General features: G+C 43.0%; 8 protein-coding genes across 11 annotated transcripts; 3 read left to right on the top strand and 5 right to left on the bottom strand.

Moving 5' to 3' along the window:
- Nucleotides 1-6141: 6141 nt before the first annotated feature.
- On the bottom strand, nt 6142-7302 carry LOC310856623 (NADH dehydrogenase [ubiquinone] 1 alpha subcomplex subunit 9, mitochondrial-like; the record flags this gene model as incomplete). The annotated part of the gene is made up of 1 exon (XM_083762094.1): nt 6142-7302. Exon 1 carries the CDS (start codon nt 7291-7293, stop codon nt 6142-6144), a length of 1152 nt encoding a protein of 383 aa, XP_083618220.1. The 5' UTR covers nt 7294-7302.
- A 1465-nt stretch (nt 7303-8767) lies between these two features.
- LOC310856328 (calcium/calmodulin-dependent protein kinase type II delta 1 chain-like) lies at nt 8768-10202 on the bottom strand. Its single transcript, XM_083761690.1, has one exon. The coding sequence runs from the start codon at nt 10185-10187 to the stop codon at nt 8799-8801; it is 1389 nt and encodes a 462-aa protein (XP_083617816.1). The 5' UTR covers nt 10188-10202; the 3' UTR covers nt 8768-8798.
- A 2934-nt stretch (nt 10203-13136) lies between these two features.
- On the bottom strand, nt 13137-27627 carry LOC310855866 (fasciculation and elongation protein zeta-2-like). 3 transcript variants are annotated; one of them, XM_083761032.1, is made up of 9 exons: nt 27004-27625; nt 24189-24300; nt 23392-23508; nt 22232-22364; nt 21453-21715; nt 18838-18918; nt 18123-18198; nt 17149-17214; nt 13137-15850 (listed from the first exon to the last, which is right to left on the bottom strand). In XM_083761032.1, exons 1-9 carry the CDS (start codon nt 27414-27416, stop codon nt 15834-15836), a joined length of 1278 nt encoding a protein of 425 aa, XP_083617158.1. In that variant the 5' UTR covers nt 27417-27625; the 3' UTR covers nt 13137-15833. The 3 variants fall into 3 exon arrangements, with proteins under 3 accessions (XP_083617158.1, XP_083617160.1, XP_083617159.1); XM_083761034.1 differs by lacking the exon at nt 18838-18918 and having other exon boundaries at nt 27004-27619; XM_083761033.1 differs by lacking the exons at nt 13137-15850; nt 17149-17214 and adding an exon at nt 17976-18034 and having other exon boundaries at nt 18084-18198; nt 27004-27627.
- A 1019-nt stretch (nt 27628-28646) lies between these two features.
- On the top strand, nt 28647-46024 carry ubxn11 (UBX domain protein 11; the record flags this gene model as incomplete). Its single annotated transcript, XM_083762093.1, has 14 exons — nt 28647-28720; nt 28833-28873; nt 31718-31825; nt 32387-32487; nt 40864-40915; nt 41002-41081; nt 41446-41575; nt 42312-42529; nt 42938-43015; nt 43416-43542; nt 44075-44178; nt 44361-44428; nt 44757-44906; nt 45865-46024. 14 exons carry the CDS (start codon nt 28647-28649, stop codon nt 46022-46024), a joined length of 1491 nt encoding a protein of 496 aa, XP_083618219.1.
- Nucleotides 46025-53450: 7426 nt separating this feature from the next.
- LOC310856475 (kinesin-like protein KIFC3) lies at nt 53451-85410 on the bottom strand. Its single transcript, XM_083761941.1, has 20 exons — nt 85348-85410; nt 84968-85122; nt 84188-84287; nt 83466-83623; nt 81939-82209; nt 73756-73970; nt 70012-70077; nt 69789-69926; nt 68657-68854; nt 68164-68337; nt 63372-63519; nt 62715-62845; nt 61754-61865; nt 60777-60958; nt 57337-57441; nt 56190-56320; nt 55868-55988; nt 55438-55567; nt 54756-54985; nt 53451-54477 (listed from the first exon to the last, which is right to left on the bottom strand). The coding sequence occupies exons 2-20, from the start codon at nt 85052-85054 to the stop codon at nt 54352-54354; spliced, it is 2823 nt and encodes a 940-aa protein (XP_083618067.1). The 5' UTR covers nt 85055-85122; nt 85348-85410; the 3' UTR covers nt 53451-54351.
- Nucleotides 85411-90825: 5415 nt separating this feature from the next.
- On the bottom strand, nt 90826-104371 carry ccdc12 (coiled-coil domain containing 12). The gene is made up of 7 exons (XM_083761413.1): nt 104194-104371; nt 101972-102054; nt 93307-93386; nt 93091-93152; nt 92645-92679; nt 92421-92497; nt 90826-92003 (listed from the first exon to the last, which is right to left on the bottom strand). Exons 1-7 carry the CDS (start codon nt 104275-104277, stop codon nt 91924-91926), a joined length of 501 nt encoding a protein of 166 aa, XP_083617539.1. The 5' UTR covers nt 104278-104371; the 3' UTR covers nt 90826-91923.
- Nucleotides 104372-106835: 2464 nt separating this feature from the next.
- nbeal2 (neurobeachin-like 2) lies at nt 106836-224377 on the top strand. 2 transcript variants are annotated; one of them, XM_083761137.1, is made up of 58 exons: nt 106836-107437; nt 126652-126740; nt 131925-132089; nt 135212-135293; nt 136986-137098; nt 138296-138378; nt 142351-142436; nt 145103-145436; nt 146473-146579; nt 147804-147887; nt 149386-149469; nt 150702-150800; nt 152814-153035; nt 153490-153959; nt 154332-154464; nt 156371-156490; nt 157150-157507; nt 157893-157975; nt 158089-158181; nt 158789-158975; nt 161427-161560; nt 165112-165271; nt 167645-167747; nt 168660-168813; nt 173176-173331; nt 174334-174493; nt 174837-174925; nt 175513-175670; nt 178909-179497; nt 183785-183978; nt 185006-185162; nt 185789-185932; nt 189321-189665; nt 192027-192176; nt 192610-192767; nt 193836-193960; nt 194745-194862; nt 196486-196643; nt 197308-197441; nt 198342-198449; nt 198743-198838; nt 200246-200370; nt 201416-201556; nt 203507-203637; nt 204678-204787; nt 206244-206361; nt 206657-206754; nt 208410-208523; nt 209035-209118; nt 209383-209492; nt 211009-211181; nt 217177-217271; nt 217538-217654; nt 218404-218562; nt 220696-220844; nt 222065-222203; nt 222410-222526; nt 222611-224377. In XM_083761137.1, exons 1-57 carry the CDS (start codon nt 107357-107359, stop codon nt 222515-222517), a joined length of 8634 nt encoding a protein of 2877 aa, XP_083617263.1. In that variant the 5' UTR covers nt 106836-107356; the 3' UTR covers nt 222518-222526; nt 222611-224377. The 2 variants fall into 2 exon arrangements, with proteins under 2 accessions (XP_083617263.1, XP_083617264.1); XM_083761138.1 differs by lacking the exon at nt 147804-147887.
- A 4853-nt stretch (nt 224378-229230) lies between these two features.
- On the top strand, nt 229231-246566 carry nradd (neurotrophin receptor associated death domain). The gene is made up of 6 exons (XM_083760588.1): nt 229231-229673; nt 236670-236802; nt 237440-237805; nt 240355-240646; nt 242359-242498; nt 243889-246566. The coding sequence occupies exons 1-6, from the start codon at nt 229635-229637 to the stop codon at nt 244209-244211; spliced, it is 1293 nt and encodes a 430-aa protein (XP_083616714.1). The 5' UTR covers nt 229231-229634; the 3' UTR covers nt 244212-246566.
- The last annotated feature ends 5890 nt before the right edge of the window (nt 246567-252456 follow it).

Raw genomic sequence — 252456 nt, 5'->3', positions numbered from 1 at the left:
CTCAAGTAAACAATCAACAATGTCATATAACAACCACCACCAGTCAGCAGCTGAGCCTGGCGGATCTGGGACGCTTTCCGTACACATCTTTATGTCGGACCACTTCTTCTTGACCTAATGAACGGTATAAATTAGAGCTTTTCCAAAGCTAGGCTATCACATATATATTTATTATTCAAATCTATATTCAAGTATATTCAAGCATGTCAAACAAACCTCTGCTCTTGTTCTCTCGACTTGGGAGACGCGCTGTTCACCCGGCTGGTGATGCGTGTCCACACCTTCGTTTTAATTTCATTTCCGACACCACTGTTGGCCCCGGCGAATAAAACTTTGCGGTTTGATTCTACCTCAGTGGTGAGGACGTCAATCTCCGCCTCGGAGTAGTTGCGTTTCTTTGCCGTCTTCCGTTCAGCCATTGCTGCAAAACCGAAGGCGCGGCTTGATTTTATAGGGTGTTGCCAGATTGATTTCAGCCGTCACATTTATTAACGTCGGAACGAAATTAAGGAAGGATCAGCTGTTTCCGATCACTTTATAAATGCCGTGGCGACGTGGGTGTACTACGAAACCTGCACTCGAATCTGTGGCAGATTTTACACTCGATTGATAAATGAGGGCCAAAGACTGGACAGAAACACCACAAGACATCGAAGTGGAGAGGCTTGAAAAGGCACTTCAGTTTTGGCCCCTTTTGGCTAGAGTACCTCAGGGAGGTACGATGAATGCCAGACACCAACCATTCCAAAAAACTAAACAAAACTTCAGCTGTTTCCCTATCAAAGTGGTGTCATTGCTTATCAGGAGATATCTTAACTGAAGGCAATATGGTCAATTGTGTGAGGGATTTATGTGTGTCAGCATTTAGTACATTTATTAAAATAATAAATGTAATAATTGGTTATTTTATTTTATTTATTTTTAGGTTGACAGGATGCGCAGCTGTAATTCCTGTAACAGGGTTCCCACACATTTTTACCAATGAATTTCCAAAAAATGTGCAGAATATTTAACCCCATTTCCAGGCCTATAACAATCATGCAGTGCAATAATGGGTCTCTTACTTACTTCTATTAGCGAATAAGGTGGACATGGACGGTACACAAAATCCCCCGCGGTAATTCCCAACCACCTGAAGAGAAGTCAGCGGGGGATTATTCCAACGGTAGATAGCCAGCTGAACGCCATTTTCGGCATCTTCTTGACCTGTCACTTGGACAATCCTGACGCCCCCGATACGTCCGCTCAAGGTTGTCCATGTTGTCTTGTGATCGGTTTCGCTCAGGACTAAAAAGCGGCATAGCATAGCTTCCTGCAATATGTAAAAATAATAAAAGTACATACACTTGGATTAAGAGCGTCTGCTAAATGCCTAAATTGTAAATTTAATTGAGTACAAGACCGAATGTTAACAAGATTGCAAGAACTTTGTTGGTGCTATCCTATTAGACCAAGTGTTTGACTGTATTCTGACTGTACTGTTTACATTTCTGTCTAATAAAGTGTCAGTCAAAGTGTATGGGAATCTGCTGCATTATGAGTGATACATTGTGAGAATCTATTAAATTACCATACTACTCACCTTGAAGAGTACATTAGTGGTGAATGAATGAACGTAGTCATTGACGCTCATATATATGTCCATAGGCACATCCACCTCAAGGTACCGTTTACGGTATGTCCTCCGACCATGATCGGACCACCCCATTGTCCGTCCACCAGCAGCCTGGCGCGTAGGATCACCTTCTCATCTGTAAAGAAATGTCATCGTCAAAAATCTATTAAATCACAAACTCAACATAGATTGGATTAGATTAGTGGTTCTCAAAAAGAAAACTTATAAAACAAGGTCTATAACTCGCACACTCTCCAAGATAAATTAACAATGGCTGATATTTAAATATCAATTACATCAAACTGGTGGTCTTTGAAGTGGTAAAGGCCAAAAATCACTGGATTATAACACGTGTAATTAACACTTTGGATGTCTGCAAATTCCTGGATTATTATAGGTCAGTCAATTTAAGATTTGCCCCAAAGAAATTGCAAAAGTAATCATTCAAGGGTTTTTATGATCCTTAGGGTCTTCCAAATAACATATTAAAAATAGATTATTATATAAATTGTGGATCATGGTAAATTCAGGGCTTGAAAGTTGGGAACCATTAACATCCTAATATAAGGCAAACATTTCTCATTTTAATTATGCTTTAAGTAGCATGTGACGTGTAATCTGTGATCTATGGCCTCTTTTTATCTTAGATTAAATGGCCTATTATGGACTAATCCAGGGGTTCTCAACCCGTGGGACGCGACCCCTCGGGGGGGGGTGGTTGCCAAATTATTTTGGGGGGATCCCCAAATTATATTTAAAAAAAACGTACATAGTACATGCATAAACTTTCCTTAATGATTATATCTGGTTTCAGTATTCATTTATGATATATTTTCTCTATTACTAAGGAGGGGCGGGGGTCGCGAGACATGGCCAAAGCATTTCCGGGGGTCCCCAGCCAAAAACGTTGAGAACCCCTGTACTAATCTATATGAAGTGTGTGACATAGATTTTACAGTCTATGTGTGTGTAGTATGTTTTATATATATATATATATATATATATATATATATATATAGAGAGAGAGAGAGAGAGAGAGAGAGAGAGAGAGAGTAGGAGAGTAGTGACACGCTTTGATCTCGCTGCAAAGCGGGTGCCTATGGGCTATAGTTCCAAACATTGGAACTATCCCATTGAGATAGAATGAGCACTTCCGCATTCCATTTTCTACAATGGGAGTCAACGCTATAGTGTCGCCACTCTCTTACTATATTACTCTGATACTAATATACATAAGCACTCAGCTACTCAGCACTCTTCATTTTATACATAGGCCTATATATAAAATGACACAAAACATTTTTCAGATGGGTGTCTGTGGGCACAAATACATGGGGGTTACAACAAAAATAGGGAACAAGCCTAAAAAAACAACTACATTTTAGAAACAAAGTAACAAGCCCAAAAAACACAACCCGCATCTAGTAACTACTAGTACTAACTACCAATATTTTCAAGCAACTTTACTGGACAAACAATCCCCAAGTTGCTTAACGAGTGGACATGGCAACACCGGTAACAACTGGAACTGGAAGAACACCATGAAGAACTTTTTAACAGGAGATTTAAGACATTTCTAAGGGCCGATTCATACTCCTATTTTAGAGCCGAATAAAAGTCGGTTCGGCTCTGTAGAGCCTACAATTTGACGTCATTTGAGGTTCGGGGGGGGCGGGTACCGTCCTAAAGTCGGCTCTTCGGTGCTACTGAAAATTTCTGACGAGCCGAAATCATTTCGGCACTACAGCGCCGAAACAGTGGTAAAATAGGAGTATGAATCGGCCCTAACTCTACGCCATCACATAATCAAATGAAATAGTGTGGTATTTTAAAGACGGGCCTGTTGGGCCCAGGGGCCTCTGAGATAGGGGGGCCCCTGAGCTTCAGCCTCCGCGTTGCTGTCGCTCAAGTGAAAAGTTAATAACAGTTATTACCTTTGAACTTTTTGACAGTAATGGGCTTGTCATGTCAATGAAATAACCCCAAATGACCTAAACCAGTGGTTTTCAACTGATTGTGAATGAGGGGCCGCCACCCTGACTTAGAATCAACCTGGTGACCACTGTTGTGTCGGGTGGGGATATGGGCTAAGATTAGTGCTTTTGTAACACTTGCTATGCATCCCATGTGTATACAACATCCCACTGTGTCTCAACTCGCAACCAATGGTCCATTCACTCCATTGACTAATCATTTCCTAATAATAATGACTCATCCAGACATTCCGGTGAACTTCCCCCTCTTGAGATTTTAACTCCAATTTTATGTCGAATTTCTTGACCTCCCACTTGTCAGTAAATGACTGCATGGACGGTCATCAATGTCACCAGGTCATCAGTTCACTGTTTCTCAACTAGTAGAATGAAAATATTTTTTTTTAAATCTACAAATCCTACATTACTAAATGCATGGTCAGGGACCACATGCAATTATTGCAATACCTCCACGGACGACCTTGAAAACCCCTGTCCTAAACCATTATATGATACATGTTACTGCAAGTGTTTAAACCCTCAGTTTATCCATAAGGCTTCCAGAGGGAGGTCTCCAAAAACAAGAGGGGGGCCCTTTGCAAGTTAACATTGGTGGCTCAGGGGCCCTTTATCTCTAGATCCGCCTATGCCTGTTCTGAACATTATTCCTACAAAATCACGACCGTTCACAATGAACGAAACGCAAGTGTTGGCTGCATCTATGGTTGGCTGTCTCATGCAGCCCCCCTTGACTTTTTAAACTGTACTGGAAATATAACTAACCAGGGAGAGGGGTGGGGGGGGGGGACAAATAAACTGCATGGAACGGGCACTGCAATGTCAGCCCAGATGGCTGTCAGCCACGTGGACGGTAAACGTTAAGACGGTGTACTTTACTGTTCATTCATTCTATTGGTCCAGACATATCTGGACTAAGTTACAAACTCATTAAAATCGAGAAAGATCTGTCTCATCGTCTCATCTTAGATTTGAACGTTGGCTATTCAAAAATAGCAGATATACGAGCTCTGACTGCAGTGACAGACAGCAGCATCGGATTCATGCTATAGTAATCATCAATGATGATGAAACGTTACAAAAACTGCAAACTTACCCCGTCGTGTGCCTCTTTCGATCAGACAACACACTTGGCTGCATAGTCATGGCTTAATATATTTTAATAAATGTCCTGGTCAACTCCCTGGTCAACATATCTAGTATCTGCAGTTACGTGTAACAACTAACAATGTCCCTACGCAAGCAGCTCCCACAAAATGTATAGTTCCGTGACAGGTACACTCAAACAAAAGAGGCTGATGACCCCCTTGGCCCCATCAACTCTCACTATAACTATAGATTAGACACTTTACCTCACCCCCCCCCCCCCCCCCCCCCCCTCTCTCTCTGTTTAAAAGTACAGGTGAAAATATAGTACAGGTAAAAATCTCTCTCAATTCAGCCGTGGATATACACGGATGCATGCGCGTTGTGAGCTTGCAGATCGTCTGTGTCCCACTCACCATGAATCCAAGGAGCAGAGGTCCTCACAAGTATAGGTAAAACACTGCCACTGCCAGTGCTCAGCAATGGCCCATTGCAAAGAAGTTGAGATTTTACTTGTGCGATATTCAGATAATCTTCAACCGATTGTTATACTTCGAAGTGGTATATATTCTGTGAAGTTTATATTTTCATTGGGTGTACACTGTACAAGTCGTGTTTTTAATATGCCATTATCAAATGATATAGAGAGATGGTAGTAGTGCCCAAGCCCTGTTAGACATGCAGCCTATATGATCTGTGGCTTGCTAGGCCCCCCAGAGGTTAATTTCACTGATGTGTACAACCTTTATTCAAATAGTTTCATTTGTATTGGAGTGTACGTGAAGCTTGAGGAAGTTCATAATCGCTTCAACGTGATGCCTGGGTGGGTGAGATGAATCGCCAGTCAGCATTGATAGGTATTTTCTATGCATTTTGGTGGTATTTTGTGGGTGGATGGTCATTGACCCCTTTGACCTTTTAATCTGGTTGCCCTGTGCTCCACTCATATGTAGATATTATTACTTCACGCTGTCTCAGCGTCTAGTTAGTAAGAATTATTATTGCACTGTCTGTCTCGCTCTGCGAGCCTGCCCTGCATGTAACTGACCTTGACCGCGGGGCGCTCCGCTATCAGCTCGTTGCCATAGCCACCTGCCCAGCCTCTGGGCTTTCCCGGACTATACTTGAATTATGAACTACAAGTCATTCAAAACTACATATCCCATACATTGGTTAGGATGTTCCTCTGTATTGCCACGTCTATTTTGTACCATTCTCCATTTTGAGTAAAGACGTATAAATACCCCATGCCATTTTCTAATTTGATTGTAAATTATTATGCTGAATTGTGTGGATCTTGTTCTGTCTCTCTGAATCAATATAAAATATGGCTATAAAAACTATCATCCTATAGATCAACAGCCTATATATGTATTTATGTACAGAATAAAGATAGAACAGTACTATTGGCAGCAGCCAAGTTGACACTGTTGTGTCTTACAGAGCAGCTTAATCGGCAACAGTCTTAGCTGGCTTGGTCTCGTCCAGCTCAGCCTCCAGGTAACGGAATCGACGGTGGCGACGCAGGACCTCGATAGCCCTCTGCTCTACAGTGGAAGGGACGATGCCGAGGTCTTCCAGACCGGGCAGTCCCGGGTACTTCATGTCTGTTGTGTGGAACCTGTCTACTTTGTCTGGGGTGGTCCAGGGCTCAAATGGACTCATCGCAAAAACATTTGCAAGAAGGTGGTAAAGTGGCCGTGGTAGTGGGTAGGCCACAAAAGGTCTGTGTGCGACGGCATAAATATACTCCACCAGGTCATGAAGCAGATAACGGTTGGGACCAACGAGGGCATAAGTCTTCCCGTTGGTATCTGGGTCTTTGACAGCACTGACGATGGCCTTGGCTACGTCGACCACATGCACAGGCTGCTTCACTGTCTTCTTCCCCATGGCGATGAGAGGCACAGCTCTGCCGAACCAGCGCATGTTGGCAAAATGATTGAAAAATCTGTCCTCCCTTCCAAACATCTCAGAGGGCTTCAGGATGATAGCGCCAGGAAACTCATCTCTCACAGCAGCCTCTCCCACAGCCTTGTTCCTCAGATATTTGGAAGGGCTGCGCATGTCTGCGTTCAGGTGTGACATGTGGATCAACTTTGTGATGCCAGCCTCCCTGGCTGCCTTGGCGATCCGCTGAGGGATGGACACGAATACGTCCTCAAAGCGACAGTTCCTCGTCTCCCATTCTCTGCCCACCAAGTTGATGACGACGTTAGAGTGTTCCAGAGCGCTCCTGATGGAGTCTTTGTTCGTGGCGTCCCACTCCATGAAGAAGATCTGTCCCAGGTCTCCCATGGGCCTGAGGTACATGAGGTCATACTGATCACACCGGTAAGGGATTACAATCTGAGAGCCCAAGCGGCCCAGTCGGTTGACCACATATCGACCCAGGAAGCCTGTGGCCCCAAACACCGTGGCGGCAACTCCACTGGAGGAGGAGCGACCTCCTTTCCCTTTGGGTATAACGGTGTGGTCACTGTGGTGGATCTTCCTCTGTTGGACTGTTGCTGGGATGGCCGACAGAACCACAGGGGAACATGAGCTTGTTATCTTAGTAAAGGCACTCGCAGGACGGCCGACTAGCACAGCGGTCGCCATTGTTACAACTACAGCAAGTGGGGTGGACCTCGGGCGAGACAACTTTAGACGAGACAAATTGTGATTATCTCCAGGGGGACAATTTGTGTATATCAAATTGCTCTATATCACAAGAATATGAAAACAATAAAGTGTAGAAAATGTCTCAAAGAAGGTAAGTGGTTGACTAGGACCAGGAACGTCCCACACGTCACCAAATTTGGACACACAATCTCCCTGTGACACAAGGGTTAGGATTTTGAGGGACTGTCAACAAGGGTGTGGAGACAGTAATGTGTCTGAATTCCATACAGTGTTGCAAGGTTATTCTGGAAGACCCTGTAGAAGGGGAAGAGACTTAGATAGTCTGGAGGTTCTGCAGGAGCTCAGTCTAATGTATGCAATCAGTAGAAAGTGTACTATACAATAGGTCCATCTGACTTTCTCTTGTTGTCGTGATGTGGTCATGATGAGTCATCCCATGCCCATTTTGGGATGGATATACCTGATCATGGTTAACTGTCCCAAATATGGAGTTCTAGATGGGTCCTATCCTAGGGCTGTATTTTGCGTGTCTTAAGTACCAGGTCTTATTACTTAACTTAAGACCTGGAGTCGTGGTCAATGCTCTTTGGCCACTCAGAATAGCCAAATGGCATTGATCACGCCTTGAGGTCTTACGTTAAGTATTCTACAACAGGTCGTTTCGAGGAAGCAATCTGATTGGTTGAAACGGTTTCTAGCCGTGGATCAAACCAGCACTGTTCACCACCTAATCAAAACAAAGCCTTCAGCCTCTCTGTTTTCCCATAGCGCTAGCAAACTCGGTGGCTAGGCTAGCTAGTTTCTTGGGACATTTGTGGTCGTAGACTCGTAGTGACTACATCTGTCATTAAAAAAATATTTTCTTTCAGCGATTTTCTTAGTTTTAAGGGTAACTGTTGTAGAATTGCAATATTACACTCGGGGGTGTTGTTTAACGTGATTATTGCCACTTCAGTGATGCTTGCGGAACTCGACTTCATCTCGTTCCTTATCGCATCACTGTCGTGGCAATAATCACGTTAAACAACACCCTCTCGTGCAATATTGCTTAAATAAGACCTGGTACTTAAGACACGCAAAATACAGCCCCTAGGCCCTAAACAAGACATGTCCAATCTCGTGCCGAGGGCAGATATTATTTTATGGTCTGTCCTAAAATGTATTATTTATAGCCTGGTGTTTTGAAATTAACCTGGACAGATCGGCTGTTTGATCGGCTGTTTGGCTGTACCAACATATTTATCATTATTATTTTAACGTCAACGAGAATCTTCAGTCCAGCAGCGACGATTAGTAAACAACACTCTGGGAGGGAGAATCTAGCATCGATGTTTTGGGGAGTGGGGGGTGTTGGGAGGGGGGGTCTGCTGTTGGCTGGAGGCTGGGGGTCCGAGAGTGGGGGGTATTGGGGGGGGTCTGCTATTGGCTGGAGGCTGGGGGTCCGGGAGTGGGGGGGGTGGCAGCAGGAGAGGGTCTTCCTCTCAATTGGCGGGCACGGTGGGCGATCCGGAGCAGTGGAAGTGGATGATCTGCCACTTGCCGTCGCGGTGGTGCCAGAAGCGCGTCTCCTCCGACTGCATGGTGTGCGGCAGGCCGCGGGCGTCCATGTACTGCGTCAGGCGGATGTAGACGATGCACGCCGCCTCGTCGCCGATCAGGTGCACGTGTGGGTTGAGCAGGATGGTGTGGATGGGCAGCTTGCCCTTGGACTGAGCGTTCTCAAAGTAGAAGCGGTGGAAGTCGGTGCCCTCCACCAGGTTGGCCTCGGGCTCAAAGCAGGTGAGACCGGGGTCACAGATCTTCGTGTACGCTTCAAAGTCTCCATTGTTGATGGCCTCAATCAGCTGTTCTGTGACTTTAATGATCTCCTGTTTACGAGCTTTCACGTCTTCGTCCTCGATGGTGGTGTTGGCGCTCTCGCTGGACTCCTTGACAGTACCATCCACTTTCTTGTTCATCAGACTCTTGGCCGAGAAGTTGCGTGTGGCGAGCATAGTGGTCAGGCACTCCACAGTCTCCTGCCTGTGCATCATGGAGGCCACAGTGGAGCGTTGACAGATCCAGGGGTGTTTGAGTGCGTTTGTGGCAGTGACTCGCTTGGTGGGGTTGATGGTCAGCATCTTGTTGATAAGATCCTTGGCTTCGGGAGTCACGGTGTCCCACTCTGGAGATGGGAAGTCGTACGCCCCAGCCTTAATCTGCTGATACAGTCTGTGTTGATCCTTATCCCAGAATGGAGGGTAGCCCACCAGCAAGATGTACAGGATCACCCCGCATGCCCACATGTCCACCGGCTTGCCGTAGGGGTCCTTCCTCAGAACCTCAGGAGACAAATACCCAGGAGTCCCAGCAAAGCCAAACCAGGCCTCTTGGTCTCCTTGCACCTCGATGGTCAGGCCAAAGTCTGCCAGCTTGACCGCCGCACCCTTCAACTTGCTGGCCAGGAGCAAATTCTCAGGCTTGAGGTCACGGTGGACCACGCCCATCTGGTGGCAATGGAGCACGGCCTCGAGGATCTGCTGAATGCAATGACTGGCGTCAGCTTCACTGTAGTACTCTCTAGCAACGATGTCCTCGAACAGTTCCCCACCCGTCACTAGATCAAACACCAGATAGTGAAATCCCTCCTCCGATATGCTTTCATGGAGCCGCACAATATTGGCGTGCTTCAGCAGGCGGCAGATTCTGGCCTCTCTCTCCAGCTTCTGGTGATCCCTGGCAGACAGTTTCTTGGTGTTGATGACTTTGGCAGCGTACTCATGGCTGGTGGAGATTTTCATGCAGTGCTTCACCACTGAGAATGCACCCTTGCCCAGCTCCTCGTACAGCTGGTATTCATCGGTGAACCTGGTGCAGGTAGTAGTAGTCATGCTGAAGGTGACAGAGGTGAGTTATGGAATCCTAACTGCTTGTTCCTTGTGTTGTTTCAATATGTGAAAGAAAGGTTACTCTTTTGTCTTTTCACACCTGCATGGTTATATTTAGCTACAATGGCATTTGAATGCAGTGCGTGCAAGTGAAACATGTTTTTGCCCATACAGTACAATGGAGATTCCTGATGTCATGTCATGACCATGTCCATACAGTATATGGGAATATTGGTTGGATCGGTCAGTAACTTTAAACATAGCCTGATTAATCAAGCCTCTCCACTTGCTTCTACCGTATAATGTAGCCATATTCTGCATACACATACACACATACACACTTACACAGACACGCATACACACGCACAAACACACTCTCACGCACGCACGCACGCACCGAGCGAGTGCACACACACACACACACACACACACACACACACACACACACACACACACACACTTTGGTTAACTTACTATTTGTTTATTATTTTAGGTGAGAACAATGTATAAGCCTTTTATGGGTTTCCTTTCTCACCTGAACGGTTCAGGTGAGAAAGGAAAGGTTCAGGCTGAACCTAAAAATGTTGACCCCAATTATTTTGCACTTTTGTGCTTACATAACTAAACCAGTAAGACAGCCCTAAAGGGCAAAAACAACAGAGACAACAGAGCTTCTTAATAGAGGAATATGGCACAGTTGAGAAGCAGGAGTTAACATTCAACATGAGACTGTCAAAATATGGTTCTTCATATATGGAGCGTGTCACGAGGCATGACTCACGACATTCCCATATATGGGCTTAATATTGATAACATCAGGGATCTCCATATATGGGCATAACAGGGATTGTAGGTGCGACGAGGCGTGACGTCACGAGGGTAATGGACTGCAACCATATATGGAGCTGGAGTTTTCATATAGTAATCTGCGACCTTCTGTCGCAATAATGAACAGCTGAGGCCTTCTACACTACATATAGTGGTATTCTACGGCTATAAACCGTCACGGAGGACATCGTACTGACAGCAGAAAGACTCCAGGCGCTGAACCCAGTTGGCCAGCTGCTGGTTCTGGGCCTCCAGCATGGAGATACGACTCCTGAGTGATTCCTCGTACTTCCTCTTCTTCTGCCTAGACAGTTTGGCAGCCTCCTTGTTCCTCTGCAGACGGAGCTGCCTCTTGTGCGGCTCTTCGGTCGCCGTGGCGGCAGGCCGCGGGGGACCGAACATCACGGTGGACGTCTCAGGAAGACCTGAGACGCCGGGGTCGCTCACTCCATAGGCAGACGTGTCCGCTGGATACGCCACCTGGTCGGGTGACATCATGTGCAGCATTTGCATGCCACCACCAGCACCGTTTACGTCAGGAGTGGCGTAAGGCGTAAGGATGGCGGGGTGGTAAACGGTTTTAGGAACAAAGGGTCCTCCTGATGATGACAGAAGGACATTATTCCATGACTCATAAGGTGGTGCCGTCTTCTCTGCTGCTCTTCTTCTCTTCATCTTCCCTGTAGGAGGAAGAGGTGGCATCATGTCACCAATCAAACAATTCTGCTGCTGCTGCTCCATTCAACGTAAAGTATACGTAGTGAAGCTTGGGTGAAGCCTGGTAGAGCAAAATGAAAGATTTACAAATTAGTAGAACGCTTTCAACTGTATCAGATCAGGCAGATCAGAGGTCCATGGATGCCCACAAACTCTAACTAACATCCTGAACCAGTTATCTTGACCTTTATACTGTAGAGAGCACTGCTCTGACATCATGCATAAACTATTACCATGTATGCAGTACTCCATAAATGGAGATCTCTCTTCTCCTTGTCCCTTTATGACCATATATGGATTATGGATATCATGTCATCACTATGGCCCTCATTCTATCAATGGAGTGTAAATCTGGTAATTCATGTAATTTAATTTGTATGTGTAAACTTGAAACATTATTGTACTGGCTGGCAAAAGCTCTCTTTTCTCTTCATCTTTATCAATTTTAGTATAACTAGAGCAGTGCCCGTGTTTTGATGTCAGAACAGGCCAGATCCATATACAGACAACCGGAAATGCATGCCCCAGTTATTATATATGTGTCCCTTTTATGCCCAATTTCCCATATATGGAGTTCTTTGTCAAGCAGGACAAATTATGCTTTTGTGCTGGTTCTGGACAACCGGAAATGCATAGTACCCGTTCCACCTGTGTCTGTGTCCCTTTTATGCCCATATATGGAGATTTCTGCATGTATGTGTCTCTCTGTGTCCCTTTATTCCTATGGAGTTCTGTCACAGGCATGCCCAAATATGGAGTGTTGTGATGTCAGAACAGGCCAGCTTATGGAGTTGTGTCAGAAATGTTCTTCTGCTCCATGTGGTTCCATGTCACACAGTCAGTCACACTCACACAACAGGTCGCGTTAAAGAAAGATGAGCGGAGCGGCTGTGAAGAACTACACCAGTATTGCTTTGTTTTAAAAATATAAGATTTTTAAAGATTTTTCATTCTCTGAAAAATGAACATTTTGGAGTTAGGTGGTTTCTTCCCGACAGCAGAGATATACAGTATGAGCATATCGGTCGGATTGGTTGTTCTTAATCTGGACAAGCGTGGATGCGTCTGACTTCACGCCACGTCCTCCTCCCTCCTCCTCCTCAGTGATATGTGCGTTGAGTTTGACAGCGACCAGTCAGGTGGTTCTTCAGACGAGTGAAGGGCCGATGCACACTCACTCACACACTGAGAATTCATGCATCTATATCCATGGAGCTCCTAGCAGAAGTTCAGGAGATAGACCAAACCTCCAATGAAGATACTCCCCCCACCCAAGACGGCGGACCCCCGAGCTTCAATAATAATAAACATTCTTGCACATTTAACAGCACAAATTCTCATTATTCTCAAAGTCAAATTATGAAGTAAACAAAGAAGAGTCGAAATGTATCTGATAGTTGTTGTGAATCTATATATTTGATATACTGTATGTACAAAATAAATAATAAATCAAGAAGCAGAGAAATAGCCTGGTCGTATGACTCGTATCACATTCATTGAAAAAAAATGTCAAAAATGTCAAAAATTTCAGACAAAGGCAGCTTGAAATCTGTATGGAAATACGTACGACAATGTCAGCTCATTGTCCATACAGTATAACCTATAGCAGATCAGGCAGGTCTACGCTATAGGACCAGGCAATGTGGATAAAATCAAATATCACAATAGCTATATTTGAGCAAATACATCGATATCGGCATTGCGGCCATAATATCCATTTTCTTTATATAGAAAAAATAGCAGATCTGAGCTTGTAGATCAGCTATACAACACTTTATGCCATGTCAAGATACTACGATAATCCCAAATCTCCAGATCATATCTCGTCTCATATCACGATATGGATATAATATGGATATATTTGTGTCATTTCAGAATATCGATAGAATATATTGCCCAGCCCCAGTCTACGCTATTTATTTTTTCAGTGAGGATAACAACAGTGTTCAGGTCATATTTAATCAAGTATCAACTCTAAAATGCATAGTTAATAATCAGTGCTACAGTATGTGGTTTCGGTCACGATCCCATGACCATAACTAACAGTCTCCACCATCTGATAATAAATGCTAAGACCACCGTTTCTCAAAAGTGTGGTCCGGGGGGACCAAATGAATGGACCCTTATGGATCTGTTACTCTGAGTGTACAAATAGAACCAAATGAGGGTCCATTCGGTTACCCTTGCGGGTATGTAACTCTGAGTACACATATTGAATGAAATAGACCCATATTTGGTTCCATCTGTGCACACTCAGAGTTACAGACCCACAAGCGTCCATTTGGACCCCAGGTGTTCCCCTGTTAATTTCCTGTTTGAAATGCAGGGTTTGCCATATGAATACCCTTTTGGGGTATTATTAAAAGGTATTAATATTATCATAATTTTATACCTTTGCTATAACTGGTATCCAGTGAGAAAGGCTTACGTTTTCCAAACATAGTTATGGTCTCCTATATGGTTAGTCTAAATATTTCTTGAAGCATTTACCTTTTTTTCGTCTTGAAGGATAATGAACACTGCAAGAATGGGAACATTTAAAAACACAACAGGTCGGCGACTACACTAAGGTCTGCACAATTGCCGCGTTCGACACAAAACCATATCAAACCAAATGAGGTATAGAACAACAACAAAGGAGCATGTTGAGGTAAAACCACACATCCAAAGAAATACATTAAGTGTGCTTAAGTCTGAAGAGAAGACAATACAGTTAGTCCTTTCAGGGGCGTCATGCCTGGAATCCAGACAAGTTCAAGCTTCCTATGTGAAAGGGGCGGTGTCTCAGACACCCAGGGGCCAAGGATTCTGATTGGTCTGTAGGCGGGGCGGGGCGGGACCAGACCAAACCACTTCCACTTACTGTGATTTGTTGAGCACTATCCAATCGACAATGACATTAAAACAGTTCTACAAGAGTGAAAATAAAAAATCACACCCGTGTGAAATGCTCTTGTTATCGTACATCAATTTATGTTATCATTTAACGATGATACAATGTTTTAAAAAAAGTATATAAAAATGTATTATAAAAAATATATAGTGTCAATGGCGTTTAATGTTTTATTTACGTCATATTTTGCTCTTATCATCATGCATCATCTCATACACTGGTTCATTGGCCAATCAGAATGCCTGTTGCCTGTGATTGGTTAGCTGATTTGCTCGTTTACATATGACGTAAATTTTTCCTTCAATGTCGATGGGGTTTAATGTTTTGATGTTTAATTTACATCATATTTAGCGGAATTCTGACGTCATTTCTCCGTTCATCGTCAATGGTAAAACTTGAGACGGGCGGGGACAAAATTTAGCAGACATTTGAACGGAATTCTCTTACCGTGGTCAATGGCAAATCTTGAGACGTGTGGGGACAAAAGCTGTTTATAGAAGGGACTGGTGCCCCTTAAAAAAACACCTGTGTGAAGTGAGGGGCGCTCTTATCGTCATACATAATCATCATCAAACATCACATTCCGTGCTCAGCCAATCAAATCATCACTATGGGGTACACACAAAGCTGGGCATAGGGGGGGCTAGCGACCATCATAAATCACACTAGTGTGAAGTGAGGTGCACCCCGCTTCTTTAAACAAGCCATTTAATGTTTGTCTAAAGTGCTCCTTTAAGCAAACATTAAAACATTAAAAGTCCATAGATTTGGCTGAAATGACATGATGTCACGTGGGGTGCTGTTTTTTAAGGGTCGCGACTCTCTAGCCCCTCCTATGCCCAGCTTTGTGCGTCTGTGTGTACCCCATAGTGATGATTTGGCTGAGCACGGAATGTGATGTATGATGTTTAATTTACGAAAGCCAGACTTTGGAGGGGCTAGTGCCCCTCAAAAAGTAAAGTCAACTGAACGGAGCGAATCAGTCTGGATTCCAGGCTATTGGGTCCCAGAGCAAGTGACACCACCTATAGAGTTGACATTTAACCTCAAATTCTGTTCATGCAGATTCTCTCCATTTTTGAAGTAGGCCTTAAGTGATCACTTTATTTCTCTGAAATGACACCCTTTCATCTTGGTTGCTGACCTGGAAGACGGTCTCCTCATTCCTGAAGTCGCTCTCATCATGTGGGAATCGGCATCATCGCTCGCTTTCACCTGGGACAGACCACTGGCAGCAAACACAACAGGACAGTTAGCAGAGCTGAGAGCTGCGACTGATTAGAGCTACGTACTGTAGGAGAATTATAGACGGAAACATCTATCAAAAATCTATTTTAAATTAATGTATTTTGCGACTGCAATCTAAACTGGCCGAGAGCTGCACACAGACCACTTGAGAAGCAGATCGAGGGGAAAATACTGGACTTTAGAGATCACAGGCAATGCTAAACAGTGTTAAGGGAAGACCACGAGGAAAATGTCAACAAGCAATGAACAGGTTCACATCACAAGAGAAGTTAGAGAAGTTAGATTGTTTTATTACAACAACCAGTCCACTTTAACTGTGATGTGGACAAGTGAGTCATCAGTAGTCTTGTGACACACAGACTACCATGCCCTACACAGGTACTGTGAAGGAACCAAGGAAGGAAGTGAAAAAGGGGACAGGCCAGGATCAGATTAGCCTGGTTAATAAACCAGACCGAATCAGCCGTTGGCAAAAATAAATTGCCTGCCGGCGGATTACGGTCTGGAGAGGCTCAATTGTACGCCCATTTCCTACACCAGAGAAATGGGGCGGCCATTCGGGACACGGTATGCAATATGGGCGGGCTTTGGTACAGTGACTTTCAATGCTTGAGACCTTTGACTGACAGTAGCTCTGACCAATTGCGTCAAAGAGAAAATGTTTCAACCCGCCCCCCTGGAAATTAAATCCAAGCTGAGCCTCCCCAGACTAATATCCCACGGTCCGTGCGATATTAGTCTGGTTTATTAACCAGGCTAGGATCAGATAGCAATGATGCAGACTCAGTGGCCACTGGCCAGGAGAGGGCGCCAGAATCACACTGCAATGTGTCACAAACCTCTGCATCCATCCGCTGCTCTTACAGCAGAGCTAGAGAGCGCAAAGCAGTGAGACATTGGACAAATTAAAAAAGAGAGAAAAAGAGAGAAAGATGTAACCAAAGTACATGAAATGGGTGGGTGGGATGGTAGGCTTGATGTGAAACCATTAAACACTAGAACCCTAGTGTCCATACTCCATATGGTCATAATAGGAGGAAAATCTGTAACACATGTACAGTATGTGTTTGCCAGCAGAGTTGCGAGCCATTCATTGCCATTCATTTATTTCATTGTGTGTCTTATTGCTATTGCCGGTTGTCACGTTTGAGGAACCCCCCCCCCCAAAAAAAAAAAACCCAAAAAAGTTAAAAGTATGGAGATAAGAGGTTTCTGCAATAACAATATACAATATATATACATTCTACTGATACAGTATGCGCCATAAGCTGGATTCACCTTTGAGAATGTAGTCTGTTAAGAGGCTGGGAACCTTGTCACTGTCCTCCAGCATCGCCTGTAGAACTGAAACACAACAAAGGTGTGCTGATTACGGGTCTGTTAAAGGTAGTAGAAGTCGGTGATTCTCAACCTATTCAGGCCACGACCCCCCATAATAATCATATTTGAACTGTGGACCCCCCGAGCCATTACATTTAGTTTGACTCTGTTCCATGGATAAATATTGTGAAAATAGCAGACAAGCTCCCAACGCTAGCCCCTGGGAGTATTAAAGTATTAAAACAGTCTGAAAAGTCCATAAATTGTCACTTCACTGTCATACAAAATTGCTATAGTGTGTTTGTTCAATAACAGCGGTCTCCCCCTCCCTCTCTCCAGCTCTTTAAACAGAAAATACATTTTCAGTTTTGTGTTCCAAAGTTGTCTACTCATTTTTTTACAGTGATGAAATTGGAAGTTTCATCAAAATTTCACTTGTTCATCCTGTATCCTGTATGAGTTCTCTCTTCTGATTGGTCCAAAGAGCTGGAGAGGCAATATGTAGAATTATGATTATTGTTCCAATGCATACAGCAAACCAGTTGAAGAAATTGCAGATTGATGCTTTAACCTTGTGCTTTTATGAAATATCCATTCATTCATTCATTCATTATAGGGTTTTATGCAAGATGCTTCTGAATCTGAACATGTATTCTATTGCTAGTTTGCTCATTCTGTTCCGGATGACCGGATCCCAAGTAGTGTATATTTGTACGTCTCTAAATGTTATGATGAATTGAACATGGTGGACCCTATTGTAAACAAGTGTAATGCTTTATGGTGTCGTCCACAGTTAACGGTCTTGTATTGAGTTGTGCTTGAAATGTACTGTAATTCTCCAAAACTGTTAATTTATTCCTCAATCAATCAATCAACCAACCCTATACTAGGACTGAGAACTTTATATAGTTAGAGGAGATACCGGTACTCACTCTGGGTGAGAACCTGGAGGTCTTGTATGGATGGAGGTCCTGCTTTCTTCTCGTATGGGATGACCGTTGTCAGATACTGAGACACAACACAGAAGGACGAGGAGTTAAACTCTTAAACACTACATACCTTTTTTACACTGGGGTCCCCCAGGGACTAGTCCTAGCTCCTTTTATCCCTCTAGAGTCTACACCAAATCTCTTAGTTGAAAATAGTGAATCTATAACGTTCACAAGGCCCAGGTTGGAGTGTGTTGTGAGCCTGTAGATCGACTGTATCTGCCACTGTGTTGCCTAACCTCAATGTGTCGACATGGCATCAGGCACACAAATATCTGTCAGTTCCATATATGGATATATCCATATGCATATATGATATACTGATGACATCAGGGATCTCCATATATGGGCATAAAAGGCACACATGTCACCAAACGGACAGCTACAGAGATTTCCATATATGGGCACAAAAGGGACAGAGGTATACTACGGGTAAGCTCACAAAGCCCCCAAACCTCTAGTTTGAGAAATGTGGAATATTTTCTAAACATTTTAACAACACTAATCTTGTCTGGATGTCCCTGGAAACACATTATTTACAGATGGGGTTCCGCGGGGGGAATATACATCACGTGGGGGTACGTACATGGCATGAAAAAGCAAGAGAACCGAACCACTGGGTTAGTTAGACTGACGAAGAAGAGTAAGGAGGAGTAACCTGTCGTTCATTTGCCCCACTCCCAAAAGTTTGCCGGAAGCCATTATGAATGGCGGTGGAGAGCCCATCCATGCTGAAACGCTGAAGAGACACAGGAAATAAGGAGGAAAGCAAAGCAAGAATAAGGAATGAGATAAGAGCAAAGTGGAAACATGCAGGCAGTGGTGGAAAGTAGCTAGCACTTCACTCTGATTGTACCCCTTCCTTCCTTCCTTCCATATTTTTCTTGACCACAATGTTACGAATTTAGATGTTATCTAAACAGATGCTACGTTCATTGTTTTTACCTATAGTATTCTATAGTTTTACATACATATTATTATTTTGATAGTATATTGTTTAGACTGATGCTATTTTCATTGTTTACCTGGTATCCTATAGTTTCAATGCACATTTTGATTGTACATTGTATAGACTGATGCTAGGTTCTTGGTTTGCCTGTGATGCTAGTTTACCACTCAGAGACGGCGTTTTAGGGGACTTTTTAGGGGCGTTTTAGGGGACTCCGTGTGTACAGCGAATGTTGCCTGCTGAAACGGTTGACACCATAGTCCCCTCGCCCCCTCCAAACTAACCTCACGTCACCAGACTTTCCACCTCCAGTATCACAGCTATTTCATATTTGCACATAATGTCTATAAATCTCTTCTCTGAAAATAGCCGATCTGCAGCCAGTGCATGAGCTTGTAGATGAGCTATTTTCGGAGAACAGATATAAATGATGGTGTTTACCAATCTGGAAAGACAAGAAAAAGACGGATGATCTACATTATTGTTAGCCTACTAATGGTGTAGTGTAGAAGAGATTAGTATATAGCCAGGCTATAGTATAAAGATAGGCAGCACAGCCACCGTCCGTAGCCTACCTCTCAGGCATGCAGGTCTGACTGCGCAGTGCTCACTGCACACTGTTTCTAATTCGTCTTTTTCATACTTTTGTATAGCCTATGACTGTGCAGGCAGCAGGTGGAATCAATCAATCTATTAACGAGCAATTATCTGACATTCAGAGGTGTTGCGCTGCTGCACACAATACATATTCAATCTCCAAAGTCAAACTCATATTAAAGTTCACAATGCATCATGCCGCCCCTCGTTGTGAGCTTTAAGATCTGCAAATCTCATGCTTATGTAGGCTATACATTACTTTGTAGCCTACTTCTGGCAGAAGAGGATATATGAGAATATTAGTAGGCATATGTAAAATCATTACAATTGTAATGATTTGTAATGAAAAGAAAGAAAAACATCAGCTACAGTTGATTATGCCCACTGAATGATTATGCCACAATGCCACATATATATGCATTTTACAGGACGTGGCGTGCATAATATATAGCCTACACTACACGCAGCTTTCTCTGGGTGTCCGGAGCTCTACCGCTCTCGTCTGGACTACATGCATAATTAACATAACCGCAATGTGGACGCTCAAAGCTTTAATCCCGTTTTCAAACTTGAACGGGTAACATCCCGAGCCGTTCTCGCGTGGAAGGCCTCTAAATCGCTCTGGATAAAAAACGTCTGCTAAATGCCTAAATTGTATTTTAAATTGTAAGTACTACAGTACAATTTCAATGTGCTTTTACTTGTCTTGTCACTTTATACTTCTACTTCACTCACAGGTACTTTTTAATCCACTACATTTATAGGGACGGCTTTAGTTACTAGTTACTTTGAAGATTTGGATTACAAAAAATGTAGTATTACATTTCCAAATAGCCCAAGTATTCAAATAAGTGGTTAATCATCAGTTATTATGTAGTGTACAAATGGGTATTCTGCATAATGAGTAGTTTCACTTTTGCAACTTTAAGTAGATATTAATGTACTTATGTACTTTGACTAAAGAACATTTTGAATGCAGGATTTTCCTTGACTTAAGATTGAAAGATTAGCAAGCACCACTGTGTGCAGGAACAGACAGGGATATAAAGAACAAAAGAAGGAACCGAGATTTTTGGATCAGTCCGAGTGCAGCAGGAAATGTAAAGAAAATAGTGTGTAAGTAGTACTTGAATGTGAACTAGTGTAGGAACTGCGTGTCCCAGATTGCTGGTAGGGTAGCAAGAGGTGAGTTTGTTACTGGGAGGCCTCAAAGTTGAGCTTTACCTGGATCCCCTTAATCGTCCCCTGTTCATATCATTGGTCCTCACTAATGCTCATTATAAAATGGGACCATTTCTGTCTACTCACTCTGTGTCTTATTGGTGGACTATAGACGGTTCAGAAAATAGATGATTGTATTCTCTCAATATATTTTTGATATTCATCAAATATCTTCGGCAAAAAATAGCCCATCTACGAGCTTGTAGATCGGCTACGCTACCCCCAGAATATGTATGCTGGGACTACAGTAATTATGCACCCACAGAGCCAATAGAGCACCGAAGTCTGACGTAATTTACACATTCCTACCGGGGTCCCTGGAACAATATATTTTCAGATGGGGGTCGGCGGCCAATTACATTATAGTTTTTGGGGTCGTTGACATGAAATAGTTCGGGAACCACTGATATAGAAACATTACGTTTTTCAGAAAGACATTAGAAGAGTCAGTAGAACAGTAGAATCTGTTCTCAGGTATAAATGTTAAAGCAAAGCGATACACTGACCGATCCGAGCGTGGGCGTGGCTCTCTCCACGCGCTCCGCCCCGCTCTTCGTCCTCTTCTGCTTCCTCTGCAGCTCCCGGTGCTCCTTCTGTCTGTTGTGCACAGCGATGAGGACGGAGATGAACGCCTCCTTCACCTCCTTCTCAAAGTCCAGCTCGTCCCGCAGGGCCAGCTGCGCTATCAGCTCCTCGGAGAAGCTCCTGATGGTCGCATCCACGTCTTCCAGGTGCTCGTTGAGCTCCGCCAAGCTCATGGCCCTCAGCTCTGGTTAGACACACACACACAGACACACACACACACACACACACACGCACACACACACACACACACACACACACACACACGCGCACACACACACACACACATAGCACACACACACACACACACACATACACACACACGCAAGCACACAGGGCTGTAAACGGCGAGGTTCTCGTATAAGCATGGAAAGAACTAGCATATTATGTATACATATTATCAAATACATCAATGAATCAACATAATAAATTCATGTTGTATTTCTGTTTGCCTTTTAGGCTTCGTGAACAAACCTTTCACAGGGCAGATATGACAAATACAAAGACTGACACGCTTTATTTATGTATTTATTTAAATTGCAAAAATAGCCGATCTACAACCTTACGACACGTTGTAAGCCTGCCTACTGGTGATGTATGTCACTGGTAGGAAAGATTCTGAACTGTCCACAGCTCTGACTTGTCTGTTTGTTGTTTTCGTCACCAGTTTTTGTCTAGGAAATCATCAACGTTAGATACTCACTGTCCTCATAGCAGTGTGTGTTACTGGAGGTGAGCAGGTCCAGGCTCAACACAGAGAGCTCCGACTGGGACGGGTGCTGATCTGCAGCCTGCTCCACCGAGTCCTGCATCAACTCCTCTATCTCCTCAATGACCTATGACATGCACACACGCACGCAACACACGTTGGTTTCTCTAACATTTTGTAACATTGCGTTGATTTACAGTATATTCAATCCACACGTCCTTACGTTAACTTTAAACCTTACCCTACCCTACCCGACTTCGTTAACATCAAGGAAGTATCTATCTAGACAGGTACATGGGTATCTTGGTGGTGTATCGAATCCTGTGGACCAGACCCATTGCAAGATGCTGTACTCTGTCGTCGACCCTAAGCCATTCCAGCCTGTCAAAGTGGGCAGGGGTGAGGCCAAGTAGGAGCCTGACCAGTTTGTTTTGGGAAGTCTTTGAGGTGCTGTGGTACCAGGAGGTGCATGCATAGTCAAAGAAACCTTGTACGAGGACTCCTGTTAAGGTCTTCAAGGTGTTTTTGTTGACCAGTGAGGAGATCCTGTAAAGGAATCTTGTTCTTTGGTTGACTTTTTTGATTATGTTGGTGGCCATTTTATCACCGGAAAGATTGGCCTCCAGGATGGAACCTAGGTAGGTAATTTCATCTTTAAGTGTGATAACATTGTCACCCACTCTAACCAAGAAGCCATTTGCCTTGCTGAGATTACTATTAGATCCAAAGAGAATGGATTCAGTTTTTCTCAGGTGTAAAGATAGTTTGTTATCAGCGAGCCAGGTGCAGATTCTGAATGCCCAAATATGGAGTCTATGCAGATGTTAGAACATCATTGTGATGTCAGAACATGCCAGCTCCATATATTGAGATATAGGGCAGAGGCTTTTGTGTTGCTTCTGGACAACGGCGTATCCGATGAACTCGACACTGCACTCCCTGTGGGGGTGTGGAACGCGTGTGTCGAATTGGAAGTCAGTGGGACGAACGGTTCTCGAGTTACGTGGATTACAGACGTACGTAGAGATTTATAGATTATTTATTATTTAGTCATATTTTGCTTAGGTCCAGGCTTGCCCTAGTGGTTAGTCCTAGATGCTAATATAACATAACGTGTGTGTGTGTGTGTGTGTGTGTGTGTGTGTGTGTGTTACCTGCTCGGCGGTGAAGAGGGGCTCGTCGTTCAGACAGGACACGATGATGGAGTGCATGTCCAGCTGCTCCCTGAGCTCCTCGTCGTCTGACAGATCCACCAGCTCCTCACATACTCTCTGATGGGACAGGAGGGGGTTAATCATATGTCACTAAATCCTCCTGCTGGCACAATGAATGATTGGGATTTATATGAAATGAACAGCACAGATTGAGGTGCAGGAGTCAGGGAAATTAGGACAGAGAGGGGGGGGCAAAGAGAGAGAGGAGGGCAGAGAGACAAAGAGAGGAGAGAGGGGGGGTGGACATTAAGAGAGGAGAGAGGGAAAGAGGGGCATATAGATAGAGAAAGAGAGACAAAAGAGAGAGGAGAGAAGTGTGATGGTTGCTACTGTATTGCCTCATTTAATCTCTGTGGTAGGACGCATGAAACAAATCAGATCTACAAACTCAAAGCGTGGTGCAGAAGCAACGTGTTGTGAGCTTGCAGAGCTGCTATTTTCGACGAACGCAACTGGTACGACAGAGCATATCGTTGCTGTTGAGCAGAAATCGCTGATCTCCATATTCTTACTTTTTGTGTTTATTTCATAAATTAACATGGTACTTGATCACACTACAGCGTCACACACAAGCATCAAAAGTAGCAGATCCCGAAGCTCGAAGCGTGGTGTGAAGCGACACATTTTGAGCTTAATCCTGAAAAATAACAGTTTTGGACGTATGAGGTTTATATTTGTATATATATGAGGTTTGTATATCATCTCAGCAGAGATGTACAGTATGAGGCTTAACTGACCGTTTGCTGTGGCTGGCTGAACATGGCGGCGAGGTGGAGGGCACGCGCCCGCGACCGTTTCCAGTCCAGCGGCATCACACGGCCAAAGTTGTCGGTCAAATCTCTCCAGAGTCTGCGGGGGGGGGGGTTAACAAAAGCCACTGAGCCAGGCACGCACATATCATTTCTAATCTGTGATTTAAATATTGTGTCGGACCTCATGAACATTGAAATAGTGGTTAGTTCATCGTGTACAGCATTCAAGTAAATGCATTTTGTTACAGATGATGCGATGCGAGTGCGAAATTAAATCAAAGGATTTAAAAGGTTTCAACTAAAGTATATAAATACAATCACAAAAGCTGTACCTTTACAGTATATCTATAATGTGTAAAAATGTTGTTGTTTTTTGGACATTGTAAAAAGGCTTCAATTTACAATTTACAATTTACAATTTAGGCATTTAGCAGACGCTCTTAATCCAGAGCGACTTACATTTAGGCAAGAACAAAAGCATGGGAATACATCACATAAAAGCATTTATCATGAAACATGCGTAAGCTAAGAAGGTAACAGTGGAATATCTATATGATGAAACTATACATACACTATACATAATAAACTATACATATTCACTACTATGCTATACATATGTACTATGGCGTGCTATGACTATATACAATACAATTATAGTGCTGTCTACATAACATGCTATAAGTCTAAGTCAAATGCTATCTAAGCCAACAGAAATTCTATCTAAGGGGTTAGGGTAAGTGCTATGGGCCATGATGGAGTCTGAAAAGGTGGGTTTTCAGGCTACGGCGGAAGATTGGGAGTGATGCTGCAGTTCTGACTGCAATGGGAAGTGCATTCCACAGTTTTGGAGCCAGAAGGGAGAAGAGTTTGGGACGTGTGGAGCGTTGTCCCGGCGTTTTTAGTGAGGGTACTTCCAGTTTCCCTGCGTTGGCTGATCTGAGTGCGCGGGAGGGTTTGTAGGGTTCAATCATACTTGTAAGATATGGGGGAGCCATACCTTTGGTTGCTTTGAATGCCAGCATCAGAGTTTTGTATTCTGTGCGGGCAGCGACCGGGAGCCAGTGGAGGGAGCGGAGCAGGGGGGAGACATGTGAGAATTTTGGCTGGTTGAAGACCAAGCGAGCTGCTGCATTTTGGATCAGCTGGAGAGGCTTAAGTGCACATGCTGGTAGGCCAGTAAGGAGGGAGTTACAATAGTCGAGTTTTGACAAGACTGTTGTCTGGATTAGGAGCTGGGCTGATTCCTGGGTGAGGAACGGTCTAATTCGTCGTATGTTATAGAGTGTGAACCTACATGATCGAGTGACAGCTGTGATGTGAGCTTTGAACGAGAGCTGACTGTCCAGGACAACACCAAGATTCCTGGCTGTTGGGACAGACGTTACCAGGGCGTTGTCTACGGAAATAGCTTCAATATCTGATGTGAGGCTTTACTTGTACATTTCAAACTTTCTTTTTCCTGCCTTGATCTCCTTGCCCCCCTCTTCCTCTCTTTCTTTCTTCTTTGAGAAACAACACTATGGGAACTATGATTCTGATTCTGTGCCATTAAACACTGCTGATACTGCTGTGTCTGGCGCCACCTGCCGAAGCCAGGCAGTTATTGCTTTTGTTTACATAGTAATGTTCAGTGGTGGAAAGTAACTGTAAGTACTGTACATAAGTACATTTTTTAGTACTTGCTTCTGAATAATCAAATATACCTACTGAATCCAGCAACTTAAAATCTGTCTGAGTCTGGGCCTCTGGGGTGCACACAAAAGCCCAAGTAGAAGTTAACAAAATGACCCCTGACGTGTGTTTTCAAATGAAATACACCTTTACAGTAGGTTTTGGCATTGGTGTCTAATAGACAGGCTTTAGCTGTGTCTTTCAGAGAGTATGCTCCGCTCTCTCAGATGCCAATTGTCATTGAGAAGTAGCTGCAGGTAGCAGCATGTCACTCTGCTGCAACTGAAGCATCTAGCCATGGACACCGACCAGCTACCTGATACGTACACCTGATGCCAGCGGCTGATCACGTTACACTAGTGACTACAATTTACATTTAGCAGACACAACACTGTCCTGGGACAGACACGTAGACTCAGACAAATATTATACTTTTGACTACGGTAGATTATTGAAATACATTAACTAGTAATTAAATGCAGCTCCACCTTTACCAGCTGCAACATTAAGCATCACTAGGTAACTTTTTTATGAATAAAATGCAATTCTGTCGAATCTGTATTGTCTCCCTGCTCTTCTATATAGACATTTAGATCGTGTAAAAGGTCATGTTTCAACTACAGACACAGGATCTGACATGAATGGAATGGTAAACAATTCAGCACTTGCGCAGGAAAACGCATTACTAATCCAATAATATGATTGTGAAAAGGACCATAATGAGTACTTTTACATTTGGTTGGTACAAACTTTCTACATTTACTTATTATTACTTCATACTTAAGTTAGGTGGTTCTCAAAGTGGGGTCCTGGTGGTACCCCCAGGGGGCTTTGGGGAGGTTCCAGGGAGTCAGAGACCAAATGGACCCTTATGGGAATGTAACTCACAACAAGAGAGTGCAAAGGGATTGAAAATGTACACACTTACAGCCTCAGTAGCCAACTCAAAAGAGTTTCATATAAAGTCATAGCTCTGGGCCACAGCGTTAGAAGAAGGATAGCTCTGGGCTGGCTATGGACCAGACCAGAGCTAGAAGGAGTTAAGGAGAACTCCTTCTAACGCTATGGACCGGAGAGCTAAAGGGAACAACAAAGTGTCATCATATTATATTATATACAGTACACTCACTGGTCTCGTTTCAACAGCGTTTCCTCTGTGATGAGACTCACAGGAGCGGTGCTGATGATGAGATCATCATCATCATTAGTGAAGCACACGGACACGGACAGCCTCCCGTCCACGTCGGTCACCACCATCATGAGCTCCTCCGTCGACTTGAAACAATTGTCCATTGTTTTGTTCCTCTCTTCAAAATCCGTATGCTTCAAGTCCAGCACGTCCATTAGGTCCACGACAACTTCTTCTACTCCGTGTTGTTTTTGTTGTTCGGTCAGGCCGACGTCTTGTTCCATAATATTATCATCATCATCATCATTATCCCGCCGGCGGCGCTCAGAACAAGAGCCGGCGTGCAGTTTGAATCGGCTCATGTCGTTCCAGTCGTCCTCGAGAAGAGGAGGCGCTGCTAGGGGAGCCGCCATGGTGGCTGCTGCCTGCCTGCCTGGGGTGGGGGCTGAGGCGGTGGACCCACCGTGCCGTGGCCGTGCAGTGAGCCACCCGGAGCGGACTGGACTGGCTGGCGGGACCGTCACCGGTGGCCTGCCTCCCACCTCCCTCCCTGCCTGGCTCCAGACGAGTTGATGATGATGATGATGACGATGACGATGTGCCTCTGCTCTGCTCTGTGTCGATGGAATGGAATGTGACGAATGTCACCACCATAGATAGAGTAATAAAATGTCACACGCAACTCTACACATCCATCCCATAGCCCGGGAGGAACGGTCCGCGCTGTGATTGGCTAATAATTGGTTGTCAAGGCGATAGCATTCCCCCCTCCTCATTTTTTTCATATTTTATAAATACATTTAATTGGAGTTATTCATATTTAATAATATAATAATTATTATATTTAATATTGTATTTATTTAATAAACAAATCAATCTAAATAATTTTAAGAATAATTTATAAATGACTTATTTATTATAATGTATAAGTCGAATCATAATATAAGTCAAAATTTAAATTGACAATGTAATATAGCCTACACAATGTAGAACTAGAACTACAGTTAAACATTCAAAAGGCCTTATAGCTATTTAACATTTACACAAGTACAAGTAAAGTAGCTACTGTAAAATATAATATATTTTTAAATACAGCCTACCTATATTTTCATGCCAACTTGGCATAAAAAATTGCTTACTATAGTCCTTTGACTTCGGTACTGTAAATAGGCCATACACTACAAAAGACTTAATAGTCCTTTGACTATTAAGAAATGTGTAAACAGAGCTGCCACATTGCAACTTAGAAAAGCTAGCGATACAAAATCACAAAAATGTGCCTTTAAAGAAATCAGTATTATAGGTACACATGTCTACTACTATAAAGGTAGCCTGCAGGTATAAAGCGACACCTTGTGGAAAAGACAGGATCTTACCATCAGCATTTCATTTCCAAAGGTTTCACAGGTTACCAACGGCAACAAAGTCCAAACAATCATGATGTGGTTGGTGCATGGGTATGGACAGAAAAGCACAGCACAGGAATATAATCAACCAGGAATTCATATTGTTTATTTAGCTGCAGACCTTTTCACATGGGCTGAATACAGTAGGAACGTGAAGCTAAATATTTGACAGAGAACCTTCCTGCGTCGGTGCTCTCTCAGTCAGGCGGTCAGGACAAGTCAGGTCAGGGCATTGAAATGAGTTCACCTCTGTCCATGTTGAAGAAAACCAGGCGTCTTCCACTCCAAGGCTCCCTGGACCAGGAACAAGGGTAGGCTACTTGTGTACGGGGAAAATGATCTTTACAATTAAAACGTGCAAGAACTAAGGAGATGACATATTTAGATTAAAGTCCACAAGTTTGTCCTTTTTTCCCCCCACAGAGAGAGTGGAAGGGTACCGTTCAAGGACAATCTTACCAGAAGTAGGTCTTGCAACTACCTTATTACAAGTCAAATCTGAAATATTTATACCTACCAGCGCTGCAAGTATTCATTATTTTCTTAGCAATTATTTTTGATAACTTTTTTGATTAATGGAATAGTTAATCTAGAAGCACTGCCTGTTTCAATTGTGTGTTATTGTAACAGTAAAACAGTAAAAGCTATTGTAACAGTCAGTACAAACAAGGGACTAAATTATTTTCGCTCCTATGCCACCAAAATGTGGAACGCCCTACCAACAGTCATTAAGACATGTGAATCCCTTGACTCCTTCAAAACCGCTCTCAAAGGGCACCTATACGGATGGCTGCAATTCGAAACTGGCCTCTGTAAGATCTGAATCCCCCCCACCCCACCCCACCCCCCTTTCCCCTCACTGTATATGTATCTTTTCCCTTTTTGCTTCCTATATGATGAATTCCTGTTCTGTTCTTTAGCTACATAGAAATGTCTATTTGTATGTCTCTAAATGTTTTGATGAATTGAACAATGTGGACCCTGTTGTAAACAAGTGTAATGCTTAATTGGGTCGTCCACTCACAGTTAACAGTCTTTGTATTGAGTTTGTGCTTGAAATGTACTGTAAATTCTGCAAACTGTTAATAAATATTTCAATCAATCAATCAAAGTATGCAGTGCCAGTTGGTGCCACAGGGTGGTGCACTGCTCCCTTTTGTTTTGCTGTGTGTAGAAGATCTGACGTCACTTCCACTATATGCGTGTACTTTTTAGCGCGCAGTACTATCTGAGTATATGGACTGTATGCTCCGTTCACCTTTTGTTTATTATATTAGTGCTGTCTGCCGTGATACCTGGCTTAATATGGTCAATACTGAATCAATGCTCTATTAGTTGGCTGCCAAATGAACCAGCTTAGTGACATTCATCTGTGTCTGTGTTGGACTGGATATCTATTCTGCTGTATCAGTCCACCATAGTCTACTCTCTGCTCAACACATCACAATGTGTGTGTGTGTGTGTGTGTGTGTGTGTGTGTGTGTGTGTGTGTGTGTGTGTGTGTGTGTGTGTGTGTGTGTGTGTGTGTGTGTGTGCTATATATATATAGACAATATCGATCGATGTATGGATTATCCACTTAGGCCTAAGCCTTTTTAATTTGCAGTGTTGGGGAGTATTAAGCTACATGTAGCTGAGCTACGTAGCTGAGCTACATTTTGCTGTAGCTTGTGGTATTTTAGCTACATTCATATTTGTGTACCTCGTCAAGTAGCTCAGCTACCTTTTGGGTCATTTTTTGTAGCTTAGCTACTCAAGTTACAAGCTACAATTTTGGCCAATAACATGAAAGAAATATATTAATTTTGACCATTGGTTGCTGTGTTAATTCTTGTACTAGAACCCCCTTTGAAAAATCAAGGACTGTTCCTTTTTCTGATTGCTTTGAGGGCATATCAGCACTTGACAGCTGCCTCTAATTGGCCTCTGATTGGCCCTGGTATCACAGGGTGGGAGGGGTCTCCCAGGGGGGAGCAGGGGTCTCCTAGAGGGGAGGAGGGGTCTCCCAGAGGGGAGCAGGGGGAGGAGGGGTCTCCCAGAGGGGAGCAGGGTGGGGGGGTCTCCCAGAGGGGAGCAGGGGGAGGAGGGGTCTCCCAGAGGGGAGAAGGGTGGGGGGGTCTCCTAGAGGGGAGCAGGGTGGGGGGGTCTCCCAGAGGGGAGCAGGGGGAGGAGGGGTCTCCCAGAGGGGAGCAGGGTGGGGGGGTCTCCCAGAGGGGAGCAGGGTGAGGAGGGATCTCCCAGAGGGGAGCAGGGTGGGGGGGTCTCCCAGAGGGGAGCAGGGGGAGGAGGGGTCTCCCAGAGGGGAGCAGGGTGGGAGGAGGGGTCTCCCAGAGGGGAGCAGGGTGAGGAGGGGTCTCCCAGAGGGGAGCAGGCTGGGAGGGGTCTCCCAGAGGGGAGCAGGGGGAGGAGGGGTCTCCCCGAGGGGAGCAGGGTGGGAGGGGTCTCCCAGAGGGGAGGAGGGGTCTCCCAGAGGGGAGGGGTCTCCCAGAGGGGAGGAGGGGTCTCCCGCATGTACATTCTCAATTTAACGCTGAAAAATAAAAAGTAGCTGAGCTACTTTGAGCTACTTTTTCCATGTAGCTGTAGCTTTACAAGCTACATCTCTCCAGGGGTAGCTATGTAGCTTGATCAAGCTACTGCCTGAGCTACTTGTAGCTTTACAAGCTACGCTTTCAAAGTAACTTGCCCAACACTGTTAATTTGTCACAGTGTCCTGCAAACATGTGAAAATAGCAGATCACGCTTAACAAATCATGTTGTAAGCTTGTAGATCAGATCAGAATGTGTCAAACTGCATATTGAGCCTATGACACAGTGTGGCTTCCCCCCAGTAGGCCTCCTTCACATTCGGTAGATCCTGTGATCTTCTGTGGCCAGATGTAATTTCCTGGGGTCTAGTAGGACTAGTAAATAATAAAATAAAAAATCGCCATAATATTTTGTAAATAAATACATATTTAGCCCCATGCTTGAATGCCCCCCTGTCAAAAGAGCTAAAATCCCTAAAACTAAAGAAAGCAGCAAATGAAAAAAGAATAACACTCATCTTTTACTTTCTCTAATAACCTAAAACATGAACCTTGGTTGAAAAAAACGAAAGTTGTAAACTAAATGGGGATTGATTATTAATCGATTATTAAATTAAATTATCAATTACATTGATTAACTATTGAACCGACATACCAACCAAAAATGGCTACACAGTATAATGAAGAATTTCCACCATGTTTTCTACCATTTGACTTTGTTTGCGAAATGTCTTGTTGATGAGCAGTTTAGTGACTGCTAGTGCTGCAATCATATTTCAGAATATGAAGAGATAATTTCTGGCCGACACCCTCCCACTGTGTCCCAGCGGCCTGATGACAATGTCTCCACGTCAACATCAAAATCTTTCTCCAATACACTCAGTAACGGTAAGGTATGTTTTATAACTAACGTGTGAGAAGTGTTCAATGTAATCTGTAGAGCGACTACAGGAGATTATAATGTATAAATAAATCGCCGAGAGGCGATGGGATGGGCCAGGTTGTCAGACGCGCTCCGTAAACAAAAGGATTTCGCTGGTTCCAAAACAATGCTTTTAACTTAAGGTGGTTTATTGAATCCAGATGCATAACTTAAAGGGTGCTCAAACATAAAGCAAATTAAGTAGGCCTAGTTACAGCAATCCAACGTAAATAAAGTAAATAAAATAAAGCAAAATAAGCGGTATAAAGCGGTCAACAAAAGTGCGGCTTCCCACACACCCCCTCTCTCTCACTGTGTGTGAAGCAGGTAAACTAGGTGAGTTATTGAATGAAACAGGTACGCCCCTATGCCCGTCAATCATCCACATTAATCACCAGTGACAGCCCACTCATTTCATAGACCAAACATAATAAACCAATTCGTGGCTCCTACATAATCCTCTCTACTAATTAAATCATAGAATACCTAGGCCTTTTTCATTTTGTGTATTTGTGGCGGTCACCCAGGTATTCCACCGAGTGACTATGAGCTGATGTCGTCCATGATGCAGCGACTGGCCTGTCTGGAGAGAACGCTGAAGATGCAGGCTCACCAGATAGAACACAAGGTGAGTCTCCAACACACGTCAGCACGAGGTACAGTCAGACATCAAGGCTAAAGGGATAACACAAAAGAAAAAACAACAACATAATAATACGTGTATGTCATCAACTAATACAAATATAATTATATTAATATTATTTACAAAGGAGAAATGTCAGCAGTGAATGACACCTCCTTTCTCTGGGAAATTGCATTGACCTGCCCTTTTGGTTTCCTGATAGATAGTTTTTCAGGTTATACACTGTATACAGTTTTGAAAGAAACCAGTGATTCACATCTTTTAATGGATGGTATGCTGTCAGGGCATTCCACGTTTGGGTGGCAGAGTAGTAGTTTGTTCTATATTTGGGTAGTATAGCCTACCCGGTCGTTCAGACTCACAGTAATTCTGCCGTGATCTGTATACTCGGTCTAAGTTCTTCAGACTCAACCCCACTTAAACCCTCAATACTAATGACCTTCTTTAACTCGGTAGGCCTGCCACCTACTTTGTCTCTTTCTTCGTCTACACCAAACCTCTGCACTGAAAATAGTCATCTACAAGCTTGTGGTTTAGATTGCATGCTACATAGACAGATACATAGCTCATTGTTTACCAGACATGTAAGTGCTAGTTTGTCAGCTTTCAACCTTTTGTATAACAAACTCACTGATGCACCCATTCTATGGGTTTAGGTGTACGCAGTAGGAAGAATGTCATTGTCCACTTGGTACATTCATTTGCTTTGCGTTTATTTCAAGTATAATGCATGGTACAAACATCTTCCATGTTGCTGGTAAAAACCATGTATCCACAAGGTGCATGAATTCCCTCCACAGGCTGTCCGTAATTAACCCCTAGGCCTGGAGGCGTGCCCGTCTATGCCCAACCCACTAACCCAATTAACCAAGTATCTTCAGAATATTCTAGGCTAAATAATAACAGAAATAATAATCAAAAAACACAGTGAATTGGCTTCTACACAGTGACCCCTAATTGTGCATTATATAAACAATTACTGCTAAAGAAGCCATTCACAAAACTAAACATGGTATGTGGTATGTGTCATGTGTTAATCTTGACTGATTCTTCTGATGACACTGTAAAAGAAAGAGAGAAAGAATAGAGAAAGTAGTTAAGTCTTCAGTCTGTTGCCTCCAGTAACAAACAGTTTGTTAACAGGCCTTTCCAGTTAGCTCGTCTTCGTCTGAAGGCGTGCAGTGCACACTAGCCCTTTGGCATCTGGTTTTGCCTCCAAAACCCTGCCCATTATCCATGAGCCTCTGGGAGCAGTAGCATCTGCAACGAGGACAATGTCTCCAGGAATGAGGGATCTTCTTTCCTTTAACCATTTTTGTCTCTCTTGCATTAAAGGCAGATATTCAGAAAGCCACCGCTTCCAGAAGAGGTCAGCAAGATACTGGACCTGTTTCCATCTCTTCCTGGTATACAGATCTCCTCTGTCAGTCCAGGGGGCAAAGCTGGCTTTCCTTTTAACAGAAGGATGTGGTTTGGTGTTAGAGCTTCCAGATCATTTGGCTCATCTGAAACTGTTGTGATGGGTCGACTGTTCAAGATTGCCTCTACCTCGCAGAGGACCGTTTGTAGACCTTCATCATCAAGTGTCTGTTGTTGTAGAACAGACTTGAGCACATTTCTCACCATGCGAATAAGGCGTTCCCACACGCCTCCCTGATGGGAAGCTGCTGGAGTATTGAAATGCCATGTCACTCCATCTCGTAATAGAGCAGCTTGGATTTTGTCATTGTTTAAGGCAGCCAGGGACTCTTTTGGCTCCAACAAAATTTGTACCATTGTCCGATCTTATGGTTAACACTTGACCTCTTCTGCAGATGAACCTTCTTATGGCATTAATACATGAACTTGTATCAAGACTATATGCCACTTCTAGATGCACAGCTCTGCTAGTGAAGCAGGTAAATATAGCTCCATATATTTTGATCAGACTTCTTCCTCTTTTAATGTCGATGGGACCAAAATAGTCTACCCCCACATTGGTAAAGGGTGCTTTGTCAGGCAAAACTCTCTCCTTTGGCAAATCTGCCATATTTTGCTCACCGAGCTTTCCTCTTTGACGTTTGCATATGACACATTCTAAAATGATTTTCCTTGTTGCGGAATTAGCATTGGTGATCCAATACCTTTTACGAAGATGGCAGAGCATGTGATTTCGTCCTCCATGTCCCAGCTGTTGATGAATGTGGCGAAGAATGAGTGATGAGACATGAAGATCTTTAGACAAGATAACAGGGTGTTTAGACTCCTCTGGCATGGATGATCGACACAAGCGGCCACCAACTCTCAGGATTCCCTCCTCCAATACTGGATCCAGCTTGTACAGTTGACTGTCTTTCTTGACACTTTCAGCACCAGCCGACAATATGGCAATGTCCTCCTTGAACCTTTGACCTTGTACAAAACAAATAATTGACTTTTCTGCTGCAGCATCGTCTTCAGGATGCAAACGGTGCCCTTTGATTGTAGCTTTGAAGTTGTTGATCCTTTTTGTTATTTCAGTCTTTTGTCTTTCAAGATCCATTTCACTGCCATAGACTGCAGCATGGATTTCGTTTCTTGTCTGTCGCAGCAACATGAGACACTGCTTAATTTTCAAAAACCACGCTAAAGCAGTCTTTAATTTTGACCAAATTGAAAAATAGTTCATCAGACAGCTTGTAGGATTATCTGTGCCTGTAGCAATTAAATTGACTGTCAGGTCCCTTTTCACCTCTGGGTCTTCAGCAGCAACTCCATGCAGTTCCAGGTCAGACTTAGGCCATTCTTCCTCTGGCCTAGAAAGAAAGCCAGGTCCATTGATCCACCTCTTGTTTGCCACGAAGTCAGTGGCCTTCAGCCCACGTGAAACATCATCGGCTGGATTATCCTTTGTGCCAATGTACCTCCACTGGTCAACACTGGTAGCCTCTCTTATGACTGCTGTTCTATTTGCCACAAAGGTGTGGAACCTCTTAGTTTCGTTGCTGATGTACTTAAGCACTGTTGTACTGTCTGTCCAAAAAACTGATTTATCCAACTCCAGTTGCAACTCCTTTCGCAACATCCCATCAACTCTTACTGCTAGAACAGCAGCTGTGAGCTCCATTCTAACAATTGTAGTTTGTTTCAACGGTGCGACTCTGGCTTTACCCAAGAGGAATGCAACATGCACCCCTTTGTCATCATTCTCCATCCTCAAATAAGACACAGTACCGTAGCCATCTTGACTGGCATCGGAAAAGTGATGCAACTATGCCCCAGTGGGCTTGCCAAAGTCTGCCACCTGTTCAAGTCCGTTTAGCCAGTCTGACCACTGCTGAGAGAAGAACTGGGGAATGTCGTCATCCCACGCACAATGTCTTTTGCAAAGCTCCTGGAGAATCATCTTTGCTGACAAAGTGTAGGGTGAAATAAATCCTAAGGGATCATAAAGTGAACTGACCATTGACAAAATGCCTCTTCTTGTCTGTGGCCGTTCCTTCATGATGGTCTTAAATTTGAACTTGTCAGTCTCGACACACCACTGCAAGCCGAGTGCCCTCTCCAATGGGAGACTGTCCGAATCCAAATCCAGTGCTTTGATTTCCTTTGCTCTGCTCTCTTGTGGGATTGATGATAAAACTGAGCGGCTGTTGCTTATTCATTTAGAGAGAATAAAGCCCCCTTTGTCGCACAGAGCAGTTAGATCCTTAACCAGCTGTGTTGCCTCCTCCTCTGAAGACATTGACTTAAGACAGTCATCAACATAAAAATGGTTTTTGACAGTATTGATTACTTCTGCAGAGAATAGAGCTTGATTGTCATCTGCAGTCCTCCTCAGAGCATAATTTGCACAGCTTGGGGATGACACTGCTCCAAACATCCGATATTCCACCAGAGGGCGCGTGATGTCACCCTGAGGCCACCACAGAAAGCGCAGAAAGTCAATGTCCTTTTTTGTGACTTGGACCTGGTGAAACATGGCCTGTATGTCAGCCATCACTGCAATGGGTTCCTGCCGAAATCTAATAAGGACACCAATGAGGGAGTTTGTGAAATCTGGACCTTGTAGAAGTTGGCAGTTGAGTGACATCCCCTTGTATACAGCTCCGCAGTCAAACACAACTCTTAATTTTCCTTTCTAGGGTGATAAACTCCATGATGTGGAATATACCACACTTTACCATCGTTTCTTTTTAATTGATCTTCTGGCACAATCTCTGCATAGCCTTGATCAATTACATCACTCAGAAAGGATGTGTATTCCTCATGAAATGTCTCATTTTTTCCAAATTTTCTTTTCAGGCTCACAATACGCTGCTCTGCTATGCAGCGGTTGTTGGGCAAGATAGGAGTTTCATTCTTGAAAGGTAAGTCAAAAGAATAATGACCATTTTTCAACACAGAGGAGTTATGCACAATGTTCATGAATTTAACATCCTCTCTTGACATTTCAGCTTGTTCTTCAGAGGTCTTCTCACTGAAGTCATGATTATACTGTTGAATGATCAATTCCTCTAGGTGTACAATAGAGATTCGATTTGTGGAAATAGTAGAGCAGCCTCTCTTGCTCATACTGTCATTCAAAGTGCCCCCTCGGAGTGGGCCATTCAGTACCCATCCTACTTTGGTCCTCACTGCATAGGGACCATCTTCCTGGCTGTTAATGACTTCCCATGGTTCTATGATTTTAGGAGCATTAGTCCCAATGAGTAGATCGATGTCAGAGTCAATTTGGTGTATTTTGATGCCACTCAAATATGGCCATTGATCAACATCCTCCTGTCTGGGAATGTTGCTCTCACTCACCGGCATGCTGCTATGGGTGAAAACCTCAGGTAAATCAACAAAATCATCATTGTCCAGTGCAGACACTTCCAAGCTATACACTGCATATGTAGAAATAGTCTTTAACTGCCCCATGGTTCGCAGCATAATGCTGGTCCTTTGTTTTCTGACATTCAATTTTTGTGCAAGGCTTTCTGTGCAGAATGTTCCTGAGCTGCCAGGATCCAAGAAGGCATAGGTTTGTATGATTGTGTCACTTTTTTTGGATTTTATCTGGACTGGCACAATTGAAAATGTGCAATCATCCTCACAACCAGCCCCAATATGACCGCATAATGTTGGTGCAGTAGTTGCATCACTAACTGCTGGAATTTTCTTTTGTCCTCTCTTACGATGTGGAGAATTTCTGGGTGTTGTTGGCTGCATACATTGCAAGTCAGTCTATTGACACATGTTTTGTTAATATGGCCTTCCCTTTTTAGGCAGCCGAAACATATCCCCTTCTCCTTAATGAAGTCGATCTTTTCCTTGTGTACTTTTCTTTTGAACTGGTAGCACTTTTCCAATGAGTGATTGCTCATGTTGCAATATAAACAGCCTTGGGGTGGGGGAGAGTGTACCTTTTCCTCCACCACGGCAACATTAGTGGCAAAATTGCTTCCTCTGTGGCTCTTCAAACCCTGACTGGGGGCGGGGGGGAATGCACTTCTACTTGAGGAAGCGAGTGGGGTGTCCTGTATGTTGCCAAACAATGGATCTGTGGCTATTCTGACCTGCTTTTCAATGAACTGGACCAGATCATTAAACATGGCCCTATGACCTTTTCGCTCTTGCAGGTCACAGGCAGTGCTTCTCCATCTTTCCCGCAACTTATATGGCAATTTTAGAACAATGCTCCTCATGTTGCATGGTATGTCCAATTCTCTCATAATTATGCATGATTTGTTCTGTTGCATTGCAACATCCACGTAAAAAGAGAGAAAAAGCTTGTAGTGCCTTGACATCGTCACTTTTAATGGGTGCCCAACTGAAAGCCATTTCCATATGCAGAAGTGATTTTTTGTTCATTTCCAAAGATGTTTTGCTCTTAGATATCCTTGTTGAGGAGGCAGATGCTGACAACTATGCACCATCTCCTTTGGCTGACCCCTGGTGTATTGTTCAAGGAAGTGCAAGCAATCACCAAAATTGTTAGTTTTCATTTCAACCCCATTTTCAAAGGCTCGCATAAAGGCATAATATTGCAGAGGGTCACCATCAAACACAGGAATTGTTCTCACTGGAAGAGCAGATGAAAGGTTCTGTTGAACTAATAAAGAGGTTATTTCATTCTGTTTTTGCATTATATTGACAATATCATTCTGACTGTGGTCATACAGCACTGTGGCTTGAGAAACACAACCTGGCACTGGCTGTGCTGGTGTGGTAGAAACCCGGGGCAACATTTCAGTGTCATTGGTTGGAATTGATTCTTGAGCCTGGGAATAAACAGTTTGTGAATTTGTAATTTGCATTTTGGGTCTTTCTTTGGGCCGGACAACCTGTGGGAGAGCTACAGAGTCAGTTATTAGAGTCATGTTGTAATTCACCTTTGCAGGATTATAAACTGTTGCATTAGGATTGAGCTGTTTCGTGATTTGAACATTATTGTCATAATAAGAGTGCATTCCATTGGATGCTCTTGAGCCGCTCCTTGATCCATTTTCCTCTAAAACATAGATTTTTGCCAACTCTGTATCGAGTGTTAATTGTTCCCTTTGTCTCCTCATGTGGCTCCTCAAGTTGTAATTTTCTATCCTCAGATCCTCCTCCTGTCTCATTAAAATGTCCTCCTCTGCCTGCAGCTCATGTTGTTTCTTTAAGGCAGCAGCACGCTCCAGAAGGGCTGCCCTTTCAGCTTGAGCTTTGAGAAGTGCAGATGATGTTGTTGATGAAGTGCGTGAGGTTTGGGACTTGGAGCGGGACTTAGCCCTGCTTGGGACATTGGAAACACTGTCGTCTGGTCCTATGTCATCAATTTCTGTCACAATTTAACACGCACTAGCAGCAACGGTTTGTGATGATTGACCAGCCTCATGAATCCACCTTTTCACATCCTCCTCAAATTCACAGTACTCTTTTTTCGTTCAAACCATTCCTTTTGCTCATTAACCTCCTCAGTCAGAGGCAACGTCAAAAATGCATCATATGTATTACTCATTTCATCAAAACATGTTTTCAATGTGTTCAGCTCAGATTGCATTTTTGTGACATTCTCATTGGATTGCATAAGCACTTTGACTCTTTCAATGTACGGGCCGGTGTGGTTGCTTTTTGTTTTTAATGTTTTCAGACAGTTTTCCTTTTGTAAAGCCATGCCGTTCTCTGTTAACTTTGGGGTCCTTTTTGCCAATAGTTGCGCACCATTGCTGCTCACAGGCTCCATGACATCGGACATATTGCAAATTCCCCTTTTGTCGCACAATAAAGTGCGGTGCAAATGTAAACTTTAAAGAAAGCGCAGCCGCGCTGTTGACAGTTCACAGTGTCCGGTTCAGGTGCAAAAATCGCAAAGCAAATGCCCAAAATAAATAAAGGCAGTGTCACTAATAAAAGTCAGACGGTGACAAAACATAAATAATAAAACAATGGACAGCAGTGCAGCACTTGTCAGCAACGTGTCACCAATAAAAGGTAGCAGTGAGTGACACACGAAAAATAAAATAACTCCAGTAGTTATTTGCCTGTACAGCCTTTTCGGTGTTTCGTTACATACCATGGGCTTGATATTGATGAGGCTTAGTTTGTGCTGCGTGCTGCGCGTCCACTTGTTAATATTTTGAGTTTGTCCTTTGTCGTTGCACTCCTTCCAGACTCCAATCCTCGATCCGTAGAGCCTTTTCAAATTAATTTTCTTTGTGAATCATCACGATGCCCAGTTCCTGGTTAGAGTCCTCTTCGAATGGATGGTTTTTACTGTTGTAAGTGCTAGTTTGTCAGCTTTCAACCTTTTGTATAACAAACTCACTGATGCACCCATTCTATGGGTTTATGTGTACGCAGTAGGAAGAATGACATTGTCCACTTGGTACATTCATTTGCTTTGCGTTTATTTCAAGTAGAATGCATGGTACAAACATCTTCCATGTTGCTGGTAAAAACCATGTATCCACAAGGTGCATGAAATCCCTCCACAGGCTGTCCATAATTAACCCCTAGGCCTGGAGGCGTGCCCGTCTATGCCCAACCCACTAACCCAATTAACCAAGTATCTTCAGAATATTCTAGGCTAAATAATAACAGAAATAATAATAAAAAAAACAGTGAATTGGCTTCTACAAGACATCTTCTAGTTTCAATGTACAGAATGTTATTTAGATAGCTGCAAAGATCCATGGGACTGGAATACTTGAAAAACAGGTGGCGATCCGAGCACTAAAAAAGGTAAAAATGAGGAGAGGGTGGATAAAATCAAGGTACTTTATTTAGAAAAGTTAAAAACAGCCAACATGTTTTGACTCACAGGTATGTGAGTCGAAACTCACAGGGCAGGTATGAATGTATGTTATTGTTAATTGTAAAGTTGATGTATTTTAACTGACATATTTTTCGATAATCCTATTTTTTTGCCTCAAGGACAAAAGGATTTCTGTTCTGGAAGAAAAACTGAGGCTTCTTAAAAACACAGGTACCTCCCAGCAATTATCCAAGTAAATATTGTATATAAACATAATTAATTTCTTTAGTCTAAATGATTCATCTGTGTTCATTTAGAGACAGCTAGTGACCTGCCTGACAAAGACGACCTCGTTAACTCATGCAGCCGTCTGCAGACCCAAGTACATGAAATGGAGGTAAGTTCAACTTCTTGAACCCTAACCTATTAATATCTACAAGCTCACAACGGGTTACAGCACCACACGCTGTGAGCTTGTAGATCTGCAATTACTAGTGTATATACTATACAGTTTACAGTATAGCCCTAGCTGGACGCCGGTAGTAAGGTTTTTAGAGGTTGCGAGAAATAATATTATAGATATGATTTATTTTCATTCACAACAAAGCATAGAAACTACAAAGAATATAATATTTTTTATATTAATAATAATTGTGGGCGGTCTACGGCCAAATACATATTAGGGGGCCCTTTAAAGTTTTAAGACCCACTACAATGTTCACGTCGTGTTTAATGTGTGGTTCCTGCGTTGTCCGTGGCAGAGTTTTCTGAGTGAATATGGCATGATCTGGGTGGGCGATGGAGACAGCAGTAAGACCAGTGAAGAGGAGGGAGAAGACCATGAATCCTTCCAGAGACAGAGCTCCTCAGACAGAGACACGTGGCAACCAGGTTGGGGCACCAACCTCTCCTTCCTCTATATCAGGAAGCCTCTATTCCAATATCCAACAAAACATGGTTTCAGGTCACCCCTGTAAATAACTTTTATATCCAAGGCACCCCTGAATTTAATTGATACTTTATAGAACCTTACATTAATAAGTCATATTACGTAAATACGTAAATAAGTAGGCCTACTCTAAATCCTTCCCCCTTAGATACAGTATGTGTCGGGGAGAGAAGAGTAGTTTCCATTACATTGAGTAACGACATATTGAAAATAACTCCATACTTGACATTTAACCACTTGAACCCCAGCATCCCTATTCTGGGGGGAACATTCACCAAATATAAGCTCACAACGCGTGAGCTTGTAGATCGGCTATATTTTGGCGAGGAGGTTTGGCGGTCCATCTTACTAAAGTATAGAGAGTTTATAGTAAGTGGTTAAACTTAAGTGATATTGATAAATTCCAAATATTATCATAGTATTCTGCGGCACCTCTAGACTTGTCACTTCACCCTAGGGTGCCACGGCACCCATTTTGACAAGGTTTTATTTTCAAGGACCCCCGGTTTGGTATGCATTAGGCCACGAACACCCCATAACTCTGAGTGTTACAGACCTGGCTGTAAGGGTCCATTTGGTTTCTGAGCTCACAGCGCATTGCATCGTGATGAGTCGTGAACTATGTATATCTGTACAGTACAATAATTGAGTAAATGTACTTAGTTACTGCCCTTGCAGCCTCCTCCGTGATCAGGAGCTTCCAGATGAACTTTGACCTGGTGGTGCAGAGCGTCCAGGAGCTGAACGTCCTGGCTGGGGAGGGGACGTCCTTCGTTCAGGCCACAGCCAGGGGGGCACACCTGGCTCAAAAGACCCCTGTCCCGCTCAGGCTCTACAGCAATGGCATTGTGATGTTTGACGGACCCTTCCGCTCTTACCAGGAACACAGCACCCAGGTCGGTTTGTTCAAATATGTAAATAGCTCTATATTCCGCTGATACAACTGTTTGTTCAGCAAGAGGGGTCTCACGGTCACTCCAGCTCTTTAGTATGAAACAGAAAATACATTTTCAGGTCGGGATACCAATTTCATCCAATCAATTCAGGAGAGAGAGAACACATACAGGATACAGGATTAGCACATTACATTTTAAGTAATGAAACAAATAGATGAGCAGACAAAATAGGAAAAGGAACACAATGAATCTGATAAATGATCTTTGTAGGGTTCTCTCTCCTGATTGAATGACAAGACATTGGAGTCCCAGTTTTAAAGAGCTGGCGAGAGAGAATGCCCTCACATTGCAAGCTTGTAGATCTGATCATGAACTTGGCTCACATCCAGCTGTTCTCGCTCTTTGCAGCGGTGCCTGCAAGACCTGATGGACGGATATTTCCCATCGGAGCTCCAGCAGAGATTTCCCGACGGAGTGCCTTTCGAGGTGCGTACTGCAGCTGTGTGTTTGTGTGTACATGACGAGACAGCACGGCACGAGTGCGGACACCTTGCCGAAGTGTTCTGTCTGAACATGTGACATTCCATGGGGCGGGTGGTATGGCTCAAAATGTCCCACAAGATGTTCAACTTGCTGCACAAAATCACAACTTACACAAATATGTTTTTTCCCCCCAAATGTTCAAAATGTTTTAAGAAATAGCTGGGGGAAATGGGCTATTTTTGCTATTCAGCAACAAGAGGTATATATATATTGTGTGCGTGCGTGCGACGTGTGTGTGTGTGTGTGTGTGTGTGTGTGTGTGTGTGGGGGGGGGGGGGTCTCAGCTTTCGTCAGATGTAAAAAGTGTGGTCTCCAAAGATAAAGGGTTGATTGCTTTGTGCAGGTACATGACAGACGGGAGGAGACATTTATTTTTAGGAGACCTTGGGCTGAGTTTCCTGGAAAAGGACAGTCTGTTGATGGAGCATCAGGCCAAGAATCATCCAGTACGGTTCCCTCTGAGATACCTGGTCTGTACTTTTACACCAAATTGGAAATGTGGTACTTCTATGTATACTGTAGTCGACAGAGTTCTATGTCAAGTACTGCATCATTCTTGTCTTTTTTATTATTATAGTAATTTAACTATTTTGTAACATATTGTTTCGAAAGGCTCCCTTCCTTCCTTACTTGCATAATAAAATACTATAAATATGGATTATAGACCGGTGCCCTTTGTCTAGTAGTTAATGTTAATCTATTTAACCTACCTGAGGCCGATTCTAAAAACGCCTTCTAAAAAAACCTTCAAATTATAAAAAAAACAAAAACTAAATTGTGTTGCTACATGTAGCAACAACTATTGAGACACAGATCCTCTGTGTTTGCCTATCCCCCTGATTGATCAGTTAATGTAGTATTGCCCTAGTAAGGATTAGCAGATATCAGCCCTAGAGTTTGTCAGTTTTATCACTCCTCTCATCCAGGCAAATACAAGCTGGGTATAAGTGAAATCAAATGTGATAATGTGATCTACTTTTTATTTTTTTTGCCTGTACACAGGCAGGAAGACCACTATGGATCAGTTCCTCAACATGTTGCCCAAAGTGGTGGTGAAGGCTGGCAGAGTCATTGATATCCGGGACTCAGTCCAGGCTGTTCTGCAGGTGAGGCCAGAGAACATGGATGCCAGGGAATCTCAAGGCTGTCCTACATGCCTTCTTTGCCCAATACAATACACATTTACACATAATACATAATTTCATTTAATTAATACACATTCCTGCTTGTCATACAGCCTCTGCCTCATCTTTCACAGTCTGATTTCCACTTCATGTTTTCAATACAGGGACAGTCTGACATCCGCAATTCAGTGATTCTCGTAGAAACTCCAGTGCTGCAGGCCATGAAAGAGAGGTACGCAGGAATGTTAAATATCAAGTCCAGAAATTCTATCTGGATTCTATATTCCATCAATATGAAGGAGAAAAGGATGGAACATTTTCTAAAACGGAGAAAAGGATTTAAAACGATCTAAAACGAAATCAGAGTGCAATGTACCGATTCCTTTTGTTATTTATAGAAAATGTACCATAGATTTTGTACCTACAGACCCAGTTTGGCCTTCATAAATGTCTTCTAAATCCATTTTTTTTAATGACACAGATTCTTTAATGGGTGACGTTGCAGTGATGAGGTGGACATAATGTAGAAGTGACCCCTGTTCACCTTCTCTCTCACACAGACTGGAGATGTGTGACAGTGAGCGGCCTCCGTCAGCTCGTGATGTCACCACGCTGAGGGTGAAGTCAGAGGACGGGGAGAACAGTTACATACTGAAAATGCGCTTCTCGGAAACCATAGGTCACCTTCGCCAGTATCTGGACAGACACCGGTGAGACGACTGGCTGGACTGTCCAGGACAGTGCTTCTCAAGCAATTTCGAGGACCCCCAGTTTGATGTGGTTGTTGGGCAGAAACCGCTTATTATATTTTAACTTTGTTTTATTATCATAAATTAATGCCCTTCTTGATCATACATCAGTGTCACACAAAAGCATCAAAACTAGCACATCCGCAAGCTCGAAACGTGGCGCGAAGCTTTTTGGACATACTGTATGGGGTTTCCACCCGACAGTGACGATATGCAGATTAGGTCACAGGCCCCCATAACTCTCAGAGTTACAGACCTGCAAGGGTCCGTTTGGCTCCTAACTATCAGTAATATAGCTTTGGGGTTTTTTTACCCCCTGGAACACCTTCAAGGACTATGCACTGGGGTCCCCGGACCCCGCTATGAGAACCACTGGTGCAGCACTAAACATTGAGTTGAGCTATAATGAAAGGAAATACTATACTAATCATAAACACGTATCCCACTTTCAACCTGGCATTCCTATTTTGGGTATACTATAAAGTCATTATCATAGGAGAGTATTTTTCAAAACTGGCCAAATAGCAAAAAAAGCTGATCTACAAGTTCAAAATGTGATTCATCATACAACAGAAGTATACTGTATACCAGTGGTTCCCAAACTTTTTAGATCTAGACCGCTCAAGACCCAAAAGAGCAATTGAGATGTCTGCCCAGGACCCAAGCTAGTGAAAATAACAGATATTTAAGCTCACAACACGCCGCTTTGTGAAGTTGTAGATCGATGATTTTCACTAATAGACATTTTTCTTTTTTTCCATACATTTTTGCTTTTTTGGGAATGTTTTTTTAAATGATAATGTAGGAAAAATACAAAATAAAAATACCCATAAAACAGTGTTTGGGAACCAGTGCTGTATAGGAGTTTATGTTCATGGAACTCACCTGTACACTCTCACTCGTCTCGTCTGTGCCACAGGGGGACAGGTGTCATGGACTATGACGTCATCAGTGTGTTCCCACAGCGCTGCTATGACGACAACCACCACACACTCCTGTCCTGTGGACTCACACCTAATGCTGCACTGCTGCTACGGACCAAGATCAGCTGTTCACAGACAGACAAACAGACAAACTAAGAGACTGCCATGGGAGAAAAGATAATCTCCGGCCTGGCGGAGATAACGAATGGGGGGGAGGGGGGGAAGAACCTGGACTTAAGGTGGTGTACCAATTTCAGGATACCAATGTCATCCAATCAAGAGAGATAATTCATGTAGGATACAGGATAAACTAGTAAAATTAGAAGTGATGAAAAGTTATAACTAAACTATAAAATCTATATTGATAAAAGAGTCTCTCTCTGAAACTGGTAACCCGCCGTTCTAAAGAACTGTAGAGATGGGGAGAACATGTTTTAGTCAATAAATATACAATTAGACAGAGTTCAGTGTTATGATTTGAATTATGAACAAAATAACAAATGTATTTTTATTTTATATACCTAAATATTGCAGTGAGTTAGATTCCAGCAGAGGTGGCTTGTTTAAATAGCTAATGCAAGGGCACACCACTTCAACAGGAATACCTAATCAATGGCACTGTGCCATCTCAAGTAGCCTACGTTTCTAGCTCATACCAGCATGATGAACATCGTGGCTATGAGCGTCAACGAGAACGTTCATATATTCACCAAGAATGTACTCTACAAGGTGAGTAGTATGATAATTGAATAGATTCTCACAATGTATCACTCATAATGCAGCAGATTCCCATACACTTTGACTGACACTTTATTAGACAGAAATGTAAACAGTACAGTCAGAATACAGTCAAACACTTGGTCTAATAGGATAGCACCAACAAAGTTCTTGCAATCTTGTTAACATTCGGTCTTGTACTCAATTAAATATACAATTTAGTCATTTAGCAGACGCTCTTAATCCAAGTGTATACACTTTTATTATTTTTACATATTGCAGGGAGCTATGCTACGCCGCTTTTTAGGCCCCCCTAACCAAGTCCTGAGCGAAACCGATCACAAGACAACATGGACGTACAGCGGACATATCGGGGGCATCAGGATTGTCCAAGTGACACGTCAACAAGATGCCGCTAATGCCGAAAATGGCGTTCAGCTGGCTATCTACCGTTGAAATAATCCCCCGCTGACTTCTCTTCAGGTGGCGGGAATTACCGCGGGGGATTTTGTGTACCACGTCCACCTTACTGCCTAATAGAAGTGGCGTTCAGCCACACGAGAAGGAGCAATAACAGTTCTGTGATGTCCGGGGCTGCACGCGCGCCACACTGAGCGGATTTTTTACATATTGCAGGGAGCTATGCTACGCCGCTTTTTAGGCCCCCCTAACCAAGTCCTGAGCGAAACCGATCAAAAGACAACATGGACAACCTTGAGCGGACGTATCGGGGGCGTCAGGATTGTCCAAGTGACAGGTCAAGAAGATGCCGCTAATGCCCAAAATGGCGTTCAGCTGGCTATCTACCGTTGGAATAATCCCCCGCTGACTTCTCTTCAGGTGGCGGGAATTACCGCGGGGGATTTTGTGTACCACGTCCACCTTACTACCTAATAGAAGTGGCGTTCAGCCACACGAGCAGGAGCAATAACAGTTCTGTGATGCCCTTAGATGTCCGGGGCTGCACGCGCGCCACACTGAGCGGATTCTTTTTGACATATTGCAGGGAGCTATGTTACAGCACTATTTCCCCCCCCCCCCCCCCAGGCCTACCCTACAGCGATCACATTACTACTTGGAATGCCCTCAAGAATATCATAGGGGGCGTCAGAATCGTCCAGGTTCAAGGTCAACTAGATGCAGCAGGTGCCCAAAATGGGCTTGTAGTGGCCAACTACCGTTGGAATGGAATGTGCCGGCGAATGTGCTACAGATGACGGGAATTACCGTGGGGGACTTCGTCTACCACGTCCACGTTTCTATGTAATAGAAGTAAGCAGACGCTCTTAATCCAAGTGTATACACTTATTTATTTTTACATATTGCAGGGACGTTTGTTACGGAACTTTTACGGAAACCCAACCATGAATTCAGGCGATCACCTTCGTATTTGGACTACCCTGACGGCGTCGGCTGCCGATGGGGGTGTCATAGTTTATGAGTCTCTGTTCTCCCCCGCATTCACGACGAACCAGCGACCTCTCAACAACCTCCCGTCTCCTCCCTCCCGCAGCAGCCCCTCGACGTGACGTCCACCATCGGTACCCTAACCCCACTCGGATCAGGTGAGCTATCGTTGCCCTTGTCCGATTCCCACCGCTGTTTATTGACAGCCACACTGAGCGGATCAGCGTGCGTGACGTGCGTCTACCCTTCGCGGAGAGGCGCGGGTAACCCGCTGAGCCCCGCTCGTGATGGGGATTGGGGATTGAAATTATTATCTTTTCGTTCAACTTTGACGCACCTGTCACGGAACTACAGTATAGTTTTTGTGGGAGCTGCTTGCGTAGGGACATTGTTAGTTGTTACATTACATTGTGTAGGCTAACTATACGTTGACCAGCCCCGGCAGAGCGCTCGGAAGACGCCCGAACTTGACTATCTAGTTCCAGGTATCAAATACCTGGAATGCACTGAAGGGACAAATCAGGACCGTCAGAATCGTCAAGGTTTTCATTTGTGTGTGACATGTTAGGTGCTTATGTAGTGAAAAGTTGTGTTGAAATGTAATTAAATATGAAATGTAAATGTACACCTTTAGAAATATTTAACCTTGTATAAAAAGCACATCAAAAACAGTGTGGCATCAATCACTTAAATCCCAATGAATTGTAGCAAAGCAAAATAAAACTGTAGCAATCTTCTTAAAGTCTAAATATGCAAAACACACATTTATGAGCTTGAACACAATAATGAAAATAATAAACTTCAAAAATATCTTGGACCTTTTAGTCAACTTCAAAAGTGATTTCACTTGAGTCTCTTCATTCAGACTATATTCATTGTCATTTTTGTCTTCATTCAATTGGCAAGAAGAAAATGTCTACTGTCGCTTTAAAGGTATATTCAGTGATTTCACTTAATTCAAATATCACTTATTTTTTTGTTTTGTTGTGATAATCCTCCCTACTATAGAGTGTGCTGGCCATATAAGGAGTTCCTCCCTGTCCCCAGTTAACCCCTGGGGGTCAAAAAACCTTAGGTTTCGTTTTTGACTCTCTATCCTGATTGGACGAAAGGCTGGGTCCCACAGCCAAAAACGAATCCTAAGGTTTTTTGAGTGAAATCACTGAATATACCTTTAAGGAGAAACACAAATTAAACTTTGGTCTTTGGTGCGGTAGAAACTTAAAGGTATATTCAGTGATTTCACTTAATTCAAATATCACTTATTTTTTTGTTTTGTTGTGATAATCCTCCCTACTATAGAGTGTGCTGGCCATATAAGGAGTTCCTCCCTGTCCCCAGTTAACCCCTGGGGGTCAAAAAACCTTAGGTTTCGTTTTTGACTCTCTATCCTGATTGGACGAAAGGCTGGGTCCCACAGCCAAAAACGAAACCTAAGGTTTTTTGAGTGAAATCACTGAATATACCTTTAAGGCAGTGAAACCTTGTGCTACTTTCAAGATGCTTTCTTCAACGAGCTTGCTTGTTTAGCATTGTCCACTTGCTCCTTAATTGGCTTGTACTAATCGCAACCAGTCCAAACTGTACCTCCACATTCACAGTGTGTGCTGTGTAACTTTGTCTTCCAGGCGTTCTGTCGACATCTTGGAGCCTTCACCAACGCAGTGTAGAGTTCTTGTTCTACTCGGAGCCTTCACCAACGCAGTGTAGTGTTCTACTGTGCCGCCCATCCATCGCACGAGACGCACCATGTTCTTAAAACACCATGCTGTAAACACAGTAGAACTGACATACAAAACAAAACATTAACTTGGGAAATATTGTTACATTCACAATAATACATACTACTTTGCTTTCTTCCTTCTGCACAGAGCTCTCTCTCATGTGATCTGCACAGTGCACTCTCCTTCAATGTAATGAGAATTCTGCCCTCTCTCACTCACAAACAGGTGTAACCAACAAGCTTAATTATCAGAACACAGATGCAACCAAGACACATAATTGAGAACCCTCAACACATAGAACACACTGAGAGGTGAGAGCGCCCCCAAAAGGACACATACAGAAACATGAAAACCTTGACATGGCTGCAGTAACACCCATTATTGCACTGAATGATTGTTATAGGCCTGGAAATGGGGTTAGATATTCTCACATGCACCTGGGTCCATCAGTGAATGGGAAGGGATGCGTTGTCCTCTTCTCCACATGACACTCCAGGGGATGAGGATGGGGATATGAATCACCCAATCTATAAAAACCTGACCTATAGTAGATCAGACAAGATCCAATGGCATGTGTTATTCACACACACTGTGTAAACCATGTTTTTATATTCCCATGAATTAGTATACATTAATCACTTTAACTTGCATTAATTAACTTAATCATGTTCTCATCTCTTTCATTTTCATGTATGTCAAATACATTGAAAACATTCAAAATGTTCAAAGCACTTATTTTCTTTTACAGTTATTCAATGAACTGTTTTCTTTCTTTACAACAAATAAAAATACATGAAATGCTCCTTTAATCATCACAAATTAAATGAGGTTGTGCAATTTACCTCATGCACTCTCAATAACCTACAGGGTGTTTTATGCTGTAACTTGGAGGTATGTATGGCTCAAACGTGCTTAATATCTCTCCCTGGCTAGCAACAGGTGAGAGATGCACAAAAGATTTATCTTCAATTACTAATAACACAAAATACTCATGTACAGAAATTATATATCCTTCAGTAACAAAATAAATATCAGATTGTTTCAACATGTAACACACAATGACTAGTTGACACCTTGTGGCTAAACTAACCATCCGCTGTTATACATTCTCACTCACCGCTGATCAATGAATGATCTGGCTTAGCCCTCCAAGCAGAACCCAATGGTACTGAAGTTTCTGACATTTTGTTCGACCCAGTCCATGGGGTCCTGTTGCACTACTACCATGCCACATGGGACGCACCCATTTTAAAACATAAACAACATGTTTCGCGGCTCCCCGCGCTCTATGACGATATTATTCAGTGTGAGGCTTTCTGAATATGTGAAGTATAAGTATCCATACATGCCGCTGCGAATATCTCCTGTGGCGCGGAAGCCGTTAAGTATTTTTAATCTATGTTTGCCCGATTTGGAAGCTTGGATTAATCTCTTCCTTCCTTGTTTATTGACACCTCATTGTACCGCCTATCTGGCTAGCTAGTGGCGCTATAGCTATGACAGAGCAGATCAGAGGCAGGGACGTAGCCGCACAAGCCAACCGCACACCGGGAGGCGGTACAATAAACGGTAAACAAACAAGAAGAAATAAAGCGACCAAATCGGTCAAACAAAGATTAAAAATACTTAGCGGCTTCCGCGCCACAGGAGATATTCGCAGCTGGATGTATAGCTACTTAAAGTTCCCGAATTCAGAATAACTCAAGTAAAATAATGCCGTCACTTGGCGCAGATCCTATTTTAGAGAGAATTTCTACATCCGTGTCCAGGGATTTCCATACGAAAATACAGTAGTGAGCAGGGACCCAACATAAAACTCATCAAAATTTCAGAAAAGCTTTATGTAGGGTCCCGAAAGGGGCTAGATCTGGCTCAGACTGCAATCACCTGGCTGGTCGGTGATTGGCAACATTCGGTCAAAACTGCTCTACAAAAGTTAAAATGACACAATATAGGCCTACAGATCAAAAGCTGTCCAACAACATTTAGAATGTGGAATGTTGGTTTGGAAGATTATTCTGTAATCTTAACAAACGGATTGCAAAGGATTCTCTCTCTGTGTTTGTGTACTACAGCATAGGAAGAACCACCATGTGTTTCATTGAACAACAGGAAACTGACAGGAAGTAGCATCACTGGTAGGCTGGACATAAACTCTTACTGGCCAACTACTGTAGGGTGGCAGTCACAGAGCCAGATAATTTTACCCTTTTGCTGAAATATGCTAGACACCCTGGTTTGTATGTTTTTAAATCAACTGAAAATGAACTTATTTATTCATCCATCCCATTAATTATTTTAAATACAGGCTGCTGATTTCAAGCCTGGGTTACACCTTGCTGTATAATTTCACATGTCAGACTGTCCTGTGGAAATCAAGTTAGGGTATATCTGTGACATTTGTTTAAAATGGCTCTTCTGATAGTATTTGGAGTGTTCAGTAAAAGGAGTCCCCATGTCTGTGTTGCTCATCAAGAGAAAGAGGAGGCAAAACTCATACATAACATTTATTCAGAAAGGTTTGCTAGTCGCTACATTATTGAATCAAGTGCTAGCTTTGATCTAATAAGCTGACTGGGTTAATACGTTGATTAGAGAAACAACATTATGGAACAAATCATCTTTTTTTTTTAAATGATATTCATTGGCGAAAGCTACTGATAGCTCTAAGATAAACACGCTACTCTTTCACTATAAAGTGCATCCCCGGTCCTTATAGACTAGTAGTGTCCAGTCATATGCCATGGAGGCCTGAGTGTACATGTTTTCATTCTATCCAAACACTCCACCAGGTCCACTGGAGTCCAACACGGTTCTAGGCCCCCTCCTGTCTGTCAGTTTTCCACTAAATATCTTAACCGAAAACAGCCGATCTACAAGATCACAATGTGTAGATATTATTTAAGGATTCTAGGGTACTTCATATGGTTAACACCACTTTCAATGAATGGGTGAAACACTGCATGCACTTGACCTCCATGATACATAACTGGATACACTGACACAGACTAACATGGCCCTACATTAAAGGGCAATATTTCACAGTTTATTATACTGTCATTTAGATAAGAACCATACTCGGTTTCACACAGGGTTACCACTTCCTCTCAATAACGTTCCTGTTCTCTTAGTGAGTGATGAAGGCCCATCATAGAGAAAGAGAAAAACGTCACAAAACTACACAGCGCTGTGCGATTATTTTGTTTACATGTACTGTAAGCATAATGATGAAGAGCCTGACCTCTTGCTACTTGACAATCAAATGCCCTACACAAAATATTCCATATTGGATTTGAAGCACACAAATCACACACAGTTATAGCAAATATGATTTGATTAATACTGCGAAAGCACAAAACGTAAAGGTGGTTGCACACTGGACTGTTGATTCTGTGGCCCTGGGCTGAACCAACCTGAACATGAAGCAATTATCAGCAATTTGTGAGAAATGGCTTAAGACAGTAGTTTTAAACTGGATTGGCTTAGAACAAAAAGTTTACCTTCTCCATGAAATCATAACCCTACAGTGTTGACTAATCTGGTAATCTGGAACAGCTAAACCATGTGTTTATTCCTTGCTCTAGGAAATAAATATGAAGGACGGGCGATTGGCGATTTGAGACATTGAAGTCATTCCTGTGTGAACCTGGTGTCCGACAATGTGCTCATGCTAGTGGCTTGTCTAGTGACTAGAACACTAGATCATGGCAGTGATGCCACAAAAGCGAGGGTGAGGTCATTTTAGTTGAAATTGCGGACAAATTGTCCCATGTTACCAGATTTGACCTGTCTAGTTTGTTCTTTAGTCTGTGGTGATGTATGAATATGTCGTATGTCCCATGACACACTTTTGGCTCATGATGCATGGTTTGAGAAACACTGCCTTAAGAGATGTGATAACTCCTGGCTTTTGTCCATTTGATAGGAAATAGGAAAACAGCACTCGTGACTCTAGGAAGTATCAAACATGTTTGCTGTGGGTGTGGCTGAGGTCATCTTGGCTCTCAAGTGTGAAAGGACAAATGTCAGTGCATGCAGATCAGCCAATGATAAAGAGTTATTAGCGGGAAGGAGCATGAAAGTCCCATTCTGTGATCCTCTTAAATACCTAATCCCAAATGTGTCCATTTGGAAATGAAAATCTTGATGTTGTGGAGACCTCCATGGTTGTAGCCCTTGAGCAACAGTTTATCTGATTCCGCTGATAGCTTTACGAGGTTCCCTCTTAGCTGCAGGAGCACGCATAAGACCGCAGAAAGCTACTAACAGCTGTGTGCATATCATAAAGACCGCTGTCAACAAAATACAATCCAGCTTGTGTTTTCGTCAAAAAGCTACTGTATATTATGAAGTATTTTAGGGCATCTATTGTATCCACGGCAATCTTTGTTATGGCCACAGCACTCAAGGTGTAGGCCAGCGCCGGTTATGCCTGAATTAAAATACTTGCACACGCTGGTGTTGAATGTAGTAAAAAGCAGATATACAAGCTCACAACGTGTCACATTTGTGACACATTGTGAGCTTGTAGTTCTGCTATTTACTGATCAGGACAGTGGCACGCAACTACAAGTATAAATGAGGCTTTAGAGGAGTAACACTGGTTGGTTGTGTGTGTGTGAGTCCTGGGTGGTTTTAGTCACATTGACCTCCGCCGGCTTCGATCTTCCTGGCTGCAGGACCCAGCTCCACCTTGCACACTCTCTGGGCAAACTTCAATGAGCATAAGGTTTCTCCCACGTTACTCTCCAAGGCAGATACCTGGGATACAAAAGACCACATAGAAATGAGGGCCAAAAGATGGAATTAACACACGCCTTAACCACATGAAGCCTATAGCATCCCTATCCTGGGAACATTCAGCGGAAGAATAATGAGATTAATGAGATTTTATCCATTCCACATCTCCTCTTATGCATCTTAGAACAACTTAATTTACATAACAAATCTTATCTCGTCCATATTTGATCTGTGCGTGCACAGTTGCGCACACACACACACACACACACACACACACACACACAGTGTCACACACCCACCTGCACTACCATGGCCGTCTTGTTGCCTCTGCCCAGAGAGTCTTGCAGCAGGTAGGTGAGCCGGGAGTTCCTGAAGGGGACGTGTGTCTGCCGGCCCCTCAGGGCCTGGATGACGTCTCCCAGGGCCAGCAGGGAGCGGTTGATGTTCTGAGCCTCCTTCAGCCGCTCTCCCTCAGCGCCGGACTTCCAGACCCGCTCGGAGCCGGCCAGGTCCACCAGGTTCAACTTACCTAAAATATGAAAGAATGTAATAAAAACAACAAGAAATTACTCAAGTCGGGGCGGGAACCCGTTTTGGTATTAGCATTATGCTATGCTTTAGCTATTGAAAAATGGGTTCTGAATGGGTTCAATATTAGGCGGTGGAAAAAGGAACTGAAGCGGTTCAACCCCGGTGGAAAAGGGGCCTGTCTGAGTACTTAGTGCAGCAGTCACTCGTTCACTGTCAGAGTACTTGGAGGATAGTCTATGACGGCAGTCAAATATGACGACGTAACTTAGGAGGAGAGTTCAGACAAAGGGACAATACACACACGCGTATAGACAAAATGGTGGAGTCGAAGCCGAGACACACACAAACACACACTTCTGTATTTATATACCGTTAGTTAGAAAAGTCTTGAAAACCATTGCAAATGTATCTTTCGGATAACCAAGTGGCCATGCCCAGAGTGAGACTGACCAGTGGTTTTGGCTCCGCTGGCCAGGTCCGTGCCCAGTACACTGATGCAGAGCAGAGCGTGGGAACGGGAGCTGTGCTGGTTCATCTGAGTACCGAAGGTGATGCGGTTCCTGCGCGCTGTTTTTAAGAGCTTGGCAAACACAAAAACACAAGAATGAGTCTTCACTGTTCTTTTACAATAAACAATAACTGAAAACATCAGACTTTTCTATGCCTGCAAAAATGACTGTCTTATCCTGATCACCAGTTGCCCTTGAGCAAGGAAATTTCCCCCAAATAACTCAAGCTGAGCTGCTCAGTGGCCACCAGCAAAAACTGGTTGTACTGGACAACTCCCATAAGTGAATTACAATAATAAACAGTGTTGAGTGACGAGTGTAAAGAAGGGTATTGCTGTGTTAAGAATTAGGCCTACAAACTTCTGCGTTACCTTCTTGATGTGCTGAAAGCTCTTGACCTCCACCACCCTGAGGCCTGGAACATGCAGCTGGCCGGTTCCATCTGGGTTGATCTTTATGTCCAGCTTCTCTCCATCTTTACTGAGCAGGTCTCTGGAAGCCAACAACCAAACATATAAAAGATGTACAACAAAATAATTACCGCTATCACTTTATTATTATCTCTTGGTCAATAAATCACTTTATTGGCCAATTGGGTTTGCATTTACACCTTCATAAGTTGTCATATGGCCTGGGTAAATTTAAATGTTATTTATGCTCTTTATCAGGTAAGACATAGATTGTATACCATACCTGAGCACCTCATTGTAGATCTCCACAGAGCTGACACTGACCGTGTATGACCACATGTCCTTCCTGTCCTCCATCTCATTGAACAGATATTTGAGGGCCCTCTGGTTGATGCCAGGGTTTTCCACACTGCCCTGGTAACCACAGAGGGAAGAGTTATCGATTTGACTTGCGGGCTGCGTTCCGTCGGAGTCACTCGGCACCAGTGACGTAGCGTGCCAAAAATAGCCGCTCTACACTTGTAGTAGCTTGCCTTGTAGTAGATCTTTTCTCTTCGGCCTTAGAAATGGGCCTTCAGAGAGGTGGGGTGACTGACTATACTGTACTGCTAGTGGGAGGTCTCTGCTGTCTGTGTCCTTGTGTAAGTTCTCTTGAGTTAAACGTCCAGACAGGGCCTCCTCTCAGCTCAACCATTATAAGTTTGTCTTTTACAAAATACAGGATGTGATGTGACTAGGTCAATTTTTTTCATTATTATTATTCAAAAGATTTTTTTTTAAAGTTACAACAAGGATATTTTGATGTCACTATATCACTGTTTATTTCATTGAAATGTTTGGCTGTCAAGGTTTCAGCCTCCACGAAGAAACCCTAAATACATATCATTGCACATAACCACACAAAGGGGTCTAATGAAGTATTGCCACCTCATAAACACATGCAAAAAAATCGAATAATTTTCATAAATAATACAAATTTAAAAAAGTTTTTGCACTGCGTTGTGAGATTGTAGATCTGCTATTTTCACTAGTTTGGATCCCAGGAAAACATCTAATTTCTCTTTTGAGTCTTGGGCTAAAACATTTTGGGAACCACAGGTGTAAATGAGACGGGGGGGATTAGGTATTCAATGAAGTTTCATTGAATTCCTATGTTGTTGTATTGGCTCAAACAGCGTTCCACAGCGCGTAATGTACTATGACTCTCTGTTATTCTATGTTGTTGTATTGGCTCAAACAGCGTTCCACAGCGCGTAATGTACTATGACTCTCTGTTATTCTATGTTGTTGTATTGGCTCAAACAGCGTTCCACAGCGCCTAATGTACTATGACTCTCTGTTATTCTGCAGCTGCTAAACAAACTTTTCATTGTCTTACTGTAGGATCATAAGGACATGTGCTTGCTGCTATAATATGTGAAGTAACGCACCTCCATGGTGTGGGTCTTTCCAGAGCCAGTTTGTCCATAAGCAAATATGCAGACATGGTAGCCGTCAATGCAGGAAGTCACCAAAGGTTCAATCTCCTGAAATACCTGAAATACCAGAAATAAACAATATTTTAAAATATTTTAGACATGTAGCTCACAGGGATGAGCAGCATTGGGACCGATACAAATCTAAGACGAGACAAAGGCAAATATTAACTATTATATAAATTATGGATTTATTCATTTGTATGGGTTGTATGCCTAACAAAATGCACATGGGGTGTAAACCTGCATGTACCAACATCTCTTGTATTATATATTTTGATTGTGAGCTTGTACTAATCATTTCCCACCAAGTTTCAAGAAAAAAGACAGCAACCCATTCTCAATTCTGACCTTTCATTTATATGGTGACCTATACCTTGTGGCCTGGCATGGCCAGACTAATGTGAGTAGATATTAGTCTGGAAACTCTGTGGAACGTGCATTGTCAAGGGGCGGATAAAATAATGCCTCTGGTGATAAACTCGCCCCATATTTGCATACCAGGCCTTGATTGGTCCCTCACTACTTCGGAGAGAGGGACTTCTGGAGTGAAATCCAATCACAACTGAGCGGTGCCAGACCAAATCTGGCAGATTCATCTGGTTACCAGGCTATGAACCTTTATTAGACCCAACAAAGGTCAAAAAGCTCATCTGTTCTCAAGTTATCTTGCTACATACAGCCATAAAATACATAATGCATACTGTAACCTAACGGACCCCGGAATGAAATGGATGAAAGGCTTTTATTTTGAAAGGCTATGTGGGCAAACAGGAAGCTTGCTCGCTCACCAGAGCCATAAGCTAAATTCCAATACCCAAAATCTCGGCCACTCACTCACTCCCACTCGGTCACTCGGGGTCATTCCAGCGTGACCCGGAAATGGTTAACGTTCCATTTGTTAAAGTGCTCCATCGAGGAGGAGAGTGGAGTCGAGTGGAGGAGCCGAGTGGGCTCTCCGAGACCGCATAGAGCGAGTGTACATCAGGTGCAGGCTCGGTGGGGTATTTTGTCTCCTCGCAGCGGATTTCCGCATCACGTGTACATGTTTTTTTTCCTTCTCCAGTGACATAAGTCCGCCTCCTCCACATGTGGCACAGAAAACACTAGCATCCATCCACTAGCTGCCGGCCGGCTGACTGGCTGAAGTCGCCGACCCAACGGCCAACACACACATGCACGCACTGTTCAACTGTTTGTTGAAGAGACACATTTTCGCTGAATGAATAGAGCTTCAGAATGATAAAGTAGCCTATCTAGCCTACTTATGTGAAAGTGAAAGGACCACAACAAGCCACTGGCTTTATTGCGTTGTGTGATATAAGCATAATAAAAGTAGGATATATAAATTAGGCCGGCTATATTGTGCGCACCTCAAAAGCTATAGTTAATTTATCTCTGTGCATGCCTGAATGCACAGACTGCTATGAATGACGGTGACAAAAATGAAAAATGTATTTATTTATATGTGGACTGAACTGAATATGTAAGTCAGAGAGACTATACCTAATTCCTGTTATAGTGTCCGTTATTTGCAAAGACCGCGGAGGAGGACTGACTGTCGGAGGAGTGGGGGGGGGGGTGATTTATACGTGTGCGCATCCTGGCGCTTATTCACTATTTCAGGAATAAATAGCCTTGCCTTGCACATGTTACCAATACATACACATTGGCCTCGGACCCTCGGTTACATGTACAAAATGATGAATTGTCTATTCTGTAGACTGTACGGCTCTGTTCGGAGTTCCAGTGATCCAGGCATCCAGCTGTGTGACACCACTTTTGCTTTGTCAATGAAACGTATGTTTTCCCATGCCAATAAAGCCCTTTGAATTGAATTGAATTGATACACGTCATTAGTGATCGCGGAATGTGCCGTCGCTTTGAAATGACAGCGTAGTACATTCCGATTCCAGAGGAAAATTCGACCACCACTCTGTCCTCGCATTGAATCCTCTCCTCCTCCTCTCCTCCTCGCTGGGGGCGGAGCCGAGGAGCGAGTGGAGGACGCGAGGAGAGTGAGCGAGTGTGAAAGTTGCGGTATTGGAATTTAGCTCTAGTGACTGATAAAGACAGCCCAGCATCAGTCAGAGAGAAAATGTTTGCTCCTCATGTGCTCCACCATGATCATTGAAAGCTAAGCCTAACCTCACCAACAGGATGAAATGGAACACCAAACAGATCAAGTGAGTGCAGACAAATGAAATAACAAATGAAATGGAAATAAAACTTCCAGATCTTAATTATTGATTTATTGGTTTTAGTGACTTTCCTGGAGAATGACATGGTCGAGTGACATCATGATATTGGGACACCTGGTAACAAGTTAGCACCTAACTGGAGAGGAAACAAGGTGAATGTCATGGTTATTGTTATGGTTATTGGTTTGTGTCATATTATTGTGGGATTTTGTTTAGTTAGTATTATGGTTTGATATGTACCTTTTATTGGTTTGTTTATATGGTATTATGGTTTGATATGTACCTTTTTTATTGGTTATTTGTAAATGTTTTTGTTTTTGTTTATATGAATGCCTCATAATATGAGGCATTCATATAAACAAATACATACACATCCAATAATATTATTATTGCGGTATTGGAATAATATTATTATTGGATGTGTCTGCCTGTGTTGATTATGTTTGTGTCTTGTTTTTAGTTTTCACGTTGATCTATTAAAGAAACTTCACATCATCAGTCGGCCTTCAACCTCTTTATCCAGCCTGGTTCGCTACACATACAAACAAACAAACAAACAAGACTGATTACAATACCCTGCCACCAATTGCTGCAGGCAGTCATTATGAACAATGAAAGTCAAGGGAGACGATAAACAATGGAGGTCATTACAAGAGTTGACAAATTAATAAGTAGAAGCTGCTGCTTTAAAGAAGGAGTGCCGTGATTTTTGTACTTTTTCAGTTTTGTATGTGTCTATGGAGTTAACATTACTCTAATAGACCCCCAAGTGTGGTTATAATATTCAAATGTCTTCCCTGTGTATTTTTGGCTTCTTCCTGAAAGCTGAAAGCCTTCGAGTCAAAAGGCCCAATCGAAATACACCACTTTAGTGACATCATAACCCTAACCCTACTCCCCCATTATCATACAACAACAGCTGTGGGGTATGGGGGTGAAAAGGTGAAAACCAGGTATACTTAATGATAAAACATAAAAACATAATTTTAACACATGTACACTTTTTTTGAAAATAAATCTTCCTCCTAGTATAATCATAGTACCTGATGATCCTGTTTTAGGGGGGGCAAAAATCACGGCACTATCTTTAAGGTCGACACACTCGATACAACTCATATCAGCACATAAGAACAGATTCCAGCTACTAACAAACAGAATGACATTTGTTATCTATGTATTTTATTTCTCCAGTACCTCTTCTTGGGTGGCCTGTGGGTGGAAGACCTTGTCCAGTTCAAACACACGTCCCTTCCCTTTATTCATGACGGTGAGAGCAGACTCGTTGTGGGGGTCCGTGGTCACGACCACCGACTGTCCTTCCTCATGCTGGTCCTCCTTGAGCACAGGCTTCACACGACACAGCACGCGGATGTTGCCTAAATGGTAAATGGCAAACAGTACATTTCTATAGTGCCTTTCTGCAAAGCACTTTATATTACACCTATTCGCACGCACGCACACGATATCATCGCGTGTGTGCGTAAAGATCGCTTTATATCAATATGAAACGGTTTACCTAAAAATCTACTTTTAGCTCAGGCCCGGTTGCTAGGCCCTCCCACACATTGCATACGCTGCTGTTTTAATGGCAATCTTTAGACACTGTTTTCTCTGAAACTACGGCCCTGTCCATGGTGATGATCAAAGTCGAAGTCAAAGTAATACGATTTGTCACAGACGTTACCGCAGTGAAATTTGTTCTCCGCATTTGACCCATCTCTTGGAGCGGTGAGCTGCAGCCGTGCCGCGCTCGGGAATCATTTTGATTAGTAGATTTGACCCCCCAATCCACGCCATTGATGCTGAGTGCCAAGCAGGGAGGCATTGGGTCTCATTTTTACAGTCTTTGGTATGACCCGGCCGGGGATCGAACCCCCGACCTCCCAGTTTCAGGGCGGACACTCTAACCACAAGGCCACTGTCTGGTCTAGAAAGATAGACATTGTGTGCTAAGTTGAAGTGCATAAGTAGTAATCTCCACATCCAGCGGCAGCCAAGCAATCATTAAGGGCCACACGGTGGCAGTGAAAGACATTTTTCTCACTGATAGTGAATGAATACAAGATCAGATCATTTGTCCAGTGTTGTTGAGAAGCACAGCTCTACAGGACAACATGTTGAGAAGCACAGCTCTACAGGACAACATGTCTTCATATCTTCTTCTTCCGTACCTTTGAGTTCTACCAGCTGCTCGTGGTACTTCCTGCGCAGCGCCACTTCCTTCCTGTACTTCTCCAGTAGATCTTTATTTGCCTCAGACATCTCACTGATGGCTGCCGAAATCTGCAGTCAACAAAACAAAGAAACTGATCTGTCATTGGCATTGTCCCTAACTTTATTAGCAATATAACTTTAATAATAGTCAATAATAATAGTATAACCATAGTCAATTCCAATAATACTATAATACTATATTCACAATACTACTTATGTAAAGTAAGCTTTTCAAAGTAAGCTTTGAAAACCAACGGTTCACCGTTAACGAGCCATGTGACCCATAGGTCAGGTATCCTTAGTGTGAGGCAGCTTGAGGAACATCCCCTGGACATGACGCTAGAATGCCCAAATCCAAACCTTATGTTGAGTGCCATGTAGGGAGGCATTGGGTACAATCTCAGAGCGAATACTCTAACCACAAGGCCATTAAGCAGGTCCTCCCTTGAGTGAATGCTTGTTAATATGAAATTGTACATTACAACAATATATAAGAAGCGATATATTGGAGTTAATGTTCCTGTTCTTGTGCAGCGGATATGTCTCTATTGCTGGCATTCAGTTCTTGTGAAAATTTAGAAAATGTTGAAATGTTTAACTTTTTCTTTTTTAAATCTTTTTCTGCCTACAATGACAGAAATAATGACAAAAATCACACCTGTGTGAACTGAGTGGTGCAACTCCCCTCTCCCCCTGCCCCCCCCCCCCCCCCTCTCTCTCTCTCTCTCTCATTAGCAGGCAACAGTGCAGCACTAACTCTCTCTCTCTCTGGCACAACAGCGCCACTTTTGCCCCTACTGGTACTCTAAACATAGTAACATAGTCACATAGTCACATAGTCCCATAGGGACATTGCTGTTCCTTGGAGTGGTTGCACCACTCAAAAATAGGTATGCTATACTGTGCGCAGCAGCGGACCTGTTTCTTGGCATCGGTGATGGCTGCTCCATAGAAGTCGGAGAAGTTTCGGACCTGGCTCCTCAGGCTGGCGTAGTCTGTCTTCATGGAGCGCAGGGTGGGCGGCAGTGCTGTCAGACGCTTCTGCAAGCCTGTCGTCCAACACACAAACACTTAGTTACAGTACGCCTCGTTTATGTTTTGTCGTGCAACAGTGTCGCGCACCCAACATAGATCTAGGAAGCAGCTAAAATTGACCCTTACGGTATAAGGGCTCAGTGGTCTATATTTTACACTCAAAGAGTTAAATTAAGACAGGATTTTACTGTTTACTGAAATAATATACCTACCAAACCTAGCCTGGATCCAGCCCAAAGACCCCGCCCACTCTCTTAGTGGACTGCATCTCTTGTAGCTTGTCGTCAGCAGTACTTGCGCGCTCGCTCTGCTTGCGCACAAGTAGGCCATTTATGGTGTGCATACAGTATAGCCCAGTGTGATAGTGATATCATAATATTAAAGTAAAATGATCTACAGTATTATGCAATAGGACAACAATTGTGCTGTTTGGCTGAAATGTAACTACAGTACAGAGGGCCTTTACTCACAAGAACTGGTCCCGCAGGTCCTGGAATGGTTCATTTGGCTGAAATGTCACTACAGAGGGCCTTTACTCACAGAAGAACTGCTCCTGCAGGTCCTGGAAGTGTTCGGCAGAGCAGCCGGCCGCCGCCTTCACAGCCTCCTCCTTCCTCTCCTCCAGGTGACTGATTTCCTTCAGCAGCTCCTCCCGCAGTTTACAGATCTCTCGTTCATACGCTGCAATCTGGGAAACAAAATCACTTTATTGATCACATGAGGAAATGTAACACTGTGAGTTGATAGTGTGCCGTAGAAGATTGGTTTTCACCAGGGAGGCCCATTGGAAAGCAGAGGAAATAATTCCAATTAAAATCATAAGATCATTGACAACCATATTTTGGGCATGGCATTATCCCTTTTTCAAAAGTAGCTATTTTGGGGGGTTCCTGAAAGCCAGCAAGGTCCAGCAGCCAAAATTCCCTGAAAATACCTGGACCGTAATTGTGCTGTCCATCGATTGGCTAACAACAGCCATCTGCTTCGTTGATTGGCCAGTGGTTTCAGTTAACTAAAATGTTTTTTTAATTCTAATTTTGTTTTTTTAGTTAGTTTTAGTTAACTATTATAACCTTGGTGTTGACGTCAGTTGGACTAACCATTGGTTGTCCTACGTTATGACATCATCACTCAGTCAGATGGAATAACCTCATTGGTTATCCTACGTTATGACATCACTCAACAACATCACAATGCCGTCGTCACAACCATGTCCTTTAAAATAAAATGTCGACTAAACCAAAACGTCATTCAGAAACGTTTAAAAAAGAAATCATCTACTTGAAGTAACTTGTGAAGATTAGTTGTTCACGCTGCTTAACTGGACTGTCTGCTGTGTAGAACAGAGGTTTCCCAGAAGATACCTGGACCGTGACTGCTGTCCATCGATTGGCTAACAACAGCAATCGGCTACATTGATTGGCCAAATCCAACTCATTAGATTTGGCTTTGGGGATTTGTCAAACTTTGTGAGTCATTTGTGCCACTTAACCAATATAAGCAGTAGAACACACATTAGGACACTACTTTTACAAAGCAAGACTTAAACTGTGGTGTTAGAAATGTTATGCTGGAGCTGGGACAGCTGGATGCAGTATCGAGGAGGTCGGATATACAGCGGTGCAGTTGTTGCAGTTGGAGACAAGGTGTACAACTTTGGAAATGATGACACGGGTCAGTTTGTTGTGTGCGCTTTCAACATGGTGTCTTTACGCTGGAGGAAGTTGCCCCCGGTGACACCAGAAAGAAAAGAGGTTCCATCCTCAAGCCATGGCCACTCAGCTGTTCTGGTTGAAGATGTCATCTACCTCTGGGGAGGGAGAGCGACGGACTCAGGTCAGTACTACAACATGCTTAATGCATATGATGTGGACAGCCACAGATGGTTTAAACCCAGGGTTTCTGGGTTATTTCCAGCAAGGTACTACCACTCGGTCTGTGTCTTGGGGAAGGTCGTGTTTATCCATGGAGGAGAAACTGATATGGCAGACTGGACTAATGACACCTACAAGTTGGACACCAGCACAATGGTCTGGTCTGTAATTAACACCAGAGGAACTCCACCCCCTGCTTCACAAGGTCACTCTGCCACCATCATCGGAACAAAGATGTTTGTTTTTGGAGGCGAAGGGGACCAGGAGGAGCACTACAACATCATCAGAGTGTTTGACACAGAGACCAATCACTGGCTTAACACACCTTCTGCACAGCTACTTCCAAAAGGGCGCAAGTATCATTTATCCTTTGCCTACAATGCGGAGCTGTACATATTTGGTGGCCAAAACTATGCGTGGATGGACAACTATGGGAGCTTCACTGATATGTGGAAATTCAACCCAGAAACCTTCTCCTGGATTTGGAGGGTTGAGCCCGAAAACACTCTTGACATGTGTGGGATGTGCTGTTGTGTGGGAGATTGTGTCGTGTCTCTCTTTTTAGACGGTGTCCTGAGCATCTTGGACTTAAATCCTAGTCTGAAGACGTTGTGCAAACTAGCAGTTATTCAGCATGGTCTGGAGCAGGCGGGACTCACACATGATGTCAGGTGGGAACTGGCAGCCATGACTAGGAACAAAACAGAAAATAAAACAAACACTGAACTAACAAATAAAGAGACTTCCGGTTGAGACGCCAGCAGGATGCGAGCATAGTGAAAGAGCTCCCGACAAGAAATTGACAGAACCCGAAATTGACAGAAATTGACAGAATTGACAGAACAGGGGTGGAGGATTGGAACCAAATCCCAAGGGAAATTAAATTTGCCCAGTCTTTGAACATTTTAAAAAATATGTTGAAAAAGTGGCTGATGGGCAAGTTAGTATAGTGTTTTATTTATCTATTTATATTGTCTTTTGTTTAGGCTACTGATCTATGATGGTCTGTTGTAAATGTCATTATTATTGTGATTGTAGTATGCTGTAACTATTTATTTGGATCACAATTTTTGTGCAATCTTGATCATTCTGTACTGCTATTTTATGAATTGTATCATGAATATATCAAATAATTCAAATCAAATCAAATATTTAGAACGCATCACGTACATAACAGACAAAGGGTATAAAACAGAACAATTTAAATGAAATCAAAATGAAATATATACTGTAGACTAGAGCGTCGAAGTCCTGACATCACTCGCTCATCCCCTGGTTCCAAGGGGTTCGCAGAGTTTTTCTCTATGGACATTACATTGGGTCATCTACCATATTAAAAATCATCTCATAAGAATTGTTGTCCAAAAATAAACAAACTGTCTCAGTGATATTGTCATGGAGGTGTCTGTATCTTTTACGATAGTAAGTCACTCATATTTGATACAGTCTGTTTCTAGCGAAAATGTAACTAATTGGGCAGCAGTATAGTTAGTGTTTTCTCTCAGTCAGTTGATTCTTCATATACATATGAGTGAAATCGCCAGGATGATTTGTTTATTTTTCAAACAGTTCTTATATTTGGCAATCTATCCCCCCTATGGGGATTATAATACAAATAAATAAATACACAAACCCTCTAGCGACTTTGGTGCTCTATTGGAAAGGACATTGATGAAAATAAACATGAATGACATGTATTTTATCTGCTATCCAGTTTGATCTGAGGTTAAAGGCCAAATGCTTGACTGTACCCCTGTACTGTTTGCATTTTTGTCTAATAAAATTATCAATCAATCAATCAATCAATCAGGAAATGCCCCCAAACCAGATAGCAAAAATAGCCGATCTACAAGCGCAATACGCGTCGCAGCGTGACACGTTTTGAGCTTGTAGATCGGCTATTTTTGCTACGACAGCAATATATGGCCCTATAGGCAGTTAGTGTGGAAATATAGTGGCCCTCTCCATCGTCAAAGTTGCCCTGCTCTAGAGGAAAGGCCATGGGGTCACCAAAATCTGTACGGACCATCCTGCAATCTTCTCATTTGATTATGCGATATCTATGTAAAGTTGATATTTTGGCCTTGAAGGTTGGTGCTAGAGAAAAAGTCATGGGATCATGCAAATAGTTAGGGTTCTTCTTCCAGGGAGCATGAATGCATGTGCCTTTTTTCACGGTATTGTAGTCTGATGAGAACTCACCTCTTCAGACTCCATCTTATGTCACATTCTCACCTAATACTTCGGTAGACTCAGATCCGTATGGGCGGGGAATTGGGATTATTGCATTTTTAATTGGCTGGGGTTTGCCTTCACACTGTCATTCGCAGCAATTGGAAACGCAGCAGAGGGGACCTTTATCAATGTGTTCCATTCATAAACTATAGCCTACACAGTGAAATCTATGGTGATAAAATTACACTCATAACGTGCATGTGTCGTGCCGTCTGGGACCCCCCCCCCCTCTCTCTCTCTCTCTACGCACGCAGCCGCCACACACTGTTCTTTTGGGCATGGAGGCACAGCGCTGCATGAGCGCACTGATATAACTCCCCAGTCCCACACAGTGACAGCACTCCATGTTTACGGCACGCACAGACAGACAGACAGAATATTATGTAGGCTATAATACACTGCAGTGTTTTTATGTGTTTTCTTAAGCAATTGATTAATGTACACGTCCTCATTTCGATCAGGGCTTCAGTCTCCTTATTCGACCACGTCTATCCACAGTAACGGGACATCTTTGCGCTGCGTAAAATATGCCTTAACCGTCTCCAACTGTGTTCAGCTCCTCACCCGCCACATTATGTGCTTCATTTCCTTTATTTACTGCGGATTGCATTCACACCTGCACCGAATCGTAGTCAAGTGCGATTCGAAGCGAAGCGAAACCCACGTTTTTGGGCGGAGTAAAATGCGGTTATTTGCTGCGCATTAGGATTCGAATGAGCCTTCACACCTGCCAAACGAAGCGCACTTTCTGACAATGCGCAGCAGGATTCGTTTTAATCGCAGCAAAGCTCTCTGGTATGAATGCGACCTTAGCCTGTAGCACTTGCACTAGCCTCAATTACCTTACAGGTGTATGCAAAGGCCCAATTTATGTAATTTAAATAGCATTTAATGTAGACATAGCACTAGTGTATACTCATAGTTTCATTGTGCAAGATATTCTACTGTTAGACGATGTTAGGTTCTTAGCTTGCTTATGATCCTTGATAACATTTATGTATTTGATGTATTACCATGTGGTGTTCTTGCTTACTGTAAATCGCTCTGGATTAAGAGCGTATGCTAAATGCCTAAATTGTAAATTGGTATTCCGGTCCTACAAATTGGTGAAAACGTATGTTACCTGAATAATTGTACATACTGTTTTATGCTACTTTCATACGACTTATCATTAAGGGACGAATACAAACAACCCAACGCTACATTCTTCAGTCATTCATTACCTTGTGCTGCAGATTACAGCTGTGTTCATCCGACTTCCTGATTTGCTCCTCCAGCTGTTTACATCGCTCATTCTGATTGGTCAGCTTCTCTGACAAGTGCTCGTTCCGCTGCCTGGCCTTGGCCAGCTGCTTCAGAGTGGCAGGTGCATCCACCTCCACCGTCTGAGTCATATACTGCAGTGGGAGAGATCCAAAGTTGTTTTTGACAGCACATTTTGATTTAGTTTTAGTCACAATTTAGTGAGTCACCTGAAATCTTTTAGTGTTAAGTCTTAGTCTTGTTAAGTTTTAGTCGATTAAATACCATAAGATTTTAGTCGGCTAAAATGTATTCTGGCGGGCCTTGATGGCGTCGTAATGGCTGATTTTAGACTTGGTTGCATGCTGAAATGCTCTACACAGCCTTCACCACTTGACCCTTGACTTGACGCGCCACTGATATATACGATCATCTTTATTGACGGATATAAAGTTAGTATAACGTTATAATAACCTTGACAAGCGGCTCCTTGGATCTCTCTCTGTCCAGCTCCAGCTGTAGCTCCCTCACGCGTTCCTCGCGTCTCCTCAGCTCCTCGGCTCTCCTACACTCGCTCTGCTGGCTCTGGCGCTCCAGGCGGGAGAGCTCCTCTGCTCTCTGCTGCAGAGACGACTCCAGCTGCTGCACCCGGCAGCGCAGGTTGTCGTTCTCCTGTCCGACGACAAACAAGAGTCTCTAACAACCCATTGAGACCTGGAGCTAAACGCGTCTGTGTCACAATAAAAAAGAAAAGAAGAAGCGCTACGTGGGTCCTTTATGTAGAGAAAACTGTAGACAGGTTCTCTTTGGAGAGGGTTTCATATAGCAAAGCACAAGATTTCTTAAGAAGTTCTATACCTTGAGTCAATGTCACTGTGGAAGGAGGTAAAAGGTGGCGAACTTAAAAGAGGGTCCAAGGCAGCTCTGTCCAGTTCAAGTAGAAAAAATACTTTATTTCATTTTAAAAGGGTTAAAAACACGACCAGCGCGTTTCGGCCTTCATCAGGGTCAACTGGGTCTGTGTCACGTTTAGCGTTTAACCGCCTGAAAACGTGTGCAAATCTTTTAATATATATTCTTTCACGGCAATCGTTTTTAACTCATATCTTTGCTTCTGGGGGGTCCCTGCTGGAACAACATATTTTCAGATGGGGGTCGGCGGCCAATTACATATAATTGTCCTTGACATGAAATACTCTAATCTTTTTTTCAGAAACAATTGTTATGATTTATAAGACCTTTGTAGAATCTGCTCTCAGGTCTCAATGGGTTTAAATTAAAAATGTGAGGAGTACTATTTTTGAGTGGTGCAACAAGGAACAGCAATGTCCGTCTTCACCTATGTGACTATGAGTACCAGTTTGTCTTCACCTGTATGTGACTATGAGTACCAGTAGGGGCAAAAGTGGCGCTGTTGTGCCAGAAACAGAGAGAGAGAGAGAGAGGCAGAGGGAGAGGGGAGTTGCACCATTCAGTTCACACGGGTGTGATTTTTCCACCACTGCTCGGCCTCACATTCATGAGCATAGAGCTGGACTAGTGGGAGGGTATTATGGCCTTACCTTCATGAGCATAGAGCTGGACTGGGAGGGTATTATGGCCTTACCTTCATGAGCATAGAGCTGGACTGGGAGGGTATGGCTGACAGCTGCTGGAGCAGGCCCTGCGTCACGCTCAGACTCTGCTTCAGGCTGTCGTTCTCTGCCGACAGACACGCCGCCCGCTTCTCTGAGTCCGTCGCACCCTGACGACATACAGCACAGCACACACTCAACAATGACATACTCCCATGAGCACCCTGACGACATGCTGTACAGAGACATACTTACAGAGTCAGTTCTCAGCCGGGACAGCTCCTCTTCGCGCTCCTCAATACCACTCTTCAGATCGTCGATCTGCAGGGGAAACGACCAGTGGTGGAAAAAGTAATCAAATTTCTTTACGTAACCTATTGAGACCTGAGACCAGATTCTACGAATGTCTTCTTAAATCCTATCCTATAGAAAAGCTATGTTTCTATATCCGTTTCTAAACTGTGTGCAGACATCCTCCTCCTCTTTGTCTGTATCAGCTCAAACATTGTAATGTCAAGAACCCCTAGAATTATATGTATTTCCCACCGATTCCATCTAAAAATATTGAAGATTTGAGTTAAAACGTTCACTGGGAAAGAATATATATTCAAAGATTTGCACACATTTTCATGATTTTTCAACATTAGAAGATCTACAAGCTCATAGCGTGGCACTCGGTGGCATGCTATGAGCTTATGTAGCATTACATTAGCTTGTATATAATGGTTAATGGCTAAATGACACAGATGAGTTCCAGGTCTTAAAAGTATCAATACTGCAATGTAGAAATACTCTGTTACAAGTCTCAAACTCAAGATTTACTTGAGTAAAAGTACAAAATTATTGGCTTCAAAATATACTTAAAGTAACAAAAGTACTACAGAAGTTCCCATTGCTATTTTATTAACTATTATTTTAACTGTTAAATAACAGCTAATGATTCAAATTACTAATTATTATTATTAGGCTACTATATGTGCAGCTTTGGGACTGCAACCGCGACTACAGAGCCCACAGAGCACCCGTGCGAACTGAGTGGTGAAACTATACTTTTATTGTTATAATATAGTTACTGCGTGTGTGCGTGTGTGCGTGCGTGTGTGGTGCCTTGGAGTCAAGCACAGCTGTTGACTTAACACATCAAATGCTGGAAACGTACTAATACGCTTTATTAATCTCGAACGCGGTATGCGCAGGACGTACTAATACGTTTTATGGGTTTTTTTATGATTACTGTGCTTCATATTTATACGCGCCCGGACAACATAGAAAGTAACACCGATCGGCTCTAGAAAGGTCCGGTATGTGATCCGGGAGTTAAAAGCCCCCCCTCCTGAAAAGAGGTCTGGTCTATGCGGGCATGCCGCATAGACCAACGCAGATGTCAGGGGATCTAAAATGGAGGTACCCATGCTCTAGTGTGTGTGAATACACTCGATTCCCCCTCCCCTCCTGTTTCTACATGGTTTCTCCCGAGGCAGCATTGTAGGGGGAGTCTCTTGTCTCGCATTGCAGTTTCAGTTCCCCCCCCACTCAGTCACTGTGCCTAGGCTCCAACTCCAACTGCCTTGCATCTCGTCCTCTCTCATTCTCGGAAAAAGAATAACGCAGCCCCCTCTGCCCGTATATAAACCAAGAATAATCTGCAAGTTCAACGATCGGCATTTCATAAGGTTTTCAACACACACACACACGGAGTCATGACATGGACAGATACGCAAAATGAATGACGTATTATCGAGGGACCGCCATAGGAGAAGCACAGGAGTAGAGAGAGATGATCAACTGCACTGATCAACGCCTTGCACGGTGCACCTCTCTCATTCTCGGAACGCAGCCATGTCGATTTGCCCTCTGCCCGTATATAGACCAAGAATAATCTGCAACGATCGCCATTTCATAAGGTTTTCAACACGCACACTGAGTCATGACATGGACAGATACGCGAAACGAATGACGTATTATCGAGGGACCGCCATAGGAGAAGCACCGCCATCGCGTCTTCACCACCCATATCACAGCCGGGCTTAGCGTCTCTCTCGATCGAGGGACCGCCATAGGAGAAGCACCGCCATCGCGTCTTCACCACCCATATCACAGCCGGGCTTAGCGTCTCTCTCGATCGAGGGACCGCCATAGGAGAAGCACCGCCATCGCGTCTTCACCACCCATATCACAGCCGGGCTTAGCGTCTCTCTCGATCGAGGGACCGCCATAGGAGAAGCACCGCCATCGCACCGCCATCGCGTCTTCACCACCCATATCACAGCCGGGCTTAGTGTCTCTCTCGATACCCCCCCAGGCCCAAACATGTCCAGTCTTAGTCTTAGTTATCTCTGGTGGTCACAAGCTGAATTCAATGACCAATTACTGTCAAACTGTATATGTGTACAATGTGTACTGTTTTCCTCCTAAAAGTAGACATTCAGGGCTTTCATTCGGTGTATGGTATGTATAGGATAGTATTTGTGCTCATTTTGTCTGTTGAACTGAAAAATGATATCGTGACAAACACAACATCAGTTCTGGTATTCCACAGGGCTTGATTCTTGGCCCTCTGCTTTTCTCCTTGTACATACTGCCATTGGCGAACTCATTGCCAATCACAGAGTCAATTTTCATTTCTATGCTGATGATACCCAACTATATCTTTCTGTGGCTCCAGATGATCCCTGTGCTTTAGACCCACTGGTTACCTGTCTGTCTAGCATTAAATGTTGGATGAGTGAGAACTTTCTCAAGCTAAATGAGGATAAGACAGAAGTTCTCATAATCGGTTCTAGTGAACAGAAAGAATCAATATTAAGCAGACTTGGCAACCTGACTGTAGAAAGTAACAGTACAGTAAAGAACCTGGGGGTTATTATTATTTTCACCTTAGAAATATTGCACGAATCAGAGCCTATGTGTCCTTGGACGATGCAAAAACGCGATTTAACACGATTTAACTAGAACTAAGATGAGAGAACATATTACTCCAGTTTTGGCATCACTGCACTGGCTTCCGGTTGTTTTTAGGATTGATTTTAAAATAATTTTACTTGTCTATAAAGCTCTCAATGGTCTCGCACCTTCCTACCTACATGACTGCCTGCCTAAATATGTCCCAAACCGCCCCCTAAGGTCTTCCACTGCTGGCCTGCTCGCTTTGCCTAAAGAAATGGCAACTAAAAAATACGAGGAAGCAGCTTTTTGCTTCTACGGGCCGTCGGCATGGAACAAGCTCCCACTGTACCTTCGTCAGGCAGCCTCTGTAGACATTTTTAAAGCTCAGCTCAAGACCCACTTCTACAACATTGCTTTTAATTGATCTTTTATTTTTTTATTTTTTGTTATTCATGTCCTCACTGTATTGCATTACTGCAACTGTCGTTGCCTTGCTTTTCTTTTATTCTCCATTGTTCTGTAAAGCACTTTGAGCTGCATTTCATGTCATGAAAGGTGCTATGCAAATAAAGTTTTATTATTATTATTAAACCGATATATTCATGATCGGTATTGGTAAAATAGTATATCGGTTTTAGCAGATATTTTATTCTATAATAATAATAAAAAAGCCTGAAAAAGCCCTTTATGATGAAGGCTGCAAATTATACCAGTGTTGTCTGGGGAAGCTTTCAAAAAAGTCAACAAGTTGGAACATTTAAATTCAGTTTATAAGCCTTTTTCTGAATGGCATTACCTGCTGCTTGCCGTGCGTTTCAATTAAAATCCTTCCTAACTTTGGTGTGTGTGTGTGTGTGTGTGTGTGTGGGGTCTAGGTCCAGGTCCAGCAGACTACTGTACATAAGATTACTACATTGTACATTTTGAACACCTCGTTATGTCAAATGGACATGACATGGGCTATATTTGCACAAGATAGGGTCCATATGTGACTCTTTGAGATTGAGATTGTACCTTGTTCTAAATGCACTAATAATCACAGACATGTATGAACTGAACTGAAACACATTCAAGTGATATTTGACAATGAGACCGTTATAAGAACAGGAATACCTGCTGTTGGAATGCCTGGATGCGAGAGTGTCTGTCCTGGTCCCTCTGGTCCAGTTGGGACCGCAGCAGATGCAGCTCTCCCCTCAGTCGACTGCGCTCGCCCTGGAGTCCGGACAGGGACTCTACCAGCCTGTGGACCCCTGCCCGGCCCCCAGCATCACCCTCTACCAGCCTGTGGACCCCTGCCCGGCCCCCAGCATCACCGCTACACTCGCCTGCAGGGACACAAGCAAAGGTAGTATATGCATCAGCAACTGGGATTTTGGCTCCTACGTTTTGATACTGTTCTGTAGTGAGGAATTTAGGCTATAGCAGAATCACTATCTGCCTTTATTATATATAAAAACTGTTTCACAGCCTTAATTGCTATAATCCTATGATTTCACTCAGTCACTCACTCACTCCTTCTCATTCAACCATTCACTGATCACTGAGGCTGCACTCACACATATCAGACACCTGTCTTGTGTCTGTCTGATGTCTCGCATGTTCAATGGCCGCTCCAATTTATTTCCAATGGAAGTCACATGCTAATAATATTAATGCTTGTATACTTCATTGTGTGACACCAGAAATAGCCAATCTACAAGCTCACACGTCAAAATGAGTCTTAAAGTACTGAAGTCAGTAATTAAAAACACAATTTTTATTTAAACTATTTACTCGCACTTTCTTTTTTATGGCGTGGCTCCATCAATGAGTGTGTGTGCACGTACGTGTTGTTCATTCATTATTATTATTAAATGTATTTGTTTTCTTTGTCTTCGATGTCTGATGCCTGCTTGTAAATTAAGCTCATTATCATGCAGCAAGCTATAGACTTGAGTCCTAGTCTGACTTTGTGCAAGCTAGCAGTTATTCAGTACGGTGTGGAGTAGACCTAGAATGCCTGTGATCATTTAATTATACTGTACATACTGTATATGTAACAAGAGCCGTTCTAGGGCTAGGTGTGGAGCAGTCTGGACTCCCACACGACAGATGGGAACTGGCAGCCATGACGACCAATAGCAACACATGACAATGACACATGTGTGCGTGTGCATTCAGAGAGGGGTTCCTATCAAGATTTATTTTAGTTAACTAAAAGTAGTGAAAAAAAAAACAAAAAAAACGCCTGGTGTATTTGCGTGTGCCTTGAGTGGGAGAAGTATCTTTTTACAGAGCAGTTTACAGAGCTCTTTTGGCAGAGCAGTTACGGTAAATGCCCATTGGAGCCAGCCCTTCTAAGAGCCAGCCAGGCAGCCACTGAGACCGCCCGCCAAAAACAACATAGTACACTAACTAGGGACCCACATTTTTATTAATCTAAACTTTACTGTTTGTGTGACGGTGTGAGAGAAAAAGTGTGGACGACCTCGACGAGGAGGCAGAGGTAAGAAACACTTGGTGTGTTTTTTCTTTTCCATTTGTCCGAAATGTCAATTCATTTCAAGTGTTGACTCCTCGTCAAGTGGTTCCCAAACTTTTTCATGTCAAGGACCCCCAAAATTGACACTAAATATCCCGCGGACCCCCGTTTGAAAAGATATGCCAAGGGACCCCCATAAGAAGATTTTTACAGCTCTAGTAGAGATTCTCAACCCGTTTTACCAGTTTGACATGCATTAGTCTACCAACCAACTAGCCCTACAAGGGCTCTTTGAGGGCTTTTGTTCGTTTGAGGGCTTCTGAATGTGTGAACTATAAGTACCTATAAATACCGCTGCGAATATCTCCTGTGGCGCGGAAGCCGTTAAGTATTTTAAATTTGTTTGACCGATTTGGTCGCTTTGATTCTTCTCTTCCTTCCTTATTTATTGACACCTCATTGTACCACCTATCTGGCTAGCTAGTGGCTATAGCTATGACAGAGAAGATCAGAGGCAGGAACGTAGCCATGCACAAGCCAACCGCACATCGGGAGGCGGTACAATAAACGGTAAATAAATAAATAATCAAAGCGACCAAATCGGTCAAACAAAGGTATGTATAGGTACTTATAGTTGACACATTCAGAATAACTCAAACGAAAAGAAGCCGTCAAACGACGCAGACACGACGTATCCGACGATATTTATGTCCGCGTTCTATCATTTCAATACGAAAACACAGATACGCACAGGGACCCTACGTAAAGTAACATCCAAATTTCAGAAAAGCTTTACGGGAGGGTTCCGAGAGGGGCTACCAACCAACCACCATTTAATGGCATTTCTATCTCTGGGACCCCCAATTTATATTGTAAAATCAATGTGAATTTAACTCTGATTGTTACGGCCCCATAAGGGTCCATTTGGTTCCATTTGTATCACTGAGTTACAGCCCCATAAGGGTCCATTTGGTCCAGTATGTTTCATGAATGCACATGGTTTGACATGTAGCCTAATAATCCACATCATGTGTGGGTGACAAAACGCCCACCCACCCCAGACACAAAATAGATCTAGCTCTCAATGCACCACATTGTGAGGCTGGAAAACAACATGGATACCTTTTGCTATTTGACATGTGCATATTCTATAGGGTTATTTTTTTAACCATATTACCACATTATGAATTAACTGTATACGTATGTCATGCCACTGTTTAATCTCCAGATCCATGGAGAGAGACCTCCAGCGCCAGAGAAAACTCCACCAGCGCCAGAGAAATCTCCAGAGATGGTAAGTAGATGCATATTCGTAAAGATTTGTGACATTTGTGTAATGTGTAGCCTACATGAAATTGAAAATATTATCTGGCCACTTGGCCAGTGGTTCTTCTTTGGATGGGTAACTGAAAAACTGTTGCATTACCACAGTGCCCATGTTCGATCAAGTTCAAGACGGGAGGCATACTTTGGTTAGACATAGCATAGGATTAAGGTTGGTGAGGGGTGCGTTAAGGGTTGGGAGAGGGTTAAGGTTAGGTTTAGGTGTGCTGCCCCGTGGGAGGTTAGGGTGAGGGTTTGAGATATCTGCAGTCATACATAGACAACTATTTACTACTGATCAATACAAACTATACTAGTTTGTAGGCCTATTATGCTAATAATAAATTATGATATACCATAAAATATATTTGTGAAAATTATAGGCCCACTAATGCATTTATATGTGATGTATTTTTCAGGTGGAAATTGTGAAGGGGTCAGGAGTGTGCTGCAAACGGGACACATGGAAGGCATCCAATGCAATGGTGTGAAATTGTGAATGCTCCTCCTCGGCACGTTTCCCCTCGAGACCCTGCTTCAGAGCAACCTCAACGGTAAAAACAAATTACATTTCTAAACTGATTCACCAAAACAACTCTTTATCTCTCTTTATCACTCTTTGTTTTCTAAGGGCAGAACAGTTTTTGCTGCTGCAATTGTTGCGAGTAATGTTTCTTTTATAATTGTCCCACGCTAGCCCAGTGGTTTCCAAATATTATAAATTCAAGGATCCCCATAACTCAAAGAGGCCCCTTTTCCACCGGTTGGTTCCCAATGGGAACCGGTTCAGTTCTTTTTGGTTTTTAGTCCATGAGCCAGAGCTACAAAATTGAAACATTAATTATGAATTGAGTAGGCAAAACCATACCTATATTAGATTGTTATCACCTTGAAACTTCCCCACTTGAGTACTTACATGAAGACAATGATCTATTGTATTCAAAATTTTACATTTTTAAATATGCAAATGAGGCATTATGTAGGAAAATATGCAAAATAATCGAAAATATGAAAAAGCTACTTCTGTGGAAGGGTTATCATGTATTAATTTACTTGTATTGATCCTATAAACAATTTAATATAGGGTATAGTTTGCCCACCAATTTTGGAGCTCTGGCTCATGGACTAAAAACCAAAAAGAACTGAACCAGTTCCCATTGGGAACCAACTGGTGGAAAAGGGGTCCCAGTGTAATTGGAATCAGAACCAATTCCGCAAGGGTCTAGGGCCATTAATGTAGATAACATTTATTGTGACCACTGGGCTCTGACTTATGGTGCATTACCCGTTCAAATCATATTATTGAAAGGTAATGGGTCGCACACACCAAGACTGCGTTTTAGTTTTTATTCTTGCATGATGGACAAACATTTTGGCTATCCAGCCTTCATGGATACGTGATATGGATATGGATTCATGGATTCGGCTTCATAGCCGAAACGTTTGTCTTTATCCATCATGCAAGAATAAAAACTAAAACGCAGTCTTGGTGTGTGTGACGGATTGCCTTTTACGGCCATTAATGTAAACATTAGCTGCTGCAAATCGGCAGGATTGCCCACCTTTAATTAATTTAATTAAGGTGGCAAGCCAAAGCGAGGCGATGGGGATCAGCTGGAAGCCCTGGATGCTGAGAAAAAGACAGCGAGCCATAATTGGTGAGTAAAAACAAAATAATTGAGAAAGAAAAATGGGTAATAGCTGATGCCTTAAGTTGACTACTTTATCATCGTTGCGCCACTCATAAATAAATAAATAAATATATTATATTATATTATATTATATTATATTATATTATATTATATTATATTATATTATATTATATTATATTATATTATATTATATTATATTATATTATATTATATTATATTATAATTATATAGAATGTAGTCTGCACACTGGATCCAGCTCCAATGGTATTTTCTTTTATTGAGATCAACTGACCCAGTTTAGTAGGTAGGCTACTGTAGGCCTATACAGTATGTAGTAATAATAATAATAATAATAATAATATTATATTATTATTATACAGTATGTAGGTGTGTGTCTTGTCTTCCTTGTCTGAAGAAGAGCTGCACCACCAGCCTCGAAACCTCCAAATGGTGGCTCGATCTAGTCAAGTGTGCAAACTCTATTCTATTCAGAGTGTAAATGGGGCTTCACTGCAGTGAGGTGTGCTGTGCCAGTAGTATAGCGCAGGGCAATGGGAGGCGCTACATGGATGGGTGGGGGGGTGGGGGGGGGGTGAGCGACCGTGCTATGTGCACACACAAACGTGATTCACAGAAACGTGGGAGCATTGGAAATGAGGCACTCCACACGGGATGTAGGCATATTGTGCATTTTAAAACAGGTGTCTTAAAATAGCGTATGGGAATGTGTTATGTCTGTTGTTGTAGAGATGGACAGCGTGATGTTGGCTAATCAAACATGTAGCCTAATAAATGAGTAACAACAACACGTAACATTTAAGGAACGACATGTAGGCTAAGAATAATCATACTATAATTAACTCAATGTCTGAATGAATGTCAGAAACACTGCCGTATCTCCTCACCGCCTGCACCAATCGCTCCCACTTGTCACACAGGCATTGACCATAATAATATGGAGGTCTTAACGAAGCCCTTTTTCCAATTTAACAAATTATAAATTAATCATGAATTTATAAATAAAATGCGAAAACACACCCAGGGAGCAGTACCCCCGGCAAGTATTTTTCTTAATGAACGGCAATTAAGGATTTATGGGGGGGCTCTCACAACGGGTAAGGGCTAGTAATAATAACAGAAGCTAATCAAACAATAACTTAGGCTAATAAAAAGAATAATATGTAGGGTGGACCCATCCATCCATGGTACTCAAAACGCCAGGATAACGCTCCACAGTCCACACGTCCCCAACTCTTCTCCCTTCTGGGTCCAAAACTATGAATGCAATTTCCATTGCAATCAGAACTGCCGACTCACTCCCAATCTTCCGCCGAAAACCCACCTCTTCAGCCTCTGCGACCTTAGAGGCGTATATGCAAAGGCTCAACTTATGTAATTTAGATGATGGAGACATAGCACTCTATAGTGCATAAACTGCATATGCATAGTTCCATTAGATATTCCACTGTTAGGTTCTTAGCTTCCGTATGATTCTTGATGACTTATTTATTTATTTGATGTACTAGTCCTTACCCGTTCAAATATATGAACACCAAATGATGTACAGAGTGGGTACTAGATCATAATTTGTTGATGTATTTGAGGTGTAATCAGTCTGGTGTCAAGAGGCACTTGCCCGTGGGGTGCATACAGTACATTGGTTAGACATACCAACTGTTGTACAGTATTTAGTCCGACACCGTCGCTCCCTACATGCGCTACAGGTTAAAACTACATGTTTTGCGGGTAAAAACTAACCCGTGCTGCGGGTTAAAATCACCTGTGGCTCCCGACATGTGCTGCGGGTTAAAACTAGCCCGTGGCGGATTAAATATCACCGCGTGCGGTTAGGGTTTTGGGTAGGGTATCGGACTCATGACTGTAGGACTGTATAACCACATGCACCCGCAAGTAGTACAGGGAAGGTCCAATTCTGTATGTGTATACACATACGTGTGTGTGTGTGTGTGTGTGTGTGTGTGTGTGTGTGTGTGTGTGTGTGTGTGTGTGTGTGTGTGTGTGTGTGTGTGTGTGTGTGTGTGTGTGTGTGTGTGAGGGTGTGTGTGTGTGTGTGTGTGTGTGTGTGTGTGTGTGTGTGAGACGTAATTATTTATGATGATGATTTATGATAATAATTATTATGAACCTCCCCTCCAAGTGTTGTATCTGTAGCCCTTGGTTTCTGAGAGAAAAATACTTGAATGTGAGTTTTTCATTTTCCCATATAAGTCGATGGGAAATTTTAATGTAATTATTCATTTTATTTAATTATTAATTAGAAATGTGTTAAATTGAAAAAAGGGCTTCGTTAAGACCTCAGTTAATATTATGGTCAAATGCCAGTGTGACAATTCAGAGGGATTGGTGCAGCCAGTGAGGAGCTACGACAGTGTTTCAGACATTCAAACATTCATTCACTCAGACAGACAGTAATGTAGAATAAATTGTAATTGTACTCTCTGGAGTTAAATGAACACTAATAATTTCACTGTGTAGTTTGGGGGTCCCAGAGACAAATATTTATATCAAAGGAGCCGGTCTGTGGTCTACTACATATCTAACTAGAGGTCCTTGTATTCATTAAAAGGGGCTCTCATCATTTACAATTTTACATCATCACACATTATCTCATGAACAACTGAACTTATGTGATTGGTTGGTCAAATTGACGTCATATTTGGCGGACATTTGTCCTAATTTCTCCTTTCATTGTCATTGGCAAATAAGGGACGTGTGGGGACAAAAGCTGTTTATAGGAAAGGCTAGCGCCCCTCAAAAATCACACATGTGTGAAGTGAGGGGCACCCTTTATGTCTTATCATCATACGTCATCATACATCATCTCATTCTGGCCAATCACAATGTTTGTGTTTACACCCTCAAAGCTGGACATAGGATTGAAGCGGTTGAGAATGACGGTGTACTGTGGCCAGCAGTGCGTTGCCGCTCCAGTCGGACCATCTCTATACATCACAGTAAACAGCCAGTGAGTCTTTGCCTCATAACAGCGGGAAGAAAGCACAAAGCAGGCCTGGGGCTATTTATAACACAACACGGAGCACGTGGACTGGAGACTAGCATGTGCCAGAGCTTGTAAAGTAAGTGCACTTTACTGGGGAAAGAAAACAGCTCTCTCAGGGATGTTTTATTCATGCCAAGAGTCGCTAACCAAGTGCCATGCACACTCATTGCCGATCCATGTATCTTTATATGCTATACATTATAGGACAGCACGCCTGAGGTCCCCCGCTTAAGACCCCCCCCACACACACACACACACACAGCATGATGTGTGTGATGTGAAGGCCAGCAGATTCACAGCATGATGTCATCTCCAGTGCCAACTTGATTTATACCACGAACCTTGACAATCAAATCATTCTGCCTCTGAGTTTGTTTTTTCCCATACAAACCTCCAAGCACAAGTGGACCAAAAGTGAAACGTGGCACACGTCCTCAATAGACTACTATTACTGCCACAAAAGGCTCTGGTCAGGCTCTGCCAGTGGACCTAATGAGTCCGATCACTGTTAGAATTCCCAGTCTCTGGGCAAACCCACAACTGCCATTTGATTACTTAACCAGTCCACCTTTCAGTTTGCACTTTTCAGACACAGGCAGACAGACAGATACAGAGATCTCCATATACAGTATGGGCACAAAAGGGACACAGACAGACGGTTAAAACGGGTGCCATTACAACAACGGTTAATGCATACTAGGTTCCCAACTTGCATCGTACCCAAGTAGAACAGTTGGCCAACGACGGGCACAGGTCCAGTAATATATAATAAAGGTATCTATCTATCTATCTACCTATCTATTTGTTTAGTAATCCATGTCCCCTGCATCCTCACCTTGGCTCCCAGGGCTGGGGGTGGTGTTGGTTGAGTGTTCTTGCTGGCTGGTGATGGCCTCCTCCAGGCTGGTGATGACACTGCTCTTGTCTTGTAGCCTCTGGCGGTAGGAGGCCCTCAGGGCCTTCATCTGGCGCCGGTGCTGCACGCGGTGCCTCTTGAGCTGGACGCGGTACTGCTCGGCCCGATGCTGCAGCTGCTGGTAGTGGGAGTACTGCTCCAGGAAGCTCAGCAGGTGAGACATCACCGCAACCAGGGGAGACTCGGTCAGCTGCCAGGGACAGACGTTTTGTTTTGCCAAGGAGTCAAACATAGAAACTCCAATTTGCAGTGATAAAGCAACACACACACACACACACACAGAAACCTCTTACAATGTACGTACCACTACCACCTCACTCTCTACACCTAACCTCTGCTGAAAATATCTGATCTACAAGCTCACTTGTTGCAATGCGACACATTATGAGCTTGGAGAACTTGAACTATGTAGGACTTTGTTCTGTCTTGATTGATTGTATTGTGCTTTGATTCTATATGTTTGCCATAATACCGTACAATTGTTTCAGATGTTCTAGTGTCTAAATGCCCAGTGCTAATTTGTACCCGTTTAGAGTTGTATATTTGACTTGCTTTGCAATGTAGCCTATCATCATTCATATGGTCTATTGACTAAATGTCAGATGTTAGATTACATTTCTCATCTTGTTAAAAGTACTTGTGTCACAAAACGGGGTCCGAACGGAGGCGAGGAGGACAGCTGGACGCTGTGGAGACCTTCCAGGGGCTCAGAACAGGAATCACTGTCTACAGAGCAGTTTCATCAGGGCCAATTTTCAACAGGGCGAGCTGTCACTGTTTAAGCCTCTCTGTCTTCCTATTGCCTGGGCTTTGAGCGGCAGGCACACAGTAAAGTTTCTTAGCAATTTTGTTTCTAGTATTTAATATGTCCTTTTAGCTGGAATAGCTGACTACCCAAGTGTGACATCAAGGTCTTTTGGCATGGATCGGGCCGTTGGGCGGTTTGAGGCAACACAACGCTACGGGCCCCAACTCCAGCATACAGAGTCTCTGTCTAACATAGTAGAAAATAAGCAGAATGAAAGAGCTTGATAGGAGAGACAGGAAAAGACAAAAGCGGCAGTGGCTGAGGGGTAGAGTGACCGGATAGGAACCGCAATGTTCCCAGTTCAAACTGGGCTTCCCCAGAGTTGGTGTCCTTGAGCAAGACGCTGAACCCCTAATTGCTCCCGATGTGCTGGTTGGTGCCTTGCATGATGTTCCAGGGGGTCCCCAGCAAACTTGGTTAACAGTTCAACCCTACTGTCCCACATTTTATTTTAGACTATTCAAAAATAGTCCATTTACAAATGGGAGCCGTTGTAAATCTGCTATTTTTTTTGCAACATTTTGAAAAGTCTTGGGGTTTTCAACCTCTAGGGGTCCCTGGTACAAATATTTTCAGATGGAGGTCCACCGCAAAACACACAGCCCTAGACAAGCACTGTGTTAAGAGGTTTTCATTACCTTCCCTGATGTTTCCAGCTGCACCTGAGAAGCTCTCTTCTTCTCGGCCTCCTGCTTGAATGACAGAAATGCAGCTAGAGGAGTGCATGCTGGGATATCTGGCAGTCCGTCCTCGTCGTCATCACTGAGAGACGGGCCGTCACTGTCACTGCTGCTACCTGTCAAACAAACTCGTGCAGTCATTCACTCATTTGCATAAATAATCTACATTGTGACCATACAATCTATAAGATTCAATTCATTATAGCAGAGCATAAAAGAGTATTGAGTGATGCGAGTGCCATATTCGACTACAAATAACAGCTGACAACTGGTGAATCCCTGGGAGGATGAACACTGTTAAACCCATGCATGTTACATTAGATGACATTAGATAAAATAATTGAAATTAAGTTTAACATAGGCCTGTCACAATTATTACATAATCGCAATTATTATTTTGCATAATCATCATTTACATATAGAATTCTTTTGGAAAAAACAGTGGAAATAGCAGATCTACAAACTCAAAACGCGTCATGATGTGACGCATTTTGAGCTTATAGATCAGCTATTCCCACTATACATGTAATGTGTGCCTAAAAGCCAAACAGAAATGTAATTTCTATTCACAATACGTTCAATGACAGAAAAACAATGATTTGAGAGTAAATTAATGGTCAGGGTAAAATATCCTAATGGTGACACAGCCCTAGTTGAACAGTGTGATTGGTTGAACTCACTGGAGTCGTTGAGCCTTGCACAGGGTTTCTTGCCCGTCCTGGGGGTGTGACCATTCCTACTCTTGCTCCCAGTTTCCATGGTAACTCGTCCTCCTGGCTCCTGATGACAGCGCCAGACAGTGGAGGAGGAGGGATATATTTTACATATCACCATCATTATCCACACAGACATAAACCTGATTCATACGTCGTCATGCAACGAAACGAGACTGCCTGAATGGTTATTCCTCTCCTGTGAAGGGATTAGTGAGTGGTGCACGCTAATCCCATTCATAAGCCCTGAGGCCGATACTACAAAATGCGTAATAAATCAGTAGTTCTCACGCTTTCAAGATTTTTCAAAAATGTTCAAAAATGTACAAGCTTGCAGCGCGGCACAAAGTGCCACGCTGTGAGCTTGTATATCTGCTAAGCCTATTTTTTTTATAGCCAGCGCTAATATCTAAAATGACGCTTTCCCGGTTTTTGATGAGTTAAAAATGTACATTTATATGTTAGGTTACATATTTAGCTCAAGCACTCACCCAGAGCACTTCACGGAACAATAGATTGTCATGATTACATGCGGTAGATACTACATAAGACCACAACAAGGTCATAACTTGTAAAGTGGCTCTGGATAATTGCCTAAATTGTACATAGGTATGTGTTAACATGTAGCGTGATGCTCAGATAATATTCCTCTCATCTTATTCCTCTTCCATTATCAAAATCTATTGATGGTGACAGACACCCCCTGCAAAGTGAGGGAGCCCCCGCCGACTGAGGCTATAGACATACCTCTGAGGAAGCTCCACACGCCCCCTCCTCCTCCTTTTTGAAGACCGTGTAGAAAATGTAGACTAAAAGGGAGTAGAAGGCGTACATCTCCTTCAACGTGGAGTCACAGCACCGCCATGAAATAACCAAAAGACCGCTTCACACCTCCTTTCTCGCTGCAGACAATAAAACAATGTAACTTGCATTTTCATCCTGTTAATTCGGCAGCACCGTAAACGTCCTGCGAATTTGATGAACGACAGAAGAGAGCCACAAGTGCATTCGACAGACGGATTACACTGCCCCACTGATATATCAAGCCGCCTTCATTTTCCCCTTCATTCATTTAACGCTCAGTGCTCTCCTGCATTCACGTAAGCGTCCCGTCCCCACTGCCTTACCTGTCACGAACCTCCCATCCTCAGGTAATGTCAGTCCAGTGCTCCGTCTTGCATTTGTCTTTTCTGCTCCGTTGTCAGTGCCAAAACCCCGGCACCATGCAGCAGCAGACCCTCTCCTCTCGCCTGCAGCAGCATCCCTGCTCTGCCTGCCTGCTCCTGTTAATCTCCCCTCCCCTTCCTCTCCACTCTGCTTCATCCACAGGCTGCTACTACAGCGGGCATGCTCAGTGCAGCAGCGACTGATTGGTGGTGCGGAGGGAGGGCTTCCACTGGCAGTGGAGGAGATGAGGCAGGTGAGGGTCCACATCTCACATGGAAGGTCAGGCAGCAGCACAACAACAGGACAGTAGATGTGGACCAGGACAATACAGACTTAACATATTTATGCCTTGTGCGATGCGTGCGCGACATTGACACTACATGACTCAAGTTTTGTGGACATGGTAGCTATGGACCAGAGCTATGGACATGGTCACTTTAATCTGTGGACAATGTTTTTAGATTGTGAACAAATAATAATATAATTGGAGCTCCTTCAGTATAGGGAATATATAATATATAGTGTGTATATATATAATATATATACTGTATATATTATATATTCCCTATACTGAAGGAGCCTGCAGCATCAACTCAGATTTCAGAATCTCTCCAAGGAGAATTAATGACCATCTTGCAAGATGTGCCCAAAACATCATTTTAGTGACAGATGATATGATCCAATACTAAACAGCGGTTGACAGAGTTGTACCATAAGGATGACTTTACTGAGCTATCAATAGATATTCATTTAATGCTGGGCCACTGCAGAGTGCAGATCTTTACCTGATAGTGACATGACATGAGCATGACAATTAAGTTGTTCTAAGATGCATAAGAGGAGATGTGGAATGGATAAAATCTCATTAATCTCAGTATTCTTCGCTGAATGTTCCCAGGATAGGGATGCTATAGGCTTCATGTGGTTAAGGCGTGTGTTAATTCCATCTTTTGGCCCTCATTTCTATGTGGTCTTTTGTATCCCAGGTATCTGCCTTGGAGAGTAACGTGGGAGAAACCTTATGCTCATTGAAGTTTGCCCAGAGAGTGTGCAAGGTGGAGCTGGGTCCTGCAGCCAGGAAGATCGAAGCCGGCGGAGGTCAATGTGACTAAAACCACCCAGGACTCACACACACACAACCAACCAGTGTTACTCCTCTAAAGCCTCATTTATACTTGTAGTTGCGTGCCGAACTAAAACTAAACTAAAACTAAGCATTTCACCAAAATAAAAACTAAATAGAAACTAGCAAACCCGCTCTAAAAACTAACTGAATTAGAAAAAAACAAGTCAAAACTAACAAACTAAACCATAATGAAAAAACCAAAACTATTGTAACCTTGCTTAAGACACGCAAAATACAGCCCTTTAAGTGTTCAATATAAACTTAAAGTCTCTGTTGTGGTGGCATCCTTAACATGGATGGCATATGCAGGATTCTGAACCGACCCGTGAATCTACTGCTCCCACTGCGTCAGCCAGCTCCAACTCACTGCCTTGCAGATGGTCCCCTGCAGACACACACACACACACACACACACACACACACACACAATGGCCTATTATGGACTAATCCAGGGGTTCTCAACCTGTGGGACGCGACCCCTCAGGGAGGTACGATGAATGCCAGACACCAACCATTCCAAAAAACAAAACTTCAGCTGTTTCCCTATCAAAGTGGTGTCATTGCTTATCAGGAGATATCTTAACTGAAGGCAATATGGTCAATTGTGAGGGATTTATGTGTCAGCATTTAGTACATTTATTAAAATAATAACTGTAATAATTGGTTATTTTTTATTTTATTTATTTTTTATCTAGGGGTGCATGCTTCTCTGCAATTCGATTTCCCAAAATGTAGCAATTTGGTGCAGTCTAGCCATGATTTCATAAGAAAATTATCAGGTTGACTGGATGCGCAGTTGTAATTCCTGTAACAGGGTTCCCACACATTTTTACCAATGAATTTCCAAAAACATTGCAGAATATTTAAAGGTTTTATGACATTCATTTTCATTTATTTTTCTTTTTCTTTTTTCTTTTAGGTTTTATGACCTCAATTACACCCAAAAAACCTGAACTTTGAACATTCAGTGGATTTTCTGTGGTTTGAAGTTTTCTTTGGGGCTTTTTGGGCCTTTTGAGCTACAATGAAAACAGGCAACACAGTGAAACAGTGACAGAAGAAGAAATGCGTTCTGGTAAATCAAGTTTACCAAGGGTAACTGGACTAAGCATCAGATACTTGTTTACAGCCAGGCCCACATGGAGCATTTCATGGTAGTGGTTCAATGCCTTGTCCAAGGGCACTTCAACGGTGGTAATTTTAACGTGTCGGACCGCTGATTCGAACTGGCGACCTTCCGATATCTAGCCCGCTCCGCAATCCACTCGGCCATCTGCTGGCAAATCCCATTGACATATATGGGATTTGCAGTAAGTGATGTCACTTACTGCCGGCAAATCAGAGCACCTGTTTGAGCCAGAAAACCCCAGATCACAGAAAATCTACTGAATGTTAAAAGTTCATGTTTTTTGGGTGCAATTGAGATTAGAAAACCTAAAAAAAACAAGAACAATTCCAAAACCTTTTTTTTAATGTCACAATCCCTTTAACCCCATTTTCAGGCCTATACAGTAACAATCATGCAGTGCAATAATGGGTCTCTTACTTACTTCTATTAGGAAGTAAGGTGGACGTGGTACACAAAATCCCCCGCGGTAATTCCCGCCACCTGAAGAACATTCTCCGGCACATTCGGCGGCGGATTATTCCAACGGTAGTTGACTACCGGAACTCCATTTTGGGCATTTTCGTGACCTGTCACCTGGACGATTCTGACGCCCCCTATATTAGCAGAGTTCGTTATCGGAAATCAACCAGACAAATCACTCCACCAACTAAGAACGGCCATGCACCACCACCTAAATACTCGGGCGATACATTGTGAGAATCTATTAAATTATCATACTACTCACCTTGAAGAGTACATGCTGGGTGAACATATGAACCTTCTCGTTGACGCTCATAGCCTGGATGTTCATCATGACGTTCACCTCAAGGAAAGTCATGTCCACGTTCACACCTTGTCCTACGGCTATCAATGGACCTCCCTGTCCGTGCACAAGCAGCCTGGCGCGTAGGATCTCCGTTTTACCTTCAAAAATCTTGTCATCGTCAAAAGTTAGTCGGCGACCACACGGGGAGCTGCGAAACTAGTTAACAAGCCGGAGTCTTGTTCGTTATCGGAATTAATCAACCTTGAACCAGACAAATCACTCCACGAACTAAGAACGGCCATGCACCACCACCCAAATACTCGGGCGAGGTAGGACTGGGGGGGTATTAGGCCGTTCCATAAATAGTAGTAAATGCCTGCAATATGTAAAATAAAAAAAATAAAAAAGTGTATACACGTTTCCTTAGATGGATATTCCACTGTTAGGTTCTTAAGCTTATTTATGATTACCGATGACTATTTTTTTATGTTTTGATGTATTACCATATTTTTTGTTCTTGCTTACTGTAAATCACCCTGGATTAAGAGCGTCTGTTAAAGGACCACTTCACCACTTTTCAACCTATCTTCATATAATAGGTCCTCACTAATAATCATGATAAAATGGCACAATTTTTTTCTACTCAGTCTGTGTCTCATATAGGAGGGCTGTGGGCAGTTTAGAAACCGTCTTCCAGTGACATCATCATTAGGCAGATTATTTTTTAAACAAGATTTTTTTACAAAAATGTTTAGATTTTCATTATCGTGAGAACGATGGCTTCCATTTTCGCATTGCAACTTTTCAAGACTAGAAAGCCTGCAGTTTTTATTAGCTTGTATTCTGAACTGCCCACAGCCCTCCTATGAGACACAGACCGAGTAGAAAAAAATTGCGCCATTCTTTCATGATTATTAATGAGGACCTATTATATGAAGATAGGTTGAAAAGTGGTGAAGTGGTCCTTTAAATGCCTAAATTGTAAATTTAATTGAGTACAAGACCGAATGTTAACAAGATTGCAAGAACTTTGTTGGTGCTATCCTATTCCTATTAGACCAAGTGTTTGAATGTATTCTGACTGTAGCCTACTGTTTACATTTCTGTCTAATAAAGTGTCAGTCAAAGTGTATGGGAATCTGCTGCATTATGAGTGATACATTGTGAGAATCTATTAAATTATCAAATTTATCATACTAGCCTACTCACCTTGAAGAGTACATGTTGGGTGAACATATGAACCTTCTCGTTGGCGCTCATAGCCTGGATGTTCATCACGCGGTTCACCTCAAGGAAAGTCATGTCCACGTTCACACCTTGTCCTACGGCTATCAATGGACCTCCCTGTCCGTGCACAAGCAGCGTGGCGCGTAGGATCTCCGTTTTACCTTCAAAAATCTTGTCATCGTCAAAAATCTATTAAATCACAAACTCAACAAAGATTGGATTAGATTAGTGGTTCTCAAAGTACCTAGTAACAATGGCTGATATTAAGGTTCAGAAAAAACGTGTCCAGTGTGCAACCACCTTTATGTTTTGTGCTTTCGCAGTATTAATCAAATCATATTTGCTATAACTGTGTGTGATTTGTGTGCTTCAAATCCAATATGGAATATTTTGTGTAGGGCATTTGATTGTCAAGTAGCAAGAGGTCAGGCTCTTCATCATTATGCTTACATGTAAACAAAATCGCACAGCGCTGTGTAGTTTTGTGACGTTTTTCTCTTTCTCTATGATGGGCCTTCATCACTCACTAAGAGAACAGGAACGTTATTGAGAGGAAGTGGTAACCCTGTGTGAAACAGTATGGTTCTTATCTAAATGACAGTATAAACTGTGCAATATTGCCCTTTATTGTAGGGCCATGTTAGTCTGTGTCAGTGTATCCAGTTATGTATCATGGAGGTCAAGTGCATGCAGTGTTTCACCCATTCGTTGAAAGTGGTGTTAACCATATGAAGTACCCTAGAATCCTTAATCTCTACACATTGTGATCTTGTAATTCGGCTGTTTTCGGTTAAGATATTTAGTGGAAAACTGACAGACAGGAGGGGGCCTAGAACCGTGTTGGACACCAGTGGACCTGGTGGAGTGTTTGGATAGAATGAAAACATGTACACTCAGGCCTCCATGGCATATGACTGGACACTACTAGTCTATAAGGACAGGGGATGCACTTTATAGTGAAAGAGTAGCGTGTTTATCTTAGAGCTATCAGTAGCTTTCGGCAATGAATATCATTTAAAAAAAAAGATGATTTGTTCCATCATGTTGTTTCTCTAATGAACGTATTAACCCAGTCAGCTTATTGGATCAAAGGTAGCACTTGATTTAATAATGTAGCGACTAGCAAACTTTTCTGAATAAATGTTATGTATGAGTTTTGCCTCCTCTTTCTCTTGATGAGCAACACAGACTTCATAAAAATCAACAAGGGCTTAAGAAAATTGAAATTTTACTTCACAATATAAAAAGACACAATAAGACAGTAGTAGTTTACAACTCATGGGAAGCAATTTGTACTGTGTGCTGTTGCAGTCAAACGGTATGTGGTGTGACACTGACATCTCTTGTTAAAGGACCACACCAGGCTAATGGACTTTCAGCCATTAGCAGAATATAGATCTCAACTAACATTTTAAAACGACATAAATTACTACACCGTGTCTACTACACCAAGGCCAGGTTGTCTAGAATATGATGTGTCTTCTGAGCGTGATAGATGTCGGCAAGCTCCCGCAGACCTCATCCATACGTTCTGGCTCTGCCCTTCTCTACACAAATATTGGACCGATATCTTTAATTCCTTATCAACGATAGTCGGGCAAAGAGTGGAGCCCACACCTTTGGGGGCCCTGTTTGGTGTTTTCCCCTCAGTACCGTCGCTCTCTAAACCAGAGAGGGATGTTTTGGCCTTTGTCACTGTTAGCTAGGAGACTAATTCTGACCAACTGGAAATCGCCCACTTCCCCTTCTCACACTCATTGGGTTAGGGACACCTTGTACTGTGTAAAACTGGAGAAGATTAGACTCTCCTTGAATGGTTCTTCCGATAGGTTTGGGAGGATATGGGGTCCATTCTTTCAATTCATTCAGAACTTGAATCCGTCTCTGCTTGGGGATGAGTGAGATCTGCTGGATTATGGATGTATCATGTACCTGTAGGATGTTGTGTACTGTCGTTTTGTCTGTTTTTGTCTGCCTTTTATTTTTCAACTTTTACTGGTCCTGTATTTAAGGTTTGTTTGTCTTGTTTTCTGTTGTCCTTTTTCTTTGGGGTGAAAATTCAATGTGTTTACTCTTTTATGTCATACTTGTGGGGTTTATTTAAGAGAAGCTGTTAATGCCACCATTTATTATTTTTCAAACTCAGTATTTAAATGCTTCTGTGAAAAAAACCAATAAAAAAAAGTTGATTGAATCACTTCCCAGTGCAGTTCTACCAAATCAAAGTCTCTGTTGTGGTGGCATCCAATCATTTGGATGGCATATGCAGGATTCTGTGGCCTCCATGGCCACCACCGTGAACCGTGAATCTAGTCCGAGTCGCCATCCACCGTTCCTACTGCTCCTACTGCGTCAGCCAGCTCCAACTCACTGCCTTGCAGACGGTCCCCTGCAGACACACACACACACACAGGAGTGGGTGAATATCCAGTGCAATGCTCAGATTCATCATGCTATTGTATTGGGATGATGATCTACACATTATGGATGTGAAAAGGGGGCTTGGTGAGAACATGTAAATTAAAAGGCACCTCCCATCATAGACATCTAACAAAAACACGATCTGATCATACAATTGAACCAGCTTATGTTCGGCTGGTTTGTTGCCATATGTCAGAGGCCTATTTTTAGAACTTCCATTTAGATCATTCAACAGTGAGGGGAATCACAACAGTGATGTTAACAGGTGGTTTGGAGCCTCCGCTGAGTCTTGAAATCACCAAGCAATTAACCTAATAATGCATGCATAGAGCAGCACACTGATAACATGCCAAAGCAGCAGACAGTGGGACAGGCCATTACTCACGTATTAGTTCTGCGATGGCTCTCTGCGTTCGTCTCTCAAGCTTCTCCAGTTTTTTCGCAACGTCTCGCTTTAGATCCCTACGTCCATGATCACAATGTCAACACACAAAGCTTGATTTATACTTGGTTGTACGATGGAGACCCATGCCATAAAATAGCAGGGATTAGGAAAATGTATGATTTTGATCAATCGTGTGCAAAGAAAAACAAATGAAAACAGCTTACCAATCTGGCTTTCTAGGAGCAAGGTTAGCCAAATCCTACAAAAGGAAGGAGGACACACAGTTGTGAGTGGGAAACCAACTCAGTGTGGGCTGCATAATATCCCATTCTGACCTGAGATCAGATTTAAATGTCTGGTTGAAAATGACAGTTTTCGTTCGATTTTTCAGAAATAGCTAAAGCATAACGTAATGCTAACACCAAAAGGGGTTCCCGCCTAAAATGGGATATACTGTATATGCTGAAATATATAGAAAAGACAGAGACGGCTTCCTAAATTGCACAGTATTCTGGTGAAGCACAGAGGAATTATTTTTTATTTCTAAACATTAGCCTCCCGATGCCTGTCCTGTACTACCAAATGAAGAGCACAGCAAACATATATAATAAGTAAATAAATGACTGTCAACAGTGAAGGACAATCGGAAATAGGCTAAAGGACTGCTTACCACTTCTTCAATGATGGGCTCTGGATTTGCTGCCTCAAGCTGATCCTTCACTTTTTCCTCAACTGAAAACAAGAATGAGCAAATAGACGCACGACACATGAATAGAGTCAATCAGATGACACATGGGTTCTTCATACGTTTCAAGTTCACCACCAAATACAAATAAAACACACAATAACTGAGTGATAATCTGAGTTCCTGTCACCATAAACTAACCTGATGCAGGCTTGGCTTTGGGTACTTGGCACTCCTTCAGCTCTTCATCCTCTGGGGTGTAGTTCCGTAGTTTCAGCTCTCTGAGAACATAGAAGGCAGTTATATAATACACCACTGTTCTTCAGTCTTATTTCCATGTCTTTGTCGGTAGGAGTCCATCCATACAATAAATCCATCGATAGTCGCTGTAGGCAGGACCAAAAGAGAAACAGAGATTGTCCATGCAGTGACATAGTCGTGGCAAAAAAACTACAGCCATTGTAGCACTTAACAGACATGATACCATTGGTGTGGTCGACTGTCTTATCATCATATCAAGTGTTTTTTTTTGTTTTCCATGGCAGCATTTCATCTTAAAACTTTATTTTATGTTAATGTCTCTCACTCACTAAACAGTATTTATGTTCCTTCCTTTTTTTAAATAATTTTATAATCTGTTCTATTCTTAATTAAACATATTTGACAAAAACAAAATACAGCCATTGTAGGCAGCAAAGCTCCATCCATGTTAAGAATGTGACAGAAACATTTGAGTACTGCATCGTGATTAAAACATTTCAGTGTTTATTGACACAGTTACTGTCACAACTTGACTTTTTTTTTAAATCCACAACTTTTTACCGTGGAGAATTAATTTAATGGCTCAACCAAATAACTAACAACATTCCGGGATGGTGGAAAAGCATTCCTGGCCTCACTTTTGTGCCCCTCTTCACTGTCCTGTCCTGTCCTCACTCCTCAGAACAAAAGCACAGGCGTACATGATTGAATAAATCTTTGGACAATGCTGATAACAAAGTACAACCAAAGAGCACAGATTCCCATGCTCTGCTGTACCTGTTACTAACGGCAAAATGTTACATTTTTAGGAAATGAAAAATACCGGTATACATTTTTCAGGAAATGAAGAAACCTTATATATATATTTTTTAAACAAAGCAATACTGCCTCAACAAAGTTAGTATTGTGACTTTATGTATTGTCAATTACTTGCATGGGAGTGGGAGAGGTGGTTGGAGTTAGTTGCTTTAGCAGACAGTTTGAGGATCCAATGGAGTTAAAGGGTTAAGGTTTTGTCCGAAGCGCTTTAATACTTTTCATTGGTTCAATATCTTTTTAACCAATACAAAGATGTAAATGGTGTTCAATAGCACTGAGTTATGCAAAGAAAACATTTTCTTTCCAGGATTCAAATAATTTGCGCCGCATTTTGAGCTTGTGGATCTGCTACTTTTGATGCTTTTGTGTGACGCTGTACTGTAGTTAGTATGAGCAAGTAGGGCATTGATTTGGAAAACCCCCCCCCCAAAAAATGAAACGAAAGAAATTGAACTATGGAGAGGTTTTTGGCAGGTATATATACACTGAGCACCAGCAGGTGGCAGTGTAGTCAAACGTTCTCTAGAGATCAGGAGACAGAAGGGCCTTTTACAGCTGCACCTCTTGCATCTAGGATGGGGGCTGTTAGGTCTTTAGTTTGGACCCAGGGAATAAGGCTCCCTTTTATCCGTGTTTGGAACACATCTCATTAACACCATCCACCTGCTCTGTGGGGTTCGAGTCGAGATCGGCAAACAGCTGAGGAATGTCTTTTGCTTTGTGCTTCTATTATGTAATCTTTCATCGCCAGTCTTTTTTTCACTTTTTTTACACGGTGGAATTCCTGCCGAGTCTGGGTGGTGATGGCTGTGTAGATTTGTTCCTCGGGCCCAGCAGAGACAGACAAGAGTTACAAGGTCACATTTGTCAAGGGAACCTCCAGCGTGGCGGTTCTGTGAAGAGCAACGGTTATATGCTCCATACGATTTGTGTAGGGTTTATTATTAGTATGTTCATTATTTATGCATGTATTTATTTTGATTTCTGCCTCGGGAGAGCATTGACACTTGCAATGTGTTGGTAAGTGGTCTGTCACTGTATAATTGTATATAGGCCCGGGCGTGCATAAGGCTATTCATTTTTTTTTTTGGGGGGGGGGGGGGGGGGGGGGTATTACTCAGTGGCTTCTTTGTCATGGCTTTTTTTGTCATGTTTTTGGTTAAAGATATTTCCGTGCATTTCCGTTTTATATTTATATTAAAGAGGAGGGAAACGGGAAGGAGAGGGTAGAGACCGAGAGAGGCTCTGGCCTTCAAACGGGGGATATTGCAACTATGTTGTGGACAGCACTAACTCCCAAGGTCGGCCCTGAGCAGTGATTCAATGGCAGTGTGGCTACAGCGAGGAGGGCAATACTCTGGACACAACTATGAAGGCCACACAGACAGAGTGGTGCCTTGTATGGGTACGAGTACAAATGCTAGTCATGTTCCTCTCTTGGCAGAACGCGGCCATGTCTCAACTCTACACAGACATCTCATAGCACCTCTGAAGTCTCAAAGACAGTGATACTAGGGCCAAACACCGCCTCTTCTTATACCACTTTCCTTATGTTAATTAAGCTCCTATTTGAACACGAAAATATAACCTATTTTAGTAACAGTATCTGGAATAAAATGTGGAAAATAAACATTATAATCGAAAATGTCATGATACATAAAATAATAAGACAAGAATGATATATTAACAAATTGCATACAGTATATCATGTATAATAAATAATATAATAAATATCATGAAAAATCAATCGACACAATGTGTTTTCCTAAGTATTAAAAAGAGATGACAGATTTTGCCAACCTAATCTCTTCAGGAAGGATTTGCTCAAGGGCATGCTAATTGTGGTTGTCCAGGGAGCCCAGATTTTCTCTGCCAGCCTGCCTACTGTAGGTATTCCATCACTCCTAACCTCCAGCCTACCGCCGCCTCTTACGGTTGAAATCTGCTGCAGATATTATATCATTATTATTATTATTGTCCATTTTTATGGTGAGGCCAGGCTCTCTACAATAGGCGAATAAAGGCGGCGCTGGAGCGACTCAGATGAAAAGGGCTCACATTTTTTATTTTAATAGCAGGGTCAGGATGACCTGACAAAGATCTGAACGTTGTCTTTTTTTTTCTTTTTTTTTGTTATTAAAATGAAAGGCTCCAATGGCTCCAATCATGCAGTCCAGCGCCTTCTTTATTCAGTTATATACTGTATGACCAGCATGTCTGCCCCCTCATAATTCATAAAGTAGACCATACATGCAGCTACATGTATGATGTCATGAAACGGAAGCAGCACGGTGTGTGCGCAAAACACTTTAGTAACTGGTGAAGAGTGTGGATATTGGGACTGAAATTCTCTTCATTATTCTCTTCATTATAACATACATGAACATAGTTCATGTGAAGCACTTTTGTACTTGCAGATTAAGTAGGCCATTTATGAAGAGCACCATTTCCATTTAGCCAAATGAGGCATAGACGTCACCAGAGTCACCACGTTAGGAAATTTAACACACGCAGACAGGCTGTATAGTGGCTTCACTGAACACCACACACATAGGGCCCTATTTTTGCCCTTTATCCCTAAACTTCCCCCCCTTTTTTTTTTTTTTTTACTGTTTTGAAAACATAAAACATGATTATTCATGTGGCATCAGCCTGTGGGCCTTAAATACTTTATGAATAAAAAGCCCATTGATTCCCTCCCCGTGTTCTCTCATGTTGTTTTTCAAAATATGTTAAGCACTTCACCGTATTAATGGAAATCAGAGCCAAGCAGTCTAGAAGAGGGTCTCTGTGAGTGTGTGTGTGTGTGTGTGTGTGTGTCCCAATTAAAACCTGGCTTAAAATACTGGACTCTGTGATAGAACCAATTTCCCTCTATGGTTGCGAGATCTGGGGACCATTAGCAAACCATGATCTTGAAAAATGGGATAAACACCAAACCGAGACACTACACACAGAACTCTGCAAATCCAGTCTCCGTACCCAACGAAAAACACCAAATAATGCATGCAGGGCTGAATTAGGACGATACCCACTCATAATCAAAATAAAAAAGAGAGCACTTAAGTTCTACAACCACCTAAAAGAAAGTGACCTAGATGCACTCCATAACAACAAGGCACTCACACACAGTGAAACTCTAGAGAGATGCCCCCTCAGCCATCTGGCCCTGGAACTCTGAGCACAAACACAAACAGAGCCACGAGATAGAAAACCCATTGGACTAAACCAAATTATAAAACAGCAAAAGGAAAACTATCTGACACATTGGAAAGAAGCAACACAAAAGCAGAGTAAACTAGAATGCTATCTGGCCCTAAACAGAGAATACACAGTGGCAGAATACCTGAGCACCGTGACCGACCCAAAACAAAGAAAAATCTTAACTAGGTACAGACTCAGTGAGCACAGTCTCGAAATCGAGAAAGGCCGTCATAGGCAGACCTGTATCCCGAGAGAAGACAGACTATGCACCCACTACTGCACACAAAATGAAGTGGAAACCGAGCTACACTTCCTAACCATCTGTCCATTCATTGTACCAAGACATGAGAGACACATACTTTCCAACAGATTAAAACCACACACAGAGATTTTGAAAACATGACCAATGACAAAAAACTCCCATATCTGCTGGGCGAAGTACAACAATGTGCAAACACAGCAGCAAGATTTGTGAGTTGCTGTGATATGATAGGAGAAGGATATCAAATGGAACACAACCACCCTAAAGACTAATCATTGTGTATATTCCTGCACTATACCTGCATTGAGTGACCTTGGTACATAGAATTTGATCTATTGAAGATTCTGACCTTCAAATGTACATCATTTTTGTTTTGATTGTATTGCTGTATTGTTCTTTCTGCTTTGGCAATGTAAACGTATGTTTTCTCATGCCAATAAAGCCCTTTGAATTGAATTGAATTGTGTGTGTGTGTGTGTGTGTGTGTGTGTGTGTGTGTGTGTGTGTGTGTGTGTGTGTGTGTGTGTGTGTGTGTGTGTGTGTGTGTGTCCAGAGCTAATCTCACAAACCGATCAGCACATTTTTTGTGAATGCAGCCATTAGGCCATGGAAATACATTCCTTTATATTTACTGTATACTAATTATAATGTATGCGTTATACTATTTAACATTTAAAACTTAAAATGTATCCTAAAAGTCATTCAAGTCAATTGGAACATGCCGACATCAACTGGCCACATGATACCCGAGATCCATGTTAGCCACGCCGTTAGTAGACCCATCTTTGTAGAGACAGTAGAGACAGATAGGTGGTAAAAAGAGAGATGACCTTACGTGGACTGTAACCTATGACCTTGCGATTAGGTGAAAACACTATGTGGCTCAGCCACCAGAACACAGAGCTCCCATGAAATGTTAATACTCTGCAGCACACGACACCACCTGTCTATCTTACACTCACACTTTGCTGTCGGTGCAAGACTGCCACCTTGAATTAGTCATTGCCAACACGACGCACAACACACCCGTCCTGTACACATCCAGGCCACTACCAATCCATTCTGTCCACACACACACAAACTCAGTGAATTAGGCCTCGCGCAAGAGATTCTCGGTCCACAATGACACAGTCCCATCCTGTTAGACTAGAGGGAGTGTCTCTGAGGGCATTTGGCGCACACAGTCATTAAACATAAACAATGGAAAAGGGCTCCTGTAGTAGGATGAGGGAGACGACTGCCCTTTTTCCTAGCGGCTGGCTTAGAAACAAAGCCCAGTGGGCTGCAGGATATTTGAGCAGCTATTAACACAGTGCTGTGATCCAGGACAGAGTAAACACTGTAATGTGTGTGAGAGAGAAAGAGAGAGAGACCAATGCAAATAGTTTGCATCATATAAAGTATACTGTAGATGATGGCCAGTGTTGGGTGTAACGGCGCTATTAATAACGGCGTTATGTAAGGGACTACTTTTATTGGTAACGGAATAAACTAACTAGTTAGTTTTGCAATTTAGTAGTTAGTTACTTAGTTACTTTTCCAAAACAGTAGTCCCGTTACTATGTGTCCCTGTTCATTTTGTGTGCAAGATTTAAAAAATAATAATAAAGCCCCGACTGCCCGCAGTCTATTTCTCCTGCCTTCATATCTGTGTGATTTATCTTCCCAAGCCCCAATGCACAGCGCATAGTATAGCCTACGATACATCCTGCGTCTACTACATCCTGTAAGTTCACTTAAGAAATAAAAGTATTGTTACAAGCAGCTTTTATTTTGAAGAGGAAGATGTTTCGGTTGTAGCCAGCTACTATGACAGTGCCGGTGGTGGTGGTGGAATATACTCTATGCGGAATAATAATAACAACATGCTTTAAGCCAAAGTAAAAACCGCATGCGTCTTTGACTTAAACAATGTAGTCTAAACACTTTGGAATTACGTTATACATGGTAGATCCTCCGTGGCTGCGTCATTAGGTGAGTACTAGTTTAATGAATTGTTTAAGTTTCATAGTAACATTCATCATCAATGCCCCCCACCCCCCCCAAAATAACAGGTTACAGGATTCTCATTCCGTTACTGTCTGTCACTGCCTGCAAGGATGGCCGCCGTGCCATTTCTTATAAACTATCTTGTTCATACGTGGGTCCACGGTGGTGGAGGTGGTGTTGTTCATGCGCCACGGTGCGCGCCGTGGAGAGGGCATCATGTGCGCTGTTGGCTGGTTGGAGCGCAGCGCAACAGCCTTTCTGTTCAGTCCTACGTGTATAGACTGGCGATTGTGGCGAATTATATTCGTTAATAAAGAGAGCTGTAAAGGGGATATTGTCTATGGTCAGTTCATGGTGTGTATCATTCTCGTTTTTAACCATAGAGTTAATTAGGCCCGTAATAATGCGGCGCAATGACGGTATGCAGTAGCCTAATAGCCTACAATGTAAACAACCTGCACAAGCATTAAATTGTCGGGTAACGGAAAATAACGGAAAATAATCTAACTTGTTACTTTTCTCAGAAGGTAATCTTTAACGGTAAGGGATTATTTTCATGGGCAGTAATCCAGTAACCTAACGACGTTACTTTAGAAAGTAACGATGCCCAACACTGATGATGGCCGATTCATACAGATTGATGGCTTTATTCACAGTACGGAAAATCAGAAAAATCAACCTTGTTCCAAATTAGAAATAGCTTGAAGTTGATTTATCACCACGTAATGTAATGTGCAGTTTGAAAGAAACAGCAGTCTGTCAAATTAATCACACTGCCCATGGCCTGGTGTGTAATTGACATACTTAAAAGCCCTGCTGCGTGCATTTGTATAATGAGAGAATGGCTGCGGTTACATGAGGGCTTTTTCATTCAGAATGAAAACTTCAGAATGAATTAATTCAGAAGTAATGTTTTTTGCTGCGTGTTTACATGGGAAAGGTCATTCCGAATGAGAGTTTACATGGACAATACTTTTAAATCCCATTATTTCATTCCACATCAGGTTTGGGGCTGGGAAGGCTTCTGATTGGATAGGGGGCGGGCGGATATGTTTACGTCCAGTGGTGGAAAGTACATTTACTTTAGTACTAAAGTACAATTTTGAGGTATTTCTACTTTACTTTCCAATTGTTTTACTTCTACTATACTACATTTCAGTAAAACAAAATAATAATAGAAAAACACTTGTTTTTTTTGTTTTTTTTTCCTAATTTTTTATCCCACGATTTTGTAACCCAGTTTTCTTTTCACCCAGTGCCAATTATCTAATGTAATCCTGGGCGCTACACTTCCTCTGCCAACCTGGGGGGGCAGCGGACTGACCTCATGCCTCCTTCTATGCATGAGGAGTCCAAGCTGCTTCTTTTCACCTGACAGAGGGGAATTTCCCCGGACATAGCGCGTGGAAGGGACACGTTATTCCGACCAGTTCCTTTCCCCTCCATCAGGCGCCCCGGCTGGCCAGGGGGAGGTAGTTTTAGAGACCAGGATTACGGCATGTTTTTGTGAGGGTATCTACCCTAGGGGACACGGGGAGAACATGCAAACTCCACACAGAAAGGCCCTATCGCCAACCCCCGCCTCGGGTATGGGCACTGATGACGCGGAGGAGGGAACACGCCGCCAGTGCCCACAGCGTCCCCAGCGGGAATCGAACCCAGGACCTTCTAGCTGTGAGGCGACAGCACTACCAACTGTGCCACCGTGCCCGGAGAAAAACACTTTTATGCCGTATTACTTTATATTTGATGTATCCTGTAGCCTATGAGAGGTTTCTAATATAATTTCTTAATATAATTAATCGCAAAACAAGAGCATAATATAGCCATAACAATTACATGGAAACAAGCATGCACAGAAAGACCAGAATGAACTTCAATCCGAATGAGTGTTTACATGAGTCCACAATTGTTTCAATAGGATTTAAAAATGGAATAAACCGGTCAGTTACATCAGATCTAAGTTTAAATCAGATTGACCATTTTCATTCCGATTTAAGTTTTTGTAGGTGTTTACATGAGAACTTTTAATAGGATTTAACTTTTATTCTGAATGAAAAGGGGATTTAACGGGCCCAGGCCGTAGCGTAACGGTCTGGGCACCGGACTGGTAATCCAGTCGCAGTGTGCCGCGGGTTCGACTCCCGGACCCGACACAGCCTTTACTGCATGTCATCCCCCCATCTCTCTCCCGTTTCCTGTCAGCCTACTGTCTGTCCCTTCAAAAATCAATAAAAAAAGGCGTAAGCCGCAAAAAAATATCTTTAAAAAAAAAAAAGAAAAGGGGATTTAACTGTCCATGTAAACGTAGCCAATGTCTGACAAACCTACCTATGCCTCTGTTCTTCCTCCACGACCTCTTCTTCTTCCAAGGCTCTCTTCCGGTCAGGCTCGCCATCCTCCAACTCTCTCCCCTGTTTGGAAGTCAATACAACATGGGGGGGGGGGGGGGGGTTAGCATTGCTCCAACAAATCGTGTTCATTGCAGTATATCTCATAGATTAGAACCAGGTACGTTAAGTATTTGCATACCGTAAGTAAACAGAGAAGCACAACCTTTATGGTTGGTCTGATTTGAGAGGCAAATTAGAGGGAAATTATAACTTCTGACATTGGGTTGTTCAAAGCAGTATTTTAGCTTCAGGGATTATTAGACCAAATCAGGTAAAACCAGGCCCCACTAGGATTGGTTCTGAGGTTCTGCAGGGAAAATGAGTGGCAGGAATTATGGCTCAGTGTAAGCACAAAGTAGGTCATGCTCAGCAGGTTTTAACCAAAATGTACTGGCTACAGCAAGCTGGTGAAGATGTTTTAGCACTCACCCCCAAACCTATTCAATAAAATAAAACAATCTGCATGTAAGGGGACTTCTCAATCACAGAAATGCATGCTCAGTTTTCATCTGTTGCCACAATTCCAATCTCATGCTCATTTCAAGAAATAAGACGTTCCCAATGCAGCCTAGAGTCCTCAGCCTACACGGTACTGTGCACTGGTAAAAACAAATGTGTATAAAATAAGGAACCCCACCCAACTCCGTTTTCCTGAAGAGACTTCCTGTCCACCTGCGAGAACAATTCAGTTGACCGAGTCATTCTTCAAGAAGTACAGTGCAGCAGGAAAACAGCAACATCAACGTCATTCACACAGACACAGCTATAGGCCCAAAGCAACACGCTCTCTCATCTACAGCAGCTTATTTCACTGGTTCCAAAACAAAACCGCAGTCACTTTTTTATGGGTCCCTTTAGTTTTTGTTTCCTACATTTCCTACAAAAACAAAAAAAAAACTTAAAAAACAAAAATGTAACTTCATGAAGAAATAAAAGAAGATCCCAACGGTGCCGCGTTGTGAGCTTGTAGAATCCTTGGAGCAAGGTTTCCTGTTCAAGGGGTAAATAAATGATCGAAGGACTCTCAAAGTGTCGCAGAAGAATAGGCTGAAGTCAAGGTGAGAAGTAGGCTAAACCAGAGAGAGAGAGAGAGAGAGAGACAGACAAAACTCAAAGGAAAAGAGGCCGCTGTCGCTGTTTTTCCTTTGTTGGCCGATGGGTACTACTACCCAGATTGGGCTAAACCCTTAGAGTATAGATATATAACTCTATGGCTAAACCTAACCTACTCTGCATGACAACTCACATACAACATGACCAAGTGAAAAGCTGAAGTGCTGAGGTTTACTGGTAACACACAGGATAGGGCTGTTTTCACTGCATAACATGCTTTCATCATAGAAGACATGCTGGCTTCTATTGAATCCAAATGACTGAATTCAGTCATGGCGATTGAGAAGAACTTCAATCCATGAGAGCTGCATTTGAATAGACCTATGTATATTTAGCAGGTGTTAGATAGTTCAACTACTGTGCCTTTTATCTTCATGCATGAACTTGTGTGAGTGTGTAGCCAAAGGCAGTTTGTTTTGTTGGACTGTAATTAGAACTGCGTTTTTTTCTGAGATATATACCGATATATTACATTATTATATTGAATTTTATATTGAACTCATTGCTGAAAAAAATAAGAAAACAGTGTTTTTTCTGGTGAAAGTAGATGGTAAGCCCCCCTCCCCACTAACAGCGTAGATCAGTAGTGTAGATCAGATATTTTTGATCGTTTGTTTGGCCAAAATACGGATGCCAGAGTTAATCAGTACTAATATAAATCTATATAACTCACTCTCTCTCTCTCTCTCTCTCTCTCTCTCTCTCTCTCTCTCTCTCTCTCTCTCTCTCTCTCTCTCTCTCTCTCTCTCTCTCTCTCTCTCTCTCTCTCTCTCTCTCTCTCTCTCTCTCTCTCTCTCTCTCTCTCTCTCTCTCTCTCTCTCTCTCTCTCTCTCTCTCTCGTTTTTATATACAAGTACAAAAGAAGCATTGAAACAGAACAGAATAATGGTATCACTTATACTCTATGTGGTAGCACTACAAGAAAACTAGCTATAACAGGATAGCTAAGTAGCTAGCTGGCTAACTGTGTAGGTAAACACATGCTTCTCTTCCGAGTTGTCGTGTCTCGTTATTCGGACATAGAATCCCCGCTCATTGAATGTGTACCTGAGTGTGTCTGCTTTTCAGGGCTTTCAGCCTCTCCTTTCTCTTCAGAGCTTGTTCCTGTAAGGATCCGACGTTTTTCTCCATGTTTATCTCTTGTACACGTTCTGAAGATGAAGAATCTGTTGTATCGCCAATCCATTGATCTGGCCTGACGATTTATTTTCAATGGAAGGTCGAGTGCATCGATTCTGGTGGCATCAGAGTTTAGAGTCGAGATCAGATCAGAGCCATGGGTGGCATGTTGCCAGGTCTTTGTTGTTTGTTTTTCCTTTTTTTCCTTTCCTTTCCTTTTTTTTTTATTTTTTTACATTTAGCAGAAACAGGTCTCCAGGTCCCCTGCTATCTCATTCATATAGGATGAGGATCTAGGTTTCATAGACAATTTAAGCCAAGGAGTGCTTCTCATGACCACGTTTCCTTTTCAGTCAGTTTGTGCATGACTTATGACTCATGCATTACATTTACATTAATGTAAATGTAATGCATGAGCTGAAATGCCACCCTCGCCCATAGTCGCCCTGGCAGTGGCTGTCATCATGCCAGTGACAGAGGTCCTGGTGAGGAATGTAGGGCATTGCCATGGCAATACAGCTGCCTTCACGGTCACTGTGTGGCCATCCTCCTAGTTGACCAACAGGAGCCAGCAATGGCACAACCAAGCTGGGTTCAATAGGACATAAACTTGTGTTAAAAGATAGAAAAGTGGTGAAAAAGTAGCCTCTCTGGTTATAAATATTTTTATTTATGAAGATTTTATTTATGCTTATACCTAAGCATAAAAGCATATAAAATCATTATAGAAAGGCACATTTCTCAATAATATCATTGAATTGTAAATAGTAGGCTAATGTTCACCACTTCATTTTTGCTACTATAGTCTGTTGGGTATTCTATTAACCTATCGAATAGGCCCTGGCCTATGATATAATCATTTATCAGTTAATGAACATTTTATAATAATAATAATCTAATTCTTCAAAATAACTATAGCAATAAATTAGTAAAATGTCAAATATTTACCTTTGAGAGAGTACAGTAGGCCTAAGTACAGTATTGGAAAAAAATACCTAAAAATTGTACTCGATTACCTTTCACCATGATGTAGGCCTATTGTACAGCATTTGGCATGGCATAGTTTTGTGGACAGAACCACAATGAGTCACATAAAGAGGACATTGTTGGAAGTTTACACTAACTTGCTACCAATACAAGTGACTCATCATATCACTCATCAGTGTGTAGAACCTTTAGAACTCTTCACTGTGGAATAATTACATGCTGGTACATTATAATTTGTGGTCATATAAACGTATAATGCTCACCTGACATTTCTACACTTAATTGTTAATACACTTTACAAACGTCACACTTTATAAGGCCTACTTATTGTCTTACTTAAAGGACCACTTCACCACTTTTCAACCTATCTTCATATAATAGGTAGGTCCTCACTAATAATCGTGAAAAAATGGTGCAATTTCTTTCTACTCGGTCTGTGTCTCATAGGAGGACTGTGAGAAACCGTCTTCCAGTGACATCATCGATGGGGAATACAAGCTAATAAAAACTGCAGGCTTTCTAGTCCTGAAAAGTTGCAATGCAAAAATGGAAGCCATCGTTCTCAAGATAATGAAAATCTAAATATTTTTGTCAAAATATCTTGTTTAACAAAAAATCTGCCGAATGATGATGTCACTGGAAGACGGTTTCTAAACTGCACACAGCCATCCTATGAGAGTAGAAAAAATCGTGCCATTTCTTCATGATTATTAGTGAGGACCTATTATAATGAAGATTCAGTAACTATTATAATACTTATAACAGGCTATGTATGGATCAGAAATAACAATTATTCTACATTATCTAATCTAATCTGTTTACTTTAGACTTGTAATAAGGCAGAAGATGTTTAACAATAATCTAACCCTTAAAATGAAACCAAATGGGTTTCATATTACGCTCTCAAGAGTTAAAGATCTATAAGGGTCCATTTGGTTACCAACTTCATCCTTTAGCTGTGGACTACCTGGGATCCCCTCAAGGACCACTGGTGGTCCCCAGAACACTGGTTGAAAACCACATTATACATAATGTGCTTATAAAGCATAATGAGAATCATGTGTTCTTATAACAATTATTATCTAGTCATCTTCAGGGTCGCCACAGTTGATCATCTGTTTCCATCTTCTGTTTCTGCAGCTTCTTTTAAGACTCCTGTCACTGCACCTATGTTGGTCTTCGGTCCTCTTCTCCTCTTACCTGGCAGTTCCATCTTCAGCATTCTTCTCCCAATGTACCCCTCGTCCCTCCTTTTCAATAATATTATACAGGTATTAGCAGATTCTAATGCAATCATATATAGCCAGTGTGTTGTTCACACATTATTCAATTGTGTGTGTGTGTGTGTGTGTGTGTGTGTGTGTGTGTGTGTGTGTGTGTGTGTGTGTGTGTGTGTGTGTGTGTGTGTCTTTAAGAGTATATCAGCCCTACCTGTGTGTGTGTGTGTGTGTGTGTGTGTGTGTGTGTGTGTGTGTGTGTGTGTGTGTGTGTGTGTGTGTGTGTCCATGTAACCTACCTACAGTCAACGTGTTGCTCACTCTGTCATGTCAACAGTCAGTGGTGCGTGTCTCTTGTGTTGCTCCCACAGGAAGAGAAGAGGGCAGCGCTCGGCGCAGAAAGCGAAGGGGAGACATAATTGTTGTGCAGGGAGAGAGGGAGAGAACATGTCATATTATTATGAGTAGTTGAACAGCTAGTAACTGCCTGCTGTACTGTACACACTGAGCGGATAGCAGCATCTGTCGCTTCCGTGGGAACTCTCTAGTCTAGAATACAGTCGGTAAGCAAAGAGCTGAACGCGGACATGGCTCTTTCTGCACGCTTGCCTGTGTTTTCTCGACGGGCCTGATGATCTCCTCCACTAACATGTTTGCTCTTCTGACCCGACGATTATTACTGTAACTTTAGTTGGGAGCTTATTTATGGACGATGCACTTTGGGATTGTGTTGTGTTGCGTTTACACAGTTTTCGGAGCAGACTGTGGCTCGCATGGACATGTTGTTGCGCCCTGGCTGCCGCGTATCTGCTGGGAAAGAAACAATGCATAATATGAACGAAGTCTGAAAGTTTAATGGTTTTCTGAAAACACGAGAAACAGGATCAATGAACAACAACCACAAGGGCGGAGGAGGAATGGCATCAAAGGAGCGGCTGTACGAGCTGTGGATGTTATATTACACCAAGGTGAGTAGAGAGAGTATGGCTAGAGGCGCGGAAGGAACTCCGCCTGACAGACACCTGTTGTTGCGCGCATCGTGTGTGTGTATGTGTGCATGTATTAAAAACTCACGAGACCATGCAATGTAAGGTAAAGTGTGTCGTGTATAAAAGTTATAATTGTGAAAGCGACCAAGCAGGCTTCGTTACATCAGTCCACCGCAGCTGTAAGCGAACATATTATGATGACTAAAAATCTATCAAGGAAGTAGTTTAGTCTATTGGAGTAGTGATGACCACAACACTGCCATTTAGCCGTGTTTAACTTTTGGCAGTAATATTAAATGTAATAGTATTTTACGCAGAATGCGTTTTAGAAAGACTTGGAGGATCTTGTCTTGGAGTGTACCTGCGATGCGTCACTGTGGCACTTCCTGTATGAGAAATGCTCTGTTTTAGTACACAGCAACAATTATCTTACTAGTTTTCTATATTCTAATAAGTTGTTAGCTACTTAGCGTAAACCTGTAACCCATTCGTCCCATTATGTCCTGATATCTTGCATTTTGATTTCAAAGGGCATGCCATGCAGGCCTTGTCTTACAGGATTACATTATATTATCCCAACTAACCAGAAACCACACGTGTCTGACTGTGCATGCATGCAGTCATGCAACATTAGCCCCTCTCGGAACCCTCCATAAAGCTTTTCTGAAATGTGGATGTCGCTTTGTGTAGGGTCCCTATTCATAACTATATTTTCGTATGGGAATTTTGGAACGCGGACATAAATATGCTCCGTAACATCATATCTGCGCCGTTTGACGGCCTGTTTTCCTTTGAGGGCTTCTGAATCTGTGAACTATATGTACCTATACATACCGCTGCGAATATCTCCTGTGGCGCGGAAGCCGTTAAGTATTTTCGACCGATTTGGTCGCTTTATTTCTTCTTGTTTGTTTACCGTTTATTGTACCGCCTCCCGGTGTGCGGTTGGCTTGTGCGGCTACGTCCCTGCCTCTGATCTGCTCTGTCATAGCAATAGTGCCACTAGCTAGCCAGATAGGCGGTACAATGAGGTGTCAATAAACAAGGAAGGAAGAGAAGAATCAAAGCGACCAAATCGGTAAAACAAATAAAAAATACTTAACGGCTTCCGCGCCACAGGAGATATTCGCAGCGGCATGTATAGGTACTTAAAGTTCACAGATTCAGAAGCCCTCAGAGGAAAAAAAGCTGTAAAAGAGCGCAGACAGGCGTTATTCACAGTGTTTATGTTTTATGTATGTCCGTGTGGCAGTGTACAGCTGGAACAGGACCCCATGGTCTGAGTCGTCAAAAATGTCAGAAACTTCAGTACCATTGGGTTCTGCTTGGAGGGCTAGCAACATATAGGATATAGCCCAAGGCATTTCACTGACTGACAGGCTGCAGTTGCTGTAGCCTACACTGCTGGCTAGATAGATGCTACCAAAATGTCTTCAAATGTAACACTACTGAACTAAATTGCGCACAGGAGTGCATAAGGTCACAGGTGTATGCCTAGCTGCTACTATTATGGCAATATTGCAAACGGTGTTCCCCCTGTCGTGGGTGTGTCTAATTCATCTTTGAAAGGTGAACAACACATTTTTTTTAAAGGAACTATTGTATTGACAACTATTGTAAAAAGACATCTGTCATGCTCTTTGTCAGTGGCATTTTTGTCCTAACAGATTGCTTGCCTATGATTAATACATTATTTATTGGGCTTGCAATCTGTTTCCTCAGATGCCCCAGGACAGGGAAAAGTTACTGGAACTATAAAAGATGTTTAACCTCCTTTTTATTTTTTAATCTTTTGCTCAGCGTGCAGCCCAGCTGTTCTAAACAGGTTAACTCAGGGCTGAAGCTGATGGACCTGTTCTGCTGACGAATATCATTATAGACAAACGCACATCTATAACCTTTCCTTTGTGTATCCTGTGGGTGTGGGATTGTGTGAAATTGTGCCTGAAGAAGAAGTTGTGTCTGTACTCTGTAGGTAGGTACTGACAGTAACTCTGTGACTGTCAGACTTTGCGTGGTGCCAGTCTGTAGACTTGTGTGTACACGTGGTCACTTCGTACTGTACTGGGACCTTGGTGTTGGTTAGCCTAAGATTTAAACTCTCGTAGATGTATTTATCAATTCTGACATATATTGAAACGGTCAGAATCGATACGAGAGTCTGTTGTGAGATAGTTGAGATAGTTGTGTGTGCCCGCACAACTATCCTGATTCCTTGTACGTCTTTGCTGTCAGTGTCAGTGGGGGTGCACTAGTCAGTAGTCACACTGAAATAGGATACACCCTGCCTTATATTAAATGAAACACCACCACTACCTTTTAGCCAATGTTTATTGTGATGAGGATTTAACTATTTAGATTTAGATACTCTGTCTGAAGCTGACTTAAGCCTGAGTATCACTTTCATTGGCCAAATAAGCAAGTCATTTTACTTGGTGGTAGCTCATATTTACATAAAAGCACATCACAATTACAGAACAGAGTATATAACAAATTTATTGGATGTAGTGTGGGGCTGATGTTATTCTATAGGCGAACAAAGGAAAATAAATCAGCACTAAGATTGTTCAAACAGAAGCTTATACAGTAATCTAATCCATCACATACCAAATTGCAACAACAAAAGATGGTTTTCTTTGAAGCATTTCCTCATATTTTTGGAATGTGGCGTATGCAATAGCATTGTGTCAATATAACACTGATATGAACTTGGCTCTAAAAGGGTGCAGACATACTTGGTTTTTCCTGTTCTATTTATGCTAACACGAGACCCACGAGTCTCACAATCACACTTACATACCAGAGCATCTCCTGTGTGTGTGTGTGTGTGTGTGTGTGTGTGTGTGTGTGTGTGTGTGTCAGCCTTTGGATTTGACGGCTGTCATTGTCAACCATTTTTCTGAGGTCACCCACATCCTACTGACCTGTCTCATGGAGAAGTGTGACATTGTAGCATGCCAACTGCCAGGGAAAGAAAGATTAGCAAATGGCTTGCATTTACTGCCAAACTGTAGTAAAAGATGTCTCAGACCCGGCACCCCACCTTATACTTTCAGATTGAACTGGAGAATATGTTGATACTTATATTCTAATTCTAGTAGTGCTGATCAGATGAATATGTCAGGCAAAGCTTGGCCAATCACATCCTGAGGTCACGTTAGCAAGGGTTGACACTAATGGTCTCAGAGGCAACATGCCCGTCGGGCCCACATGCCCATTCCAAACGATATCTGCAGAGTGGCGACAGTCACTTTGAAAGTCTAAATGAGCACAACTGCTAGTTGCAAAACAGTAGCATTATTTGTTCTTTCATGAATAACCAAAAGTATTTAATGAAGAGTTGAAGACTGTTTCTTCCCCATTCAAACGAACTTCCCCGTCAACAACCTGAAAGCAAACTCCACTTACCCGAACGTTTTATTCACTTGCCAGTTGCCACAATCTGTGTTTTGATGACCACTCGCCCACCATAAGCCAATGTTTTATAATAATGTTATTATTATTATTAATATAATTCGATATTGTCATCCCATGAGACTAGATATTGTCTGGGATTGATATGGCATACGTGTATACTGTATGCATTTTGGCATATATGTACTTTGCTGCTTTGCAATATTTGCAGAAATATTGGATCAGGAGTTAGAGAGGCCATCTTGGAATCTACTAAAGCTTCCTTGTTTGATGCTCAGATCCTCCTCACTGCTGTGGTTGAAGTGTCCTTGAGCAAGACGCTCCTGACTGCTCCCAGTGAGCAGGTTGCATGGTTTCCTCTGTCTCGTGGGGGTGTGAAATATGAAAGGGTGAATGTGAAGCGCTTTGGGGCTATAATATATATAATTTTACCAGTGTAGTCCAGTGAGACTTCCTATGAGCTGGCATAAGTGGTTTGACATTTAACACATTTACAAACAGGCTCTCAAATGGTCTCAGGTTAGTCACAAAGAGACTGGTTGTGGTTGCTGTCGAAAATCAATAGAACTGAACAAGGAGTCAGGATTTGTGCATAATAACCAAGACTCTACACCTGTTTACCAGTCAGCAGTGACAGATTTGCCTGAGACACACTCTTTGTTTGAGTTGTATAGAAAACACACCCAGGCTTTTGCCTACAATTCTATAACAATGCTTAACACAGAAAGATGTTAAGACGGTCTTACATAGGATTGGACGTTTTGGGTAAAAATAGTGTTCTGTTAATACATGGATTATGATGTTTTAAGCCACTAATGTTAACCATTTTGTCCTTGAACTATTCACATTATGTAGGCCTTAGTAGGGAGGGGGGATAAATGGCCTAAAAATAAAAATATTGGAAAATGATTATGCCCATTTCAGGGATGGTGCATTGGGTCATTTGAGAGATATTTTGTATTGGGAGTTGGTACCTAGCATGAAATAAACCCCCCACCCCACCCAAAAAACTAAATCGGACATGTTAATTTACCACTTTTTCACATTTTCTTTCATTAAAAAATGTAATTAAATCTTAGAGAGGACTTTGGTTCACCTGTCAGATATTCCAAAGTTCTATTGTATTAAGGTACATTTACATAATGCATCTTGGCTCCTGGTTGACTGCAAGCAAACAGGAGAAATCATTGAGAGACCACTGAGGACATAGCAATGCAAGTGGATATGGGGTTCGAAATACTGGCATCGGTCAGAGGAGTCAGTGTGGATGTGTATAAACTAGTAGATACACACATGACTGACAGTACAGAGCACAACAAAGGGTTTTCAAAGCTGCTGGCAGAGATTTACAACTTGGAAACACCAGGAGGGCAGATATTTTGTGGCACCCACACTACACTGGGCTTCAGCAGTGCCATGAATAAGGCAATGCGGTTGTTGGAGGCTGATATGAAGATGGAGCAAGTGCTACAGAGTTTCATGGTGGATCTGGATGTAGACAGCAAGAATGCCAGTGTAGCTGGACAGGCACTGGACATGTGCCTCAAGCTGGTGGCTCCTGAGTATGCCCACAAACCCTGGAACCGCTATAAGGAATTCCTCCTCTTCCTTGAGCAAAGGCAGGTATCCAGTGTGCTGTTTGCCTACAAAGACAGCAGGTTTGGGTGTCTCTCCAGGGCAGCAGCAGTCCTAACCTACCACTTTGGCCATCTGACAGAGTTCCTGAGCCAGAACCCTCATATAAACAACCGCCTGGCCTGCCTCGTCAGAGAAGTGATGGAGCTTCCCTACCTTGTGGTGTTTGCCTGCCTGGGTGTGCACTTGGTGTAACCCTTCTATGCCAGAACCATAGAGAAAGATGCTACCAATACTCTGCTCAGGGAGTTCTACAAGGGACTGCATACAGGATTGGGCCAGCCAATCAGTGACAATGTTCACAACACCCGAGTATCCTGGAGTGTCTGACGAGCTTTTCAGTGGCGTAAAGAAGACCTACACAGAGGAGGTCCTGAACTCAGTGTCAGACATGGCTGCCGGACACTTGGAGGAAGTGAAGAAGATAACCAATCTCATGCAGCCCCACCTGCAGACTGTCCTGGCCAGACAGAGGAGGGACTATGGCATTGATGAGAAGACCTTCCCAATGGACTATCCTGTCAGCGAACAGGCAACCAAGATAGATGAAACCCCTGTGCACAACATTAGAATGGAGAGACAATGTGGCAAGGTGGACTACAGACTGAAGAAGCTACACACATTAAACACAGTCAGCAGGTCAATCATTTTGCAGAAGAGCCAGGAGCTTAGGGCTGGACAGATTACATCCTTCAGAGGTTTCAAGGCAGCAGCCCAAGCAAAAAGGGAGGTCGAACTCAACTGGAGTAAACTCATGAAGACAAAATGTGAGAGTGGGGCAGACCAGATACAAGAGATGGCTCAAAGAAAGGAGAGGAAGAGACTAGACATGCTGGACACTGGAGTCTAGAGGTGGCCCCTTCACTGACAGTGGGGAAGTTGAGAAGTTACTTGTGGATACAACTCTGAACAACAATGCAGAGGATGAAGTTGGAGGTTCAGTTTGCCAGAGCAAGTACCACGCTTCTGCCTAAAGTCGATCCTATCTTCCGAATCCAGATTACTCTGCCCAGTGGGAAGAGGAGTTTGGAGATGCCCTCATGTCGTACCTGGGCAAGAGGAGTGACCGAACCACACTGGAATATGAGAAATTCCAAGAAAGTCTTGAAAGGCTGGCATCTGGACAGGAGTGACAGAATTACATAAGAGCTGCTATTAAGAGACTGAAAAGTTAAAGTTATTTGTCAATGTGACTGAATAAAAATGACCTGTTTTGTCTTTGAAATTTAAATCTAATCTTCAACAAAGTATTCTGACTTTAAAGTCTTTAATAGTATTAGCAGACAGTAAGATTAGTGAATGCATAACTGGCAGAATAGCCAGAAAACTAGTTTTTTGTGTTATTTTTCATTTTAATGAGGAATTGGGGGTTATTTTCAAGATACAGAGTTACTTTGAGGTGTTACAGTTCTTCTATGTATAGTGTTTATTAATTCCCAAATGTGTTTGAAAATATTTATTCAACAGCATATAGAAAAACAGCAAGAATAACTTATGAATACCAGGCGGAATGGCCCTTTTTGGGTTATATTTTTGATTTTCAAGGGGTGGGGGGTTATTTTCAAGATACAGAGTTACTTTTGGTGTCAAAAGTCTTGTATTTATAGTGTTAATCAACTCCCAAATGGGTGCGTTTAAATTTTGAACTTGATGATTATCCCCCCTCCCTACCTTAGTTAATTTTTTTAAGCAAGAGATTCTTCTGTCTGTTCAGCTTATTTTCTTTTCTTGGCAATTTGTAGTTCACTGTGACACGTGAGTAAGATCCTAGGCTGAGTTATGGTTGACCTTTGAGAAGATTGAATGCAGTAGGAGGGTAATGGAGATAATGCACTGCTTACTTGTAGACTAAACTCTGATCTTCATCATCAATATCTCTGCCAGAGCTTACTCTGTGCCAGCTAGGCACCACTTTAATCATCCAGTTAAACAGTTCTGCGTTTATTATACTATATCAATTGGTTGTAATTTAAATTAATTATTATAAAATGTTACTTTACATTGTTTGGGTACATGTTTTTTGGCCAGTTCTCTTTTTGGAACATTAAAGCACAACGTGCTGTGGCATGTCATAGATAAAGGAGCTTTTGCTTCCTTCGATTGTGCAAGAAAATCACACACCCATCGCAAGAGTTTGAGATCAGCCTTGATTCAAAACTAATGAGGAAACATCTTCTGGCCATTGAAATGAAGATATAGGAAATATTCAAAGTATTGTGACAAAAAGGTATCGCACCCGTTTAATTGGTAAATGTTTAAAATAAATCAGAGTAACCTAACAAAAATTGACAACTAACTATGACATTGACACAGTATATCTTCTCATTATTGTACAAGATGTTAGTGACTTGTGTGAGTCACTGAAATCGTAATGTTATTAGCAGTTTAATCACTAGATAATTGATTGATGCCCTGTTCATTAGTATACCGGTAGTTTCATTCCTAGAATTGTTTTGATTACTTTGCCATGATAGAATTGATTAGAATAACATTTGGTTTTAAGATGTGTATAATGATTTAGATTCCTAAATTCACAATATTTCCATTATAAAACAGCACAGAATCACATAAAAATAATATATAGGACAGGTCTACTCTGTATATTCAGTAATTGGAAATTACAATTATAATTACCAAATGTATTCAGATTACAATAATCAGGTTTCTTTTATTTGAGATTACTAATACTAATATTTGAACAGCACATTACAGTACAGTACAGTACCTATATTGAGTATTTAGAGATTTATTTCATCATGCAGTTCAGTTGAGCAGGACGTGCAGATAACTTTGTTTAGGTGGGGTTACAGCAGCTGGGTCAAAGCTGCATATCTCAAATCTGCAATGTTCCTTTTCATTCATTGTAAAAATAAAGTTAAGACAAGTTGGGACACATAAGAGAATCTGAGATGATCACAGGAGAGGAGGAGAGAGAGAGAGAGACAGGCAGACAAAGAATAAGGGTTGAGTTTAGTGAAAGAGAACACAATTTAACTTCACTTGTCAGATCCTGTCTGAAATCTCCCAACATGCACTGCTGGTGTTGGACCTGGTCCTGTACCTGTTTGTTAGTTTGTCCAGTTTCCCAAGGAGCTTACTGCGGTGTCAATTATGGAAACCACTTCCTGTTGTCAGTCCTTTCAATTAATTTGAGGCAACCAGACAACAATCTAAAAAGGGTCATATTAGGCTAAGTAGGCGCCTAGCCTAGTCCTAGAAGATCTCACTCCACACAGTTAAAGGGGCATTCCATTCATTTTCAACATTTTACTATGTCATTAATATACCTTAGAGCTGTTCTGTGGAAATAATAAAAAACCTCTCCCCATTCTGTTTCCTAGAACTGGAGGTCTGAAAAAAATCATTAACATGGTGAATCACATCTTGATGACGCGAAAATGACTGGGACGATTTTTTTGTCCCAGTCCAGCCCTGATGTTTGCTGACCAACCAGTAAGACGCCCTGAGGTCACGCTGAAATGTTGAGAAGTTATAACTATTAATCTGGTGTCGTGAGGTCAGATGTAGAGTTGCTGGCCGGCTCCATATATTCAGATGATGTATGTCAAACCATGTAGGGTTGTATGGTTTGATGAGGTCAGTGTCGTGATCTTCATATATGGAGATCCAGGTGATGATAGTCAGCTCCACAAATGGAGATCCATGTATTGTACGAACTTGGTTCATTTGCAAGTGTGACTCGCATCGCGGCAACCACACTGGTTATCATGAGACTGTCACGATATGATATGGCCATATATTGACGGTCCCATATATGGGCTTAATATTGATGACATCAGGGATCTCCATATATGGACATTCCCAGCCCTAATACTGGGAATGTCCATACTAATGTTATGACCAATATGGATTTATATTTTTATTTTATTTTTTATTGTGGCTTTCGCCTTTTATTTTTTATTTTTTTTATGGAGGGACAGACAGTAGGCTGACAGGAAATGGGGAGAGAGAGATGGGGGAGTGACATGCAGTAAAGGCTGTCGGGATCGGGAGTTGAACCCGCGGCACACTGCCAGACTGTATTACCAGCCAAGGTGCCTGGACCGCTGAGCCACGGCCCAGGCCCAATATGGAAAATGTACGTTTTCAGGCCTGAAACTACAGAGCTTCTTAATACGGCACAGTTGAGAAGCACAGTTGTTGGACTGACAACCATATATGGAGAGATGAGCCATTGATCATTTGTTTGAATCAGCTGTGTGGTGGGAGATCTTGTAGGGAAGTAGGCAGACTTAATATGACTTAAGGGCAGTCCATACTGTCTCCGACCACCAAACTTTTCGTCGGAAAGATCAGACTTAAATTTTTTCTCCGAAGTAGAGTTCGGAGAGTCACAACATCTGGGAGTGCAGCTTTCAGAACAAAAATTCGGAGGAATGCGTTTCAGAAGTTGCGAGTGACGTCATGTTGTAGTTGTACCGGAGCTTTCCGACGAAAAGTCCGGTGGTCGGAGACAGTATGGACTGCCCTTAATAATACTTTCTGTTTTCTGTCAGGTTGTGTTCTTACGTTATTATTGACTGACACAGATCACTCAAATTAATTGAGTGACTAACAACAGGAAGTGATTCATGCAAGGCCTCATGGGATTCTGGGACACTGGAAATGGGAACTCGTGGACGGGGTCCAATGTATGGCAGCTGTAGTGTTGGTCTCTCCCAACACCAGGCTAATTTCATTAGTGGTGGGTTCAATTAATCCATATGTCAATAATCGTATCGCATTCCTTGCCGAGAAATAATCGTATCATATCGTACCATATCGATACGGCATTTATTTCTCCCTTGCTTTTAGTTGTAAGTTATTTTTCAAATTGATTTGGAAACGTTACAATTTCTGACAATGTATTTGTCAGAAATTGTGGTCTGTATCACGATGCGATATATCAATAATATATATTGTATCGTGGCCTCTGTATCGTGATACATATCTATCGTGAGGTTGCAGGCAATACCCATCACTACTGCATAGGGATTGAAGGTGTGCCAGTTGGTGCAGTGCTTGAGTGAAGTGAACTGTGAAACCCTACTCTGAGTCTACACTCAGCCTGCCCTGCCATAGCACATGGTGTGTAATGACATGGCATTGTTAATGTAATGTTATGATTATTGGCCCACTGATTAGCTGGAAAGAAAGCTTCATGGTCTGACAGAGTCAGTGTGTCAGCAGGCTGTGTGACGTGAACACAGTTGAACAGATTCGTATTGCTGTTGTGATGCAACAACACGTCACAACTGAGCTTATAGATCAGCTATTCTTGGCAAAGAGATTTGTTGTACAGTTTGTCCAAGTGGGGTCCACCGTCCACTCCAGGGACCCTCATGGTTGTCATACTAGATCTGGTCCCTCTTCACGTGAAACTATCAATAAAGGCAAGAAAAGCAAATTATAATAATACATAATACATAAATGAATGGTTAAATGGTTAAACCGTGAGGAAGTTACCCAGCGACTGTGACTTTTGGAATGAGCACTCGCCACTGATGGCAGTTTCAGCGTCCATTGTCTAGGAGAGAGGAAGTTAAACGAACCGCAGAGAAACGTTTAACCTTGAAGTCATAATGCTAGGCTTCTGCTCGTGGAGTCGGGTGGAAGTGAGAGTGGGGAAAAACGAAAACTCCCATAGACAGAACAATAGCAGACACAGTAGCCTTAATTATTGGGTGACATTTACTTCTAGTGGCTGTGTTAATGGAACAAATAACAGCCTGCATTGTGGTACAGATGGACCACAGTGACAAGTGACAACCCCCGCTGTCACTCTGGAACACGGCTGTGAAATCAGTAAATCACATCCTGTAAAAAAGGGTAAACAGAGATCAGGGCTGTGTTAACTGTAACTGGTCACTGGTGCTACCGTGCCCTCTGCCCTGGCATATTGTTGTCAGTCTCTTGAGCCGTTGTTCCATTATTGACTGAATACTAGGCATGTAACAATTCACTCAACTCACGATACGATTCGTATCACGATATGATTTTTCACTATATTAAAAAATATATATATTTTAAAGAAAAATGTCCGTTTTCTTCCCCCCTGAGATTTTTTATTTACTACATTGCAAAATAAGTAGCATTGCTTTTGACAGTGCAGAAACATAATTGCCTTCCGATCAACGACCATCATCACCTGGGCACAGTCACAGACACACACAGCTCCCCTCTACAGTGCTCTACTACTGAAAGTGACTATCATTTATCTCCAAAAGCACTTAAATATGATGGAATATGATTAAAGCTCACATTTCACATAACACTAGCCCCCCCTAATTATTTTTTTCTTTCAATGAATCGATTCGAATCGATTCATATCGTCAGGATTAATATAGTTATTTATAAGATATATCGTTACATGCCTACTGAATACGATACATCAAGCATTCAAAAGTAGCAGTTATGCGCCAGCCAAGAGCGTCAAAGACAAAACTCCACGGCTGTTCATGGCGTGGAAAAACATGTATTAAAAAAAGAAGATTTAATGTTTTATTTTGATACTGTGTAATAGTGCAGTAAAAGTCCAAGTCCAGACATGAATGTGCATGTGTTAACTTGTAATTATAAAATACCTTTTTATTTAGAGGCATCCTATAGAAGTGAATGTATAGTGTGTATACTAGCTGTGTGTATACTAGCTGTGGTGCCGTGGGCACACTGGTGTGTCAGTCCAGTTGTGAGTGACAACCACACAATGCAATATATACAAATATATTAAAATCGGTGGTCTATTCATTCTTTTTTTTTAAATTCATATCAGCACTTTGAGCTCACCCATTTCCCAATACAGAGACTAATTCTATATTCTCCCCCTATACAGTAGATTGGCAGATGCAAGCTCTTCCAAACATTACCTGTCAGCAGATGGGAGGCTAGATGAAAGGGAAATTATGGAAAGGTTTCATACGAGAACAAATTATGTTTCAGCGACTGACAACATGGTGTCTGATGAGTCACTGTCAGGACTGTCAGGAGCAGCAAATTGGCCTAAAGGGAGGCTTTATATTATTATAACAATTGCTCCACTATGGTTTCAGCTAGATTTGTGAATTTGTGCTGCCTGCTACTACCTGCCCCGCACCAGTAGGCCTATGCATGGTCTGCAGTGCAGGGAGACGTTGTCAAATGCAGCTCCATTGTATCCTGGTAGGCAAATTAGCCATCTCATCATCGTATGTATTATTGATGGACTTCAAACTCTGATGAATAAGATGTATAGTGGTGGAGCAGCTGGTTTCAGAACCAGCTGCTGTATACAGTAGAGACTATTTTGCAAAGATATGAATATAGGTGCCGTGACATTTGAGGAACAAAAATGTCCTCAAACTGGGGTCCTCTTTATCCATATTTCAAATATTGGCTATTAAAAAAATAGCAGATACACAAGCTCACGCTGCGAGCTTTGACTTTGACCATTTTCAAGAAAATCTTGAATGTGTTTGAATATTTTAGATTCATTTAGCATTTTCTTTAGACCAATATTCTCCTCTGGGGATCCCTGGTACAACACATTTTCAGATAAAAATATCAATTTGGGGGTCCTTGACATGACAATGTTTGGGAACCACTGTGTAGAATAATTAATATGGAACCATAACACTGCCTACCATGAAGAGCCCTGCGATAGCAACCCCCCCCCCCCCCCCCCCTCATCTAGCTCCCTATCTCTCCTGTTTACTAACAGAAAGGCAGACGAGGAAGCTCAAAGTGCTCTTTGTTGTGAGTGGCGCAGGAAGCTGAAGCGCGACAGAATGTGGGGGGGGGGGGGTGGAGGTGCTGCTGTGTTCCAGTGGATCCAATGTAGTTATTTATTTGTCACACTATAGCTTACTTAATAATATTTTTTCATTTGTTCAGTGCTTATAAAACCCACACACTCTTGAGTCTTTACGATGAAGACCATTCATTTACGAAAAATGAAGTGAAGGGCGCTAATATATTAAAGTCTAACTCGTGTTGATTAGGTGATATAAAACAAACGGTGCCAACACAAACGCCATTAACAATAAAGAGACAATATGACGTAATGAGGCACATTATGACGTAAACTTTCCCTTCATTGTCAATGGCATTTACAAAACAAACATTGAACTAAAGACAAACATTAAACCTGTGTATAGGAAAGGATAGCGCCCCTCAAAAAGTGGAAATATGGAGATGCGAGGATCCTGCCCGACAGCACCAAAGGGAGAACGACAGAACGTCAACATGAATGGGCTTTGATAGGCATGGTGTGACTGAATAATGCTTACTTCCTTTATTAGATGATTTCTATTCTAAGCCTTTATTTGGCATTGTAAAGGAAAGATGGAGACATGTAGCACAGGTCATAAACTGGTAATTATTATGACATGCCCAAAATAGGGACACAGTTAAAGTGGTTAATTATGCCAAGAAGTAGTTCCTGGAAAGGTGTTGGTCAACTGTCATTTCATACAAGAGGAGTTTGGGAGATTTTCTCATCCATTATTTGTTAAGGGAACTGGTGTAATACAATACTATGCCAGGTGTCTGAACCAAATACAATAGACACTATTATAGGTGTTTCCCTTAGTTGTACTTAAAAAGTTATCCATTTAACTTTGCTTCCTATAACTATATTATAAAACCTGATCGGAGAACCTTAGTTTCTGATGTAGCCTGCCTTAGCATGACCTCCCCAAACACGACTGTACACTAGGGGAGGGGCACACAATAAAGTTCTTCAAAAATATAAAGCAACTAGAAAAAGTGCCCTTCCGGGCACAGGTCTCCACCAGGTTATCCACAGATCCGTGCAGTTAGAGGTAAAAACACTTTTCGGCCAGTTATAGCGCCACCTTGAGGCTGAGTTGAAATTGTTCATGTGACATTTCGTCCTCGGCCTAGTGGGAATGTGGGTGCACAATTTCACGGAAATCACGCGATGTGTTCATGATTTGCAGCATTTTGTTTGAAACTGAGCACTCCTGTGAACTTTGGAAGCCAATCTTAACCAATCAGGATGGAGTCTGATAAATCTGAAAGACCCGTTTCGTTGAATGGCTCTAGAGAGACTGTGTACCAATTTGCGTGATGTTTGGACAAAATCTGTAGGTGTACTGTGCAAAAACTTGTTTTGCACAAAGCGGCCTCCTGGTGGCGCTATAACAGGCCGTTCTGGAAAGTTTGGGGCAGAGGTTCATGGTTGGCATCCAGGGAGTGTGTGTGCAAAATATGGCATGGAAAAACTTGTTTTGCACAAAGCGGCCTCCTGGTGGCGCTATAACAGGCCGTTCTGGAAAGTGTGGGGCAGAGGTTCATGGTTGGCATCCAGGGAGTGTGTGTGCAAAATATGGCATCGACCGGGTTAACGGTGGCCGAGATTAGCTGTTCACGGACACACGGACACACACACAAACGGACGGACACACAAACGGACGGACACGCGGACGGACGGAGTGCAAAACATACTCTCCCCACATGCCTTCGGCCTGGTGGAGACAATTAAGCAGGGCTGCCAGTATAAACTAAATAATTAATGACTAGTGAAAGTTTTCAGGTTGAAGATTTTGTTAAGCACACAAGAAAGCGTGGAATTGTTTAGTTTTGGTTCCTCAAACTTGTAGCAGCAATTACCGTAATTTCCGGACTATAAAGCGCACCTGAATATAAGCCGCACCAGCTAAATTTAGGGGAAAAAACAAATGTGTACAAGCCGCACTGGCTTGTACACATTATGGAACAACATATTTTGAGATGGGGGTCAAAGGCCAAATACATATAATTTTTGGGGTCCTTGACATGAAATATTGAGAACCTGCACTGACATAGAAACATGGGGTTTTTCAGAAATCTGTCAGGATTTAGAAGACTTTTTGTAGAATCGTTCCCAGGTCAAAATGGGTTAATATAGGCCGCAGGGTTCAAAGCATGGGAAATAAGTAGCGGCTTATAGTCTGGAAATTACGGTACACAATATCAGTGTGATAGCAACAATACTATATGTGCCGGAAGTGCTTCAAAATAGGAGCTCTGGGTGGCCGGGGTTGTCTCAGCGCTTTTACTCTGAAAGCCATGACCCGGTAACAATCTACTAAAAAAAGTTGACTTTACATTGCTAGTTTACATTGCGATAATTTTAATTCATACGATATATGATCCAAAAAGCGTTTATATTTTGCGTATTGATCCCTTCATAACCACGGAGAGCGCCCTGGATTAGGAGATACGAGTCATTCTTTCTGCCGCGCTAACATGTAAGTCAACGGCAAGCTAATATGAGCCCAGAGCGTACGGCAGCCGAAAGGCGAACGAGCCAAAAAGAAATAGGAAAATTCTGAATATTCTTATGTCGCCCCGTATCATTGAGGATGCGCTATAGGACGTCCAGCGACGTCTAAGGCTCAGCTCGTTTTTAATCCTTAAGACGTCTAGGGACGAACTACGTGCAGAAACAGTTTTAAGAAGGAAAAATGTATGCATCGACATAACACGTTGAGGTGCTTTTGGAGGGGCTTTGTGCATGGTTCCTGGTTCTAAATATTCATCATCTGTGTATGTGAGCAGTATGTCATCTCATCTGATGTCTACTTTGAAATTGTTCTCACACAGTTTTTCAGGCTTCAGGCTTTCATAATGCTTTTGCAGAGGGACACTAGTAAAGTGTGCTACATGACATTTATTTATTAATGTGCGTTTAGACCTTGAACTCTGGCAGACTGAATATTAAAGTGATGCTCTCACGCAGCATGTTGTCTCTAACAACACTCTGGCTATGTGTCATCAAAACCCCTCTGTGATTGTGCTTAACCGCAGTACATTGATGATAGTAGATTCAGTTGTTTACAGAAAGTATTGTTTGCAGATGATAATGAAATAGAAGGGGTGTTGCAAATATTTCCCCATCTCCCTGTTTCTCCTACAGTAGTTAAGCCATCATTTCATGCCTGACTTGTCCAGATTCTGCGACTTGAAGCAATAGGTTGTTTGGCAATTTCCCCTTTTCACAATCCATGGGAAGGCTTTTTATGTACATCTATGTATATGATAACAATCATAATTAGCTCAATAAGCATCTGTGTAAAAAATGGCAGTGGCTAAGGAACCTAACAATTAATTGACAAAGAAACGCTGTATTGAGCGTGTATTGAAATAATTGAACCTCATTCAAATGCATGGTTCATGTACGTATCTCCAGCTGAACAGGACTTTATTTATTTAATTAGTTGTGTGATAGACATATAGAAAGGGTAAACAAGGCATTGCATTCCACGTCGTGGTTGTGTGCGTGTGTGTGTGTGTGTGTGTGTGTGTGTGTGTGTGTGTGTGTGTGTGCGTGTGTGTGTGCACGTGAGAGGGGGGTGCTGTAGGGTCTTTCCTGCCAGCTTCGTCAACTAACAGCTATCACTTGAGAACCAAAATAGAAAGGGGTGTTGAGGAGTTTGTGCACTGAGGAAATGGGCTGAAGTGACTTGGCATTTCCTGGTCTCTCACTTGACACTGGGACACATCGTGCAAGAAGACAGTGAAGACGCTCATGTGCTGCTGAATGAGGCATGGTGTCTGTCTGTGTGCAGGCTACACTCCTCTGAGACTGGGTTCCCTCTAACCCACCTCCCTACAGCATCATGCAATGAGACGGGGACTTGCAATGCTTCCTAATGAACGCCAGTTGGTAATGTACATTTATATAACTGATGCAAATAAATAATCAAAAAATAATGATCAGTGCAATTTAACTGAAACAACTTAAGCTTGCATCAGTGGTTATCAACCATTTTTTTATTATTTCAAGCAACCAAATGAAACCTTAAGGGTCCATTACTCTCAGAGTTACAGATATGTTAAAGGGATCATTTGGAACCCCCTCAAGGAACCCTGTCCTGAGCCTCAGCCTGGGACTGGGTCCCTTCCTGGACGAAGACCCATAAGGGTCGAAAACGTTGTATCCTTATTCTAATACATTTTGGGAGCTCAAGAGTGGTGTGCGGACTTCCTACCTTTTTCATATGTACGTATTGTTGTTCAGCACCTGACCTGTCGAATTTTTCGAGATGTGCATGCGTTCCCTCTGGATTCTATATCCCTGCCTTGACCCCACTTTGGGAACCACTGGCTTAAGCCCAACACACACCGGGTGCGCAGCGACGCGGCACAGGCGTTGCCGCGCGTCCACGCCTGGAAAATAAAACAGTGGCGTATTGGAGCGTCAGGCGAGTCGTGAACGCGCGTCGGACGCCGCCGGTGTGGGATAGGTTCATTGAAAATAACGGAGGCGGCTGTTTTGACGCGCGGCGTTCGCAGACGGTGTGTGTAGGGCTTGAGATTGATTTATTCACCTTCCGTGACACTTCTGTAGAAGAGCTTCACGTGCTCGCACATGAGTTGTGATGGCACTGGTTTAAAGGGCACCTCAGCCACCTCTCCATCTCACCACCACGCTGTATATTCACAGAGCTGTCGGTGTCGGAAACCTATTTCCTTCATAGGGCTGTGTGGGAGGATGCTTCAAATATACATTGCTCAATAATTGGCACAGTTTATGGGAAGTGACAAAATGACCATGTGTTATATCATGTGTTGTTTATGTTATTTGCGTGTTGTGAGTAAGACCTTCTGTCTGCTGATAATGGCAAACGCTCACGTTCTCCTCCCAGTGCTGAGTGCTCGGAGAAAAGCAGCAGTCACACCACCACGTGGAGTGCAGCAGGAGTACTTTCAAAAACCAAAGCTGAAAGATTTCAGTTTGCTTTTCACCCGGCTCATATCGTTTCTTTCTGTTTCTTATCGGACGCTGCCACTGCAACATCTGTAGTACACTTTAATTTCCCTGTGTGTTGCCAGAATATTGCGTGAGTGTGTTAGGGTGATAGTTTAACATCAAGTCGTGACACCGGGTTTCACCTTTTCAGTTTTGGAGCGGTGCCTAACTGCTCCAATGACTGGCCGCGTGTGTATGTCTGTATTTTATGTAAGTAACAGCTGCAATAAAGCTGGGTGACCTAAAGTGGCACTGTTGAGTTTTGAGCAGCCATGCTATTCACAGTTTCACACTGAGCACTATAACTTAAACTAACTGCAGCCAGCAAGCGGCGGTGTTTTTTCATAAATAAAGAAATTCGATATCTGAAGTGCCGAATCTGCTTCACAAGAAACCTATGGACTGTACAGTATGGCTACAAGCTCAAAGCCCATGCAATGTGGTATGAGCTTTTGATTGATTACTTTATTAACAGTTTGCAAAAGGTGCAGAGGTACAGTTAAACAATAATGGTCAAAGGATGACAAAAAAAAGCAGCTTGGACTCCTCATGCATAGAAGGGTGCATGAGGTCAGAGATTGAAGACACTTTTAGTTTAAAAGTTGACCTGTCCTGCTCATGTTTTCTCTGCATCGCTATCACCCGCAGGTTGGTGTGATGCTATGATGACCTTTGACCTTTGTGCTGCTATAGGAGGGGAGAACAAGCAGCAGGATATCATGTTGCACTGCTGAAGCATCACATACAGTAGATGCTGTGATAATGTACATCAATGGTTTTCAGCCCTTTTCATATCACGGTCCATATTATCTGTTCAGCATTTGAGCCACGGACCACCCTTTGGTGAGATTCAGCCTCTCAGACCCAAAAACTGAAGAACTTTGTTATCGTCGGATAAGATTTTGTCCACAATTTTATGCTTTATTGATGTGGTACCATAGGAGAGACAACAAAAAAAGAGTTAAAAGTCCAAGAGTCCACATCCTGTGAATGTTCATCACCTCTAATTGAAACAGTGACACTTTTCTGAAAAATGTATGTTGCCATATCAGTGCTCAAACTTTTTGAAGTCAAGGACCACCCAAAAGTGTGTGTGTGTGTGTGTGTGTGTGTGTGTGTGTGTGTGTGTGTGTGTGTGACCTTGTCGCAACATCCTGTTTCAGAAACGGGCCCTGCGTTTTGACATTTAATGCCACCACTGTGCTGTTGAACACAGTGGCTCAGGGACAGACTTTGTAAAATAATAAGAACATGCGCGCACGCACTCACTCACACGCACACGCACACACACACAGGCCAGTTGTATACATCGGCCTGCCGTGCACATTCCTCCCATGGTGCACACGACTGGAAGGAAGCATGCGATCACCTTTAACTGTCTGCCCCCTCACCCCCCCCCCCTCCATTACAGAAAGATGTGGGCTACCTGCAGCAGTGGCTGGAGGCGTTCGTGGCGTCCTTTGAGAAGCTCATTGACGTGCAGTCGCTGGAGCCTCGCAGGTGAGCGGCGTCTTGAACATGTATTTATTTTTTACACACTTTGCCCCAAGGCTCACCGGTGTCAGGTGACATTTGACCTTTAACCACTTAAGCCCTGGCTGGTGCCCTGCTGCCTTATAGACACATTCAGAAACACTAACATTACAAAGATGCTCCAGAACATCGGGATGAACCTGTGTAGTTTATGGCTGCTCCTCCAACAGTAGGGATGAACCTGTGTAGTTTATGGCTGCTCCAACAGTAGGGATGAACCTGTGTAGTTTATGGCTGCTCCTGCAACAGTAGGGATGAACCTGTGTAGTTTATGGCTGCTCCAACAGTAGGGATGAACCTGTGTAGTTTATGGCTGCTCCAACAGTAGGGATGAACCTGTGTAGTTTATGGCTGCTCCTCCAACAGTAGGGATGAACCTGTGTAGTTTATGGCTGCTCCTCCAACAGTAGGGATGAACCTGTGTAGTTTATGGCTGCTCCAACAGTAGGGATGAACCTGTGTAGTTTATGGCTGCTCCAACAGTAGGGATGAACCTGTGTAGTTTATGGCTGCTCCAACAGTAGGGATGAACCTGTGTAGTTTATGGCTACTCCAACAGTAGGGATGAACCTGTGTAGTTTATGGCTGTTCCAACAGTAGGGGAGAACCTGTGTAGTTTATGGCTGCTCCAACAGTAGTGGCAACATTAAAAAATAAAACGGAATGTCAAAATATCCACCGCGGTGGCTGAGACCAGAGCAATAGAGTAATGGTTGAGACGAAGCAGTGAAAGGTCCTGAAAGATACATAACATCAGTCTTACCCAATCTTTCTGTTTTATGAACACAAAGCTGCTGTACTTTATACCTCATACTAAGCATTTAAAGTATGAGGTATAAAGTACAGCAGCCTTGTAATCTTTGTTAGTGTTAGTAAAAATCAGGTAAAAGAGTAACATTTGAGGCAGACTAATCAGTCACTCTACCATTCACTGTAGTAGAAGGAAATACGTAAGCTGCGACCATGTGACCCGTTTCTGAATTCGTCTATAGGCAGTGTTCATTTCGTCGACTAATACTATGACGAAAAATGACTACCTTTTAACACTGACGAAAACTAAATGGAAACAAAGTTAAAACTAGAAAGAGGCAATTCTGGGAAATTGCAAAGTGTGGTTGCCCACATCGCACCCGTCGAAAATGGAATCGCTTTTGTCTCTGCGTTGATGAAACCACCCTCGACATGTGATTCAAATTTGGGATGGATCGGACATTCCGTGCGTGAATTGTGGCGTGTTTTGTAAAGTAGGCCCCTCCCACTAACTTCGGAAGACGATTACGGCCGAACGATACAGAAGATCTAAATTCTGACTGTGCTGTTTTAATCGGATAGGTCCGGAGATCATGTGTACCGATTTGTGTGAAATTTGGACAGAATCTGTAGGAGGAGGAGCAAAAAGTGTCAAAATGGCGGGAAATCTATCTAGACGCAAATGGGCGGGGCCTATATGGGGAGATGCGTCATGACCCAAGGAATCCAGGGAAAAAATATTTTTGATTTTACGACCTACGGTTCAAGAGTTATACCCCAAAATGTAAAGTTGGCTGTTATAGCACCACCATGAGGCCGACCGATATAGTTCTAAGGTAATTAATTTTAGTAATTATTATGAATCTCTCCTCCAATTCTTGTAAGTATAGCCCTTACGGTCTCAGAGGAAAAAATATTTGAAAGTGAGTTTTTGCATTTCCCCATTCATGTCTATGTGGAAATTTAATGCACTAATTAATTCATATCAATTAAACTATCCAACAAATGTCTTATCCCAATACACGCACACGATTCCCGATGTAGCCCGTCGTTTTGACATATGGCTCGAGTGCGTGCGACAAAAACTGTGGGAGGTATAACGGGACAAAATAAAGTTTATCTATAATAAGAACATAAAGAACTAGAAAGCAGTTCCTGTAGAAACTGCGTGGGCTCGCGTAAAATGCTTTGTATAAAGTTATTGCCGTGTCAAGTTTGAAACTCGGGGACCGGAGTAATGGTGTTACCATTGGTGTTCTAAATCTATAATCAAAATTTCGGGACTGTAGCATATTGTAAACAAAAGTAGAAAATGCATTAAAGCAAAAAAGTTAAAGTTAAAAAAAAGTATGAAAATTTGTAAAAACTATAGTTTAAGCATAATAAAGTATGTGGAAGTTGTAGAAGTGTTTTTAAAAGTTTTTCTTTAAATGTAAAAAAAAAAAGAAAAAAAGGAAAAAAAGAAAATGAAGTTTTTTCTTTTTAAGTAAAAAAAAAAAAAAAAAGTTTTTTATTTTTAAGTTTTCATTTTTTTCATTTTTTTTCATTTTTTTTTCATTTTTTTTTCATTTTTTTTCCATTTTTTTTTTTTTTTTTTTTTCTTTTTTTTTTTTATTATTATTTTTTTTTTTTTTAATTTTTTTTTCCATTTTTTTTTTTATTTTTTATTTTTTTTTTTGAAAATATTTTGTTTTATAAACGTGTGTGTGCGTGCGTGCGTGCGCTTGCGCGAGCTGTGTAAAGGCCAGCCAATAGGAAGACGTGTGTGTGCGTGCGTGCGTGCGTGCGTGCGTGCATGCGTGCGTGCGTGCTCTTGCGAGAGCTGTGTAAAGGCCATCCAATTGCACAAATAGCAGACCTACAAGCCCACAAGGTATCGCAGAGCAACTCATTGAGATCTTGTAACTTTAATTTCAGCCCTGTAATTAAGCCCTTATATGTCTCAGCTGTGGAAGTGTAATAGACTGCCAGCACTATGACGGGGAGTGGCGCGCTATGACCTTGAAGATCTGCTATTTTACAATGGTCCTGAATGGGGGGAAACTATGCCCGAACAAATTGCTCTATCGCAAAAAGTAAAAGTCGAATGCAAATAATTTTTTCGCTGTGAGTGGCCTGAGATATTGAGGTACACCATGTGCGATTGTGTTGTTGGTACGATCGAAAATGTGGTTATAAGAGCGAGTTAAGAATTGTCATCGCGATAATTTCCTCATAAGATTTCTACAATGGATGTCAATGAGCAGCTTGACTGTATTTGTGTCACTTAAAAGGCCGTAGTTCACATTCTGTATGTCTCTGTGTTTTGGTGGTCACATTGTGTGAAAGAGGACATGTGTGGCTACAAAATGACCAAAGAACATGCGTGTAAAGTGAATATTTTGGCCGGGACGGCAATTTGTTTGGTAAATTTTCAAGGAAAGATTTTCTGTCTCCCGCACTCTAGTGAAAGAAGCCCCACACTCTAAGTTGGCACTAATTAGGCGAAACGGCCTGCGATTGAACTGCGATTTCGGAAAAAACGTTTAACGTATTCGAATACGGTTTGAACCACGAAAAGGTCCAGAGTCGTGTGAGCTTTCTAAAGTTTAAATCACGTTTCTACGACAAAGTATGCCAGAGTAATGAGGCTGCAAAAGTGAGGTTGATTTAGAGATAAATCCCATACATTGTCAATGGGAGGAAAAAACTATAAATAAAGTTAAATATTTTAAAAAGTATAAACTTTTTCAAAACAACTTTTTCACCAATGAAAGTTCAAAGATAGATGAACATTATAAAGTTTGAATGAAGTTTCAAAGTGAAAGTATGACGGAGTAATAAGAGCTCAAAAAAGTTAACTGCTAAAAATGGGACCTTTTTTCCATCGACTCTCACTATAAAGAATGTAAAAAAAAGTTAAAAAGTTAAAAAGTATAAAAAGTATAAAACTTTGTAAAAATAAAAATACAAGCACACATCACTGCAAAGAGCTGAACAGTTTGAAGTTTGAACTAAATTTCTAGCATAAAGTATGTGGAAGTAGTGAGGTGCCAAAAAAAGTGGCGGAACTTATAAATATAAACTGGCAGTAACAATTGTGTGCTCGCTGAGGCGAGCCCACAAATATAAACTGACAAGAACTATTGTGTGCTCGCTGTGGCGAGCCCACAATAATAAAAGGTCACAAAAACAATAGTATGGTTGCCTTCAGGCAACCACACTAACTAAGCTATGATGACTAAAACTAAATGCAGGTATATTGACAATTTCGTCAACAAATAATAACTAGATTAATATGTTAGGAATGGACTAGTGGAAAACAGATACAGTATAAGGAAAAGACACAAGTCATTTTACACTTGGTTGCATGCTGAAAATAGCAGATCTACAAGCTCACAACGTGTCACCCGTTGTGAGTTTGTAGATCTGCTATTTTCTGCAAGTATATCGGCCATTACGACGGCATCAAGGCCCACGAAAATATTTTTTTAGTCGACTAAATCAACTGTGGATTTAGTCGAGTGTATTTCCGCTATTCGCCGTGCGAATGGCTCCATTCGTACATTGATGTTACAGAGCCATAAGGGTCCATTTGGTTCCTTAACCCATTTTGGGCGAGAACCCCTTTTGGTGTTAGCATTATGTTATGCTTTAGCTATTGAAAGATCTACAAGCTCGTAGCGCGCCACCGAGTGGCGCGCTACGAGCTTGTAGGTCTGCTTTTTCTTTTTATTATCGAAGAGCGACTGACATAGAAACATATATAAGGCTTTAACTTCATCATTGTTTATTGCCAAACCAACTAACGGCCTGTGTAAACACCCCCCCCCCCCCCCCGATCTACAAGCATCGCAAGCTTGTAGATCTGCTGCTTTCAACAGATTTCTAGACATTTTGAAAACTTGAAATGCAACATTCTGCGAGAACTGAGAGAACTTTCTACTTTTGATTCTTAAAGTACATTTCGACGATTACTTTTGTACTTTTACTCTAGTACATTTTGAATTCCGGAATTGTTACTTGCAACGGAGTGGTTCTATACATTGTATATAGTATTGATACGTGTACTTAAGTAAAACATTTGAGTACTTTTTCCCACTCACTGCCCTCCACTCACCTCGTACGCCCTCGTACTCCCTCCAAGCTGGAGGAATGCAGCTCCGAGAGAACTAAAAGACAAGTCATTTTATGCTTGGTTGAGCAAGCCTAAAATCAGTCATTACGACGCCATCAGTGCCTGCCAAAATACATTTCAGTCGACTAAATCAACCGCAGAGTTAGTCGACTAAAATCTTACGATATTTTGTCGACTAAAACTAGACTAACACTAAAACATTTCAGTCGACTAAAATGTGGCTTAAAACTATCAAAATCAACACTCACCTCTACACTCCCCCCTCCTCCTCCTCCTCCCTCCAGGCTGGAGGAATGCAGCGCTGAGGTGCCCCTGCTGCCCAGAGAGGTGCTGGTGTTCCTCAGCACCCAGCTGTGGCACAGCGCCCTGCACCTCTCGGGGAGCGGAGAGCGCGGGGGGAGTGGCCCTCACCCCCTGCTGCTCATCAAGTTCTTCATCATCATCTGCAGGTGAGCTGCTTATACGCCATGCGGTCTCAACGAGACACCCATGGATTAAAGTTCTCAGTCGTCCACGACCGATTCGGAGTCCATTGAAGTCGGCATGTCTTCTATACAAGCATGTCCTGCACCAAAAATAGGCTTACAACACGTCGCAGCGGGTGTAGACAGCTTATTTTCGGTTATTAGTCATTTCCGTCTTCCAGAAAACCCTAATGTTCTCGGATATTTCATAACACCAAAAGGCCTATTCATAGAGTGGTGGTGAGTAAAAACAAAAAAAAGGGCCGGGGAGAGCGGTGGTTTGCTCTTCACCGCGGCTCAGTGGCGTCATGTTGTAGTTCGGTGGTCACCTCACCACCGAAAATATTAGACTGTGAATAACGCTTTAATCTGGCTCCTTTAGGACTTGGCCTAGCGACATTTTTCTAGTCTCTATTTGAGCGAGGTTCCGTGGCATCCAGACACTTTTATTGGTTGAGATCTACACGCTACTATATATTGGTTATTTGATTGGTTCAGGCTACGTCGCAGCGCAATGACAGACGCTCCATCAGGACAGTCTTTCCATCAACCCATTTTAGGGCGGAAACCCGTTTTGGTGTTTTAAACATGTTATAATTTAGCTATTGAAAAATAGCAGATCTACAAGCTCATAGCGCGCCACTCGGTGGCGTGCTATCAGCTTGTAGATCTACGAGCTTGTAGGTCTGCTATTTTTGAAGAATTGTGAAAATGTGGCACAAATCTTCAAATATGTATTTCAGAGCGTACATTTTTAACTAAAATATTGGCTTCTGGGGGGTCCCTGGAACTACATATTTTGAGATGGGGGTCCGTGGCCCAATAGAGATAATTCTGTGGGTCCTTGACATGAAAAAGGTTGAGCCCCACTGACATAGAAACATGGGTTTTTCAGAAAAAGGTTAGGATTTAGAAGACATTTTTTTAATCGACTTCAGTGCAAAATGGGTTAATATCGCCGTTGGAACGCTCGCTCCTTGCCTGTGTAGATGAGGTGTTGGCGGTGGTGAAAGTACCCGGGCTCCCCCGGAGTTAGTGTCGAAGTGTCCTTGAGCAAGACACTGAACCCCTAATTGCTCCTGATGTGCTGGTTGGTTGGTGCCTTTTATGGTTTCCGCCGCCATCGGTGCGTGAATGGGTGAATGTAGGGTGAATGTAATGCACAATCTATGTAAAGCGCCTTGGATAAAGGCGCTATATAAATGCACCATTACTGTACCCAAGTACAATTTTGAGTGTTTCCCATTTTCAGTTATTTTACTTCTACTCCAGTACATCTCAGAGGCAAATATTTACTCCACTATAAATATTTGAAAAAAATTGTTACTACCGGTAGTTACTTTGTAGATCTAGATTAAACATTCATTAACCACTTCAGCCCTATATACATTTCGGACATTTTAATAGCTGATCTACAAGCTCCCGAGCTTGTAGATCTGCTATTTTCAAAAGAGTTTTTATACATTCATTTATTTATTCATTTGAAAACTTTCTACTTTCTACTTCATAACTTGATAATCTTTGTACTGTTACTCAAGTACATTTTTTATTCCGGACTTTTACTTGTAACTTTGTAACGAGTATTTCTACATTGCAGTATTGATACTTTTACTTAAGTAAACATTTTGTTTTCTCCACTACTAGCATTTGGCCATGGAACCCCATTTGATTGATTGAAAAAAAAAAATCTCTGGTAGGCCTACTCTAATATCTACATTCTACACTATATTAGTAGTGTGCCTTTGGAACCAAATGGAACCAAATTGAGACTTGTAAGGGTCCATTTGGTTCTACTTGTACACTCTCAGAGGATGTTAGGGTTCATTTGGTTACCCTTTTATACCTTTTTTATATTTTACACAGAAGCAAAGTGATAAAAGCTTTTTCACACAAGAGAGCAAAGACGGGTCAATTTGGGTCATACAGACATACATACACCTGCTGCTTTTCTTTGTTCATTTGCTCTGACACATTAGAAGAACGTGCCATAAATAACTAAGCATCCCTGGCCTCACGGCGTGAGGTGCTTCTCCTGCAGCGAACAGCCTCTGGCGTTGTGCTGCCCGCATGCCCTAAGTGACCTCCACCCATAGAGTATTAAAAGGATAGAGACTGAACTGGCGCGAAGCTCCGCCCCCTCCGCTATTCATGTCAGTGTAAGTTGCTCAGTGGGGTTTTGAAGCCGCCGGAGGGACCGTCTATTTCCGCCTTTTTGGGCGCATTTCCGCTTTTGACCTCCAAAATTTGGAGGTCAAATGCGGAAGTGCAACCGAGCGCTCAATGTTAAAGCTCAGCTGCACGGGGTTTCCTCGTCATGAATCCACAGGTCCGCCTGCAGTCCTTCCTCTTACCACTAGGGCCCAGCACTTCAACGTTGGAGTGCCTAGCTGGCCCCTTGCCTCCACCTACCCTGGATACCTGCTTTAAACCCATTTTGACCTGGGAACGATTCTACAAATGCCTTCTAAATCCCAACAGTCTTCTGAAAAAGCTATGTTTCTATGTCAGTCGTTCTTCGATTTTTCAAAAATAGAAGACCTACAAGCTCGTAGCGTGCCACTCGGTGGCGCGCTATGAGCTTGTAGATCTGCTATTTTTCAATAGCTAAAGCATAGCATAATGCTAACACCATTGACACCTGAGACCAGATTCTACAAAATGTCTTCTAAATCCTCACAGTTTTCTGAAAAACCTATGTTTCTATATTAGTGATTCTCAAACCATTTCATGCCAAGGGCCCCAAACATTCTAATGTAATTGGCCGCCGACACCCATCTGAAAATATGCTGTTCTAGGGACCCCCCCCCCCCCCCCCCGCCTCCAGAAGCACATATTTGAGTTAAAAATGTTCACTGTGAAAGAATATATATTCAAAGATTTGCACACATTTTCACGATTTTTCAAAAGCACAGAGTGCCGCACTACAAGCTTGTAGATCTACTATTTTTCAACAGCTAAAGTTCAAAATAATGGTTAAAGTGGTTCAAAGCTATCAGGTGACACAGATGCGTCCTCGGGTCTAAATGGACTCTAGCTACCAGTAGACTTACACAACAGATTCTAACTAATCTACCAATCTATCACGTTTCTGTCCTTCTACCTTGCAGGAATATGGAAAACATCGACCAAGACAAAACCCCTGGCTTTGTAGTTGAAACGATCAAGCTCTTGAGCTTCTGTCTGAACCAGGTAAGGCCCGACGGAGGAGATTATAATAACTAATAAATAATTAATTATAATGTACTCGTAGGGATCAACGAGTCACTGTGATTTATAGCGCTATACTTTGGCCCGGCGGGCCTCCGATTTATTCCTACCAAGCGGTGATTATTTACAGCCTACAGCCCGTCCTGACAAACTATGCAGACGTGCAGTATGATTTACAGTATGATTTACAGTAGTGGGGATGGAGATAAAGATGTCCTGCTCTCAGTCGTACGACCATCTAATCTACTGTGGCCAGTGGTGGAAAGTAACTAAGCACGTTTACTCAATTACTTATACTTTTACTCCACTACATCTCAGAGGCTCACATTACTCTTTGTATATTTGGATTAATTAATATTACAAAACATACATTAAGGGAAATTGAGCCAATGCTTTACAATGGCAGCGGTGTTGTGCATAGCACGCGTTCCTTCTCCGCTCTGTCGTTGTGATGACCACTTTGGAATATTTATTAACACTACGACAATCGATTAGACTTTTACTAACAGCGTATCTCTACATTGTGGTATTGATACTTTTACTTAAGTAAATGATGTGAGTACTTCTTCCACCACTGACTGCAGTAAAGTGTGTGTGTGTGTGTGTGTGTGTGTGTGTGTGTGTGTGTGTGTGTGTGTGTGTGTGTGTGTGTGTGTGTGTGTGTGTGTGTGCACACACAAGAAGCAGCTCAACTAGTTCACACAGCTAAAAGAGAAGTAGGCCGTTCATGACCTTTCTATTCATTGTTTATTGTAATGTGTTGCCTGAAATAGAATTCGGTGTGGTCACTATGACTTTATTCTGCCTGCATTTCAAGATTTCAAAATAAAGTTGAATGTACTCGTTTTTTCATAAATAACGAGTAGTTATGATCTTATATGATATTAAAGATGGAGTACCGTGATTTTCTTTCCACCCTAAAACATAATCATCAGGTATTATTATATTAGGAGGAAGATTTTTTTTTTCAAAAAAGTGTACAGAAAGTGTTAAAGTGAGGTTTTTATGTGGCCACACCCACCAGTTCATTAAGTGTGCCTGGTTTTCAGGTGGCTGGTGATGGGTGGTGATCCACCTGAACTGAAGCCGCACCCACAGCTCTTGTTGTATGATAAAGGGGCAGGGGTTAGGGGAGGGGATGATATTGTGATGTCACCAACGTGGTGGTATTTTGATTGGGCCTTTTGACCCCAAGGCATTCATCTTTCAGGAAGAAACCAAAAATACATACACAGGGAAAATCACGTTTTGTTTAACTTTCGGACGACGCACTCGTTAACGCACAACACTATCGGACAGTCCCTTGCATAGCAGCACCTCAAGGCCTTGTTTTAACGTGATTTAAAAAGTATGCAGGACGACTTAACACATTTTGTGCCCAAAACGTTTAACGTTTTTTTTTATGTGGGTCTAAAAGTGGGCACCCTGGGTCGCCATTTTGAAAGAATTAAAGGGCACATAATGTGTTAAGGACACAGGATGTGGAGTGAACCAAAACGAGTGCTCCTGCCCGCGTGCATGCCGTCCCAGGAAAACCGACAATGCAATACGGGACCAGCCATGTTTTCCACAGCCACACAACACCGCCGTACGATGACGTGTATGCCGTTCTTTACTCCGTTACTTCTTGTGCTGTAATGATGTTGTATTGTTGTTGTTATTATTGTGTTCCAGTTAAAGAAGGACGCAGAGGATGAGTCGGGTCTGCAGTTGGTGGTTCAATATGGACTGCTGCTGTGTGAAAGTCTCTTCGACCCTTATCAGACATGGAGGAGACGACTGGCAGGGTGAGAGACACAGAGACATAGAGAGATAGAGAACAGGAATGTGCATGTGTGTGTGCATGTAGGGGGGAGAGAGAAAGAGAATAATGTTAGTTGTTGGTGAGTGTGTATGTGCGTGCGACCGTGCATGTGTCTTTACCCTAATACACTCTTCAGTGGGGTGGAGATCGCTTGAAGAATGTGTGGGGGTTGGAGTTAGACTTGCTTTACACGCACGCACACACACACACACACACACACTCATGCCCACGCTCATATTATGGTGACATACCCTCAGACTGTAATGAGGAGAGTTACACAAAGCCTGCAGAAATCGCAAGCCACGGTCTCATTAGTGCTGAGCCTCTTGGAGCCAAGCAGGACATGCTGCATTATTGATGATACTTACCCATAATGCCTAGCCCTAGTGCATGGAACATCACTGGTGGATTTGTTTTACCTAAGTAAAAGTATCAATACCACATCACATGGATGCACCTGGGACCTGTCCTCAGTGATGTATCCCAAGGTCATCACCTGGGACGTATCCTCAGTGATGTATCCCAAGGTCATCAGGGCTTCGGGTCTCGCAACATCATACCCCTCACTCAGGTGACCCATCCAGGGTGATCAAGTCTCGACTTACGTCCCAGTAGATACCCACGATCAGTCCCATTAGGGAAAGACCAGGGCCACACAGTCCGCCGCTCCCGAACTATACTCTACCGGGACTGGGAGTTCTGGCGCGTGGAAGGACTAGGCTCTGTGGGTTGACTCCTGTCCGTACCCCTCCTACGTCTCACCAGTTGCAGCCAGGACCTGTGCGGTGTGCGTTGCACCAGACTCCCATATAAAACTATAAAAAATACACATGGTCCGCGCTGTCGGGCAGAAACCAGCTAACTCCATTTTTCAACTTTTTTATTTATTTGTATTAAATCAGTGCTATTGAACACCCTTTACGTCTGTGTGTGGGTTTTGCAAATATTCAACCAATGAAAATTATTAAAAATGCGCTTCTGACTAGAAGCTATAGTCCTAACTCCATTGGATCCTCAAACTGTCAAGCCGTTTGTCGCCCATTGATTAGAATGACGAAGTCAGATGGAAAAAAAGACCTATCTCGCAATAATGGGGGAAAAAAACTCCTAACTTCACTTGAGCTGTATTTGCACACACACACACACACTGACTTTGTGTGTTGTATTGTGTACTTTGTAGGGAGGAGGTGAGCCTTTTGGAGAGGAACAAGTACAAGTTCTCCCCTCTTCCTGTGGCCGAGGAGCTGCCTGCCCTCTTCAATGGTGAGTCAATGCTTCTGTTCCTCTCCTCTCTTCTCCTATCCCATCCTCTCCTCTACCCTCCCCTCCTCGCCTCTCCTCTCCCCTAATTTGGACCTTACATACCAGAAGAAATCTAACAATCCATGCCCTTTCATGTCTTCTGTTTCCATATAATAACTAAAAAGCACAGAGATATCATGGACTTTGAAACAACAGGCTGCACATTCCAGTCGTCCTTTCCTCTACTCAATACTTCTCTTTATCACAGATACTAAGCTCCCTATTTTGTCAGTGCCTTACCCCTTATCCCTAAACTTCTTTGCCTTTTTAATATTTTGAAAACTTTTCTGAATAGTTCAAATATCCTATCTCACAACGTGTCAATGTAGATTTGCTAGTTGAACTACGTTACATCTTTATTAAAAAATGTAGATATCTCAGCCTGTGAAAGAAACTGATTCTACGGAGGCCAGAGTCAGCTGAATTTGTCTGTTTTCTCCTGATAGAGACCTAGTTAAACTTACTTCACACTTCAACTAAATTAAAGGTGATATAGACAAGTTTCCAGTGTTTGTACACAGAAGCGAGTGAGTGTTTCCAAACAAATGCATATCTAGCTCCACCCCCCTCCCCCCCCTCATTCTATTGGCTGAGCCAGGTCACTTCACGCTATGGGATTGTTGTTGCTGCTGGGACGGACGCAATGGTTTTTGCTTCGTATGGCTAAATATGACATTACAAAATTATGAATTTCTTTCACAACAATGACATTGAGTTGACATGTTTTTTTAAGGGTAACTGTAGCATAATCGCAATATCACACCGAGTCCCGCAAATGAGGAAGTAGGAAGTAAAGGAGACTCACTGGCTCTCAATTCAATTCTCTTTTATTTGTAATCGTGCATATAAAACATATTGCCCCTCAAATGCCCCATGCCACTACAGCATCGTTCATTCATGTGAACTACTCTGTCCACGGTTATTCATTGCAATGAAGAAAAATCGCTATGATGATCCGCGACGGCCTGTCACCGTTGGCGAGCACGGGTTGAATGCATGCTTCAAGCCGGCCGGCAGGCAGGCAGTCGCCGCGGTGGAGCGGCGGTGCAGGGTGAAATACTATTACTCACTTCCACTTCCACCATTTCAACAAATAAGCACATACAACCCACATGAACGAAAACGATATTGATGTAGGCCTAAACAGGAGATTTTATTGGGGTCTGAGTTGTTCTGTGACTAAGGATCCTCTGAGTTCTGTGGGCTTATTGCTGCTGGTGTTGTTCAGTTTCACACCACCCAACCATGCACTATACATAGCGATTCTCATAATTCCAATAGGCTTACATATTAAATCATAAACATACTATTTCACATGAACAATGTTAGTGAAACTAAGATATGGGGATATTATACATTGCAATTGAAATCGCATCGCATCATTATAATACTGCAGTGCTGGGTTGAACACACCGTCACAGCCTCGCACTGCAATTGGCTAAAAGTTTAAATCCCCTCCGACGTCCCGAGTAGTAAACTGTAGTGGATATAAACAGCGCATTCAGCCACAGGGGGGGAAAGGGGGAGTGTGCTGTTGCAGGAGAACACCTCAGCATCATAATATAGGGAAAGATACAGGGGAAAAGGCCAAAAGAATACATTTATATATATTTATATTTACATTTTTGGCTGAAAACTTGTCTATATCACCTTTAAGCTTAAACCAAACTGGTCTCTTATCTGAACTATGTCCTGATATTCCCTAAAATATGTTCAAATAATGTGTCATTATACTATGAACAATTACATGTTACTCCAGGTTCTGTGGAGTTCCAATGCAAAACAGAGGGTCTGAGCCACTTAGCAGTACACAGGATGTGATGTAACAATACAGTACTGTTAGTCCATTTAGTTGATGTTCTTATAATGAGAGAGCAGGAAAGGCCTCACTTATTGCTCAAGGACACTTCGGCAGTGGTAGAGGAAGTGGCTGTTGGACACCCCTCCCCCCCCTCCCCCCTTTTGACCGTTAAGTCAGTTGGTCTCAAAGTGGACTACGGGGACCCCCAGGGGTGCTTGTTGAGGGGGTTCCAGGGGGTTCCACCACTTCATTTAAACTTTTTACATCAGCCATTTAAAAAAACAGAAAGTGGAATATTTTAACTACACAAATCTTGTATGGGGGTCTGTGGCTAAATACATATGAATTCGGGGGCTCAAAATGAGCTTGTACAGCAGCCAGTCAGTCCTTTATCTTGATATAGAAAAGAAAAAAGAAAAAAACATATTAAGGCCGCATTTCTAATTATCAGCTTTCTATCACCAGAGTCCAAATGCTTCTATTAATAGGAGCCCATTTGATTAGCATGTGCTGATCTGTAAACCACTGGGGAAATCTTTGCCGTGACTCGTTTCAGTATTTCCATGGATTAGGAATATTACGCCATAATACTCTGCAACAAGCCTTATATCAGAATGTTGAGCATGTATTTGTGCAATACCTGGCCAATTAGAAAGGCTTTTGTTGCTTGCTTCGTTTGCCACACACACACACACACACACACACACACACACACACACACACACACACACACACACGCATACACACAGTAAACCTTGATGCTGGCAGTCATGCGGAGCTGTTAGTGTTGTAACCATATGTGCCATTGCACATTTATTGACGCTCTTTATCTTTAGCTAAAAACATCATTCGTATAGTGTTTATGCTGATATACTCTGCATAACTATGCTGCTGGAGTATTACATACACTGTGATTTTACTTGGATATTTCCCTAATGCCATGCTGCACAATATATTAAAAAAAAGCTTGTGGGTTGCAACTTGCGAGTAGCTTTTGGTATAAGGTTACCGTGTTACATAGAATCTCAGGTGGTCCTCACTAATGTTCATGTTAAAATATATATTTTTTCCCCCTACTCAGTCTGTGTCTCATATAGTTCAGAAACCATTTACTGTAAAGAGTACTGTAACTACTAGTATTGCCAATTGATTCAGGTCTTGACATTTTAATGCAAAGTTTTTGGATCCATGTTATTATAACCACCAATGGTGACTGCTATAGAGCGTCGCAGTCCCGCCCCCTTTCTTGTTGACGCCAGGCCCAGGAAATGATTCCCAATGCATTTTTCCCATAGACATTTCAAAAAGTATTTATTTAAAGACGGTTACGCCGTGGACAAGGCCAACTGGAGTCGTGACAACTCATGACAACAAACACAATATTTTGGACCAATCAAATAATTACAAAACAACAAAAAAAGTGTTGTAACCTGACGTTTTTTTCTTCTTTGTAATTATTTGTTTGGTCCAAAATATTGTGTTTGTTGTCATGAGTTGTCACGACTCGAGTTGGCTTTGTACGCGGCAATACTTTTTGAAATGTCTATGAGGAAAATGAACGGAGAATCATTTCCTGGGCGGGACTGCGACGCTCTATTGCATTTGCAATTTGCAACTGGCTGTCTGGCAGAGCCAGTTGGCAGCAAGCAAACGCCAAGGGGACACGGATGTGTGATTAGGCGTGTCTCAACCACCCCTAGCGCTGCTCTTTTGATACTTTTTATTTGACGGTCTGGAGGCATCTTTGTACAGTGTACAAATGAAATTGTACACTCTCAGAGTTATGAGGGTTCTTTAAATTAAAACGTTTTGAGAACCACTGATCTTAGGAATAAAACTTAAACAAATCCAATAATAGTTATTACAATGCAGCTCCAAGTTAGTAAAATAATAATGTAAAAAAAAGCGTATAATAAAACAAATAGTGCGACATCAACTGAATCATTCAAAAGACAAAAGAATTGATGACTAACTGACATATCATCATGTGATATATGACATCGTATGGGAATGGTGTAGACTGGCATACTCAGCCGATACCAGCATTATAGGCAGTATCGACAGCTTTTCCCGATACTGGTATCTGTATCGAAACAACTCTATCCTAACATCTATCCTCTCTGTCTCCACAGAAAGCCTGCAGGAGAGCGAACAGATCCCAGACCTGCTCACACTGAGGCTGGTGCATCTGCAGGGGGCGGTGATCAGCGGAGGAAAGGTACTCTGTCTGGGACCCAAACTAGTGAAAATAGCAGATCTACAAGCTAACAACGTGTCTCTTCGTGCCGTGTTATGAGCTTGTAGATCGCCTATTTTCACAACTTATGGACTAATTTCATTGATGGTATTTCTTAGATTTCTTCTTTTATTTCTTCATGAAATTGCGGGAAAAAAATCATTGAATTTTGTTTTAAATTTATGTTTTGCCTACTTATGAAAACTATGGGGACTCATAAAAATGAGTCTGTGGGTGGGACTGGGTCCCGACCCAGTGTTTGGGAAACAGTTCTCTACAGGGCGCTCGGGTGGCGCAGGGCCCAGGGGGGTAAAGTACCCCATCCAACACTGCAGGGTCTAGGGAAGTGGTTCTCAATCTGTGGGTCCCCACATGATTCTTGGGGGTCCCCAGTGAGGTGACCGTGAGTTAGCCTGCCGGGGCCAGACTCATAGTGCGGATTCCCTGACGCTTTCAGTGAATCCGTGTTATGAGTCTGGCCCTGTCAGACTAACCGTGAGTGACAATTTAAGGACTATAGTACCTCAAAAGAAAAAAAAAGATAAACTCAACTCCTACTGTACATTGCAAGTGCTTGGTAGGGGGCTCCCCAGTATATGATTACTTGGGGGCTCTGGAGCAGGAAGGAGGCACCTTACTGGTATCTGAGCCAGTGGGGTACAATTAGCCTGGCATGGCACGACTAATATCACTGTGTAGATATTAGTCTGGAATCTCTGTGTGGAACCTGCATTTCCAAGTAGTGGGTTAAAAAAAGGACAATTTATTTTTTGCAATGGCAGCTTCGTCTGCTTGCCAGGCTAGGGTACAATAGCAGTGGCTATATATTGTACTTTGAGAATCATTTAACCAAACAACCAAGTGAACCAAATATAGCAGTGGCAACACAGACATGCGTGGGGAGGATGCATTGACATAAAGGCTAATTTGGGACTGAGGCAAAAGAAAGTAAAGAATGCATTCTCTACCTCTTCTATGTCTATCTGTGCCTCTATGACACTGATTTAACATTTTGGGCATACAACTGTCTTTATTGAGCCCCAGTTCCTAAGATCAGTCACATTACAAACAACCAACAGTAAGTTGCGGGCGGGGCTGCAGTAGCCTGGCTAAAGGTCAGAGGAGCATTTCCTGGTTCGATTCCTTTGGAGCGACAGAACAAATCTGGGTGGTAAATGGAATGACCGACCCTCACCCCTCTCTCTGCCCCGTCAAAGTGCCCTTGAGCAAGTCACCGCATGCAGACCGACCTGCTCTGGTGGCGTTGCTTAGTGGAAGACTGTGGTTGTATTGGGCATTTCCCAGCTTTTAATGTCTGGGTTTATGAAGGCATGGCGTTGCTGAAAAAGAACATTCGTGCTCACGGATGAATAAAGGATGAAAAAAAAGTAGCCCAAGGTCAGAATCACAGTGCTCAGAAAACATTGCTGTTATTCTAGAGGGCCAGATAAGAGGAGCTCCAGTATTAGAACAGGACAAGAGCTAAGAAAAGAAGAGAATTTGTTTCTTCTTTTTTCACCACAGGACCCCAGTGTCTATGTATTCTGGGCATGTTAAAGTAGGCCAACAGTTCAAAAATAAGTGGAAAAAAAGCAGATACACAATGCAAAAGCGTTGCGATGTGTTGTGTTCTTTTTTTTAATGTTTTTTTGTGGCTTTCGCCTTTATTTTATATATTTTATTGAGGGACAGACAATCAAAGCCAGTGGGGTACAATTGGGGGAACAGACAATTGGGGGAACAGACAATGGGGGGAAGACATGCAGTAAAGCCCGTCGGGATCGGGAGTCGAACCCGAGGCACACTGCCAGACTGGGTTACCAACCAAGGTGCCTGGACCGCTGAGCCACGGCCCAGGCCGATGTGTTGTGTTCTTGTAGATCAGCTATTAGAGAGGGGGCCAAGTACAGACCCCTGGGGGACCTCAGTCAAGTATATAGTGTTGAGACTGTACATTAGGTACTTATTGAAGGGCTAATGGCCTACCTGTATATGCACACAGAATAACTCTTCCTACTTCCGGGCCCCTTCCCTACTTCCTTCACAGGTGTTAATGATGATAGAATTAAGCCCAGCAAGCACGGTCAGGAACTCCACGAATTAGTGACGTCTCGATTGTGGCCAGATCAAGTGAAACCAAGACTAGTCAGATCTGGGCCCAGAATATCACCTGATTTCAACCAACATACATTTTTATTTAAGTAAGAGAGAGATAGTCCGAGGACGTCATCATAACGTTATCATGACGTCATTTGGCTTGTTGGGAGGCTCTGTTCCATTTAGTGTGCATTGGTTCTCAAACTTTTTAATTTCAAGGACCCCCAAAACAGTGTACAAATGGACAAATGGATCGGAACCAAATGGAAGGGTCCATTTGTACACTCTCAGAGTTACACACCCGTACAGGGCCATTTGGAACCCACTCAGGGACACTTTGAGACCCACTGGTGTGGCAGAGTGTTTCCAGTGAGCCAACACGCACAATAGCAGCGCCCTGACTCAGTTTGACCAGAATGGAACAGAGCCTTCATCAGTGGTAACACCTGTGAAGGAAGTAGGGACCCTTCCCTATGCCCAAGTTCTTTTCAAAATGGCGTGTTCGATAACGAGTCGCATACCCTCTTCACCACACAAATCTTCTCTTCCAGAAGAATGGCCTGCTCGCCATCACCCCTCGCTCCGTCAAGGACCTGTTCTCCGTCCTGCGTGCCTGGTGCTGTCGTCGGACCTCTCCTCCGGAGGAGGTGGAGCCCAAGGACCCGGCGCTGCTACGGCTGACCCTGCAGTGTCTGACCGCCATGATCCACCTGCTGCACTCCAGCAGCCCTGTGGAGCGACAGGTGGAGATCAGGGTCATCCTGGACGACTTCTTCCAGCTGCTCAACTGGAACCGGCCGCCGCCGCCGCCCCTCGGGGGCAGCGACGAGGCAGACACACGCAGCTGGGAGGACAGCCTGGTCACCCTCCAGAGACACATGCTGAGTAAGACGGAATCACCAACTTTTGGAACGGTAGTTCGCAAACATCATTCTCCATGTCAAGGACTCTCAAATTGATGTTTACCCACGATAGAAAATACTTTGTAGAGGACCATAAGAGAAGATTTGTTTTCATCTTTCTAATTTATTCAACGGTTGCCAAGATTAAAACATTTTTAACTTTTTGTAGATTGGTAAATGACTATGTGTAAGACGGGGTCAAAGTGTTAAAATTGTTTTGGTAGGTCTTGCTGGGGGATCCCCTGAAATCACCCAATGTTGCTTGGGGGGTCCCCGGACCCCACTTTGAGACAAAAGGAATAATAAACTAAATACAGTACAGTAATGAAATACAGTTTCCATCAGCCCTGCAACACTCTCACTGGGTTTATTTCCCAATAAAGTATTGCAGTGACTGTTAGTATACATGTGATAGGGTTGGCAAAGCTTCCGTCTTTGTCAAAGTGCATTCTCTTCCTCCATCAACGCGTTTCAGGCCTTTCAGCAAGCGTTGTGGTCAGGTTTATTTCCCCCGACGCTGTCAGATAAGTGTGAAATCTGTGTGTGCCAGGACGACTCAATTGTGTATATATATAACATTTATTTAACCAGGAAGTCACATTGAGGTTACAAACATCTTTTACAAGTGATACTTGGCCAAAGACAGGGCCAAAGACAGGGCCAAAGCAGTATAGAAACTAACATAATGAAAGCAAGCAATGATTGCAGAAATGTGCAGCGCTTACACAAAAACAAAGAAGAATTTAAAACTAAGAGATTTGGTGTATGTAAAGGCAGTGGGACAAAAGACTAGAGTACAGTGTCAACTCAGGTCAAGGTTACTATAAATGGAGGGTTTAAGTGGTTAAAATCTGGTGTTCCAGTTAGATCTTTGCCTCCAATACCAAGCTCCTTTTAACAGAATCTCACCTGCCTCAGGTTTTAGAGGCCATTTTATAGATGCTGGTCTCGGGTCTTAAAGGGCTAGTGTGTTTCAACTGGTGAACACATGTATGTTGTGTGCTTGTGGCGGTTTGTAGCTGCCGTGCCGGAGATCCTGCAGTGTTCCGACAGGCCCGTCCTCCAGGCCGTGTTCCTCAAGAACAACTGCTTCGAACACATCCTCCGACTGATCCAGAACAGCAAGGTAACAGAAACAGAACCCCCACACTCCACAGCACGGCCACCTCGCTGTAAACTCCACATACGGCACATACGGCCATGTTTCTGTCATCTATCTCCATATCCATGTTTTATCCATGTTCCTAAAAACATGTTACTTTTCTGCAAAAGTAGCAGATGTACAAAGCTTGTGATGTGGATCTGATACTTTGGATGCTTTGGTGTGACGCTGTAGTAGCGTTAATTTACGGAACCCCCCCCCTCTCTGTACCCGACGGCAACGGCGTGACAGCATCGCAGAACCAATGCAAAGACTTGAGGTTGGGTCCAGCTAGTGGTAGTTTTCCCCAGTATTCAAGCCCATTCATTGAATTTAGATGTCCCCAGACGTTATCGCTCGCACGCACGCGTGTGTGTGCCACTAAGTACTTTACTTTATATACTATATTGCATAATACACACAGGTACACAAAAAACACAACATTCTTTGGTATACTCTTGTGCAATCTGTATATGGGTTGTAACAAATTCATGCAATGTATTTATTGTTATTGTGTGTGGGGGTGTGTAATTTATTGTTTCAACAGTTTATTGCTTTATCGCTGTATGTATTGTTCATCGTTGTGTACTGTATAGTCTTTGTTTACTCTTTTAATACTTTGTTTCTGCGACACCCTGAATTGACCCCCTGGGGATTAACAGCGTGTAATCCTATCCTGTCTGGCTGTAGGTTGATACTGTATGTGTCTGTCTGTCTGTCTGTCTGTCTGTCGGTACAGTCTGTCTGTCTGTCTTCCAGTGCTGCCTGTTTCTGTATGTTACTGTCCGAGCACGTGGTCTGCTGGCTGGTCTGTCGTAAGGCTGATATATCTCCTTCCTGCGTGTAATGTCATTAAAAACAACAACTATATTCCTGTCATGTTGACTGCCTAATGTTACGTGTTACTGCTGTCGGTACACCGCGCTGCACGTACGTCGTCCTGCATCCCACCAAACGGATAAATTACGCCTCATGCGTATGAGGCGGAATTTATACTTTGATCGGAAACAGTCAGTGTACAAGCTCACAATGCGTCCCACTGTGCCGCGTTGCCCGCATTGTGACCTTGTACATCCACTGCTTTTCGGTGCGAGGCGTACATTAGGCTTAACGTATAGCTCTGCAACTCTCAATGTTAACCATGTGGCTCTGTCTTTTGTGATGAATTGTGTCTGTGTGTGTGTGTGTGACTGTGCGTGTGTCCTGTAGCTCTATAAGAGCAGCAGTAGAGCGGAGCGTGAGGGTGTGTGTGACCTCACCACACGTTTACTCACTGAGGTGGACGTGGACAAGGTATACTTTCCCTCCTGGAATGTCAATATGCCGTAGGTCTGGTCTGTCTGTCTGGTGTGTCTGTCTGTCTATCTGTCTGTCAGCAGGAAACTCAGTCTATGCCCCTCCCGTCTCACTGCGAGTCTCGGTCCTTTAGACAGGAAGCTGTATGCACAGGAAGCTGTATACACAGGAAGCTGTCAGCACTTGAAAATCGCAGACCCGACCCACAGGTTGAGAAGCATATACCTGACATTCAGAATTAGAGGCTGAGTTTCCTGTTGCAAACGGGGGCATGAGTTGGGTTTGTGGTGCATGGGGGGGAAGTGAGGGGGTTGGGTTTGTGGTGCATGATGGGAGTGAGGGACAGGGTAATTTTTTCCATGCATGGGTTATTCTATCTCTTGTATCCAGTGGTGTCAGACTGTTATCGTTGACATGATTTACTCCTTGTGTTGTTTGTTTGTTTGTTTGGTTTGACTGGATCCAGACTGTTTTGTCTGGATGCATGGCATGCTAATGGGCGTGGTCTGTGTTGTTTGTCGTCTCTGGTTGACCTTGATTCATTTTTTTCCTTTAAAAATGTGTTTATTGATTGATTTTGAGAGCACATTTTGAATTAGTTTTAGTCAGTGTTTTGAATGAAATTCCATTTTGTTTTAGTCATATTTAGTCATCTGAAAAGTTTTAGTTTTAGTTTAGTTGTCGACAAAAATAATATTTTGGAAAGCCTATATGGCATCGTAATGGCAGATTTTATACTTGGCTGCATGCCTAAAATAGCAGATCTACAAGCTTGTAGATCTGCACAATCAAACATACCGGTAAAATTACTTCTCTTTTAGTTATCTTCAGTACTCATAGTCTCTTCACTAGTCACTCCCTAACATTTTAGTCTATGAATATATTTAGTCTTAGTTTTAACATTTGTTTTTATTTAGTTTTCGTCAGTGACAAAAGATAGTCGACATTTGTTTTGTCATAGTTTTAGTTTACAAAATGAACACTGGTTTATTGGTTATGTTTTTGGTGTCTACATGCAACATGACACTGCTAAAGACATGCCTTGGTGGAGTTGGACTACTTTATTACTTTCACCCCGATCTTTGAATATTGTATGCCGTGGGACAGACATGTCTTCTCTGTCTGAAGCTGCAGAACACTGCATGATGTTTGACTGGGGACTTTCTTTTTCATTTCTTCAATCCGGTGAATGGCACGACGGTTCTTCACTCTCTGATTTCTGTCTTTTTGGGGGTTTCGTGTGGTAAGGCACGTAATCGCGATTTTATCACAATTCTTGGGCCACGATTACATTTTCATAAGATCACGATTCTTTTAACATGTTGCGATTCTGCAAGTCATTGCAATGTGTATTGCTTTTACACTTGTGTTGATTACTAACCATAAATAAACTTAAATCAATCCATTTAGATTTTTCATAATTAATAATAATAATGTTTTGTGTGTATTAACTGTTATTCAAACGATATATACTGTATACCCTCTCCACATGTAGGTATGGAAGAAGGGATCAGACAGTATCACTGTTCACGCGTTGGGAGTCCTCACAGCTATCATGAGTAACTCCCCGGCTGCTAAGGTGAGGCCCTGTTTTATGTACTACATTATGTTCTATATAGTATATTCTATACGGCTAAATGTACATACATTGCTTGAGTAGTAACCTTGGACATTTTTTATGTATTAATTTGGAATGAGGCCACGCAAACATTTTAACCTCCCTTCTATGCTTCTTTCTTTAACCCACTAAAACTGGGAAAGCATCGGTTTTGTTTTTAGCTAAAGTGCATTATTTTATACATGCCATTCAAAGATATATTTTATTTTTGAAATGCAAATCGTAATGTATATTCTTTTAAATTGAAAATGTTTAACTCAAATCTCAGCCAAATACAAATACTTAATCTTTGACATGGAAAATGTTGAGCACCACTGATATAGCAACGTACAGGCAGATGCAAAGATACAGTCTACCATTCATTGTCTATGGAAGCCAGCGACATGAAGCCACGAAGCAAGTGACGTTTGTAGCTGCGGCAAAAGATGCAAAGATGCAAAGCTACAAATTTAAGTTGAGCTTGGTTCAACTTCCAGATGCAAAGATATAAAACCAATCCAAAGTTATTTTGCGCTTCAACCCGGAGCCTCCCAGAGCAGAGCCAGATGAGCCTAGGTTAGGCTAGCAGCTTGCATGGGACATTGTGGTCGTAGTGGCTAAATCTGGCATAAAAATAATTATATTTTTTCTTCCTATCGAATAACTAAGTTTTAATGAAATTAATTTGATGTGTTTTTTGGGTAACTAACTGGATATGGGTAATTTGTATGATCGCAATATTACACTCGCGGGTGTGTTTTACTGTGATTATTGGCACTTCAGTGATGCTTCTGGAACTCTCCTCTCTCTGACAACACACGTCAGCGACCGTGTGAGCCACTCCGATACAACACGACAAATACTGTATGCTGTGTATCTTTGCATCTTCGAATCTTTTGCATATGCTCGTGTGAACGTGCCATTTAGGATTTAGAAGACGTCTGTTGAATCGGACTCGGGTCTCAATAACATCCAATAGTACAGTATGATACAGTATTTTTGTATCGTTCTGAAATACTTTCACTGTTGAGTGATAATTTGACAACGGAAGCACATTTCTTCCGTTCATCTGGGAAGTTTCACGCCGTGTCCCCCTTCCATCGGATGGAAGTATGCCAGCCAGCCAGATACATTGTCCCTATGGAGCGGCCTGTATTTCCCCCCCGCCGACCTATATTTCTGTCTGTTCCTCTCTCTCTGTCTGTCTGTCCCAGGAGGTTTTCAAGGAGCGGATTGGCTACTCCCAGCTGTCTGACGTCTTGAAAAGCCAAGGTCAACCAACCAAGAGGCTTCTGCAGGAGTTAATGAACATGGTTGGTGACTCATTATCTGTCCTGATTAGCATTGGGGTGGTAGAAGTCATTAGAAACGGCACATTTGATTTGCCGAGGGAAGGAACTGTGTCTGATTTAGCCTCGGGGGACGATGGGGATATTTACGAGCGTTAGACTCAACCACTTCAGCCCTTACTTTATCCTATTTAGACCCGGTGCAACCTATACGTTGTTACTTACTGTACATACTGTACCTTTGAATCTGGGAGCTACCTCGGCGTCTCATTAGTTGTTGCTATACATGTAGCAACAGTATTATTAACCCATTTAGGCCTGACCTCGAAATTAAGAAAAAATCTTCTAAATCCTCCAGTTTTCTGAAATAAATATTTTCACGATTTTTCAAAAATGGCAGACCTACCTACCTAAAAAAGCTCAGTGGCGCGCTATGAGCTTGAGATCTGCTATTTTTCAATAGCTAAATTATAACATAATGTTTAAAACACCAAAAGGGGTTCCCGCCCCAAAATGGGTTAAAAAATAAATAAATCAAATGAATGTAGATATATTTGGGGTGAAAGTGGTTAATTTCTATTAACATATGGTAATGCAATACGATGCAATCAAATAGTAGCCTACAGCATCTCGTATGGCTCGCAATTAATGCAATCAGACATTGAACATGCAGCAGGTTACAGGGGAGAGTCCAGATGCAACATTTAGAACCACGTGATAGAATTCTACTGATTAATGACGGAACTGACTAAAAACAAGGATGGAATTGAGCTAAATGGAATTAGGCTGTGCTGTTGTTCCAACCAGCTTACCTCATTCCTCAGTGTTAATTGTATTAGGACCACTGACCTGACCTGAAAACATCGACTGTTCAGCCCTTTGAAGAACAATACACACCGTTCCACTCTGGTTTTCCCTCAACCTGTCTCTCAGGCTATGTTCAGACTCACTGGTATACAATGGAAACAAGGGCTTTTTGTGTTATCCTTTTAGCATCGATGTATAATCGTAGTATCGTACTGCTGTACTTTTTGCAAACTGTTAAAAGCACAAATATCCGGACTCTCCAGATTGGAGAGAGGTCTCAGTCTGGACACTGAGCGTAAGTTAACCCATTTAGGCCTGACCTTGAAATTTCTTCTAAATCCTCCAGTTTTCTGAAATAAATATTTTCACGATTTTTCAAAAATAGCTAAATTAAAACACCAAAAGGGGTTCCCGCCCAAAATGGATTAAGCATTATGTGTTGCTACATGGTTACTAGGGTTCTCCCGATCCGATCACGCGATCGTAAATTGTGGCCGATCACGTCATTTTCAAATGATCAGGATGGATCGGGAGCCAAAAAAACGTGATCGGTACATCCCCTAGTATCAATATTATATCCCCATGATTTTTTTTTTTTTTGGATATTGTGATATGGCATAAGTGTTCTATAAAAACATTTTAAAAAATCGGTATCGGGCAGATACTCAAAATCAAATGATTGGAATCGGATCGGGAGCAAAAAGAAAGAAAAAAAAAAGTGATCGGGATATCCCTAATCATTATACCACCAGTAGTAGCCTTGCCGAGCCATGAGGCCCATAGGGCAGGAGCCTATCTCCTGTTTCTGTAGCGTGAGGCAGCTTGATGTACAAGTACACCCCCTGGACATGACGCTAGTATGTCGCAGGGACCCCCAATCCAACCCTTGATGCTGAGTGTCAAGCAGGGAGGCACTGGGTCCCATTTTTAGAGTCTTTGGTATGACCCGGCCAGGGATCGAACCCCGACCTCCCAGTCTCAGGGCGGACACTCTTAACGGTTAGAGTGTCCGCCCTGAGACTGGGAGGTCCAGTTATTTACCAGCTCAGTGGCCTTGTGGTTAGAGTCTAACCACAAGGCCACTGAGCTGGTAAATCGTTACCACAGCAACCAATAATTATAGGTTGAAGATGTCTTGAATACGATAATCAGATCTGTTCACTTAACAAATAACAGCACCCAGTATACTCAGTCCTGAAGATCTCTCTCTCTCTCTCTCTCTGTCGCCAGGCGGTAGAGGGTGAACATGCCCATGATGCCCACCACCACCACCACCACCTGGGCATCAGCAACGACCAGCCCCTGCTGCTGCTCCTCCAGTGGCTCCCGGAGCTCTGTGGCCAGCGGGACCTCCAGCTGCTGGTGGCCCAGTGGCTGGCCACCGTGTGCGGGGGCTCCCTGTCCTGCCGCACCGTGGCGGTGGAGGCGGGCCTGGTGGGCGCTCTCCTCCAGGTATATATATAGGGCTGGCTGTCACCATTTACGTTGATTGATTATTTAATTGCATTACACTGGAAGGTTACAATTTGTATTTATGTTTGCCTTTTAATTGCATTACACTGGAAGGTTACAATTTGTATTGTATGTTTGCCTTTTTAAGGCTTCGTGATCACAAATTTGCTCGGGGCAGATATGACAAATATCCTAAATATACAAAGAAATAACACACATTTAATTATTTTTTTGTCTTTTTTGTCTTTACAAAACACTTTCAAAATAGCATAAATAGTTGATCTACAAGCTCACAACACGTGTTGTGTGTTTTTTTTTTTTATGTTTGAAAATGTGTGGACATTCTTCAACATGGAAACGATTGACAATTATGCAAAAAATAATAATAATGCGATTATCTAAAATAATTGCGATCGTGTAATGATGTGACGGGCCTATATACCGTACCTTCCAGGTCCTGTCCCAACCCCGGTGTCTGGACCGACAGTGTGCAGATGCCCTGCTGGGACTGCTCCAGTCCCTGGGGTCGCTCTGCCTCCGGCCAGAGGAGCTGAAGGGCCTGCTCCGGCTGCTCCGGGTGGACCGGGAAGACGGCGAGGCCAAGGGAACGCACCCCTACTGCACCCGCATCATCCGCGTGCTGTCGGCGATGGCGGCCCGGGACGGCCGGGACAGCGCCCTGCAGTATTTCGATCTCACGCCCCCTATGGCGGGCATCATGGTGCCCACGGTGCAGCGGTGGCCGGGCGGTGGATTTGCCTTCCACGCCTGGCTCTGCCTCAACACGGAGTTCCCCACCACCTCCTATGGCCTGCACGACTTCTCCTCCTCCTCCTCCTCGCCCAGCTCGGCGCCAGCCAGCACGGGCACGACGGGGCATCAGTACAACATGGGAAAGGGGCCTCGCAGGAAACAGCTGTACAGGTACAGTACCACAGTGAGGCGGATGAAGACATTGAATGAGAGACACGGGATGTAAATGTGTAATATAGTCCCGAGCGATTACAGATTTCTGGGTCCCGTTCTACCACACATTACTATTGTTTTGACCGTTTTGTTTTGTTTAAAGGTCCAACATTTTCTTTTTTTGCGTATGCACCCACGTGCACGTATTATATTGTCTCCTGCGGAGACAGTGGAGCAAATCTGCACGCGCCAACATATCTGGTGTAGCCAGGAGCGTTTCGCACACGCATTATTTCCGAGGACTGCGCATACGTCACACGCACACTCACTTTGTGTAGCACTGCCGTAACTGTCTTATCGTTGTAAAGCGGTTTGGGTTTTCTGGTGTAGTTTCTTTACAGCCAGTGGTACCGGACTAGAGGCCTTCTTCACGACAGAGGGTGTGCTGGTTGTAGCTGTGTGCACCAAGAAAGACTACATGGCTGTACCGCTGCCAGAGACACCACTCAATGACTCTTGCTGGGTAAGATGTATTTAGTTCAACAAGTAAAAAAAAAATACGAATTTGTTGAGCCACACTCTTGTGTCTTGTGTGTGTGTGTGTGTGTGTGTGTGTATCTAGCATAGCTTTGTTTTGTTTGGCTTCTCCCCTGTGCTCTTGTATAGCCAGGGATTGTGAAATTGAACTGAAGTCAACTGAATTCAATATTTGAACACTGTCATATTGTGGAGCATGAAAAAGGATGCAAGTTGAGCCGTGACTGCATGCCACCCGTCCTGTTTTTCCACCTTTTCACAAAATGCATGTTTTTGTTCAGTTAATGAATACAAGAGTAAGCTGCGTGCAACCTTTCAGACCTGTGACTTTGACAGAAAGCTAGCTCACCGCCGGCCCTCTACACGGCAAACATTCCTCAGCATTACATGAGCTTTAACTGTGCATATTTGGAGTCTGAAGAATCACAATCAAGTGAGGACGTTTTTATTGTCCAGTTTGTACATTTCTTTTTTGGGAAATGAAAGACCAAGAGTCTATTTAAGTCATGCTAGCCTGTTGGCTAAACCTAACTGGACCAAAGCGGTTTGAACCGACCAACAATTCCATCCAGGCCTATTCATAATCCCGTTTTAGGTGAAAACGGAACTATGAATAGGCCTTTAGGCCCTGACATGCTGAAAAGCAAGCATCACTCACAAGACTGCCTGATCACATCAGGTTTCTAGAACGGTCCAAAATTAAATGAACATGCATACACTGCAATACATGTTTGAAATTGCTCCTTATAATTTTGGATAATCTGTACCGCAGTTCTACCACATCGATGGAACTGAGCTCTGAAAGAGGGTCAACAGGTTTTGACTTGGCCACTTGACGCCTCCCAACTGTTATAAAGATTAACAATCTGTTTAAACAACTATTGTACAGTATGGGTGTGATGCTGTCGTCGGTATTGCTTGCGTGTTTGTTTGGGGTTGTGAGTAATTATGTATGTGTATTGCTGTGAAGGTGTTTTGTTGAGTGTTATGTGGTCTGGTGTTGCATTTATTTTCTAATTATTGAGTGGTGCAACCATTCCTAGAACCAGCAATGTCCGTCCGTCCGTCCGTCCGTCCGCTGTTGCACCACTCAAGTCAGATTTTTTTTCATTTTTATGCTGCTATAACACAATCTAATTTACATTCTGGGATTAATAAAGTGTATCTCATCTCATCCGAGTGTGGCTACAGTCATTGTAAACAATAGGTGTGTTTGATGACGTGAGTGTGTGACACTTTCGTCAGTGCCATACGCCTCATCCTTAAACTTCTTTGCCTTTTTTACTATTTTGAAAAACATTAAAAAATTGTTCAACTAACCGATCTACATCTACACGGATTGAGTTTTACATCAGCTATTTGAACTATTCAAACATGCTTTTCAATATGGTAAAAAAGGCAAAGAAGTTTAGGAATAAAGGGACGAAAATAGTGCCCAAAGGCGCAATTCATACTCGAGTCGGCTCTTCAGTGCTACTGAAAATGTCTGAGGAGCCGAAATCATTTCGGCACTACAGCGCCGAAACAGGAGTCCCACGCTCTCACTAGTGGGACTAGAAATGAAAAAAGGAGGACATTTGAAGATTATTAACGGATTTGTGTAGAAAGGATTAAATACGTGACATGTCTGTCCCATATTGTATGGACGGACTGATGGACCACCTTCTAGAGCCCTGCTCTTATCAGGTTGAAAATGGAAAATTGGCAATAGTTCAATGTTCAAGGTGGTTTTCAGACACTGTAGCAACATTTGTGATATATTATTATTTGAATTTTTTTTAAGGTAAATGTTATCTCATTTTCACATGGTCAGGTTATCTCAGCTGACCATGAGGGAAAGAAGATGGAATGGAGTATAATTCTCTGATGTCTCCCTACTCTGTTCTTCACAGCATTCGGTGGACATTGTACACATCCCCGGACGTCGGCCCTTTGGTCAGAACCTGGTCACCATCTACATCGACGGAGAGCAGTGCAAGACCGCCCAGCTGCGTTTCCCTTCCCTCAACGAGGTAAAACGAACCCCCGTAGAAAACGGAACAGAGTTAGGCCATTAGGTCATTAAAAGTTCCCTTTTTAAAGGATCTAATTTCCATTTCTCTTCCATCGTTGCCCCACTTCTCCTGTCCCACACCAACCGACGCCTGCCACTTCTGTTTTGTTATTTGACTTCCTCTCTCCCAGTGGTGTAAAGTAACTAAGTACATTTACTTAAGTACTGTACAATTTTGATGTACATTACTGTATTTGTACTCTGAGTATTTCCAATTTCCAATACTCCTACTTCTAGTCCACTAAATCTCGGATGCAAATATTGTACTTTTACTCCACTACATTTATTTTAAAACTTTAGTTACTCTGTAGATTTGTAAAACATTCAGCTCTATAATACATTTCGCCCATTCGAAAATAGCCGATCTACAAGCTCACAATGCGCCGTTATGCTGCATATTGTGAGCTTGTAGATCGGCTATTTTCGAAATATTTTAATACATTTGATAACTTTATATGAGACATTCTGCATAAAGGGTACTTTCTACTTTTGGTAGTACATTTTTGAATTCCGCACTTTTACTTGTAACAAAGTATTTATATATTACTGTATTGATACTTTCACTTAAGTAAAAAAAAACTAACAATTTAGTACTTTTTCCACCACTGCTCCCTCCAGCCGTTCACCTCCTGTTGCATCGGGTCGGCCGGCCACCGCACCACCACCACCACCACCTCCCCCACCCTGCCTACGCCCGCCTCGGCCCAGACGGCGCCGGAGTTCGCCTTCCCCGCGGCCCCCCACGGACACGGCCACAGCCTCACCCGCTCCCAGTCCTTCCCCGCCACCTATGCGGGGGGCGGGGGCCTTTGGAGGGGGACGTCCCTGCGCGAGGCCCCCACCGTGCACACCATCCCCGCAGGGCTGCAGGACACGGAGTGGGGCACGCCCAGCTCTCTGGACGGCCTCCTGGGCACGGCCTTCATCTGCCACGAGGCCCTGACGCCCGCCATCACCAGGGCCCTGTACACTGCAGGTGAATGAATGAATGAATGAACACCAGGGCCCTGTACACCACAGGCAGAGCCATAGAGTAAGACAACGACAACTCCGATCACTTCATGGGGCCAGTCCAATGGTGACTCTTCTACATAGACTTCTATTGGTGAATAGGGAAACCGGAAGTTTACGGAATGGAAAAGTCTATGGGCTCGCGTGAGTACATGAACCACGTGACCGGGTGGTTTTCTGCCCCCTCAATGTCGCAACTGTGTCTATACTCTATGGCTCTGGAACACACCCGGGCCCTCTACACATTCATGGATTGATAAATCCCTCTTCTGTGTTTGACACAGAAGCCTGCTGGCATTAGGTATGAAGTGTCTATGCATTTTAATATGCTATGCTTTCTGTCTCTGCAGGCCCCAACCATGTGTCATTGTTCAAGGCTGACGGAGAGCTGTCCGATCTCAACAGCAAGCTGCTGCTCTACTATACGCCACAGGTGGTTGAACCAAATGCAGAACAAAGGCATTGTAAAATAATAGTAACTAAAACCACAGCTAAATTAATATTTGTGTGTGTGTGTGTTTGCGTGTGTGTGTGCGTGCGTCTCAGGCCTTCAAGAGTCAGATATGTGTGGATTTATCTCCTAACCACCAGTATGACGGCAGGCTGACAGGCCACAGGGTGGTGAACTGGGACATTAAGGTGAAGCTCTTGAATACTTCCTTTACTCCAGGGGTCTTCAATGACCCCTTGGCAGAGAGAGAGAGAGAGAGAGAGAATCCAAACACCCACAATATATTGTATAAAATTGTGTGGCAGATTAAACTGTTTGGGCATTTTTTAACAATGTTGCCTGTAATGACATGGCCAAACCAGGTACACCAGATTAATTTCCTTCATCTACCCATCTCAATGGTTGAGTATTTGTAAAAGTTAAACTGCATTTGTATAGAATATTTAATGCACAGGAACAATACATATGCTTACTTAATATAACTAGTTAATACAACTTAATATAACTAGTCTGCTGGCTTTACAGGCTTTCTCCGTATCTCCTATTTAGAAAAAACACCAAGGATTTATCTATCAGCTATAAGTATTCAATTAATCAATTAAAACAAAGACAGAAATAAGCAATAACATAAAATAAAATACATCACATATAAGTTTTCTTTGTCCTTATGACCCAAGCTTTCTCTATATATTCTGCTAATGCAAATATCTTCTGCTCTAAAATCCATCTCAGTCGCTCTGCATCATCTGTGTGTGTGTGTGTGTGTGTGTGTGTGTGTGCGCGGGTTCTCTGCAGGACGTGCTGAACACGGTGGGGGGCATGGGGGTGTTGCTGCCCCTGCTGGAGCAGGTGTGTGAGGCAGAGCAGACGGACAGCGGAGGAGGAGGAGGAGGAGGCCAGGAGACCACCTCTGATCTCCTGGGACCAGAGCTCACCACCTCCAGGGGACCTGCGGCCATGCTGCTGCCCCTGAAGTCCTCTGGTTAGTGCTGTGCTGTGTGTTCATGTCACCTTCTTTAAGGGTCCTGAATTTGTGAGAGTCCTAACCCGACAGTTACCGATGTATACATCGGTACATATTTTATTAACATCGGTTCATATTTTATTAACCACTTTCAAGCTGGTTGGCATCCCTATTTTGAGCGTGACATTCAAATAGGCGAGGATTTCCACAAATATACAAAGTCGATCTACAAGCTCACAACAAAGCGCAGTGAGGTTGTAGATCAGCTATATTTTTTTTACGTTTTTGAATCGGGCTTAATAAAAAGAAAAGTCAAATATTGCCTGATATATTCCTTTAGAGTCTAGAGGAATATAGGACTATAGGAATATAGGACAGGTGGTCCACGGACCACCTGTTGAAAACCCCTGGTCTAGAGTCTAGACCAGGGGTTTTCAACAGGTGGTCCGTGGACCACTGGTGGTCCGTGAAGGTATTGCATGTGGTCCCTGACCATGCATTTAGTAATGTAGCAAAGTGAAGATTTTGTATTTTCTTCCACGGAACAGTGCACTAAGCTTTTGTGCACTGTTCCGTGGAAGTGCGTCAATGAATAATCAGAATTATTCTGATTAGTCTGAGGTTAGTCTGAGGTTAAGAAATTCCACAGAAAAGGCAGTTTGGATCTCAAGAAGGGTAAGTGTAGTGTGCTTGCCTGATTGAGCCATCATTATTAGGAAATGTGCCCATAGAATCATGTCATCATGTGCTATATCTTGCACGTATTTGCCATTTATATATATATATATATATATATATATTAAATATATATATATATATATATTAAATTGTTCAAATAGCCGATCTACAAGATCATAATGTGTGGATGTAGATCGGCTAGTTGAACTATTTTTTTTATATTTTTCAAGATAGTAAAATAAAATATGGCAAAAGAGTTTAGGGATAAAGGGTAAGGCGCGCCCAAGATAGGGCCACATGTGTCACAGTGTCAGTAGGCCTACTACATGTATATTAGTTAAGTACATGGACCCTCGTTTGAGAAACAGTATATACATGGGCTGCATTCCATAGCAAGTGTTACAAAAGCATTAATCTTTAGTCCCTTTGTAACACAACAGTGGTCCCCAGGTTGATTCTTAGTCAAGCTGGTGGTCCCTGGTTCACAATCAGTTGAAAACCCCTGCTCTAGACAATTTATCCGTCTCGCTTTGGTGCTTGTAGTGTGTGTGCTGTTAGTGGAGTGACGGCTTAATTAAACATATATGGTTATGCAAACCCTGCTGGCATGACCAATTACTGTATGTTATTTTGACATTGACCTTGTCCATGGCCATGACCATGACCATTTAAACATTTTGACCAAAGTCTAATCCTCTCTTTGAGGAAGCCTACTGATAATTCCCACTAGGGATGGGGATTTGGGCATTATTTTGTAAACATGTTGTGAATGTAGTTTATCTGTATTATGTATCTGTGGTTAACTGTAGCATGACATTGTATATCTACAGTAGATGTATAATGACTGGACACACCAACTGCATCGTTGAGTTGTATAGTATGTTGTGCAACTGATATCACTACTGTACTTGAATGCAGCAGGCATGCACACAAAGACCACAAATTGAACGTTAGTCATCACCTGTCCTGGAAATGTTTTCACAGCCTTGTGGTTTTCCAGTTGTCACTTTTAACAGCTACGGTTTGTTCATATATAAAAATGCCAAGCTCTTCAAAACTAAAGTGAAACTTGGCTGGCATTTATTATGAAGAATACAAAGCCACCTCTTCCCTTGCCTTTGAAGTAAATATAGATTTCGTGGCAGCTTTTTTATCAAACACAACTGCGGCTCTGGACCCAGTGGTGTGGTTCATGATATACTCCTGGCACGCACCGATCTCACCGAAAAATGTGATTTGTAGAATAAATCATCTCAGAGACTGACTAATGAGCATTGCAACACACACACACACACACACACACCGTGACACATGACGGAGATAGTGTTAATTCTTTAGTCATATTTTAGTCACCTGAAATGTTTTAGTGTCAGTCTAGTTTTAATTCACTAAATATCATCAATCTACAGTTGATTTTGTCCACTAAAATGTGTTTTGCCGGGCCTTGATGGCATTGTAATGCCTGATTTTACACTTGGTTGCACTCTGAAGATAGCCGACCTACAAGCTCACAACGTTTCGCAGCTTGTCTTTTAGTTCTACTATAGATCTCTTCTCCACTAGTCCCCTAACATTTTAGTTGAGTTTTCATTTGTTGGCAAAATTGCCGGTATTAATCTTAGTTTAAGTCATTGTATCTTACTTTATATTTAGTTTTGGTTTAGTTTTCATCAGTGAACTAGATGGTTCTAAATCAGAGCTATCTGCTCGTGGCTTTAGTGTACACTGCACAGCATGCAGTACCGTATAGATCTCGTCTTGACCTCCCCGTGTGCCTTATCTGTCTCCCAGAGGGTCGACTGGAGAGGAACAGCATCGCGGCCTTCCTCCTCCTGGTGAAACACCTGATTCGTAACCACCCCGTCAACCAGGAGAGTCTGCTGCAGTGCCACGGCCCCAGTGTCATAGGAGCCATGCTCGGCAAGGTAACGTAGCTCACGTCACTATACAGCAAAGCACACACTGGCACGTGTGTTTTTGTTTGCTTCGTGTGTCCTTATGTCCATATGTCCCTACAGTATGTATGGTAAATGGTGCTTTTTTATAGCGCCTTTATCCAAGGCGCTTTACATAGCACTTTTCATAGTGTATTACTTTCACCCATTCACACACACATTCACCAACATTGTAATCATGGGTAATGGGTAATTATCAGCTCTATTTGTCACTGGCGTAATTTCTCATATTTTACTGTAATTGTTCCGTCTCCATGTTTACTTGTCTTGTACTGTATTGACATGTCTGGTTTTGTATGGATAGTTATATCACCTCTTTTTAACCGCCTGCTTAGGGACTAGATGGAAAGTATAGCTTATGGCTAACTCTGGCCCATTTACATGGATGTGAAAGCTTTCAGGTTGATTAATGTGCACTTAATTATAAATGAAGAATATAATGGGCAGGTTCTCTCAGAGCCACACTGTGAAAAGGCAGTACAATACAACACAAGCAGGCACATACAGTATGGTGCAGTGGTGTAAAGTAACTACATTTACTCACAATGCGTTTCGATGCGACGCATTGTGAGCTTGTAGATCTGCTATTTTCAAAAGATTTATTATACGTTTGAAAACTTGAAATGGGACATTCTGCACAATGAGTACTTTTACTTTGGTCCAAAGTACATTTTGATGGCAATACCATTGCCATACTTTTTGCTCGAGAACATTTTGAATTACGTACTTATAACAGTATTTCAATATTGCAGTGATACTTTTACTACGTGATATGAGGCGGTCAATGCACAGAGGACATAGTGCAGAGTCTCAAACAGTCACTGTTTATAGATGTGTGATATGAGGTGGTCAATGCAGAGGACTGTTTATAGATGTGTGATATGAGGTGGTCAATGCACAGAGGACTGTTTATAGATGTGTGATATGAGGTGGTCAATGCACAGAGGACTGTTTCTAGATGTGTGATATGAGGTGGTCAATGCACAGAGGACTGTTTATAGATGTGTGATATGAGGTGGTCAATGCAGAGGACTGTTTATAGATGTGTGATATGAGGTCGTCAATGCACAGAGGACTGTTTATAGATGTGTGATATGAGGTGGTCAATGCAGAGGACTGTTTATAGATGTGTGATATGAGGTGGTCAATGCAGAGGACTGTTTATAGATGTGTGATATGAGGTGGTCAATGCACAGAGGACTGTTTATAGATGTGTGATATGAGGTGGTCAATGCAGAGGACTGTTTATAGATGTGTGATATGAGGTGGTCAATGCAGAGGACTGTTTATAGATGTGTGATATGAGGTGGTCAATGCAGAGGACTGTTTATAGATGTGTGATATGAGGTGGTCAATGCACAGAGGACTGTTTATAGATGTGTGATATGAGGTGGTCAATGCACAGAGGACTGTTTCTAGATGTGTGATATGAGGTGGTCAATGCACAGAGGACTGTTTATAGATGTGTGATATGAGGTGGTCAATGCAGAGGACTGTTTATAGATGTGTGATATGAGGTCGTCAATGCACAGAGGACTGTTTATAGATGTGTGATATGAGGTGGTCAATGCACAGAGGACTGTTTATAGATGTGTGATATGAGGTGGTCAATGCACAGAGGACTGTTTCTAGATGTGTGATATGAGGTGGTCAATGCACAGAGGACTGTTTATAGATGTGTGATATGAGGTCGTCAATGCACAGAGGACTGTTTATAGATGTGTGATATGAGGTGGTCAATGCAGAGGACTGTTTATAGATGTGTGATATGAGGTCGTCAATGCACAGAGGACTGTTTCTAGATGTGTGATATGAGGTGGTCAATGCAGAGGACTGTTTATAGATGTGTGATATGAGGTGGTCAATGCAGAGGACTGTTTCTAGATGTGTGATATGAGGTGGTCAATGCAGAGGACTGTTTATAGATGTGTGATATGAGGTGGTCAATGCAGAGGACTGTTTATAGATGTGTGATATGAGGTGGTCAATGCACAGAGGACTGTTTATAGATGTGTGATATGAGGTGGTCAATGCACAGAGGACTGTTTATAGATGTGTGATATGAGGTGGTCAATGCACAGAGGACACAGTACAGGCTCCCAGAAGCGTCACAGTGGGGCATTATTTTCAGAGGAACAATTTAATGGGGTTCCAGCAGGATATGTTGGTGTTTATAAGTCTGAGGTGGGGCATCCTGTGAGGAAACTCTATTCTAACAACCACACACACACACACACACACACACACACACACACACGTGCATGCACACTTACATGGATTCCGCGCACGCACGTGTGTGCGCACACACACACGTACAGTACATACAGTGGTGTATAGTATGTGCTCAACCATGTTCATGAATGGGACAAGAAACGTAACGTAAAAACTTCCTACTGTATACTGTATAGACAAATTCAAATTACTTGAATTTACTATGATGCACAATGCACAACCCAATGAAATCCCTATACCTACTGTATATAAGTAAGTAACCTTGCCGAGCCATGAGGCCCACAGGGCAGGAGCCTATCTCCTGTTTCTGTAGCGTGAGGCAGCTTGATGTAAAAGTACACCCCCTGGACATGACGCTAGTATGTCGCAGGGACAACCTACTGTATATACAGTAGATTAAAAGCTACTGGGTTGTTGCAGCAGCCACTGATATGGAGCAGTGGTTCTCGACGTGGGGTCAGGGCAGGGGACCCCCATGGGTCAATGGTCATTGAAATGGTTGCATCTGGTCCCTATAGTCTAACTTATTGATAGTTAGGAACCAAATTATACCCTTACCGGTCTGTAGCTTTGACTTGTGTACAAATCAGAGAGCGTATACAAACAGAACCAAATAGACTCTTACGGGTCTGAGGGGGGGGGGGGGGGGGGTCTGTGAGCTAATAATGGATACCAAACCGAGGGTCCTTAACATTTAAGAAAACATTCAAGAAGCACTGATATAGACAGACCTATGGAGAATGTTTTGATCCCAACGCAAAGCTGGCTGAGAAAGCACTGATCTGGAGCCCCTAACCCACTGGTTCCCAAACACTGGTTCGGGACTCAGGACCCATGTGTGGGTGGCGGACATAATTTTATGGGTCCCTTTTTTTTGTTTCAAAACCTTTTCAAAAAACATTCCCAAAAAAAAAAACATTTTCATGAATCAAACAAATTTGGGTTTGATTCCCCGGCAGGGGGGCGTGTTCTCTCCTTCGCGTCATCAGTGACCATACCCGAGGTGGGGTTGGCAAAAGGGCCTTTCTGTGTGGAGTTTGCATGGTTCTCCCTGTGTCCCCCATAGGGTAGGTACAATCGTGGTCTCTCTAAACTGCCTCCTCCTGGTCAGCCGGGGCGGCTGATGGAGGGGAAAGGAACTGGCTGGAATAACGTGTTCCTTCCACGTTGTTACGTCTTGATGTCCTGTCACTTCATGTGGGTCGTGTTGCTGCCGGTTGCAGGTTCCAGGCTGCAGAGGGTGGTCCCGTCAGTTCATGTGTGATGTGTTGTGTGGTGTTGCCGGGCAGGTTCCAGGCTGCAGGATGGACATGAACGTGCTGATGTCCTGTCAGTTCCTGCTGGAGCAGGTGAGCTCCGAGGGGAACGCTCCTCTGCTGCAGCAGCTCCACCAGCACCTCCTCTACGACTTCCGCGTCTGGACCAACAGCCACTTCGCCGTCTGTCTCGGTCAGTGGATTTTCAACATCCGTTTTCAGACCTTTTTAATACCTTTAAAAAGAAAAAGGAACTGCATCAGAAGCAATCAACAAATTGTACAAAACAAACGGGTCGAGCATTGTCAAATTGTCAAATAATATAACAAAGAGGCAGAAATTGAGAAAATAGCTGATCTACAATCTCACAATGCCTTGTGTTCCGGCTTGGTTCAATGGAACCATCGTAGTTTACACTAAGTTCCAATTTATTGGTATCCCAAAAAAGCTGGTGCCTTTTTATATGATGATGATGTACGTATGATGACGTATAGACACAGTAGCCACAGTAACTGTGTTGCTACCAACTAATAGACACCCCAAACCGTGCAATACATTTGTGTGTTTTCTTTTTGCGCCAGTACTACTCCTGCAGATTTTGTCCAAATCTCACAAATTGGTACACATTATCTTTGGGGTAATGTGATCAATGTTAGCCGGTGGAGACCTGTGCTCTGTCTGAGCAGCACACCTTTCTAGTAATTCTTATGCATACGGTATTTATTATTTTCTTGAACTCTTGTTATGGAATCTTTCGGAGAGCACTTATAACACAGTTAAACAACATAATGAGACAGACACAATTCAGAGTTTCAGATTATTAGAATCTTGTATTCGAATACGGAGCCAGCAATGAAGCGTTGCAATGGAACACCATATACTGACTCCACACAACTCAGTCAGACTTCAGCTTAAATACAATCCTCAGGGAGTAGATGGGTCTTAACAAATGACACAATGGGAAGACCCCCCAGACCACACAAGTCACAGGTCAAATGTCAGTAAAGACAGAAAACAGATTCGTTTCCCATGAGTGATTTGATCTCCTTAAATGTATAACTTAGGTGTTCCACATTTCCTCGACACTCTGAACATTTTTTCCAAATAAATCTGATTGTACAGTAGATCAACGCTGAGTGCATCTCGTTCCACGTCGTCCATCGACATGTTCTAGATGTGTGTGTTTTTCTTGCCACTTTCAACCTGGCATCTCTATTTTGGGCATGTCATTGTTGCCGTACAACAAGGAAATTGGGCTTTAGTGGTAACTTATTTTCGCACCCGCTATAAAAAGACGCCTCTGCCATCAGTGTCACAATGTGTTGTCACAATGTTGTTTACTTCTTCTTACTTCTTGCTGGAGCACCTGCACCTTGCTAATGTCTCTTCTAGATAGATGCAAATGATGGTCTCAACAAAGATTGAATACATTAGTATTTGCAGTCCCGACTGGGTTGACTATTAAAGTCATTCTGCGCTCCCAGGGTTATAATTATGTATAATTATGTATATTTTTTAAAAGCAGACTAAAAACACACTTGTTCTCCCAGGCCTTTTAAATGAACCTCCCTACCTTGGAGAAATGGTTGGACACTGAAATGGTTGAACAATGTGCTCCTTCCCTCCGAAACTGTCCTTCTGTTTTTCTGGGGCGCTAGCCCCTCATATGCCAAGCTTTGTGTCTACCCCATAGCGATGATTTGATTGGTTGAGCAATGTTTGTGTACCCCATAGCGATGATTTGATTGGCTGAGCACCTACAGACACAGAAAGCTGGCTATAGGAGGCAGCATTCTGTGTCTGCAGAGCCATTGAAGTACGACAGAGTTAGGACATCTCCGTTCACTTCATGGGGCCAGTCCAATGGCAGCTCTTCTACATAGACTTCTATAGGTGAAGAGCATTGCGAAGAGTGACAAAGTCCTGGACAGGAAGTTGCCAGAATGCACTGGACTCAGGGCAACAGCCCAGCTTTCATGATCTTAAATCCCTTTATTTTAGATCGTTTCTTTTGTAATAGTACAGCATAAACATTACAGAGACTTTAGTTGTCACTGTACAATACTTTAAAACAGGTGTCATGTTGCACACATGCGTAAAATTGGTGATATTTGCCGCCCTCATTGAAAACAATATATATTGTATTTCAGAATCCAGCTTGTAAACTCTCCAGGGCGGCATGAATAGCGCTCGAGCGCTGTTTTCGTAACTCTGGCGTAACTCTATAACTCTGTGTCTGTAGGTGCTCAGCCAATCAAATCATCGCTCAAATCATCTCTCGGTGACCACTGACCAGACAAAACGCTCAGAGCCTCGACATGCTGCCGTTAGTCCAACAGTGTAAATATATGGCGCTCCTAATGACAACATACAGTCACGTTTTTAGCGCAGTGGGAATACATGGCGCTCATATTGAAAACGGGGCCCCAAATGTGGCTTTTCTCAACTTTTCAACACGTTTCAATCACCTAACCCAAGTTATCCAAACCTATATCGAAAGAAAACTGAGAAATCCCTAGAAAATAACGTGGATTTATTCTCCCCTTTGTGTTCTCACCGTATGCAGGCCACGTGAAATACCTGTCGTCTGTGATCGGGGAGGGCAAGCAGCGCATGAGGAGGAAGTACGGAGTGCAGTATGTCTTGGACAACATCCGGACCTACTACAGGTGAACCAATGGTGGAAAAAAGTACTCACATTAATACTGAAGTAAAAGTATCAATACTGCAATGTAGAACTATGTTACTAGCCGTCTTTTTTTAAACTGAATTCAGATGATAATGTGTATATTAAATAAACAATCACACCTGTGTGAAGTAAGTGGTGCAACTTCGTGTGAGGGTCCCCGGGGGGTCCCCGGAACTTCCAGACCCGCAGGAACGCGCCCAGGGTACCGGCCTGGTTCCGGCGAGCCGCCCCGTGTCTGAAACGGTCCCTGTACTGTACTGTACTGTACTGTACTGTACTGTACTGTACTGTACTGTACTGTACTGTACTGTACTGTACTGTACTGTACTGTACTGTACTGTACTGTACTCGGACAGACACAGGCAGCCAGGGACATACCCAGCGACACACAAAGCTCCGTAATGAAATGGTTGCACCACTTAAAAAATAAAAGATATAGGGCGCTGGTCCTTTAAGAAAAGGTAGGTATGGCCTTACACCAGCTGTTGTCTTTGCGGAAGGGAGACAACAACAACATTCCATGGTCTAACCTTTCATATCATCTAGAAAAGTTATAAACTAAAAATAATAATTGAAAACATACACAGGGAGGGAAGGACAAAGCTGGGCATTGGAGTGGCTGCACCCTATGGTTGCACCACCCAAAACTCCTGGTGAATCATGACCTTAATATTCATTATTATTAGTATTATTCTTTTTTCACAGATTAAAATGATGGGCATGATTGACCAGGATCTTGGATGGCTTTGATTCTAGGCTTAGAATATTTCTTTGTAAATCTCTATGGGAAAAAAATGAATGGCCCGATTTTTCAGTGGAACCAGAAAACCACAGCCAGAATTCTTGCACAAACCTCGAAATAAAAAGCTTTCTCTTTCTTTCCTTTCCTCAGCCGAGAGAAAGATGGCAGCCCTCTGTCGGAGGAGAGGCAAACGGTGCAGGAGGCTCTCTTCAACCTCCTGAACGACTTCCTCCTGAAGTCTCCTACCAGCGAGGAGCTCCACAGCCTCATGGCCTACACGCTGTCTGTTGGAGAGGAGCGGCAGGTAGCGCGCGCACACACACACACACACTCACACACACACACACACACACACACACACACACACACACACACACACACACAGCCTCATGGCCTACACGCTGTCTGTTGGAGAGGAGCGGCAGGTAGCACGCAAGCACGCACACACACACACGCACGCACGCACACACACACAGCACGGTTGCGCAACCCGGTCTAGGATCGCTAAAGAAGGAAAGGCCAGTCCCCAAAAAATTATAAAAAAATAGAAATCAGCGATCCGGTTTGATATCAATAATAAAGCTTATCAGACGGAACATTACGCCAGAAGCAGTTGCTGTTTGGATTCCTTCTGACGGAACGTTCTGCCACGAGCAGTTGAGAGTTCAGGTGGATGGTGCTAATACCTTTTTGAATAAATAAATTAATAATAATCTTCCTCCTATAGTATAATCATAGTACCTGTCTGATAATCATGTTTTATTTTGATTATTATTAAGCTTTGACTTTGATTAAGCTTCATGAATAACATTAAAAAACCAATCGGTGATCTGCAGCTACTCAGTCGGGGGTATAAATAAACTGAATGTTGGATGATTAAATGTCATTGAGCTTTATGGGATTACAGTCACACTGAGGGGGTGTTTTGTTCAGCCTCTTGTTGAAGGCATGAACATTACTTGATGTAACGTCATAACAACATAACAACCGCCACCACAGGGGGAAGGCTGTTCCATATTGTTATAGCCGAGTGGAGAAGGCATTTGGTGTTTTGAGTCACTTGAGGATTTCCAGGGCGTGGCTTGACAATACACTCTGGGTGATTCCACCCAAGGAATTTATTTACAGAAGGAAGAGACGCCGCTGACGTTTATGGACACGCCATGATGCTTCATGCACCAGAAGTTCCATGAAAATACATGGCAGTGAATGGAGGCGGCTGGACCAGCTCGTGAACAAACACTATTTCTGAACAATTGAGACTTTTGTCATGTAATCGGTTCAGGAATATAAAAGAAGACATATCACAGGTTGTTTTCTAATCACTTGCTTTTCGATGTGCACAGCACATCATTTTATTGAGGATCTAGTCAGCTGGCAGGTATCGTTTCTGTCTCTGAGGACAGTCTCGTGATACTTTGCACGTTCAGAAACGTACGTTGTGCTCTTTAGACACATCTTTAAAATTACACAGTGTACACATCGAAAAGCAACACAGCAGACAATAATGTGTTATAATGTCAGTGATTTACTTCACAAGGGTGAAATTGGCTCTCACTGACTCCAATGCATTCCACCGAACATCCAGGTGTAGTTTGGCTCCCATGGTGGTGCGACGAATCTGCCGCCTGGAATTGCATGATAGTGAAAATGATGTCGGTGTCCTTAGCTTCTTTTTTGTATACATTGATTGGACCTGGGACTCGAGCTTGGGGTAGCAGTGCTTTAACCAATTTTGACCTGGAAACGATTCTGCAAATGTCTTCTAAATCCTGACTCTTTTCTTGAAAAAGCTGTTTTTGTCAGTCGTTCTCAAACACTTTCATGTCACTTTTCACGATTCTTCAAAAATAGCAGATCTACAAGCTCTTAGCGCGCCACTGGGAGTCAGTGTGCATCTTCTAGTTGTTGCTGCAACTGTTGTACGATGGCCTTGTACTCCATGTATGTCCAACACTGTCTGGCGTCTGCCAATCCAATGTAGTTATTATTTAGTCACAAGCTTTTGTTAATACTTTTCATTGTCAAAGTATGCATAAACCCCACAGAGAGAATTAAACCAGGTTTCAAAATGTTTGCAAAATAGCGAAAGTGGACGATATACTGTATGTCACAATGGCGGCACTGTTCTCAATGTTTTTGCGATTCAGTTTTAGGGTATTCATTTTGTGTGGAAAATAAATATGGAGACACAAAGTTTCCGCCCCGACAGTGAGGATAATGCTGTTGATGATAGTGCTTGGTAATAATATTACAGAAGAACCATGCACCATATTATGGTGCATGGTTCTTCTGGCTCAATTCCACCCCACTCTGTTCGCCTTCATCAGTTTCTCTGTGGGAGTTTGGAGCTGTCATCACCTGACCTTCTCAGCTCACCACTCATTACTCCCTAAATAACTCGTTCCCAAACACTGGGACCCATTTGTGGGTTGCGGACACATTTTCATGGGTCCCCTTATATATTTATTTATTAATTTCATGAAAAAATCCAAGAAATTCCATTAGAAAACAAGTTTAAAGGAGAATTCCATACTAAAAGGCTTTCTTACCTTTCTTTGTAGTTGTTACATCCCCACTAAAGAGGTCCAGGTGTTATTTTGTGCAAAAGCTCCTTATTGGCTATTTCCCCTACCATAAGCCCTAAATGAATTGCATTGAATTGAATGGGGCTATGGGGTGTTGTGCTAATTTGCTTTTATATCCTCTCTTCATAATGTAAATAATATCCCAAGCGGCACACTTTACTACTTATTTCGATGGAAATAAGCAAATTAGCACCCCATAGCTGATAGCCCCATTCAATGCAATTCATTGAGGGCTTACAGTATGGTAGGGGAAATAGGCAAATTATTGTGACCAAATACAGCAAAAAGGCCCTCGACTCTATTCGAGTTGAGGTTTTTTTTGAAGGAGATATAACCATTTTAAAATGACTGGGGCCTTTCACCCAAAGCTGAGAAAAGCCCTTTTCAATATTCACAACATTTTATCACCTTAGAGCTGGACAGAAGTGGGTGTGACAATGGGAGGGACAAGGGACAATAGGACGTTTTAGCTGTCAACAGTGCAACACTAGAAACACTGACATGTTTAAGCCAGTAGAACAAACAATGCAATTTGTAAGGTGCCCCAATAAACCCTTTTGAAAGTACTAAGTATTAAATACTAAGTATAAGTATTCAAGTATTAAATACTAAGTTAAGTGTTCAATTTAACTTATACACTACCTGGTTGTAAATAGCTGCAGTACACCATTTTATGCAGGTCTACTTTAAGCAATCAAAGTCAGACAATTGACCCAGTATTTTAAATAAATAAAACCGACGCATCAGGCTATGATGTTGTGCGCTTGTAGATTTGCTATTTTAATAAACAGATCTGTCCACATGCAGTCACAATGCCTGGTTTCTATTTAGTGTGCAAGGCTTACATCCGGTCTAAAGCCCACCCACTGTATGCGCTGATTTATATACACAATACATACACGATCCGTATCCTCCCCTCACCGGATGTTGAATTAACAGTACTAACGGCCGTATTTGAAAAGACGTATCCAATCTATTACACAATAAACCGATTTCCCGACATTTCCTTTTCACTTGATACCGTTTCGTAGAGAGGGCCTACACAAACGTTTTATATACCAAATGAAAGCCCCAATTCCGTAGTTTACATAGTATTTTGAATTTCTTTAAATGAGCAAAAAATGAGCGAGTTATGATTTAAAGAAAAGACGAGTGATCGTGGCTCTTTGCGGGTGGAGGAAAAAAAAAAGAACACTTGACACACGACACACAGACAGCTAGCTAACTAGGCTAGCTAGCTTCTAGCATGTTGTGTGTTGCTTCCAGGCTGGGAAGCGTATTTGAGCGAGTAGCTACGTGGTTTTGTTTATTTTCTGTAAAGTATAACCCAAATGCTCCTCCATACTACTATAGCCATGTAGAATACTTCTGTGTTTACAAACACAAGCACGCTAATGGGCGGTGATCAGAGCGTGAAACCTGAGGACAAAGAGATTCCAGGACCAATCGAAAACAACATGCAAATCTCGGAACTGCGCTCCTCTGCCCCCAAAAACTTGTTAAAAAACAAGCCCACTTGACGTATAAATGTATACATTTCATTTGCCCAAATGAACAATCTGTTTGAATGAAAACCTTCTTCAACATTCAAACTGTATTAATATGAAAAAAAAGAAAATCACATAAAAAAAAAAACGAGTTTATTTATTGATTTAAGGCATGTTCATTCTGGCGAGATGAGGCATATTCTGCTGGCAGTGGTCACGGCAATAAGGAGTTTTTGCACAAAAAAACACCTGTACCTCTTTGGTGGGGACGTAACGACTACATTCTAGCATGGAATTCTCCTTTTAAGAAGTAGTGAAAATTGCCGAAGTTCACAACGCTGTCCCACAACCCAGGCAACCATCTAATTTCTCTTTTGGGTCATGTGCTAAATAAATGGTTTGGAAACCACTGTCTGCACCTTTGACCCCCAATGTCTCTTTGACGAAAATAGCCAACGTACACCTCATTCAACACTCACCAACTTCATGTATATGTCTATCTCACTGCTCCCCCCCCCCCCCCCCCCTTCTCCTTCTCTCACCTTATCTCTCACGGCCCCTGAATCCCCTCTCTCTCTCTCTCTCCGTCAGGTCGTGCGTGCGCTGGACGTGTTGTACATCGTGGTACGGAACAGCCCGCCACGGGAGCAGGTGCACACCGTGCTGCTGGAGTGGGGCGCGGAGCAGCTGTACTGTCTGCTGCTCAGCCCCAGGTTCGGAGACGAGGCCAGGGAGAGGGTGTTCAGGGTGAGCGTCTGATCACTGTACTGTACTGTACGTCACGACACGTCATCACATCACGTCACAACACGTCACGTCACATGTCATATCACGTCACATCACTGTACTGTACTGTACTGTACTGTACCTGCTGCCGCCGCCGCCCTTCAGTGGCACAGGCACATCACAACCTGTTCTTAATTTAAAGGTTAAATAAAGGTTCAATCCATTTGGGTCCGTATTTACACGCTTAAACGTCTTAAATTAACTGAATTTCTGTAACTTAACTTGATTCACTGACTCGAGTGTGTTTATTATAAGTGAGTGAAAAATAACTTGCATAGTTTGAGACGTATGCATATAAGAAGTTCTCAGCAAAATCCTTGGTTGGCTATAAGTAATGCTGTTTCTATTTAAAAATCTTTTTGTTTTATACATTTCTTTTAAAATAAATTCAATTCAATGCATGCCTGAGGAAGGTCTCTACACCAGGGGTTCGGACATGCTTTGGCCATGTCTCGCGACACTCGCCCCGCCCCCCTCCCCACCCACCCACAATACAAACTGACTGCAAAAATAACCTTAATAATAGAGAAAATATATCATAAATGAGTACTGAAACCAGATATAATCATTAAGGAAAGTTTATGCATGTACTGTGTACTATATAAACTCTTCATTTCCATTTTCCAGCCATTCAGTTGCATTTTTTTTAAATATATATATATAGTTTGGTGACCCCCCAAAATAATTTGGCGACCACCACCCATAATTTGGCGACCCATGCGTTGAGAACCCCTGCTCTACACAACCGAAACGTTGCTTCTGCTTTATTAAAATGTCTCTTGTACCGTGCACGTTGGCAGTGTGCAGGTTTATTGTTTTTTTGTTGAGGTCGCCAGCTGCTCTTTGCCTACGCACCTGCTTTTATACCTTTTTAATATAGTTGTGAATCATTGAACCAGGGACTACAGATGAAAACACTGCCAAGTAAACTTAATGAAATGAACATGTCCACATTGTCTCCAGGTGATGAAGAAGCTCCTCAACAGTGACCGGGTGTCAGAGCGCACCAAGCAGCGCATCAAGCTCAAGGACTTTGGCTACCTGGGCCTGGTCTGTTTCCTCGGGGACGTCCCGGTAACCATGGCGACCGTGCGCTGTCTGTACGAGCAGGTCCTCGCTACGGGTAATTGAAAACAGACCTTTCGTCCGTATGAGAATTATATATAGGGCTCAAGTGGCGTGCGTGTGTGTGTGTGTGTGTGTGTGTGTGTGTGTGTGTGTGTGTGCGTGTGTGTGTGTGTGTGTGTGTGTGTGTGTGTGTGTGTGTGTGTGTGTGTGAACTGAAATACTGAGCTTGTATAGATTGGCTATTTCTGAAAGAGGGTTTAAGCTGTTAACTTAAAACATATCTGTTCTAGTATTTTTTATTCACAAATGTTTCGAAGGTTTATCGCCTACTGTTTTGCAGACAGTTCTGAAACAGCATTAATAGTATTTTCTGTCCCCATCTGTTCGTTCCTCCTCAGATCCCAACCCTAACTTCAGAGATCTTCTAGCTGTGGCATATCTGTCTCACAGAGCTGAGCTCGCTGTCCGTCTGGATGTCTGTCGTAAGGTCCGTCAGTCCAGATCTTTACAGGCTGCGAGTTTAGACACATGCTAAGTTTGTGTCTCGTGTACGATGTAGACAGTGTGTACTGTCCTGTCTCCTGTACACAGGACGACAGGATGTAGACAGATCTGCGCCTTCTCAGATACGGCCAGGGAGGGACATCTGAATTCAAGGGCCTTCACAGATACGTCCAATACAATGTTTCTGAATTATTGTTTCCACCAGTTTTAGCCCCTGCATTGAATTGAGATGTCACAACAAACAAAGTTTAAAGGTTTCTAGATAAGAACAGCAAAGTGAACTTATGTCAGATATAGACTCGGACATATATCTTGCTCACGTAGAAAGTAGAATCTAAATAGACCTTGTTGTTGTTTTTAGCGCTGTATATTTTAAGCATGAGGAGCAGACTAGCGCACGTGAGCTTTTTGTTACGCTGATTGGCTAGTTGAGTCTGTCTGTCGAGGCTCAAAGCAACCACTTACCGCCCAGACTGATACCGGGGAGGAAGCACGAGTGGATCCATGTTTTAGTCTGGCCAAAACCAGGATAATATGTATCACTGATCACTGTGTCTGTCGTCTCCTCAGCTCTTCCATCTCATCTACTACTCCACTGAGGATTATGTGAAGCAGCTGGCCAAGCAGCCTGGGTGGCAGGACGTCCTGACCAAGCTGTACATCAAGGAGTCTTACGGCAGCAGCCTGGTGACGGAGACCCCCCCTGTCCACAGACCCCCTCTCCACAGGTAGGCCTGGTACAGTCATCCCATTACTGCTGTGTGCGTCAGCTCATCATGGGCTGACCTAGCCTCATGTAGCCATACTAATTTCACTGGGTTTATAATGGATAATATTAGTCTCGTCCCTCTCAGTGTTAGATGTTTTTCTGCAATGTCCTGCCCCATATTTGCATACTGGGTCCTGGTTAGTTATACCCTACACTGGAACTCACCTATGCTTTCTATGGCATAGGCAGCTCCCGGCATGATCCGCCGGGAGAATCTAGACGCAGCTGTGGGACATGAGACTAATTAGAGCGACAGAGAGAGAGAGGTGTGTGTGTGTGTGTGTGTGTGTGTGTGTGTGTGTGTGTGTGTGTGTGTGTGTGTGTGTGTGTGTGTGTGTGTGTGTGTGTGTGTGTGTGTGTGTGTGTGTGTGTGTGTGTGTGTGTGTGTGTGTGTGTGTGTGTGTGTGTGTGTGTGTGTGTGTGTGTGTGTGTGTGTGTACGGGTGTGCTTGTGTGCGTCAATTTAACAAAGGTGCAGACGATCAGAAATCAGCAGAGAGTGATCGACGTTTGCGCTACTCTATGCCGAATTGAAGTGGACTTCCCAGACTTTTTTTTTCTCCCTGGAAATAAAAAGGTCTGGGTTTCCGAGGCTAGTTATAGCCTGGTTCCCGACAAATCTGGTTGGCTCGTCACCATTTTGGCCGTGAAGTCCTCGCACAATTGAGAGGGGCCAGACTTAGGCCTGGGCTACACGACTCTGGGTGTTTTTTCAAACGCACATTTCTATGTGCGTTTGGGCCTTTCAGCCAGACGCAAACGGCGTTTTCGGCCACTCAAACGGAGGTTTTTGGAAACGGATAAATAAGTGGAGGTTTTCGAAAAGATCCGGATGGTGGAGCTGTGTAGTCATGCGAAACGGAGTTTTTGAGGAAGGATGACGTCACCTCCCTAGTCGCGCATGTTCGTTGTTGCTTTTAACACTGAGCATGCGCATCAGTTCATGGATTGAAGTGGACTACTACGCAGACTAAGAAAATATATGCTTTGCACTTCGCTGGTTCGCGCCCCACTGCCGCAGCTGTTTTTACAACCGCAGACTTTTTAATAGTTTTTGGATTAAGGTTGGTGAAGGATGCGTTGCTCCCCTGCTTGCGGTTATGTATGCAAGCAGGGAAGCAACACATCCTTCACCAACCTTAATCCAGTCTTTTTAATGCAACCTTAATCCAAAAACTATTAAAAAGTCTGCGGTTGTAAAAGCAGTGGCGGCAGTGGGGCGCGAACCAGCGAAGCGAAGCAATGCATAGATTACAAGTGTGCGTAGTAGTCCACTAGGCTAGCGAGTCAGCTGGGAAAATGGGGTTTGTGTTTATATTAGAATGTGAGTTCCAAAGTTGCTCACTAGACGGAGTCCCGTCTGCATGCCTTGTTTGTTTTGTTTTTAGTACTACCGGGTTACGTGGGGGGATTTATTGGGAAACCAGCTCACAGCGCATGCTCAGAACATTTTTCTATTGCGTTACATATTTCTTATCGCCACCTACTGGCCTGGCATGCTTGTTGGAGTAAAAAATGATCGTTTTGGGTTGTATGTGTGGACACAGATATCTTTGTCGTATGGGCCCCTGCCCAAACGACAACGGAGTACGAAAATATCCGTTTTATAAAAACCTAGAGACGTATAGCCCAGGCCTTAATCTGCCTGGAGCAATATGCATTGCAAAGGTAGATGAAGGCTGGCTATGCGAGGCTAGGGCTGACCAGCACTCCAACTGCCTCCAAATTTGCCACAGACTCTTCACTTCTCTGTCTATGATCTAGGGCTAGGCTTATTATCCCGCCCTCAATGTCTTCACTTATTAAACGCATTATTCAGGCACATCTCAGCCACCTCTTTTGCCAATTAGGCCCACTCTACGCAACGTCGTCAAACAGCGTCAAACACCTATGGTAACAAAGGTACAACAAAGGTACAAAGACTAATCGGTTCAAACTATCCTTTGTCCCGGCTGCTATTCAACTGCTGAACAGCAGATAGCACTTTATTCTTGCCTCTTTGCACATATTGCCCACTAACACACTTCTGCAGACTTTGCTACTATTGAATGTCATGAATTCTCTGTCTCTAGTGCCCTGTTCTTAGATTTTAGTCTTAGTGTTTTGAATGTTGTTTGTTGTGTGTATTTTTTTTTACTATTATCTGGATGCAAACCAATTTCCCGCGAGGGACAATAAAGCTAACCCTGAACCTTGAACAACATTCCACAGGTTTCTGAATTACACCATTTTTCTTTCTTTGCCAAAGGCCTTTCAAGCTTCTAGTAGTCATAATTGCCTGGTCGTAGTTATTTGAAATAATTGCCATTATTTTTGCATAATAGTCGGTCTTTCCCATTCATCTGTGAAATGTATCTGTTGATATTATTATTATTATTATTTACAATTTTACAGATATTTTTTTTTCTTTCATATTTTTTATCCCACGATTTTGTAACCCATTTTTCACCCCTGTGTCAATCATCTAATGTGATCCTGGGCTCTACACACCCTCCGCCAACCTGGGGAGAGCAACGGACTGAGTGAGTGTCCAAGTTGCTCCTTTACACCTGACAGGGGGGAGTTTCCCTGGTTGGACGTAGCGCGTGGAAGGAACACGTTATTCCAACCAGTTATTTTCCCCTCCATCAGGCGCCCCGGCTGGCCAGGGGGAGGCAGTTTAGAGACCAGGATTACTGCATGTTTTTGTGAGGGTACCTACCCTAGGGGACACGGGGAGAACATGCAAACTCCACACAGAAAGGCCCTTTCGCCAACCCCGCCTTCGGGTACAGATGATTAATGCAATTATGAAATGTATGGCCTGTTTAGGCAGTAGTACAGTATTTATTTTGATTGCCTAAAAGGATAACAACCAGCCCAGTGGCCTTGTGGTTAGTGTCCGCTCTGAGACGGGTTCGATCCCTGTCCGAGTCATACCAAAGACTCAATGCCTCCCTGCACCAACATCAAGGGTTGGATTGGGGTAAGTCCCTCCGACATACTAGCGTCATGTCCAGGGGGTGTACTTGTACATCAAGCTGCCTAACGCTAAGTAAACAGGAGATAGGCTCCTGCCCATATGGGCCTCACAGCTTGGGCAAGGATTACTTTAAAGACAAACAGAAATGTGTTCCAATGTTCAATCCCAAAAACCCAACTGAAACCATTCATCGCAGTTATTTGTATGACGACTAATGGTGACAACCACATCCACAGGGAGCAGAACCTGGCCATAGAGGACGCGCGCGCCGACATGTTCCCCTTCCCCTCCTCGCAGGACGACGAGGACTTGGAGGAGGACGACGACGGCAGCGGACAGCGGGACATCTCGGAGGGCTTCTCTGACGTGTCCATGTCTCCGCCTAACGGAGGCGGAGGAGGAGGAGTCGGCGGCGGAAACCTGAAAAGCTACGCGCTCCAGTTCAAGTCGTTCGACTCCATGGAGCAGGAGAGCTGCTCGTCCTCCTCCGTCTCGGCCACGGTGGACATCCCGACGAGGCTGGACGAGGAGGGCACCTACCTCCCGCTGTCGCCCTTCGGCACGTCCCCCTTCGACATGATGGAGCTGGGAGCGGGGGGCAGCCTGGGGGGCGAGGGCGGCGGGACGGGCCCGCACACGCCCACGGCGGGCAGCCAGCCCGAGACGCCGTCTCCCCTGGAGCACAGCAAGCCCTTTCCCCCCGTCCTCAGGATCCGCATGAGCTCCAGTCTGTCCAACGTCCTGGACGACAACAGCTGTGGGACCGGAGACCCGCCTGGCGGTGGTGGTGGTGGGGACACCATCTCCAACACGTCCAACCCACAGGTATAGTCCTGGGTCCGCTCCCACTTTAACCACTTAAACACATGATGACCCGAGACCAGATTATAAAAATGCCTGAGTCTGGCAGTGTGCCGCGGGTTCGACTCCCGATCCCGACGGCCTTTACTGCGTTTCACTCCCCCATCTCTCTCCCCCATTTCCTGTCAGCCTACTGTCTGTCCCTCTATAAAAAGAATAGGCGAAAGCCTAAAAATAGGCGAAAGCCGCAAAGGAAAACATAAAAAAAAAAAAAAGTGAGGATGCCAAAAGTAAATAGAAAATAGAAAATGAAAATAGAACAGAAGTTTTCCGTCAGACAGTAGGGCTGGTCTCAGGCCAGTTCAATGGCTAATTCAAGACCTAGATCTTAAACTGTGCGTATAATCAAGTGTTAACAGAGGCTGATAGAAATGCTTTTTATAATTGATCGTTTGCCTGTTATCTCTCCTATGCTACCACATCAATACAGCATTGAATTGTGGACAAAATCCAATCAGGCGAAAACAAATATTCTATGTCTTGGGTCTGAGTGGTCTGAGTGTCTGTGGCTTAAATGCTGAATAAGCAATGGACCTTGATATGAAAGTGGTTGAAAGCCACTCGTGTAGAGAGAGAGAGAGAGAGAGAGAGAGAGAGAGAGAGAGAGAGAGTATTGGAGTGGCATGCAGCACATAATGGTCCGACTGGCCTGGGAATTGGTTGCTGTCAGCCATTAGAGCCTACAGTACAGTGCATGCCCTAACCCTTCAGCTGTCGGGTCACCCAATCAAGGTTTATTTTTAGATACATTGAGAAACAATGTCTTGTTTAGGGCATGTGAAACTCGTTGCCAGTCAAAGGTCTAAAGAGGTATGTTGACAGTGAATACAGAGCGTTCAAACTATGCGTTCATCCTATACCCAGTTTCATCAATGCATTTGCAAAATAATTTGCTAGGCCAATATTATTTCTGGCAGGCCCGTTGTGGCCCAGAGTCTGTTGGCTACCACTGACTTAAACCCTGTATACTTATGGCTCTACAAGAACTAAGCAAACCATATACATGTCATGGGTTCTGGCTTTGTTTCCATATATGCAGCTTATATATATATATATATATATATATATATAGCTTGGTTTCATATAGGGTTCTCAGAACCTGCTCAAGAGGGACATTTCACAGCGGGAAGAAACTCCAGTCACTCAATGTTAATAATATTTGTAGTAGATAACGGTAGCACAATTCGAAATGTGCACCCTATGGCCAGAGAAATAATGAAGTCTGTGTGTTTGACTAGGGTTTACTACAATGGCCATAATGCTTTGGTGCACTGCCTCACCTTGTGGAGAGGGGAGGGCTGTCTTACGTGAGACAATATGTAGTCCAGGAAAGAAGTGAGACCAACGCCTGTGTCATCACAGGCATTTTGAAATACTAAAATATCTAAAACCACATATTGCACACATAAAAACCTCAGGAATGTGTTCTAAATCTTCTAAACGTAAGGGTTGAAGTGCCCTTTAACCCTGGGTTCTGGCTGGGGTACCTCCTCTTTCAGGGGTGGTTAGTTATAATGAAAACAAAACATCACATGCATGACGCAATGCATGTCGGACCAACGCATGTCGGGAGCGATGGGTGATTTTCACATGTCGGACCATTGGTGTGTCGGATAAGCGTGCGCACCCCAAACTTAACGGGTCAGGAAGAAGCATTTGTTTACTGGCGTCAGTGCCTTAGGCCCTCATTTATCAATGGAGTGTCAAATCTGCCTCAAATTCGAGCGTCGGTTTTGGATTACGCTCACGTTGGCACTGCATTTATGAAGTGATCGCAAACAGCTGATCCTTGCTTAATTTCATTCCTAGCATTTATAAATGTGATGGCTGAAATCAATCTAAAAATCAAGCCTCGTTTTTGCAATACGACCAAACAACTTATGGAAACCATAGTTACATGATGGAAAAAGCCAAAAGTTTCCCCCGCTTGCCTTGCTGACCACCACACAGACGAACGCACGCCTGCACACGCAACTTGCAAGCCCAACTCAATGGTGTGTTGTATCTTAATTAAATAAAGAACAAACACCTGCACCCGCACGCACGCACGCATCTCAAGGCTACATGACACATCACAGTTGCATCACCATGAAGGGAATACGTTTGTAGGCTACTATATTAATTGTACCCATTTGTGCGCAGTGCACGTTAAAGCAGTCATGTAGGTAGGCGAAGGCGATCCCAGTGAAACGGCTCACTGCTGTGGGTGAGTGATGCCTGCACCGAAGTTATTAATGAGAGATAGCCTGTCAAGGCAGTCATAATCAACGTTTATGGAGTGGTTAATGGATGAATCGTTTGATTAAGCATAAACTTGTAATATTGTAAACGTGTTATATTGTTTTTAATTGCGCGATATTAATTGCTTGCAAAGTTGGAAATCTCCTACCAATTTCATGTGACACAATGACACATCGTTGATGTTTTCCTTTACTTTTTTTTGTATGTATATACATAGGCTATACAGTTTTATATTAACATTTTAGGAGTGAATACATACAGTATGTTTAGATGCCTGTGACAGCCTGTCAGCTGGTCAGCCAATGCTCCTCCGCTTTTCTACGACAAAGAAACTGGTGAGGACAAAGCCTACAACAGCTCTTTTTGGCTGGGCGCCTATGTTTTGGCGTACAGCGCATTGATAAATGAGATGTTCTTTTTTGCTATTTTGAAAAAAACGTTTTGAATAGTTAAAATAGCCAATCTACAACCTCGTAATGTGTCGATATAGATCGGCTAGTTCAACAATTTTAAAATGTATTTCAAAATGGCAAAAAAATAAAGGCAAAGAAGTTTATACTGTAGATATGGGCTAAGGCACTGACGAAATAGGGCCCCTAATATCTTAGCCGGAAATATCCTATCTCCAAGCTCACAACTTGTTGCGTTGCAATGCGTTGTGAGCTTGTAGCTGTGCTATTTCTGCAGAATGTGGAAATATGTCATTTTTGTTGACATAGTAGCAAAAGGATCATGCCAAAACACACTAGACACAAGAAGAGTCGCAGGGCTGCATGATATTGAGTCAATAATCATCATAGTGTGATCATGATGTTTCTGTTAAAAAAAACTATTAACTCAAACTGCAGAATACAAAACACAAAATAGAAAACACAGTATTCTCCACCTGATATTTAGGCCTGCCATTACACAGAATACTGGTGTTACAAAGCTTTCTTTCTATAAATATATGTTTATAATTGCAATCTCTTACAGTATGTATACACAATATTGTATACAAGACTTTATTTTGGATATCATTTAGATACATAGTACAGGATACCGACACATTCTCGATAAAGAAATGCTGTTGTCAATAGCGTTTCAAATCACTGGGAGTCACAAGGTCCAGACGTTTAAATTCCTTCAGCAGGCTATTCTTAGCTTAATGTGCAGAACATATCACTTAGTTCATACCCAACTCAGTCCCAGCTCCCAACTTTAGGAATTGTTTTAAGCACAGTAACTACATACAGTGCCACATCTTCGGGGAAATAGAATTGAGAGAGATCAATCAGGCATCAAGTTTCAATTTCAATATCTTCCGTTCAATTCTGTGTTGAACTTTCTTATCCCTGTCTCTCTAATTATGTGCTGACCTGAGATCAGATTCTAAAAATGTCTTCTAAATCCAGACAGTTTTCTGAAAAAGCTATGTTTCTATGTCAGTCGTTCTTCGATTTTCTAAAATAGCAGATCTACTATCTGCTATCAATAGCTAAAGCGGGGTGGGGATCCCGCCAAAAATGGGTTAATTATGTGCTTATACCAGTACCACTGGTTCCAAATGTGGGTCTCGGGACCCCCAGTGTTCCTTGAGGGGATTCCAGGGGGTCCTGAGCTAATAGTTCGGATTTCGGGAACCAAATGGGCCCATAGGGGTGTGTAACTCTTACAGAGTACATTAGTATTATTTTAAACTTTAGCTGTTGAAAAATAGCAGATCTACGTGCTATTTTTTATCTGGAAAATGTGCCGCAAATCTCTGAATAATATAGTCTTTCACAGCAAACTTTTTAAAGTCATATCTTTGCTTCTAGGGGGGGGGGGGGGTCCTTGGAACAACATATTTTAAGATTGTGGTCGGCGGTCAATCACATATAAAGTTTGGGGTCCTTGACATGAAAAAGTTTGAAAAACACTAACATAGAAACATAGGTTTTTCAGAAAACTGTTCTTTTTTAGAATCAGTGGATTGGGATGATGATGATGATGTTTGGTTGTTTTGGGTTGGGGGTGTGTTGCTTGCAGCAGACGCCGGAGGAGGAGCTGTGCAACCTGCTGACCAACATCGTGTTCTCTGTGCTGTGGAGCGGCAGCGTCCCCACGGAGGGACAGGGACAGGAGGACGCCGTGTGGAGGGACAGGGGACAGGTCTTCTCTGTCCTCACCAAGCTGGGCTCGTCCTGCCAGCTGGTCCGACCGCCCGACGACATCAAGCGCAGGTCAGTCGGTGCTGACGGTCACGTCCCGTGGTCAACAGGGGGTGCTGTACACCCCGGGAGGAGGAGGAGGAGGAGAGCGTTTACACATTTTTTAAGCAACCATAGAGTGCTGAGTTAAAGCTCAAACAAAATAAACACAAATGCATCCATGTCTTCAACTACACTCTAGAGTCTAGACATTGGACATTAAGCAAATTACAGGACACATACTTACTTACTTATGGACAGTTGTAGTGAAATGATTTTGGCTTCAAGCCTTGTTTTAAAAACACCCATGGCATTCACCTCCCTATAACCAATACCACAGTTTGTAGTGTTGGTTGTTATAGATTTAGTGCTACCTTCGTACTGTAGCAACCATTCTCCTATCTGTGCGTGCATGGTGCGTGTGTGCGTGCGTGGTGCGTGTGTGCGTGTGTTTGTACTGTACTTAAGTACAAGTTTGAGGTATTTGGACTTTACTTGAGTATTTCTAATTTCCAGTACTTTTACTCCACTACATGTCAGAGGCAAATATTGTACTCCACTACAATTGTTACTTTTACATTGTAGATTTAGATTATTATTTATTTATTATTATTATTATATTACAAAACATGCATTACCCACTTCAGCCCTACAGTATACATTGGCATTTGAAAAATGTGAGCTTGTAGATCTGCAAATGAATGATAGATTTTCAAATGATTTTTTTATATATTTGAAAAATTGCGACATGTGACATATTCTGCACAATTCAAGTACTTTTTACGTACATTTTATACCAATACTTTTGTACTTTCACTCGAGTACATTCATTTTTAATTCCGTACGTTTACGTGTACGTAACGGAGTATTTCTACATTGCAGTATTGATACTTTTACTGAAGTAAAACATTTGAGTACTTTTTTCCATCACTGTGTGTGCTCGTGTGTGTGTGTGTGTGTGCGTGTGTGCGTGTGCGTGTGCGTGTGCGTGTGTATGTGCGTGTATGTGCGTGTATGTGCGTGTGTGTGTGTGTGTGTGTGTGTGTGTGTGCGTGGTCAGTTTTTTGGAGATGATGCTGGAGTCGTCTCTCTCAGACCTCAGGGACTGTCAGGGCGTGTCGCTGCCGTTCTGTCCCAGTCTGGTCAGACTCCTCAGGTTGCTGCAGGACTTCCTGTTTGCCGAGGGAACCGACAACCACGCTCTGTGGAGTGAGAAGGTACTGTAGCACACGCACGCAAGACAGTCAAAGTCGTACGATTTGTCAGACACGTTACCGCAGTGAAATGTGTTCTCCGCATTTGACCCATTTCTTGGAGCGGTGAGCTGCAGCCGGGAATCATTTCATTGGTTTATTTAGGCCTGACGTCAAAATAAAAAAAAGTCTTCTAAATTCTGACAGTTTTCTGACATGTTTCTGTATTAGTGGTGCTCAATTTTTCAAAAATAGCAGACCTACAAGCTCGTAGCACGCCACAAAATATATATATATATAATATCTCATCAGCATGAGTTTGGCCAATAGACATCAAGGCCAATAGACTAATCATTGGTTTGGACCAGTACGTTAAAACTGTGAACCGGTCTGGGTGTGGACTCCTGTCCTTTGATGTTATTAATGGTAGCTTCCTTCATGTCATAATATGCTATCCGTAATAATAACTTCATTTATATTGTATGTATTGTATAATTGTAGTATTTTTACAACTCCATTTGATGCAGGTAGAGCTGCATTTTAAAATGCAAATATCTCTGGTTTGCCTGGGGGTTGTTTGGAGGTCACGAGGTGGGGTCAGGTGTTTGTTTGGTTGACGGTTGGTGTGTGTCTGTGTGTGTGTCTTTCAGATATTCGAGGGGGTGGTAAACCTGCTGGACAGGCTGCAGGCGTGGCACAGCGTCCCTGGCAGTCCAGGGAACACGGAGCTGAGGGAGATGGCTCAGATCGGCCTGCGCATCATCACCGGATACATCCAACAGCAGCACTCCCAGGTCTGTCTGTCGCAGTGGTTCTCAACCAGTGGTCCTTGAGAGGGTTCCAGGTGGTCCCCAGCTAAATGATGGAACCAAATGGACCCTTAGGAAAGAAGCGCTGCCGTGGTCCTTTGTAAAAAATGGGTCCAAGGCACTCTGTTCCAGTCAAGTTAAAACATGCCTTTATTTGTATGGCATGGCAAAGATCCTTATAGATCTTTAACCTTTGAGTGTAAAATGAAACCAAAATGGACCCGTAGTCTACCCGAAGTCTACACAATTATTGGGCTTGGGCTTGGTCAGTGCTTGGGCTTAAAATGGTTAACAAACATCACCTCAAGATATTTCCAAACGTATTCGTAAATCAGTCCATGCACCCAAAGGTCAGGTTCATCAAGCACTTCAATTCAGACCTTCCTCAATTCCACCACGACTACTGAACTCCTCCTCCTCACCTCTAACACTGAAACACCCAACATAGACCTCAGCCACCCTATCTTCAACTATCTCGTATCCCACGTGCCTCTCACAAACCCAAACCACATGTGCCGTCCGAACAAAAACAGACTGCCGCGGGCCAATATTATTCAAATTAATTAGAAATAGCTCATGGACCAGTCTTTCCTCCCTGTCGTCCTTTTTTGATAAAAGCCTGTTTAGACATACCAGGCCTTGTAGGGATGTGCGTACACAGACACCGCAGGCATTCCTAACAGGGAGTGTTTCTCTGTATGAAAGGGCAACTCCTCACAGAGTATTTATGACTCCTGCTGCTACCACCACTCTAGCATTGTGGAACCATGTGGTCATAAATAACAACTTCATATGAATTTCCATCATGGCTTCTTGGCTGGGATTGCCTTCTCTGTGTGTGTGTGTGTGTGTGTGTGTGTGTGTGTGTGTGTGTGTGTGTGTGTGTGTGTGTGTGTGTGTGTGTGTGTGTGTGTGTGTGTGTGTGTGTGTGTGTGTGTGTGTGTGACACTGTGTGTGTGACACTGTGTGTGTGACACTGTGTGTGACACTGTTTGTGTGTGTGTGTCACGTCCCTTCAATAAAGACATAAATTATGAAATTGAAAAACTGGATGTCACTCAGGGAAGGGAAAATCTTACAGCTCTTTATACAAGGGGAGGGTAAAAGTGATGGCTGATTTATACTTGCTTTGTCGCGCACCAGAAATAGCTGATGTGAGCTTGTAGATCAGCTGTTTTCGGTACGCAACTATGTATAAATCACACTAGAAACACTAATATTCACAACATAAATCACCATTACTGTATTGTGTTAGTGTGCTTGTGTATCTCTTGGCGAGGATTATGACTAATCTTTCTTGAGTCAAACCAATCTGATGATCATCTTATTTATCTCCCTGGAGAAGTGTTACACTCCAAAGTGCAGTGTATAGTAGTTACAGTAACTACAGTGTATAGTAGTTACATTAAACGGGAGGTACAGGAGGAGGAGGAGGCAGTGGCCTAAGGGTTCGAGGGGGCGTGCTTGTCGGCGAAAGGTTCCCGGATTGATTCTCCGGACCGGCAGGGAAACTCTCGGTGGCGAAGTGAATGGCCACCCCTCTCTCTCTCTCTCTCTCAACACTGCCCAAGTGCCCTTGAGCAAAGCACCGAATGCCTCAACTGCTCCGGTTGAGCTACTCAGTGGGGAAACGGTATAAAACTGTGGTTTTAGCTCCCAGGTTTAACTCATCCAGTGCCACAGGTGGATACCAGTTTTGGCCTTGGTTGCCACCGAAGTCCATTATAAATAAAAGAGAGAATTTGTAATAAAATTGTGCATGTAATGTGAATATCATCACCTGAACACCAGATTAGAGACATTTTCAAATCTGGATAAAGTAAAAAAAAAAAAAAAAGTGTCTGTTTTCTGAAATTCCTCTGATTCTATATCAGTGGTTCTCAAACTATTTCATGTCGAGGATGGCTGATTTGGCTGCCGATCCCCATCTCAAAATAATATATGTTGTGCCAGGGACCCCCAGAAGCTAAGATATGAGTTAAAAACGTCGCTGTGAAAGAATATAATATTCAAAGATTTGAGACACATTTTCAAAATACCAGATCTACAAGTGTGCCGCGCTACGAGCTTTTTCAACAACTTAAATAATGGTTAAAGTGGTTAAAAGATAAGGTGACAATAAGGTAAGGTAGACGTCCCTTTCGGCTCTGGAGCGTATGTGTAATAATGAATTCCCGAGATTCCTTGAGAACACCGCGGAAGCATGAGCGTGCGTCACAGAGCGCATGTTCGGGTCTGTCCCGGGAAAGATGCGCTGTGATTGGCCAGTAGTCACTTGAGTGGCAGCATGACGTAGCGTGCCTTCCACCGTTCCACTCTTCCGCCGTGCTTCCTCCCCCTGTGTAAATTCCTCCGCACTCCCGTCGATACACATGGCTCCAACGAACTGCATCTATTTTTTAAATATCTATGGTTTAAGGTGTCTGTGTGTGCAGGGCGTGGCTGGAGACAGAGCTCTCATGCTCAGCTACCACCCTGGGTAAATAAACTATTAAGGAATGCCAGGGGGGGCATTGTTTAACCACTGTTAAACAACAACTGTGTCTCCTTCTCGTTTTGAGTGGTGGAAAAAGTACTCCAATGTTTTACTAAAGTAAAAGTACCAATATTGCAATGTAGAAATAGAATAGAATTTCAAATGTACTTCAGTGAAAGTACGAAAGTATTGGCATCAAAATGTACTCAAAGTACCAAAAGTTAAAGTACTCATTAACCCATTAAGCAGAATGTCTCATTTCAAGTTTTCAATTGTTTAAAACAATGTTTTGAAAATAGCAGATCTACAAGCTCACAATGCGTCACTTTGTGAGCTTGTAGATCTTGAGCTTGTAGATGTTTATGGAGTAAAAGTACAATATTTGCCTCTGAGATGTAGTGGAGTAGAAGTAAAAGTACTGGAAGTACTCGGGTAAAGTAAAAATCACACCCGTGTGAAGTGAGGGGCTCTCTCATCATCATACATCATCGTAAATCACATTCCGCGCTCAGCCAATCAAATCATCACAAATGTCATTCCGGTCACTCACAATTTGCGTGTTCACTTTTTCTGTCCTCACTTTTGGCTTCCAAAAGCTGGACATGGAAGCGGCTAGCGCCCCTCAAAAATACCTCAAAAATGTATCTAACCCATTTAGGACCGAGACCAGCTATATCAGCGGTTTTCAAAATATTTCAAAAATTATATGTAAATGATCGTTGAACCCCATCTGAAAATATGGTGTTCCAGGGACCCCCCAGAAAAAAAGGACTTTTGCTCTGAAAGAATATTGAAAGATTTGCGCCACATTTTCACGATGGTTCGAACATAGCAGATCTACAAGCTACGACGTTGTATTTTTAAGTAAATGCGTTCCTTTCCACCGCCGTCCTTTAGGTGTGCGTGATGGCGTGCGTGAAGCTCCACAGCCTCCTCCAGACCGTGCTGTGCCTGAGCTGGGAGGAGGTGTGCTTCCTGCTGGGGCGCCTGGGCGCCCCCCTGTGGCCCGCGGGTGTAATGACGACGGAAGACCCCGCCACAATGATGATGAACTGCAGGAACTCGGAGACCTTCGGCCAGCTGGTGCCGATCGTCCGCACCCTCCTGGATCAGCACGCCGACCCCATCACCCTGCACAAGCTGCTGCCCAACCTGCCCGTGACCAACGGCAGTGCCACCTTCGCCCAGGACCTGCAGACCTACTGCCACACGGCCGAGTGGCAGGGCTTCTATCAGAACCAGGTCAGTGGCTCCAATCCATCCCACCACTCCCTGCTAGATGCCGGGTCGTCTCGCATGTGGCTTAGCAGAAAAGGACATTTAAAAATTGCGACCCCTCGGGGGGTCGCCAAAATTATTTTGGGGAAAAATGGAAATTAAGAGCATGCATAAACTTTCCTTAATGATTATATCTGATTTCAGTATTTATTTATGATGTGTTTTCTCTATTATTAAGGTTATTGTAGCTGCCAATTTGTATTGGGGGTGGGGAGGGGGTCGGGGCGAGACATGGCCAAAGCATTCGACTATACCCCCCTTATCTACAGTAAGGTCAAATAGACAGGGGGTTTTCAACTGGTTGTGAATGAGGGACCACCACCCTGACTGAGAATCAACCTGGGGACCACTGTTGTGTTGGGTGGGGACATGGGCTAAGATTGGTGCTTTTGTAACACTTGCTATGCATCCCATGTGTATACATCCCACTGTTTCTCAACCAATGGTCCATTGATGACTACTAATCATTTCCTCAACTAGACAATCCGCTGCACTTCCCCCTCTTGAGATTCTAACTCCCTTTTTCTGATGAATTTCTTGACCTCCAACTTGTCCGTAAATACATGGACAGTCATCATAGATGGGACACCAGGTCATTCAGTTCACTGTTTCTCAACTAGTGGAAAGACATTTTCTTAAAATCAACAAATCCTACATTACTAAATGAATGGTCAGGGACCGAACGCAATACTTCCACGGACCACCTGTTGAAAACCCCTGGTATAGAATCACTGCAGATCACGCACACACGTCACAGAGTTCGTCAGAGTCAAGCCATGGGAAGGTTGTTGCTACTCGACTTTGGAGTAGCAACAAGGATAGGATAGTGATGTCATTATGAACCCAGCACCGCAGCTTCTAAAGGATAGGATAGTGTAAAAGGGATTTTTAACCAGACATTTCTCTTCTGTTTCAGAGCTGTTTATTTTGAAACAGTAGGGCCAGTAGTTCTACTACACGGCACGCCGTCTGCCCACTCCACTTGAAGTCACATGTTGTTTAACTTCATGTGTGATCTGTTCTGTGTCTCATCAGCGTTCAGCTCCACCTCCCTCCTGGTGGAGGACATATTTTCTATGTAAAAATAATAATAAAGAAAAAAAGTTTAGTTAAGACAAAAAGATCTCAATCTATATTTTATCTGACATTCTGTGTATTGAGTTTATGAGGATAAACTCAAAGTTATGAGTTATGGGTTTATAAGGATGAGTTTATACTTGGACTCGGAGTAAAAGAGATTGGGTGAAGTGGTTGTAAACACAGTCATGCAGGCCTCTGATCCGCCGGTGGATTTATCAGCGGAGGCTCTGGTTGACAGTGCATGCTCATAAATCTGCTCTGTTTACATTGCCTCTGTATACAGATCCCACAATTTGTTAGCCTGGGCCTGGCATATGTTTGGCAGATGCTGCAGTTTCATCCTATGGCCCTGTATTTACTCTGCGTGCGTGCGTGTGTGCTGATTCAGGTTAGACATAATGTTTAGCGGTCTGTCCTGGTCGGTTGTCTAGTTGTTTGAGTAGTGTGACTGTGTGTGTGTGTGTGTGTGTGTGCGTGTGTTCAGTTGTTTGAGTAGTGTGACTGTGTGACTGTGTGTGTGTGTGTGTGTGTGTGTGTGTGTGTGTGTGTGTGCGTGTGTTCAGTTGTTTGAGTAGTGTGTCTTTCTCTCTGTGTTTGTCTCTGCTTTAATGGTTGCTGTTCTGCTCCCTCCTTTAGCACACTGCTGGCTAATGGCCGTGTGCGTCGCTCGCTGAAACTAAAAATTTTAGGCGAGCGACACGGTTGTATAACTTCACCACTTTTCAACCTATCTTTCATGTAAAAATGACGTGGTTCTCCTTCTTTAGCAATTGAAGAACGTACCACAAGGGGTCATCAAGCATGCCATTTTACTGCTGTATGTTGGTGAAGAACCTGGCTTGCTTTTCTCTCACCAAAGCTTGCAAAGAAGACAAGCTCACTGCGACGCATAGTTAGCTTGTAGATCTGCTATTTTCAAAATGTTTCATACATTTGTAAACATGAAATGGGACATTCTGCATAAATAAACTGGTTTTTACTTTTGGTACTTTAGTACATTTTAATGGCAATATCTCTGTACTCTTTGAATTCCATACTTTTGCTTAACAGTGTATAAGAGTATAAGCTGCAGTATTAGTACTTTTACTTGAGTGAAACATACGAGTACTTTTTCCACCACCGGTGTTGTGTGGTTCAGGTTCAGCCCACCATGGACTGGACACGTTCGGGAGGCACCACGACCTCATGTCCAACTGTGTGTGTGTGCGTGTGTGTGTGTGCGCGCACGTGCGTGTGCATGTTCAGGTCCAGCCTACCATGGAGCAGTATGAACTGGACACGTTCGGGAGGCACCACGACCTCATGTCCAACTTCTGGAACTCCTGCTTCGACGACCTGATGAGCACCGTGCTGAGGCGAGACAAGGACACGTCGGACAGCAAGAACAAGTTCCAGGTTTGTGCATATTTGAGTTGTGGAGCACACCGCTCCAATGACCGGCCGCGTGTGTCCCTATGTATCTGTGTCCCTATGTATGTGTTTGGGTTATGGTTACAGTACTGCGGGGTGACCTAAAGTGGCACGGTTGAGCAGCCTGCAGGGCCTTTCACACTGTCAACCATAGCTATAACAGTAAAAGTATAACTAACGACTAGAAAAAGTGCCCCTTGGGGCACAGGTCTCCTCCAGGCCAGGTCACAGTAGTGTTTACTGTGTGTGTGTGTGTGTGTGTGTGTGTGTGTGTGTGTGTGTGTGTGTGTGTGTGTGTGTGTGTGTGTGTGTGTGTGTGTGTGTGTGTGTGTGTGTGTGTGTGTGTGTGTGTGTGTGTGTATATGTGCGCGTGCCTGCGTGTGTGTGTGTGTGCGACTGTGCGTGTGTGTGAGAACAGGAGGCGGTAGTGGACCCCTACCTGAAGCGAGTGCGCAGTGAGAACACCAGGTACCTTGTCTGGCAGAAACAAACCTCCAACCACCAGGGGGTGGTGTGGCGGCACTGGAAATCCTTCCGCAGGCTTCTGACCAGCGAGCGAGGGGCTTGGGCCAAGAGGTACGAACACGTCTGCTCCGCTCTGCGTCAGCCAGCGTTTAGCTTCCTTCTCTGAAGAGAATGTATACCTGTGTTTTTTCACTCCGTCTGAGATAAGAGAGAGGAAGTTTGCTCTCTAAATCACTGTTTCCCAAACAATGGGTCAGGACTCAGGAACCGTTTGTGGGTCAAAACTTGAGTAAAAATCCCATTTTCTTTTTCTAAAAAAATAAAATTCAAAAAAGTATTTAAAAAGATTTTACCCTCACCCAAAACATATTCTTTTAAAATATATATTAATATTTTTTACATTTTAAACAAACAAACACATCTAAGACATTCCATAAATAAATAATACATAATTTAGAAGTAGTGAAAAATAGCCGATCTACAAGCTCACAAAGTTGTGAGCTTGTAGATCAGCTATTTGCACTAGTCTGGGTCCCGGTCAAACTATTGATCTAATATCTGTAATCTGTTTTGGGTCACAGTTGAACCACTGCTCTAGAAAAACCACAGAATACTCTGTGAACTGTATTCATAATATGAATACAAAGACGATATATTATATCGTCTCTATCGAGTGAAATCTGTGTGTCCACGACAGTTAACTTTTCAGGAAATGGAAAGAAAATAACCTGTTCCAATGGATCCAGTGTCGTTATTAAATGATCACAACTTAAGCAGCTGTACAGACATTGGTTAAATATTTATAAATATTTGTAGACCGACTTAAAAATGTACTCGCTTACACGTTCAAAAATGTTGCAAACATAGCAATAATAGCCGATCTATTCTACAAACGACAATTTTCGCTACTTTTTCCGCAACAATTTTCTAAAGAAAAACATCAAAAGTTGAAATATGGAGAAACAAGGTTTCTGCCACAACAGCGACAATAAACACAGCAACAAAACGCTCCCATGTGTGTTGTTGTTGTCGTTGACTCCATAAAGTGCAGACTAAGCTAGTAGTAGAACACAATGCGTGCATGCTTCTTCTCCCTCGCGGCTGTTTGCTTCTTCACAGTGCTTCCCACCACAACATGTACGCACTGTAATTCTTCTCCTTGTCGCGTGGTTATCCCAGGGTTCAGCCGGAGGTGAAATGGAAGCTGTCCAACGCCGAGACCTACTCAAAGATGCGCCTGAAGCTGGTGCCCAATTACAACCATGACGCTCACTCTGACGCCAGTGCCCTGCGGGACAACTGCGGTACGTCTTGCATTATTATGAACCTTCTCTATTACATCACGTTTTAATAGTTAGGCCTGTCTACTCTCCAATCTCCTTTCCTCTTTTCTCTCTCTCTCTCTCTCTCTCTCTCTCTCTCTCTCTCTCTCTCTCTCTCTCTCGTCTATTCTTCCCACTGGAATTTCCTCTTGCCTCATAATGTGATCTCCTACGATCAGAGGAATGTTGTCTGAACCCTGTCTGTCACTCTGACCATTGTATTCCCCTCCCGGGTCCTCCCCCAGTGGTCGTCACTGGTTCTTCTCTAATAATGGTGACCTGACACTGTTCCTACAGTTACAGTGCATGTGTTTCCATTCGCTCTGGTACAAGGTGAAAGTGAAAGTGCTGGTTATATTGTGCCAATGGCATCATCATCATCCCAGTGTCCCAGGTTCCAGTTCAGGTTGACGGGCCATTAGAGCACTAGAACTGTAACTGTGACTATACAAATATATGCGACAACACAGACACTTAGTGTAACAACATAACATCCGGTCGTGGATTTATGGCTCTTCAAAATAAGGGTTGAACGGGGGGGGGGATCCTGGCAGTACGAGGTGAATTAATTAATTAATCCTGGCGGGGGAATAATAGGCTTATGTATTAAATAAAGTGAGAGACTATAATTATCTCTATTATTTAACTTGTTTTTATTTTTAATTCAGTTCACATTTCTTTCTCTTCACCTATAGTTTGGGTTGTTTCGTTAGTATTGGTTAACTTCCTATACTAACCTTGCTTTAAACCTTGTGTTCGTGTCCAGGAGTGGAGAGCCTGAAGCTATCTGAAGCTCTGCCTTTCTCTGTGGCCAAGGAGGCCAAAGTGAGTGACATGGAGGATGACCAGTTAGGAGATGAAGACCTGGTCTTTTTAGAGAATAAGTAAGTACAACAGCCCTCACATGGTTATAGTAATAACACAAATAATTTTGTACATTCCATATCTGACCATGCATTGAGCATATTTTAACCTTTAATAATTATCTTTAGTTTTGTCCTGAAGGATATTCGTCTTCACAGTCTGTTAAAAAAACACCCACAGCAAAACAACAACAGTACAACACACAACACAGAAAAACATATCACCAAGACAATACAGTACATACACATCCCCACTGTACACAGAACCATCCTATTGGTTGGGTTTGTTTATTGCCGCGATGGCTGAGAGAACAATTTTGCCTATAATGACATGCCCCAAATAGGGACACCACGTTCTCTGCATTCTTCTGATGTTGTGCTATTCGGATCTATAGCTGACCGGGAACCCTCAGGGGTCTATCCTTCGCCCCCTTATTTTTGCCCTTTGCCCCAAATCTCTTTGCCGAAAATAGCAGAGGGTTCAGTGACGTTGAATTGAAGTGATCTGAGCTGATCCAGGTGTGCATGGATTATATAGGGGATTCACACTATGGTCCCGGGTAGTCGGGTACGCACTCGGGACCACTTGGCAGATGTTGTGGTAGTGTGAATGATGCGTACCGTTCCCGGGAGCGGATTGCCCAACCGTCCCCGGGACCACATGGGGGGCGGGTCTCTGGACCGTTGAAGTGTATCCAGATACGGATCGTTCCAATGTGAATGCATGTGTACCTACAGAAGGAAGTGGACTGTTTTTTTTAAGAACGTGACATAATCTCTAGTCGACGAGCCAAGCGTCAACAAAAAAACAACGCGTAACACCAGCTCATTTCTCAACGCCGCCCGTCTCCTGTTTAATCTGCGTACACGCGCAGCACCGCAGTGCGCGCTGATCTTATTCTGCGGACTACACGTGGTTCTTGGGCATTGCTTGGCATAGTTTCCAAAGTAAAACAAAATAATAATAATGCTAAAGTAGAATCCATAGCAAACTAATATCAAACACGACACTGGAGCACAGAACTGACTGACACAGTGAATAGCAGGCAGGCTGACAGTATAGTAGTATAACGGCAAAGAGGCAATGCAATTCAGTGTGTCTGGATTTATTTGAGACAATGTCGCACAATTGATGGTCAGTGTCCGTGCGCGCCAGCCATCAAGCACACCGTCATCAGGAGGATTAAAGTGTGTTATGCAAGTGTACCCGGTGAGCTGTTGAATCTCAGGTAATGTGAATCATGGCCATCGGGGACCAGGCAACCGTATTCGGAAACGGTTCCAATGAAACGGATTCAGTCCGTCTCAGTGTGAATCCCCTAATAAAGTTCTCAGTCGCGACGACTGACTCCATAGAAGCCAGCATGTCTTCTATGGGAGCATGTCGTTCACCAAAAATAGCAGATCTACGTTGCGTTTTGCTCATCTAGTTGTAGTGTGATTAAAGAGTATTTGAAGTGATCAAACTAGCAGTAGAATAACGTTTAGAATCATACTCCATAAACGTCTCAGAAATGTCATAAAAGCAAAGTTTAAACCCTCAACCTGTGATTTCTTCAACTGTTTGGCTGTATGTTGAACAGCAGCAACAACATTATGTTTAGAATGATTACTACCTAAACATCATCTTTAATGTTCCTCCAGGGTGGAGGGAGAGGAGGAGAACCAGAAGGAGAAGCTGGTTCTGTCCGAGGAGTGTGACCTCATCACCAGCATTGCAGTGGTCTCGGGCCGTCTGGAGGTCACCACTCACCACCTGTACTTCTACGACGGCAGCGGCGAGAAAGAGGAGACGGAGGAAGGTGAGGAACACGCATTTGGAGAAGTCGATTTAACGCCTGAAAACCCCCATAAAGTTGTTGAGCGGAGTCCCTCCGGCTGCTATACTAGTCTTCGCTCTGCACTTAATTATCGTCTAAACTTAATTATCGTTTTTTTCTCTCTTTTCTTTTCTCTATGTCTATGAACTTTATACCTAAATATATATATTTACTACTCTGTCTCAGTTGACCTTAAGCAAACATGATTCATGTCTGAACACAAAGAGTTGTAATAGTTCCACATGTGTTGGTTCAGGGATGGGGTTTGATTTATATCTCAACACAAAGAGTTGTAATAGTTCCACATGTGTTGGTTGGTTCAGGGATGGGGTTTGATTTATATCTCAACACAAAGAGTTGTAATAGTTCCACATGTGTTGGTTGGTTCAGGGATGGGGTTTGATTTATATCTCAACACAAAGAGTTGTAATAGTTCCATATGTGTTGGTTCAGGGATGGGGTTTGATTTATATCTCAACACAAAGAGTTGTAATAGTTCCATATGTGTTGGTTCAGGGATGGGGTTTGATTTATATCTCAACACAAAGAGTTGTAATAGTTCCACATGTGTTGGTTCAGGGATGGGGTTTGATTTATATCTCAACACAAAGAGTTGTAATAGTTCCACATGTGTTGGTTGGTTCAGGGATGGGGTTTGACTTCAAGAGGCCTCTGTCTCAGCTGAGAGAAGTCCATCTGAGACGCTACAACCTGCGGCGCTCCGCTCTGGAGCTCTTCTTCATAGACCAGGCTCACTACTTCATCAACTTCAGGAAGAAGGTAAAACAAGCATCCATGGCGTGTTGATGCCCCCATTTGTCGCTTTAACCCCTTTTGAGACCTGATAAAGTGTCGTCTTAAACAGTTCTCTGGAAGAACCTACGTTGCTATATCAGTGCTGCTCAAACCTTTTCATGCCAAGGACCCCTAAAATGATATGAATTTGGCCGCGGATCCGCATCTAAAAATATTTTGTTCCAAGGACACTCAAAAGCAAAGATTTTAGTTCAAGTTTTCACTTTAAAAAAATATATATATTCACAGATTTGCACAGATTCATTCGATGAAAATAGCCGTTCTACAAGCTCAACACGTTATGTGTTTGGTAGATCAGCTATTGACCAAATGTTCACCCCAGCTAGATACAGTAAGTCAGTGAACTACACAAAATATAATAAAGACGATGTCCCAAAAATGGCACGAAAGTCAACTGGGGAGACAGTTATTTACTAACAGAGGCAGACCTACCATAGAGTCTATAAGGCAGAATAAGCACAAAACAACGTAATATTTTAATACAAGGTACAAAAACATTACACGATATATAGAGACATAACTGTTATAAGAAATCCACCTGGTGACAGGAATAACTAAGGCCTGGATATTTAATGACCAGAAGCATAAGCATCTACCGTACTGTATGTCTATCTTTTTTTTTGTTTAATGTTTTTTTTTGTGGCTTTCGCCTTTATTTTATTTTTATAAACAGTAGTAGGCTGACAGGAAATGGGGAGAGAGATGGGGGGAAGACATGCAGTAAAGGCCGTCGGGATCGGGAGTCGAACCCGCGCCACACTGCCAGACTGGGTTATCAGCCAAGGTGCCTGGACCACTGAGCCACGGCCCAGGCTATATGTCTATCTGATTGTGTCAATGGAATGTTGTTGTTTGTGTGTCTAGGTGAGGAACAAGGTCTATTCTAGAATCCTGGGTCTGAGGCCTCCCAACCTTTTCTACTTCGGCTCTCGTTCCCCTCAGGAGCTGCTGAAGGCGTCTGGACTCACACAGGTAAGTTACTGTACTGTACGCTCCACGCACATAATACTCCAACATGTACAAACAATGTACTACATGAATTGTGTCAAATCACAACAAGTTGTCTCAAGACACTTTATGTGTAGAGCAGAGACCCGACTGAATTTAGCAAAAGTTGAAATGGGAGAGAACTTTCAACACCTACTAATATTTATCACTTTAAAAATAAATAAATGATGTGGTGTCTGTCAGTAACTGTAGACAGCATTACATTACTTGTCTGCGCAAACATCTCCAACAACATTTTTTATTGTCGTTCTTTACAGAAATGGGTGTGCAGAGAAATTTCAAACTTTGAGTATCTGATGCAGTTAAACACCATCTCTGGACGTACGTACAACGACCTGTCCCAGTATCCTGTGGTAAGTACCATCAGCCACCTTACTATGTGTTGCTCTGACTGTAATCATAATATTTCATTATAATCTTGTCTGAATGGGCAATGGGTCCACTTGTGTATTCCTCTGTGAATGAATGCAAATGCTACTGTATAGTGTGAGTAGTGTTATCTTGACACTTGCAGTAAGTAAAAGTATCAATACTGCAATGTACTTGAGTAAAAGTACAAAAGTATTTGCATCGAAATGTACTAAAAGTACTCATTAATGCATTGTGAGCATTGTGAGGCTATTTTCAAATGGCCAAAATGTATATAGGGCTGAAGTTGGGTTGATGTATGTTTTGTAATTTTAATCTGAATCTAGTACAAAGTAACTAGTAACTAAAGTTGTAAAATAATTGTAATGGAGTAAAAGTACAATATTTGGCTCCGAGATGTAGTCCAGTAGAAGTAAAAGTATTTGGAAATACTCAAATAAAGTACAAATACTTCAAAACAACAACAACTAAACCTTCTGCCTCCTTCCCTCCAGTTCCCCTGGGTTCTGTGTGACTAACTGAGGCTTCCCTCCAGTTCCCCTGGGTTCTGTGTGACTAACTAAACCTTCTGTCCAGTTCCCCTGGGTTCTGTGTGACTAACTGAACCTTCTGTCCAGTTCCCCTGGGTTCTGTGTGACTAACTAAACCTTCTGTCCAGTTCCCCTGGGTTCTGTGTGACTAACTGAAGCTTCTCTCCAGTTCCCCTGGGTTCTGTGTGACTAACTGAGGCTTCCCTCCAGTTCCCCTGGGTTCTGTGTGACTAACTAAACCTTCTGTCCAGTTCCCCTGGGTTCTGTGTGACTAACTGAAGCTTCTCTCCAGTTCCCCTGGGTTCTGTGTGACTAACTGAGGCTTCCCTCCAGTTCCCCTGGGTTCTGTGTGACTAACTAAACCTTCTGTCCAGTTCCCCTGGGTTCTGTGTGACTAACTGAACCTTCTGTCCAGTTCCCCTGGGTTCTGTGTGACTAACTAAACCTTCTGTCCAGTTCCCCTGGGTTCTGTGTGACTAACTGAACCTTCTGTCCAGTTCCCCTGGGTTCTGTTCTCCAGTTCCCCTGGGTTCTGTGTGTCTAACTAAACCTTCTCTCCAGTTCCCCTGGGTTCTGTGTGTGACTAACTAAACCTTCTCTCCAGTTCCCCTGGGTTCTGTGTGACTAACTGAACCTTCTGTCCAGTTCCCCTGGGTTCTGTTCTCCAGTTCCCCTGGGTTCTGTGTGTGACTAACTAAACCTTCTCTCCAGTTCCCCTGGGTTCTGTGTGTGACTAACTAAACCTTCTCTCCAGTTCCCCTGGGTTCTGTGTGACTAACTGAACCTTCTGTCCAGTTCCCCTGGGTTCTGTTTTCCAGTTCCCCTGGGTTCTGTGTGTGACTAACTAAACCTTCTCTCCAGTTCCCCTGGGTTCTGTGTGACTACGTGTCTCCGGTTCTGGACCTGGATGACCCAGCAGTGTTCAGGGACCTGTCCAAACCCATCGGAGTGGTCAACTCTCGCCATGCACAGAACGTCAGAGAGAAGTAAGTACAGCACTTCACCGGTTACGGACAATATGGGCCCTATCTTCTGCATTTCTTTGAGTGGTGCAACCACTCCAAGGAACAGCAATGTCCGTGTTAACCTATGTGTGTGACTATGAGTAGCAGTAGGGGCAAAAGTGGCGCTGTTGTGCCAGAAACGGAGAGAGAGATAGTGCTGCACTGGTGCCTGCTAATGAGAGACAGACAGAGAGAGAGAAAGGGGGGGGGGGGGGGTTGGGCAGGGGGAGAGGGGAGTTGCACTACTCTGTAACTCTGAGGCTTTACAAATGGACCTCACACAGGTGTGATTTTTTTTACTATTTGAAGAACATTTAAAAATTGCCTGAACCCTACATTGTTTCGCAATTTTGAAAGACAATTAAAAAAAATCTACAAGATCCTAATGTGTCGTCGTAGATCGGATATTTTCACTATTTTAAAATGTTTTTCAAAATAGTAAAACATGGCTAAAAATATAGGGCCCATGAGTAAAACCACACATATGATTTACTTTTGCGCTATTGCTTAATTCTAAGCAACTGCACCCACCTTTTACTGTGAGTCACTCACATAGTTTACCATTATATGCTATTGGTATCCTTAATATGGCGCAGTGTTGACCAATCGTGTGCCAGTGAGATTCCCTGGTTTTAAAGGAATAACAACGTTCCCAGGTGGGTATAAAACGTTGTTCTCTCTCTCTCTCCCCTGGGCCTCCGTCAGGTACGAGAGCTTTAATAAAACGTTGTTCTCTCTCTCCCCTGGGCCTCCGTCAGGTACGAGAGCTTTAATAAAACGTTGTTCTCTCTCTCCCCTGGGCATCCGTCAGGTACGAGAGCTTTAATAAAACGTTGTTCTCTCTCTCCCCTGGGCCTCCGTCAGGTACGAGAGCTTTAATAAAACGTTGTTCTCTCTCTCTCTCCCCTGGGCCTCCGTCAGGTACGAGAGCTTTAATAAAACGTTGTTCTCTCTCTCCCCTGGGCCTCCGTCAGGTACGAGAGCTTTAATAAAACGTTGTTCTCTCTCTCCCCTGGGCCTCCGTCAGGTACGAGAGCTTTGAGGATCCGACGGGGACCATCGATAAGTTCCACTACGGCACTCACTACTCCAACGCTGCGGGGGTCATGCACTACATGATCCGCATGGAGCCCTTCACTACGCTGCACATCCAGCTGCAGAGTGGCAAGTCAGTGAGCGCGCACAGTGCACACTCACACACACACACACACACACACACACACCCTTCACTACGCTGCACATCCAGCTGCAGAGTGGCAAGTCAGTGAGCGCGCACACTCACACACACACACACACACACACACACACACCCTTCACTACGCTGCACATCCAGCTGCAGAGTGGCAAGTCAGAGAGCGCGCACACACAACAAACACACACACACACACACACACACACACACTCTTCACTACCCTGCATATCCAGCTGCAGAGTGGCAGTGAACACAGCAACACAACACCCCTCACAGCACCGCTGGGTGTGTGGACTTGAGTCCACACATTTTAACCATGTATTTATGTCCCCACAAAGGAGATGCATACAAGGACACAAATATTATAGGTGCAGTAGGGTTACATTTACACAATCATGGCATCATCACATCACGCATCACTACATCATTTTTACACAGATAGGAGAGGCTTGCAATGGACAATAGGCCGCTGGCTTTCTTGCGTTTCGTCCTTTTGATAATGGCGTGACAATACCGGTATTATAATGTTTATTATCAATAGATAGTTCAAAGTCAAAGACAACACTACAGCAACACTACAGAACACAACGACAACACAGTGCAACATGACACCACACCACAACCCAACACAACTATACACAGCCGGACGCAACAGAACCAACACAACTATACACAGCCGGACGCAACACAACCCAACACAACTATACACAGCCGGACACACCACAACCCAACACAACTATACACAGCCGGACACACCACAACCCAACACAACTATACACAGCCGGACACACCACAACCCAACACAACTATACACAGCCGGACGCAACACAACTATACACAGCCGGACACAACACAACCCAACACAACTATACACAGCCGGACACAACACAACCCAACACAACTATACACAGCCGGACACACCACAACCCAACACAACTATACACAGCCGGACGCAACACAACCCAACACAACTATACACAGCCGGACACAACACAACCCAACACAACTATACACAGCCGGACACAACACAACCCAACACAACTATACACAGCCGGACACAACACAACCCAACACAACTATACACAGCCGGACACAACACAACCCAACACAACTATACACAGCCGGACACACCACAACCCAACACAACTATACACAGCCGGACACACCACAACCCAACACAACTATACACAGCCGGACACACCACAACCCAACACAACTATACACAGCCGGACGCAACACAACCCAACACAACTATACATACACAGCCCGGCACAGCACAACACACTGGACATTACACAGCACACAACACAACGCAACACAACTTAACACAACGTTACATGACACCAGGTGTGTGTGTAGGAAGTAACTATTAATGTCAATATGGTTGCCATGAAAAGGGCCTATTGAATAAACAATTATAATATTATATTATATAATATATTATATATATATATATATTATATTATTATCAATTTTTTCCTTTCCAATTGGCCCCATTGGCGCCTCCTTGTGGCCACAACTTTGAAAATCTATGCACTAGCAAGACAATACAACACAACACAGCATGAAACAACACAGCATGACAATAAGACAACAATACACTTTAATGTGTGTAGGATATCATACTGTAACGGCATAATATGATAGTGTGATATTTGACATGACACTGTTTCTCAACCTCAGGTCTGTAACTCTGAGGCTTTACAAATGGACCCATACCGGTCTTAAATTTACTCTTAGGATTGTACAGCTGCAGGATTGGGAAATATATGACTATAATATATCTGTCTCATATATAAAACGTAACTTTGTGTGTGTGTGTGTGTGTGTGTGTGTGTGTGTGTGTGTGTGTGTGTGTGTGTGTGTGTGTGTGTGTGTGTGTGTGTGTGTGTGTGTGTGTGTGTGTGTGTGTGTGTGTGTGTGTAGGTTTGACTGCGCAGACCGTCAGTTCCACTCTGTGGCTGCGGCCTGGCAGGCGCGCATGGAGAGTCCTGCAGACGTGAAGGAGCTCATCCCAGAGTTCTTCTACCTGCCAGAGTTCCTGCAGAACATGAACGGTGAGGAAGCAGCTATAGGGTTATCACATAATCGTCGAATCGCAGTTATTTTTACATAATCATAACTATTTTGTCGTAATTGTTTCCATGTTGAAAGATGTTCATCTAACTATAAATGCGCCACGTCTCTGTCTGCGTGTGTGCGTGCGTGTGTGTGTGTGTGTGTACGGTTGTATTGCACGTAACTCGAGAACCGTTTGCCCCACAGACTTCAGATTCAACACACGCGTTCCACACCCCAGTGCAGTGCCCGGCCTCGAGTCGGTGTCATACACCAAAAGGCTCTGCCAGTGGGCCTAATGAGGCCAACTCCTCTCACCTGTGCAATTTCCAGCCTCTGCCTCAGACAATTGATTGCCATGGCAACCCCACACCTGCCAATTGATTACTTAACCGGTCCACTTTTCACAGTCAGTTTGCACTCTTCAGACACAGGCAGACAGACAGATACAGAGATCTCCATGTGGGACACAGACAGACAGTTAAAATGGGTGCCATGACAAAGTACTGTAGGCCGGTGACCTACGGGCACGTACAGGTCTAGTACATAAAAAAGGCAGAAAGAGCTGATCTGAAAGCTTACATTGTATGAATTTTTTACTTTTTTAATTTATACAATTGATGAATTTTATATTGCAGTTATTTCTCATATTTGCACTTTGCCTAAAAGGCAAACCGAAATATACTTTATATTCATAATGTTCCAATTTCCAAACGCCAAAAACACAATTAAATCGTAATCACAATTATTTCTGTGACACTAAAATGTGCTCCAGTAAATGAAAGCGATGAAAGTAAACGATAACAATGAAACGATAACAATTAAACTGTGGATTGGGAATTGGGTCAAATGGATGAATCAACACAACTTCCGCTCTTCATTAAAGAAAAAAGCAAAGTTCATTGAGTTCAGTTTTATTTTCACTAGCATTTCTCAGTACTTTTCTTTTTATTACGATATTTTTACCAGCCTAGGTGCCTGGACCGGTCTTGTATAGCACACACACACACACAGAGTTAAGTGGTTGTATTTGCTGCAGGGTTTGACCTGGGCTGTCTTCAGATGTCTCAGGAAGCTGTGACTGATGTTCTGTTGCCTCGCTGGGCCTCGTCCAGAGACGACTTCATTAGGAAACACAGAAAGGCTCTGGTGAGTTTACGCAGACACTCAGACACACAGCCAGGGGCCACAGTGTTCACGCAAACACTCAGACACACAGCCAGGGGCCACAGTGTTCACGCAGACACTCAGACACAAAGCCAGGGGCCACAGTGTTCACGCAGACACTCAGACACACAGTCAGGGGCCACAGTGTTTACGCAGACACTCAGACACACAGTCAGGGGCCACGCACGCCACCACGCCGGTGGCTGATCGGACTGTGCAGGGGCTCCCTAACCCAGTCGTTCCCAAGCAAGGGTAGGAACCCATTTGTGCGTCACGCACACATTTTTATGGGTCCCTTTATTTTTGGTTTCCCACGTTTTATTTTCCCTGCTGTCAGGCAGAAACCTCTTCTCTCCAGATGTCTCCCATGCAGGACCCAAACTTTTCTGAAATTCCTTTAAAAAATGTTTCAATGTTGAAATATATACTATAATGTAAGAAAGTTTTCTCACAAACTATACAAATTGGGTCCATGGCCCAAAAATGGGCCCGAGGTTGCCGCAACCCAATGTTTGTGAAACCCTGGGGTAGTGCATCAACCTAATCATGTTCCATGTCTCTCTCTCTGCCCTCAGTTCCTATCTAAATAAAGCAAAAAGCCACACAGTGAAACAGTGTCATTTTATTGGCCAAGTAGGCTTTGGTGGTGGGGTTTTTCCATGCAAGAACAGTTTACAACTTTACATAATAACATTGCAAGATTACAATAGGTGATAAAACATTTATGATAAATAAAACTAAAAAGAAAGAGAGAACAGGACACTTTTATACAAAACGTTCTGGGGGTCTTGTGTCGTTTACATTACGAAGCATATAAATCCACGTGTGGAGTGTGGTGAATATACAGTGGGGTAAGCTGGCTGCTCTGGTGGCTTAGCGTTAGTGGCCAGTCAGTGTACTGTACGTGTCACAATGGAATCCAATACGCATATATGCACACACACACACACACACACACACACACACACACACACACACACACACACACACACACAGGCCAGGAACAACTCTGCTCCACTCCTGATTGGGACACACACACACACATGCCATGGAGGAGGGCTTGACTCACAGTCTCTCTCTCTAACACACACACACGCACACACACACGCGTGCATGCACGCGCGCACACACACACACACACACTGTAAAGTGTAGTTGCACCGCTCAGTTAGCGTGTATGCAATCTATTTTGTTCTTCCAAGATTCTTTTTTTTTTCTAATAGCAGAGCTACAAGCTCACAACGTGACAGTCAGTGCCAGTAAAAACGACACTGACCGCCACCCTCAAGACGTTTGTCTGTGGAAATGGAGTCTGATGACATTTCCGATATCCTTAATCTAAGTCTGTGTGTGTGTGTGTGTGTGTGTGTGTGTGTGTGTGTGTGTGTGTGCGTGTGTGCGTGTGTGCGTGTGTGCGCATGCATGTGTGTGTGTGCAGGAATGTGAGCATGTGTCCAGTCACCTCCATGAGTGGATCGACCTGATCTTTGGCTACAAGCAGAGGGGGGAGGAGGCGGTGGAGGCCCTCAATGTCTTCTACTACTGCACCTATGAAGGTAATAAGTACAGCAAGCGACGTGTGTGTGTGTCTGGGGGGGGGTATGAGACATATGAGATACAGTACGTGGTATACTGTAGTGTAGGGGGTCACGGGTGTGTGTACATTTGTGTGTGCGAGTGGCCAGGGATATGAGCGATATGAGATGCAGTCCATGGTATTTTGGTTTCATGTTGGTCATGTCTGACCCCGTCCATGACGTGTTGGTATAGAGGGTGAGTGTTGTGTTTGGTTTTGTTTTCTGACCCCGTCTCTTCGGTTCTCTTCCTGTGACCGTGACTCTGTCTGTGTAGGCGCCGTGGATCTGGACGCCATCGCCAACGAGAACGAGCGCAAGGCCCTGGAAGGGATCATCAGTAACTTTGGCCAGACTCCCTGTCAGCTCCTCAAGGTCTGACTCCACTCTGCACGCAACACCCTCTGACTAGAGCAGCCAGTGGTGGAAAGAAACTCAGTATATTTACTTAAGTACCGTTTTGAGGTATTACTTAACTTTAGTATATCAAAATTTCAGCACTTTTATTTTACTCTGCTACAATTATTTGACAACTTTAGTGACTAGTTACTTTGTAAATTTGGATTATTATTTACGAAACATACATTAACCATTTTAGCTCAAGCTTGCACACAAGTAGGCCATGTGTGGCCCTACTTGTGTGCAAGGCGCCTCGTGGCACCTCGACAGAGTGCATTTCTAGTGTGCTTCTGTGGTGGAGGGATCAGGTTGTTTGGGAAGTTTTAAAGCAATGGCTCTCAAACGTTCTCGTGTCAAGGACCCCACAGTTGATATCGTTGCTATTATTGCTGTCGGGCAGAAACCTCTTATGTCCATATTCTAACTTTTTGTGTTTTTTGGAATTTTTTAATCATACAGCTTCTAAAGTAACAACAACCACAAGCTCGAAGCGCGGCCCAAAGCGAATTCTTTTGAGCTTGTGAAACTGCTACTTTTGCTATTTCAGTCAGATAACTCACAAATAGATTTAACCAATATTTATTATAGAATGAGAATACAGGTGTGCATATAATATTCTATCTTGGCGTTTGGCTCTGCTACATTTTTCTCCCTGCTCAGCACAATTAAACACCATCATTAAACATTAAGTACAGGGAGATAGATAATAATAACCCCACATGGGGAACAGAAATGACATGTGGGTCTTGCAAACACTGAATACACCTACATAGTAATGCAGCATATTAACCCCTCAAGTATATTTATGCGCCCTTGAGCACAGCACGAAGCCGCTCGAGTATATCTGACTGAACGAACTCCACAAGCTACGTATCATTTTCAAATTTCTGAATTCTGAAAAGTAACCGTTTTGGACATATGAGGTTTCCACCCGACAGAGACGATATGTTTCCATGGACGTCCATTGGAAAATATTCGGTGTCAGGGAGACTGATCAACATTCGTCACAAAAGCAGATCTACAGTCTACAAGCTCACTACGGGTCGCATCGCGGCACGTTGTGAGCTTTTAAATTTGGCTATTTTCAAATAGCCTAAAGTTAAGAGGGCTTATAAGCCCCTCAAAGAGACCCCCGGAGGTCGCCAGAGTCCAGCGGTTTGAAGGCTCTACGTCGGGCTCACAGATCAATGTGTTACTGTTTATGAGGATGGCCGTGACTTTGGCATCTGTCCTCATGCTTCACATTACTTTGGTAACACACATGCACGCGCACGTACGCGTGCACGCACACCTCAGTAGTGTTGTACTTGTGAGGACAGTGATTTAATTCTTGCCATTTTCAACCATAAGCCTAAAGCCAAAAAATAGCAAAAGTGTAAATCTGGCATAACTTTGACTCTAATCCCCAAACAGAGAAGAGAATATGTAATGTATATCTAGCGTGTGGTGATGGTGGTGGAGATGTTTGTTGAATGCTGTAGTAGTGCTTCCAGATGTGCAGAGTTCAACATGGTACTTTGAGTTCCAACCATGCCTCCATCTCTCTCACACACACACACACACACACACACACACACACACACACACACACACACATCATGATGCCTTCATCCATGTGTTCCACCACACAGGAGCCTCACCCTCCCAGAATGTCCACTGAGAACGCGTCCAGGCGGCAGGCTCGCCTGGACACTCTTCCCCCCAACCTGTTTGACCACCTCAACCAACTGCGGCCCTTTGTGGAGGTACAGTATACAGCTCTCTACTAGCCCACAGTGCTTCTCAAACACATTTGTGTCAAGGACTAACATGTATTTTTCCACGCAGAATGTTCAGAAGCAAAGATATGAGTTCAAAACGTTTGCTGTCAAAGAAAATATATATTCAAACATTTACAAATGTATTTTGCTGTGGAACCCCCATCTGAAAAGGTTTTGTGCCAGCGACCCCCAGAAGACAAGATTTAGATTTGTGTAAAAAAACAACAACATTTTACTCAAGTCATTATCAGCTTGCATTCCATTCTCTTGCATATTGTACGTTTTCAAACACTTGGTCAAAAATGTACAATGTAAAAAAATACTAGCTCGCAAGCTGTAAGCGTGTATTTTTGAAAAGCCAATGTATTGTTGTGTGTGTGTGTGTGTGTGTGTGTGTGTGTGTGTGTGTGTGTGTGTGTGTGTGTGTGTGTGTGTGTGTGTGTGTGTGTGTGTGTGTGTGTGTGTGTGTGTGTGTGTGTGTGTGACCCCCATGCAGGTGGTGAGTGATGGTCTTCCTCTGGTCCAGGCAGTGGTCTCTAAGACCCTGAATCGTTCCATCATCCAGGGGTCCGACGTCCTGGTAGGCTGGAGGAATTAAAAATGTTTCCATGCATTTGCAAATTAAATAAAATATACATTTTCCGGATTTCAATTTCAATCTATTTTTTTATATACGACAATATATACTGTATGCTATGTGGCCCTCTGGAGTGAGTGTGAAACTCTAGTGGCCCTCCCCATCTTCAAAGTTGCCCACCCCTGTGACAACGTATAGGCGTTCCAGGTCCAAATGGGTTCATGTGACAAAACGTTTGGTTCCTTCCACTGTGTCTTTGCGGTCCAGGTGACCGTTAGCGCCAACGGCTTGATAGGAACGCACAACTGGCTGCCCTACGACAAAAACATCGCTAACTACTTCACCTTCACCAAGGACCCCACGGTGACCAACCCCAAGTGAGTGTCACAATACGTCTCTTTAGAAGGACAAACTATGCACACCTGCGAGGGACAGGTGCGTCGGATAAATGAACTGGAACAGTAGGGAAAACAGATCTTAACTAGATATGCACTCTATCGAGCTCTGTGCGTAAGCAGAGCGCGCAAGTACTGCCGACTTCTACGAACTTACTCTCATAACATTAAAGATAACAACAAACAAACAAACTTTTAAAGAAATCTGACATTAATACAAAATACAATTATTTTGCTACATCCACCCACCCACCCAATATTCATTTTTCAAAAATAGCATCCGTTATCCGCTATTTTGTAAATGTTTTGGAAAAGTTGTAACGTTCAAATGTTCAATGCAAATTAAAAAGAAAACTCAATTAAATCGTAAATCGCAATTATTTGTGTAACAATGAATCGTCAACTTAAATGTGTAAGGATGGACAGCCCTAGGGGAGAGTGGTTCTCCCGTTCCACTGAGGAGTGAAGGCTCATGTCGTCATGTTAAACACCAGGCCATATAGCTCCATGCCTCAGATATCTGTATCGGCCTATCTTTCCAGCTCAGCAAGGATTACTCGTGCTTGTAGTACTTCAAAGCTGTATTTAATTTAATCTGTTCTAAAAAAGAAAATAACTTTTAGCAGATGGTTTTAAATGATCGTTATACAGCTTAAACCTGCAGTAAACCCAGATCACATAAACACGGTGTAAATCACAACGCAAACCCACTTGAACTCTCACAGAGTATGTAACTCTTAAATGTCACCACGCGTATATGTTGCAAATAGGAAAGTCCTCCCTCTCTTGCCCTGGTTTATAGCAAACCATGCCTAAACTTTGCCCTCTCCTTTACCTTTCCTCTCTGTCCCTCTATCTCTCTGTCCCTCAAAAATGTTTGAAATTCTTGTAAACAGCGTTTACAACAAGAAAAGAGTACATGGACAAATAGTAGTAATAAAAAAGTATTAATAAAAACAAAAAATGCCTACAAATGTTTTTTTGTGGATCTGCAATACTTTTGACGCTATATTATGATATGAACTGTCTGGTGCTGGGACTCTGGTGCAACGCACAGGTCCTGGGCCTGGGACCTGGTGAGACGTAGGAGGACAGGAGACAACCCACAGAGCCTAGTCCCTCCATGCGCCAGAAGTTTACCTCCCAGCCCTGGCAGAGTAGTTCTGGAGTAGTTCCAACGGATTGTGTGGCCCTGGTTTTGCCCTAGTGGGACTGATTGAGGGTAGCTACTGGGACGTAAGTCGGGATTTGATCACTCCCGGGCTGGGTCGCCTGAGTGAGGGGTATGATGTTGGAAGACCCGAAACCCCGTTGACCTCAGGATACATCACTGAGGATACGTCCCAGGTGCATCCATGCGATATTTTTTTTTAAAGTTATGATATAGTAGTAGAGTGTTGTCACTGTTGTTAGAATTATGGAGATAAAGAGGTTTCTGCCCGACAGCAGCTAAAATCCAACTGTTGTCCTCCTGTCCTGTTATATGTGCTTCAACCAGAACACAGCGCTTCCTGAGTGGCCCCTTCGCTCCGGGGGTGGGCCTCAGCGCTCAGGTCCTGGTGGTGTCCAGCGACGGCCGGCTGCTGTTCAGTGGAGGACACTGGGACTGCAGCCTTCGAGTCACACTGCTGGGCAAGGCCAAGATGGTGGGACGGATCTGCAGACATATAGGTGAGTCCAGTCGGAGCAGTGGCTTTCATTTTTGGTTTTTGAGTGGTGCAACCAGCCAACCACTCCCTTACGGAGCTATGTGTGTGGGTGCGTCTGAGCACGAAAACAGCATGGTTGTTTTTCACAACCTGTGCGCAACCTAACACACACACAAACACACACGCACATATTAACTGTATGTGATTTCGGGTGTGCCAGTACAGTACAGTGACGGTACAGTACAGTAGAGGGACCCCAACTTCCTCAACCGTTTCGGACGTGGGGCGGCTCGGTTTTTATGTATTAAAAGGGTCTTAAAAGTCCTTAAATTGTCACTTCACTGTCATCAGGGGAGCCCTCAAAAATCATGAGGGGACCGCCCTGGGAGTCCCAACCCACAGGTTGAGAACCACTGTATTAGAGTAGGACCAAAGTCTGACACCACTGCCACTAGAGGCCGCTATCCCCCTGGCTCAGAGAGTTATTGCAGACATTATCAAATGAAACTCAATATCATAAACTAGTCACATTCCAGACAGAATAGTCTGTCTGGAATGTGTATATGACGCGATGCAAAGATGACCCTATGGTATTTTCAATAGAAATACTTCCGTGACCCAGGGGATAATGGAGTGACGTCAGGAATCCAGGACGATGCTTTATTTCAGCGTTGATGCTGAAATGCTGAAAACTTGTCAACATCCTTTCAGCATCCTGTCAGCTGTTTACATCACTAGCAAATTGAAAACAATCAAGTAACGAATACAAAAGCCATGTGGATATTTTCTGTTGGCTGGCTATAAGCAAACTCACAGCTGTTTCTGTGATAGTTTGTTGTTTCCCGTGGAAAGGGAAGTTCAGGAAGTGCACAAAGGTTGAACCATTAAGCCCATGTGTTACTGTTTACAGAATTAGGTGTGGTTGGGGTCTTATTAAGTCACAATGATTGGCGTAACATCCATGACAGTTCTACCTCATTAAGTCACAATGATTGGCGTAACATCCATGCTACCTAATTTTTCATTTTATTTAGGAGATGTTCTGATGTCTCTCTTGATACCACTTCACGTGATACTTAACCCATTAACACCGCCCTTTCAGAGTTTAGCATTGGCTAATCAAAAGTAGCAGATATACAAGCTCAAGCTCAATCTGCCCTCGGCTGACCAGGGGGAGGCAGTATAGAGACTAGGGTTACTGCATGTTTTTTTTTAGGGTACCTACAGAAAGGCCCTTTCCAAATTATGATAAATTGGTTAAAGAACTAAAAAAAGACCTAGACAGATGGGATCTGGTGCCTCTGTCCTTATTTGGAAGGATAGAGTCAGTTAGAATGAATATTCTGCCAAGACTACTCTTCTTATTTCAATCTATCCCTATTACAGTGCCACAATCGCTTTTCAAATTACTGGCAAAATTGGAGGCCTAGAATTGGACTGAAAATGTTGATGTCACCAAAGGAAAAAGGAGGGCTGGGTCTACCGAATATGAGAATGTATTACTGGGCAGCTCAACTCAGAGCAGTGGTGGCTTGGGTGTTCAGAGATGCGGAGACAGGATGGGTCCCTATAGAACAAAACTCAATACCAGTAATAGCACTATCTACCCTTCCATTTCTCAGCCAAGAGTCTCGGAAGAAGATCAAAATAAATAATATATGGGTTAAACATACATTGAAAATCTGGGTTTCAGTACAAAAACAGCTAAAGACAGCTGCACGGCCCTATCAAGAGCCATGACTATAGTAGGCAATATAGAATGTATTCCTTCGATATGGGACGGAGCATACAAAAGATGGGCAGAAAGAGGTTTAATTACAATCAACCAATTGTTTGATGAAAATGTATTTAAATCTTTCTCACAACTCCAAGACAGGTATGCCCTGCCGGCAACAGATTTATAGATATTTACAAATTAGAAACGATATTATAAGAAATAAAGACTGGGACGCAATTAAAAGAATACCGAACAATATGGAGCAACATTTCATTTAAATCTCTGAACACCCAACACCAAAAAAAAAGTATCACTTACAGTATATAAAAATGTAAGGTTAGATATGTCTGATAATACTCTTCATATTAAGGGACAATGGGAAATGTAGTTGAACGTTATAATAGAGGATGATATATGGGAAGATATATGTTCTGGCTGTCGTGGAGGACTACAGAGCCAAATATGGAAATATGGAATGAGGTTCTTTAGGACCCCTTTGACAGCCAGTACATATAAACCCAACTCCACTGATAAATGTTGGAGAAACTGTGACATGATTGGTAACCATACCCATATATTTTGGGACTGCAGAATTAGATAAAATCTTTAAAAAAGATATTTCACTGAACTCAAGGTCATCATTATTAGATATATATGAACAAGTGCTCACGAAAGACCAGTGCTATATAATACATATTCTGTTAATAGTGGCAAGAAAGATTGTGACACTTAATTGGATGAAATCCAACCCCCCTAATATGGATCAGTGGCGATAAAAAGTTAAACAAATATATAAGATGGAATATATGACAGCCCAGCTTCAACTGAAGCTTCCTAGCTTCCTAAGCTTCCTAACTTAGTGGCAGAATATCTGGAAGCAGATTCTACAAATGACGCTGCCCAGATACGCTAAATTAAAAACTAAAAATATAGATACCCTAAATTAAAAACCTCCCATATCACAGTGAAAAGGTGTAATTATCTCCAAGGCACTCGCAAGGCAAACAATACTATACTATATATTACTATGTACCTTTGTTTTGTTTTCTTTCTTTTTCTTGTAATTGTGTAAAATTGTGTATTTTACTTTTACACTTAAAAAAATTAACTGAGAGAAAAGGAACATGTTCTGTAATATGAAATGAAATTGCCTGTAAATGATTTCATAATGGCAATAAACAAGTGAAAAAAAGAAAGGCCCTTTCACCAACCTCACCCAGGGTATGGGTACCAAGCCCCCAGTAAGGCTATCCAACGTTGAAGCTGCCACTACTTACTGGAGAAATGTGGAATTGCAGCACTTTCATGGAGGTGGACGGACGTTCATGACGTCACGTGCGTAACCGTGCTAGGCTAGGCTAATACTTCCGCTTGCTCGAGCCATTGAGTCATAATTGTACTTCCGGGTGCTTCAAAACACCACTGAGCAACTTCTATTGAAATGAATAGCTCTATGATGGGTACTGATGACACTGCTATTTATTACTCTATGATGGGTACTGATGACACTGCTATTTATTACTCTATGATGGGTACTGATGACACTGCTATTTATTACTCTATGATGGGTACTGATGACACTGCTATTTATTACTCTATGATGGGTACTGATGACACTGCTATTTATTACTCTATGATGGGTACTGATGACACTGCTATTTATTACTTTATGATGGGTACTGATGACACTGCTATTTATTACTCTATGATGGGTACTGATGACACTGCTATTTATTACTTTATGATGGGTACTGATTACACTGCTATTTATTACTCTATGATGGGTATTGATGACACTGCTATTTATTACTCTATGATGGGTATTGATGACACTGCTATTTATTACTCTATGATGGGTACTGATGACACTGCTATTTATTACTCTATGATGGGTACTGATGACACTGCTATTTATTACTCTATGATGGGTACTGATGACACTGCTATTTATTACTCTATGATGGGTACTGATGACACTGCTATTTATTACTTTATGATGGGTACTGATGACACTGCTATTTATTACTCTATGATGGGTACTGATGACACTGCTATTTATTACTCTATGATGGGTACTGATGACACTGCTATTTATTACTCTATGATGGGTACTGATGACACTGCTATTTATTACTCTATGATGGGTACTGATGACACTGCTATTTATTACTTTATGATGGGTATTGATGACACTGCTATTTATTACTCTATGATGGGTACTGATGACACTGCTATTTATTACTTTATGATGGGTATTGATGACACTGCTATTTATTACTCTATGATGGGTACTGATGACACTGCTATTTATTACTCTATGATGGGTACTGATGACACTGCTATTTATTACTTTATGATGGGTACTGATGACACTGCTATTTATTACTTTATGATGGGTATTGATGACACTGCTATTTATTACTCTATGATGGGTATTGATGACACTGCTATTTATTACTTTATGATGGGTACTGATGACACTGCTATTTATTACTTTATGATGGGTACTGATGACACTGCTATTTATTACTCTATGATGGGTACTGATGACACTGCTATTTATTACTTTATGATGGGTATTGATGACACTGCTATTTATTACTCTATGATGGGTACTGATGACACTGCTATTTATTACTTTATGATGGGTATTGATGACACTGCTATTTATTACTCTATGATGGGTACTGATGACACTGCTATTTATTACTTTATGATGGGTACTGATGACACTGCTATTTATTACTCTATGATGGGTATTGATGACACTGCTATTTATTACTCTATGATGGGTACTGATGACACTGCTATTTATTACTTTATGATGGGTATTGATGACACTGCTATTTATTACTCTATGATGGGTACTGATGACACTGCTATTTATTACTTTATGATGGGTACTGATGACACTGCTATTTATTACTCTATGATGGGTATTGATGACACTGCTATTTATTACTCTATGATGGGTACTGATGACACTGCTATTTATTACTCTATGATGGGTACTGATGACACTGCTATTTATTACTTTATGATGGGTACTGATGACACTGCTATTTATTACTCTATGATGGGTACTGATGACACTGCTATTTATTACTTTATGATGGGTACTGATGACACTGCTATTTATTACTCTATGATGGGTACTGATGACACTGCTATTTATTACTCTATGATGGGTACTGATGACACTGCTATTTATTACTCTATGATGGGTACTGATGACACTGCTATTTATTACTCTATGATGGGTATTGATGACACTGCTATTTATTACTCTATGATGGGTACTGATGACACTGCTATTTATTACTCTATGATGGGTACTGATGACACTGCTATTTATTACTTTATGATGGGTATTGATGACACTGCTATTTATTACTTTATGATGGGTACTGATGACACTGCTATTTATTACTCTATGATGGGTACTGATGACACTGCTATTTATTACTTTATGATGGGTACTGATGACACTGCTATTTATTACTTTATGATGGGTACTGATGACACTGCTATTTATTACTTTATGATGGGTACTGATGACACTGCTATTTATTACTTTATGATGGGTACTGATGACACTGCTATTTATTACTCTATGATGGGTACTGATGACACTGCTATTTATTACTTTATGATGGGTACTGATGACACTGCTATTTATTACTCTATGATGGGTATTGATGACACTGCTATTTATTACTCTATGATGGGTACTGATGACACTGCTATTTATTACTTTATGATGGGTACTGATGACACTGCTATTTATTACTCTATGATGGGTACTGATGACACTGCTATTTATTACTCTATGATGGGTACTGATGACACTGCTATTTATTACTTTATGATGGGTACTGATGACACTGCTATTTATTACTCTATGATGGGTATTGATGACACTGCTATTTATTACTCTATGATGGGTACTGATGACACTGCTATTTATTACTCTATGATGGGTATTGATGACACTGCTATTTATTACTCTATGATGGGTATTGATGACACTGCTATTTATTACTCTATGATGGGTACTGATGACACTGCTATTTATTACTCTATGATGGGTACTGATGACACTGCTATTTATTACTTTATGATGGGTATTGATGACACTGCTATTTATTACTTTATGATGGGTACTGATGACACTGCTATTTATTACTTTATGATGGGTACTGATGACACTGCTATTTTCATCAAAGAGTGTTGAGGGGGATAATAGACTAATAATAATAAAGTAATCCATGCTGTGTGTGTGTGTGTGTTCTCTCTGCAGATGTGGTCACATGTCTGGCCCTGGATCTGTGTGGCATCTACCTCATCTCTGGTTCCAGAGACACCTCCTGCATAGTGTGGCAGGTTCTACAGCAGGTGTGTGTGTGTGTGTGTGTGTGTGTGTGTGTGTGTGTGTGTGTGTGTGTGTGTCTTGAGAGATTTCACAAAAGCATAAAAAGTAGCAGATCCACAATCGCGTTTCCAGTTTCGCGATCTGCTACTTTTACTATTTTTGAATTAGAATCCCAAAAAGTAACAGTTTCGGACATAATGAGCTTTCCACCCGACAGAGACGATAGAGTAATTTAATTTAGATGTACATACTGTAAATGTAACTGTGTGGTTTTCCTGTGGTCCTCCAGGGGGGCTTCTCCAGTGGCCTGTCTCCTCGTCCAGTGCAGGTCCTCTGTGGACACGACCAGGAGGTCACCTGTGTGGCCATCAGCACCGAACTGGACATGGCTGTCTCAGGGTCAAAGGTGAGAGACCGTGCATGAGGTTATTATTAAAGGAGAATAGAGTCTGCACACACTGGTGATGCTGAAAAAGCTCTGTTGTATAAATGAAATGTACTTACTTACTTGTATCAACGTTTCAATCAATTCAGATCTTCGTCAGGACATTACACATGGTGTATGTGTCCCGATGAAGGTCATATACAACAATGTATATGTCCTGATACACAAATTTAGTGCACACATTTTAGATTAAAATTCAGAAACAAAAAATATAAACCAGAGTAACAAATACCAGTACAGAACCAAATGAATCGTTGCTCTTCTATTACCCTATTCTAGGACCCCTTTTGGTGTTTTAAGCATTATGATATACTTTGTCTATTGCAAACTAGCAGTGAGCTTGTAGATCTGCTATTTTTGAAAAATCGTGTAAATGTGGCGCAAATCTTTGAATATATATTCTTTCAGAGCAAACTTTTTTTTACTCAAATCTTTGATTCTGGGGGGGTCACTGGAACTACATATTTTCAGATGGGGGTCGCAGCCAAATACAGATAATTCTGGGTGTCCTTTTAATAATTTTTATCCCACGATTTTGCAACCCAGTTTTTTTACCCAGTGCCAATTATCTAATGTAATCCTGGGTGCTACACTTCCTCTGCCAAACTGTTAGGATTTATAAGCCATTTCTTTAGAATCAGTCTCAGGTCTAAATAGGTTAAGTAATTTTGTCCCCCCACCCCTCTCTCTCTCTCTCTGACGCGCGTCAGGACGGCACGATAATCATGCACAGCGTCCGAAGAGGTCAGTTCCTGCGCTCGCTGCGGCCTCCAGGTGAGAGCTGCGTGCCGGCCTCCATCTCTCAGCTGCAGGTGGGCATGGAGGGACACGTGGTGGTGCAGACGTCCCTGGAAGTCCCTGGTGGAAAGGTACGGCTCTCCATATCAGTCCCATACATTCAGTGGTGGAGAAGGTAACTTAACCCAGTCTGACCTGAGATCAGATTCTAAAAATGTCTTCTACATCCTGACAGTTTTCTGAAAAAGCTATTTTTGTATGTCAGTCGTTCTTAAATTTTTCAAAAATAGCAGACCTACAAGCTCGTAGCGCGCCACTCAGTGGTGCGCTATGAGCTTGTAGATCTGCTATTTTTCAATAGCTAAAGCATAATATAGTGCTTATACCAAAAGGGGTTCCCGCCCCCAAAATGGGTTAAGGACTGTACTCAAGTACAATTTTGAGGTTATTTCTACTTTACTTGAGTATTTCCAATTTCCAATACGTTTTACTTCTACTCCACATCATCTCAGAGGCAAGTATTGTACGTTTACTCCACTGCATTTATTTGAGAATTTTAGTTGCTATAGTTACTGTGATTATTATGACAAAACATGCATTAACCACTTCAGCCCTTTATACATTTCGGCCATTTGAAAATAGTCGATCTACAATGTGTCGCGATGCGACGCATTGCGAACTTGGAGATCTGCTATTTTCAAAATATTTTTATACATTTGAAAACTTGAAATGAGACAATCTGCATAGTGAGTACTTTGGTACTTTTAAAGGACAACTTTAGTTTTTTTCAACCAAGGTTCATGTTTTAGGTTGTTATTAGAGAAACTAAAAGGTGAGTGTTAATTTTCTTTCATTTGCTGCTTTCTTTCGTTTTGGGGATTTTAGCTCTTTTTGACAGGGGGGCGGGGGCATTCGAGCATGGGGCTAAATATGTATTTTTTTACAAAATATGATGGCGATTTATTTTTTTATTATTTACTATAGTCCTACTAGACCCCAATAAATTACATCTGGCCACAAAAGATCACAGGATCTATTGAATGTGACAAACTGACATATTGAGCCTATGACACACAGTATAAGCCTTCCCCCAGTAGGCTACCTTCACATTCAGTAGATCCTGTGATCTGCTGTAACCAGATGTAATTTCCTGGGGTTTATTAGGACTATAGTAAATAATAAATAAATAAATCACCATCAAATTTGGTAAAAGAATACATATTTAGCCCCATGCTCGAATGCCCCCGCCCCCCTGTCAAAAAGAGCTCAAATCCCCAAAACAAAAGAAAGCAGCAAATGAAAGAAAAGTAACACTCACCTTTTAGTTTCTCTAACAACAACCTAAAACATGAACCTTGGTTGAAAAAAACTAAAGTTGTCCTTTAAGTACATTTTGATGCCAATACTTTTGTACTTTTACTCAAGTACATTTTGAATTCTGGACTTTTACTTGTAACGGAATAGTTCTATATTGCATTATTGATACTTTTACTTAAGTAAAACAATTGAGTACTTTTTCTAGCTCAAACACCTTTCTCAGATTTCTTGTCTGAAAATGTAAAGTACGACATACCAGTGCCAAAACATTATGTATAAAATAAAATACTGTGGTTTACTATTTTCATTTTCAAAATACAGTGAGTACACTTGCAGCTAGTTGTATGGCCCAGTTCTAATTGAAAGAGATTACCGGTGGTAATACAAAATGAAAAAGATGAAAGTGAAAGTAATTTAATATAATAATTGGATAGTGTAATTGGCAGGTGCGGCTGCGCACTGCACACTGATGAGAGTGTGATGTGAACAAGTAACTTCCTCTAGGAACATGCATGACGTGTAACAAAGATTCACACTTCCTATTTAATTCTATCAACTTGCTGGTTCTTATACATTACATTACTTACACAACAAGTCTGTTTTTTTGTCTATTTTCTTTTTTTACCCAAAGCATCTTATCACAAACTACATGGGCATTTTCAATGCACATTTCAAAAAACACATTTCAAAGTAATCAATCGTAATATGAGAAACATTTCAAATGCCGTACATGTAACAAAAATACTGCCTATACATATTTTTTTAAATACTGCCCATCTCTTAAATTGCCCATCTTTTTAATCTAGTAAAAGAAAGTCGTGACCCATAAAGATTGGTCCGTGACCCACAAATGGCTCCCAACCCACTGTGGGGGCATTAATTTACGAGAAAAACAAAGTCAGAATATGAGAGAGAAATGGTTTCCATGTTGTTACTTTTCCTTCAAGGGGAAGTACTCGCTCCACGTGTACTCTGTGAACGGCTGCCTGCTGTCGTCCCTCTGCATGGAGGAGCAGGTGACCGCTCTGCACCTGGTGTCTGACTACGTCATCATGGGCACCTCGCAGGGCAACCTGCACATACGAGACCTCTTCAGGTACCAGACACACTGTTAGGATGATAACCAACACATAAGAGACCTCTTCAGGTACCAGACACACTGTTAGGATGATAACCAACACATACGAGACCTCTTCAGGTACCAGACACACTGTTAGGATGATAACCAACACATAAGAGACCTCTTCAGGTACCAGACACACTGTTAGGATGATAACCAACACATACGAGACCTCTTCAGGTACCAGACACACTGTTAGGATGATAACCAACACATAAGAGACCTCTTCAGGTACCAGACACACTGTTAGGATGATAACCAACACATAAGAGACCTCTTCAGGTACCAGACACACTGTTAGGATGATAACCAACACATACGAGACCTCTTCAGGTACCAGACACACTGTTAGGATGATAACCAACACATACATACGAGACCTCTTCATCGTCGCACAAAGACGTCGCCTGACGTCATTTGCCATTGAACTTGGTCTTGGCCTGAAAGTTTGTACGGAACAAAATTGGTCATAAAACGTCCACAGACGCGGAATACACAAGGCCAGATGTTGGAGGGCCTAGCGCCCCCCAAAGATATATCTAATCTATATCAATAATCTATAATATCTACAGTATAACCAGTAAGACACCCTGAGAGTGAGAAGCGTGCACGCATCCGCCCGGGTGACGGCAGACTGCTGGGCGAGCGCTGATGCTTTGGCATGGATTGGTCAGATCAACACATGGAATTAATTCTGTACTGGCCATATATGGAGCGTGTCTTGAGTGTACAGGGTTTGATGAGGTCAGATCAACATATGGAATGTCAGAACAGTAATGACAGGTGGGGAAGGACCTATTCTGACCTGTGAGAACAGGTCAGCTCCATATATGAACATCTAAGGGTTTGAGGTTTGGCCAGATGTAGAGTTGCTGGCAGGCTCCATAATATGCAGATCTAGGTGATGATCCAGAATTCTCCATGTATAGTTATCCAGGGTTAGATGAGGGACACCTGTTATATATAAGTGGCAGATAAAGGACGGGCGTCTTCACTTTTCTGCCCTCACTTTTATGTACCTTTGTCAGCCAATCAAATCATTGCTATGGGGTGATCAGCCAATCACAAGCCAATGTTTGTGTTCTCACAAACCCGGAAAGCTGGGCATAGGAAGTGGCTGGAACCCCTCAAAAATGTCAATATCTGTTTAATCGCCGAGTAATTAATCAACAGTTTTCTGCCTTGGTTTGTGACAGCCTGAGTTCGGTGGAGGCGCCGCCCCTGGTCCTGAAGGTCCCCATCAGGAGTGTCTCTGTCACCAGAGAGAACAGTCACATCCTGGTCGGCCTGGAGGACGGCAAGCTGATCGTGGTGGGGGCAGGGAAACCAGAGGAGGTGAGGCCGCGTGCGCGCGCGCGTGTGTGTGTGTCACTCTGAATAATCACATGCTAACAATTTAGAATAAAGTAATTCAGATTACAATCTGTCCTTTAAATCTATTGTCATTGAACCTGAATGTTAGGTTTTTTTTAGTGTGTGTGTGTGTGTGTGTGTGTTGTCTTCACATGGCCTCAACCTGTCCCCCTCTCCCCACCCCTCAGGTGCGCTCAGGTCAGTTCTCTCGACGCCTGTGGGGTTCCACGCGGCGTATTTCCCAGGTGTCCGCAGGAGAGACAGAGTACAACCCCACTGAGCATGCTGGGAAATGACACACGTGGGTCCCTGCATCAACCCCATGGCGGCGGGGGGACCTCAGTCCGGGGTTCAAAGCCCCCCCCCCCCCCCCCCACACGAAAACGTGGCTGTGATTCTCTCGATGTGACTCGACAGGGCCTCTTTTTTTACCACACTGTCTCCCCGAGTCCACAGCCTCGTCGGAGAGCGACCCGGCCCGTACACACACTGTGCACTTTTGTTTTCTGACTTTTGAAACTCTCCAATCAGCATCATTCCAAAGAACGGCCTTGTTGTGTTTTGGGGGAAACGGAGGAGAAGGTTGTTATGAACCGCTGTATGACAGTGTGTGGTTGTTGAGGCAGCCACTTATGGTGCAGAAACACCATGATTCACTGTGGCGCAGACAGACAGACAGCAGAATGATTCATTGTGGTGCAGACAGACAGACAGACGGCAGAATGGACTCACACAGACAGCCATTCCCAACCTGTAGGCCCCGGGGCCCACCGGTGGGATGTGAGGATATTGCAAATGGGGCCCCTAAAATAATTTACACTGGCATTTTATTGATAATATAATAACAAAACAAAAATGTGCGTGGTATTCAAAACACCTGGAAAAAGAAAACTATCTGACCACTTAACACGTTGAGCGTTCAGATGGGTGAACGCTTTTGACATGAGAAGTGGGCCCTGGTCCAGAAAAGTTTGGGAACGGCTACCCTAACCCGCTGGACTTCTTCTCTCGTCAGGTCCCGTCCTTTTAGGGTTGAATGTGTGCGCATGTGTACTGCGTATGGCCATGGCATTTCCCAACCCTCCTAGAAACTAACAACTGAAAATACTGGAGCTATTTCCATGCTGCAATACTGGTAAACACCACTAGAGGGGTGTGTGTGTGTGTGTGTGTGTGTGTGTGTGTGTGTGTGTGTGTGTGTGTGTGTGTGTGTGTGTGTGTGTGTGTGTGTGTGTGTGTGTGTGTGTGTGTGTGTGTGTGTGTGTGTGTGTGTGTGTGTGTGTGTGTGTGTGTGTGTGTGTGTGTGTGTGTGTGTGTGTGTGTGTGTGTGTGTGTGTGTGTGTGTGTGTGTGTTTACTAATGCCCTTTTGGCCCTAAGCAATCTTAATGTTAAAGCAAAAACTGCTTTAATGATGAATACATCCACCTTCTTAAACTGTAGAATCTACAGTAAAAACTGTAGAATCTACAGTTTAAGAAATTGGATATAATGAACCTTGTGAAGAGATGTCTTCTGTTGCCTTACATGGAGGAGAAAATCGCATTGTTTGATCCCTATAAACTCACTTTTTTGTTTTTTCAATACTATTGACTATATTAGTATACCGGTAGTCTAGATGTTTTTTAATTGAAACTGAAAAGTGCCTTTTGCATCTGTGTATCTCCAGCCATATGCACGCAACTATCTCCACTGTATATCTGTTTTATACTTTCTGTCTCACAGAGAGCTGCTCTGATCTCTCTCACTTGCATATTTACACACTTTTATTCTACTGTACTGTATGTCAACGAGGACTCTGCCCTCCTCCGCACCAAAACAATGTGTACATTACCCTGCCTGCGTCATTGTTAATTAGCCTAATGTTCTCTTAGCTGTTCGCTGAATGCATGTGATTCGTGTTAGTTTTGCGAAGCACTGAGGAGGGACTGTGAAGTATATGAACGGAGAGACTGTCCAGTGAACAGAGGAAGGAATGTTCCTCCTGCCAGCTCATCGCTCCTGCGGCCGGAGCGACTGAATTGTTATGCACTGTCATGATAAAACTAAGGGAACTGTTTGGGGCAAATGCAATACCAACTAAATGGAGCACCCGTTTCCCCTCCATGTCTCTGTATAGGTAATGCACAGAACAACCCGTTTCCCCTCCATGTCTCTGTATGGGTAATGCACAGAACAACCCGTTTCCCCTCCATGTCTCTGTATAGGTAATGCACAGAACAACCCGTTTCCCCTCCATGTCTCTGTATGGGTAATGCACAGAACAACCCGTTTCCCCTCCATGTCTCTGTATGGGTAATGCACAGAACAACCCAAGTGAAAGCATAGAAAACACCCTTTTTTAAGATTTTTTCTTTTTCGCTGTGCATCCCTGTGAAAGTCGAGCACATGTTTTACGACCTTTTATTTTGATCACCTAAAAAACCTCTTTTTTAATTAACGGGTTAATATGCATGTTCGAGGTGTTCTGTGCAAAGAAGCAATGCTTTTTATTTGTGTGTAAGCAGCTGTTCATGCGCGCGCACACACACACAATGACTAATACTTTTTGCAAACTGTTACCTGTACAATATTGCTGCATTTCCTTGCAATACGTGTTGTTATGATTAGGTCATAATTCTGGCTTGCTTGTTTGATTATCACACAATTCAGTCCATGACCACTGAATGGGTCAGGGTTCTGCATTCTACTGTATGTGCTGTATATATAACTGCTAGACTATGTTGGCCAAGTGTCTTAAAATTGTTCCATTCCAACTGAAGCCATAAGTTTACTTCATAACTCCAGCGCACAACGTTGTCCCTCGTAGAAGATCTATCGTTTCCGACGAGCGATCGGTGCAGTGTGGCAGAGAATGGATCAGGCTTTAATTAGCCAGGCCAGCACTGTCTTGAAATCTGACTGGTTCCCACTTCCTTTTAAATCACAGTTTTAGCTTTGTATTGTTTGTTCTTTGAAGATGTGTGGGGAAAGAAATGCACATGCTTTTTCAAAATGAAACTGTCTGCCTACTTATTTTTTCTTCTCATAACCAGCCAGCAGCTATTTGATACTGCTGATGTCTGTCTGTCTTGTCTATACGGTTCCATTAGCAGTGCTTTGGGCAGTTAGTTACACTTCATTGAAACTGGTCTTGGAAGATATCAGCCGCATCACACGATGCTGTTCATTAATCTGTATCTCACAGTAAGTAATTAGCCTTCCATAGCCTTGTATTGAGAGTCCCAATAGTTGGGAACCAACGATTCTCAAACCATGTGTCGCGTAGCACAAAGCCTATATCGTAGTGTGATGTACATCTCCTGGACATGATCCTAGTTTGTCACAACATAGTCTCTCGAGACAGACTGTTGACCCTGTCAATTCAAAGGAAAAGAGGGCACTGTCTTTCCTTTATTTTGTGTTAAACCCCAACCCACGATGAGTTCTCATTGTTTGGTCAGATTGGTCACAACCTGAACCCACAATGGACTTCGATCAACAAATGTTAACCAACAATAACAAAACATTCTTTAGTTTTGGGTCTGAAATCTCATCTAGTCTCTGGAGACGGACTGAAAAGAGGATGCTGTTTGTCCTTTGTTTTGCCAATAGGTACCCATATTGAATCATCAAATGGTGGTCCGTGGCTCAAATGCAGAATTAATAATGGACCTTGATGTGAAAATGGAGGAATGTGGTTCAAACAGGTCCAAACGGATGAGCAAAGATCTGTTTCCACATGTGTCTTTTTTTACTGTTCCGACCTGACTCCAATCTGCCAGTGTTCATCAGGATTAGATACACATGTATCTACATATTAGATACACATTTTCTGTTTTATTCTTTCAAAAGATTTTAAATAATTTCATAACAATTTGAAACAAAAAAAATCTCAGAAATTCCATAAATGAAATAACTTAAGTAGTAGAGAGTATTTTGAGCCAGGGAGACATCAAATTATCATTTGGGTCTCAAGCTAAAGAGTTTGGGAACCACTGTAAGGCAGTCAAAAAAGGAAATACTTCGTCAAATCAGACTTTGAAAAGTATCAGAATGTTGATGGTTGTTTCCCCAATCTTTTTTTTTAAAAGTTGCTGAAATCCATCGACATGCTATTCCAAACACCCACAGCCCACATCCTGAGCATGATTGTCCATAATTGGGTCGAAAATGAAGATTGATTCTTTCAGCGAACCGCATGCTGACATTCTGTCCCAGGACAGGCCCGACTCCTCCGCTGTAGGAACTCTCCTCTCCTCCGTTGGCTTGCACCTATAGTGTGATGATGCGTTTTAACCCTGTCGGGGGTGGAATAAGAGGTCACGAGCCAGCAAGAGCACATTTTACTTGAAGAGGAGTCCTTTGATCCGATGGTGGGTTGAACATCCTGCCAGCCTTGTCGTAAACACCTCCAGGGGTAGCATAGAGAGGAAAGAAGTAGGGTAGGGGGTGATAAAACCAGCTTGTAGATCCACTCCCCCCCCCCCCCCCCACCTACAGTCAATCCAAGAAGAGAAAGAGAATGGGGGAAGTGAGGGGGCTGAAGGATGTCTGTGCTCGTCCACAATGGTAGGAGGAGTTGACACCTCGCTCTCGGTTGTTTTGCGGAGCAGGCTTCTCCTCCTCTGACCCTGCAGGCCCTGGAAGGACTCGAGGCTGCATGGGAGATGGAGGGCTAACGTGAGGCGTGAGCTCTCGCAATCTTGGGTGTTGTCTTGAGTCGAATGTGCCAATAACCACCAACAACCCACAAACCCAAAACCCTCCCTCCCACTCTGACCCCAACTCTCTCTTCCAACTCTCCCTTCCACCCCCTATAGCAGCATCTGAGTATTTCCTGGGCCAGAGCCCAGAGGGCGAGGAGGAGATAATGACTTTTTATGGCCACCTTTCACTGCACTGCGAAGTTCTCACCCATGTACGACCACGCAAGCGCGCTCTCACTCAACATAATACAGTAGCTAGGGTTAAGGGTTCTGCATGGTCATGTCCTTTTTCTTTTAAAGACATGAACAAGTTGTTGTGATGTACCTCTATGGACTGATTTGTTTTGAACCAAACGTAATGGCTTATTCTTTGCGGTGGTTCAGTGGTTGGCATGGGTGCCGAACACCAGTATGGTCCTGGGTTCGATCACACTGAGCACGAAGGTGATTTGAACCTTTCTGTGTGGAGTTTGTGTTCTCCCTGTGTTCGCGTGGGTTTCCTCCTTCAACAAAACACATACATGTTAATATGGACATACTCTTGAGCAAGGCTAGAGTGCCTAAGCTAGAGCTAAAAGGATAACAAAAACCATGATGGCTTGTTTCCATTATGGTCTTATTAAATTCATCAAGACATGTAGACACAAAAAAGCTGATCTCTGGGTGCTGCTCAGTGACTGACTGCTCCTAATAATTCATTTGGATCCATAAAGTCTAACTTAACTTGTGTGACCGGGCTGCAACCCTTATGCCTTTGATATACCTTGCAGTGATGTGTAAATCTATCCTTGTGTGTGTGTGTGTGTGTGTGTGTGTGTGTGTGTGTGTGTGTGTGTGTGTGTGTGTGTGTGTGTTTTCAGAGAGAGAGAGAGAGAGACTGTAATTAAAAGGGAGATTGAAATATAGTTGTATGGAGTAGTGGGTCACATCATGAGAAGTTCCAGAGTGTTTGTTTTCACAATGATATACATACTCAGCTAATGGCAGTGTTATAGGCATATTAAAGCTTTCTCAACAGTATCCGGACATATAGCATCAACAATCTAAATAATTCATTATTGTAATAAATTACTTCAAACCATATAGGAATTGAATAGGACTAAGAATAATGTTGAAGTTGAGTTGCTTAAACACCACTAATCCTATATGGTACACTGACTGAAATTCAGTACACAACTTCAAAGTTAAAACAAATTAAATAGTCAAGAAGCACTAAGAGAACTAAATACTAGAATGTATCTAAATTATGGAATGTGATATAGGCTACTATCGTTCTGAATATAACAGACTGAATGACAGATCAGAGACAGGAGCCCTTGTTTCAGCCTATCTTGCCTGTCTCCCATCTTCCCCTGGCAGCCTTTGAAGTGCAACTATAGCATTGTGTCTGAGAGAGAGAGAGAGCTCTTCTCCATTGGTTTCCTTGTGAAGTCCCCCCGGCCCCCCGCAGTGCATTCTCTGGGATTTACAAGGTGTGCTATTCACCCTGTTTGTTTTCTGACCCTTTGAATTGCAGAGATCAAACATGAATGTGATGAGCATCTTGTAGGATTCATGAGATGGCTTCTGTTTCTGATAAGAGCTCCTCTCTCTCGCTCGCTCTCTCTCTTGTGCATGCGTGCGTGCGTGCGTGCGTGTGTGTGTGTGTACGTGCTGTGATGTGTTGAGCAGGGAGTGAATGTCCATAGGATCTGTGGGGGGCTGGGGGCCTATATGCACAGGTCCCATAGTGGAACCCCCACTTAGTCACTTTACATTCACTTTACATGGGGTGAAAATTCACCTTTCAGTAGGCCAATGGGAGAGGAAATAATCACTTATCCCTTAGACAGCTCACACCCCATTATGAATTGAATAGGACCCGAATTTGTGCCATCCTCTTTATACTTAGACCAAGTGTTTATTCTGTTGCTGTTTGCATTTCTGTCTATTAAGTATTCAATCAATCAATCATGTGTGTAATATAATGCATAAGGCCATACCCCCCCCCCCCCCCCCCCCCATCTATAGTATGTCACTATAGATGGCCAATTATCATTAAGCAGCTTTTATAGTCCATATGGTTGGTTGGAGAAATCCCAACTATCATGACCACATAATTGAGAGCCTGAATTACAGGTTAGGTCGTTTATTCCAGTGAGTCGACTCGCTGTGCTATTGTTTGAGAATATTGCCTCAATATACAATGTCTTTGTATTATTATTGTGCTCGTCACGTCGTGTCGTCGGTCGGAGCCAATCAGAGTGAGTTCTGAGGTTCTCCGGGGAAGGCGGAGGAAAGAAGGGCCATCGAGTCCTTGGACTCACTCTGGGGCAATTTTAGCGCATCTGTTTTAAAGCTGCCTGCCGCAGGGAGGAGGTATTCATTTGCAAGAAGGGGACAGGACAGAAGAAACTTTTTTTTGTCAGATCAGTAGGGACTCGGGAGTGAAACAAAGAAACAGATGCGCCAGTTGTTACTGAAGGAAAATGCTGTTTGTGTACACAGACATTCCCGTTTAGGTTTAGACACTCTTTGAAACGACTTTGATTGGATTTTACCAGTGGTGGAACCGTCCCGTCACCTGAAGTTGGCTGTGTGTGTGGCGTTTCTTTCTATGGACTTGCAGGAGCCGTTTAAATGCAATTCACCTTTGTGGCGTTCTGAGGAAAAGTGTTGATTCTTTCTGCCAAAGATCGCTTCTTGCACAGCCGCACCACAGGGAGCGCTCCGTTTGGATCAGTCACCATGACTCCGTTCATCTTCTGCACGCTGTTTCTGCTCAAAGTAAGTATAGGACATTCACCAACTGCTACATTATTAATGTTCACACATGACACATCAATACGGATATTTTACACATTGCAGTTCTACAATCAAATTTAAATAGGGAAAATAGCGCTCTTTTAATGGGTTGAGAGAAAATACATTAGAGTTTGTTTTTGTGTGAATAACAAGGACCGCAAATAGTTGAATAAAATTCCAAATCCATTGAAATGAACTTTTTTCTGGGAGATGTGGCCTGCAATTTAAGTCAACATTTCCTAAACTCAGTAGGCCTACGTTGTGAAATTGTGTCATTAATGGCACGTTGTCATATAATTAAAACATGCCTCATTTATATTGAATATAATATTTAGTAGTAGGCTAGTAGCTTATCATGTGCACAATTAAAAAATTATATACCAATTTTACTAAGCCATATAGGCTACTATTGAATATAATATTTAGATAGTAGCTTATCATATGTGCACAATTACAAAATTATACCAGGCTGCGTTTTTTTACTGAGCCATTTATTATAGGCTGCGTTTCCCCTAATCCCTTCTCCTTGTAGGTAAGCTTATAAAACATGCATGTACAAGTAAAGTTGGGTAATTTACAGAATCAGTTTCCATCTTCCCATCAGAGCAGCAGGATCCATTTTCATTTAATACTCCTGTCGTTTGGGGAGGGGGCGGGTTAAGTGTGAGACATGAGAGAAGACCCCATGCAGAAAGACAGGGTTTACTTTACACACCTCGGCCCTATAGCTATGTGTGGTAACGGTGGTCTTTGAAGCACCTATTATGGGTTTTAAAACTTTTAATAGCGCCTTTGATAGCATATTATCACGCAGGAGAAGTAAGTGTGAAAAGACTACCTCCTTCTCTCCTGCCTTTTCCACACAGTCACAGACAACAATCTGAATGACACTTATCTCCTCGACAGGCTGCCTCTGGGGCTTGTAGTCTCGTTTTAACACGTCCTTGAGAACCAAACGTTTTCCCCCACAGATCAAAGCGCTCAGATAAACCTTTCCCATTAGATTACACACAGTGTAACGCCATTCAACCCTAATCCCCAAGATCACTATCTGTTTATATATACACGGGTGTATAATAGCAACAACCCGTACTGTATTTCAAGCCTCTTTTTTGGTCGGATCCTAATCTAAAAGTTTATCAACCTCCCATCAGCTTGATCCCCCCTGAGCATTTTGAACCCTAAAATGTTTTATTTTCTTCAGTCACCGCGTTTAAGTTTATTGTAGCCTGCATGCCCACACCACCACCCTGCTTTAATGTTATGAATCTGCTGCTTCTAACATCTTGTTGTATTTCGTTTACCAACCGTGCACGTTAGACTGCTCCATGTTGGCACGTTCAGGGCTTAAGGCAATTCCTGGTGAAAAATGTGGCGTGGTTTTGCAGCATTGCTGGGGTCTGGATATCCGGAGCAGAGCAATTATCTTCATTTTCTTATGGCCTGTGGTGGTGGGAAATGGGGCCTAGTTTTCTAACGTACCCATTTGAATTTCCAGTGGAGTTCTTTAGGGGTTGTGGGGTTTGGTGTGTGTGTGTGGGGGGGGGGGGGGTCCTCAATGGGGTCAATATTAAGTCACAGCACAGCTCTCACTAGGAGACTTACTTGAAAAATAATAATACTTATTTGTATTTTTATCTCTGGAAATTTGACAAATTATTTAAAGGATAATAATTGTACACTCTGGGTCCTTGCTGCTCCTTGTTTCAACATAAATATCACAATGTGATTTGTATTTGTTTGCCAGTGATGTATTGTGCAGCACATGTTGGAGTGGAGGTTTCATCTGTAATGCTTAGTGCTTATATGGAGGCAGAAAGCCATGGGGGTCAGTCAGTGTGCAGAGAGACAGACGGGGTCACGGGGACAGTGAGAGAGAGACAGAGAGACTGACTGAATACAGACAATATAGGCCCGGAGAGACAGAGTAACGCTTATCGGATTCAATTACTTATACAGAAGGGACATTGCAAAAGATAGAGTTATACAAAATTAAGGGACAGTTAGAGTTAGATAGACACAGAGATAAAATGAGACAGACTGAGTGACAGCGAGCCCTGCATGGTCTTTCATGTTGATGTTCAGATCAGATTCACACCCCTGACTACACATTCACCTCATCACGTCAAACAGGACCTGTTGTGTAGGGCCTACACAACTGTGTGTGTGTGTGTGTGTGTGTGTGTACGTGTGTGTTGAATGAGTGACTCAGGCAGCCGTAGTGTTGAGGGCCATGCATACTGTGTGGTGGTGGTCCCCTGCTCTCTTCCCACTAACCCTGCAGATTGCGGCTGCTGAGCAACTGCTGCCCTGCCTCTTTTTTTTCCTCCCATGGGGCAGATAAAATCTTATGTGTATCATGGCTTCTTCTTTATAGTTCTTTATAGTGGTTAACTGTTTGAGCGGTACTATAATCGCTGTGCTACGCTAATGATTGTTTACATATTTCCAATCACACAGAAGGGCAGACTAGCAGAACGAGCACTGAACCGTACATTTGTGTACGAAATAGATAAATAATGTTTGATTAGTAGCTAGTAGCTACAATCATTAAATAAGTGGAATTGATACTGACTCATTCAAATGTACTCAGTTAGATATCGTATTTCACTGCTCAGTAGTAAAAGGCTTTCCTTTTATGTGTATTCCACATTGGATAGTGCGCCAAGCAGAGTATAAACTTTACTTAAGGTTTGCACATAGTATAATTCTGTGCTGTGCTTTGTTAATTAAGCAATATGTTTCAGGAATGCCAGAACACATTACACTAGTTTTTAGTCCCTTCTCATTTTTTCTCTTGGTAACGACACAAATTGATTTCAGACTCCTGCTTCTCATAATATACAAAGCATTAAATGCTCGTGTGCTCCCCCAGGTTGGCAGAGGAAGTGTAGCGCCCAGGATTACATTAGATAATTGGCACTGGGTGAAAAGAAAAACTGGGTTACAAAATCGTGGGATAAAAAAAAATGCTCGTGTGCTTCTTACGGAATGCCATGTCATCCTCCAGCTGTAGAAAGAACATATACGGTCAGAGAATTTTCTTACAGCAGTGGCGTTCAGTTATGTTTCATAGAAGTGTGTGTGTGTGTGTGTGTGTGTGTGTGTGTGTGTGTGTGTGTGTGTGTGTGTGTGTGTGTGTGTGTGTGTGTGTGTGTGTGTGTGTGTGTGTGTGTGTGTGTGTGCTTCCATTCCAAACGGAGTGGTTTGGAATCAACACAGAGGTGAGAACAAATGAGTGAAATCACACTGCTGTTCAGCAGGGTTAGATCCCCCACAGAACCATTTTGTAACCCATGGCAGGGAATTAAAGTGCATATTAATTTATTCAGCATAGCCAGCGATCTACCCTAATCCCCTGTTCTCACAAGAGTTCCGTTCGCCACAGCTGAGAGAGAGAAGAGAGACTTGCAAAAGGAAGGCAAAGGTATAGGGTTCGATCCAAAGTTAGATATAGTGGGTTTTAAGCCCTGAAACATCAATGGGTACAGAATATAGATACACAGACTAGACATTTGCAGCGTTTCCCCCCCCTTTTTATGGGAGTATTTGTGCGTCTTTTTTTTCTTGTAAAGCTTTTACAAAGACTCCAAAAACCACGTTATAAATGTAACGACTCATAAAATGCAATTTCTCACTCTTGTTTACATCGACGCCCTGTTATTCAAATTGGCCCCATGCATAATGTTCAGTCGGTGCAGTGAATTCGTGATCTAGTAATACCATGCCATACCAGTACATAAAAATTTATGGAAATTACTTTTTACAATTTTACTTATTAATCAACACAGGGGTTGCTGACTGTTACAACTCTTTCATTTAATGAAACGTTAACGGTGCAATGGAACATATTTGATTGGTGCCATTCTTAACTTTCTTAAAGTCATTAGGCTTCTGCATTGCGTCTCTGTTACCACTCTCTTAAAATGCTGCCATTTTAACTCTATACTTGGCACCGCTGGATGAAGTGCCAAGGCTGCTGGCAGCTCCTGTTGTTGAGCAGAGTTCTCTCAGTCAAACTCATGGATCTAAAGCAGACCTGGCTGGCCTGGCCCAGACTGCCTGGAGATAAATACAAAACAGCCAAGCTGCCACCGCCTCCAAATATTTATCAAAGTGCAGATATAGAGCTGAGGGGTTTAGCTATTGCTTTCTGAGGAGGTCCATCTGTCGCGTGGAGCACGGCTAGCCAACGTTAGCTAGATGCGTCCGGGCCCCGGCGTATGGCTCCAGGTCATTATGACTCAAGCTTGAGTTGGGGTTATTGCATAATATTTGTGCAAATATATCAAAATGGCAGTTTTACAAAAAAACAACACCGATGTGCTCTCATGCAGGAACTGGGGCCTATACTACAAATCAAATGGCACTAGCGAATATCAATGATTTGTATTCCGTCTCTCCGATTTCTTTTTACAATTGCAAAGTTTTTTTTAACAGATTACAAAAAAACGTAATGCTGTGTTGTTTTAATCACAGATTACACGCATTTTTCTGAAACGTACAAACCAGATTTTTTTTGTCATCGGCTGTACAGCTGGGCATGGCCAGACTAATATCTCAATCTGTCGGGGGGCAATTTATTAATAAAAAAAATCCCCTTTTTTTGCACTGGCAGATTGGTCTGGTTTCCACCAGGCTTATACTTTGGTCACAGACCGCCAGCTCCATGCTGCCTCCCAGTTAACTGCCTGCTGGGACCTACAACCCTTAATGCTTGTGATCTGGGGTGCTATTGGCCGGCTCCCAGATATCATCTGGGCCGTCTGTAAAGTGCTGCAGTAAAACTGCCTGTTGTTGGAAAGAGGCTGGACTTGGTTTCTTAGCTGCTTCCTCTCTAGTCCATTCTGACCTGTGATCAGATTCTAAACATCTACATCCTGACAGTTTTTCTGAAAAAGCTATGTTTCTATGTCGATTTTTCAAAAATAGCAGACCTACAAGCTCGTAGCGTGCCACTCGGTGGCGCGCTATGAGCTTGTAGATCTGCTGTTTTTCAATAGCTAAAGCATAACGTAATGCTAACACCAAAAGGGGTTTCCGCCCAAAATGGGCTAGTATCAGCATGGTGGAAAGATTTCAGAGTGTTGAGACTGGAGGGCTGGCATGAGTCCGTGTGTGCCTGCCTGTGTGTGCGTGCGTGTGCGTATTACGTGCGAGTGCGTGCATGCTTGCATGTGTGTGCGCGTTGGCATAGATCTTTTTTTTACTGAAGTATCACATAGGCATGGGTTAGGTCAGGGTTGAGGTTATAGCTTTGAGGTCGGGGTAAGGAGATATGGAATGAATGTAAGTAAATGCAATGGCCACAAAATTGACACACACACTTGACACACACACGCACAAAGTGTGTGTGTGTGTGTGTGCGCGTGCGTGCGTGCATGCATGTTCTTGCGGTGGGATCAGGGCGGGGGAAGGGGGCTTCATTGCAGGCTGTACAGGTTACCACATGCACGCTGCATGCCTGTGTTCCCTGGCAGCAGACTCACTCCAGAGACAAAGAGAGACATCAGCGCGTTGTTTGCTTGTTACTTTTCCCTCTAGCCTACAGTCAGGAGGCTCGCTGTTCCACATCTGTTTGCTCTCGTCAACCCCTGGGCACATTACTACGGCCCAATCTCCCCTTAATGTGTGCATGTTTAAGATGCCGTCGTTTTTAGGGCCTGTGGTGGGGGGTGGTTGGATGGGGGGAAGGGGGGGAAGGGGGGGGGGGGGGGGGGGGGGGGGCGTAACACTGACCTCCACACAGACACACACCTGCAGGGCTGGGACTGGAGGGGAGGGGTGTGGGGGGGGGGGGGGGGGGGACTTCAAAGGCCCCCCGCTCACCCAAACAGATACTCACATGCTGGGCAGACCCAGCTAACTGACACCCTGGCCTGGGGCTGAGACAACCTAGCTCCTTTATGTGTTGCGCTCTGTTTCTGAAGATGACAACATGCTCAGTACACACACACACACACACACACACACACACACACACACACAGTGTGTACACACACACACAACCAAACACACACACACATGCGCGCACACTGCACACAGTGTTATGTACACACACAACTGACTGTACACAGTCATTGATACACACATTTATTAGACTGTACATGCTGCATGCGCGCGCACACACGCATACCCACACACACACACACGTCAAATGTCATTCACGGTAGCGATTTGGAATGTGTCCGTGTGGGAGGGAGGAAGCCGTACGTTTTCCTTCTTCCTTCCTCCTCTTCAGTGTGGGTGTTTTCATGTCTTAACTCTTTCCACTGGCTGTAAGGCCGTCTGATTGAAGCCAGCCATTCCTGTCAGGCCCGATTCATAAACTTTACTTGCATGCTGCTGGTGAGGTTGCATGCCGTACACTATAGTGGATATACAAGCTCACAACGCGTCACATTCGTGATGTTGACGACGTTGTGCGCTTGTTATTTACTGAGCCCGACAGTGGCGAGGCCGAGTATATAAATGAGGCTTTGGGCGCCCACTCTCCTGTACAAGCCCTCAGGAATGTGTGACCTGGTCGTCCCACTCAGACGGGGCTCTCCATTTCCCCGCTGCAGATAAGACATCGGACCGCGTTCTCGGGGTGAAAACTGAGGCAGATTAAAAGATATAAAAAGGGTCCATTTTCAATCCACCCACTCCGTTTTTTTTACCCCAACGGCGAGGGAGTGGGCCATATGCGTGTGTGATTTCCTTCCCACATGTGGTCCAAGGCACAAAAAGTCCCCCGAACAAAAGCAAAATCTGTTCTGCAGAATAGGGCCTACAAAAGACACAGCAATGTGTTTTCCCCGAGAAGTGGCGAGGAGGGGCTTATTGTTTATTTGTGTGCCATGCATTCACGTACAGTAAAACAAAGAACACTGGTCTCAAAAGGTCCAACATGCTAACACAGCTACCGGTTTAGCCATAATGTCTTATGTTATACATATTTTTTGCATGTAAGTTAACTTGCAGCTTTTCTTGAAGGTTGCTCTTGCAGATTCCTGTGCCAGTCAGAAGTTCACCACGTCGGGTCAGTGCTGCAGTCTGTGTCCCGCTGGCTTCCAAGTCGAGGTAGAATGCGGGAAAGAAGACACCAAGTGTGCAGCATGCCCCAAGGGTGAGTAATTATAATGTAATGATACTTGTACCTATATACAGAATACAGAATACTTACCTTATCATTATCACTGTCATGTCTCTCAAAAAGCTTTAGTTTCCACATGGCGGGGAGCTTTTAGACATGTCCGCTTCACTTAAACACTCCCTGACGCTCAGAACGGACGTCCAGATTCTTTGGAGAAGCCGCTGAATATCCAAAACTATCCAATATCCAAAACTATGGCATGAACTTCCCATTGCAATCAGAACCGCAGACTCACTCCCAATCTTCCACCGTAGTCTGAAAACCCACCTCTTCAGATTCCATCATAGCCCCTAGCACTTGCACTAGCCTCGACAACCTCACAGGTGTATGTAAAGCCTAAATTTATGTAACTTTAGGTAGCATTTTTATGCAGACATAGCACTCTATAGTGTGTGTGTGTACTCTTAGTTTCACTGTACAGATATTCTACTGTTCTTCTAGGTTCTTCTTAGCTTGCTTGATCCTTGATGACTATTTCTATGTATTTGATGTATTACCATGTGTAGTTGTCGCTTACTGTAAATCGCTCTGGATTAAGAGCGTCTTCTAAATGCCTTAATTGTAAATTGAATATCCGTGTCGAATCTCTACTCCTGTCGTTTTCCCACAGGTACTTTCTCCCCGTCCGAGAGCCTGTCTCCGTGTCTCCCGTGCGCCCGCTGTCCGGTGGGCCTCCCCGAGGTCGAGCTCTGCTCCGCCGTGCAGGACACGCACTGCGAGTGTGGCGAGCGCTTCTACCTGTGGCGGGACGGCGCGAGCGTCGAGGGCCTGTGCGCCCTGTGCTCCAGCTGCAGGCGCGGGGAGGGCGCGGTGCGCCCGTGCGACGCCTGGGGCAACACGCAGTGTCGGCTCTGCACGCCGGGAACGTTCTCCGAGGATCACAACCACTCCAAGGCCTGCCAGACGTGTACCCGTTGCTCCGACAGCGAGGTGGAGATCAGAGCCTGCATCCCCAACTCTGACACACTCTGCATGGGTGAGTTCAACTGTGTGTGTGTGTGTGTGTGTGTGTGTGTGTGTGTGTGTGTGTGCGTGTGCGCGTGTGCGCGTGTGCAATGTTTTGCTTAAGTAAAATATCAATACTGCAATTTAGAAATACTACAAGCTCGCAAGTGTGAGCTTGTAGATCTGCTATTTTCAAATGCTGTTTTCAAGCATATAAATAGTAGTGTGGTAAAAGTACAATATTTGCCTTTGAGAGGTAGTGGAGTAGAAGTAAAAGTACTGGAAATAAAAAAATACCTAGTACAGTACTAGTAAATATACTTAGTTACTTTCCACCACTGGTGTGTGTGTGTGTGTGTGTGTGTGTGTGTGTGTGTGTGTGTGTGTGTGTGTGTGTGTGTACTTGTATCGCTGTACTCGTGAGGGTCTAACGTCCCCACCACAAGTACAGTAGAGTTTGAGAAATAGATATTGTGATGAACATTGCCTGGCCCTAACCCAAGTGCATTGGATGTTTTGTGGTTACAAAAAGACATTTTGAGTTACGCTTGCAATTAGGGAAATATTCAGGTTGGGGTTTAGGCATGGCTTAGACATTTCGAGGTTAACCTAACGATTATGTTTAGGGCTTAGGGTTTGGGATACGCCTGATTTATAATTGACTTAGTTACACATTTGTGTCGAGCACCGAAAACGATGAGGCGATGGCAAATTATTATAATGGCATTCATATGGCAATTTTACGAATGGCATTCGTAAAAGTGGATTCACAAGTCTAGTAATACAGACGCGTGTATGGAGGGAGGGACACACACAATGGGATGGGATTTTTGTGCTGCGGCTATTCAAAAATAGAAGATTAATGCACAAGCTCCCAAAGCTTGTACATCTGCTATTTTTGAACATTTAAAAAGACAATCTTGAAAGCTTGAGAACTATACTGATTTAGAAGGCATTCGTAGAATCGGCCTCAGGTCTTTAAAGGGTTAAAGAAACATTGCAGGGAAAAGTAGCAAAAGTCCAAGATGAAAGGAGGGGGGGGGTACATGTGGTCAACACCTGCACCCACGCCAGCTCGCTCACTAACACGTCCGTGCCCTGCATGGAAACCTGAGAGAACGCAGAGAGAACAGGCCTCTTTAAGTGCCAGAGCCCAATTGGCGTGAGCTTGACAAGATCTTTAGGGCAAAGCTTCGCCCCCCTCCCCCGTCACCCTGACGGCTCCCCAAATGGCCCCTACACTCGCTCTCCAGGAGTGAGCAAGGTCGTCAGGCACGCACGCAGGGGGCGCCACAAGTCGTGACCCGCGCGACCCCAGAGAGGTCAGCGTAGTCCCGTGGCGCGTTTGATCCTAAAATAGGCCAGGACCGCAGGAGGGCAGATGAGGATAGAAGAGGCTAGGGCGAGGCCTCCTCAACCCCACAGGAGACCCCCGCTCCGCCTGCACGCTCGGCTCAATCTGTCCTTACATCGGCCATGCTGGCTTCTGTGGGATTATTTCTGGCTGTAATTTACGCAAGGCCCAAATATGTTGTTCACGCAGGGTGCACGTGCTGCGTGTTCGTGGCCGTCTCCGGGCGGGAAACCTTGCATCTCCACACTTCATCTTCCTCTTTTTTTGTAAAGTGAATGTCCTACTTCGTCATACAAGAGAAGGAGTCTGGAGTGTGGAGTCTGTGTACATTTTGGAAAGAGTGAAAGTGATTAAGTGTGTCTGTGGGGGTTTAGAAATATTATCGAACCAACGAAATGTACCAACAAGAGCTTGTGATTAAATTACTCCACCAGATCCGTCTTGAGTGACAGGATGACAGCCAGGCAGCGCTGTTAGGAGGCAGGCGGGCAGATCACAACATTACGCAAGCGATCCGTTTTTAACATAATAGAGTTCAGGCTCTATTATGGCAGGCATTACTTTGTATTTTAGAGTTCCTCATATGAATGGAAACGCCAATTTCATATGAATGGAAGCATTGGAAGTTGTCAGGTTGTCACTTGTCAGTTATAAAACTTGTAATGCTCTGTTAAGAGCCAGGCAGGCTGATCGCACAATCATTACACAAGCTTCCGTTTATAACGGGTATTATTTTAATACAGTTATATTGGTTCGTATTTTAACGCGATTGGAAATATTTAAATATTTCTAATTAATTAACATGCTAAGGTACCTCATATGTTGACAGAGTGATAGATTTGTAGAGATAGACAGATGGATGGATAGCTAATACAATCTTAATTAACGTCCTAAGGTACCGGTACTTCATATTTTGACGGCCGTGGGCCGGCCTTTAGGCGCAAAGGCTGCACCTCCTTGTTCTTTTGCAGTCTGGTTCGAAAGCAGGCGTGTGTGTGTGTGTGTGTGTGTGTGTGTGTGTGTGTGTGTGTGTGTGTGTGTGTGTGTGTCCGCCCCCGTCCCCGTCCCGTCCCCCAATTTCCTGAAAAGTGACACTTCCGGGGCATATACTGTAAAAGGTTTCCCGAGACAGCGACGATGTGTATTCACCACATCGCTTTACACGTATACCTAACATGCCTTCCTCTCTCTCTCTCTCTCTCTCTCTCTCTTTTCCCACAACTCAGACAGGAAGCTGCACATCCTGGCTCGCCCCGCAGAGTCCGACGGCTCCCGTGAAGGAGTCGCTCCTCGCTGGCCAGGCCTCCTAGACGAGATACTGGACCTCGAGGAGGAGGGAGGAGAGGCCATGAGCCCGGCCCCTGGTGGTGGCGATGCCGGGTCCCCCAATAATAAGCACACCCCGTCGCAGGACGACGAGGCGGCCGGCAGCAGCAACAACAACCTGGCCAGGCTGGCCTACATGTCGGTGCTGGCCGCGGTGGTGCTGGGCCTGTTGCTCTACGTCGCTTATAAATGGTGAGCTCTCGTCCTTAGTCAGGGAGCGACGGATCCCTCCTCAGCCCACCGGCGGCATCTGTCCGGTGGTCACGTTTTGTGCAGTGAAAACCTGCGTTTGTTTAAAGCCCATTGAGACCTGAAAAAACCTATGTTTCTATATCAGTGGTTCTCAAACCTTTTCTTGTCGAGGACCCCAACATTTTTAATTGGCCACCGAGCACCATCTGATATTTTCAGATAGGGTTCGGTGCCCCCCCCCCCCCCCCCCCCAGAAGAAAAGATTTGAGTTAAAATAGTTTGCCGTGAAAGAATATATACAAAGATTTGCACACATTTTCACGTTTCTTTGTGTGTGTAAAAGAAAAATGGTTAAAGTGGTTAAAAGCTAAAGCGACACATGTGCATTCCAGGTCTCAATGGGTTAACTCTTGGAATGAACCACTTAAGAACGCTGTATACTGAGAGCTTGTAGATCTGCTATTTTCGCCAAATGTTTGCCAATATTTTCTGATTGTTGGCTTATTATGACATGCCCCGGAATATGGACACACATGGTTGACGTGGTTCGATGTTAGCTAACTGTGGATTTTGACGGGTGCCATGGAGAATCAAGTTTATGCATTCTTCACAAATTTGTGAAATCAGCCGCTGTAGCCTTTTGGGCAACCTAAGGGTTGGGTCATGTATATTGGCATCTCAATATGAAACAACATGCAACACGTCATTCCTATCTGATATCTACACACTTAAACCAACTACAGTATAGGGGTGCCCACGCTTTTTTGATTTTGAGAGCTACTTTCAAAATGAACAGGTCAACAAGATCTGCAATGCTGATTGGTGATATATCTACCCACCAGATCTACCCACCTTGCTGAAAATAGTTTAAAAATGTACGTGCTGAAGTTATAAGACAAACGCACTTGGAATGGGAAATAGAGGGGGAGAAATGGAATTGGTAGGCCCTTTTTGACGTCAATCAATCAAGTCACATTCAAGTGGCAGATGCCAAAAACTGTTTTTATTAAATATATATAAATTATACCTTTTGAGGGGCATGTCATGTGGTCTTTGTGATCTACTGGCAATCTACCTTTTGGGCACCCCTGTAACTACAAAGGCGACGTGGTGCCGATGGGGAAATATACTGTCAAAACCACCAAAAGTGATTGAATCACCAGTTAAACGAACCAGAGTTTTCTCTCTTCCAAATCTTAATGGAGGCAAGTTTACATCAATTGCATGTGCTCAAGCCACAAATTTTCCATTGTGGTGGAGCGGAGAGGGTGGTGTTCCCCAGTATGAACCTCACACAAGCAAGGGTTTGAGGGACTTAGTGGGAGCCATCTACACTCTACAGTATGGAAATGGGGGGGGGGGGGGGGGGGGGGGCTTGTATCTATTTTTGTTATTTTGGGGATTTCTTCAATGTAAAGGGCTGCAGCCAGATGCAAATGGCTGTGTGGGTGTCCTTGGCATGGAAAAGTTGATTGACTCACTCAACACAATTTAAGTAATCTATGCCAAAAATATGAAAGCTGTGATCTGGTTTTGTTCTCTCATCACTTTCGAACGAACAGCAACGGTCCGCATTCTCATAGCTTTTTCTTCAACATAAACAATAGTTATGTGACTAGAACAGCCTTCATGTGTAGTTTACTTGGACTTTTGTGATTTTCCACTGGCGCTGGCAGTTTTCATCTGACAGTGTTTTGCTCCGTTCTCCTCAGCTGGATGTCGTGTAAACAGAAGAAGGCCTTGTCGAAGGCCCGTGTTGAGCTGGGAACATCTCCAGAGGGAGAGAAGCTCCATAGTGACAGTGGCGTTTTCCTGGACTCCCACAGCATCCAGGACAATCAGCCCAGCAAAGGTACTACATTATTACATGTATTATTGTCACACTCGCCTTACACAACTTATTTCAAAGTGTCAATCTGTGCCCTTGACGACTTTCACGACTTTGTGTCATTTCTTTGGGGGTACAGATGACCCTCGATTATACTAACCGTAGGTTGGTGTTTTTTCCGTAGGAGACGCGATCCAAAAAATGACCCTCCATTCACTCCTGCTATAACCACAATCTTTGCGCCGTTTTTCTCTGAATCCTTTCTCCATCCGCTGTTAGCATATTAGCACTTCTAGCAGCACCGAAGGAGTTACAGTAGACTGACCATACGTCCTCTTTTCCCCGGACATGAACCCTTTTGGGGGGCTGTCCGGGTTTTTTAAAATAAATTCCTTCAAATGTCCGGGGTTTTGCGCGTATCTGTGCAGAGACCACTCACAGACCATTAAAGCAGAATGCACGTTCAATGGTTCATTTGGAAAAACACTCTTGAGTGGCGGACTTCCAGCCCGAACCCCGGAATGTGTATTATTATTCATAACTCAACTCTGCTTTTCTAGCCTGTATGCGCTCTGTTCAGATCAAAGCAAATTAGGCTCGCTGCTCCCAGCTGCAATGACTGAGCTCTCCTCTCCGTGAATGAATGCAATGCCAAAATACGATGCCATTTCACCATTGAAATGCAGAAAAAGTAGGCTACTCTTTTAGTCGTGACCAACGAGAAGCAGATTGTATTGTCTGTCGGCCCTAGCTGGAACTTGTGTCTGTTGCAAATAAAAGTTGTGACCTGCCCCTGTCAACACTGTCCTATGGCAAAGTAAATAAGTGACATGGTTACCAGCCGTGTCACCAGCCACATCCCATACACTAAAATATGGCATTCATTTATGAAGAAATCTAAAAAGATGACATATGGATATACAAGTTCTCTGCTTCAAACTAACGACTACAGGACCTCAGTGTATTTTAAAATGGATAAACATTGAAAAAGTAAAAACCCAACTCATTTTATTTCACATCTTTGAATCCCAAAAGGTTTTCCTCTGGCATTAAATGTCTCATTCCTTTGTGCAGTCATACTCATAACTCAATATGCGAGTTGAGATAAATTCACACTGTTTTTGTTGGCCTTTATTGGTCTTCTTAGTTCACAATGGTGAAAATGTCTTATTGTTCCACAACTGAATTAACAGCGTGACTCATACAAAGCACTTTTGTTTTTTACAGAGATTGTTTTTATATTTTCTCCCACAACTCGCTTCTACCCAACCTCCCCATCCACCCACCATCCTTCCCCACGAGGCCAGACATACAAATAACAATATATATATACATGTATAAAACCAATAAGTTGGGTACATAATTTAAGACGGACACAAAGTCTTACGATTATTATTGCGTCTTATTTCCACAGGCAGCAGGCGGGACAGCAAGCCAGACAACCGCCTCTACGTCAACCTTCCGCCGCACAGGCAGGAGGAGGTGGAGCGCCTCCTGCAGGAAGCGGGCGGCGCGTCGGGCTGGGGTTGGTGGCAGCTGGGCTCGGTGCTGGGCTACGAGTCGGAGCAGCTGGAGGTGTTCGGGCGAGGAGAGGCGCCGGCCCGCACCCTGCTGTCCAGCTGGGCCCAACAGGAGGGCTCCACGCTGGGACTGCTGCTCTCGGCGCTGGGACGAGTTGACAGGCCCGACGTGGCCTCGCTGCTCACCTGTCCCACGCAGGGCGTGTCGGTGGTCTGAGGAGCCGCGCACACACACACCCACACAAGACTGACATGAAGGCCCCTTTTCCACCGGGGTTGAACCAGTTCGGTTCTTTGTTTTCCCCGCCTAATATTGAACCAGTTCATGGTGTTTCACCGCTGAAAATGAATTGGTTCAGAACCCTAAAAGTTGGTTCGGAACTGGAACCGAAAAATGGCCGCCGGTTCTGTGAAAGCACCATAAGGTTCCAAGAATCTAGAACGGAACCAGTTCTAGAAAAAAAGTTCCTTTGGTGGAAAAGGGGCCACAGACTTTAACAGTGGTTCTCAAATGTTTTTATTATTGTTTTTATTTCAACGACACCCGTAACTCTGAGAGTGTACGAAATGGAAGCAAGTGGACCCATACTGGTTCCATTCATACACTCTCAGTGTTACAGAACTATAAGGGTCCGTTTGGAACCCCCCTCGAGGAACGCTGAGGGTCCCCGGACCCCACTTTGAGAACCACTGCTGTGCTATAAAGACAAGTACGGGAGGGAAACACCCCAACTCCCAAACCTCCACTGGAAGGACTAAGGAGGCACTCTTAACGTCAGCACCCTGGCGACCTTTGAACTCAAAGGAGGCCGGCAGAAACGGCGTTCCTGACTCTTTCCATTGAAATGCATTTTTTTTGTACTACCACGGTTTACAAAGGGAATTAAAACAAAAATGTTGTTTATCTGTGCCCCAGACTGTGCATGTCAATATGCAAGTTATCATGGAGAAAGCCAAATGAGATGGCATTCTAAATTAATTGACGTGATCGTCCCTATCGAGTGTATTTGCACCAGCGAGGAGGAGGTTATTTGATCGATCAACCCAATCGTTCTCACCGACAATCTGATTTGACAGGAGGAGGAGTGACGTTCTTCAGTTCTACACCAAATAAAGACATCCACCCGGGCACCCGGTCCACGGAATGTGACTAATAATGTAACTACCCTGTGTTATCCAATACTAGGGTCATCAGGTTCTGCACCTTCCATCACAGATGCTTCAATGAATTAGGATTCAAGATGAAACCAGAACCGCCTGGGCCCTAGCCCTGATGTGACCCGCACTCACCTAAATAGGCCTACTGTAATTAGTTGTGATCACTACAAGGACACCTAAGCTAGAGGTCCCTAGTCAGTTACTTGCCATGGAGGGACATGTGTGTACAGGTTCTGAACAAAACGGAACAGAACGTACTTGGTCATATTATGATGGTGTCACGTCATGGGGCCAAAATAGCCTCCACACAGAATGTGAATATCTTTGAAATTAGGTCAATTTCTCAGCACAAATAAGAGCAATCAATCTGTATGAGATGAATGAGGCATCGCTACCAAAGAGCTTGATGTGAAATATTCGCGACACGTTTTCTGATCGTTTAATATTATGATTGCCCAAAAAGGTATTCCTTCGTACACCAGGCCATTACACTAATAATTTGCAGCGGTAGAGCTAATTAGTGTACTCCTACAGTGTGATGTACGACCGGAATGAAAATATGCACACTCAGCCTTCCGTGGCACATGACTAGACACCTCTGGCATGATGTCAGCGTACGCCAAGGAAAAGCATACATGTTAAACCAAGCATGAAAGCTCTCTGAATTCTTCTCTGATGATGCCGGTGTCTTCTCTTCCTCTTTATGAGACCAGATGTTATCTATTGTACAGATAACGAGTACTCGTTCGTTTCAGAGCCAGGCCACGACTTCATATAGAACGCGATAGACTCACTTCTCTCTAGAACAGACTTTAGATGCTTACCACATGGTCTCTTCTCTTAAACACTGTAACCCTACATCATTCGTTAACCGGAGTCCCCTAGATCTATAGTCTGTTACTACACCCTCCTTTTTGCCTCGTCTACACACCAAATATCGTGGTTCAAGTGGTTATTGTGTTCACTTGGTGTCCCGAGTATTCTGCGTTGAACAGAAAGAATGAAAAGGATACCACGGGAAATTAACTTCCTGGAGGGACAACATCGATGTTATAACCACTTTAGCTCTACAGTATAACTTTGTCATATGGCAAATAGTGGAAATAGCCGGGCTACAAGCTCACGTTGCATTGTGATGCGTGGCCGTGTTGATCTTGTAGATCGGCTATTTTCTTTATTTTTGAATTAATTTGAAATGAAGTGTTTGGAAATGTTTTGCCTATAATGACATTGCCCAAAATATGGACTCCATGGAAGATTATTTATCTGCGTATACATGGTACACCATGGCTCCCAATCGTTTTATCTAATGCCAAACACGTACGTTTTGTCTATATTCATAATTTGTATGTCTTGATGTGTTTTTATATGTTTTTATTCCAATTAATAAATAACATTCACAACTGAATCTGAATATGTGATTGCTCAGCTTATGTTCAGTTTGATCACAAATCGATGCTGTTTAGTAATCTGCACATAAGTAACATGCTGTTGCTGTATAATGATTGGTGTTCAACTTGAGGGAATCAAATTGGGTTTACACAGCATTGAATAAACAGCCCTCGCCATGGATGAGTTTATAATGTCTGAGAAAAAAGTATTTCCCTTAAGTCATTTGTGATTCACACTGACTGTTTGGTTGCGTGGAGTTAGAATTCCATGCCGCAAAAACTAAAAGGAAAACAGATGAAAGTCTCTGTTTGGCTTCTGATTTTCTGACACTAGGGCATTGTGGTCATCGCTATGTTTTATGTTCCCCAGGTTCTGTGTTCCACACTCCCTCCACCCCCAAAAAAGGTTCTATTTTCCCCACTCAAAATAATTCTATGTTCTCCAGGTTCTATGTTCCCAAATCCCCGTCCCTCAAAAAGGTTCTATGTTCCCCGCTTAACCAAAAACATTTCAATGTTCCTCACTCAGAAAAGGTTCTATGTCCCTCACACAACCAAAACATTTTCTATGTTTCCCACTCCATTTCCCTCACTTTTTCATGGTTTTCGACGATGAAAAAAGATGAAAACCACTTAAAATGACATGCTATAGTATGTTGTCAAAAACCATGACAAACGACATAATATAGTATGTAATTTGTCATAGTTTTCATTATTTCTCTCATTATTTGTTAAATCGTGAAAACCATGAAAAACAACATATCATAATCATAGTATGTCGTCGAAAAGCATGATTTTCATAATTGTTTTATCGTCGAAAACGGTGTAAAACAACATACCAGTACTATAGTATGTTGAAAAACGACATAGACCTACTTAGTATGTCGAAAAACGACATACGGACGGACGGAGTGCAAAACATACTCTCCCCATGCCTTGGGCCTGGTGGAGACAACAACTGGGACACTTGATAGGTCGTACAGTGAGGAAGTACAGTCTGACTTGGCAAATTCCATTCCCTATCCAGGGTTTAGTGTGTTAGAACATTTCCTATCCCAAAAGCGCTAAGGAAAACCAGTTAAGCGAGGTACTTAAGCAGTTTCGAAAAGATAAACCCCAGAAGAAAGAAGGAAAGAAAAAAAAGGTTTCTGCACATAAAGAAATCTTGGTCTTAATGTATCTCCTCAGAGTGTGCATTATTTCCATTTGCACACTTTTGGTAGATAAATGAACACTGAGACTTTACTGTGTGATTTCTCGGAGAGGCGTGATGTGATCCGGGCTCCCTCCTGCGCTGTGCTTTGCTCAGAGCCCAAATCTGTTAATGATCTCTCTTGCCTTCACTGCTAAGTGAGAGCAGGCTGCTCACAGGGGCCCGGGGCAGCGCTGCACTGCATGCCGTCACGCACCCCAGCCGGGGCTGCTTAACTGCGGTTTAGAGCGCACAGCCATGGGGCCTGTGGTATGCACATGCACTGGGAGGCAGTGGTGGAAAGTAACTAAGTAAATTTTTACTTATAAGTACTGTTACTGCACTTAAGTACAATTGTGAGGTATTTGTACTTCACTTGAGTAAATCAATTCTCCAGTACTTTTACTTCTACCCCACTGCATTTCAGAGGCACATTATTGTACTTTTACTCCACTACAATTATTTGAAAACTTTACTTGCTATTTACTTTGTAGATTTTGAATTAGTATTGCCCAAAAGTTACATTTACATTACCACGTCAGCCCAATATATATTTCGGCCATTTTGAAAATAGCCGATCCACTTGTAGATTTCAAAATCTGTTTCATACATTAACTTGTGAAATGGGACATTCATTCTGCATGATGAGTACTTTGTACTTTTGGTACTTTAAGTACATTTTGTATTTTTATTTATAGTATTTATACATTGCAGTATTGATACTTTTACTTAAGTAAAAAACAAATAGAGTACTTTTTCCACCACTGCTGGGAGGAAGGAGGGGGCTGGGCCAACGAGGAATATAGGGGTCTGGGTACTCTGTGTGTGTCTCTCTCTCTCTCTATCTGTCTCCCTCTCTCTGTTTCCCACCCTCTCCTACCTCTCTCTCCCTCCCTCCCTCCCTCCCTCCCTCTCTCTCTCTTTCTCCATCTCTCCCTCTATATATAGAGTACGTATATGTGTGTGTGTGTGTGTGTGTGTGTGTGTATATGTGTGTGTGTGTGTGTGTGTGTGTGTGTGTGTGTGTGTGTGTGTGTGTGTGTGTGTGTGTGTGTGTGTGTGTGTGTGTGTGTGTGTGTGTGTGTGTGTCAGGGGCCTTCCATCATTAAACCGGAGTGCCTTTTAATGAAAGCGGTCGCTCACTTTGATTGCCTTTATGGCTGTAGAACATCTGGTGTGGCAACATGTGTGCCTTATGTGGCAGTTGCACCATATGCAACACTTGAAAGGCTAAAGAGTGCAAATGCCATCTGAATTGTAGGTGAATTTTAGAGATGAGTTTTTAATTACGTATAATTACACATCTTTATTAGAAGGCACGGTGGAAGGAGACAGGATTAATCAATAAAATAAATGTCATTAATGTTTGTTGCCATTTTGTGATATTTATGTTATTTATTTTGGACATGGGTGCTGTAGTTCAGCCTACTGTGGAGACACATGCTGGAACTTTTTACTTTGAAATGTTTTGTAGTTTCTGAGTTATTTAACTTAAACGCCCAATGCATTCTCTATGGCAATAGCACAAACTTTGGCATGCTACTAGTCCTACATACTTACACAGTTAATATCACTTTTCTCTCTGCACAATTAGCCACACAACGTCCAAGTCAAACGCATGCCAAACACTCACTCAGCAGTCTCAGCCCACTGACTCTAATTCAATGTCTTATGATTATGAATATAATTAAATGTAAATGTGTCTTATAAACCCATGGGGGTTAGGCACTTTGTGTGCAGAACACGAAAATAAAATAATCAATCAAAAATCAATCAACAATCAATCATAGCAAAAAGAGTTGAAAGTGAACAGCGCCAACATTGTCCAGTTGAAAATGAACTACGCGTCTACGCCGACACGCCATCCATACGACGTTGATACGCCGACCTCTCTCTGGACGGCGTATCAACGGCGTATCAACGTCCGCTCACGCCGTCGAACAGTTTTTGACTATTTTTGTGTTTTCAGACAGTTGAAAGTGAACTGAAAATGAACTACGCCGACACGCCGTGCACACGACGTTGATACGCCGTCTCTCTCTTGGACCGCGTAGTAACGGCGTATGGACGTCCGCTCACGCCGGAAATGTAATTTCCTCAGTGATAGAATGAATACGTTACAGCTATATCTTTAATGGATTTAACAGATGGAATGAATTATTAAAACTAGCCTAGTCTTTAGTGGATTTATTTGATACAATTAAGCGATGGAATTAATAACTAAATGTCTTTTAGTAAAGAAGTCAAATGTAAAAAAACATTTATATTAAAATAGCTTAAAACGTGACAAATGTATTTATTTGTGCTTGGTGCTTTTAGGTTTGGTTCTTCGTCAGGTCTGGCTCTTTAGTCCACTGGTAACGTATGCGCCTTGTTGATATGAGGTCCGGGGTTCGCCTACCAGGATGTCTCACACTTAAAGACTTGAGACGGTAGACCACTGTTAATGAACTTTTAATGATTTGCGAAAGTTAAATGTTGTTATCTAAAATGCCTAACAACACCAACGACGGAAACATCTAGCTGCCCTCTGAACACTAGCCGCTTTACACAGCGAGTGAGTTGTAGTAGGCCTAGGCCCTACATAAGAAATGCATGCATTCGTTATTTGATCCCTGCGATTAATCCAACTGGTGTCATCATCATATACATAACATTATTACAGTCACCAGGGGGCGCTCTGTACCAAGACGATCTGACGACGAACTGGAAGAAAATGTATGGTGTGTGGTCCTGCTGATTGAGCTGAGCAGGAGCCTGGAGGACTTCAATCCATCCATGCGGAGGTCAGAAGGTGAAAAGGAGGAGGAAGCAGCCATGGCGTTGCATTCCCCTCAGCTGTATGGATGTATTGTGACAATCGCAATCCACTGACTCTCTGGAGTCTGGAGGTGATGGAAGGAACCCATAATCAGCCACACTCAGCGACAGATACAGGTCCATGCGGTCCAGTGGACACCTCAATGTTAAATTAGCATCCCCAAAACGTAAGTCTATGCTTTGGAAAATGGTTAGAATAATAAATGTAAAGTATATGATTTGAACATGCCAAGTACATCTTTAAAACAACTTTATTGACCCTTAAATTCCTTGTTTATCCCCGAAATGACTGCACAAATACAAAACACAGGTTTTGTATTTTGTAGAAATATAGGGCGATAAAACATATATAGTGTATTTGGCCACTCATTTATCAAAGAAATCAGGTGCCCCACTGTACCGTTATCCATCATCTAACTGTAAGACACATGCAATCAACATGCTTCATATTCCTATGCTTATACATTTATTTTACGTTTATCCTTTCATTCATCGTTCATCGTTTATTTTGATTAATCATTTATCCTTTCATTCATCCTTTCATTCATCGTTTATTATAACTACATACTACATACCTACATACTTACACCTAGAAATCCCATTAAAACCTATTTAGGTTCATCTTACGGTGGACATGTTTGCCTGAAAAGGAATCTTTGAAATGTTGCATAGTTTTAGAAATATAGTGTTTTCAAATTTGAGTAATTTACAATGGGGCTCAATGGCAGATAAAGCACTTTCACCTACAAAACTCCCAAACGCCCAATGCATTCTCTATGGCAATAGCACAAACTTTGGCATGCTACTAGTCCTACATACTTACACCTAGCAACCCCATTCTAGCCTACTTAGGTTCATCTTACGGTGGACATGTTTGCCTGAAAAATAATCTTTGAAATGTTTCATAGTTTTAGAAATATAGTGCTTTCAAATTTGAGATATTTAACATGGGGCTCAATGGCAGCTCTATAGGCACGTCAAAAGTCACTTTCACCTAGAAACTCCATTCACACTTTTTATTATTCAGCTTACTGTGGAGACACATGCTGGAACTTCTTTATTTTTAAATGTTTTGTAGTTTATGAGTTATTTAACTTAAACGCCCAATGCATTCTCTATGGCAATAGCACAAACTTTGGCATGCTACTAGTCCTACATACTTACACCTAGCAACCCCATTCTAGCCTACTTGGGTTCATCTTACGGTGGACATGTTTGCCTGAAAAGGAATCTTTGAAATGTTTCATAGTTTTAGAAATATAGTGCTTTCAAATTTGAGATATTTAACATGGGGCTCAATGGCAGCTCTATAGGCACGTCAAAAGTCACTTTCACCTAGAAACTCCATTCACACTTTTTATTATTCAGCTTACTGTGGAGACACATGCTGGAACGTTTTTATTTTGAAATGTTTTGTAGCTTCTGAGTTATTTAACTTAAACGCCCAATGCATTCTCTATGGCAATAGCACAAACTTTGGCATGCTACTAGTCCTACATACTTAAACCTACCAACCCCATTCTAGCCTACTTAGGTTCATCTTACGGTGGACATGTTTGCCTGAAAAGGAATCTTTGAAAGGTGTCATAGTTTTAGAAATATAGTGCTTTCAAATTTGAGACTTTTAACATGGGGCTCAATGGCAGATTTTGGCACGTCAAAAAATCACTTTCACCTAGAAACTCCATTCACACTTTTTATTATTCAGCTTACTGTGGAGACACATGCTGGAACGTTTTACTTTGAAATGTTTTGTAGTTTCTGAGTTATTTAACTTAAATGCCCAATGCATTCTCAATGGCAACTGCACAAACTTTGGCATGCTACTAGTCCTACATACTTACACCTATAAACCCCATTCAAACCTATTTAGGTTAATCTTACGGCGGACATGTTTGCCT

This window comes from Protomyctophum parallelum, assembly GCF_964188405.1.
Source record: "Protomyctophum parallelum genome assembly, chromosome: 3".
Classification (NCBI taxonomy): domain Eukaryota; kingdom Metazoa; phylum Chordata; class Actinopteri; order Myctophiformes; family Myctophidae; genus Protomyctophum; species Protomyctophum parallelum.
This window is presented reverse-complemented; position numbering and strand designations above follow the sequence as displayed.

Bases quoted from the DNA above. Each gene is read 5' to 3' on its own strand.
- LOC310856328 (XM_083761690.1), bottom strand. From the start codon at position 10,187: ATGACTACTACTACCTGCACCAGGTTCACCGATGAATACCAGCTGTAC.
- LOC310855866 (XM_083761032.1), bottom strand. From the start codon at position 27,416: ATGGCGGCTCCCCTAGCAGCGCCTCCTCTTCTCGAGGACGACTGGAAC. The intron at 24,301-27,003 runs GTGAGTGTACTG...CCCCCCCCGCAG, and splicing joins ACGCTGTTGAAACGAGACCA to ACTCTGGAGAGATTTGACCG. The intron at 17,215-18,122 runs GTGAGTACCGGT...GTTGTGTTTCAG, and splicing joins CCTCCAGGTTCTCACCCAGA to TTCTACAGGCGATGCTGGAG.
- nradd (XM_083760588.1), top strand. From the start codon at position 229,635: ATGACTCCGTTCATCTTCTGCACGCTGTTTCTGCTCAAA. The intron at 237,806-240,354 runs GTGAGTTCAACT...CCCACAACTCAG, and splicing joins CTCTGACACACTCTGCATGG to ACAGGAAGCTGCACATCCTG. The intron at 240,647-242,358 runs GTGAGCTCTCGT...CGTTCTCCTCAG, and splicing joins CTCTACGTCGCTTATAAATG to CTGGATGTCGTGTAAACAGA.
- nbeal2 (XM_083761137.1), top strand. From the start codon at position 107,357: ATGAACAACAACCACAAGGGCGGAGGAGGAATGGCATCAAAGGAGCGG. The intron at 204,788-206,243 runs GTGAGTTTACGC...GTGTGTGTGCAG, and splicing joins GGAAACACAGAAAGGCTCTG to GAATGTGAGCATGTGTCCAG. The intron at 209,493-211,008 runs GTGAGTGTCACA...TGCTTCAACCAG, and splicing joins CCCACGGTGACCAACCCCAA to AACACAGCGCTTCCTGAGTG.
- LOC310856475 (XM_083761941.1), bottom strand. From the start codon at position 85,054: ATGTACGCCTTCTACTCCCTTTTAGTCTACATTTTCTACACGGTCTTC. The intron at 62,846-63,371 runs GTGAGTAAAGGC...GTTGGACGACAG, and splicing joins CCTGCAGGAGCAGTTCTTCT to GCTTGCAGAAGCGTCTGACA. The intron at 54,478-54,755 runs GTGGGTGTGTGA...TTTGTATCCCAG, and splicing joins AGACGGCCATGGTAGTGCAG to GTATCTGCCTTGGAGAGTAA.
- ccdc12 (XM_083761413.1), bottom strand. From the start codon at position 104,277: ATGGAGAAAAACGTCGGATCCTTACAGGAACAAGCTCTGAAGAGAAAG. The intron at 93,387-101,971 runs GTAGGTTTGTCA...CTATGTTCTCAG, and splicing joins GAGGAAGAACAGAGGCATAG to AGAGCTGAAACTACGGAACT. The intron at 92,680-93,090 runs GTAAGCAGTCCT...TTCCTTTTGTAG, and splicing joins AGCCCATCATTGAAGAAGTG to GATTTGGCTAACCTTGCTCC.